Source organism: Pristiophorus japonicus, chromosome 10, assembly GCF_044704955.1.
Source record: "Pristiophorus japonicus isolate sPriJap1 chromosome 10, sPriJap1.hap1, whole genome shotgun sequence".
Lineage (NCBI taxonomy): Eukaryota > Metazoa > Chordata > Chondrichthyes > Pristiophoridae > Pristiophorus > Pristiophorus japonicus.
In genome coordinates, this window is record NC_091986.1 from 24,476,236 (window position 1) to 24,753,899 (window position 277,664).

General features: G+C 46.8%; 1 protein-coding gene across 3 annotated transcripts; it reads right to left on the bottom strand.

Annotated features, from left to right (window-relative positions):
* Window positions 1-114,248: 114,248 nt before the first annotated feature.
* slain1a (SLAIN motif family, member 1a) lies at window positions 114,249-238,720 on the bottom strand. Of its 3 annotated transcripts, XM_070891374.1 has the most exons (8): window positions 238,352-238,720; window positions 215,550-215,689; window positions 157,498-157,647; window positions 147,382-147,531; window positions 138,884-139,216; window positions 125,503-125,634; window positions 117,134-117,416; window positions 114,249-114,399 (listed from the first exon to the last, which is right to left on the bottom strand). In XM_070891374.1, exons 1-8 carry the CDS (start codon window positions 238,717-238,719, stop codon window positions 114,324-114,326), a joined length of 1,632 nt encoding a protein of 543 aa, XP_070747475.1. In that variant the 5' UTR covers window position 238,720; the 3' UTR covers window positions 114,249-114,323. The 3 variants fall into 3 exon arrangements, with proteins under 3 accessions (XP_070747475.1, XP_070747476.1, XP_070747477.1); XM_070891375.1 differs by lacking the exon at window positions 157,498-157,647; XM_070891376.1 differs by lacking the exons at window positions 138,884-139,216; window positions 157,498-157,647; window positions 215,550-215,689; window positions 238,352-238,720 and having other exon boundaries at window positions 147,382-147,442.
* Window positions 238,721-277,664: the final 38,944 nt, after the last annotated feature.

Sequence of the window (277,664 nt, forward strand, 5' to 3'; positions counted from 1 at the left end):
GTCGCGTGACACGGCAGTGCGATCATGATACCACTGCTGATGTTGATGTCTGTTTTCGACGTGATCGTTAAGATCAGGGTGGACAAGCGAGAGTCTGGTCTTGAGACCTCTTTTCATCAACAGTTCAGCAGGGGGACCCTGGTAAGCATGTGGGGTCTCATCCTGTAACTAAGCAGTATGCGTGACAAGCGAGTCTGCAAAGAACCGTGTGTTACGTGTTTCAGGCTCTGCTTAATGGTTTGGACGGCCCGCTCTGCTTGACCATTGGACGCAGGTTTGAATGGTGCTGACCTTACGTGCTTGATATCATTGAGTCTCAAACTCTTGAAACTCCAAACTCGTGAAGCACGTTCCGTTGTCACTCACAATGATGTCAGGCAGGCCAGGAGAGGTGAACATGGCACGAAGGCTCTCAATGGTGACTGTGGATGTGCTGGATGACATGATTACACATTCTATCCATTTGGAATATGCATCCACCACCACCAAAAACATTTTGCCCAGGAAAGGACCCGCATAATCGATGTGGATCCTTGACCTGGGTTTGGATGGCCACGACGATAGACTTAGCGGAGATTCCACTGGTGCATTGCTTAATTGCATGCAAGGGTTGCACTGATGCACACATGACTCCAAATCAGGGTCAATACCAGGCCACCAAACGTGAGACCTGGCAATGGCCTTCATCATCACAATACCAGGAAGGGTACTGTGTAAATCCCGTACAAATCTCTCCCTGCCTTTCTTGGGCACAACAACACGATTACCCCATAGCAAACAATCAGATTGAATGGATAGTTCATCTTTGTGACGGTTGTAAGGTTTGGTCTCATCACACACTTCGCTGGGAATGGCCGACCAATCACCACTAAGGACACAAAATTTTAGAACCGGTAAGATCGGATCCTGACTGGTCCAGGTCCTAACTTGTTGAGCAGTGTCAGGCGACCCTTCACTCTCAAAGGCATCCATGACCAACAGTAGGTCTGCAGGCTGTGGCATTTCCACCTCCGACGTGGGCAACAGTAAACAGCTCAAAGCATCGGCACAATTCTATGGCGGTGCCAGGTCTATGGTGAATGACATAATCATAGTCAGATAATGTCAGCGCCCACCTCTGGATACGGGACGACATGTTGGTATTGATACCTCTATGCTCTGAAAACAAAGATATGAGCGGCTTGTGATCGGTTTCAAGCTCAATACGAAGCCCAAACAGATACTGGTGCATCTTTTTAACCCCATATACGCAGGCTAAAGCTTCTTTCTCTACCATGCTGTAGGCTCTTTTCGCTTTAGACATGCTTCTCGACGCATACGCAACGGGTTATAGTTTGCCCGACTCATTGAATTGTATGAGCACGCAACCAACCCCATGTGATGAAGCATCACAGGCCAATACTAATCGCTTGCATGGATCATAATGTACCAGCAATTTGTTGGAACAAAGCAGATTTCTAGCCTTCTCGAAGGCCCTGCCCTGAGATACACCCCAAACCCAGTTGTTGCCTTTTCTGAGCAGCATGTACAGTGGCTCTAATAATGTGCTCAATTTAGGTAAGAAATTACCAAAGTAGTTGAGAAGACCAAGGAACGAACGCAGCTCCGTCTCATTCTGGGGTCTGGGTGCATTTTTGATGGCCTCTGTTTTCGAATCCGTAAGCTTGATGCCATCTGCAGCAATCTTCCTTCCCAGGAATTCGACTTGCAGTGCCATGAAGACGCACCTTGAATATTTCAGCCTGAGCCCCACTTTGTCCAGACGATGTAGAACCTTTTCCAGGTTGTGCAGGTGTTCGGCAGTGTCACGACCTATGACCAGAATGTCGTCTTGGAACATCACGGTTCTAAGCACGAACTTCAGTAAACTCTCCATGTTTCTCTGAAATATGGCTGCAGCCGAGTGAATTCTGAAAGGACACCTGTTGTAAATGAACAGCCCTTTATGTGTATTGATGCAAGTAAGTTTCTTCAATGATTCGACAAGCTCCTGTGTCATATAGGCCGACGTTATATCCAATTTGGTGAATTACTTTCCCCTGGCTAGCGTTGCATTCAGGTCATCAGCCTTTGGGAACTGGTACTGATCCTGTTTCAAAACTCGGTTGATCGTAACCTTGTAGTCTCCACAAATCCTGACAGTGCCATCACTCTTCAGCACAGGAACAATGGGACTAGCCCATTCGTTAAATTCGACTGGTGAAATGACCCCTTCACGTTGGAGTCTGTCCAGTTTGATTTTGACCTTCTCCCTCATCATATACGGGACCGCCCGGGCTTTGTAATGGACGGGTCTTGCATCCAAGTCCAGGTGGATCTGCACCTTGGCTATCGTGAAGTTGCCGATGCCCGGTTCAAACAGCGAGGGAAATTTGAGTACATGAAGCATCATCCACCGATGACAAAGCTTTAATATCGTTCCAGTTCCACTTTATTTTTTCGAGCCAACTCCTGCCGAACTGTGTTGGACCATTGCCTGGAATGATCCACAGCAACAGATCATGAACCGCCCCATCGTACGACACCTTGACTGCTGCACTGCCAATCACTGGTATGAGCTCTTTGGTGTAGGTACATAATTTTGCATTTACTGGATGGACTCAGCTTGGGTTTCATGGCCTTGGTGTCTCACAGCTTTTTGAAAGTCCTCTGGCTCTGACTCTCACCCATGTCTAATTCCATAGATACTGGCATGCCATTCAGTTTGACTTCAATCATTATCGGTTGGCTCTTTGTCAGGAACGAATGTACACTATACACTTCCCCCTTGGGTATCTCGGGTTGAATTTCCGGATCCGCTCCGGATCGGTCATCATCATCCACGTGGTGTGTCGCAGCACGCTTGCTGAGCTGCGGACACATCCGCTGAAGGTGCCCCACTTTCGCACAGCCTCTACAAATATACTGTCTGAAATGGCACTGATGAGGCCGCTGATTGCCCCCACAACGCCAACAGGTTGAAATTGGATTCGTGCCCATTGGCGGACTTCGAGCAGCTGCAGGTTTTGCAAACACAGTCGGGTAGGTCCTGCCAGGTGTAGCTCTGCCAACCGACGACACAATCTGGTGCAGAGTACTTGCCGTGGAGTTCCGACACTGCGAGGATGTCTGCTTTATACTATCGACCCTTGTCAGGCAAGCCTGGGCGATCGTGATGGCCCTGCTCAGATCCAGCGTCTCCACAGCCAGCAGCTTCCGCAGGATCACCTTGTGATTTATGCCTGTTACAAGGACGTCGCGCAGCATGTCTTCCAACGTGGTTCCAAACTTACACGGCCCAGCGAGACGTCTCAGGTAAGCAACAAATTCCGCCACGTCCTGGCCCTCAGAATGAACATGCTTGTAAAAGCGATATCTCGAGATAATGATGCCTTCTTTAGGTTTGAGATGGTCCCGAATCAGAGCACACAATTCCTCATAGGTCTTTTCCGTTGGATGTGCAGGTGAGAGCAGATTCTTTAAGAGGCCATAGATTTTTGGACCACAAACCGTGAGGAAAACCACCCTGCGCCTAACTGCATCAGCGTCTTCATCCATCTTGCTGGCCACAAAGTACTGGTCGAGGTGATCTGTAAAATCCTCCCAGTCTCCTCCTTCCACGAATTGCTGCAGGATTCCAACGGTGCTCATTTTTTTGTTTTGTGTGTGAAAGTTCGTATTGTGCCTCGTCGCCAAATGTTGCATATGCAATAACTCAATAGGCTTAGTACCATGAACTCAATCAGGTGCGACCTGACTCTACTTTATTAGCTCTCAAAGTGAGGATTAAACATGGAGGCTTTCTTTATATACAAGGGTTGCACGTGTGTGTCTGTGGCCCAATGACCTCCGACGGTCGCTCCCCCTAGTGGCAGGTAAACCCAGGCATACATACATTATACTGCGTAAAAAAAAATTTCCTCACGTTGCCTTTGGTTCTTCTGCCATTCACCTTAGCTCTGTGTCCTCTGGCTCTTGACCCTTCTGCCAATGGGGACAGTTTCTCTCTATGGTTATTCTGCCAGGCTAAATTGGTCTCTGATCAGTTCAAGCAAAGCTGAGTTGTATGCAAATTCTGGTTACATTTTTTAATGTTAGCAGAGAGCAGATGGGACAGTTAATTGATTTAACTGGGAACTTTTTAAAGTTCACTTTTACTCAGCTAAACTGCTGTTGCATCAGTTAAAACAGAACTGATGCAAAGCCAAATTGATACAAGATGATTGCCTCTAATAAACTATTAGACCGGCAACTTCATTGCTTAGTTACACGGCAGTGTTTTTGGCATTAATGCGATGCCAAAGCTGTGTTGCATCAACACAGACACTGCAGTATGACTGATCCAAAAGAGTATTAATGCAATCATAATTCACAACTCAGAGGCTTTCAACCATACAATGTCTACAAGAGGGAAATTGTTTTCCTACAAAGAGGTTGAACAGATTTCAAAACAATCCCTCAGCCAAAGCAATCTTTTTTAAAGACCAGAATATGTAATTGTAGTGCAAAGTTTATGAGAATCAGTAAAGGAAAGGTTCGACACTGGGCCTAGTGGGGGAAGATTCCCTCTCTGTACGAGGTGCCGCTAAACTGCAAATGTACTTCTTATATATGTGATTGTGCTTTTGCTACACCAAGTGAGCAGAGGAAACCCCCTGTCGCCATCCCCCCCTTCCGTATCTAGCTAAAAAGAAAAAATAGGTAATATTAGGTAAGTACCAGTGCTTTTAAACACCGATTTCCCCCCCCCCCCCCTATCTTGTTAATGTGCAGTCTAACTCATTCAGGGGATAAACGCCATTAAACATCTTTATAAAATATGTTTAAACTCATCCTGTGTTAGTGCATATAATGTACGTTCTCCAAATCCATTTATTTATAAATTCATTTTAATTAACTGTGTAAAGTACATTATATTTCAATCCTGTGTTAGTGCATTTAATGTAAAATATAATGTACTTTCTCCAAATCCATTTATTTATAAATTATTTTTAATTTACTTTGTAAAGTACATTATATTTTACATTGAAGGCACTAATACAGGATGAGTTTAAACAGGGTACTGTTTTATAATGACGTTATTTTTACTCTAGGGTAGAAGTTCAGTACAATATAAACTCTCGGGGCCAGCCCGCTGTACTGTTCAGAATGTCTGAAGTAGTTTCCTCCCCTGTTGAGGATAGCTATTTTAAAGGACAGGACGTAATTTCCTTTGTTTAATTTTTTTGTTTCATTATGTGAAATGCAACTGCATAACAAAAACATATTGGCAGGGGTCAATTTAATTGTTTTAGAACTTGTTGTACCCAAGTAACAAATACATATCACAATCCACCCAAGATAGCACAAATAGCTCCACAAATAGGTTTGACCAGGTAAGTCTTCAATGGGTTACTGTGGTCTTCATAAATGGAGATATTTATCCTATCAGGGTCCTGTTTTAAATTTATTTTAGAAGTGTCCCTGTGGTTGAAGAAAAGTAATTTTAATGCAATATTCTAATGTAAATATAAAGGAAAAATTGAAAAGCTTACACATATTTAGAGAGCCTTACCATGTCCCTCAAAATATTTCACATCACTTTGAAATTGTGCAATTGTTGTTCGGTAAACCAATATGGCAGCCATTTTATACATAATAAGATCCCACAATTAGCAATGAGATGAATTAGCAGTCGATCTGCTTTTGGTGGTATTAGTTGAAGGAGAAATTCTGGTTAATACATCAGGAAAACTCTTTGTATTCTTCAAATAGAGCCTTGGGATCTTTAATTTCACCTGTACCACTGCAACAGGTAGACAGAACACTGGTTTAACATTTCACTACAGCATGGTATCTCTGGCAATGACCCTCTTATTACTGCATTATATCGCCAGCCTACTTATTGTTCTCAAATCGTAGAATGGATATCAAACCTACACCTATTTGAGTTGAAGCGAAGGTACTTGCAATTGAGGCAGGCTTGTGACATTTATTTCAATTATTTTACTGGTAGTTCTCCAGACAAGTATAAGAAGATTATTTTTCCTGGATATTTGATCATCTCACTCTGTGTCATGTACAGAGTTTTCAGAACTGGCTGAGATGGTGGCAAGAAAAGAGCTACTGAAATAACATCCCAAGAAGATTCAAGGTCATGGAATGACCACCGGAAAGACTGCTAAAATAAAATAGTAAAGCTGAGGGCTATAACTCAGAAAAGATAATGACATTTTAAAAGGGAAAATGATAAAGGAATACTATTGGATAATAGACTATCAACTTATCCTTGAAGTTTCAGCAGCATGTGGCTTCATTGGCAGAGGCTGCTACTTACTTCAAATTCTTACCACTCCATGCCTCCAGAATTCCTACTTTTATCCTTTACATTTCTCAAGGTTCTTCGTTTGTTACGATATTTTCGGGCACTAAGGGAATCAAGGGATATGGGTGGGAAAGTGGAGTTGATGTTAAAGTTCAGCCATGATCTTATTGAATGGCAGAGCAGACTCAGTGGGCCATATGGACTACTGCTGCTTCTATTTCTTATGTTCTTATGTTCCCAGAGATCTCCCTGACTATTTCATATCCCTCTGTCTGTGCCACCATGTCTCTGAAGTCCTCCTTCTCCTCTTAACATGTCTGAACTTCAAAATGTTCCTCACCATCTAAGGTTAACTTCAAATTGCCCTTACCAAGCTTAGGTATGGGTGGATAGTTTTAGTACAAATAGAACTCAAAATATTACAATAGAGAGATAGCTGTCCATAACGGAGATTGCTTCATATCAGTAATTTGATTTTTTTCACTGCCTCCTATCTATTTTCTTAGTGCAATGTGCTAAATTATTAAATTAGGTGCAAGACAACATTTTGCAAATGAACACTTGAGAACCAGTGCATTGTAGGACTTTATCATGGGGCATTCCTCTAACGACATGAACAAAGATCCCGAGTTCTGGTAAAGAAGAGTTTTCTTTAGTTATTTCAGGGTATTTTTTAACCAGTATCACGTGCCATCCCACACATTAATAACTGAGATATGTCATGTAAATAATACAGAATGATAGCCCAACAGAAGGTTCAACTATTGCAATATAAGCATTTTAAGTTCGTGGCATGATAATCAGCAGTTGATTATCACAAAGGAACAATCCTCATTTATAACAAATTGAATTGTCCTTTTTAAAAATCAAAATAATAATGTGCTACAAATGTTGTGTTAGTGTATGGTGGGGCAGTGTCCTTACTTCAGACTCTGGAGTGGTGGCAAGTATGAAATTCCATTGTCCTTTATGGTGTAATCTCTATACAATACAAGGTCAACTGACTACCTTTGTGTGCAGAGTTAAACCATGTAACAAAGCTACAGGTCAGCCATGACTTAATTGACTGGTGGATAGAAGAGAGTAGTAGTCTATGCCAATAAAGCCACATGCTGTTGAAACTTCAAGAATAAGGTGCTCGAGGGGCTGGATGGCCTACTCCTGTTCCTATCTGTGCCGCATTTGATATGTCGGGGCTGAAATTGGTCTCAGGCAGTAACGCAAATCAGGCAATGGTCAACCAACAACAACATGTATTTATATAGCACCTTTAACATAGTAAAAGCTTGGTCAAAGAGGGAGGTTTTAAGGAGCGTCTTAAAGGAGGAAAGAGAGGTCGAGAGGCGGAGAGGTTTAGGCAGGGAATTGCAGAGCTTAGGGGCTAGGCAACAGAAGGCACGGCCACCAAGAGTTGAGCGATTATAATCAGGGATGCTCAAGAGGGCAGAATTAGAGGAGCGCAGACATTTCGGGGAGTTGTGAGGCTGGAGGAGCTTACAGAGATAGGGCGGGGCAAAGTCATAGAGGGATTTGAAAACAAGGATGAGAATTTTGAAATCGAGGCATTGCTTAACCAGAAGCCATTGTAGGTCAGCAAGCACAGGGATGATGGGTGAGCGGGTCTTGGTGCAAGTTAGGACACAGGCAGCTGAGGTTTGGATGACTTCAAGTTTACTTAAGGTTATCATCGTCATCATCATCATCATAGGCCGTTCCTCGGAATCGAGGAAGACTTGCTTCCACTCTTAGAATGAGTTCTTAGATGGCTGAACAGTCCAATACGAGAACCACAGATTCTGTCATGGGTGGGACAGACAGTCATTGAGGGTAAGGGAGGGTGGGACAGGTTAGCCGCATGCTCTTTCCGCTGCCTGCGCTTGATTTCTGCATGCTCTCGACGATGAGATTCAAGGAGCTCAGTGCCCTCCCGGATGCACTTCCTCCACTTAGGGCGGTCTTTGGCCAGGGACTCCCAGGTGTCGGTGCGGATGCCGCACTTTATCAGGGAGGTTTTGAAGGTGTCCTTGTAACGTTTCCTCTGTCCACCCTTGGCTCGTTTGCCATGAAGGAGTTCCGAGTAGAGCGCTTGCTTTGGGAGTCTCGTGTCTGGCATACGGACAATGTGGCCTGCCCAGCGGAGCTGATCAAGTGTGGTCAATGCTTCAATGCTGGGGATGTTGGCCTGGTCGAGGACGCTAATGTTGGTGCCTCTGTCCTCCCAGGGGATTTGTAGGATCTTGCGAAGGCATCGTTGATGGTATTTCTCCAGTGCCTTGAGGTGTCTACTGAACATGATCCATGCCTCTGAACCATTCAGAAGGGCGGGTATTACTACAGCCCTGTAGACCATGAGCTTGATGGTAGATTTAAGGGCTTGGTCTTTGAACACTCTTTTCCTCAGGCGGCCGAAGGCTGCGCTGGCGCGCTGGAGGAAGTGTTGAATCTCCTCATCAATGTCTGCTTTTGTTGATAAGAGGCTCCCGAGGTATGGGAAATGGTCCACATTGTCCAGGGCCGCACCGTGGATCTTGATGACTGGGGGCAGAGTTGTGCGTCGAGGACAGGCTGGTGGAGGACCTTTGTCTTATGGATGTTTAGTGTAAGGCCCATGTTTTCGTACGTCTCAGTAAATACGTCGACTAAATCCTGGAGTTCATCCTCTGAATATGCGCAGACGCAGGCATCATCCGCGTACCGTAGCTCGATGACAGAGGTTTGGGTGGTCTTGGACCTGGCCTAGAGGCAGTGAAGGTCCCACTGGTTCTGTAGTTTAGTTCCACTCCAGCGGGGAGCTTGTTGACTGTGAGGTGGAGCATGGCGACGAGGAAGATTGAGAAGAAGGTTAGAGCGATGATGCAGCCCTGTTTGAGCCCAATCCGGATGTGGATTGGGTCTTTAATGGATCCGTTGGTAAGGATCATGGCCTGTATGCCATCATGGAGCAGGCGAAGGATGTTGATGAACTTTTTGGGGCATCCGAAATGGAGAAGGACGTTCTATAGACCCTCGCGGTTGACAGTTTCAAAGGCCTTTGTATGGTCGAAGAAGGCATGTATAAGGGCTGCGCTGCTGCCTGCATTTTTCCTGCAGCTGGCGCGCTGCAAAGATCTTGTTTGTTGTTCCCCGTAGGGGATGAAATCCGCACTGCGACTCCGGGAGGAGCTCTTCGGCCACAGAGAGAAGACGGTTGAGGAGGACTCTAGTGACGACTTTCCCAGTGGTTGATAGCAGGGAGATTCCTCTGTAGTTGCCGCAGTCGGATTTGTCCCCTTTTTTAAAGATGGTCAAGATCACTTCATCTCTGAGATCTCCCTGCATGCTCTCCTCCCTCCACAAGAGAGAGATGAGGCCAACAGCACCTCTCCGCCATACTTTAGCGCCTCAGCTGGGATTCCATACGCTCCCATAGCCTTGTTGTTCTTGAGCTGTCTTATGACTTTTCCCACCTCGTGCAACGTTGGGGTTTCATTGAGGTGGTGGCGGGTCGCATGCTGCGGGATGGAGTCGAGAACACTCGAGTCAAAGGCAGTGTCTCGATTGAGGAGATCTTCGAAGTGCTCCTTCCAGCGGGCCCTGACGGCCTCGCTGTCCTTGATGAGTGTTTTCCTGTTCTTGGCCAGCAGTGGGGTGGGGCCTTGGGAGTTTGGACCGTAGGTGGCCTTGACTGCAATGAAGAATCCTTGCACATCATGGCTGTCGGACAGTTTTTGTAACTCCTGTGCTTTCTCCATCCACCACATTCTTTAGGTCCTGGATTTTTTGTTGGACCTCAGCCTTGAGCCGCCTGTAATGTTCCTTTGCTGCTCCGGAGTTGGGTTGTTGCTTAAGGCTCAGAAATGCTCTGCGCTTGCGATCTATTAGTTCTTGGATCTCCTGATCATTCTCATCAAACCAGTCCTGGTGTTTTCTGGTTGAGTGACCTCTTCGCAGGCACTGGTTATGGAGGCCTGGAGGGCAGATCAAGCACTGTGGGCATTCTGAGGTTTGGATGACTTCAAGTTTACGTAGGATAGAATGTGGGAGACCAGCCAGGAGTGCGTCGGAATAATCAAGTCTAGAGGTAACAAAGGCAGTCAGATTTTCGTTTCCATTTAAATAGGGCAGGTTCTGGCCATTCATAGTCAATGGGTAGAAAGTCTTATCTGACCTTTAAGTGCTGAAATGTCTGGGGAGACACTGAAAATAATCGGAATTTCAAACAGGTTGGTACAAGTCAGAAAGCAATGGGTTAAAATAAAATGGTATTGAGAGGGGTCTAGCCTGTGCAGGAGCAGTGAAAATGGAAGGGTTTTCTTTTCCATCGACTGTTTGCTTTCTCAGGGAACTCAATGTGATGGTCTAAGGCACAAAACCAACAAACAACTTAACAATTACAGTGTAAAAGCCTTTCTCTGGAAGCTTTCCCATGCCATGTTTCTTTACTATTTCTAATACAGTACTACAGCCTTATCTAAAAACAACTTGTACTGTGGTTAATAATCCAGAGTGATAATGTGTAAAATTATGACCCACTGTTTTTTCTTTCTTGCATGCAGACCATGATTGTTTTTAAGCCTTTCAGAGTATGGTAGCCTTTGGAGTAACATAAGAAGTGAACAAATTTCAATTTAGAGAAAATAGTAAGTATTATGTATTGTCCAGGTACATTAAATGTAAGAGTACAATGGTGCGCCACAGAGGACGCTGTGGTGGGAGACCTGAAAGTACCTGTAAGACAGAGTATAAAAGGCTGCCCACCATACCTGATAAGGCACTCCGGAGTTACCTAATAAAGGAGTTACTACAACACGAGACTGTGTGGAGTCAGTGATTTGAGTGCTACACACATCACATTGGCAACAAGGACACGGACGAACTTCACGCAACCATGGCTACTCTGGGCTCGTTAAAGGATTTTACAGTGGGCAATGATTGGTAAGCCTTCACGGAAAGGCTCGAGTACTACTTCACAGCAAACGACCTGACGGGGATCACGGACGCACTGAGAGAGAAGCGTAAGGCGATATTGCTTTCCAGTTGTGGCGATGAGGTTTACTGTCTCATCAGGGATTTGCTGGCACCCGAGAGCGCCAAGGACAAGTCATATGAGGAGCTGATCACACTCATTCATGACCAACTGAAACTGAAGGAGAGCAACCTCATGGCCCGGCACAAATTCTACCACCACTGCAGACCTGAGAGCCAGGATGTCACCAAATATGCTGCGGACCTCAGGAGACTCGCGGCGCCGTGTGATTTTGGCACATACCTGAAGAGGCATTGCGGGATGTTTTTGTTATGGGGATTGGCCATGAGGATCTCCGTCACAGGCTGCTATCCACGGAACCTACAGTCACCCTGAAGCAAGCATCACCATCAGCAGGGCATTTATGACCTCGACTTGCAGCACCAAGCAGATGATACACACAGTCTCGAACCCGGCAGGCACTGTCCACAGGATAGTGTCCACCATGGGCAAAACTGCAGAACGTGGCTCTGCCCGGGGCAGAGAGCACGGACCTCGGGGTCTGGGAACTCGCAGTCCGCCGAGGGGGGCTAATCGAGTAGCACCATGCTGGCGCTGCGGAGGAAGCCAAGGGGTTCACCGGTGCAGGTTTGCGGAGTATACGTGCAATACCTGCCACACGAAAGACCACCTTCAGCATATGTTCAAAAGAAACCTGACTCACCGTGTGGCTGAGGAGATGGTAGATGATCTACTATCCGGCGAGGAGCAGGTAGAAGAAGATAATGCGTTTGGACTGTATACATGTACCGACGATTTGGCCCCAGTGATTATGGAAGTCAAGATCAACGAAGTCCCTGTGAGTATGGAAGTGGACACGGGGTTGGGTCCGTCGTTGATGAGTCAGAGAACTTTTGATAAACTGTGGGTCAACCCAGCTGCACGAGCCAAGCTGGTCCCGGTCACGGCAAAGCTGCGTACCTACACCAGGGAACTGATACCTGTCCTTGGCAGAGCGGATGTGCAAGTATCTCACGGGGGCGAGACGCACGGGTTACCTTTGTGGGTCATTGCAAGTGATGGGCCAACGCTACTAGGCAGGAGATGGATGGGGAAGGTCCGTGGGAGCTGGGAAGACTTCATCCCTCCACAGACCGCTGTCCCCCAGGTCCCCAAAGAGCAGCGCCGACTGAGCTGGAGGAGAAAGAAGCCGTTCATTGGCAGTCCAAGTCCCCACACAGACGAGCAGACCCTGGAAGAGCAGGCGTTGATCGGGAAATCCACCGACGGTGACAAATCGGGGGGGGGGGCCCACGCGAAGAGAAAGTCGGGCGGGGGTCGCGGCTACAGTGGAGGCCGGGACGGCGGTGGTGAGGGCTACGGCTACGGCAGCAGAGGAGGCTACAGCGGCAGAGGAGGCGGCCGGCATAACTCGGGAGAACGCAACAGCCATTCGGGTGGGTACTAGTGCCAGAGCGGCGGGGACGGCAGCAGTTACGGCAAGTACGGAGGCCACAGGGACTATGACTGATCGAATCGTTCTTGGCCATTTTTCCTCCCTCCTGCAGATATCAGTATGTTCTGCACAGAGCTGCACCTACAGCTATATCAGTATTTTCTGCAAGATCTTGAAAATATATCCACCGCCAGCCATTATTGAATGCTCTGCGCTTCTCCGAATCAGTGGCACAAACGCCCTTATTCAGAACCACCTTTTCAATAAGAAACATCAACAGCTGTAGTTGAAGCATGGGGGAGGGTGCAGGTAGAACGGAAGGTTTCATATCATCCTGCTCATCGGCAGGCGCTAATCCTGACTCGACAAACATCTTGGAAATCAGTAACCTGGGTTTAAGTAGATGCTGAAAAAACTTCTAAAAAAAAAACTTAACCTTGAATTAATTTTAAAATCTAATAATTTTTAATTTAATGGAGAAATAACAAAATAAAGTGATCTCACGGCCAGCGAGCTCAAGCTGGTGGCGAGCCTCGGGCTGCAAAGAACAAAGGCAAGCAGTACAACTAAAATGGCGACGCCTAAGGGAAGCCTCGTGGGAATCGCAAGATGGCGTCTTAAAAGGGAAATGAACCCGGGAGCCTTAAAAGGGCCTTACACCGTTGGCGGTCCCCACAAAAAGACTTTTGTAAGGCAAGAGCGAGTCTAAATGTGTAATATGATTTGTATGATGTAGTGATTTAGGATAAGAGTTGATATTTTGATGCTGAATGGTTGCTGTGTTTAAAATGTGATGGGGATGAATGATTTACGAAAAGAGGTACAATTAAAAGGGTTAATGGGTCCGTGACTAACATGCCTAATGGGGCCAATGCGTTTTCCGATATTATGTGATTCATGCAATGGTTCAGCGGCTGCAGATGAGCCGCTGAGGCGACTACTGAGCACAGAGGCAATGCACTAGTTGCGATACCCTGTCTCAGCACAAGCCATCACCTTGGGCAAAAAAAAAGGGGCAGTACACTGCCACCGTATCTCACCCAGTGGAGCTGGGATTAAATAATTGTTCAGTGCACCTGCAACCTTTTGACATAACATCTGTACCACATATCTTTTGTACCATACAAATGTACTGTCTATGTATACCCGCTTTCTGTTGGAGGTTATACTCATGTACTTCATCACCCATGTAAGGACTGCAAATACCACATGCTTGCACCGAATCGCAAGCATAATCTCTACATGGGGGGGAAGAGGGAAGTGGATGGTCATGGACTCACACTCACAAACCAACCAGGACGAACAAGGCCGAGGTTACCGGCAATGGCTTTTGGAACTGGGGCGGGAGTGAGATGTTATGTATTGTCCAGGTACATTAAATGTAATAGTACAATGGTGCGCCACAGAGGGCGCTGTGGTGGGAGACCTGAAAGTACCTGCAAGACAGAGTATAAAAGGCTGCCCACCACACCTGAGAAGGCACTCTGGAGTTACCTAATAAAGGACTAAGGTCACAGCAGTTACTACAACACGAGACCGTGTGGAGTCAGTGATTTGAGTGCTCCATACATCACAGTAAGTACGTAATATGGTGAATGATTCCAACTATCCCTTGAAATCTTTTTTACACTAGGGTGACATTGCTCAAGGTAAGTTGGATGATGCACTGCACTGGGGTGGGTTTTGAGGCCACCTGCCTGGGGGAAACAGGACAGCTTTGCCCCAAAAATGTTGAGCAATGACCTACGACCCATTTCCATCATAGTTGTTGCCATGGCAATGTTTCCACGGCACACCTGCTAGGCGGCTAGTGCAGCCCCGAATCAGGCGGTAGGCCCATTTTACAATGCTAATTGGGGTCCTGTGGCATATGCAGGACCCCGATGGTCATTTTTGGACTGATGCCTGGAACCCTCCAGCTGGCATCAGTTGGCTGTCCGCCTGAAGATCGATCCCGACGGGGAGTCCCTTTCCATCTTTGTGATGCCGGGAGGAGGCTCCACAAACCCATCTTGGGCTGCTGTTGCTGGGGCCCACGGGCTGAGCTGTTGCTGTGGCTCACCCCGTGGGCCCCAGCGCCCGCAGGCCGAGAATCCCCTCCTCCACCCTCACCCCCAGCCTAAGGAACCTGCCTTCCTCCAGCCCAGAGGCCAAAGGAGCCACCAGATATTGCAGCAGAGCAGAGCCGGTGGGCTGCATTGAGAACACCGTTTCCAGCCACAGCCTGCCAGTCCGATACAAATGGACGGGGCATCCTAGCGGGACTACTGTGAAGCCTGGCCCCCAGATTTCGCTCTGGGGAAAATCCACCCCACTCTTTTATAATGACAAAAGCATTATACAGTGTAACCTGCAATGTGGTATTCAGTTAAGATGCAACAGTGTTTATTATTGTGGGTTTTTTTTATTACTAATAAACCGAGGTGAAGGCTCATAGTGTTAAACACTGCCAAGGTTAAAAAATGTATGAGAAAAGAGGAGATAAATTTAAAAATATTGATTGGGTGGCACAAAGCTTCGGTTTTAAAAGCCTGCTGGAGGAAGGGAACGCATTGAGGTTATGGGAAACCAGCTTGTTTGAGAGGAGACTATTTTTACCCTGGGTGATAACCTGGTGGAGCAAATCGTCCGCCCTTTATAGAACCGGCCCAATTTTTGTTCCGGTGGATCGGGCAGGTTCAATAATGGGTGGGTCATCCAATTCGCCAAGTTAGTACCCAGGCAGTGAAGTTGAAAATTAGCCCCCCGCCCCCACCACCCCATGTGGTGTGTAATAGCAGCTGATTTCCTGATCAGGTGTTCCCAGCAAGGTTTGGCTGCTCACAGGGAGCAAAGGTTGGGAAATCACAGACCCACAGTCCACTATTTCCCTCAACCCTGCTCTCTGCAAATGGTGCCCTCACAGGGAGCACCCAAAGTCAAGACTCGTTACCTCGTTTTCCAACTGCTCCTGATTTTCTGTAAAATTATAGGCTGTTGAAAAGAAAGGCTTGCATTTATATAGCAACCACCAGATGTCCCAAAGCACTTTACAGCCAATTAAGTACTTTTTAAAGTGTCGTCACTTTCGTAATGTAGGAAACGTAGCAGCCAATTTGCACACAGCAGGCTCCCACAAACAGTAATGTGTTAATGACCAACTAGTCGGTTTTAGTGATGTTGATTGAGGGATAAATATTGACCAGGAGACCGGGGATAACTCTGCTCTTCTTCGAAATAGTGCTGTGGGATTTTTTACATCCACTTGAGAAGGCAGACTGGGCCTCAGTTTAATGTCTCATCCAAAAGACGGCACCTCCGGCAGCATAGCATTCCCTCAGCACTGCACTTGGAGTGTCAGAGTAGATTTTTGTGCTCAAGTCTCTGGAGTGGGAATGTGAACCCACACTCTTACTGACTCAGAAGTGAGGGTGCTACCACTGAGCCACGGCTAATAGTGGCCAGTAATAGCCCAGTCTGTGCTCCCTGCAATGGTTGATCTTTGCTGAACACTTCCCAATCATTGAATCAGCCCTTTGATTTCAGAGTGAAGATGTCATAAAGTAGAAGAATATGTAGACCACATAATTTTCACCCATAATCAGTTACAAGATGATTTTTGATTCTTCCGCATTAATAAATCAATAAGAAATGTTCAGATAAAGTCTTTGGACCAATTTATTCAAATTAAAAGGAGCAATGCATTTCTTTCAAGCATTTGTTAATTGTAAAGAGGTCCAGACGGTCTTATCATTTAACTTGGAGTTTCTGGCTATTTATCTTGATTGGTGCTAAACATATGTAAACTGCTGCAAAACAAATACCTCCTGGTAACCAGGAAAGTCATCAAATAAAAACAGAAAATGTTGGAAATACTCAGCAGGTCAGGTAGTACCTGTGGAGAGAAACATAGAGTTACGGGGGGTGGGGAGGAAATTGCGGTCGGGGGCTTCCTGCGGACGAACGCCTCCGACTGAATTTTTTTTAATGAAAGTACCTGGTGGTCCCGGAAGAATGTAGGATTGCAGTCAGAGTCCTAGTTTCATAGTCCAGCATATGGGAACATGTTTTCCAGGATCATGTGCAGATCCTGGAATCACGTGGGCCTGGAACACCAATCACAATGTAGTACAGGTATTCTCATTGATAATAATGCAAACTCCGTTTGTACTCCCCAAAAACAAGAAACATAATACAATAAAAAAACACCTCACATATTTAAAATTAATTGACATTGAATGTAATTGAATGTTTCAGGAAAAAAATTTTTTTGGGGAAAAAATTTTAAGTGTACTTTAATAGAGTTAAAACTAAACTTACCTTAATGGACAGGGTTTTTAATATTAAAATTAGTGATTAAATTGAATTTTTCTATGTTTTAAAACTCTTACGCTGGTAAAAGTAGGTTTTACACCTGCTTTTACCAGGCGTAAGTGTAATAGAGGAGCTCCACCTAGTGGACTACTGTGGTAATGCAACTACTGATGTAAATAATAAAGGATCATGTGGCAAAGTCACATGTTGACAGCTTCTGTATTAGAGCAATCTTGAGGAGTGTGTTTATTAGTGATGTCATAAGAATATATTACATTGGCGATGAGGATAGGATTTTTTGATTCCCTAGCTGAAATTTTTGTTGGTGGATGTTCCTGCCAAACAACAGAGAGACGGTAAGAGGTTCTTTAATTTGCAGAACAGCTAAAAAGTCAAGTTAAATTACAAGCACACTTGGCTAACTGTCGACACTGCCAGAGTCCAGATAGCTGAGCATAGGAGAATAATAGGGCGCTTGGATGAGTTCCATCGCGACTGAGAGACTTTTGGAGCATATGTGGAGTGGCTAGACGAATGGTATCGTCGAAGTCCACGACAATGAAAACCATAACTGGGTGATTATAGAAAGAAAAAACAGGCTATTTTCCTGACTGAAGCAGGCCCCGAGCTGTATGAAACCCTGAAAAATGTGCTTGTTCCCGTCAACCCGAAAGATACGCCACTGTCAGAGATTCTAACCAAGTTACAACAGCACTACGTTACCCGAGGCCCTGGAAATTGCTGAAAGTTATCATTTTGGAACACGAGATCAAGTATCAGTGAGTACATTATAGCTTTAACAAAGCTATCCATTCACTGTAATTTTGGAAACTTTCAGGATCGAGCATTGCATGACTGTTTTTTTTGTGGGATGAAAAATGAAGCAATCAGAAGAAATTTATTGACAGCCCCTAACTTGACTTTTGATTTAGCTTGTTAGACAGCTATGTCGATGGATATGGCCGACCAACACCCCCGAGAATTTCACGCCATTTCCTGTCATTAGACAACCAAGCTGAATCGCCTGCAGATTAAATGTAAAAGGCTGTTGGACCCCAGCAACTGGCCAAAGTAACAATGAATCAAAGTCATGCTGTCAGTGCAAGGGACAACACATTGCTCAAAGCTGTCCATATATGAAGACTGAGTGTTTTTTTCTGCAAGAAAATTGGCATCTTGTGAAGATATGCTGACTGAAGAGTAAAATGATGTTCAATGCTGGAAGTAGTAATCACCAGACATTACATAGCATTGAAGAGAAGCAAAAGGACAAGGAGATTCTGGAGATACACATCATCAGGAGCATGAGGATATCTAACAGTGATTCACGAAGTATCATCATCCATGTTGACATTGCAGGAACCAGGATACCCATGGAAATCGACACTGGTGCATCCATGAGTGTAGTACCGGAATCGCTATATCTCGACAAGTTGCGTTATTTTCCACTGGAGAAATCGAAAATGGAGCTGTGAGGCTACTCAGGAGAGCAAATCCCTGTTGTAGGATGTATCGCCGTACTGGTGCAATACAAGGATCAGTTTCTGAGCTTGCCCGTCATATTAATGGCAGGAGACAAGCCTACTTTACAAGGTTGGAATTGCTTGGGATCACTGTAGCTGGATCGGAATGGGATTTTTTCATGTGGAAACAAAATTTTCATTGAATTATGATGTCATCAAGCAGTTTCCGAAACAGGCAGTCTGATCCAAGACTTTAAGGTGAGTGTCAGAGTGCAGAAGAACATAAGACCAGTTTACTGCAAGTCACGTCCCGTACCATACGCATTCAAGGAGAAATTTGAGCAAGAACTCAAAAGACTAGAAACAGAGAACATTATCTCTAAAGTACATCAAAGTAGTGCTGATCACAGTAATGCTGATGCAATGTCCTGGTTGCCATCCCCATCACAATTTACACCCAATAGGGAAGAAGTGTTCTATTTTTCATACATTGATGAGCTGCCAGTTACAGCTAAAGAGATTGGTAGAGCAACCAAACGTGACCCAGTTATATCAAAGGTGTATGATTACACAGCAAATAGATAGCCAAACTAGGTATCAGAGAAAGATATTCATCCATACTTTGTTCACAGGAATGAATTGTCAGTGGATGAAGATTGTATCTTGTGGGGTGCAAGAGTAGTTATTCCAAATAAGTCCAGGTCCAAATTGTTAGGAGATCTTCATGACCAGCACCTGGGAATGTACTTGACCAATAGTTTTGTATGCAGATACTTATGGTGGCCAGGTCTAGATAAAGATACGGGGGTCGAAACTGCCCTCTGCCCAAAACAGGTCAGACCTACCGATTTTTAAGGGTTCTGCCCGTCTCAATGCATGGGGCGGTCAATCCAGATAAATTCAGCACTTTGAATTTTTTTTGGTATTGGGGCGTAAGTAGTGTCATTAGCGGGGCGGAAGTGCAGGCGAGTCGGAGTGGCCGTCGCTCCAAGTCATCAGCTCCGCACTGACACGTCACAATGTCCCTCCCCTTCAGTTAAAGGGGAGGGCCGCTGCAAACTCTGCAGCCAGTTTAGTGGCAAACACTGAGCCAGCAGGGAGGGTTTTGGCCGGGCCAGCAGCCCGGTGCCCAAGCGGGGGTGCCGGGCTGCCTTTTGGCGGCCCGGCCAAACCCGTGGCCACCATTGTCGGGCTGACTTGGCTGTCGGTTGACAATTAAAATTAAATAGCGGCCGCAGCAGTGAGCCCTCCCCTTTAAGGGCGGATGCGCCACCCAGCCACAAGAAGGTTCCCACCATCAAAAGCTATTGGCACCGACCGGGTAATTCCGCATGGGACAATTTCCCACAGGGCAATTTCTGAAAGGGGGGTCACCGCTGGTCGGTAAGGAGTCGGCAGTGCATGGCGCAGTGGGAAAACGGGCGAGGCAGTCTGGTACACCACTCCAAAAATAAAGGAGGGCAATATACAAAATTGTGGCCTCTTCACGCTGACCGAGCAGTGATTCCTTACCGACCCATGGCCGCCTGAAAAGGGCAATTCCGGCCCCATTGGGGCCCATTTGTCAGTGTACAACTTGTCAATCGGTAAGTGAGAAACCACCATCGGTACCATTACAGCTGTGGAAATGGCCTCCCAGGGTGTGGCAAAGGTTACATGTAGATTTTGCAGAGCTAGAAGGACAGCAATTGTTCATTGTGATTGATAGTCATTCGAAGTGGGTACAAGTGTTTCCAATGTGGAAAATAACAACAAGTAAAACACTCGAAAAATTTGCGAAGATTGTTTTCTTCATATGGCCTCCCAGAAGAAATTGTGTTTGATAATGGGTTGCAATTTTGTTCAGAAAAATTTGCACAGTTCATGAGCAGAAACAGTGTGAAACATACCAAAATTCCACCATACCACCCTGTTTCAAATGGTGCAGCAGAGTGCACAGTACAAATGACAAAACGTGCACTCATCAAACAAATGTTGGATCCAAATCTAAAGAAATGGCAGTTGTCATTGGACCACAGACTGGCAAATTTTCTAATTACTTATCGAAATATTCCTCATACAACTACTGGTAGAACACCAGCAGAGTTGTTTCTCAAACGACAGCCACGGACCAGGTTCTCATTATTAAAGCCAAACTTGGCACAGTCAGTGGAAGAGAAACAATTAAGACAGAAAGAGAATCATGATAGAGATAGAGTAAGAGAGAAGTGTGAAATTGAATCAGAAGGTGAGAGTGAAGAATCATCACCATAAATGGTTAAAGTGGTTACCAGGAAGAGTAGTGAAGATATGTGGTCCTTGCACATATTTGGTCAAGGTGTTTGATCATGGAAAGTTTAGGTTTGTTCACATTGATCATAATTTACCTACAGATGTGGAAGGAGTTGAAAGTTGAAATGAGTCAGATAGTCTTGCAACAAGTAGAGTACCAATAGCAAATCCTACATCAGATGTACTCAGAACAAGTCCAAGAGAAAGTCAGAATTTAAGTCTGAGTCCGAGTCAGGCAAACAAACAGTCTGAAGTTGTAAGAGAGTTCAAATGTAGATCAAGGGTTGCGCTCAGCCGAGAATGAGTCTACGTTCGACACCATGTTTGGAAAGTTCTGTTAAAGAGCAAAGGTATCCTCTTCGAAACAGAAAACCAGTGGTTAAGTTTGATTTGTAAGTATGGAAAAATAAGTCCATATGTTTTGTTGTGTATAACCATGCAAGTTATGTATAATATTATTTTGTTATGATTACTTCTTCATTAAGGAGGGAGAAGTGTAAGAGAGGAGATCCACCTAGTGGACTACTGTGGTACTGCTGTAAATAATGAAGGATTATCTGGCAAAGTCACATGTTGACATGTTCTGTACTAGAGCCATCTTGTGTAGTGTATTTATTAGTGATGTCGTAAGAATATATTACAGTAAGAGTTTGAAGAACATTCGCTGGGCAAGAGTTGGGCATATAGCTCAATCTCTGCTCCGCGGATGTCTTTCCTGTGGGGATACATGCGAACTGTCAAAAGACGTTTTGACAGATCACGAAAAGGTGGTTCTCGGTGCATGCGCATTGTGTGTTGAGAAGCGGCATTTGCAAGGCCTCTTCGGGTGCACACATCCTACGCACCCGAAGAGGCCGCAATATTCAACCCAATGTTTCAGGTTGATGATCTTTTGTCAGAATTAGGTCATCAACCTGAAACATTAACTCTGTTTCTCTCCCCTCGGATTCTGCCTGACCTGTTGTGTATCTCCAGCATTTTCTGTTGTAATTTCAGATTTCTAGCATCCACAGTATTTTGCTTTTATACTAGGGAAGTTATGTTGGTTTGCTTGGCAACCTCACTCAGCCTCCTGTGGGAATCCAAATTTTATTGTGGAATGAGAAAATAAACTGCAAAATAGTTGTCGCAAATTATTTATAAGAAAAAAATATTGATTCTATCTGTTCTAAAGCTCGGATTGATTATATTAACAGGAATGCATACTTTGTCTGTTCAACCCAAGTTTATAGATTATGTGCAGAATCTGGGGTCTGTTAGTACCCTCGTCCTCTCAGGTGGTGATTAATAGCCATCCACTTCCAGGCTCTAAAACCATCACTTCAAGAGCAGGAGAAGCACAAAGAAGACCCTGCTCCAACAGCCTGTACTTTCTGTAGATCACAAAGCATCGCTCTGTCATGGATTCCATCTGTCGAGGTAAAATTCTATAACATTTACCCTTGTCCTCCAAAGATAAATGAAGCAAAATTCCTGAATATCTTAAATAGAATTAACAGCTCAGAAACAGGCCATTCGGCCCAACTGCTCTATGCTGGTATTTATGCTGCACATGAACTTCCTCCCACTCTACTTCATTTAACCCTATCAGCATATCTCTAACCCTATCAGCATATCTACCTAACCTTATAGCCTACATGATTTATGCTTGACTGGATGTACAAAGGAATGCACACATAAAATGTTCAATTTTCTCTTTTTTTAACGGTGCGACAAACCCAGTTTTAACTCCAGCTGGATTTCCTGCTCAGGCCTGAATTAAAATTACAGTCGGGTCTCAATGATGTCATCAGGCCGCAACAGGCATATATAAAGAAGGACCCTGTTGGCTCTGGGCAAGTGACCTTGCTGCCTGCTCAGGAGAGCAGGTTAAAATTGCAGGTATTGCGATCATGACTGCTTTCGGACAGGTAAGAGCCAGGGTGATTTTAAATGCCCACCCTGCCCTGTTTCTGCTGAGCGAGTAGGGTTAACATCGAGCTGCAGAGTATTATTTCCACTCTTGTAATAAAAGTCAACAAATATCGATGGTCCCTGACGCAAATCTGACAAAAGCAATTCACAGTCCATCAGCCAAGAGGAAAGGTGCTGGACAGAAGCCAGTGCAGCATGTTGCTGATGTCATTCTTACATCAAGGATTCATTATCACAGAATCTTGTGGGATTTGAAGTCCATGTAAGGAGAACAACTGCTGTTCTCACTCGCAGCCTAAACTATGAATAAATCCTCACTGCCACAAACAATCCATCCAACATACAACAAGCCCATCCGCTGTTCTCTGTTCAAGTCTTGATTTCTCAAGCAAACTCCCACAACTTCAGATCAACAGGGCTGATTATGATTATTTAAAAGAGCTATTCATTCAAGTCGTTTACTACGATTTCCACAGCATAAACCAAAAGAATTTGTTCTGAAAAGAAAATAGCTATTTTCATATTATAACCCATTTAACTTGTAAAAACGGATTTTTCTTCTCAACTACTTTAGTCTTCATATTTTTGGTCCACATATTATGCTTTGTTATCTCTTATTCCACAAAATCATTTATTTTTTCTCAATACTATCTCAGTGGAATGTTAATCCAGATGTCAATAAAATCAAGCTAACAAACAATCAGTAATGTTATTGGCAGCTGATGTTTTTGGATATATACTTGGGAATTGGATATCTATTTGAAAATGAAACATTTTCAGGGCTAGTCGTCGTCTTCTTCTTTCGTATGGTAATAACAAAGCAAATCAAGCATCAGTATCTAAGTCAGATATCCAGGCCACAGCTTCCGGTGTAACAGCATGGATATCTTGTAGGCTGCCTGCGAATTCCCTCTGAGGGCAGTGCTCGATGATGTGCTCCAGGGTCTGATTAGGAGCTCCACAGTCGCATGATGGGGATGCTTTAAGCTTCCACCGATGGAGAAGGTGACAGCATCGACCATCACAGTTTCTGAGGTGGTCGATGGTTGTCCACTGTTTGCGGGGAAGGTTTGATCCTTCAGGTTGTACTGTGGGGGCCTCTATAAGGAATCCATTCCGTATGTCACTGTTCTTCCAAGCATTTCACCATCAGTCATCAAGGCTGAGGGGAGATCACTGAAGGGCTTCAACGATGGGCCAAAATAGCCTTCTACATTTGAGATGGGTTAACGGTAGGTTGTTCAGGTCGGCCTGGATCGGCATGTCTTTGCTGGTGTAACGACTGAATTCTCTGGAGACGGCAAATTCACGGCATAGGTATGGTAGTGCGATGTTTGCAAGCTCGGGCAGCCAAGATGTTGATAAAAGCTGGGAATGAGCTATGAGGAAAGAGCGGGCGAGTGGAACTAATTGGCCAGCTCTTTCAGACAGCCGGCACAAGCACGATGGGCTGAATGGCCTCCTTCTCTGCTGTGTGATTCTATGACACAATAGAGTGCGATGGACTTCATGTACAGAACTCACTGACATTACCCACCAGTAGACACTTTACACAGTCGAAAAGATCATGAATATAGATGACAAAATAAACCCAATTCTTATTCACTGAACCACAAAATTTCTCTAGTAGTTTGATTATAAAGTGCGATGTGGTCAGGCTTGTCATGTATGTAACCATCATGCAACGGTAATCTTCATGTAACTGTAACCTTCATGCAACTCCTGTACACTGTACTTATACCCTAGAAATGCACACCCTGACCACAGGGGGTGAACTTGTGGGAGACACTCCTCACCTGGGTTTCCAGGTATAAAAGGGGAGGTCCCACCCAGGGTCAGCACTGCTTGGTCCTGGGAATAAAGGTTAAGGTCACGTAGTGACTGTGTCTGCAGTACATGCCTCGTGTGAATTTGCAGTAAGGTGTAGGGACACCACAAGGCTCAGTATATCAAATGTAAGAGGGTAGATTAAATGAGGTTACTCAGTGCGGCAACGTCACAATCGGTTTTTTTAATTCACACTGTGTGTTGCGGTACAGCTGCAAAAGGTTTTGTGTTCCTGGCTTGACGATCAAGGTCTGGCTTCCTCTCTTCCAGTAATTATCGCGTTGAGAGCCAACAGCTCAAACATTTCTATGAAATGATACAGAAGTAGTAACTCTGGCACAGAATATGACGAACCTTGTCCAGTCCAATGGCATAATGACTTTGCACTGCAGTAAATCGGATGCAAGACATGTTGGGGCTGAAATTTAGGGTCTTGGTAAGGCCTGTTACCGCCCATTTGCGACGGCCATGCGGCAGAATCCCACGGCCGCAGCTTTGCCGTCAACTGGCCGCCACGACAGAAATTTAGCGCGGGAGGTTTTACGGCGGTGTGGGTCTGCGCCCCGAACGACGAACTTTCGTGGCGGTATGGGGCTTGCGGCAGTGATGACGCGATCAAAGTGCGCACCACTGCCACTCCGCCCTCGACACCATTTCCAGCTTTAAAAAGCCGGTTCTTTTACTGAGAGTGCCCCCGCCAGCTTTTAGGTCGGTGTGCAGTGTGAGAGCGCCAGCTGGTGTACTGAGAGGTTTCTTGTTCATCAAAATTTATCGGAGCTTTTTGTTTAACAATTCAAAAATGGCAGCAGGATTCTGAAAAGTTTTGCCGAGTGATAAAAAAAATGTCCCTGTCTCTCATTAGTCGTGGCTGGTGGGAATTAATCTCTGCTGCACAAAGGCCACCAAGTGAGGGTCGAGCCTCCAGCCATAATGGGCTCAGTGTTGGCAGGGGAACACCTGCTCCACATTGTCAGAGGCAGGGAGCCATGCAGGAGGAGGCGTCACCAACGAGTCCTCAGGCAGCGGACAAGAGAGGCAACAGCCATGGCTGCCCAACATGTAGAATGGTCCGCAGATATCTGCAGACACCAACGTCCAGAGGCTGAACAGCAGGGAGATGGCGTGCGGAGGAGGAGGGTGAGGTACGCTGACTCCGTTCACCAGATAGTAGGTGAGGAGCCTTGTCAGCAGTAGCCTGCAGAGGCTCCGCAACATCATCAGGAAGAGGGAGAAGGCGCTCAAACAGCTGGCATGGGAGAGGCCCAGCACGTACCTCTGGTAAGGAGGCCCTACCATCATAGGGTCTACCGGCGTCAGTTCTCCTTCTTACAGCTCAACAGCGAGCTATGCGTGCGGAGGCTGAGGTTCATGAAGGACATCCTGACCGAGTTCTGCAATGTGCTGTGGCCAGATTTGGAGCCTCTCACAAGGTTGAGGACAGCACTCAGCGTGGAGACCAAAGTAACAATAGCTCTGAACTTTTACGCAACGGGCTCGTTCCAGTCTGCAACTGCAAACATCTCCCAATTCTCTGCCCATCGCTCCATCCCGCAGGTCACCAATGCACTGTACAAGCAAAGAGTGCAATATATCTCCTTCCCCAAGACCAGCGAGAAACAGGTGGAGCGCCAGGCCAGATTTGTCCAGATTTCAGGGTTCCCTCGGGTGCAGGGGGCCATCGACTGCACACATGTCGGACTGAGGGCACCACAACACCATCCCGAACAGTTTATCAACATTCAGGAGTACCACTCCCTGAATATTCAGTTGGTGTGCGACCACCAGCGAAGGAACCTGACAGTTGATGCTAGGTATCCAGGCAGCAGCCATGATGCCATCATCCTGCGCCGGAGCAGTGTGCCCGCCCTCTTCACCGGCCCAAACCAGGACTGAGGGTGGCTGCTTGGGGATAAGGGATGTCTCCTGTCCACTTGGCTGCTCACTCCACTTCGCAACTCCAGGACTGCGGCCGAGCATGCCTATAACGTCGCTCATTTTGGGATCAGGTGCGTCATTAAGCTCTGCATTGGCAAGCTGAAACAAAGGTTCCGTGGCCTTGATCGCTCTGGTGGCGCATCGCAGTACTCGTCTGAACAGATCTCCATCTTTGTGGTCGTCTGCTGCATGCTGCATAACCTGGCTGTCTTGAGTGCACCGCACCTCGAGGCCAAACCAGCAATACCACTTTGGGAGGAGGAGGAGGAGCATCCTGAGCCACCTAGGAGGCGTCGTCGCCATCCCAACCCTGCACGGGAAGTCCAGACACGTCTGATTGCTGCTTGATTCTGATCATTTCATCCCCACATGATCCTTCAAATTCTACGTTCCATGGCCATCCCAATGAGTGCCTTCATACATCATTGCTCACCATCACATTATATCAGCCTGGATATAGGTGCAAAAACTAAAGATTTAATATATAATCAAGATCACTCCAAACAACTAACAGAACAATAAGCAGTGCAGAAAAGTAACAGATAAACATTATTTGGCACCCCTGTGCATTTCCAAATAACCCCTCTTACGCGTGCCTATCCTATCTCATAGAAACATATAAAATTCTGACTGGACTGGACAGGTTAGATGCGGGTAGAATGTTCCTGATGTTGGGGAAGTCCAGAACCAGGGGACACAGACTTAGGATAAAGGGTAGGCCATTTAGGACTGAGATGAGAAGAAACTTCTTCACTCAGAGTTGTTAGCCTGTGGAATTCCCTGCCGCAGAGAGTTGTTGATGCCAGTTCATTGGATATATTCAAGAGGGAGTTAGATATGGCCCTTATGGCTAAGGGGATCAAAGGGTATGGAGAGAAAGCAGGAAAGGGGTACTGAGGGAATGATCAGCCATGATATTGAATGGTGGTGCAGGCTCGAAGGGCCGAATGGCCTACTCCTGCACCTATTTTCTATGTTTCTATTACTTCGCCTCGGTGTCCCCCCTGTGGCTGCCTCATACGTCTGGGAAGGCTGCTGGGAAGGCAGATGTCCTTCTAGGACACTCTCGAGCAGCTCTAGCCCTTGAAGGGTCGGCTGCAGACTGGTCATCACCCTCCTGGGAGGGTTCAGTCTGGCTTGGCTCCGGCGAGGCTATGCATGGAGGCACTGGCAGAGTGACAGGTCTGAGGCCAGGAATGCTGCGATCCTGTGGGAGTGCATCATCGTATCCTGGCCCAACGAGCCCGATTCACTCCCCGGGGGCGGCACATTAGCACCACCACCAATCTGAGGGAGCTCAGGTCGGTGCTGAGGCACCACAACGGAAGGTCCCCCGTGGCCCGTAGTGGACCCAACCGCGAAGACAGCAGTGAGGCATTGGGTGGCATCGAGCTGAGACTGCATGAGAGCAGCCAGAGTGTCAAAGCCACCAGATATGACAGCATTTAGATGCACGGCGACTCTTGCAGAGCCGCGACCATCCTCTCCAAAGCAGCACCAATACGCTCGTCCCCTTGCGCCTGTGCTGCACTGGCAGCTGCCACATCTCCTACAGGTTGCAGCATCACAGCAGAATCCGCACAGACATTCTGGGAATCTCCCATCACCTGCACACTGGCAATGATGGGCTTCATGGAGTGCGCAGAACTGTCCACTATGCGGGAGACAGACTCCTCCACACTCGTCACCACTTCCGACAGCCTCTCTGGCACCCTTCCCAGTGCCCCCAACATCTGGGAATGCATGGCCTCCACCCTTGTCTAGTAAGCAGCAACATCGGTGGGCTCATCTGAGTCCTCGTCGGCAGAAGTCCGCAGTGGACTTGCTCCCCCGCCCCCCCCGGAGAGGTGGCACCTGAGGTTGCCTAGCCCCATCACCACACTGCAGCCTGCTGTTCCCCAGTGCAACGCCCAGTGCAGACCACTCCTACTATACTAGCTACATCAGACCGAGCACTCCCAGTATCTGAACTGGCGCGTGTGGGTGGAAGCAGTGACGCGGTGCTCTCAGCACTGTCCTTCTCCTCTTCCCCATCACTGAGGTCGCCAAAAAATAGAGTCGGATCCAGGATGTCAGCAACGCTCGAAAACTCAGTGCTGTCTGTTTGCTCATCTGGCTGGCTCTCATCAAGCGGCTCCTGCAGGCCTCGCGACTATGTCTCATCATCCGGTGTCTCAAGAGGAGCAGCTCCCTCGCCTTGGCTGTCACTGCTCACTATGCTCTCCTCCAGGCCTGACAACACTCCTTCAAGAGGATCCTCTCCCTCGCCTCGGCTGCCACTCGGCCTCTCATCAGCAAGCATCAATGGGAGAAGGGCTACTACCATGTTTGTAACCTTCACATAACTGTAACCTTTATGTAACAACACTGTACACTGTATACACCTGAGTAATGCACACCTTGACCACAGGGGGTGAACTTGTGGGAGACACTCCTCACCTGGTCATCTACCGAGGAACACCTCCACAACCTGCAGGAGGTACTACGCCGACTGGATCGGGTAGGCTTGCGACTAAAGAAGTCCAAGTGTGTGTTTTTGGCCCCAGAGGTCGAGTTTTTGGGCAGGAGGGTTGCTGCAGATGGGATCCGGCCTATCAAATCCAAAACGGAGGCGATCCGTCGTGCGCCCAGGCCCGGAGTTGCCGTCATTTCTGGGACTATTGAACAACTTCAGGAACTTTCTGCCGAACTTAAGCACATTGTTGGAGCCGTTGCACATGCTCCTGCGTAAGGGTTGTGCATGGTTTTGGGGGGGACTGTCAAGAATGGGCTTTCAATCGGGCACGGAATCTGCTTTGTTCTAACAAGCTGTTGACCTTGTACAACCCCTGTAAGAAACTGGTTTTAACATGTGATGCATCATCCTATGGGGTTGGGTGCATGTTGCAGCAGAGTAATGATGAGGGCCAACTCCAACCTGTGCCTTATGCCTCCAGGTCGCTCTCTCAGGCAGAACGGGGATATGGGATAGTTGCATGTGTCTACAGGGTGAAAAAGATGCACCAGTACCTTTTCGGCAGAAGGTTCGAATTAGAAACGGACCGCAAACCATTAACATCCCTGTTGTCCGACAGCAAGGCTGTCAATGGCAGTGCGTCAGTTCGCATACAGCGGTGGGCCCTCACGCTGGCTACATATGACTACACCATACGGCACCGGGCCAGGCACCGAAAATTGCGCTGACGCGCTCAGCAGCCTCCCATTGACGACCACCGAGGGGGCATCGGAGCAAAGCGCGGAGATGGTCATGGCCGTTGAGGCTTTCGACACCGCAGGCTCCCCCATCACAGCCCGCCAGATCAAAATCTGGACCAAAAGAGATCCCCTCCTATCACTGATAAAGAAATGTGTCCTGACTGGGGATTGGGCGCCCGCACACGGAGCGTGCCCCGAGGAGGTCAGGCCGTTTCACAGATGGATGGACGAGCTCTCCATCCAAGCCGACTGCCTGCTATGGGGCAGCCGGGTAGTCATGCCCCAGAAAGGAAGGGAACCATCAGAGCCCCAACTGCGGCGCTCCACGAGAGAGCATCGACCGCCTGAAAGACTCAATCTTTGACCAAAAGATGTTGGGGGGGAGGTGATGTCATGTTTGTAACCTTCATATAACTGTAACCTTTATGTAACAACACTGTATACTGTTTACACCTGAGTAATGCACACCTTGACCACAGGGGGTGAACTTGTGGGAGACACTTCTCACCTGGTCATCCAGGTATATAAAGGGAGGTCCCACGCAGGGCCAGCACTTCTTGGTCCTGGGAATAAAGGTTGAGGTCACGTAGTGACCTTGTCTGCAGTATATGCCTCATGTGATTCTATAGTAAGGTGTAAGAACACCACAGCTACCGTGAAGGGAAGGTGGTGGATTGACGCATGGAGCCTGCAACTAGCAGAGTTTCAGAAGGAAAGGCCCCGTGTGTGCTGTCACTTTCAGGGAGAGATAGCATTAAGGGGAGGCCTTCACTTACCCATGCTGCCCACATCGGCATCACCAATACCAGAGGCCAAAGGGGGTGCTCAACTGCAAACATAAATGGGAGAAGGGCTGCTGTGAGGGGGAAGGTGGGGAATTTACGCACGGAGCCTACAAGTAGCAAACTTTCAGAGGAAAGGCACAGTAGATGCTGCAGCATTCAGGGAGAGATAGCATTAAAAAAGGGCCTTCATTTACCCTCAACAGCATCGCCAGTGCCCTGGGCAGGGAAGGCACCATATCTGCTAACGAGTGCCTCGACCCTCGCCTCCAAGGGTGTGAGGACTTGTATCTCAGCCTCGCCACCACCAGTCCTCCTTTGCACAAAGCGATTATGAGAAAGTTTGGCCTGCAAAACAAAGAATGGTTGGTTTGTAGCACCGCAATGATGCATCAGAAATGAGAGCACAAGTGTGTTTGTGACATGCAGCTGTCAATGTGAGATGAAAGGGCCTCCATTGCAAGCACACACACACACATATATAAATATATATATATATATATATATATATAGAGAGAGAGAGGCCTCAGCAATGAAATGCTACATCAGTGACTAAAGAGTGAAGGTGGGAAACAAGAGAAGGATGAAGGAGAGGCTCGCAGATGGAAGGTGAGCATTTAGTGGAACAGGTATTCACTTTCATCAAATGAATGATGTCGTTCATCATTTTTCCACAATGGGTCGCCGTCCTATTATGGATGGAGAACCCCAACACCCTTTCTGCTATCTCTCTCCAAGCATTACTCAACTGTTGGCGAGTGACTCTCCCTACATCTGGGTATCGCCTCCTTCCCTCCGAACCCTGCATTAGGGTCTCCAGCTCGGCGTCAGAAAATCTCGTAGCCCTTCTTACCACAGCAGCACCAGCCCTCCTTCCTTTCTCAGGGCCTAGCTGAAAACCCTGGCCTTTAAGAAGGCCAGGAAGCAGCCGGCTCTTGGCTACCAATCACCCCAAGGGCGAATTTCCCCGTGGGAATACCGCCCCAATCAGCCCACCCACACCGCTGCACACTATTAGTTTTGAAGGGCAATTACCGCTGGAGGACTTTTTGGGGGTTAAAAGCTGAATTTGGATCCAAAGGCCGCCACAACCATAGCGACGCCAATCGGGAGGAAAAAAGGCGTTAACACTGCCAGCTTTCTGGCGGCACTGGATTTTGGCCCCATTGTGTTTGCAGTCTTCTGAACCAGTGCCCATTGTTGGCTGGCTTGGTAGAAAACAGATATTGCTGATTGTGATCCTCAGGCCTGAGCTTTTGTGAGACTTCCCAGTTTTCCGCCAACTTTTCACACAGTCTTTTGCACTGCTTTTCCCAGTGCAGTTCAGTTTTAATAATGGGCTCACTTGGAAAATAATTCCTGATCCTCCCAACAATTTTATCGTGCAAGAAACCTACTATAGTTTGCTGATGGTAGGTTTGGAGGATATGTTGCTTTGTAATAATGGTGACTGTCAAACTTCCATATTGTTGTAAAAAACCCATCTGGTTCACTAATCTCAAGAACAGATGGAGAAAATAAATAATAGGGTTGCTGTGAATAATGTTTGATGGGGAAAATGTTATAGGAAGTAAGAGTGACAATTTTTTTTAACGTATTATTTTATTGGGATGTAGGCGTCGCTGTAAAGACCAGCATTTATTGTCAATCTTAATTGCCCTTGAGAAGGTGGTGGTGGTGAGCCGCTTTCTTGAACCGCTGCAGTCCGTGTGGTGAAGGTACTCCCATGTGCTGTTGGGGAGGAAGTTCCAGGATTTTGACCCAGTGCCAATGAAGGATCAGCGATATATGTCCACATCAGGCTGGTGCGTGACTTGGAGGGGAACTTGGGGAAGGTGATGTTTCCATGCGCCTGCTGCCCTTGGCTTTCTATGTGGTAGAGGTCACGGGTTTGGGAAGTGCTGTCGAAGAAGCCTTAGTGAAGAAGATGGTATACACTGCAGCCATGGTACGCCGGTGGTGGAGGGAGTGAATGTTTAAGGTGGTGGATGGGGTGCGATCAAGTGGACTGATTTGTCCTGGATGGTGTTGAGTTTCTTGAGTGTTGTTGGAGCGGCAAATCATCCAGGCAAGTGGAGAGTATTCCATCACACTCCTGACTTGTGCTTTGTAGATGGTGGATAGGCTTTGGAGAGTCAGAAGTTGAGACACTCACTGCAGAATACCCAGCCTCTGACCTGCTCCTTTAGCCACTCGACTCGACATGTCAAACATGTTAAGACATCATGGCACCCCCAACCTGCGAGAGAACACTTCCGCAGGTCGGGCTATAAAAGAGCTGGAACGGCGTACCACTTCAACCTCCAGCGTGAGTTGCTCCAAGTATGCGATGATTTTGAGATGGGCGACTGGGTGACGTCATCAAAACCCTGGTCGCCATTTTGGAGTGTGGGCAGGAACATCGGCGGGGCCCAGGTACAGAGGAGTGGCAAGGCCGGGGTGGATGAGCGGCGAGGTTTGTGGCGTTGGTGCGGCAAGAGATCGTGGTGGGGGTGTGGTGATTGTTTTTGTGGTGGAGGAGCGGCGAGAGATCGTGGCGGAGGAGCAGTGTGAGATCGCGGCGGAGGTGAGACGAATGTTTGGCGGAGGAGCGGCGAGAGATCGTGGCGGAGATGTGGTGAATGTTTGTCGCGGAGGAGCGGCGTGAGATTGTGGCGGAGGTGCGGCAAATGAGGGTACGGGGCCCAGAAGAGCCGAGGGCCCAGGGGCAGCACGGGCCAGCCCACACTGCGATATGTGTGCACACTAGGTCTGTGCAGCAGAGCAGGTCTCCAGTCATCCTGGTTAACCCTTGCCAGTGGATAAAAGCCTAGCTCTGTCAAGCCCTTGTGGTGGCTGATGTGCAAAGGTCACCACACGTTAAAAAAATTCACACAGAAGCATCTTCCACCCACTCAATTAGAGTTCGGGACTGGAACATCGAGTCCTTCATTGAAACATCTGTAAACTCGTGGAAGCAAGTCATCCTCGTTTGAGGGACTGCCTATGATGATGATCCTTTAGCTACAGTATTTATGTGGCTGGTCCAGTCAAGTTTACGAGATGTGTATGCTGGGCACAAGACTCTTTTGTATCTATATAATATTAAAAGCAGTATGTTTGTACCATATGACAAAAGACTGGATCGACTGGCATATATTCACTGGAATTTAGAAGAATGAGGGGGGATCTCATAGAAACATGCAAAATTCTGATGGGACTGGACAGGTTAGATGCAGGAAGAATGTTCCCGATGTTGGGGAAGTCCAGAACCAGGGGTCACAGTCTAAGGATAAGGGGTAAGCCATTTAGGACCAAGATGAGAAGAAACTTCTTCACTCAGAGAATTGTGAACCTGTGGAATTCTCTACCACAGAGAGTTGTTGATGCCAGTTCATTGGATATATTCAAGAGGGAGTTAGATATGGCCCTTATGGCTAAAGGGATCAAGGGGTATGGAGAGAAAACAGGAAAGGGATACTGAGGTGAATGATCAGCCATGATCTTATTGAATGGTGGTGCAGGCTCGAAGGGCCGAATGGCCTGCTCATGCACCTATTTTTTATGTTTCTATGTTTCTATCTGCCCCATCATATACAATTCCTATGAAGTTTTCAATCTTAAGTATGTTCACATCTATCTGAAACATTTGTAATCACCCATGATGCTTCTAAGTGGTACTGTAATAGGACTTTCCCAGCTTAGTGGACTAGGTAATGTCACAAAACCTGAGATTCTGTGGTTGAAGTATTAAAAAAAATGCTTTGGTCTGCATGCTGTTGCAGGTTCTGGCCATTGGGTGCCGCTGCCATGCACTTTCTTTATTTAGTCAACCTGAGCTTTAGCCTCCATCTTGATTTTGTGGTTTTCTCTTCCACATGTAAGTATTGAGCTTTTTTTAATAAGTTTTTATTTATATTTTTAAATGATTAACTTTATTTATTTCCCCTGCCGAATAGTTTAGCCCAAAGTTTCCCCCAGCCCGCTTCCTTCCTGACCTCTTCAGGCCTTTGTTATTGGGCTGCCAGTTATCCTCCCATCTTCCCTCCCAATCGCCCAAGAATGTACACTGCACCGTTAATTTTCCTAACCCCTACACCTCTTCTGTGGCTGATAATCTCCTCTACCTTACTTTTTCCCTCCTCCTGGTCTCTGACCCTGCTGTACCTCTCCCCTCATCCCTAATCTCTAATCATGTTCTACCGACCCTCTCCTAGCCTCTACTCTCTCTCCATGTTCCTTCTCTCCCTCGCCTGACTATATCTTCCCTCTCACTCCAAACCACTATCTTCATCTTCTCCCATCCTGTTCTACTTTTCCCCTTCCCCACCGTGTGTGTATTGTTTTTCTCTGACCTCCATTCTTGTAATCCTGAGACAGCTGTGGTCCAATTATCCCTCGGTTCTGCAACCCCACTTGGCTTAAAGGCTGCACTAGAATTGGCTCCCTGTGTGTAACACTATTTTGCACATGACACAATGTATACACCTCCACTAAAAATATAAATAAAAACTATTTCCTAGCTTGTCGCTCATTTACATCAACCAGACTTGTGGACGACATAAATGGAGAAATTAAATCTTAATATATGCTAATGAAATGCATAGGACAATGAATGGACATCGTTCATTCATACACCTTCAGAATATGATGTAGCCAAATGCGCAACCTCAGGAGCAATATTAATAGCAAGAATGCAGAAAAGGCCATGCTACAAACATTTAGTAATTGTAGCTGAAGATCCCAGGAACAAAGGAGCAGAATTGAAAAGAGCAACAATAAGGCCATTATCCCGGAGAACTTCAAAGGTAAGCTCAGCAAAGCCAAAATGTTCAGTTCACATGTTATGTTTTCATTACGACATCACAAACACACAAACTGTAAGATGGCTGATAACTTCAGGAAGCCAGTCATGTGACTTGTTCCCTCTTTATTGTTGTAAACAGCAATGGCTGCAATGCCACAGTAGTCCACTGGATGGAGCTACACCCTTCTAAACGAAGATGAAAATCAGTGAGACAAGAAAATACTTATGACCTTTGAGGCAAAGGTTAGTTGATCCACATCAAAGCAGATCTGGTGGGACCCAGGGAAGGATCATATTCCCCGTCTGCTAAAATAATCAGAGATGGATCAAGCTGTTTGTGTCAAAATCTGACAAAAGTTCCTGGTCAGGGACAAAAAAGTGCAGGGCCAGCCATAGGAACTCAAGATCTGAATATAATAGAGTGACCAATATTGTTATGTCTTGAATAAAGAGTCGGACTAGATACTGCAAGCTCAAAATAAGTGTGACTGTAGTCCTTTATTACAGATCTCAGAGTGCCTCTCCAGCCTGTGAAGCCTCCTTATATACAGGTGTTCCCAAGGGATTGTAGGATCCCGTGGGACTCCAGGGGATAAGTCCTCTGGTGGTTAGAAATGATAATTACAGGTTTACATATATAACAACACTCCGCCTCCCGCCCCCACCCCCCCACCTCCACCAAAGTCAATAGTGTAACTATTTACAATGTGAGTCGATTTGGGACCTTTCTTTCCCTGGTTGATTGTCCCGGTGCAAATGCTGGTGTTGGTGAGTCGTTTGTTGGGCCTTCGCTGGGCTGCTGCACAGCTGGCTTTGCTGGACTGCTGGGTGTGGTGAGTCCTGCTGGGCTGCTGCGGGTGATGGGTTCTGCTTCGTGGTCAACTGCTGGGTCGGTTGCCACTTGTGTGTGTGTTGGGGGGTCGAAAAAGGTGCAGTCTATTGTGGGTTGTTCTGGATAGTCCGTAAACCTGAGTTTGGTTTGGTCCAAGTGTTTTCTGCAGGTGAGTCCATTTGCGAATTTGACCACAAACACCCTACTCCCCTCTTTGGCCAAAACAATGCCAGCAATCCACTTGGGACCTTATCCATAGTTCAACACAAATACAAGATCATTTATTTCAATTTCTCGTGACATATTTGCACGATCATGATACGTATTCTGTTGAAGCCACCTGCTCTCTACCTGTTCGTGTAGATCAGGGTGGACTAACGAGAGCCTGGTCTTAAGTGCCCTTTTCATGAGCAGTTCAGCGGGAGGGACCCCGGTGAGCGAGTGGGGTCTTGTGCGGTAACTAAGCAGGACTCGGGATAAGCGAGTCTGCAGTGAGCCTTCAGTTACCCTTTTCAAGCTCTGCTTGATTGTTTGAACTGCTCGTTCTGCCTGACCATTGGACACTGGTTGAAACGGGGCAGACGTGACATGTTTGACTCCATTACGGATCATGAATTCCTTGAACTCAGCACTGGTAAAGCACGGCCCATTGTCACTTACAAGGACATCAGGCAGGCCGTGAGTTGCAAACATGGCCTTTAGGCTTTTAATTGTGGCAGCGGACATGTTTGCTGACATTATCACACATTAAATGCACTTGGAGTATGCATCTACAACCACTAAAAACATTTTTCCCAAGAATGGGCCTGCATAGTTGACATGAACCCTAGACCACGGTTTGGAGGGCCAAGACCATAAATATAGTGGCGCCTCCCTGGGTGCATTGCTTAACTGGGAACATGTATTACATCTGTGCACGCAGGACTCTAAGTCCGCATCGATACCGGGCCACCACACATGGGATCTGGCTATCGCTTTCATCATTACAATGCCTGGGTGGGTGCTGTGGAGATCACGAATGAAAGTGTCCCTGCCCTTTTTTGGGACAACTACCCGATTAACCCATAGGAGGCAGTCTGCCTGTATATACATTTCATCTTTGCGTCGCTGGTACAGCTTTATTTCTTCCTGCATCTCTAAAGGGACACTAGACCAACTCCTGTGGAGCATACAGTTTTTTACTAAGGACAGTAAGGGGTCCTGGCTCATCCAGGTTCTAATCTGTTGGGTAGTAACAGGTGATTGCTCACTCTCGAATGCTTCCACAACCATAACTAGATCTGCAGGCTGTGTCATCTCTGTGGGCAATGGTAGCCTACTGAGAGTATCGGCGCAGTTTTCTGTGCCTGGCCTGTGGCAGATGGCGTAGTTGTATTCGGACAACGTGAATGCCCATCTCTGGATGCGGGCCGATGCATTCGTATTTATCCCCTTATTTTCAGAAAAGAGGGATATAAGCGGCTTATGGTCAGTTTCCAATTCAAACATTTGAGCCCGAACAAATATTGATGCATTAACTTTACCCCATAAACACACGCTAACGCTTCTTTTTCGATCATACTGTAGGCCCTCTCGGCCTTAGACAGACTTCTGGATGCATAAGCAACCGGTTGCAATTTCCCAAATTCATTAGCTTGTTGCAATACACACCCGACCCCGTATGACAACGCATCACATGCTGGTACCAAATGTTTACATGGATTGTACAACACAAGCAATTTGTTTGAACACAACAACTTCCTAGCTTTCTCAAAGGCATTTTCTTAGCTTTTACCCCATACCCATTCACCTCCTTTACGCAGTAAAGAGTGCAGGGGTTCTAACAATGTGCTAAGACCCGGTAAGAAGTTACCAAAGTAGTTCAGGAGTCCTAGAAACGACCGCAGCTCCATCACGTTCTGTGGTCTTGGTGCGTTTTTGATTGCCTTCATCTTCGAATTGGTGAGCCTGATTCCATCCGCCGCAATTCTTCACCCCAGGACCTCCACTTCAGGTGCCAGGAAAACCCAGTTCGAGTGTTTTAGCCTGAGCCCACACGATTAAGCCGACTAAGAACCTCCTCCAGGTTCTGCAGGTGCTCGACGGTGTCCCGACCTGTAATCAAGATGTCATCCTGGAAGACCACGGTGCACGGGACCGACTTCAGCAAGCTCTCCATGTTCCTCTGGCTGATCGAATCCTAAACGGGCATCTGCTGTAAACAAAAAGACCTTTGTGCGTGTTGATGCAGGTGAGGTCTTTCGAAGATTCCTCCAGCTCCTGCGTCATGTAGGCCGGGGTCAAGTCCAGCTCCGTGAACGTTTTTCCTCCCGCCAATGTTGCAAATAGGTCGTCTGTCTTTGGTAGCGGGTATTGATCCTGCAGTGAGGAATGATTGATAGTTACTTTGTAATCACCACAGATTCTGACGGTGCCGTCTTCCTTGAGGGCTGGAACAATTGGACTGGCCCGCTCGTTGAATTCGATCGGCGAAATGATGCCCTCTAGTTGCAGCTGGTCCAGCTCGATCTCCACCCTCTCTCTCATCATGTAAGGTACCGCTCTCGCCTTGTGATGGATGGGTCGCACCCACGAAATCAAATGGATTTGCACTTTTTCTCCTTGGAACTTCCCGATGCCTGGTTCGATCAACGTGGGGAACTTGCTTAGGACCTGGGCACATGAAGTGTCGTCAACAGACGAAAGCGCTCGGACGTTGTCCCAGTTCCAGCATATCTTTCCCAGCCAGCTCCTGCCGAACAGCATGGGTCCATCGCCCGGTACCACCTGGAGTGGTAAATCATACACCGCTCCATCGTAGGAGACCTTTACGGTAGCACTGCCAATTACAGGAATCAGTTCCTTTGTGTATGTTCTCAGTTTGGTACGAATGGGAGTCAGGACTGGCCTTGAAGCCTTGTTGCACCACAACTTATCAAAAGTCTTTTTACTCATTATGGACTGGCTTGCATCCGTGTCCAGCTCCATGGACACCGGGAGTCCATTTAATTCAACCTTCAGCATTACCGGGGGAAACTTTGTGGTAAATGTGTGCAACCCACATATCTCTGCCTCCTCGGTCTGAGGCTCTGGTTCGTCATAATCCACCGTGGATCTGTCCTCCTCTGCAACATGGTTGTTTGCAGGATTATCAGGGTTTGAAGCTCACCTGCACATGCGTTGGAGGTGTTTCATTGTTCCACAGCCCTCGCAAATGTATCCTTTGAAGCAGCACATATGGAACTGTGATCACCCCCGCAGCGCCAACAAGGTGTTAATTGCCTTGTATTCACCACCCTTGATGGCGGACTCTGAGTCATCTGCGGACGTGCAGCTACAGGCGTGTAAGTCCTGCCATGTGCATTTCGATTCAAAAACAACGTTACTTTGTTCACAGTACTTGCAGCAGCACTAGTGTGCTGGGAAATTTGTTTGCTATTATCATTGGTGGAGATAAAAGCCTGGGCTATCGCTATGGCTTTACTCAAGGTTGGGGTCTCTAAAGTCAAAAGTTTATGAAGTATTACTTTATGGCCAATGCCAAGTACAAAGAAGTCCCTGAACATATGCTCCAAGTGTCCTTCAAATTCGCAATGACCTGCAAGGCGCTTTAGCTCGGCGATGTAGCATGCCACTTCCTGGCCTTCAGACCTCTTGTACCTTGCCATCAGAACACTTTCCTTCCGGTTTAGATGCTCCAGGACCAGTGTGCACAACTCATTGTACGACTTGTCTGTGGGTTTTGCTGGAGCGAGCAAGTTTTTCATGAGGCCATATGTTGGTGCCCCGCAAATGGTGAGGAGGATTGCCCTTCATTTGACAGTGATCCCTTCTCCTTCCAGCTCGTTGGCCACAAAGTATTGGTCAAATCGCTCCACGAAGGTTTCCCAATCATCTCCCTCTGAAAATTTCTCCAGGATACCCACAGTTCTCTGCATTGTTGCTTTGGGGTTCATCATCTGTATCTCGTCACCAGTTGTTATGTCTTGAATAAAGAATTGGACTAGATACTGCAAGCTCAAAGTAAGTGTGACTGTTGACCTTTATTGCAGATCTCAGCGTGCCTCTCAAGCCTGTGAGGCCTCCTAATATACAGGTGCTCTAAAGGGATTCTGGGATCCCTTGGGACTCCAGGGGATAAGCCCTCTGGTGGTTCGACATTAATTACAGGTTTACATACATAACAAATATGACCCGTTTTCTGGGGACAGGCCCCAGATTAGGTACTGTGTCCCCAGGCAAACAATGCCCCCAGAATGGTCCCTGGTTCAGGAAACTCAACCCCGAATAAAATGTTCAGAGGTTAAATGTAAAATAGTTTCTGGCCTACATATTTAGGAAAATAAATTTAAAATTTCACCCTCGTTAGTGGCAGCCAAAAACAATACACTGTAATTAGTTATTGCAGGTGCGGCTCATGTTTCAACAAGCTTGGGCTGACTTGATGGTGGCTCCGCTTACCATGTCATCAAACTGGGGTGATTAATGATTGACGGCGGAACTGACCAATTAAAATGGGGGAAATTTAGCTGCATCTATGTCGCAAATAAATTAGATGAATGAAGTGCAGGCAGAGGCGGGATTATCTGGTGAAAGACGCAGGGTTGGTGGGTGTTGTATTTGTGAATGAGCAGAGTAAGAATGGAGCCAAGGCAGCATACCAAATTTCAGACTATAAGGAGACGAAATTGCCCTGCACCCCGATTGGGGGTGGTAACCTTCTGGGGCTGGGACATTCTTCATCCCGCCGCGGAATTGCCCTTACCACCCCTCAAAAGGAAGCAGAGTCTCCCGCGGTGTAATTGCTTTGGGGGTGGTAACCAGGGCACTACAGGGACGCTGAGGGACGCACTACGTGGATGCTCCGTGCAGTGCTGATGCGCTTCAACGACCCTCTCCTTCAATTCAAGGGGTGTGCTGCTGCGCACTCTGCAAGGCCTCTGATGGCCTCCTCTCGGCCACCAGGCCAACGTGCGACCGGGCCAGCAGCCTGGCACCCAAAATGGAGCGCCGGGCTGCACAATGGCGACCCGGACCACGCTAGGGCCACCATCGTTGAGCTAACCCGAGAGTTGGCCGGCAAAAAAGGATGGCGGCCCGGGGCACTGGCGTCCCCCCTTTAAGGAGCGCCCCAAGAGCGGATGTCCTCCAGCTTCGCGACCAATGGGGCAATTTCCCCCGCATTTAGCATTAAGGGGCGGTGAGGGTTCGCCCTGCTCGATGATGACGTCATCGCCGGTTGCGTGGCAGCTAACCTTGGCACGCAGCGCTGTCGTGAGAGCACCTCAGCAAACTCTCGGGAAATTCCACCGGGCAAAAAGGCGCTAACGGGGCTATAAATAGGGGCAATCCCCCCAAGTTTATTCAACTAGTATATTTTAAGTGCTTGGATATGTTGTGTTCTTACTAATTGAGGTGTTTTATTCAACCCCTAGTTCTAAAGAACTCTGGTCCCAAAATTGTTAACTTTTTCACAGATGTTGTTTGTGCTGCTGTGTTTTGTTTCAAATTTCTAGCTTGCGTAGTTTTTTAATCTTATCCAATCAATCTTTAATGCTCACTGATTCACTTTTTATGCCATTTGGTTGTTTGTTCTTATCTTGCGTGCAGTGATACTGAAATAAACACTTGTAGTATATTAGTGGCCAACAGCGTAGTGGGAATGGGGTCAAGGGAGCCAAGAAATGTGTCTCATTCACATAAAAAGAGCAGGAGAAACTGGAGAAAGATATGGGTTGAAGGCCAGGGCAGAGGGTTACAGGGTGTACAGGGCACAATTTCAAAATTTGCAGATGACACAAAACTTGGAAATATAGTGAACAGTGAGGAGGAGAGAGATAAACTTCAGGAAGACATAGGCAGGCTGGTGAAATGGGTGGACACGTGGCAGATGAAATTTAATGCAGAAAAGTGTGAAATGTTGCATTTTGATAGAAAGAAATGAGAAGAGGACATATAAACTAAATGGTATAATCCTAAAGGGGGGCACAAACAGAGAGACCTGAAGGTTTGTGTGCATAAATTGTTGATGGTGGCAGGACAGGTTGAGAAAGCAGTTAAAACGACTTCGTAAATAGAGGTATAGAGTACGAAAGTGTGGAAATTATGATGAATCTGTATAAAGCACTGGTTCAGAACCAATTGGAGTACTGTGTCCAATTCTGGGAAGGATGTGAAGGCCTTAGAGAAGATGCAGAAAAGATTTACAAGAATGATTCCAGGGATGAGGGACTTCAGTTACGTGGATAGACTGGAGAAGCTGGGGTTGTTCTCCTTGGAGCAAAATCATGAGGGGTCTGGACAGGGTAGATAGAGAGAAACAGTTCCCATTGGCTGAAGGATGGAGAACCAGAGCACCCAGATTTAAGGTGATTGGCCAAAGGCGATGTAAGGAAAAACATTTTTACTTGATCTGGAATGTACTGCCTGTAAGGGTGGTGGAGGCAGACTCAATTTTATCTTCCAAAAGTGGGTTGGATAAGTATCTGAAGGAAATAAATTTGCAGGGCTACGGGAAAGGACAGGGGAGTGGGACTAGTTGAGAGTCGGCGCGGGCTCAATGGGCTGACTGACCTTCTTCAGTGTTGTAACCATTCTATGATTCTGTGATTCTAGGGGAGCCTTGGGAGAGGTTTGGTTTGGTGGACAAGGGGCTTGGGGGCTGTGGCAGAGTCAGATGCACTGATACACGGAGACAGTGCAGCAATCAGTAATACATCTGTGAAAAATAAGTGACTTGTGCAGTGATATGAAAAAAGTGGGTGCACTAAAATGAGAAGCATAAAACCCACTTCCAGTTCAAACAACAACAGCAACAACTTGAATTTATATAGCGCCTTTAACATCGTGAAACGACCCAAGGCGCTTCACAGGAGACAAAAAATTTGACACCGAGCCACATAAGGAGAAATTACGGCAGGTGACCAAAAGCTTGGTCAAAGAAGTAGGTTTAAAGGAGCATCTTGAAGGAGGAAAGAGAGGTAGAGAGGCTGCGAGGTTTAGGCAGGGAGTTCCAGAGCTTAAGCTCTAGGCAACAGAAGGCATGGCCACCAATGGTTGAGCAATAATCAGGGATGCTCAAGAGGGCAAACAAGTCTCCAACTGTTTGCTATCTCGTAGTCTTATTTCTGATACAGTTGAGGGGGGATAATTCCTCTGTTGCTAATTGTGGTGAAATCATAAATACGTTTGCAATCAAGGTGTTTATAATTTTACTACAAGTATCAAATAGAGGGAATATTGCCTCATAGTCCCCAACACATTGCGCACTCTTCATTATAACCAGTAGTTCTGGAGTGGAAGTAAAGTCTACTGACTGCCAGAAGCAGTCATTGGCGTTCTGAGAACATGGAAGCAATACAACCAATTCCCGATTAACTTGTTTATGAAGATTCTCTGAGTATGGGTGCACAAACTACCCTGTGATGATCATTGAGGGTGAACACCTGGACCAGAAAAGACAAAAACTACTCACTTAAATAGTCATGTGAGAGGTGAGGCAAATCATTAAGGGACAGCTGAGAACTGGAAAACAACACAAGAGGACTTACAAAGGTTAGAACTAGTGCTAAGTAGGTTAGAGAGGTTTTGTTGAGGACATGAGTGAGATAGGATGCAATATCAGGGCTATTTGATTTTGCCATGAAAAATGCCACCCTCTAGCACTTACAGCAAAATCATGTTCTTGAATTTGATTTACCAAAAGTGAACTATTATGTAATTGTTTAGAGTTATGTATGACAAAAAGGGTACAGTGTAATTAATTTATACCAAAGCCTTTTGTGCGTAAAGTGAATGCCAATCTGCTGTGTGAAATGACCACGTAAATCTTTACATTGTACTTTGTTGTATTGCCTCTTATTATCCTTAGATTACTATTCTTCTGTTTGCTGTGGTGGATTATAAGTGAACAGAAAAACTAACCCAAATCTCAAGATAGTCCCATTCTCTGTGTCGAGTTGAAGTTTTCCAAGTCACATAAACACTGAATCAATGGTTGACCCTTCAGAAGATACCGCACATATCAGAAATTTCTATCTGTTCATTTCAATGGACAGACAATTGCGGCCAATGTGTCTATGATTTTCTGACATACGCTAGCGGCAGGCCAGCGTAAATCGCAGAAGGATTAATTCCTGTTAGAAGCGGGGCTATGCTCTGCTCCTGAAGACGTGAATAAAAAAAATTTTGCTCCATTTTGTTAGGTCCAACCTGGGTCTCAGGCATCTGATTATCTGCTTCTTCGGTTGGCCAGGCTCATTGCTGCATACACGGCAGGTGGAAGTCCTGCCTTGCCCTGCTACACTCCACTGTGTTCACCGAATATCAATGCGAAGCTCTCCGAGTATTTGTTGGCGGAGAGCTGGACACCAGTCAAAGAAAGAAGAAATTCGGGAAGATGATCAAAGATTGGGGGGTTGAAATTTGGTACCGCCGTTTTTGAGGCAGTGTTCCCGCCTGAGTGCTGATTTTACCGCCTGGCGTTAGGTGCCGTCTCTAACTGGCAAATTCAGGTTTTACGGCCAAAGATGAGATAGCAATGCTAAAAAGTGGCGTTGCACACTATCCTCGGGCAAGAGCTCAGCAGGACTACTCAATTTCGCAATGGGAGGCAGCTGGCATGCTAGGGAAAAAAAATGAAAACTTCTTTGATCCACGCACACACTTCCCCCCCCCCCCCCCCTTCAAAAAGTAATGAAAACACGCACAAATAAATAAAGAGAAAAACTTACCTTCCTTTCTGGGCGATTCCACCCGAGAACCGCTCTTTAACCACCACTTTTTCTAGGCTGTAAGAACGCCTGCCGGTACGGCAGCCATACAAAGCAAGTATCGCGACAGAGGCGTTGTACGCTGAATGACGTCACCACGCGGGTGGTGTTAGCCGGTGCAGCTTTGCCTCTTGGCACCTTTGCCAAAGAGCCGACTCAATTTCAGCCACGGCATGGATGCTGCTTAATACGATGGCAGGCCTTTGCCGTACGTTTGCCGCCTACCGTTGTCGGTAATGGACGGCATCCACAACCGAATTTCAACCCCTTAAGCTTTTACAACACATTGGAAAATAGGCAGGGAAATAGCAAAGTAAAACGGTTTGGGGGTAGAATTGCAGAAAGAAGGAAGATAGTCTCTGATTGCCTCTGATGGTGGAATGCAGAGAGTAGGAGACAAGAGGTAATCCAGGACGTGCCATGAAGTTTGTAGAATTCTACCGTGCTTCAAATAACAATAATGATCTTGCATTGGTTCAATGCGTTATACATAAGAACATAAGAACATAAGAATTAGGAACAGGAGTAGGCCATCTAGCCCCTCGAGCCTGCTCCGCCATTCAACAAGATCATGCCTGATCTGGCCGTGGACTCAGCTCCACTTACCCGCCCGCTCCCCATAACGCTTAATTCCCTTATTGGTTAAAAATCTATCTATCTGTGATTTGAATACATTGAGCTAGCCTCAACTGCTTCCTTGGGCAGAGAATTCCACAGATTCACAACCCTCTGGGAGAAGAAATTTCTTCTCAACTCGGTTTTAAATTGGCTCCCCCCTATTTTGAGGCTGTGCCCCCTAGTTCTAGTCTCCCTGACCAGTGGAAACAACCTCTCTGCCTCTATCTTGTCTGTCCCTTTCATTATTTTAAATGTTTCTATAAGATCACCCCTCATCCTTCTGAACTCCAACGAGTAAAGACCCAGTCTACTCAATCTATCATCATAAGGTAACCCCCTCATCTCTGGAATCAGCCTAGTGAATCGTCTCTGTACCCCCTCCAAAGCTAGTATATCCTTCCTTAAGTAAGGTGACCAAAACTGCACACAGTACTCCAGGTGCGGCCTCACCAATACCCTGTACAGTTGCAGCAGGACCTCCCTGCTTTTGTACTCCATCCCTCTCGCAATGAAGGCCAACATTCCATTCACCTTCCTGATTACCTGCTGCACCTGCAAACTAATTTTTTGGGATTCATGCACAAGGACCCCAGGTCCCTCTGCACCGCAGCATGTTGTAATTTCTCCCCATTCAAATAATATTCCCTTTTATTGTTTTTTTTCCCAAGGTGGATGACCTCACAATTTCCGACATTGTATTCCATCTGCCAAACCTTCGCCCATTCGCTTAACCTATCTAAATCTCTTTGCAGCCTCTCTGTGTCCTCTACATAACCCGCTTTCCCACTAATCTTTGTGTCATCTGCAAATTTTGTTACACTACACTCCGTCCCCTCTTCCAGGTCATCTATGTATATTGCAAACAGTTGTGGTCCCAGCACCGATCCCTGAGGCACACCACTAACCACCGATTTCTAACCCGAAAAGGACCCATTTATCCCGACTCTCTGCTTTCTGTTCGCCAGCCAATTCTCGATCCATGCTAATACATTTCCTCTGACTCCGCGTACTTTTATCTTCTGCAGTAACCTTTTGTGTGGCATCTTATCGAATGCCTTTTGGAAATCTAAATACATCACATCCATCAGTACTCCTCTATCCACCATGCTCATTATATCCTCAAAGAATTACAGTAAATTAGTTAAACATGATTTCCCCTTCATGAATCCATGTTGCGTCTGCTTGATTGCACTATTCCTATCTAGATGTCCCGCTATTTCTTCCTTTACTGAAAATAGGTAATAACTAAAAGATGTGACTCATGATCTCTTCTTCAGTCAATGTTACTCTCATTTATTGTCTCTGTAGTCTTTCTAGTCTTGCTAGAGGCTATCCCACATTAGAAATCTACAGAGAAATACCCTCACAGATGTCAGCGATAATAAGCAGCCTATGTTTCGAAAGCTGTGATTGGTCCATTATTTGAGTCAACGTTGTTCTACTTGATGAGTAAATGAGAAGCTTTCACAGACTAACAATAGCAGTAATGAAACAAGTATTCAATTGGAATCCACTCATATGTTACCATTTACTTCTAGAATGCGCTTGTCTGTAAAATGTTACTCCAAAGTCACTGCAAAGATGAAAGTTGAAAGGATTTTCATTGCAAAGGTCAGGTGGAAGAAAACTGGCGGAAAGTCAGCGGAGCGATCGCTTTGCATGCTGGGGCGGGTCTGGTGCCAAATTCAGTGCCGGGCCTCAGCTGCGTTTAACTGACTAAAAATGGACATCAATCAGGCACCCAGAATTAGCTCACCCATGCCAACAGCAACAATTTGGGTCAGCTGAGATGCCAGTAGGGGCCCTCGGGAAGGTCCTACGGTGGGGTGGGGGTTGGGGGGAAAGCCCTCAGGTAGGTGCTGAGAGGGGCAGGTGGAGGGGGAAGCCCTTGACTAGGCCCTGTGAGGGGGGGGGGGGTGCTGAGGGGAGCCCGGAGTTGAGAGTGTCTCGGGTAGGTCCTGAAGGAGGGGTGGAGGGTGAAACCCTCATGTATGTCCTCAGGTGGGGAGGGCGGAAGAGGACGGAGATGGGAGGCCCTAAGTTACGTCCTGAGAGGGGAACAGCCCAGCCTCTCAGTGGCCCACAGTTGTTTTGTGGAGCTAGGAGAAGCACTCCTGCTCCTTCAGAATCCACAAAAGGCAAAAAATTTGCAAAGGATTTGGGCCTTTATTCAGAGGTCTTCAGTGGTCAGTCTAAAGACTGCTGGATAAGCTGCTCTAGATGCACAAGAACTAGTCGGAGCTTGTTCCGTCTAGTTGCCGTCCAGTTTCACATATGAGTCCTACAACCGGTTTGCATAACCAAATCAGCTTGCCGTCTATTTCAAGCGGACACCCTGGGCAACTAAAAGTCGCCTGATTCCATTTTGCATGGGGTGTACTTCCGGTGTCAATCAGGTGGAGAAGATCACGATCCGATGTTGGATCTTGTTTTGCCTATTACATGCCCGATAAACAGATGCATCAATGTCCAATTTCTCCCTCATACTCGCTATACCTTTACGCCTGTAAAAGGCCTCACTGATAGCCCTCCCATCATAATTCTTCTAATTAATGTAATCTTTGACCACCGACTCTGATTTAAGTTTGGATGTAGCCTGTACACCTAATGCTATTTACTGACTCAGAAAGGTGCAAAAAAAATTGCTTTATCTGTGTTATTCATAAAAACAAAATGCCAGTGTTTTCTCCTGACACCTTTTTAAAAGTATAGCATCGTGATTTATGATAAGTTTATAATGGCACTTAAAAGCATTAATTTCCATCTCACCACTATTTCCACTCAGTTAATGTTTTGCAGTTCGAGCACACAGTGGGCAGCCTTGAGGTAGGCAAGTGCCTCCAAGTCAGGTTATTAGCTTATAAACCCATTTCTAATGACAGTACTGCACAACATTTCATTTTTAAGAGCCTGCTATAAACTAATACTTGATGCTTAACAAAGCAATAATGTCCCCGCTATTAAAAGTAACAGTTCTTTAATAATTGTATAATAGCATTGCAATAAATATTTAATGAGTCCAAGAACAAAATCTGCATACCACTCTATTAATTAGGAAGATTACTCATTACGAAGACAGTCATTCTTGCACCCTGAATCGAGGTCCTCCCTAATCAAACATGGATTTAGTTTTACATTCAGCCCTTCAAAGAGACATTGTACACTTGTTAAGACTTTAGGTTGGAATTCTCTTAGGGCGTTTTTGTAATACTCGATGCAACTTCCTTTTACGGTGCAAAACAGCAGTGAAACTATATTAAATATAGAATCAGATGGAAGACTGAGTCAAAAATGGCAGTAACAAATATAGACATTTATTAACAATATAGATCTTTCTACATCTGGATACACTTCAGTACACATGATTAATAATACTACACAACAGCCCTAGTCTCGCATTAACTCCACACAGCTATGAACAGAAGTTGATATACACCCAGATGTCCTTATGAGAACCATCATTCGGCTTTGGCTTCAGTACCACAGGAAACTTATGGCTGTTTCATTTGCCGATTTTCAACGGATTGGCAGTAAAATAAGAGTGTTCTAACTTGAGCCTTACTTACAGTCATACCGCAGTTGTGGATTAGAAACATAGAAACATAAAAAATAGGAGCAGTAGTAGGCCATTCGGCCCTTCGAGACTGCACCGCCATTCAATATGATCATGGCTAATCCTCTATCTCAACGCCATATTCCAGTTTTTTCCCCATACCCCTCGATGTCTTTTGTTTCTAGAAATCTATCTATCTCCCTCTTAAATATATTCAGTGACTTGGCCTCCACAGCCTTCTGTGGTAGAGCATTCCACAGGTTCACCACCCTCTGAGTGAAAACATTTCTCCTCATCTCGGTCCTAAATTTCCTATCCCGTATCCTGAGACTGTGACCCCCTCCTTCCCTCATCTACTGGGGTCTCAATGCCCTGAGCAGATTGTTCAGGTTCCATTGGGACTTTTCTGTCAGTCCATACATAGATTGCATAGAATTCTACATTACAGAAACAGGTCATTCAGCCCAACAGGTCTATGCTGTTGTTTATGCTTCACAGGAGCCTCCTCTCACCTTACTTCATCACGCCCTATCAACATATCCTTGTATTCCTTTCTCCCTCATGTACGTATCTAGCTTCCCCTTAAATGCACCAATGCTAATCGACTCAACCAATTTATGTGATAGCAAGTGCCACATTCTCACCACTCTCTGCGTTAAGAAATTTTTCCTGAATTTCTTATTGGATTTATTAGTGACCAACTTTATATTTATAGCCCCTAGTTTTGTACTCCCTCACAAGTGGAAACACCTTCTTTATGTCTACCCTAGTGTCAGCCGTGGCTCAGTGGGTAGCACCCTCGCCTCTGAGCCCCACTCCAGGGATTAGAGCATAAAAATCGAGGCTGATGCTCCAGTGCTGATGTAGTGCTGCACTTTCTGAGGTGCCGTCTTTTGGATGAAATGTTAAACTGAGGTCCCGTCTGCTCTCAAAGTTGGACGTAAAAGTTCCCATGGCACTATTTCGAAGAAGAGCCGGGAAGTTACCCTGGTGTTCTGGCCAATATTTGTCCCTCAATCAACATCAACATCAAGCGTCGAGAGAGGTGGGAGTCGGCGAGAGGCAGCGGCCTATAAAGGCTCAGCAGTCGGGCAGTCTGGGGAGCATCGAGAGAGGCGAGAGGCAGCGGCCTATAAAGGCTCAGCAGTCGGGCAGTCCGGGGAGCGTCGAGAGAGGAGGGAGTCAGCGAGAGGCAGCGACCTATAAAGGCTCAGCAGTCGGGCAGTCTGGGGAGCATCGAGAGAGGCGAGAGGCAGCGGCCTATAAAGGCTCAGCAGTCGGGCAGTCTGGGGAGCGTCGAGAGAGGCGGGAGTCGGCGAGAGGCAGCGGCCTATAAAGGCTCAGCAGTCGGGCAGTCCGGGGAGCATCGAGAGAGGCGGAGCTTGTACAGCTCCAGCTGGGAGAGAAGGCAAAAAAGAAGTAGAAAGAAATCAAAAGGTGACGTCACAACCAAGGGGGTAAGTGATTGGCTGGTGGTTGGTGAGTAGCTTTTATTTTTCTTTCTTTTTTATATCAGTCAGTAACTTTTAACATTGTTGTTGCCAATTTAAGTGCATCTAAGGGTTAAGTCATGGCAGGGGAGCTCGGTCACTTGATATGCTCCTCCTGTACCATGTGGGAACTCAGGGACACTTCCGGTGTCCCTGACGACTACATCTGCAGGAAATGTATCCGCCTCCAGCTCCTGACGGACCACGTTGCGGAATTGGAGCTGAGGGTGGATTCACTCTGGAGCATCCACGATGCTGAGAACGACGTGAGTAGCACGTGTAGCGAGTTGGTCTTACTGCAGGAGAAAGGTCCACAGCCAGCTAGGGAATGGAAGACCAGCAGGAAGAGTAGTGCAAGGAAGGTAGTGCAGGGGTCCTCTGCGGTCATCCCCCTGCAAAACAGATACACTGCTTTGAGTACTGTTGAGGGGGATGACTCATCAGGGGAGGGCAGCAGCAGCCAAGTTCATGGCACCGTGGCTGGTTCTGTTGCACAGGAGGGCAACAAAAAGAGTGGGAGAGCGATAGTCATAGGGGATTCAATTGTAAGGGGAATAGATAGGCGTTTCTGCGGCCGCAACCGAGACTCCAGGATGGTATGTTGCCTCCCTGGTGCAAGGGTCAAGGATGTCTCGGAGTGGGTGCAGGACATTCTAAAAAGGGAGGGAGAACAGCCAGTTGTCGTGGTGCACATTGGTACCAACGACATAGGTAAAAAAAGGGATGAGGTCCTACGAAACAAATTTTAGGAGCTAAATTAAAAGGTAGGACCTCAAAAGTAGTAATCTCGGGATTGCTATCAGTGCCATGTGCTAGTCAGAGTAGGAATCGCAGGATAGCGCAGATGAATACATGGCTTGAGCAGTGGTGCAGCAGGGAGGGATTCAAATTCCTGGGGCATTGGAACCGGTTCTGGGGGAGGTGGGACCAGTACAAACCGGACGGTCTGCACCTGGGCAGGACTGGAACCAATGTCCTAGGGGGAGTGATTGCTAGTGCTGTTGGGGAGGAGTTAAACTAATATGGCAGGGGGATGGGAACCAATGCAGGGAGACAGACGGAAACAAAAAGGAGACAAAAGCAAAAGACAGAAAGGAGATGAGGAAAAGTAGAGGGCAGAGAAACCCAAGGCAAAGAACAAAAAGGGCCAGTGTACAGCAAAATTCAAAAAGGACAAAGAGTGTTAAAAAAACAAGCCTGAAGGCTTTGTGTCTTAATGCAAGGAGTATCCGTAATAAGGTGGATGAATTAACTGTGCAAATAGATGTTAACAAATATGATGTGATTGGGATTACAGAGACGTGGCTCCAGGATGATCAGGGCTGGGAACTCAACATCCAGGGGAATTCAACATTCAGGAAGGATAGAATAAAAGGAAAAGGAGGTGGGGTAGTATTGCTGGTTAAGGAGGAGATTAATGCAATAGTTAGGAAGGACATTAGCTTGGATGATGTGGAATCTATATGGGTGGAGCTGCAGAACAACAAAGGGCAAAAAACGTTAGTGGGAGTTGTGTACAGACCTCCAAACAGTAGTAGTGATGTTGGGGAGGGCATCAAACAGGAAATTAGGGGTGCATGCAATAAAGGTGCAGCAGTTATAATGGGTGACTTTAATATGCACATAGATTGGGCTAACCAAACTGGAAGCAATACGGTGGAGGAGGATTTCCTGGAGTGCATAAGGGATGGTTTTCTAGACCAATATGTTGAGGAACCAACTAGGGGGGGAAGCCATCTTAGATTGGGTGTTGTGTAATGAGAGAGGATTAATTAGCAATCTCGTTGTGCGAGGCCCCTTGGGGAAGAGTGACCATAATAAGGTGGAATTCTGCATGAGGATGGAGAATGAAACAGTTAATTCAGAGACCATGGTCCAGAACTTAAAGAAGGGTAACTTTGAAGGTATGAGGCATGAATTGGCTAGGATAGATTGGCGAATGATACTTAAGGGGTTGACTGTAGATGGGCAATGGCAGACATTTAGAGACCGCATGGATGAACTACAACAATTGTACATTCCTGTCTGGCGTAAAAATAAAAAAGGGAAGGTGGCTCAACCGTGGCTATCAAGGGAAATCAGGGAGAGTATTAAAGCCAAGGAAGTGGCATACAAATTGGCCAGAAATAGCAGCGAACCTGGGGACTGGGAGAAATTTAGAAATCAGCAGAGGAGGACAAAGGGTTTGATTAGGGCAGGAAAATGGAGTACGAGAAGAAGCTTGCAGGGAACATTAAGACGGATTGCAAAAGTTTCTATTGATATGTAAAGAGAAAAAGGTTAGTAAAGACAAACGTAGGTCCCCTGCAGTCAGAATCAGGGGAAGTCATAACGGGGAACAAAGAAATGGCAGACCAATTGAACAAGTACTTTGGTTCGGTATTCACTAAGGAGGACACAAACAACCTTACGGATATAAAAGGGGTCAGAGGGTCTAGTAAGGAGGAGGAACTGAGGGAAATCCTTATTAGTCGGGAAATTGTGTTGGGGAAATTGATGGGATTGAAGGCTAATAAATCCCCAGGGCCTGATGGACTGCATCCCAGAGTACTTAAGGAGGTGGCCTTGGAAATAGCGGATGCATTGACAGTCATTTTCCAACATTCCATTGAATCTGGATCAGTTCCTATCGAGTGGAGGGTAGCCAATGTAACCCCACTTTTTAAAAAAGGAAGGAGAGAGAAAACCGGGAATTATAGACCGGTTAGCCTGACATCGGTAGTGGGTAAAATGATGGAATCAATTATTAAGGATGTCATAGCAGCTCATTTGGAAAGAGGTGACATGATAGGTCTAAGTCAGCATGGATTTGTGAAAGGGAAATCATGCTTGACAAATCTTCTGGAATTTTTTGAGGATGTTTCCAGTAGAGTGGACAAGGGAGAACCAGTTGATGTGGTATATTTGGACTTTCAGAAGGCTTTCGACAAGGTCCCACACAAGAGATTAATGTGCAAATTTAAAGCACATGTGATTGGGGGTAGTGTGCTGACATGGATCGAGAACTGGTTGTCAGACAGGAAGCAAAGAGTAGGAGTAAATGGGTACTTTTCAGAATGGCAGGCAGTGACTAGTGGGGTACTGCAAGGTTCTGTGCTGGGGCCCCAGCTGTTTACACTGTACATTAATGATTTCGACGAGGGGATTAAATGTAGTATCTCCAAATTTGCGGATGACACTAAGTTAAGTGGCAGTGTGAGCTGCGAGGAGGATGCTATGAGGCTGCAGAGTGACTTGGATAGGTTAGGTGAGTGGGCAAATGCATGGCAGATGAAGTATAATGTGGATAAATGTGAGGTTATCCACTTTGGTGGTAAATTCAGAGAGGCAGACTATTATCTGAATGGTGACGGATTAGGAAAAGGGGAGGTGCAACGAGACCTGGGTGTCATGGTACATCAGTCATTGAAGGTTGGCATGCAGGTACAGCAGGCGGTTAAGAAAGAAAATGGCATGTTGGCCTTCATAGCGAGGGGGTTTGAGTACAGGGGCAGGGAGGTGTTGCTACAGTTGTACAGGGCCTTGGTGAGGCCACACCTGGAGTATTGTGTACAGTTTTGGTCTCCTAACTTGAGGAAGGACATTCTTGCTATCGAGGGAGTGCAGCGAAGGTTCACCAGACTGATTCCCGGGATGGCGGGACTGACCTATCAAGAAAGACTGGTTCAACTGGGCTTGTATTCACTGGAGTTCAGAAGAATGAGAGGGGACCTCATAGAAACGTTTAAAATTCTGACGGGTTTAGACAGGTTAGATGCAGGAAGAATGTTCCCAATGTTGGGGAAGTCCAGAACCAGGTGTCACAGTCTAAGGATAAGGGGTAAGCCATTTAGGACCAAGATGAGGAGAAACTTCTTCACCCAGAGATTGGTGAACCTGTGGAATTCTCTACCACAGAAAGTTGTTGAGGCCAATTCACTAAATATATTCAAAAAGGAGTTCGATGAAGTCCTTACAACTAGGGGGATCAAGGGGTATGGCGAGAAAGCAGGAATGGGGTACTGAAGTTGCATGTTCAGCCATGAACTCATTGAATGGTGGTGCAGGCTAGAAGGGCCGAATGGCCTACTCCTGCACCTATTTTCTATGTTTCTATGTTTCTATAACAAAATCAGATTATCTGGTCATTATTACATTGCTGTTTGTCGGAGCTTAATTGGCTGCTGCGTTTCCCATATTACAACAGTGACTGCACTCCAAAAGTACTTCATTGGCTGTAAAGCGCTAAGGGACGTCATGAAAGACGCTATATAAATGCAAGTCTTTCTTTCTTTCTTTCCTTCTTTTCTTCTTTCCTTCTTTCTTTCATTTTCTTTCTTTCTGTTTTCTTTCTTGCTTGCTTGCTTTTCTTTTCTTTTAGATACGTCGAAACATAGAAATTAGATGCAGGAGCAGACCATTCAATATGATCATGGCTGATCATTCAACCTCGGTATCCCTTTCCTGCTTTCTCTCCATACTCCTTGATCCCTTTAGCCATAAGGGCCACATCTAGCTCCCTTTTGAATATACCTAACAAACTGGCCTCAACAACTTTCTGCGGTAGAGAATTCCACAGGTTAACCAGTCGCTGAGTGAAGAAGTTTCTCCTCATCTCGGTCCTAAATGGCTTACCCCTTATTCTTAGACTGTGACCCCTGGTTCTGGAACTCCCCAGCAACGGGAACATTCTTTCTGCCTCTAATATGTCCAATCCTATCAGAATTTTATATGTTTCTAAGAGATCCCCTCTCGTTCTTTTAAACTCCAGTTGATACAAGCCCAGTTGATCCAGTCTATCCTCATATGTCAGTCCTGCCATCCCGGGAATCAATCTGGTGAACCTTCGCTGTACTCCCTCAATAGCAAGAATGTCCTTCCTCAGATTAGGAGACCAAAACTGAACACAGTGGCCCCAAGATTCGGCCCGCGCCGAAAACGGTGCACCTCCGAGCTGGACGCCTGTTCTTTGCGCCTAAAAGTGCGCTGGAAAAAAACTTCGATATTCTCTGGCTCCTCGGAGCTCGATCTCAGCTTGGCGCGGCGCGCTCTTCACAGCAGGGGGCGGAGCCAAACACTCACACCGATTCTGTAAGTAGTGGGGGGGGGGCGGGTCCAATTTAAATGAGCCAACGTGGTGCCGGCAGCTCTGCGCGTGCGTGTTGGAGCGTGCGCGCACGCGTAGTGTCAAACAAACATTGGCACTCGGCCATTTTTAAAAGGACTCGGCTGCCGGCCAGCCACTGACGCCGCTCCTATCCCATGGCCGAATGGCCTCAGCCCCCTTGAAAAGCTGCGTGCATCCGGTGTTGATCCTTCGGCTGCCGGCCAGCCACTAACAGAATGAAGGCCTGTCTGCAGCACAGCAGCTCAGCTCGAAGGCTGCTCGCTGTCGCTGTTGGGGCTGCCGTCAAGACACTGATGCCACACCCCTGCCTGTCTCCAACATGAAAGGCCTGCCTGAAGCACTTTCACACAGGTAGGAACATGGTTTATTTAATCTTTTCTTTGCTTATAAATTTTTATTCAGGTTGGATTTATTTGTATAATATTTGTATAAGTATAACTAAGGATTGATTGTAGAATTTAATGACTTCCCTTCCCTCCCCCCCCCCCACCTCGTTCCCTACACCTAATTTGTAACCTACGCCTGATTTTCTAAATTGTAGACAAAGTTTTTTCGAGCGTACAAAAATCTTCACTTACTCCATTCTAAGTTAGTTTGGAATAAGTTTTCACTGTCGAAACTTTGAAAACAGGCGTAAGTGGCCGGACATGCCCCCTTTTGAAAAAAAAATTCTGTTCCAAAGTGAAACTGTTCTAACTGACTAGAACTGGAGCAAACTAAAGGACGAGAATTTGAATTTCTAAGATACTCCGTTCTACACCAGTTGCTCCAAAAAATCAGGAGCAACTGAGGCCGAATCTTGGGCCCAATATTCCAGGTGAGGCTTCACCAAGGCTCTGTACAACTGCAGTAAGACCTCCCTGCTCCTGTACTCAAATCCTCTAGCTATGAAGGCCAACATGCCATTTGCCGCCTTCACTGCCTGCTGTACTTGCATGCCAATTTCAATGACTGATGTACCATGACACCCAGGTCTCGTTGCACCTCCCCTTTTCCTAATCTGTCACCATTCAGGTAATATTCTGTCTTCCTGTCACCAAAGTGGATAACCTCACACTTATCCACATTATACTGCATCTGCCATGCATTTGCCCACTCACCTAACCTGTCCAAGTCACCCTGCAGCCTCCTCACAGCTCACACCGCCACCCAGCTTAGTGTCATCTGCAAACTTGGAGATATTACATTTAATTCCTTCATCATTGATATATATTGTAAAGAGCTGGGGTCCCAGCACTGAACGCTGCAGCACCCCACTGGTCACTACCTGCCATTCTGAAAAGGACACATTTATTCCAACTCTCTGCTTCCTGTCTGCCAACCAGTTCTCTATCCACGTCAGTACGTTACCCCCAATACCATGTGCTTTAATTTTGCACATCAATCTCTTGTATGGGACCTGGTCAAAAGCCTTTTTAAAGTCCAAATACACCACATCCACTGATTCTCCCTTGTCCACTCTGCAAGTTACCTCCTCAAAAAATTCTAGAAGATTTGTCAAGCGTGATTTCTCTTTCATAAATCCATGCTGACTAGGACCGATTCTGTCACTGCTTTCCAAATGCGTTGCTATTTCATCTTTAATAATTGATTCCAACATTTCCCCCACCACCGATGTCAGGCTAACCGGTCTATAATTCCCTGTTTTCTCTCTCCCTCCTTTTTTAAAAAGTGGTGTTACATTAGCTACCCTCCAGTCCATAGGAACTGATCCAGAATCAATAAAATGTTGGAAAATGAGCACCAATGCATCCACTATTTCTAGGGCCACCTCCTTAAATACTCTGGGATGCAGACGATCAGGCCCTGGGGATTTATCGGCCTTCAATCCCATCAATTTCCCTAACACAATTTTCCACCTAATAAGGATTTCCTTCAGTTCCACCTTTTCGCTGGACCCTCGAATCCCTAGTATTTCCAGAAGGTTAATTGTGTCTTCCTTTGTGAAGACAGAACCAAAGTATTTGTTCAATTGGTCTGCCATTTCTTTGATCCCCATTATAAACTCACCTGATTCTGACTGAAAAAGACCTATTTTGATCTTCACTAATCTTTTTCTCTTCACATATCTATAGAAGCTTTTGCAGTCAGTTTTTATGTTCCCTGCAAGCTTACTCTCATACTCTATTTTCCCCCTCCTAATTAAACCCTTAGTCCTCCTCTGCTGAATTCTAAATTTCTCCCAGTCCTCAGGTTTGCTGCTTTTTCTGGCCAATTTATATGCCTCTTCCTTGGATTTAACACTATCCCTAATTTCCCTTGTTAGCCATGGTTGAGCTATCTTCCCCATTTTATTTTTACTCCAGACAGGGATGTACAATTGCTGAAGTTCATCCATGTAATCTATAAATGTCTTCCATTGCCTATCCACTGTCAATCCTTTAAGTATCATTTTCCAGTCTATCCTAGCCAATTCACGTCTCATACCATCGAAGTTATCTTTCCTTAAGTTCAGGACCCTAGTCTCTGAATTAACACTGTCTCTCTGCATCTTAATAAAGAATTCTATCATATTATGGTCACTCTTCCCAGAGGGCCTCGCACAACAAGATTGCTAATTAATCCTCTTTCATTACACAACACCCAGTCTAGGATGGCCAGCTCTCTAGTTGGTTCCTCAATGTATTGGTCCAGAAAGCCATCCGTAATACACTCCAGAAAGTCCTCCTCCACCACATTGCTACCAGTTTGGTTTGCCCAATCTATATGTAGATTAAAGTCGTCCATGATAACTGCTGTACGCATCCCTAATTTCCTGTTTGATGCCATCCCCAACCTCATTACTACTGTTTGGTGTACACAAACTCCCAGTAGCGTTTACTGTCCTTTGGTATTCCGCAGCTCCACCCATACCAATTCCACATCATCCAAGCTAATGTCCTTTCTGTTGTTTTCTTTCCTTTCCTTTTCTTTTCTTTTCTTTCTTTCTATTGAAACCCTTCATAATTTTAAAAACATCTGTCTGGTCACAAGGGTCAAGTTGAACCCATTTTAGGCCCATAAAATGGGAGCGACAATTTTAAATTCAGTCACCACTGTTCCATTTAGAAGCACAATGTAGATTCGAATACAAAGCTTCCGTCCTAAGTACGTGATCAACAGGAGGCACCACGTCGAGAGTTGACACGAACCTTCAAGTAAGTCATACTGGATCACGCTTACATGCATCCTAGCAGATGGCTCAAGTAAACTGTCGACAGAAACCCAGCTGTGAGACAGGCCATGGTACAAGACTAAAAATGTAAATGTTAGAGTTCTCTTCCTGCTGTGAACGCTGTTTAACACATAACAATACCTCTGAGTTTGAAAATGTGTCACTCTATTCTCAAAAAGATTCCATCTAACTATGTAATATGTAAGAGAAAATTGGCATTAGGGGTATAAGCGAAATAACGTTTAAAGTGCCGGTTTCCACATCGGCAAAGGGGGCAGAAGTTCTGTGGCTGACCTCACACATTCTAACATATTCCAGTACCAAGAACCCAGAGGCCCCTGATTCAACACTAGATAACATTACGGTACATCCAGTCTGACAAAATAAGATTCCATGGAAGACTCTAAACAGATACTGATAAGACTTATTTAAAAGATTTTAAAGAGACTTTTAGGCGCCATGTACAACCAGCAAATTCGAACCCAATGAGGTCATCCCAGTTAAGGCCTGAATTTGCCTTGAGATCCTGGTCTGTCAATCCAAAATATTACTGATAAGGCAACCCAACTAGAGATCGAGGGAGGTCGTACTGGGAAGCGAAGGAGTCTATGAAATGTATAAATGATGTACGATTTTGCTTTTCGGGGAAAATCTCCACTCACAGGTGGCTGTGATGAGAAGTGTTCCCAGATGTCCGTAATTAAAGATCGTTATACCTTGCCATCCGTCTCCGTCTAATAACTTCGAGGGCTGCTACGAGGGTTGGGACGAGCATCGACCCTTTACATCAGAGGGCCCGCTTGTGGGAAGAGAAGCCTTCCCATTTTACCCTTCATTATACAAGCCCAAACTACGGAAATACAGGATTCATTGCGTTTTTCCTTAGACCTAATAAGAATGTGCATGCTTTACATTTCACAGTGCAAACGCATTTTGGGTGATCTTAATAATGGCCAGAAGTCCTTTGTTCTTCATTGAAAAAGTGCCATGGGATCTTTTACATCCACCTGACGGGGTACGTAGTATCATGGTTATGTTACTGGGCTAGTAATCCAGAGGCCTGGGCTAGTAATCCAGAGGCCTGGGCTAGTAATCCAGAGACGTGAGTTCAAATCCCACCATGGCAGCTTGGGAATTTAAATTCAGTACATCTTGAATTACAAAGCTATTACAGGCAACTCTCGATTATCCGGGTCCCTCAGGGATTGCGCTGTGCTAGGTAAACAATTTCTCCGTTAGAGCGATTGACATTATAAAGTTAAAACCCGATGCCTTCCCAGGCCGAAAGGACTCCAATGTCAGCGGCCTGATGCCTTCCCAGGACGTAATTTTAAATCCTGTTACAATGGTTTCACGTTGGATCCGTGTGCGGATAATCGGGAGTTGCCTGTATCAGTAATGGTGACCATGGGCTAGGATTTCCCCTGGGATCGCTGCTGCCGGATCCTTAGTGATATTCCGGCGCTTGCGTCATTTTAACCGCCGGAATACCACTGGTGCGCGCTCCTGCGGTTTTTGGATCCTTGATGTCGGCGGTGGCGAAGCCTAGCGCTAGCGGTATGGAGCGGGCGGTGAGAACGGGAGAAAACTCGGCGACCGCCTTATCTTTAGTAAGGGAAGCAGAACCACTGCAGAAAACGGCCGGAACATCTTCTCTGCGCATGCACAGCCATTCTCCCGCAATTTCGGGGTCAAGGGTAACCCTGCACATGCGCAGAGAAGGAAAGGACAGCACTGGACATCTTGAAGCTGCAGAGGTTGGTGGAGGTCAGTGAGAGAGTAGTTGTGAAGTGTTTTGAGGAGTACATTGATTATATTCAGTATATTTACAATTAATATCATAATATAAAATAATATAATTAATAACATAACTAGCAATAATTATAATAGATCTTAAAATCTTAAAAATTAATAATAATAAATAAATACATTCAATAATATATATATTTATAAATAAATATCAACAAAATGGAAAATCAAGCCATGGAAGTGGCGAGGGCGTTAGGTGGGAGGAAAAGGGCCACTCGTTTCTCGGAGGAAGCCCAGGAGTCATTAGTGGAGGAAGTGGAGGCCTGTTGGAATCAGTTAACACAGAGTGGGCGAGGGAGACCATCACCGTTCATGTGTCAACGGTTATGGTGAGAAATCACTGAGACGGGGGCCGAACCAGTGCTGCAAACGGTGGAATGACACTATTGGGTCTGCGAGAGTAAGTAACTTTTATCATGCATTGACGATTTAATCTTAAATAGTGCCACATTTTATGGTGTAAAGCTTGGTGTCATTTTTATTTCCCATTAGCGATCTCGTCGTGTTCGTCCTCTGTATTTGCATGTGTTCATCATGCAACGTTTGCGTGTTAACAAAACTTAAATCGTGCACTCGTTGACAAAAAGACTGGAGGACGGTTAATTGGGGATGTGTATTGTAAGGGTCGAAAATCCAGTGCTACACAAAAATAAGGCACCCGGTCACAAGGAAACAGAGCATGGGACCATTCCATACACCCTTTTAATCGAACTTTGGCCAAGGCAAGCCGCAGGAAGAAAGGCAGGCTGGGAAATATGTCTGTGGCCAGACACTATGTGAACTCGGGGGCCACAGGTAGGCTGAGAAGCCAGCCAATCCCGGGAAAGTGCAACCTGGGCCAGCCAATCAGTGAATCAAGCCGGGCCAGAAGCAGGGAAATCCTCGACCAAAAGAGAATACTCGGTCCATTTTGTAAAGGACAGCTTACCTGGATCTAATCAAGGAGAATGGCCCATCACCAGCCCATTACCCATGTACATAAAGACAATAGGAGAGGCCAACACCTCAGTGCATCCCGACCCTGACACAATAGCCAGCCGACGATCAGGCACCGAGGTGCACAAGAAACAATGCTTTACCTTAACACCTCATCCCCACCTCGACTCAAACAATGAGACACTGATTCAGTTTGGGCGTGAAAAGGGCCGGAAACCGAGCCAGGTATAAAGGTGAGAGCTGGCAGCACTTGAAAAACACAGACAAGGGGACCTGACAACACCTCGAAGGAAGAGAGAGGGACTCAGCCTCGCAAAAGAACGGCTCGGGCTAAAGAACTTCAGAGCGGCCAAAGACAACTGCCACCAGCGGACCTAGACTCCATCCGTGTGCTGAACCAGCGACTGAAAACCAAGGAAGAGGAAAAAAAGGGGGGCCCAATTTTGCCCTAAGCAACCGAGCCACACACCAGGACCGCGCTCCGAGGCCCACCGACCGGACAACCAACGACCGAGGTGACCGGGAGAGGCAACATTCACCCCAGTCCACACCAACAACTCACCCGGCCGAGAAGAAACACAACTGCGAGCCAATACAACCTCCGAGGATAACTGGAGCAAATCCGATTTAAGGTGGGACCCACTATACCCATCAAAGGAAACTGTGAGTATCACCCTGGAGTCTTCTCCCAACTGTCAGCTTAGGCTAGTTAGGTGTAAAGGAGGGGGTGGGTGATAGAGTGGGTATAAGGACTTTAAACTTGTGTAGAATTTTGTTGTGTCCGTTCCTCCCATAAACCTTTTTTTTCCTTAGTTCAAAGTGGTTCAACAAGCCAATGCGTCGATCTTGTATTTCACTTGGTCCACACTTTGGGGGCTCGCACCACTTTTATTATGTGTGTATTAGTTTTGTGTTGTCTTTAGCACCTTAACCTTGTTTAAACGCTCACCTGGGTTTTAATAAAGTAGGACTTACCTGACTTTTCCAGGAACATCTCTTGTCTTTTGCATCTCTGAGTGTTTTATTGTGGGAAGTTCATTATCCACCTGAATTCTGAGGTCAGAACCAGATAGGGATGCAGGACCTCAAAACGTCAAGGTTGCGATTGGGTATAAGCAGCTTCAGACCTATTGGTGGTATCAAACATGTCACTAAGCTGTAATTGGGTATAAGCAGCCTCAGACCTAGTGGTGGTATCAAACATGTCACTAAGCTGTAATTGGGTATAAGCAGAAAAGGGGTCCACTGGTGATAGCAACTCAAATCACCATAGTCTGAAGGTTGCACCCGGTCACAAGCAACAGTACAAGGAAAAACCCCTACAACTAATGGCGAGCCAGCCAGGAGCTCAGTGAGAGAACGAGCTGAGCACCTCAGAGAAGGTGATCCTGGAACATTCCAAAATGGAGGAAAGAATGAAAGATTATGTGTTTTCTAAAGTTAATTTTTCTAAGGCTTGGGTTCAGAGCCTGACTAGGGCACTGCATCCGGCAGATGTGGCGGCCCAGTGGACTGCGGGTCGAAGAATATAGAGAAGGCGATCTGGCTAATCTGCTTGACAAGGCAGGTTAGAGAGCTAGACCTCCAGGTGGGGAGGTTACAGGATGAACTCAAAGAAGCAGTGATAACCTCAGCAGCCAGCAGTGCAGCGGGCACAAAGGTCACAGGGGAGCTGATAGCAGAAAGGAACAGGAGAGCACAGTTGGAGGAGACTTTCCGTAACCACCAGAAGTACCTGCAGAGTCAGGTTACAGTGTCTCGGGCTGTGGAGCAGAAACATAGGGAATGAAGTATAACCTATGGGAAGCAAGTACAGGAATTGCAGGGCCAGCTAGAGGATTTGCGTGTTGCCTCTAAAGTCAACATGGAAATCAGCCGTGACAAGGCAGATCATGCGCCCTGCCAGAAACGGATCCAATCCCTCCTCCAGGCTCTGTCCCAGGTAAAAGGGACAGTGTGTCTGCTGGGGCCCGGGGGGCTACCAATGAATGGGGAGTGGAGGAGGATCCGATGGCAGAAGCCAGTCGACCGCCTCCCGAGACGCCGGTAGTGTGTCCGGCAGGCTTCAGGGAGGAACAGAGGGTGCAGGCCAAGAAGCCCACAGGGCATGGGACCGGCCAGGGAGAGTCGGTCCAGCCAAAAGGGCATGGGGCCGGCCAGGTGAAGCCGACCCAGCCAAAGGGGTATGGGACACCCTTAGAAAGGGTTGAGTCTGTCAGTTTGATCACGGCTGAAGAACAAGGGGAGCCAGTAGTAACATCAGCAGCGGGACCGATGTGCCCGGCTGTGCAGAGAAAGTACGGCCCCCCCACAGGGTGCGCAACCTCAGGGACCGCTCGACAGCGAGTTTATTATCCCGCATGGGGTGCAAGCCCTAAAGGCTATGGTATCGCACATCCCCAAGCTGACGAGGCAAGGAGACCCATACGCCCATTTTCTGGAAGTAGCACAGGCAGTAGACCTCAATGCCTGCGATAATGCAGAAGCAGTTAAAGTGCTCCTATTCTCAATAGATGGAAGAATCTATCAGGCTCTTCCCCCTGTTTGTCGAGGGGGACGCTGTACCTTGGAGGCTCTGAAAAGGGCCATCCTGGAAGCTGTGGGGTGGAACGAGGGAAGCCCTTTCGAAAGGATAGCAAAGACCCGTCAGCTAACCAGAGAGGCCCCACATATCTATGTGGACAGGCTGTGGCTGGTGTATAGCGCAGCCTGCGGGGGCCTGCTCACGGTAGAGCAGAGGGAGGCCTGGTTTCACACCATAATCGCGAACAGCCTACCCAGTGTAAAGGAAAGGGCAGACCTCTGGTTTATCCCCGCAGACCCCAACCTCACCGAGGACATCATGATAGGCAGACTGACCGCCAGACGGCGGATGGAGGAGGAGGAGAAGCCTGAAAAACCCATAAAGGGTCGGGTGCACACGGTGCAACCCAACCAAACCCCCAAGAAAGAGTGGCATCAGGAAGGGGGATATCCTTCCGATAAGAGGGGGATATGTTACGGGTGAGGCAAGCTGAGCCATTTCCGCAGCAACTGCCGGACCAACCCGTTCCGCACCAAGGAAGGGAAAACATCCCCGGAGGGGAACCCAGGCAGCGAGAAACCCGGGGCCACCGCAGCATTCGAGACTGCGGGTGGAAACCCTCAGGCAGCTGCTGACAGGCTCCGGCCGGGTGAACGTAGCTGTAGGCAGGGAGATCCCAACAGCTCCCCGACAGCAGAAGCTGTGACTAGGCCCCACCAAGCCCGCCTCCCTGTGTCCGCTAGACTTCGACTCGTGGGGAAGACCTTGGGTAAAGATGGAGGTGGAGGGGAGCCAGGGTAATTAACTGTTGGACACGGGGGCTTCAAACACCCTTGTCCACACAGAGGACCCGGCCTCCTCACCCCTGTCTAACGGTGTACCCTACGAGCTGGTCGGCTTCACAGGAGACGAGAGGGCAAGAAAAAGGAAGGCTCCCACGGGAGACAGAGAACAGTCCGGTGGATGTGGAAGCTGTAACAGAGGTCAACCCCGGCCCCGAAGCCCCACAACCCGGAATAGTCCACTGCCACAGTAAGACCATCACACAGCAGAGTGAAGTGGCACAGCCTGATAGGCAGGAAAGGGACTTAGCACAGGAGAAGGGAGTCCTGTGCAGTATAACGACAGGGCAGATAGAGGAAGGGATAGACCAGTGGGAGGACCAAGGGGTGCAGCCCGTAACATGGGACTCCGCGCCCCTGGTTAGACGTAGTTCCAGAGTGAGGCAGCCTAGGATGCCTTGGTCCCCCGTATACCTTCCCGCCCGTCCCAGAGTCAGACGAGAAAAGAAGCACAAGAGTGGCAGACTCTGTGCGGTAAAAGGGACACCTCCGAAAGACCCGGGAAAGATCCCAGACACTGAAGGGCTCACAGAAATGGAAGCAGGACATTTAAAAGAAGTCCTCCTGCAAGCCCTACAAAAGGGGGCAGTCCGGCTCCTGGGGCAAGGTCAGCAAGATGGTCAACCAAACCAAGTCAGTATCAGAGACTGACCTGGCCATCCGGAGACAAGTGGCATTGTATATAGCCCAGTGTTCTGTAAATAGTTTAGGGAGATTTTAAAGTGAGGTGATGGTGTTTTTATTTTGTGATGTTACTCCAGTCGAGCCTGAAGAAGTCTCAGGCAAGACTGTGTTCAATCTTGTGTTCCAGAAGATGCTCCGGACCGTCGCGATGTTATTTACCTACCTGGGGACCTGCACCGGACAGAAACTCAACATTGAGATGTCTTTGACATACGGGTGCTCCCCGGGGGCAGGGCGCCAATCGTGACCACGGGAGAAGGGGTAATGGAGGCAGAAGGCCAGGCCACCTACTTCCACAAGGGGAGATGGCCTGGGTGGTTGGGTTCGAATTCCACCCGGTATTCGAGCCACGAGAGTTTTACCTATGGGGAGGCCTCCATCCCTTGCCCCGAAATCGAGATGGCCACGTCCCGGGTCAGGGTGACAGAGGGAAGGAGAGTGTGTTTAACGTGTGTTGGGGACATACCTTTGGGATGCTGGTGGTGGCTCAGGAAACTGAGCGTGGACATCGAGGACAGCAGCTCAGATTGGGAACGTCTGAGCAATGACACCTACCGAACGATCACGGGGTCACCGTGGGGGGGGGGCGTCACTGTGTGTTGGGAGAAATGGTGGGCCTATGATCAGGGGATCTATACCTGCTTATGGGGGGTTAGCCCGAATATGCCCAGCTGGGCTGTCAATTGCTTTTGCCCGATGGTGGAAGGACTCGGGGAAGGGGATGGAATGGGATCGCAGCAGGGAAGACTGTGTGCTCCCTCGCTTCCGGGTACCAGTCAACGCCACCGAGATGCTGGCCCACGCCCAAGCCCATTGACAGTTATGGATGTCCGCCCACCACTAGGGGACCTGGGAATGGATTAGTGTTAGCACCGACAGATAAGTTAGCGTACCAGGGAGTACATTATGCAGTTGCTTCAGTAATTCTCAACCTGACAGAAGTTCACCTACCTGCTTCCTGCCACAGACAAACCGAGTTGTTGTATCAAGCTCTACTGAAGGAAATGTTCAGGAGCTTTTACGAGCTGGACTTTGGGACATCAAAACAACGCGAGTGACCTGCAGAAGTATGCTGTCCGTTTTGGTTATCCTATACCATTACTCCCTGAGAAACTCACCGCCTTGTTGAAGGCAGTGGAACTCAGCCAAAAGCATTATTACACTCTGGAACAAAGGACAAAGGGTATAGCCCTGGAGATTGCAAACATACAAGTCACCAGCGTGGTGGGACTGGGGTACCCGGGTGGACATCCCTGTTTGGCACCGTATGGCCTCTCACGCACTGGTTATTGCACAGTTAATTATTGTCCTGTACCTTCTAGCCAGCGCTTGTAAATCTAAGCAGGCTCAGAGGGCACAGGGCTATTCCGCAATGTTCCAGAGACAGCAGCAAGTCAGCCTCGTCTGATCATTAAGAACGCCCTTTGTTTCCAGGTGTTCTTCCCTTTTTCAGAAACAAAGAAGGACACTCTGGCTGCCGTAACATTCCGAGAAGTTGCACCCAGAGACGGACCAACCCTGTCACATGAGGCACATCATGGACTCGTATACCATGGATATTCTCTGTGCAGTAAGTATGTGTGTTGGTGTGTTGTAGTGTTTTGAAACATGGTGCAGGAAGCGCAAGAAACACGCGACATAGTGTAATTTTGGGTTTCAAAGCTCTATGTAACTAAAACAAAGAGGTACCTGTTTTGTAATTTACATGCACAGTCAGAATGTTGTTTGTGCACCTGGGAGTAAACGGGCCCATAGTCGAGGATAATTAATGGGGAAGGCTGACACTTGGCAGACCCTAGGATTTTCTTACAATGCTTTGACACATTCCGTTTATTTCCGGATGTGTCAAGATGGGGGAGGGTAAGGGTCGAAAATCCAGTGCTACACAAAAAAAAGGCACCCGGTCACAAGGAAACAGAGCATGGGACCATTCCATACACCCTTTCAATCGAACTTTGGCCAAGGCAAGCCGCAGGAAGAAAGGCAGGCTGGGAAATATGTCTGTGGCCAGACACTATGTGAACTCGGGGGCCACAGGTAGGCTGAGAACCCAGCCAATCCCGGGAAAGTGCATCCTGGGCCAGCCAATCAGTGAATCGAGCCAGGCCAGAAGCAGGGAAATCCTCGACCAATAGAGAATACTCGGCCCATTTTGTAAAGGACAGCTTACCTGGATCTAATCAAGGAGAATGGCCCATCACCAGCCCATTACCCATGTACATAAAGACAATAGGAGAGGCCAACACCTCAGTGCATCCCAACCCTGATACAATAGCCAGCCAGACGATCAGGCACTGAGGTGCACAAGAAACAATGCTTTACCTTAACACCTCATCCCCACCTCGACTCAAACAATGAGACACTGATTCAGTTTGGGCACGAAAAGGGCCGGAAACCAAGCCAGGTATAAAGGTGAGAGCTGGCAGCACTTGAAAAACACAGACAAGGGGACCTGACGACACCTCGAAGGAAGAGAGAGGGACTCAGCCTCGCAAAAGAACGGCCCGGGCTAAAGAACTTCGGAACGGCCAAAGACAACTGCCACCAGCAGACCTAGACTCCATCCGTGTGCTGAACCAGCGACCGAAAACCAAGGAAGAAGAAAAAAAGGGGGACCCAATTTTGCCCTAAGCAACCGAGCCACACACCAGGACCGCGCTCCGAGGCCCACCGACCGGACAACCGACGACCGAGGTGACCGGGAGAGGCAACATTCACCCCAGTCCACACCAACAACTCACCCGGCCGAGAAGAAACACAACTGCGAGCCCATACAACCTCCGAGGATAACTGGAGCAAATCCGATTTAAGGTGGGACCCACTATACCCATCAAAGGAAACTGTGAGTATCACCCTGGAGTCTTCTCCCAATTGTCAGCTTAGGCTAGTTAGGGTAAAGGAGGGGGTGGGTGATAGAGTGGGTACAAGGACTTTAAACTTGTGTAGAATTTTGTTGTGTCCGTTCCTCCCATAAACCTTTTTTTTCCTTAGTTCAAAGTGGTTCAACAAGCCAATGCGTCGACCTTGTATTTCACTTGGTCCACACTTTGGGGGCTCATACCACTTTTATTATGTGTGTATTAGTTTTGTGTTGTCTTTAGCAACTTAACCATGTTTAAACGCTCACCTGGGTTTTAATAAAGTAGGACTTACCTGACTTTTCCAGGAACATCTCTTTTCTTTTGCATCTCTGAGTGTTTTATTGTGGGAAGCTCATTATCCATCTGAATTCTGAGGTCAGAACCAGATAGGTGTGCAGGACACCTCAAAACGTCAAGGTTGCGATTGGGTATAAGCAGCCTCAGACCTATTGGTGGTATCAAACATGTCACTAAGCTGTAATTGGGTATAAGCAGCCTCAGACATATTGGTGGTATCAAACATATCGCAAAGCTGTAATTGGGTATAAGCAGTCCCAGACCTATTGGTGGTATCAAACATATCACTAAGCTGTAATTGGGTATAAGCAGTCCCAGACCTATTGGTGGTATCAAACATATCACTAAGCTGTAATTGGGTATAAGCAGAAAAGGGGTCCACTGGTGATAGCAACTCAAATCACCATAGTCTGAAGGTTGCGCCCGGTCACAAGCAACAGTACAAGGAAAAACCCCTACAGTACCTATATATTGTGTATGTATCTATGTATGTGTGTGTTCTGTATTAGTAGCTGTCAAATTAGTTCACACATATTTTGTGTCCCCTTTGCAGGAAAAATTAGCTGGCAATAGGTTGGAGCTCCGCAAAACAGGCGGTGGTCCATCGAAGACTGTTCCTCTGACGGACCTCCAGGAATGTTCTGCAGCCCTGATGGGAGCATATGGTCGCTCCACCATGTGTGTTGGTGCTGAACCAGTTGTCCCGGAAGGTAAGTCTGCATAATCCCTGGACTGTACTGTGGTCATGTAATTCAATCTTATGGTAATATAATGTAGAATGTAATGTAATGCTGGGAGCAAGACATGTTGTTGTTAGTTGTGACATGATTTATTGATTGATATCACTCTGCCACTTGGAAAGCAAACTGTTTGGGACTGAAGTTTTGTTATGTCATGTACTTTCTCTATACTTTACTTATGATAGTTTCATGTAATGATTCTCGGTAAAGAATGCTTGTTCTCCACATAAGCCTGCGCAAAGTGAATTATTCCCATGTTACCTCTGACTTCTCCCCTCCCCTGCCGCCAACTATTAATGTTATGTTTTTACAGTTGCACAGGTGGAGCCGCCTGCCCCTGCCAGGGAGGAGTCAGTGGAGGGAATGACCAAATGAAGAGATGGTGGAAGAGATGGAGGAGATGGTGCTGCAGGAGCTGGAGGAGAACACTCTTGTAGGGTCCTTTCTACCAATGGCCACTGGTATTCCGGCCCGAGGAAGCGGGACCAAGCAGAATGCAACAGCGCACACCAACCCCCATGGTGAATCCATGGTGGCTAATCCGTCGAAGTGGGAATGCTGCGTGACAGGCAGATGCGAGCCTGGACATGGTGGGTCTGTCCAGGATGAGCATCGACGTGAGTTGAGAGCTCCTTCAGGCCATTTCTGGGTTGTCCAAAAACATCGCGGCTTTAGCTGCCTGCCAATAGGAGGACATGGCAGAGCTGATTGCGGCGGTGAGCAGTCGGAGCAGCAGTCATTAGCAGCGGGGGTCGAGGATCGAGGCCTATAAAAGGCCAATTCAGGTAGTCGGAGCAGTAGTCGGGAGCAGCGGGAGGTCGAGGATCGAGGCTTATAAAAGGCCAGGAGTTCGGGCAGTCGGAGCAGCTAGCTGGTGCAGGGACACGAGTAAATAAAGAAGTAATAAGAAATCGAAGTGTGATGTCACAGCCAAGCGGGTAAGTGAAAGGCTGGTGGATTGGTGAATGTTTAATCTTTTTCAATTTCTTTTTCTTTTCTTATCAGTAGGTAACCTTTGGCATTGTTGCCAAATTAAGTTAATTTAAGGGTTAAGTCATGGCAGAAGAGCCCAGACCTGTGTCATGCTCCTCCTGTGCTATGTGGGAAGTCAGGGATGCTTCCAATGTCCCTGACTACTATGTGTGCAGGAAATGTGTCCAGCTGCAGCTCCTGACAGACCGCATTGCGGCACTGGAATTGCGCATGGACTCACTCTGGAGCATCCGCAATGCTAAGGATGTCATGTATAGCACGTTTAGTGAGTTGGTCGCATCGCAGGTAAAGGTTACACAGGCAGATAGGGAATGGGTGACCATCAGGCAGAGCAGTGGAAGCAAAGAAGTGCAGGGGTCCCCTGTGGTCATCTCCCTCTAAAACAGATATACCGTTTTGGGAATTGTTGGGGGGGATGACTCATCAGGGGAAGGCAGCAGCAGCCAAGTTCATGACACCATGGGTGGCTCTGCTGTACAGGAGGGCAGGAAAAAGAGTGGGAGAGCTATAGTGGTAGAGGATTCTATTGTAAGGGGAATAGATAGGTGCTTCTGCGGCTGCAATCAAGACTCCAGGATGGTATGTTGCCTCCCTGGTGCAAGGGTCAAGGATGTCTCGGAGCAGTTGCAGGGCATTCTGGAGGGGGAGGGTGAACAGCCAGTTGTCGTGGTGCCTATAGGTATGAACGGTATAGGTAAAAAAACTGGATGAGGTCCTACAAGCTGAATTTAGGGAGCTTGGAGTTAAATTAAAAGGTAGGACCTCAAAGGTAGTAATCTCAGGATTGCTACCAATGCCACGTACTAGTCAGAGTAGAAATAGCAGGAGAGTTCAGATGAATACATGGATTGAGGCATGGTGCAAGAGGGAGGGATTCAAATTCCTGGGACATTGGACCAGGACAAACCAGATGATCTGCACCTGGGCAGGACTGAAACCAATGTCCTAGGGGGAGTGTTTTCTAGTGCTGTTGGGGAGGGTTTAAACTAATTTGGCAGAGGGATGGGAATGCAGGGAGACAGAGGGAAGTAAAATGGGGTCAGAAGCAAAAGATAGAAAGGAGATAAGGAAAAGTGGAGGGCAGAGAAATCAAAGGCAAAAATCAAAAAGGGCCACATTACAACATAATTCTAAAAGGACGAAGAGTGTTAAAAAAAACAAGCCTGAAGGCTCTGTGTCTCAATGCGAGGAGCATTCATAATAAGGTGGATGAATTAACTGCGCAGATAGCTGTTAACGGATATGATGTAATTGGAATTACGGAGACATGGCTCCAGGGTGACCAAGGCTGGGAAATCAACATCCAGGGGTTTTCAATATTCAGGAAAGATAGACAGAAAGGAAAAGAAGGTGGGGTAGTGTTGCTGGTTAAAGAGGAGATTAATGCAATAGTAAGGAAGGACATTAGCTTGGATGATGTGGAATCCGAATGGGTAGAGCTGCGGAACACCAAAGGGCAGAAAACGCTAGTGGGAGTTGTGTACAGACCACCAAACAGTAGTAGTGAGGTTGGGGATGGCATCAAACAGGAAATTAGGAATGCGTGCAATAAAGGTATAGTAGTTATCATGGGTGACTTTAACCTGCATCTAGATTGGGCTAACCAAATTGGTAGCAATATGGTGGAGGAGGATTTCCTGGAGTGTATAAGGAATGGTTTTCTAGACCAATACATCGAGGAACCAACTAGAGAGCTGGCCATCCTAGACTGGGTGATGTGTAATGAGATAGGACTAATTAGCAATCTTGTTGTGCGAGGCCCCTTGGGGAAGAGTGACCATAATATAGTAGGATTCTTCATTAAGATGGAGAGTGACACAGTTAATTCAGAGACTAGAGTCCTGAACTTAAAGAAAGGTAACTTCGATGGTATGAGACGTGAATTGGCTAGGATAGACTGGCGAATGATACTTAAAGGGTTGACGTTAATAGGCAATGGCAAACATTTAAAGATCACAAGAATGAACTTCAACAATTGTACATCCCTGTCTGGCATAACAATAAAACGGAGAAGGTGGCTCAACCGTGGCTAACAAGGGAAATTAAGGATAGTGTTAAATCCAAGGAAGAGGCATATAAATTGGCCAGAAAAAGCAGCAAACCTGAGGACTAGGAGAAATTTAGAATTCAGCAGGGGAGGACAACATGTTTAGTTAGGAGGGGAAAATAGAGTATGAGAGTAAGCTTGAAGGAAACATAAAAACTGACTGCAAAAGCTTCTATAGATATGTGAAGAGAAAAAGATTAATGAAGACAAATGTAAGTCCCTTGCAGTCAGAATCAAGTGAATTTATAATGGGGAACACAGAAAGACAGAGCAATTGAACAAATACTTTGGTTCTGTCTTCACTAACGAAGACACAAATAACCTCCTGTAAATACTAGGGGACCGAGGGTCTAGTGAGAAGGAGGAACTGAAGGAAATCCTTATTAGTCAGGAAATTGTGTTAGGGAAATTGATGCGATTGAAGGCTGATAAATCCCATGGGTCTGATCGTCTGCATCCCAGAGTACTTAAGGAAGTGGCCCTAGAAATAGTGGATGCATTGGTGGTCATTTTCCAATATTCTATAGACTCTGGATCAGTTCCTATGGATTGGAGGGTAGCTAATGTAACCCCACTTTTTAAAAAAGGAGGGAGAGAGAAAACAGGGAATTATAGACCGGCTAGCCTGACATCGGTAGTGGGGAAAATGTTGGAATAAATTATTAAAGATGCAACAGCAGCGCATTTGGAAAGCAGTGACAGGATCTGTCCAAGTCAGCATGGATTTATGAAAGGGAAATCATGCTTGACAAATCTTCTGGAATTTTTTGAGGATGTAACATGTAGAGTGGACAAGGGAGAACCAGTGGATGTGGTGTGTTCGGATTTTCAAAAGGTTTCTGACAAGGTCCAACACAAGAGATTAGTGTGCAAAATTAAAGCACATGGTATTGGGGGTAATGTATTGACGTCGATAGAGAACTGGTTGGCAGACAGGAAGCAAAGAGTTGGGATAAACGGGTCATAGAAACATAGAAAATAGGTGCGGGAGTAGGCCATTCGGCCATTCAAGCCTGCACCACCATTCAATAACATCATGGCTAATCATTCACCTCAGTACCCTTTTCCTGCTTTCTCTCCATACCCCGTGATCTCTTTAGCTGTAAGGGCCAAATCTAACTCCGTCTTGAATATATCCAACAAACTGGCATTAACAACTCTCTGCGGTAGAGAGTTCCACAGGTTAACAATTCTCTGAGTGAAGAAGTTTCTCCTCATCTCGTTCCTAAATGGCTTACACCTTATCCTTAGACTGTGCACCCTGGTTCTGGACTTCTCCAACATCGGGAAAATTCTTCCTGCATCTATCCTGTCCAGTCCCATCAGAATTTCATATGTTTCTATGAGATCCCCTCTCTCAATAGTCTAAACTCCAGTGAATACAGGCCCAGTCGATCCAGTCTTTTTTCATATGTCAGTCCTGCCATCCTGGGAATCAGTCTGGTGAACCTTCGCTGTACTCCCTCAATTGCAAGAAAGTCCTTCCTCAGATTAGGAGACCAAAACTGAACACAATATTCCGGGTGAGGCCTCACCAAGGCCCTGTACAACTGCAGTAAGACCTCCCTGCTCCTATACTCCAATCCTCTAGCTATGAAGGCCAACATGCCATTTGCCTTCTTCACTGCCTGCTGTACCTGTATGCCAACTTTCAATGATTGATGTACCATGACACCCAGGTCTCGTTGCACCTCCCCTTTTCCTAATCTTCCGCCATTCAGATAATATTCTGCCTTCATGTTTTTGCCACCAAAGTAGATAACTTCACATTTATCCACATTATACTGCATCTGCCATGCATTTGCCCACTCACGTAACCTGTCCAAGTCACCCTGCAGCCTCTTAGCATCCCCCTCACAGCTCACACAGCCACCTAGCTTAGTGTCATCTGCAAACTTGGAGATATTACACTTAATTCCTTCATCTAAATCATTGATGTATATTGTAAATAGCTGCGGTCCCAGCACTGAGCCCTGCGGCACCCCACTAGTCACTCTATGCCATTCTGAAAAGGACCCGTTTATCCCGACTCTCTGCTTTCCAAATGCGCTGCTATTTCATCTTTAATTATTGATTCCAACATTTTCCCCATTACTGATGTCAGGCTAACAGGACTATAATTCCGTGTTTTCTCTCTCCCACCTTTTTTAAAAACTGGTGTTACATTAGCTACCCTCCAGTCCATAGAAACTGATCCAGAGTCGATAGCCTGTTGGAAAATGATCACCAATGCATCCACTATTTCTAAGGCCACTTCCTTAAGTATTCAGAGATGCAGACTATCAGGCCCTCGGGATTTTCGGCCTTCAATCCCATCAATTTCCCTAACACAATTTCCTGACTAATAAGGATTTCCTTCAGTTCCTCCTTCTCGCTAGACCCTCGGTCCCCAAGTATTTCCAGAAGGTTATTTGTGTCTTCCTTAGTGAAGACAGAACCAAAGTATTTGTTCAATTGGTCTGCCATTTCTTTGTTCCCCATTATAAATTCACCTGATTCTGACTGCAAGTTTCCTTTTCAGAATGGCAGGCAGTGACTAGCGGGACACAGGATTCAGTGCAGGGACCCCAGCTATTTACAATATACATTAATGATTTAGACGAAGGAATTGAATGTAATATCTCCAAGTTTGCAGATGACACTAAGCTGGGTGGCAGTTTGATCTGTGAAAAGGATGCTAAGAGACTGCAGAGTGATTGGACTGGTTAGGTGAGTGGGCAAATGCATGGCAGATGCAGTATAATGTAGATAAATGTGAGCTTATCCACTTTGGTGGCAAAAACAGGAAGGCAGAATATTATCTGAATAGTGACAAATTAGGAAAAGGGGAGGTGCAATGAGACCTGGGTGTCATGGTACATCAATCATTGAAAGTTGGTATGCAGGTACAGGTGAAGAAGTCAAATGGCATGTTGGCCTTCATAGCGAGAGGATAGGAGCAGGGAGGTCTTACTCCAGTTGTACAGGGCCCTGGTGAGGCCACACCATGAATATTGTGTTCAGTTTTAGTCTCCTAATCTGAGGAAGGACATTCTTGCTATTGAGGGAGTGCAACGAAGGTTCACCAGACTGATTCCCGGGATGGCAGGACTGACATATGAAGAAAGACTGGATTGACTAGGTTTATAGTCACTGGAATTTAGAAGAATGAGAGGAGATCTCATAGAAACATATAAAATTCTGATGGGATGGACAAGTTAGGTGCAGGAAGAATGTTCCCGATGTTGGGGAAGTCCAGAACCAGGGGTCGCAGTCGAAGGGTAAGGGGTAAGCCATTTAAGACCGAGATGAGGAGAAACTTCTTCACTCAGAGAATTATGAACCTGTGTAATTCTCTACCACAGAATGTTGTTGAGGCCAGTTCGTTAGATATATTCAAAAGGGAGTTAGATGTGACCCTTACGGCTAAAGGAATAAAGGGATATGGAGAGAAAACAGGAATGGGGTACTAAAGTTGCAAAAATGATTAGCCATGATCCTATTGAATGGTGGTGCAGCCTCGAAGGGCAGAGTGGCCTACTCCTACACCTATTTTCTATATTTCTATGTAATACCCAGACCGTCAATGCCAATGCAATGTGGCAAGTGACAGTCGTGGGATATGGCACTGCACCCCAAGGTGCCATATCACCAATGGTGACAGCACCTGATCGTCGGGAGGAAGTACTTTCTTCCAACTTTGAACATGGGTCCTCAGCACCCTCAGCTTCTCCAGAGCCCCCACACACAGCGCTGCCATTGTCACCGTCCCCACCCCCCCCCCCACCCCCCTCAGCAGACACGCTCGAGGTGCTGTGCTGGTGCACAACGTACTGTTCCCGACGTGGGCAGGGTCAGGTGTATTGTTAGCATGTTACACAGGTACTGGTCAGTTACTCCAGTCAAACAGACATCTGCAATCGAATTGGGTTTATTCTTTAAATAATGTTTCGATTGGGAGCATCTGTTTTTGCGGACCCAGAAACACAACAAGGCAGCATCTCTCAGAAAACACCCTGAGTTCAGTCTGTCCGTGAATTGACGGCAGCTAGCGAGACATGGCGTGAGATCAGTCGTGAGGCATCATTCCTCACCAACCTGCATTCCTCAATTTAAAAAAAATTTAAGTCATAAAATGAATCACTCCTCTCCCTCTTCCCACCCCACTCACATGTGTAATCGCTAATAAAATATTTCATTGCTGGTGATTGCTGCCACTGGCTTTAATTAGATCAGTCCAGGCCTGGTTGTAAGTACTCCAAAAATTACTTTACTGTACATGAAATGTGATAATAAATGCGGATTTTCTTTCTAAAGGCTAACGAACTGTAATGCGTCCCAAGCTCAAAATGTTTGTATCAGCCTCTGCAAATGTTGCTTCCTCTCCATGCAAACTGCTTCAGTAACTGAAGTTGGTCCAGGGGCTTGATGGAAGTTTAACTCGGGCAAGATTTTCCTCTCATTTCTCGGCGATTTTCTCGACGGTACAGCTGTTTTTCTGCCCGGCGAAAGTTTCCACTTAAGTTTTTTACTTGGTGTTGCCCACATCTGAACATGCCCGCCGGGACCAAATATGCAATGCCGAGAAAAATCGCCAGGGCGTAAGTTTGGCCTCAACCGCCGACGTCCAGATCGTCGCGGGAACCGCCCCGTAAAAGCTGCTTCAACAGGGCGGTAGGTTTGTACTCTGCAAAGAAAGGTAAGTTAAAGGTTCTTTATTTATTTTTAAATGTTAAAACAACGATTAGGTTTAAAACTGGCTTGGGAATGCTTTTCACGTTTTTATCTTTTTTTGAATTAAAAAAAAAAGTTTTTCCCCTTCCCTAGGCCCAACCGCAGCCTCGGACTAAATTTTATATACTTACCTTCCATTCCGGTAACGACCACCCATGTTACTCACTTTCTACTTAACCGCCGAGAAAATCGCTGACAATGAAGGTACAACGCCCATTTTCTCGCCGGACGATTAGTTTTAATTAGTTTAAGAATAAAAATGCAAATTCTCGCCAGCGTTACTCATCAAACATTAGTGGTTCTTCTTAGCGGGCAATCGGGCGTTGAGGGGCTTTAGGCATGATGTTGATGGAACAAATGCTGAGGTTGCTCCTCATCAGTCTAATTCAAATATCTCTGGTTGGATGTAATGGGGACCAAAAGTTGTTGGGAAGGTGAGGGGTATCTCCTCAGACTGTTATATCACCTGATAGTGAGATTGAAAAGGGGTGGCAGCCTATTTTCTTCTCCGAAAGTACTGCTTCTCCTTGGAGATCTGATCCACAGCAGCCCTCCAGCACCCCACCCAAGTGGCTATCCCTTTGAGCTGAGCGAATTTTGGGCTATTTGGCTATGAATCAAATTTACAGCACAGAAGGAGGCCATCTTGGCCCATTGGGTCCGCGCCGGCCGACCAAGAACTACCCAGCCTAATCCTACTTTCCAGCTCTTGGCTCTATGGGTGTATTGCAGCTGAGCCTGATTAGGTGATCCAATAGTATATCAAAATATTTTAGAAGAAAGTGTTTGGTCTCTTGGTGCTGAAGCGTGGAATCATGGAACAAGGAATGCAGGGACAATCCCCTCTGGGTCAGGGAATGGGGAGGCTCCCCCTCCGGGTCATGGAATGGGAAACTCCCCCTCCGGGTCATGGAATGGGAAGCTCCCCCTCCGGGTCAGTGAATGGCTGGGTCCGATCCCCCTCTGGGTCAGGGAAAGGGGGGTTAATCCCCTTCAGGGCCTTCACCTGTTCCCTGACCCCTGGGACCACCTGCTGACCCCCATTGTCTGGGCTCAAACAGTCCCCAGTCCCGCGGGAGACAGAAGCTTCAGAACGAGTCACGTTCCATATCTGAGGATGTCCGACCTGTTCTCCTTCACCTGGGCGGCAGGAATCTGGATGCTCTGAACGAAGAGGACATGTTCAATCTCATCAAAAGCTGCCTCGACAGCGTGTTGGGACTGCCGCCCCTCAGGATAGAAAAGACCAAGGACCAGACCAGTGCTGACATGAAGGAGAGAGAGATAATGATGGCGGTTGTTTCGGCGCTCATAGCGGAGTGGGCTTGATACTGGCCTTTGACCTACAGTGTCCGAGTTTAAAGGGAACCTTACTCTGCTGTACCCGTGCTGTATCTGCCCTGGGATTATTTGATAGGCCAGTGTAGAGGAAGCGTTACTAGTATCTAAAATCTAAAAGCATACCAGGTCAGCGACACTTGCTCGATGGAATCTCTTGTACCTTCACGATCTGAATGGAGTGAGCACAAGCACGATGGCGACCCCCTATGTCACGGTAGCACTGGGTGACAGCACCAGCAATGGTCAGGTCCCTATACACCCTGTACATCCTGTACATATGGGTTCCACTACGCTGTGTGTATATATTTTTAAAAATCTTCTCCTCTCCCCTCTGGCTCTTTGGACAGCCTGTTATGATGGTGAAAAGTAGTAATGTGCACTCTGAATAAAGTTTATATCCTAGCTGCCAATACTTAATCGTACATCACGCTGGCCCAAGTCAGGTAGGTACATTAAAAAGGGACGGTTGTGATCGGAGCGATAACAGGCGGTAGCGGGCCTTAAAAAATACTTTTTGCTGGAAATTAGCGCTGGGGGGAATTTGGGGTGATTTCTGGGTGACAAGTGTGGGCGGGCGATTTGCAGCAACGCTGGCGGTAATTATCGGCCGAAATTACCGCCGGCGATAATCGGAGGTGAAATGGGCGGTACAGGGCGCTAATTTACATTTTTGACCAAAACGGGTGGTAACTGGGCGTTAAATGGACGATAATAGAGGAAATTCTAGCCCATGAACTACCAGATTGTTGTAAAAACCCAACTGACTCGCTAATATTCTTTAGGGAAGGAAACCTGCCGTCCTTACCTACATGTATGTTTACATATATCCTATATGTGACTGTCGACCCACAGCAATGTTAACTGGCCGAAAACCACTGTAAAAAAGTCACCACAAGGCTTGCTAGTGGCTCCCCACAACCTTCTCAAGGGCAATTAGGATGGGCAATAAATGCCGGCCTTGCCAGCGACGCCCATATCCTGTGAACGAATAAAAAAATGTTAAAAACCTTAGAAAGCAGAGGGGGTCTCAGTTTAACATTTCATCCCGAAAGATGGCAACTCCGACAGTGCAACACTCCCCGGTACTGCAGTGGAGTGTCAGCCTAGATTCTGTGCTCAAGTCACCGAAGTGGGACTTGAACCCACAACCTTCTGACTCAGAGACGAGAGGGCATGTGAGTGTGTGTATGTGTAATAAGAACAGAAAATGCAGGAAATACTCAGCAGGTCAGGCAGAATCTCTGGAGAGGAAAACAGATTTAATATTTCAGGTCGATGGCCCTTCGTCAGAACTGGAAAAAGTTAGAGATGTAACAGGTTTTTTAGCAAGGATCATGATAAAGGTAAGCGGAGTCAGAGGAAATGTATTAGCATGGATAGAGAATTGGCTGGCTAACAGAAAGCAGAGAGTCGGGATAAATGGGTCCTTTTCAGGTTGGAAATCGGTGGTTAGTGGTGTGCCACAGGGATCGGTGCTGGGACCACAACTGTTTACAATATACATAGATGACCTGGAAGAGGGGACGGAGTGCAGTGTAACAAAATTTGCAGATGACACAAAGATCAGTGGGAAAGCGGGTTGTGTAGAGGACACAGAGAGGCTGCAAAGAGATTTAGACAGGTTAAGCGAATGGGCTAAAGTTTGGCAGATGGAATACAATGTCGGAAAATGTGAGGTCATCCACCTTGGAAAAAAAACAGTAAAAGGGAATATTATTTGAATGGGGAGAAATTACAACATGCTGCGGTGCTGAGGGACCTGGGGGTCCTTCTGCATGAATCCCAAAAAGTTAGTTTGCAGGTGCAGCAGGTGATCAGGAAGGCGAATGGAATGTTGGCCTTCATTGCGAGAGGGATGGAGTACAAAAGCAGGAAGGTTCCTTCTGCAACTGTACAGGGTATTGGTGAGGCCGCACCTGGAGTACTGTGTGCAGTTTTGGTCACCTTACTTAAGGAAGGATATACTAGCTTTGGAGGGGTTACAGAGACGATTCACTAGGCTGATTCCGGAGATGAGGGAGTTACCTTATGATGATAGATTGAGTAGACTGGGTCTTTACTCGTTGGAGTTCAGAAGGATGAGGGGTGATCTTATGGAAACATTTAAAATAATGAAAGGGATAGACAAGATAGAGGCAGAGAGATTGTTTCCACTGGTCGGGGAGACTAGAACTAGGGGACGCAGCCTCAAAATACGGGGGAGCCAATTTAAAACCGAGTTGAGAAGGAATTTCTTCTCCCAGAGGGTTGTGAATCTGTGGAATTCTCTGCCCAAGGAAGCAGTTGAGGCTAGCTCATTGAATGTATTCAAATCACAGATAGATAGATTTTTAACCAATAAGGGAATTAAGGGTTATGGGGAGCGGGCGGGTAAGTGGAGCTGAGTCCACGGCCAGATCAGCCATGATCTTGTTGAATGGCGGAGCAGGCTCGAGGGGCTAGATGGCCTACTCCTGTTCCTAATTCTTATGTTCTTATGTTATCATCATCATAGGCAGTCCCTCGGAATCGAGGAGGACTTACTTCCACTCCCAAAGTGAGTTCTTTAATGGCTGAACAGTCCTATACTGTCATGAATCTTACATTACTGTACATAACTGTATCTTACCATGCTATACATGACTGTAACTAATTATGACCTGTAACCACAAGCATACCTTACCACCAGGGGTGCACTTGCAGGAGACACTGCATACCTGTTCCACACAGGTATATAAAGACAGGTCTCAGGCAAGTGTGGCATTCGAGAGCTGTGAAATAAAGGTGCAGATCCTGACTGACCTTGACTTCAGCATGTGTCTCATGTGAATCTGTACTGTAGGGACAGGACTTTACAGTGGTGATGAGTTACGGGATCACAGAATCCACAGAATGGCGACCAACGGCTCAGATGAAAAATACAATGCTGGAGATAATTGGGAGGACTTTATAGAAAGGCTCCAGCAAAGGTTTGTAACCAAAGACTGGTTGGGCGATGATAAGGCAGATAAGAGAAGAGCCCATCTCTTGACCACCTGTGGCTCGAAAACATACGCCTTAATGAAGGACCTGCTGGCACCCGAGAAACCAGCAAGCAAGTCGTTTGAAGAGTTGAGCACACTGGTAAGAGACCACCTGAAGGCAGCGAGCAGCCTACACATGGCCAGACACAGGTTCTACAACTACAGACGCTGTGTGGGCCAGAGCATACCTGACTTCGTGGCGGTACTTCGGAGGCTGGCTAGTTCATGTGAGTTCCCCGATGAACTAAGGAGAGAAATACTGAGAGACTTTTTTATTGAAGGAATAGGCCACACAGGCATATTCCGAAAGCTCATAGAGACCAAGAACTTGACCCTAGAGGCAGCAGCACTGGTTGCACAGACATTCTTGGCAGGAGAAGAAGAAACGAGGTTGATCTACACTACGGGTATGACAACTAACGAAACATCGGAACAAGGGGTTCACATTGTGAAACAAGCTGCTACCCCCACACACAGACAAAGGCAGGAGAGAAGGCCCTCAGCAGCAGGCAGTGGTGCCAGAAGCCATCAAGGACCACATGAATGGCCATTCACACCTCATCAACCCAAAATGCGAGCAATCAACTATAAACTGAGCAAAGCTCAAGACAGATCAGCCAGACGCAGCTCATCCTTCGGAAACAATGGAAGTGGTTTGTGCTGGAGATGTGGGGGAAGGCACTCATCAAGGGGGTGTCGATTTCAGCATGCCATTTGCAGGAATTGCAACTATACAGGGCATCTGGCCCGCATGTACAGAAAAACAGCAGCTCGGCTGGTATACGAATCAGAAGGGTCGGAAAGCGGACCAGAAGACGGTGGGGACAGTGCCCGGGACACCGAAGTACAGCGGGTCAACACGATCAATGGACACTGTTCTTACAACAAGACGCCTCCAATAATGATGAGGGTCCTACTCAACGGGATACCCGTCAACATGGAACTGGATACGGGAGCGAGTCAATCTCTTATGAGCGCTCAACAATTTGAACAGCTGTGGCCGCACAAAAGCAACAGACCAAAACTCACAAGGGTCGACACCAAACTAAGGACCTATACCAATGAAATCGTCCCAGTCCTTGGCAGCGCCATGTTCTCAGTCACACACAAAGGGACAGTGAACCGACTTCCCCTGTGGATTGTCCCTGGAGATCTTCCAGCACTGCTGGGAAGAAGCTGGCTGGCAAAACTAAATTGGAAATGGGATCATGTTCATGTCATGTCGTCAGAGGTGTGGGCACTTTCAAAGGGGCTAAAGTTAAAACCTACATCACACAGGATGCTAGACCGGTCCATCACAAGGCTAGAGCTGTGCCCTATGTGATGAGGGAAAAGACTGAACATGAACTGGACCGGCTTCTGCGGGAAGGCATTATCTCACCCGTAGAATTTAGCGACTGGGCAAGTCCCATCGTCCCAGTCATGAAGCCTGATGGATCCTTACGAATCTGTAGAGATTACAAATCTTTCACAACAGAGTCTTCCTACAGGACCAATACCCGCTGCCCAGAGCGGAGGACCTATTTGCCACATTGGCTGGAGGAAAACTTTTATCAAAACTAGACCTCACATCTGCGTACATGACGCAAGAACTGATCGAAGAGTCTAAGCTACTCACCACCATCAACACACATCGAGGCCTTTTCATGTACATCGATGCCCATTCGGCATCAGGTCGGTAGCTGCTATATTCCAGTGCAACATGGAGAGTCTGCTCAAGTCCATCCCGGGGACGGTTGTGTTTCAAGACAACATACTTATCACGGGCAGGGACACCGACTCCCATCTCCGCAATTTGGATGAAGTACTAAAGCGGTTGGATCGGGTAGGCCTAAGAGTTAAGAAATCAAAGTATCTGTTTCTCGCGCCCGAAGTTGAATTTTTGGGCAGAAGGATTGCCGCTGATAGAATCCGCCCAACAGAATCCAAAACTGAAGCAATTCGTCTGGCACCCAGGCCCCGGAATGTCTCGGAACTGCGCGCTTTTCTCGGGCTACTCAATTACTTTGGGAACTTTATGCAGAACTTAAGCCTGATGTGGGGCAGCCGAGTAGTTATGCCCTTGCGAGGCAGAGAGGCATTCGTCCGGGAGTTCCACCGCGAGCACCCAGGGATCGTTCTCATGAAGGCCATAGCCAGATCCCACGTCTGGTGGCCTGGCATTGACGCGGACTTGGAGCTCTGCGTCCGACGGTGCACCATTTGTGCCCAACTCAGTAATGCCCCCAAGGAGGCCCCCCTAAGCCCCTGGACCTGGCCCACCAAACCGTGGTCGTGGGTGCATACAGACTATGCGGGCCCATTCATGGGCAAAATGTTCCTCGTAGTCGTCGATGCATTTTCAAAGTGGATCGAATGCACCATTTTAAACTCGAGCACCACCTCCACCACTGTGGAGAGCCTTAGAACCATGTTTGCAACGCACGGAATTCCTGACATATTGGTCAGTGATAATGGTCCGTGCTTCACCAGTGCAGAATTCCAAGATTTTATAGTTGACCACGGCATAAATCACGTTAAAATGGCACCGTTCAAGCTGGCCACCAATAGCCAGATGGAGCGAGCAGTGCAAATCATTAAACAAGGCATGCTTAAAATCCAAGGTCCCACGCTGCAGGGCTGCCTGTCGCGACTGCTGCTGGCATACAGATCTCGTCCGCATTCATTGACTGAGGTCCCCCCCACGCAACTACTGATGAAATGGACCTTAAAGACAAGGCTCTCGTTAATCCTCCCAGACATGCATGAAATCGTTGAGGCAAAGCGCCGTAAGCTAACCGAGTACCATGACCGAAATTCGAGGAGGAGGTGGAATGAGATAGGGGACAAAGTATTTGTGCTAAACTATGGCAGGGGTCCCAAATGGCTTGCAGGGACAGTAACAGGCAAGGAAGGAAACAGGCTACTGGTGGTACAAATGGACAATGGCCAAACCTGCCGGAGGCATGTAGACCAAGTAAAAAGTAGATTCACCAACAACACTGCAGAACTAGAGGCAGACTACAATGTGGAACTCACACCACACCTGGTGGACAGACAGAGGGAACAACCTGAGGAAAGGGCTATCTCAACAGACAGCCCAGGTGAGATACCAACAATCATACTGAATGAAACAGACAGCCCAGGCGAGATACCAACAATCACACCAAAAGAAAAACAGGCACCAAGGCAAACAACTGAACCACAACTAAGACGCTCCAAGCGAGAGCGTAGACCAGCTGAGAGACTGAATCTATAAAGACAATAAGACCTTGGGGGAGGGTGATGTCATGTATCTTACATTACTTACAAAATTGTATCTTACCATGCTATACATGACTGTAACTAATTATGGCCTGTAACCACTAACATACCTTACCACCAGGGGTGCACTTGCAGGAGACACTGCATACCTGTTCCACACAGGTATATAAAGACAGGTCTCAAGCAAGTGTGGCATTCGAGAGCTGTGAAATAAAGGTGCATGTCCTGAGTGACCTTGACTTCAGCATGTGCCTCGTGTGAGTCTGTACTGCAGGGACAGGACTTTACAAATACGAGAGCCACAGACCCTGTTACAGATGGGACAGACATTCATAGAGGGAAGGGGTCAGTGGGGCTGGTTTGCCGCGCGCTCCTTCCGCTGCCTGCACTAGGCCTCTTCATGCTCTTTGCGTTGGGACTTGAAGAGCTCGACGCCCTCCCGGATGTACTTTCTTCACCTCAGATGGTCTTCGACCAGGTCTCCCAGGTGTCAGTGGTGATGTCACACTTTACCAGGGAGGCTTTGAGGGTGTCCTTGTAACATTTCTGCTGTCCTCCTTTGGCTCGTTTACCATGAATGAGCTCCGCATAAAGCATTTGCTTAGGGAGTCACGTATCTAGCATGCGAGCTATGTGGCCTGCCCAGCGAAGCTGATCGAGTGTGGTCAGTGCTTCAATACTGGGGATGTTAGCCTGGACGAGGACACTGATGTTGGTGCACCTGTCCTCCCAGGGGATTTGCAGGATCTTGCAGAGACATCGTTGGTGATATATCTCCAACGACTTGAGGTGCCTTCTATACATCGTACATGCCTCAGATCCATACAGGAGGGCGGGTATTACTACAGCCTTGTAGACCATGTGCTTGGTGGTATATTTGAGGGGCTGGTCTTCAAACACTCTTTTCCTCAAACGGCTGAAGGCTGCACTGGCGCACTGGAGGCAATGCTGAATCTCAGCATCAATGTCTGCCTTTGTTGATAAGAGGCTCCCGAGATATGGGAAATGGTCCACGTTGTCCAGGGCTGCATCGTCCAGGTAAGCATAAGGTCAGGGAAAGAGGGAGTGAAGGAACGAACACAAGGACAGGTCTGTGATAGGGTGGAAGGTAGAAGAGATTAAGAGATAAAAGGGATAAAGGTGTCCAGGCAAAAGAGAGATGGTACTGGGACAAGTTAAGAAACAAAAGATGAGTCTCTATGGGGTGTAAATGGAGATGGCAGAGTCATCAATGGCTGCCATGGGAAAGAGAAAAAAACACAGAAATAAAAATAGGGGCAGAGGTTTGGAATTGTTGAACCCAATGTTGATTCCGGAAGGCGTTTGCTAATTAATAATGGGAGGCCTCAAAGCTGATCCTGATCCTGATCACACAAGACGTTTGCATACGTTCCAGCAGACATCACAGGCTACAAATCAGGTACAGGTACCCTGCCAGTTTTGTCAATCCTTTTTAGCACTGGGTGGTGGATGCCAATTGTTGTGCCAGCACTAAGATCAGTTGACTAAATTTGAGTGCGTGCAAGTTACATTGCCCAATAAAATAGCGAGTACTCTGCCAGGAGGCCAACATCCCCAGCCTCGAAGCACTGACCACACTCGACCAGCTCCTTTGGGCAGGCCACATTGCTCGCATGCCTGACACAAGACTCCCCAAGCAAGTGCTCTACTCGGAACTCTTTCACGGCAAGCGAGCCCCAGGTGGGCAGAGGAAACATTATAAGGACACCCTCAAAGCCTCTTTGATAAAATGCAACATCCCCACCGACACCTGGGAATCCCTGGCCAAAGACTGCCGTAAGTGGAGGAAGAGCATCCGGGAGGGTGCTGAGCACCTCGAGTCTTGTCGCCGACAGCATGCAGAAACCAAGCGCAGACAGCGGAAGGAGTGTGCGGCAAACCAGGCTCCCCGCCCACCCTTTCCTCCAACCACTGTGACAGAGACTGTAATTCCCGTATTAGACTGTTCAGTCACCTGAGAACTCACTTTTAGAGTGGAAGCAAGTCTTCTTTGATTTCGAGGGACTGCCTATGATGATGACAAAGCACTGAATACAGTGAAAAGAAAGAAAAGAATCCAGCTGCATGCTAAACATCCATTTTACTTCAAGAACTTCTGAATGAAAGGAAGATTTGTAAGAAAGACACCAAAGCCAGAACAAACATCTCGCTGGCATCGCCTTTTCTCTTTTATACTGATGGAAGAGTTTTTTGATCTTTGTGAAAGTGCACTTAGGATACAGCACATTTAATCAAAGAAGCTCAATGTTGTCAAGATGAGCCGCATTCTTACAAATAACACATGCTCAGGAAGCCCGTTATTGAAGAAAAAATACATCCAGCCCTTTCGCCAAAGTGTCTCTGATCCTCGAGCCCCAGGCTTGACATCACGAGTTGGTTTATTTCTGCTTAAAAAAACACACACACGCACACACAAGATACTTTAATGTGGTCTGTGAACTAAAATACTGTGAAGCAGTAAAGTAGTGATGGTACTGATCACCCACGTCATACACCATTTCGGAAATCATTTCCTGGAGGAAAATAAACACCCATAAAACAAACACAGACTGCAGGTGCGATTTAGCACAATCTACACACTGTTCCTGAAAACAGTTCAGGCTTAACATAAGGGACCGTCTATAACTTCTTTATTTGCAACAACAGCATAAAGAGCATTCTTTTGCTTACCCTCCCAGAAGCACATTGTAAAACAAAACCAAAAAAATCAATTGTACATAAAGAGCCCTGTTCCGGTATTATCCCACTCCTCCGCACTTTGGAAAATAATAATTATAAGTGGTCCCTCATTGTTTTAAAAGAGACATCTTTCATAAGAGTCAGGTGGAAGTGTTGCATCCAAAATGTAATAGGCTGGTAGAATAAGTTATCAGGTCTTTGAAGCATAAGGAATGCGCGGGTTCAAGAGACAAATCATTTTATTTTGGAGGGAAAAGGGATCGGTGAGAAGTTAGATGGGTGGGCTTGATCTACTAAAAAAGGTTGGGCTTGTTAACGCTAAAGTATGTTTAAGTTTGGGGAATTTTGTTTCGCTGGATAACCTGCTGCATTATAGTTGTTAGGTTATGGCCATCAGAATATAGCTGGAAAATGACTGCAGGTCCGAATCTATCCAGACTGCAGCATCTTCCTCCATATCTCTCGATGCCTGAGCCAACTTACTAATTACGTCTCACAGAGTTTTGAAGCCTAGTCGCAGATAATAATGGATACTTATTTAACCTCAGCACATCCATTATTATCTTGAATTTGAATAGAATCAAATCTTGATAGCTTCTATTCAGAAAATATTGTCCAGCCTAGGATTAAATCAAGAGACCTTGTGCCATGAGGCAAGCAAATTACAGTGACTGGTTGCCCATAATATTTTGGGCTGGACAGGCATGAGTGTACACAGCACTGCAAATTGGTCTTTCTGCTCAGTGCAGGGTTTTGTGGAGGGAGAGGTACATACTATGGCCTAGAAATTAGATTAGGCCCAAAAATGGGCAGTGTCACGGGCCAGTGCTATTTGCCTGCGCCATTGAAAGTGGTCCAGGCAGAAGGTAAAATTTGTGCTGCCTGCTCATTATAATGATTGGAGCGCTGATCTCAGATCTAACCGCGCTGCTGATTGGCTTAGCGCTCAATGGTGGGGGCCAATATCGGGTGCAGTCTAATGGCCAGTAATGTTTGGCCTTGGCTCTGTGCACCACTTAAAGGGGAGGTGCTTTGTTGCAGAAGCACCTCGTTGTCACTGTAGATGAAGACATGGCTCAGCAACCTAGGGAGTGACCGAGGTTTTCAGAGGCTGCAGTGGAGGCCTTGGTCGTGGTTGTGAAACGAAGGTGGCTTGTCTTGTTCCCGCAGGGTGGCTGGAGGCCAGCCAAGGCCACTTGCAGAAGGCTGGGGGAGCAGATCGCTGACTCCGTCACGGCCACCAGTGTGGTCCTAACGGATCTGGACACAGCGCTGAAAAACATTTAATGACCTCACATGGCATGTGAAGGTGAGTGAAGGCTTCAGTAAATGCCACATCTCACCAGCTGCACCACAAGCCTCACATACTGCTCAATGCACCACACCCCCAGCACTCACCTATCAGCAATATTTTCCTATCACCACTTATAGCTCATAATCATGGCTTCACTTCACCCTTACCACTGCTGCAATACTCACACCCACATATCACACCTTGCACACATTGCTAGCTATTCAACTATGACAGGCACTTCACCCAAACACAGTGCACTATACTCACTGACACACTTCCCTTTCTCTTGCAGGCAAAGGTGGCAGAGAACAGGAGGGATCAGTGGCAGACATGAGGTGACCAAGCAACAATACAGAACCTCACGACCTGGAGGAATCCGTCCTTGACATTATTGGAGGAGCAGTGACCAAGTATATGGCGAGCGGAGAAATTAATGCTATTGCTGATAATAACGGCATGGTCATACTGAATGTTGGACTGCTTTATTGCTTTTTTCATTTTGTTGCTTTAAACATCAGATTACAAACATATACAGTTGGAGTAATGGCAGGATCAGGTCTTTATTTAAACCTTCATACTACACAAAAACCAGTATGAAAGTTACTGAGACATACACTTCACAAACCCAGTGTATGCTCTCTGAGAAACACACTCCAAATCTAGTGTCTCTGCCCAAACAGTCTCTCTCCACTCTTTATACAAAACCAGGTCTTTGAACTGTACATTCCATGCATACTATCAATGATACATAAAGTATATAGACAAATAATTAACCAACAGACGATGTAGACTAAACAACCAGCTAGCCATTGTCCTGAAATCAAGTCTTATTGTCGCAATCGCCTCTTGCCATGAAATACTGTAAACACGCAGGTGACCAGATGGACAAATTTGAATGGCTGAATGACTCTCTACATTCCATGCATACTATCAATGGTACATAGAAACATAGAAACATAGAAAATAGGTGCAGGAGTAGGCCATTCGGCCCTTTTAGCCTGCACCGCCATTCAATGAGTTCATGGCTGAACATGCAACTTCAGTACCCCATTCCTGCTTTCTCGCCATACCCTTTGATCCCCCTAGTAGTGAGGACTTCATCTAACTCCCTTTTGAATATATTTAGTGAATTGGCCTCAACAACTTTCTGTGGTAGAGAATTCCACTCTCTGGGTGAAGAAGTTTCTCCTCATCTCGGTCCTAAATGGCTTACCCCTTATCCTTAGACTGTGACCCCTGGTTCTGGACTTCCCCAACATTGGGAACATTCTTCCTGCATCTAACCTGTCTAAACCCATCAGAATTTTAAACGTTTCTATGAAGTCCCCTCTCATTCTTCTGAACTCCATTGAATACAAGCCCAGTTGATCCAGTCTTTCTTGATAGGTCAGCCCCACCATCCCGGGAATCAGTCTGGTGAACCTTCGCTGCACTCTCTCAATAGCAAGAATGTCCTTCCTCAAGTTAGGAGACCAAAATTGTACACAATATTCCAGGTGAGGCCTCAGCAAGGCCCTGTACAACTGCAGTAAGACCTCCCTGCACCTATACCCCAATCCCCTAGCTATGAAGGCTAACATACCATTTGCCTTCTTCACCACCTGCTGTACCTGCATGCCAACTTTCAATAACTGATGAACCATGACATCCAGGTCTCGTTGCACCTCCCCTTTTCCTAATCTGCCACCATTCAGATAATATTCTGTCTTCGCGTTTTTGCCCCCAAAGTGGATAACCTCACATTTATCCACATTATACTGCATCTGCCATGCATTTGCCCACTCATCTAACCTGTCCAAATCACCCTGCAGCCTTCTAGCCTCCCCCTCACAGTTCACACCGCCACCCAGTTTAGTGTCATCTGCAAACTTTTAGCTTTCAGATACCCAAGAATGCCGGCAGGCCAACTTGTGGAGGAGAGTGATGGGTGAGAAGAAAAAGACACATCGACACAGCATCTGACACTTGCAGATGCAAGCTCAGAAAATGGCACTGCACCTACTTGAGAGGGTAGTATAGAGCCGGGATCTGCACATGATGAGGCACCGGGCATGAGTGAGCTGCAGTCAGGCCAGGGGGAAAGGGAAGCTCGGGTGTCAGCTACCCGGAGAGAGAGTTCGCGCATGAGTTCTGCTGCACATGTCTCAGATGAGGACCTCGATGAGGCAGCCTTCAGAAGAAGGCTGATAGGCATGCACATGGAAATGCAAGGTTCAATGGCAAGCCTGCCAGAGAGCGTCTTGTCAGTGTCAAGGAGCATGGACAAGTCCGGCTCCAACGTTAGACGGGGCTTTGTGCAGAGCTTGGAAATGGAGGCTGGAAATGATGAACAACTCCAGGAGAGTCCCTGCGGACCCAGCCATGACCCTGTCTGTGATGGGCGATGTTGCGGCTTCCATTACAGCACAGGCGGAAGTGACCCAACGTCTCACTGAAGCAGTGGACGCTGACTTCTGCCATCATCGTTGAGTTTATGAGTCTCTACACGAGCTTGCTGGGGATGTTATGGTGCTGCCCCAAGGGTGCGGCAATGGATCTGTGGAGCAAGAACCTGCTGTCCTCTCTCAGGATGACAGCATTCCTACTCCCACCACTGCCACTCCGGACTGCTGCCGCACATGCCAAGGTGGTGCAGTCTACAGCCGGGCCGTCAAGGTCCACAGTTGGTTGAGGTCATCATGCAAAGTTGTCTGCAGTGTCCTCCATTGAAAGTCAACAGCCTTCCACCAGCCATGCTGCAGCCACAGAGGGAGCACAGCGTAGGAACACTAGGGGACCGAAATTGGCCCCTTTCCTTAAGGCATCTTAATACCGGAAAGCGTCGGCCATGCTGCAGAGTGCAATGGCTGCCGACTTTTCGTGTACTGGCCGCCATTATCAAAATTCCGCTCCTGCGTTATCCCAGTGGTGCCCCGTTCCCCCGCCCGCCCCCCCCCCCTCCCATCGCTCCGCTGCTGCCAATCCATGCTAAGTGCATCATCACGGTTCGCACCACCAATGTGCCCTCCAACTGCGAGAGCAAAAACTTGGTCAAACAAGTTTGTTTTAAGGAGTGCCTTGAAGGAGGAAAGAGAGGTAGAGAAGCGGCGAGGTTTAGGCAGAGAGTTCCAGAGCTTGGGACCTAGGCAACAGAAGGCACGGCCACCAATGGTTGAGCGATTACAATCAGGGTTGCTCAGGAGGGCAGAATTAGAGGAGCACAGACATCTCGGGGGGTTGTGGGGCTGGAGGTAACAAAGGCAGGGATGAGGGCTTCAGCAACGGATGAGCTGAGACAAGAGCGGGGACGGACGATGTTACGGAGGTGGGAATAGGTGGTCTTAGTTATGCCGTAGATATGTGGTCAAAAGCTAATTTCAGGGTCAAATATGACACCAAGGTTGCGAACAGTCTGGTTCAGCCTCAGACAGGAGTTGGGGAGAGGGATGGAGTCAGTGTCTAGGGAACAGAGTTTGTGGCAGGGACCAAAAACAATGGCTTCGGTCTTCCCAATATTCAATTGGAAAAAATTTCTGCTCACGGACAAGCAGTCTGACAATTTAGTGACCATGGAGGGGTCGAGAGAAGTGATAGTGAGGTAGAGCTGGGTGTCATCAGCGTACATGTGGCTGTGTTTCTGGATGATGTCGCTAAGGGGCAACGTGTAGATGAGCCAGTCAGACTGAGAAACCATGTCAGCTGCAAGTTTCTGATGATCCCTTTAAATAGCGTTGCTGGGGGCTCCTTCCCACTGCTGAACGCTTGGTTATCTGGTCGTGATTAAGAGAGGGCGTTAAGTGGAGCGGCGACGTCAAAAATGGCAGATCATGCGTCAAATGAACGTTGCGCACACAGTGACATCACGATCTGCCTCATTCCCATTTCCGCAGCGGGCACTGGCAACGGCAGCGCTGCCGACCTGCTGTAAATGACGGCTGCCGCGGAACCCGGCGGGAGCGAGTCGACCGCCATTTTCTGTTCAAAACGGGCCTTAACAGCCGGCGCTAGCCCCCTCCGAATTTTGAGACCTATGTATTCAAATGCTGCTCCATTGACACGGTAAAATGATCAGAAATTGTTTCTGGTCTATGTTATAAACTCTGCATCCCAACATCATGGGAAATGGCAGATTAAAAAAGTCACCTGGAGGAATCATCAAAAGTGTTTCATTATTAAACCTAGAGTGGTACACTTGGAAGATTGGGCAATGCTCAACTTGTTTAAGAAGTTTTTATTTAACAATTAAATGAAGGTTGGAAATGCCAACCTTCCTTCTCAGTACAACCTTCAAGACCGTAAGCCTCTGCTGCCCTCTCCTGTAGGAAACAGCCACAACAGATACTTGCAGTTTAAAAATGGATTTCTAAGGGCTCAAATTTCCTCAGTAGTTATGTTCATAAGCCCACATCATTTGGACACCTATCAGCTTCTTACCCCTCAGCACGAAACACTCAGCATCTTCTCCCTGGAATTGTATAATACAACAAGCCAAATATGGGCAAACTTATTTTAATGAGAGTCAAATGACAGGAATAAGTCACACGACTTCTTTTTCGTCATTTGTGCCCTAGCAATGGGCATGTGTCCCTGGTGTCCAATATTGCTCAAGGAGTTGGGAAAGAGGGGAGGAGTGGTAAATTTTAAAAGGTCAGTTTCCCTAATCAAAAAAAACCTAGCTGTTGCACCCCGCACCACTTGTTCATCATCATGGCGCCAGAGCAATTTATCTCCTTTAGAACTAAGGCAAGTCCCTCTGTGGTGCTGTCGATGGTCCTGGTGCCCACCTAAGATACTTAAATGCCCTTGACCCTAAACTGGCCAGGGTCGGGGGCACAGGCAAGTAGCAGTCCCACCAGCATTGCAGCGGACAGGAAATTCAGCCCCATTTCTGCCTACGCCTCGTTTGTTTATTTTTCATAAAGTTACAGACACTAATCCACAGGTGGGACTTTAAAAGGTGTCCAAATAAAGCATGCCATATCAGAAGGGACTGAGTGTAATGTAGCCGAGTTTACTGTTGATACAAAGATGGGAGGAAAAGCAATGTGTGAGGAGGACACAAAAAATCTGCAAAAGGACATAGACAGGCTAAGTAAGTGGGCAAAAATTTGGCAGATAATGTATAAGGTTAGAAAGTGTGAGGTCATGAACTTTGGCAGAAAAATATCAAAGAGCAAGTTATTATTTAAATGGAGAAAGATTGCAAAGTGCTGCAGTACAGCGGGACCTGGGGGTACTTGCTACAGTATACAGGGTATTGGTGAGGCCACACCTGGAATACTGTGTGCAGTTTTGGTTTCCATATTTACGAAAGGATATACTTGCTTTGGAGGCAGTTCAGAGAAGGTTCACTAGGTTGATTCCGGGGATGAGGGGGTTGACTGATGAGGAAAGATTGAGTAGGTTGGGCCTCTACTCATTGGAATTCAGAAGAATGAGAAGTAATCTTATCGAAACGTATAAGATTATGAGGGGGCTTGACAAGGTGGATGCAGAGAAGATGTTTCTACGGATGGGAGAGACTAGAACTAGCGGGCATGATGTTAGAATAAGGGGCCGTCCATTTAAAACTGAGATGAGGAGAAATTTCTTCTCTCAGAGGATTGTAAATCTGTGGAATTCTCTGTCTCAGAGAGCTGTGGAGGCTGGGACATTGAATAAATTTAAGACAGAAATAGACAGTTTCTTAAATGATATGGGGATAAGGGGTTATGGGGAGCAAGCGGGCGGGAAAGTGGAGCTGAGTCCATGATCAGATCAGCCATCGAAAGGCCTCACCTGCATCAACACGCACAAAGGTCTCTTCATTTACAACCGATGCCCATTTGGGACTAGATCGGCCGTGGCGATATTCCAGAGGAACATGGAAAGCTTGCTGAAGTCGGTCCCGCACACCGTGGTCTTCTAGGACGACATCTTGGTTACAGATCGGGACACCGTCGAGCACCTGCAGAACCTTAGTCAGCTTAATTGTGTGGGGCTCAGGCTAAAACACTCAAAATGCATTTTCCTGGCATCTGAAGTGGAGTTCCTGGGGAGAAGAGTCACGGTGGACGGCATCAGGCCCATCGATTAGAAGACGGAGGCCATCAAAAACGCATCAAGACCACAGAACGTGATGGAGCTGCGGTCATTTCTAGGATTCCTGAACTATTTTGGTAACTTCTTACCAGGTCTTAGCACATTGTTAGAACCCCTGCACTTTTTACTGCATAAAGTGGGGTAAAAGCCAAGAAAATGCCTTTGAGAATGCTAGGAAGCTGTTATGTTCAACAAATTGTTTGTGTTGTACGATCAATGTAAGCGTTTGGTACTAGCATATAATGTGTCGTCATACGGGGTTGGGTGTGTATTGCAACAAGCTAATGAATTTGGGAAATTGCAACCGGTTGCTTATGCATCCAGAAGTCTGTCTAAGGCTGAGAGGGCTTACAGTATGATCGAAAAAGAAGCGCTAGCGTGTGTTTATGGGGTAAAGAAAATGCATCAATATCTGTTCGGGCTCAAATTTGAATTGGAAACCGACCATAAGCCGCTTATATCCCTCTTTTCTGAAGGCAAGGGGATAAATACGAATGCATCGGCCCGCATCCAGAGATGGACGCTCACGTTGTCCACATACAACTACGCCATCCGCCACAGGCTAGGCACAGAAAACTGTGCCGATGCTCTCAGTAGGCTGCCAGTGCCCACCACGGGGGCGGAGATGGCACAGTCCGCAGATTTAGTCATGGTAATGGAAGCATTCGAAAGTGAGCAATCACCTGTTACCGCCCGACAGATTAGAACCTAGACGAGTCAGGACACCTTACTGTCCTTAGTAAAAAATGTTTCTTGTGGTTGTAGATGTATACTCCAAATGGACTGAATGTGTGATAATGTCGGCAAGTACGTCCGCTGCCACCATTGAATGCCTACGGGCCATGTTTACCATGCACGGCCTGCCTGATGTCCTTGTAAGTGACAATGGGCCGTGCTTTACCAGTGCCGAATTCAAGGAGTTCATAATCCGCAATGGGGTCAAATATGACACATCTGCCCCGTTTAAACCAGTGTCCAACAGTCAGCAGAACGAGCAGTTCAAACAATTAAGCAGAGCTTGAAAAGGGTAACTGAAGGCTCACTGCAGACTCGCTTATCCCGAGTCCTGCTCAGTTACAAGACCCCACTTGCTCACTGGGGTCCCTCCCATTGAACTGCTCATGAAAAGGGCACTTAGGACAAGGCTCTCATTAGTCCACCCTGATCTACATGAACAGGTAGAGAGCAGGCGGCTTCAACAGAATACATATCATGATTGCGCAAATGTGTCAAGCGAAATTGAGATAAATGATCTTGTATTTGTGTTGAACTATGGACAAGGTCCCAAGTGGCTTTCTGGCACTGTTCTGGCCAAAGAGGGGAATAGGGTGTTTGTGGTCAAACTCTCAAATGGACTCACCTGCAGAAAACACATGGACCAAACCAAACTCAGATTTACGGACTATCCAGAACAACCCACAATAGACGCCACCTTTTTTGACCCTCCAACACACATACAAGTGGCAACCGACCCAGTGGTTGACCACGAAGCAGAATCTATCACCCGCAGCAGTCCAGCAGTATTCACCACCCCCAGCAAGGCCAGATGCTCAGCAGCCCAGCGAGGGCCCAACAAACGACTCACCAAAGCAGCATTTGCACCGAGACAATCAACCAGGGAAAGGAAGGCCCCAGATCGACTCACATTGTAAATAGTTACACTGTTGACTTTGGGGGGAGGAGTGTTGTTATGTATGTAAACCTGTAATTACCATGTCTAACCACTAGAGGGCTTATCCCCTGGAGTTCCAAGCGATCCCATAATCCCTTGGGAGCATCTGTATATAAGGAGGCCTCACAAACTGGAGAGGCACTCTGAGATCTGTATTAAAGGACTACGGTCACACTTACTTTGAGCTTGCAGTATCTAGTCCGACTCTTTATTCAAGACATAACAGCTTTTATATTTGCCTTTTACAAGTTTGCACCTCTTGCCCGTTGTCCTGCTTTCATAGTTTAGTTACAGTAGGTTTCCGTGCAAACCCCTTCCATATCATTTGCAGTCATCCATCCATACCGCCATAAGATCACCTCCTTTCAAGCTGAAAAGCTTGTTTCTCCAGTTTGTCCAAACGATGCTAGAGATCATCTTTAAAACTCTTCTCTAAATTGCTTCTGTGGCTTAAATGTCTCCCTTGTATCTCAGGGACCAGAATTGGACACAGTACGGACTTATGATGAAACGTTGAGCAGGTTGGGCCTCTACTCATTGGAATGCAGGCTCGAGGGGCCAAATAGCTTACTCCTGCTTCTATTTCTTATGTTCTTATGTTCATACCCAATATGGCAGGTGGCGTATTTCCACGCGCACGCTTTCGGTTCGCCATTTTGGGGCCTTAGTAGGTCGAGTAATGCCTGAAAAATGGTCAGTATGCAACCCCATTTTTAGGCCAATAAGTCCAATGAAAAATTATCCTTATTGATACATATTTATATACACTGTTAATTGAAATATTTCAGTTTCTGTGAAATTATACAGTTAAATGAAGTACAAAATAGGCACGAAGTGGGTGGGTTTACTGTGTCGCTTGCTCAATGATGAGAAGTATGGCCCACCTTACTGCCCAGCAGCCTTCCACCTCCCAAGCTGAATCTACTTGGAGAGCACCATGGTAGGTGGAGGAACACTTAAGACAGGCACTAGGTTGTTTCACCAGGTTGATCAGTAATTCATGGAAGTTGTAACTGTAAATTACATTCTCTTTCTAAATTCTTGTTGTGCAGAGTTTGTTGGGTGAGTGTATGATGACCAGGCAATGTGTTTTGACTGAAACCCTTTGCCTGTGTTTGGGCTGAGTGCAGTCCTTAGGATGATGGAAGGACTGGTAATGATCTTGGGTGGGACTGTAGGTACAGAGGTACAGAATGTTTTCTGCTTAAAATTACCTGGCTGAGATGCTGTTGAAGAGCTCTTGCAGCTGGCAGGATAACTGGGCCTTTATCTTCCTCATCATCCTCAGTGTCTTCCTCATGCTTTTGGCCCACTGCCTACCCCCATCTTCCTTTGCTGCGGGCTTGATGAGTAGACCCCTCTGGATGGCAATGTCGTGCAGCGTGCAGCAAACAACAACAGTCCTGGAGTCTCTCTGAGGGCTGTACTGGAAGTCACCTCCAGGCCTATCAAGACAGCGGAAGTATTGCTTTAGGAGGGATAATGTATTTGCTTCACAGGTTTCTGCTTAAGAATTCATAGCAACACATTGCTATTAAGAACTAGGTTATCAATAAAGGTTTAACAATCACACTACACATTACCAGTTCATGCACTAGGCTCACAACCGCATGCCTCATCGTGAATCCCCCAAACTCAACTGACTGGGGTTTTATGGAGTCTTGTGAACATCACGTGACTGGCTAAGCCACTCACAATTCAACAGCTCTACAACTGTTTTAGTAAAACCTTAAACAAGTGGCACTAGAACCCACAAATTAGCAATTTAAAACTGTAACGAAAATGTTTTTTTTTAATCAAATTAAAATTTGGTTGCCGGGGGTGATGATGCACTCCAGTCCCTCCAGTACCCACCTCTCGTGGAAGGCCGCAAGCGTACTGGTGGATCAACAGCTCTACAACTATTTTTGTTAGTTGCGCATTTTAATCATGTGCCCCCTGATTAAAGGGGGGGGGGTCACACTCCAAAAACTTTTCAAGTGGCCCATTGTTTTTTTTTGAGGGCACCAAAAACACAAATTATACAAGTGCCCCCTGGCTAAAAGCAGTGGGGGGGGGGGGGGGCACTAAACCTTCAAACTTAGGCAAATTAAACTTTAGACATGTGGTTCAAATTAAAATTTGGTTGCCGGGGGTGATGATTTATTCCAGTCTTTTCGGTGCCCACCTCTCGCGGAAGGCCACGAGCGTACCGGTGGATACCATGTGCTCCATCTCCAGGGACACCCTGGCTCGGATGTAGGCGCGGAAGAGAGGCAGTCAACAGCTCTACAACTATTTTAAGTTGTGATCAGAAATCAAGTGCCCTCTGATTAAAAGGGGGGACACAATCCCCCCCAAAAAACTTTTCAAATGGCCCCTTGGTTTCTTTTATTTTTGAGGGCACTAAAACACAAATTATACAAGTGCCTTCTGGCTAAAAGTGTGTGTGTGTGGCCGGGGGGCAGGGGGGTGGGGCGGAAGCACTAAAACCGGCATAATAAACAAATTAAACTTTAGACAAAAACATCAAATTAAAATTTGGTTGCCGGGGGTGATGATGCACTCCAGTCCCTCCGGCGCCCACCTCTCACGGAAGGCCGCGAGCGTACCGGTGGACACCGCATGCTCCATCTCCAAGGACACCCTGGCTCGGATGTAACCACGGAAGAGAGGCAGTCAACAGCTCTACAAACTCACAGGTGCATACATTACAGGAGGCCTATGGTCTGTTCTATCAGGGCTTGAGCAGAGGCATGATGCTGATTGTACCTCATCTCTGCATTAGTGCTTGGGTTCCTGAGATGTGTCATGAACCAGGTCCGGAGAGGCTAACTTTTGACACCAGGCAGCCAGTCTCTGTCCCCATGTTCTGGGTGAGCGGGGGGATTGGAGGACTGGTGTGGGATGATGACATCATGACAGCTACCAGGACAACTGGCACAGACCTGTATGATGCACTGCGTGTTGTTGCACATCAACTAGATGTTCATTGAGTGGGATCTTTTCCTATTTATGTAGACTTCAGACTCTTGGACTGGAGCATACAAGGTTGTGTGCATAATCGATGATGCCCTGAACCTGAGGGCAATTCTTGCACCAATAGAGCCCTGTCGTCCTGCATCACAGCATCCATGGAAATAATATGAAGTCATTGGCTTTGACAAAGAACACATCTATCTCCTATCGAATGCAGGCCTGCACATTTGATTGGCTGATGTTGCGCGTCACCTGCTACAGCCTGGATTGACCCTGAGGCATAAAAGTTCAAGCCAACTGTGACTTTGACAACCAGTGACTAGGATATCCATTCCATCACCAAGACTGCCTCATTCCACCTCTGTAACGTGGCCCGATTCCTCCTCTGCCTCAGTTCATTTGCTATTGAAACCCTCATCAATGCCTTTATTACCTCTAGACTTGACTCTGCCATTGCTCTTTTATCCAGCCTCCCATCTACTACCCTACATAAACTTATGCTCATCCAAAATTGTGTTGCCCAATCCTACCTCGCACCAAGTCCCAGTCATCCATCAGCCCTCTACTTGCTGACCTGCATTGGCTCTCAGTCCGACAACGCCTTAATTTTAAAATTCTCGTCCTTCTTTACAAATCCCTCGATGGCCTCACCCCTCCCTACCTCTGTAACTTTCTCCAGCCCCACAAGCATTCAATATATCTGCCCTCCTCCAATTCTGACATCTTGCACAGTCCCGATTTATCGCTCCACTATTTCAGCTGCCTAGACCCTAACCTCTAGAATCCCCTGCTTAAACTGCTCCATCTCTCTACTTCTCTCTCCTTTAAGTCGCTTCTTAAAACCTACCTCTTTGACTAATCTTTTAGTCATCTGTCCTGATCTCCTTCTGGGGCTCAGTGTCAAAGTTGGATTGATAAGGCTCCTGTGAAGCACCTTGGGAGATTTTGCTATGGTAAAAGCGCTATATAAATGCAAATCGTTGTTGTTGTGATGGGCTGCACCTGGTGCTGCAGCAGGCAACTTATTTCTGTGATGGCGTTCCGCGGGGCCTTCTCATCAATCTTCCCTCTAATTTACTCTTTGCTGCGTGGTTCCTTTAAATGTGCTGCGCTGCCGCACGTACGCGGTATCTTTTCCAGCAAAGGCAACTGGTGAGCGGGCTGTGCGGGACCGCCAATTGGTATGCAGCCGCGCGACCATGCAATCTGTGCACGCAAGGGGGAACATTGCTCCTCACGCACTACTGCTTGGCGAACTTCTGGTACAACGATCAGGGCCTGCACCTTTGTGCAGGGCGAGGCCACCAGTGAGCTTCCCTCCGTCTGCCTCCTCTCCATGCAGCTGCAACTATTTTAAATAAACTATAAATCAAGTGCCCCCTTAAAAGGGGCACTAGAACCGACAAATTAACAAATTACACTTTAGACATTTTACAATCAAATTAAAATTTAGTTGCCGGGGGTGATGATGCAATCCAGCCCCCTCCGGTGCCCACCTCTAGCGGAAGGCCGCGAGTGTACCGGTGGACACCGCGTGCTCCATCTCCAGGGACACTCTGGCTCTGATGTAACTGCAGAAGAGAGGCAGGTAGTCAGGCTGAATGACCCCCTCGACCGCCCGCTGCCTGGACCAGCTGATGGCCCCCTTGGCCATGCCCAGGAGCAGTCCTACGAGGAGGCCTTCTGACCTACCTGCTCCCCTCTGCACAGGGCGCCCAAACATCAAGAGCGTGGGACTGAAGTGCAACCAGAATTTGAGGAGCAGCCCCTTCAAATATTGGAACAGGTAACCCCTGGACTCTAGCCTGTTCCTCCTCCACATCCACCGTCTATCCAACCACCATGCCATTCCAAGCACCACACCCATTGAAACCAAACTGAAGTTTGCCAGCGGCCTGTGATCAAAAATCCTCTGCTGACTCACCAAATGATTTCCACAAATGATTACTATCAGTATTAGGAGCCAAAACTCCCCCCCAAAAATCTAAAGTGGATAATCCCTTTAAATATTGCTACAAATGGCCCACCTCCAGGCTGTTTCCACCCTTGACTTCTGTGACTGATTTCATATTGTTAAGTAGGATGCCAGAGTTGTTGAAAAGGACATTTGGGTCCTTAAACCAGCACAGGACCCCAATTAGCATCATTAAATAGGTGCCCGCCAATTTGAGGCAGGCGCTGGATGCCTATAAGAAATCCCGATTCAAAATGGATACAGGCAAATTCTGTGCGAGAAACAGGTGTACAAGATTGTGTCCCAATTTTCCATGCTTTAGTGCTCAATGATTGGAGCTAAACCAGGTGTTGGAAAGTGCCCCCCACCCACATATTCACACCAGGACAGCATAATTGAATGTTTGTGCAGACCAAGGCTAACACAGACTATGAGGTCAAAAATGGTGTAAATAAATAAGTTCTTTAAACATAATGTACCATTTTACTTTACGCATTTCATCCAGCCTTACCAGTGTGGGCTTGCTGACAGGCTGAGGAGTAAAGCTCTTGTGATGTTATTCCAGTTGCCAACTCTGGCTGGATGTATTCCTGCAGGTTTCGTCACATGACCTCCCATCTCCAATCGCCCCGCCCAGCCCAGCCAAACAGCATTTTTCCCCAGCTCCAGTATATTTATAGCTAACGAATGAAAGTGTTCAAAGAAAATGGAAGATACACGGTATTGTTTTAACGTCCCAACAAATTTTCACCCCGGTTGCTTGCAGCAGTGTTCAGGAGATTAATCTTCAATTCGTCAAGAACATTCCTGGAGGGTTGACAACCCTAGATGAAAGAGGAATCCTGATTTTAATAATGAAAAGGAGCATGTAGCAGTAAAGGGGTTAGGGCAGTTCCCACCTTGGCCACAATCGGCAATCTGGGCGCAAATTGCATTTGAAATTGCGCTTTTTTTCCGAAGTGAGGTTATGATTGTATAATCACAAACGTAAAATCTTCCATGAACCATTGCAATCGGGCAGCGGAATGAAACATTATTGTTTTTTTCCTTGCATTAAAAAGTATTCATTGATGTATTTGAGTAATGTGGTGCAATATTTTTAATATAGCTGAAAATGGCTTTATCACAAAAAATGAGCAATTTTAATAAGAATCTAGTCAACTGCCTGAGAGTTTAAATCACTGAAAATGACTTTTTTAAAATAATACTGAACCATTTACTCATTTCATTGGAGTACACTCGTCAGTTTCTTAGTAAGTCAAATGATTTTTAATATTTTAAAACTTTGCACATAAAAAACTAGCTTAATTTTAAGAGCCTTTTCAAACAATCGCAAACGGTCCCAATCGGCGGAAAATCAAAATGTTCATGATATCGATCTGAGGGCGTGGCTAATCTTGTGGCGAGTCCGGCTTCCAGCACAATGGGGTCGAAATTGGCACTTTGCGCCTGCGGCACGCGCTAATGGGGTGATAAGTGGTCTGTGCCCAGGGGCAGGCAGCAGGAGCGACCTGCCCGCAATTACCCCCGAGATGGTGGCGGCGGCGGCAACAGATTTGCACGACGCCCCGTAGTTTCAGCAGGGCACACGGCGATGACGTCATCGCCCAAGCGCGCCGACCCCTCTGCACCCTGCGGGAGCAAGGTTGGCAGCGGGCGATGCTGCTGGTGGCTGGGGCGCTGCAGCCACTCGTAAAGGTGGGGGGGGGGAAGTGTGGGGGTGGGGTTCGACAATGGTGGTCATTGGTTTGGTCGGGCCGCCCACTGACAGCCTGGCATCCCCTCTTGGGTGCCGGGCCACTGACCTGGTCGAAACCCTCCCTGGTGGCCCAGTGGGCACCATGGAGCCAGTCTTAGGCTTTGCACGTCCCTCCCCTTTAAGAGAGGGGGAAGGACATTGCGATGTGTCGTGCTGACTCACAGCGTTCCGCTCCAACCTCCCTCCCCCCCCCCAGTGAGTGCCAGCATCTTTTTGTTCAGTTGAAGAACCCAATTCCGGGGGTCCTCCTTCCGCCGAGCGATTAAAAAAAAACTTTATTCAAATTGTACGCCCCAAACCCAGTGCAGGGCAATATCGCCCCCAATGTTTTTTAAACCAGCTATTTAGGTTCGACGTAACTTGCGCTTAAGATCAAATTCCTTGATCTTTTACAGCGGTTTCGCTGATTTCAGGAGAACCAATGCAACCGAACCTCTAGACCGCTATATCTGGCTCCTTTATAGCTTAGTGGGCAAATGCATCATATATGTGATACTGAGTATTACAGACAAGGGCATCCTTGCTTAAACAATATAAGCCAGGATTGTAGTGGAGTGCCACGACTGGAATTAGTGCCCCATAGCTAGCGAGGACAATATAAATATGAGCCAGCCAAAGTGCAAATATGTGGATATCAGCTGGGAGCAGGATGCCAAAAATGCTGCTAACACTCACTGTCTGTATTAAGTATCGAATAACTCCACGAGGCTAAGTACGGTGAGCTAGTTCAGGCATGACCTTACTCCAGTTTATTTATTCTCAAAGTGAGGATTCAACATGGCTGCCAACATTATATACACATCTTGCATGTGTCTGCCAGTGACCATTAGGACTCCGACAGTCGTGCCCTCCGGTGGCAGGTAAAACCCAGTTAACATACATAACAGTCTGCACTCACGCATGAAGAATATGGGACGTTCTGACAGACAAATCTCTCGGGGTTCTTCGAGAAGAGAACCAACCTTGTTGTCGATGTTGTTTATTTAGATTTCAGCATAGCTTTTGTTACAGTGTCAGATGTGGCTCAGTGAATAGCACACTTGCTTCTGAGTCAGAAGTTTGTGGGTTTAAGTCCTACTGCAGGAACTTGAGCACAAAAATTAGGCTGACACTGCAGTGCAGTGGTAAGGAAGTGCTGCACTGTCAGAGGTGCGGTCTTTTGGATGAGATGTTAAACCGAGGCCCCGGCTGTTCTCTCAGGTGGATGTAAAAGATCTCATGGCACTATTTCGAAGAAGAGCAGGGGAGCTATCCCCGGTGTCCTGGCCAATATTTATCCCTTAATTAACATAACAAAAAGCAGTTTATCTGGTCATTATCACATTGCTGTTTGTGGGAGCTTGCTGTGTGCAAGTTGGCTGCCGCGCTTCCCACATTATAACAGTGACTGCACTGCGAAAAGTACTTCATCGGCTGTAAAGCACTTTGAGACATCTGGTGGTTGTGAAAGGCCCTATATAAATGCAAGTCTTTCTTTCTTCTTTCTTATAGGAACATAGGAGTAGGCCATTCAACCCCTCACACATGAAGAATATGGGACGTTCTGCCTGACAAAGCCCCAATGAGATGACAGCTCAACACCATATACAGATCTGTAGTGCCACATAGATTAATCCGCAAGGCTGAAAGTTACAACATAGGTGGAATGTACAGGTACAACGTCTCAAATCAGGCTGCCCGAAAATCGGAATTGTCCGAAAACCGGCTGTTTTTGAGAAAATCCCATTTGATATTCAGTAAAATAAAAGCTGGAATTATTGTTCAAAACTGGCGGGCCGGACTAGTTATCTGTTTCGCTGCTATGTTTTCGGATTGGAGACGTTGTACCTGTAGTGGGGGAGGTGGCGAAGATGGGCGGCGGCCCAACCACCGGGCGTCTCCAACGCGGCGACATCGGGCGTTGAGGAAACCGGTAAAAAAACCGCAGCGCCGGGGGCAGCGGGCGGTGAGAATCAGCGGGAGGCGAGGAGTGGAGGGAATCGTCGGGAGGCGAGGAGCGGAGGGAATCGTCGGGAGGCGAGGAGCGGAGGGAATCGTCGGGAGGCGAGGAGCGGAGGGAATCGTCGGGAGGCGAGGAGCGGAGGAGCGGCGAGGAGCGGAGGGAATCGTCGGGAGGCGAGGAGCGGAGGAGCGGCGAGGAGCGGAGGGAATCGTCGGGAGGCGAGGAGCGGAGGATCGGCGAGGAGCGGAGGGAATCGTCGGGAGGCGAGGAGCGGAGGATCGGCGAGGAGCGGAGGGAATCGTCGGGAGGCGAGGAGCGGAGGATCGGCGAGGAGTGGAGGGAATCGTCGGGAGGCGAGGAGCGGAGGATCGGCGAGGAGTGGAGGGAATCGTCGGGAGGCGAGGAGCGGAGGATCGGCGAGGAGCGGAGGGAATCGTCGGGAGGCGAGGAGCGGAGGATCGGCGAGGAGCGGAGGGAATCGGCGGGAGGCGAGGAGCGGAGGATCGGCGAGGAGCGGAGGGAATCGTCGGGAGGCGAGGAGCGGAGGATCGGCGAGGAGCGGAGGGAATCGTCGGGAGGCGAGGAGCGGAGGATCGGCGAGGAGCGGAGGGAATCGGCGGGAGGCGAGGAGCGGAGGATCGGCGAGGAGCGGAGGGAATCGTCGGGAGGCGAGGAGCGGAGGATCGGCGAGGAGTGGAGGGAATCGTCGGGAGGCGAGGAGCGGAGGATCGGCGAGGAGTGGAGGGAATCGTCGGGAGGCGAGGAGCGGAGGATCGGCGAGGAGCGGAGGGAATCGTCGGGAGGCGAGGAGCGGAGGATCGGCGAGGAGCGGAGGGAATCGGCGGGAGGCGAGGAGCGGAGGATCGGCGAGGAGCGGAGGGAATCGTCGGGAGGCGAGGAGCGGAGGATCGGCGAGGAGCGGAGGGAATCGTCGGGAGGCGAGGAGCGGAGGATCGGCGAGGAGCGGAGGGAATCGGCGGGAGGCGAGGAGCGGAGGATCGGCGAGGAGCGGAGGGAATCGTCGGGAGGCGAGGAGCGGAGGAGCGGCGAGGAGCGGAGGGAATCGTCGGGAGGCGAGGAGCGGAGGAGCGGCGAGGAGCGGAGGGAATCGTCGGGAGGCGAGGAGCGGAGGAGCGGCGAGGAGCGGAGGGAATCGTCGGGAGGCGAGGAGCGGAGGAGCGGTGAGGAGCGGAGGGAATCGTCGGGAGGCGAGGAGCGGAGGATCGGCGAGGAGCGGAGGGAATCGTCGGGAGGCGAGGAGCGGAGGATCGGCGAGGAGCGGAGGGAATCGTCGGGAGGCGAGGAGCGGAGGATCGGCGAGGAGCGGAGGGAATCGTCGGGAGGCGAGGAGCGGAGGATCGGCGAGGAGTGGAGGGAATTGGCAGGAGGCGAGGAGCGGAGGATCGGCGAGGAGCGGAGGGAATCGTCGGGAGGCGAGGAGCGGAGGAGCGGCGAGGAGCGGAGGGAATCGTCGGGAGGCGAGGAGCGGAGGAGCGGCGAGGAGCGGAGGGAATCGTCGGGAGGCGAGGAGCGGAGGAGCGGCGAGGAGCGGAGGGAATCGTCGGGAGGCGAGGAGCGGAGGATCGGCGAGGAGCGGAGGGAATCGTCGGGAGGCGAGGAGCGGAGGATCGGCGAGGAGCGGAGGGAATCGTCGGGAGGCGAGGAGCGGAGGATCGGCGAGGAGTGGAGGGAATTGGCAGGAGGCGAGGAGCGGAGGATCGGCGAGGAGCGGAGGGAATCGTCGGGAGGCGAGGAGCGGAGGATCGGCGAGGAGCGGAGGGAATCGTCGGGAGGCGAGGAGCGGAGGATCGGCGAGGAGCGGAGGGAATCGTCGGGAGGCGAGGAGCGGAGGAGCGGTGAGGAGCGGAGGGAATCGTCGGGAGGCGAGGAGCGGAGGATCGGCGAGGAGCGGAGGGAATCGTCGGGAGGCGAGGAGCGGAGGATCGGCGAGGAGCGGAGGGAATCGTCGGGAGGCGAGGAGCGGAGGAGCGGTGAGGCGTGGAGGGAATCGGCGGGCATTGAGGAGCGCCAACAATGAGATCCGAAATCCGGAAAAATCGGCACAGTCTCAGTTCTGAGGGTTGCTGGATTTGAGACGTCATACCTGTATCTGAAATGGATCGGAAATTGTCCTGCCTCCACAGGCCCATTTTAAATAGTTGAATTTTGGGCCGCTCGTCCTAAGAGGAGCGGGGGGGTGGTGGAGTGGGGATGGGATGGCGGGAGGACCGGGTGGGATACTGCGGAGTCGGGGGTGGAGCACTTGTGGCTCCACAGGAACCTTTTTTTAAACTGACCTTTCTATGGTGGTTACTGCTTAAGCCGCAACTGCTGCTGAAGAATCTTGAGTGGAGCAGGGCTCAGGCCTACTCTGCTCCGCTCCATGCTGCCCAATTTAAAACAGGCACCAGGCCTCATTTACATTGTGGGACGCAGGAAATTGGTCCTCAGAAGTAACACTCGCGGTGCCCATTTTACACCCGTAAAAACAAATGCAGCGAGGTCCAATTTATGTTCCAAAGACCATGGCACTATTTACAAGATAATCACAGATCAGGAAGGCCATTCAGCGCATCTTGATTCATTCATCCAAAAAGATCCAAACTTCACCCCATTGTTTCCAAGGTTTTGCCTCCACTCCTGTATCCAGAAGTTTATTCCACACTTTAATTACTCTTCGTGTGAAGAATTTCTTGAGGGCCTATAGGTTGAACCTGTGTTCCCCTAGAACCACACCCAGTTTAACATAAAGTAATATTCCAGGTTAACATTTTCTATGCCATTAAAAATCTTACGTACTTCTATAAAGTTACCTCTCAGTTGTTTCCTTTCGGAGCAGAAAAACCCAGGTCTTTTCTCGTAGCTCACGCCCATGATACTGGGGCCCCAAATTTAACTGCCCCGGAAACAGGGCGGGAGGGCGCAGATAAAACGAGGGGTATTATAGTTCCCCCACAATCTCACTTCCTTCCCGACGTGTCCCCATATTAACCTGCTCTTTTGAGCAGGCGAGCAGGACACATACAGGGAGAAGGAGGGTCTTGTTTTAAATATGCAGATCGGGTACGATGATGTCATTAGGACCCGATATCATCCCTAGGCCTGAGCAGTGGCAGTGTTGGTTTCCCCATCAGGCAAAACCTACCGATAAGATGGGCAGGGCCTCCACATCCCTGACATGCCGGCTGATTATGACCTCCCTGCACCCTCCCACTAATAGAGGTTTGGCTATCTGTTTACTGGTTATTTTCTGCATTACCTCCTGTGCTTGAATGTCTCCCTTGTTTCTTGGTGACCACAACTGGATGGTGTATTCAAGGTGCAAATTGAAACACTTTTCATTGTCTCTGAATCCAGATCATATATGTAAATTAGAAACAGTACTGCACCCCACTCAGTACTCCCTACTCCCCCAGACTCTCTAATAAACACTCTTATAAATACACCTTGTGTTCAGTTTATCATCCATTTCCAGGGTTTACTTTGAATCCCCACAGCAACATTTCACATGGAATTTTGTCAAAAGCCTCTTGGAAGTCCAGATGCCCTACATCATGAAGACCTGTATTTGCCATTGTTTCCCTGGTTAGGTCATTGAACATTTTCCTGCATTGAACCCAGATGCTGGGGGTGATGCTCCGAAGCATCGACTACCTTTGCAAGCTCTCTCCAGGCCTGTCTGATGGAAAGAGGACGTCTCTCCGTGCCCTCACCTCTTCAATTAGGACCTCCGTGGGTGTATCAGGAAACCTGGGAGCTTATTTCCGAGTCATCTTCCAGATTGAGATATTTCCAGCAAATGCACAGACCAACGTAGGCAATGTGAATCCAACCAACTTAAAGAGGTGCATTTGCGGCGTAAATAGGCCTCTGCAGAGCTGGCAGAAGTCCACCCCACCAGCAGTGCGATCGGGCGGAAGCTTGCCAACGCACGTTAATGAGGTCCAGCTTTTAAAATCCACTGGGCCTCCGCTGCCTGCCCGAAACCCACGGTCAATTAAAATTCCCCCTGTTGTGTTCCATATTTTTCTTCAAGGGATGCTCTTAATTGAGTGGGCATTCTTATCAAACTAATCCTAAACAAAGCCAATGATGTCAGCTACAGCCTTGCAAACGACATCATGAAATTTCATCCGTTTGTTCTCAGCATTGTCTACACTAGAGGGCAGCTGTGCGTGTGATGGTGCTGCACTGCACACATCGGCTTGACGATTGGGTCCTTCAGCTGCTTCTAAGAATTCCTGACATTTGCAGTTCTGGAACAATATAGATAGAATAGACTCAAGCAGACACTATTATCAACTGTCTAGAATTTGGAGGCTGTACATACCCAATGTAATCCATGGCTTATTACATGAAATCAAGATGTGTCCATGTATTACAGCACAGAAAAAGGCCAGAAAAGGGACTGTTCCCTCCGCAACATCCTGGTCCACTCATCAATCATCCCCAACAACCCCTCGCTTTCCCACGGCACCTTCCCATGCAAGCACAGGAGATGCAACACTTGCCTTTTTACCTCCTCCATTCCCATCATCCAGGGCACCAAACACTCCTTCCAGGTGAAACAGCGATTTTACTTGTACTTCTTTCAGTTTAGCATACTGTATTCGCTGCTCACGATGCGGTCTCCTCTACATTGGAGACCAATTGTAGATTGGGTGACCATTTTGCGGAACACCTTTGTTCAGTCCGCAGGCGTGACCCCGAGCTTCCGGTCGCCTGTCACTTTAATTTCTCTGCTCCACTCCGACTCTGATCTCTCTGTTCTCGGTCTCCTACACTGTTCCAATGAAGCTCAATGCAAGCTCGAGGAACAACATCTCATCTTTTAACATGACACTTTACAGCCTTCTGGACAACACGGAGTTCAACAATTTCAGACCATAATCTCTGCCCCCATTTTTTCGGATCGCAGCAGTCTATGATTCTGCTATTCCCATTTACACATCTTCTAGACCCATCTTTTGTTTCTTAACTTGTCCCATTACCATCTCCTTTTGCCTTGTACAATCGTCTCTTTTGTCATTTAATCTCTCCTGCCTTTCACCTTATTGTTCTTCCCTCCACTCGCCCCTTTCCCGCCTTTGTACTTGTTTAAAAACTGTTGCATCTCGAACTTTTTTCAATTCTGATGACCTGAAACATTAACTCTGTTTCTCTCTTCACAGATCTGCTGAGTATTTCCCGGTTTTTATTACAGACATTTGGTCCAACTGGTCCATGCTGATGTTTATGCTCCACTCGTGCCTCATCCCACCCCTCTTTACCTAACCCCATCAGCAGAACCCTCTATTACTTTCTACCTTGTGTGTTTATCTAGCTTCCCCTTAAATGCATGTGTGGTAGCAAGTTCCACATTCTAACCACTTGCCGTGTAAAGAGGTTTCTCCTGAATTCACTATTGGATTTATTCGTGATGGCCCACGGTTCTGGTCTCTCCTGCAAATGGAAACATATTCTCTATGTCTACCCTGTCAAACCCTTTCATAATCTTAAAAACCTCTATCAGGTCACCCCCTCAGCCTTCTCCCCAAGCTGATAGGTTCTGGGTTCAGCTCTCAGTTCTGGTATCATCTTTGTTAAAAATGTAATGAAAAGTGCGACGAATTTACTTAATGTTTGTTGGATGTATCCTAGGGGAAAGATCCCTAGAAGTGGAGGATTATGGGAAATAAATAATTGAATGGTGTAAGCAAGTTACAATTGCAACATGATAAGTATTTTATTTTCTGTGATTCAGATCCAAAAACATCAAATATGAAATAATGTTGGTAATAACATGCTTTTTTGTCATTGGCCAAGTTAAGCCATCATTTAAAGTACAGCATAACCCATCCACAGGGGTGGAGAAACAGTTTATTGCATAAAATCATCAATACATTCCTACATCAATTGGCAATAATGTATTATATTTTATAAGCAATATTTAATAAAATGTAAGAGTAATTGACAATGTATTTGGCATTTCTGTAATACCTCTGTACCGCATTATTACAAGATGAAATAGTGTTTAAGTAATCCTGTAAAACTTCTATAAAAATTGAGTTGTTTAGTGTCTATTAAAAAGTGCACCTTGTTCTCAATACTAATATTAATAAAACATTTCAAAATGCTCACCTATTATTCTTTAAAAAAATCAGTTCAAACTGTCGCATACATGGTCATTGCTGGGTTTAAGTGCAATGTGCTTCATCATAATTGATAGGACATACACAAATAATTTATGAATAATAAATTAACTCTTATAAAACCAACAAGATAGTCAGCAATTGTGTGGTATTTTGTGAACTTCCTTACCCCCAAATGCTTGTAAAGCTCCATTAGTGTTAACTTTTGCTGGCTGTGTTTTGTGAACTATGGCACAAAAATGATGTTTGTATTTGACTTTCACAGACATGCTGACCATACAGGAACTTGAAAAAGAGAGATAAAATATTGCAGCAGTGCACAATACAATTGGCTCTACAACAAATTTTCTGTCCAGATTTCCCATGAGTCAACAGTAACTTCATCTCAGACTTTCAGAAATTGTAATACATCAATATTAAAAGCAAATTGACTTTCATAGTCAATATACCAGTATACTTCTAAATCCAATCATATAGCCAAGTGTTTAAATGGCTGGGATCACTGTGAAATGTGCAGTTTGCATTTGTAACAAATGACTGTTAGGAAATGTTATATAGTGCTACTATTACATCTGGTTGTACCATTATACCAAAGGAACATGAACCGGTAGGGATAACTACAGCAAATGTGAAAAATGAGGAACAGTTTGATCAACATTGGAGAGAGAAGTACAAGTGAATATTTCACATCTGTTTCTTCATCACTCACCATGAAGAGGCCACTTCAGGACTAGCATTCCTGGAACAGAAGTTGCAATAAAAACAGAAATGCTGGAAATAGGTTGAGTTGCCCTTCTCTCTCAGATGCTGGTCGACTTCCAGAATTTGGTGTTTTTAAATTCAGACTTTAGCACTTTTCTCTTTGCCATATTAGAGTTTTCTTAGTCAATACAAAACTACAATGCTTTATTATTGCAGTCAAACTTTAGTATCAGATTAGTAGCAGTTCTGGTCGCCATCTTACAAAAAGAATATAGAGGCACTGGAGAGGATGCAGCGAAGATTTACAAGGATGACACCAGAAATGCGAGTGTATACATATCAGGAAAGGATGAAGGGGCTGGGTCTCTTTTCTCTTGAAAAAAGGTGGCTGAGGGGTGATTTTATAGAGCTCTTTCAATTTATGAAAGGTTTAGATAGAGTAGATAGAGAGAGAGAATATTTCCACTTGTGGGGAAGAGCATAATTAGAGGCCATCAATATAAGATAGTCACCAGAAAATCCAATAGGGAAATCGAAAGAAACATCTTTACCCAAAGAGTGATGAGAATGTGGAACTTGCTACCATAGGGCATGATTGAAGCGAATAGTATAGAAGCATTTAAGAGGAGGCTAGCTAAGTATATGAGGGAGAAGAGAATAGAGAGATATGCTTATAGATTTAGATGAGGAAAGACAGGAGGAGGCTCAAGTCGAGCATAAACGCTGGAATGGACTGGTTGAGCCGAATATCCTATTAATTACTTTTTTTAATAAAAGGACTTCAATGAACGAGACAGTTAAACACTGCAAGTTCTCCTGCATTGGATTTAGTCAGTAAATTGCTGAGCTATACAGATGAAAAGGGTCCTAAATTCAAACCTTCCTTTGTTCAGGGTTTGGTGATCTCGGATGGGCTGACAGTAGGAATGCTACAATTGACTTAAAAATCCTCGAACTAAGCACTGGAAAAATCACTGTGTGTGTGTGTGTGTGGGACATGTGTGTGTAGGGCATGTGTGGCGTGTAGGTTTTGGGTGAGTACATTGGGAAATAAGTGTCTAAATGGGGTGGAGGAGCAGAGGGATCGGAGGTACAGATAAACAAATCACTAAAAGTAGATTAATAAGGCCATAAGAAAAGCAAACAAAGGACTGGGGTTCATTTCTAGAGGGATTGAACTGAAAAGCAGAGATGCTTTGTTAAATTTGTACACTTGGTTAGACTCATATGGAGTATTGTGAACAGTTCTGGTCTCCATATTATAAAAAGGATAATAGAGGCACTGGAGCAGGTGCAAAAAAGATTTACCAGGATACCACCAGAACTGAGGGATTCTACTTATCAGGAAAGATCTCCTTTCTCCAGAAAAGACCTGATGGTGGTCCTCAAGATTATGGATGGGTTTGACAGGGTAGATGTAGAGAAGATGTTTCCACTTGCGGGGAAGACCAGAATTAGGGGCCATAAATATAAGATAGTCACTAATCAATCCAAATGGGGAATTCAGGAGAAACTTGTGGAGAAAAAGGACTCACTACCACAAGGAGTAGCTGAAGCCAATAGCATTTAAAGGGATGCTGGACAAACATGAGGGAGAAAGGAATAGAAGGATATATTGTTGTGGGGTAGATGAAGAAGGATGGAGGGAGGCTCGTGTGGAGCATAAACACCAGCATGGACTGATGTGATGAATGGCCTGTTTCTGTGCTGCAAATACTTTGTAATACTATGTAATGTAATAATTGATTGGCTGTGATATTACCTGCATTCACATCTCCTGCCAACACTCACAAATGAACAAATACCAGTTATAAATGTTTTATCTCTAAAACTAACAGTATCTTTAATTTCTTTAATCATTTATGAAGTAGTTACAATTCTTTATTTCCAGTTTCTGGAGACTTTACTATTAAATCTCATTTGTAACATTATTGGAGAAACTATTGCTTATAGTTGAGGTATCACAGTTTTGTTCAACAAATGCAAGTTTGTAGCACACACTTCAAATGAAGGGCTCCCACCTCAACAGGTTGATGGTTTTGTTCAAATGCAACTCGATATAGGCAAAGTTAATTTCATTTTCTAAAAGAAAATTCCTTGTGGCAAAACGCTCATTATAATACTGACTGCTGTTTTGAAAAATGAGTAATGTAAACCAAATATTAAAGGAGTTAAATTTGGTCAAGAGGCATTTTGCACTGATAATATTGTATCTGCAAGTTTGAGGTTATTACAATGCGCAGGGCCAAGCTTTAAAAGCACAATATTACAAGTTAGTTCACTTAGTATTACTTCCACTTATTAACAAAACTTATGTAATTATGTGCCTCGCCTAGCCTTTAGCATTTTCACCGAAACCAACTGTAGGTAGAAACATCTCGTGACATGTCTAAACCCAGCCAGCTGGGCATCATTGTGTAAGAGCTCCTGATTCTCTGCCTAAACAGTCTCTGTGACAGTGAATGTCAGTAACAACCATCCCTCCAGCTTCCATCCTTAAGAGAACTGAGTGCAGTTAGGGGCTTTGGAGGCTGAAGAAAACTGAAAATAAAATGAAAGATATAATACATTAAATCACAGACTACATTCATTCCAGTTAAAACAACGTATTATACATCTGAGGTCATTTTTCACAATTACAGATTGCCAGGGAGTTTTGGTTTAGCTGCACTTGACTTTGCCAACATGGGTTCCTTTATCCTGCAAGTACGTCACTTTTACAAGAAAGGTGTCTTGGCATGATGATGATCAGCCTTAAGTTTTTGACTGTTATTAGATGATAAACAAAACAATTTTATAAAACTTTTAAAATGCACTTTTGTTCTCAGTTAAGTGTTCCAGCAGTAAACTGGAAGGTGGGACTTACAGAAATGTACATCCTAATGCCCAAAGGCCAAGGGACCCGAGGATACGGCTTGAGACTCTCAAACATGGTCGTTTCTGTAATTGAAGTGCCGTCTGTAGCTCAAAGACTATGATTAATATTCGTTTTTATGCATCTCCCTACATTACAACAGTGATTACACTTACTTGATTATGAAGCATTTTGGTAATCATCATAAAAGGTGCTATAATTGCATTTATATAGTATCTTTCTTTCTTTTTCAAAATTATTGAACTAAATCGATTTTTAAAATTTTTAAATGGGAAATATTTGCACCCATTTTGGTGAACCAATTGCTCAGAACTGACCGACTGACTGATAATGGTTAATGGATGACATTACTTTATTTTATTGGAGGCTTAACCCATTTAAAATAAATGGATTAACATCTGCATGAAAATTGCAGACAGATGAATGTCATAGAAACACATTTCATTCATCCACTAATATTGTGAACAGCCATTTCTCGGATTAGATATTGTGTCGGGTGACTTAGCAGTATGTTTGCTATTATCCAATGATGTGACTCATTTAAAGCCGACTGAATAATGAAAGTAATTTTCAACACATGACGACATTATTCTAATTACACCTAACACTTCAGTCTAATCGTGTAACAATTGGTAATAACACAACAACTTTCATTGAAGACTGGTCGATCTCTTGTGGTGTTGCACATGGAGAATCATGACCAAGTGTAACCTTCAGGGGAAATGGGGTTACAGGGCGAGAGATAGTTAGATCAGGGTACGTAGATATAATTCAGCCCCTACTTTAAAGTAATAATTTAGTCCTTATTGTTGTATTCCCATTATAAATTATGATCACATTTATAATGCAAACTGCTTGTGTAAACCTGTTGCACTGTAATTATACCCTCTCACATCCAAGCAGCTCCACTTACAAGAGGGTATAATTACATGGTAGTTTCTATTTTAATTGTGGACATAAGAATTGATTAAATGGATAAAGTTTGCAGTGTGCGCAGACATAAAGGGGCCAAAATTCATCCCCGCTGGAAACCTGGCGCAACTCAAGTTTTCAAAGTGTTTTTACTGCCGTTTTGGATGAGGTCACCGCTTTTCCCAAATTCAGCTCTTTGTCTTATTTTTTTTTTAAGCGGCCAAGAAGCCGGTCATAATGGGAACGGAAGTGTGGCGGTAACTGCTGGTGAGGGGTTGGAGGTGTAGGCGGGACGGATTCTCTGCCGCTGTCACTCAGCGGCGGAGCGGTGGTGACGTCACTTCGTGTCTGCGGCACGACGTATCTCTCCTCCTTTAAAAGGGGAGAGAATCGGCGATTGTTTAGGATCGGCCACTGGGCCACCAGGAAGGGTTTCGGCCGGGCCAGCGGCCTGGCACACGAGAGGGGATGGTCCGGCCGAACCAGGGGGCACAATAGTCCGGCCGGCATAGAAGTCAGCCGGCAAAGAAAATAAAATGGCGGCTGCGGCATTGGGCCCCTGCCTTTAATGGCCGCCGCGCAGCCTGGGCTGAGAAAGGGAATGAAAGGTGCACCGACAGAAAAAGCTGTCAGGGCACCACTCGGTGAGTATAAGATTTTTCGGGCTGAACTTTGAGGGAGGTGGGGGGCGTCCCGGCGGTGCGTGCACTGATGACGTGCTCACGACCGCTCGACATCAGCGGGGTGGAAAAATACCCCTTAGCTTGCGGCGGCCATTCGACCAGAAATCGGCAGCCGGTCAACTCTACCACATGGCCGCTACATTCTGCCGGTAATGGGCCTTATTCAGGAGCTGAATTTCGGCCCCAAGATATTTAGCATTTTAATCGTCGATCTTCTTTGGAGTTGTAAGTCTTTTTTTAATATATATATAATATATATCATAAACGGGCTAGATTTAGTAAAAAGAAAAGGGGATTAAAAATGATTGGCTACTGTGGTATGGTATTAGAGGACAATTAGGACCAGTGCAACGGGGCTCCATTTTGAGCCACCTACTTTACGAGGACCAAAAACATTTGAGGGGAATTTTCAAGGAAATAATCACTTAGCACGACTGGTTAAATGTTTGAACATTTAAGGCACAACCATTTAGCCACAAATGTCACTTCAATTTGTTCCCCCAAGTTGGGAAATCACAGTTATTTCACAACTCAAGCTTCACTTAATGGACTCTCCACGGAGCTCTGCAAGGTGGCGGGGGATTAAGTTTCATCAGCTCCCTAAACCACACATTAAATCGGATTGCTTCATGGTGGTGGAGCAGAAGTAAAATAAGCTGCACTCAAGGACTCTCTCCGAGTACTCGCAAAGCAGCAGTCAGCAAGAGTTAACAGCTGACACGGCCCAGAGCAGAAAATGCATAGGAATAAATAAAACCATTTATTTCACAGATAAATAGTTCCAATTATTAAAAAAAAACCTCACCTTCGGACTGGTTGCGCTAATTTGCTTCTGGGTATTCCACTGGCTCCAATAGCCGATGTTGGTCTGGGAAGGCCACTGCGACCTAGTATTGCTGTGTTTGCAGGCCGATTGGGTAAAGGGATGCCAGTACTCGAGATGGAATGCAAACTGACAGACGTATGGATCCCATTTGTGTTACTCACGGTTGGGCTCACATAGGCCGTTGCTTTCGGTGGTTGCCGGACTGACAATGGAAAATGGCCGACGCTGTTGACTCGGTGTTGAAGTTTATTTAGAGAAGGGCCTACGAAGGAAGTGAAGATTAGGATTACTTATACATTTGTTTATTTCCCCTCAGCATGAACTTGTAGGGGTTTTAGCCTTAAGTAAGGGCATTTTTAAGACTGCTTGAGCATTACATTCAACTGCAGTGATCTTTGAAGTGAGATGTTGCCCTTCAATGAACTTCAGTGCAAAGCAGTGATAACCACATAGTTATACATTGAAGCATTTCCATGGAAACATCTACTGCGTTGTTTCAAACTGTAAAGTTAGTCGAGTCAAATTGCTGTCTTAGACAGTTCATTCAGGCCCTTTATTGCTGCAATAGGTCTGAATGTGGCAACAAATGTATGAGGATCAAAGTATGCAAAGTAATACATCATCATCATAGGCAGTCCCTCGAAGCGAGGATGACTTGCTTCCACTCCAAAAAGGGATGAGTTCACAGGTGTTTCAATGAAGGACCCAATATTCCAGATCCTGAACTACAGCGTGAAGGGTGGAAGATGCCTGTGCGTGGATTTTTTTTAAACGTGTGGTGGCCGTTGCACACCAGCCACCACACGGGCTTGACAGAGCTAGGTCTTGGTCCAGTGGCAAGGATTACCCAAACTAACTGGACACCAGCTCGGCTGCACAGACCGAGCGCGCACACACATCGCAGTGTGGGCTGGCCCGTGCTGCCCCTGGGCCCTCGCCTCTTCTGGACTCCAGGTTCACGCCTCTCCTGGGCCCCGGTCACTTCCCTCTACGGACCCTTGCCGCTCCTTCGCCCCTCCTGCTGTGCCTGCCCGCACTACAATCAGCGACCTGACTTCGTAGCCGTCGCCCTCCTGCAGCAGCACGCGCTGCTCCCTGCAGTGGCCCCGGCCTGCTGATGGTCTTGCAGGTCGGGACCGTGCCGATTTCAGAGCCGGGCTGCTGCACACTGCTCCCTCCAATGGCCCCGGCCTGCTGATGGTCTTGCAGGCTGGGACCGCACCGATTACATATGCAGCTCCTCTTGACAGATCTAAACTAAATATGAGGTGGGTCTAATTCAACAGGAGCATATCAGATATAATTTGCAATGAACTTGGCTGTGGGGCAGGTGCACTGAATATCAGAAATTCATCCATTTCATTTGTTATTGCTTTAGTCACAATGGAGCCTGTTGCACCATATTCAAACAAGACGAGATTGTTAATTCAATATAGAAACAAGCGCCTATGCAGCATCACTTCATGTCACTCAGTAACTAGGGCCCTACTTTCTGGAACTCCCTCTCCAAGTACCTTGGCCCTCATCACTTTCTTCCTTGCTTCCAAAAGCTTCCTACGAACCCTTCCCCTCTGTTTCCTGCCCTTCCCTAACCTTTCTGTTTCGTAGCTCACCATTGCTCAATGTCAACTTTAGTCATCCATCCTGCAAAGTGTTTGAACTTCTCTCTGTACATTAGGAATTGTTATAGAAATCTAAATTGCTGTGAAAGCCCTCCCCATTGCCACTCACCTTAAAGTGATAGGTACAGTACAAAGCTTACAGCATCTCAGTGGCAAACTTTAGATGCGCCATTGAGAAAGCAAGACCACGATCACTCGTGTGCATGACTGGCCATCCTGTTGTACACTTATCCATTGTGCAAACTTGGGAATATTTTAATTCCATAGTTTCCCATAAAACATGCTGACAGCTGATCTACTGGCAAACAATAAAATAAACAAAGCAATAAGCAGCCTCTATCAGCAGGTCACATACTGTTGGCATGACCGCTTGTGTGGAACAATATTAATTGTCTACACTGCTGTTGAGAGAACTGAGCTTGTGTTATTTGACATTGGTAGGTCAGCTGATTCTGCCAGCGGGGTTTGTGGAGGTGAACTTTATTTGGATTGGGTGGGGTGAGGAGCACTGTTGGAGGTGCCAGTCATCCACGTGTGCTGCCACAGGGATAGATAGGGTGAGGACTGTGCACCAATACGGGAACTGCCCTGCTTTAAAATAACATTCCTTTTCTCAATGCAACAAAGAGAAAGCACCAAAGATTATAGGTTGTTTTCTCCTCAGAGGTACATCATAAACTCCTGCATTCATCAGATCATCTTCCGCTATTTCTGCCAGCATCAACATGATCCCACCACTGAACCGATCTCCCCCTTCCCTTCTCTCTCTGTTCCCTCCAGGACACCTGAGTTCACTCTGCAACACCTGTCCACTCACCTTCTCCCGCACTATCCTCCAGGGCCCTAAACACTCTTTCCATGGGAGACATCAATTCATGCGTGCTTTCGCCAACACAGAATACTATATTTGTTGCTCATGCTGCAATCTTCTCTACACTGGGGAGACCAAATGCAGGTGAGGCAACTTTTAAAAATTCATTCACGGGATATGGGCGTCGCTGACAAGGCCAGCCTTTAATGCCCATCCCTAATTGCCCCCGAGAAAGTGGTGGTGAGCCGCCGCCTTGAACCGCTGCAATCCATGTGGTGAAGGTACTCCCACAGTGCTGTTAGGGGAGGGAGTTCTGGATTTTGACCCAGCGATGATGAAGGATCAAGGATATATTTCAAAGTCAACATGGTGTGTAACTTGGAAGTGGTGGTGTTCCCATGCACCTGCTACCCTTGTCCTTCTAGGTGGTCGAGCTTGTGGGTTTGGGAGGTGCTGCTGAAGAAGCCTTGGCGAGTTGCTGCAGTGCATCTTGTAGATGGTTCACACTACAGACATGGTGTGCTGGTGGTGGTGGAGGGAGTGAAAGTTTAAGGTGATGGACGGGGTGCAAATCAAGTGGAACTCCTGCAGCAATGTCCTGGAGCTGAGATGATTGGCCTCCAACAATCACAACCATCTTCCTTTGTGCTAGGTATGACTCCAGCCAGTGGACAGATTTCCCCGATTCCCATAGACTTCAAGTTTACTCGGGTTCTTTGATGTCACACTCGGTCAAATGCTGTCTTGATGTCAAGGGTAATCACTCTTACCTCACTTTACCTGGAATTCAGCTTTTTTGTACATGTTTGGCCATAATAAGGTGTGGAGCCGAGTGGTCCTGGCAGAACCCAAACTGGGCATCGGTGAGCAGGTTATTGGTGAGTAAGTGCCGCTTGATAGCACTGTCGAGGACAACTTCCATCACTTTGCTGATGATTGAGAGTAGACTGATGGGGCGGTAATTGCCGGATTAGATTTGTCCTGCTTTTTATCGACAGGACATACCTGGGCAGTTTTCCACATTGTCGCGTAGATGCCAGTATTGTAGCTGTACTGGAACAGCTTGGCCAGAGGCACGGCTAGTTCTGGAGCACAAGTCTTCAACACGACGAGGGGGTTACCTTATGATGATAGATTGAGTAGACTGGGTCTTTACTCGTTGGAGTTCAGAAGGATGAGGGATGATCTTATAGAAACATTTAAAATAATGAAAGGGATAGACAAGATAGAGGCAGAGAGGTGTTCCACTGGTCGGGGAGACTAGAACTAGGGGCACAGCCTCAAAATACGTGGGAGCCAATTTAAAACCGAGTCGAGAAAGAATTTCTTCTCCCAGAGGGTTATGAATCTGTGGAATTCTCTGCCCAGGGAAGCAGTTGAGGCTAGCTCATTGAATGTATTCAAATCACAGATAGATAGATTTTTAACCAATAAGGGAATTAAGGGTTATGGGGAGCGGGCGGGTAAGTGGAGCGGAGTCCACGGCCAGATCAGCCATGATCTTGTTGAGTGGCGGAGCAGGCGCGATGGGCTCGATGGCCTACTCCTGTTCCTAATTCTTATGTTCTTATAAATGAAGAATTACCGCCAGTACAGATGGGGCGGAGATTGGAGGGAACTTCGATCCTTTTGTGTTCAAAAATGAACGGGGCGGTGTTAGGGGCGGCAGAGGGGTGGAAGAGAATCGGGAGCGGGGCGGAAGATGTCATTTACCGTCATGCTAAACACGTCAGTGCGACGCGGTAGTGCCATGTTGCACTGACACATAGCATCATCCCCCCACCCCTTCACTTAAAGGGGAGGGACGCCGCGAGGCCTCCTTGGCACCCAAAAGGGGGTGCCGGGATGCCTGTTAGTGGCCTGGCCCGGCCGAACCAACGGCCGACATTGTCGGGCCGGCTTCAGAGTCAGCTGACAATTGGAACAAAATGGCGGCCACGGCAGTGCGCCCTCCCCTTTAATGGAGCACACTCCGCCCAGCCACTGGCAGCTTTCCGCTGCGTGAAGCTGTCGGGGGGCACCGACTGGTGGCGGCTGCGCTCCCGTGGGGCAATTTCTCCCATGGGACGGGAAAGGGATCACTGCTGGGCGGTAAGGTGGCGGTGCGTGGCCAACAACGGGTCGGAGCGCTGAGCGGGGCGGAAACACGGGGCACGGCGGAAGTCCGTTTGCACCGCCCCCGGTCTGGGGTCAAATCCGGATGAGTCGCATCATCCGCCTGCCTCCGGTCGGAAAGGCCTTCCTGCCCCATTACCGTCTCTTTAAAAAAAAAAGGGGCAATTTTGGCCCCCTTTCCCTTCCCTCCCGCTAACCATTGTTACGATTATACTGAAATGCTTGTTCATCTATCATTTTCTTTTAAAGTTCTGGTGCAGGGTTGAGTGCCTGAACCACTCGCGTATCTGTTCTCGGATGCTGGCCAAGAAACTGCGATCCCAGCATTTTCAGTTTTGGTTTTGGATTTCCTGTCTTTTTGGTGTTTTATATTAAAGTTAAACCTGTTCTACTCCATTACCAGCATGTTGTATTGGAATGCAACTCCTGTTCAACTGCATTTTACAAGCCAAGGTTCACTTAAAATGGTCTCCTTTGTATAAGGTACGACCAATTGTTTCGAAACATTTAATTTGAGAGCTCAACGTTGCATAAAGGAGAACAATGGCTAAATCCACATCCATTCTAGAAAGGTCGCTTGCAATCAAACAGCAAGCTGCCTGGAACAAAAGGGAAACTGCAGCTGGCTTTCAGAGCTGCGTTGAATTGTCACTTCATTCTCGCTCCTTCCCCAAATACGACGTGAATTCCTCCACAGCAAAACGACTCTCAGCAAGAACTGACAGGCCTCACCGCTGAGGTGTGCTGTGACTCAACAACCAAGGCAAACCACAGGAACGGCAGCATGGTAGTATTGTTACTGGACTAGTAATCCAGTAGTCCCCGGACTAATAATCCACAGACATGAGTTCAAATCCCACCACGGCAGCTGTGGAATTTAAATTCAATTCAAAATAAATCTGGAATAAAAAGCTAGTATTCGTAATCATGACCATGAAACTACCGGATTGTCGTAATGGCCTTTAGGGAAGGAAATCTGCCATTCTTACCTGGTCTGGGCCTATACGTGACTCCAGACCTACAGCAGTCTGGTTGACTCTTAACTGCCCTCTGAAATGGCCTCGCGAGCCACTCAGTTGTATTGAAGAAGGTGGCTCACCACCACCTTCTTGAGGGCAATTCGGGATGGGCAATAAATGCCGGCCTTGCCAGCGACGTCCACATCCTGTGAATGAATTTAAAAAAACAACCAAGGCAAAAAAACTGCTCGAATGAGTTTAGCTCCAGGGCTTCGGGAAATTGCTCCACCAAAACTAAGTGTGCCCACCCCGGCTTTAGAAATGTAGCTGAATAGCTTAAGCAGCAGAAGGGTTTGTTCCTCAGTTCAGAACTTTGCATTGGCCATCTTACATAGAATTTACAGCACAGGAACAGTCTGTTCAGCTCAACAGATCGATGCTGGTGTTTATGCTTCACGTGAGACGCCTCCAACCCTTCTTCATCTAACCCTATCAGCATATCCTTCTATTGCTTTCTCCCTCGTGTGTTGATCGAGCTACTCCTTAAATGTATCAATGCTATTCATGTCAACCACTCCATGTGGCAGCGAGCAATGCTTCCGCTAAGGTGGGCACATGTGGCTGCGCAGTAATCCGAAAGGTCCAACGCAGGCCGCTCACCGGCTCGGACATTGTAAATACCGCGCATGCGCAGAAATTTAATGGGGCTGCGCATTAAACGAAATGGACCGCGCAGAACAAACAGGGAACCTTAGTAGCGACAACAATCTTAGCTAATGAAGTTAACAGTGCTCCCACTACAGTAGTGAGCTTCTGCTTGGCCCAGTGCCCCTAATAACTAGACAGAGCATCAAAATCACTGACTTCAAAGAATCCTTACATTGGTCTGCAAATATCCGGTTTGTCTTGAAGTTGGTTAAATGCAAAGTCTTTTCTATAAAGGTCTTTTAGAGTTAGGAGCTCGGTACATGCGTCAAAACCAGTGTGTAGGGCACACTTGATTACACAGAAAGGAAAGCCCCCATGCACGAAAATCTGAGACACTCCCTCAAAAAAATAAATCACATTACCCACCCACCCTCCCCCATAGAATGTTTCAGTATAAGGGGTGTCGTTGTTGTGTGAGGCGGACTGGTTGGGCTGGGTGCTCTTTGCCTTTCCGTCATTGTTCATAGGTTTGTGTGTAAGCTTCAGGGCTGCTGACCAAGGGCCGTGCGGCTCTTTGTTAGCTGGCATGGACACAATAGGCCGAAATGGCCTCCTTCTGCGTTGTAAATTTCTATGTTTCTATGTTTCATACAAACAAAAAGCAAGAATTCCAAAAGTGAGGCTTTCAAACACACACAGAAAAAATCAGATCCCCGTACACAAAAATGGCTCCTGGAGCATAAACACCGGCATAGACCTTTGGGCTGAATGGCCTGTTTCTGTGCTGTCAATTCAATCTAATTCTATGTAAATGCAAGACCGGCGTACACAGGAATTCAAAATTTTACATACAGAACGTGCACAAATGCAAATAAAGTCAAGCCCTCCCCTACTCCATCCTTCGTCATGGAGACCAATTATATTGGTCCTACAGCAACCTCAGCTGAGATCAGTCGAATTAGCACAGGATCTAACTCCGAACCTTTGAGTCTGTATGGTTCAGGTACTTACTGCTTCTGCCAACTTCTTTATTGAGGGCACATTAAATATTTGTGTGAATTATAAAGCATTACTAAAGTTCATAGAACAAGATCTTCAGTAGGTATCCTAATGGGATTGAAGAGGTTCACCTTATTTGGTGATTATTTTGATTAATTTCAATGAAACTTTTAAGATTTTTGTTTAATTGAAGACATGTTAAAAGTTCAGCAGAGATTTAAAAATGTTAACATTTGATGTCAAACACATCAGAGATACCAACACTGGAACCTGAAAAACAATGACAGTGGAGAAAATCAGTTCTGTAATGGGAGAAGGTAAGATCTTTCAAATCAAACTGCTGAGGTTCCTCGTCCTTGGCGGAAAATAATTAAAAAAAACATTTGAAAAGTATTGATCACCAAGTATAAATATGATTTTAGTCAGAATAGAGGAATTTAAGAAATGGTGATAAACCATCAAGTAGGGATAATTATCATTTGTGCAAATTTCCTTTTTTAATAGAAATACTCTCTCCTAAGATTGATTTTTCTCTTTTCAATAGGACTTTAAACTTACAGGATCTTTTAATTCAGATTTTATGCTCCCTTCTTATTTTCCAAGACAAAGTTTCCTTTGAAAGGTTTAAAATGTGCCCTTTGTAAGATCTGGTCGCTGTGTCTACACTTTCGCGATTTGGTGGCTAGTTTCAATACCAGTTGTGGCAACAAATACACAATTTTCCTTACTGAATACTGATATTATTAGGTTTGTCTCCGATATAGTAGAAAGGTCAAGACTGCCGAAATAAAACGATTTAAAACTTTGCAGAAACCAGCTATGCTGAGTACAAGGAGGTTAAAAGATCCATGCCCACAAGTCATCCTATTCCTAGCTTTCCCAGGAGTAAGAAAAACTCCTCCCCAAATCTCACTGTTCCCACATGCCTCCTCAAAGTTATTAGTGAGGCATCTCCAATAGCGTCCCGCTAGCAGTTCACTTGCTCACCCTTTTAGCCCAAGAATGGTATGTGGCTCAGCAAGACAAATATTTAAAAACTAGGGTTGGAAAGAGATTTGAAAGAAAAGGAAAGTCCAATTGTTCAGATCGCAGGACAACATTATGTATCATGCAATGGAATAAGGAATGTAATCATCAGAGAACTAAACTAACCTCACACGATAAAGGCTACTCACGGGCAGAGTTTATACTCACATGCTGGTGACTGGAGTCGTGAAATTCCATTCTGTAGGTTTGAATCAAAACTTCTGCTATTCTTAAAAGAGTCAGGTGAACTGGTAGCACTGAATGAACGGGCCAGGTTTGGCATACTGCGTCTGAGTTTTTCTGCAACAGGAAAAAAAATGTCAAGTTCAGCTACAAACCTGAAGTTGATGGAACCGCCGCTTTGACAACCAAAGCAAATTTATTCAGAGTGGAGCAAATAATCAGTGTTACTTATATTTTTAAAATGGAAATGAAAAAACTGCAAATGTCAGAAATCTGATATAAAAAAAACTAAAATTGCTTTAAGTGCACGGCAGGCCAGCATCTGAAAAAGGAATAAACAGTTTTGCATTTAAGTAGAGAGCCTTCATCAGAACAGTTCAAGTGGAGGGTCTGCTACCCAAGTCTGAGCCCATCTTTTCTCTCATCTAATGCTATGGGAACTGCTGTTTATTTCCAGTATTTTCTGTTTTAACTCCCGTAGAAAGAATAACTTATATTCACCACAACTTTTAACACTTTTTGAAATTCCTTCAATACTCCCTGTCGAAGGAACTAGCAGCTTTCCTCCACCTGTTCGCTACCCACATGACAAATCTGAGACTATGGTCATGGGGTCATGGTGCATCTGGGAGCATCCTCCATCAGACACAACAACAAACATGGTGGAACACCCATCACATTCATAGAAATTTACAGCGCAGAAGGAGGCCATTTTGGCCCATCACATCCACGCCGGCCGACAAAGAGCCAGCCGTACGCCCTCGGTCACCAGCCCTGAAGGTTACATATAAACCTATGAACAATGAACAATGGCGGAAAGGTAAAGAGCACCCAGCCCAACCAGTCCGCCCCACACAACTGCGACACCCCTCAATATGAAACATTCTACACTCCACCCCAATTGGAGCCATCAGCGTATAGTTTGATAAACAGGTCAGAAACACACAGCCAATGTCCTAGATTCTCCACAGATCCAAACTCGTTGGTCAGAAGCAAAGGACTCCCTCCCATCATTTTTTGAAGCAAAAGGAAACTTGTAATAACTTGTATTTTAAATTGGGCCAGAATAGCTGTGTGAATTTCTACTGAGCTCAAAAACAGGATTCCTGTATTATTAGGCACTTGCCAATTTAAATAACATTTTTAAGTACTTTGCATTAATAAACTCACGCAAATCATCAATAAACTATGTTAAAGAAGGACTTGGCATATACAGAATACAGACCATATCAAAAGACCAACACACAGACACATAATATTTGTTATTATCAACAGATGGAGTTTACATAAAGCCTCCTGTCTTGATCTTCTTAGGGCTCTCGTACATTTCACAAAAATATAAATACGAAAGTTTCATCACTGCAATACAAGAGATTTATGCCAAAGGCACTCAGATACAGAAAAGGTTACTATATTGTATTACTTATGAGAAACATCAGTGCTCATTGGATGGTACAACAACTTATAAAAGTCTTGTTAGGGATTAAAATGAATATGTAATCATACAAATACAATATATTCAAGTTATTTTCTTTAACTACGTTGACTTTCTTAACTTCAATACTGCATTAAACCTTTGGACAAGTACTAATTTTTATAAAACTTTAAAAATGTTTCCAAACAAGGTCACACAATGCATCTCACTCCTAATCCAAATTTCTGACAAGATTTCAAAGTCTTACAACAAAAACTATATTTACATAGCACCTTTAACATAGTAAAACGTTCCAAGACGTTTCACAGCAGTGTTATAAGACAAAACAGATAAATTTGACACCGAGCCACATAAGAAATTATGGCAGATGACCAAAAGCTTGGTTAAAGAAGTAGGTCTTAAGGAGCGTCTTGAAGGAGGAAAGAGAGGTAGAGAGGTGGAGAGGTTTAGGGAGGGAGTTCCAGAGCTTAGGGCCCAGGCAGTTGAAGGCACGGTCACCGAAGGTTGAGCAGTTACAATCAGGGATGCTCAAGAGGGCAGAATTTGAGGAGGGCAGACATCTAGTGGGGTTGTGAGGCTGAAAGAGATTACAGAGATAGAGAGTGACGAGGCAATGGAGAGCTTTGTAAACAAGGATGAGAATTTTGAAATCGAGGCATTGCTTAACCGGGGGCCAATATAGGTCAGCGAACACAGGGGTGATGGGTGAACGGGACTTGGTGCGGGTTAGGACACGGGTTGCTGAGTTTTGGATGACCTCAAGTTTACCTAGTATAGAATGTGAGAGGTTAGCCAGGAGTGTGTTGGAGTAGCCAAATCTAGAGGTAACAAAGGCATGAATGAGGGTTTCAGCAGCAGAAGAGCTGAGGCAAGGGCGGAGGCGGGCAATGTTACGGAGGTGGAAAAAGGCGGTTTTAGTTATGCGGCGGATACGTGGTCGGAAGCTCATTTCAGGGTCAAATATGTCGCCTAGGTTGCGAACAGTATGGTTTAGCCTCAGATGGATGCTAGGGAGAGGGATGGAGTCAGTGGCTAGGGAACACAGTTTGTGGCGGGGACCAAAGACAATGACTTCGGTCTTCCCAATATTTAACTGGAGAAAATTTCTATTCTTTCAGTATTGGATGTCAGACAAGCAGTCTGACAACTTAGAGATCATGGAGGGTTGAGAGAAGAGGAGAGGTAGAGCTGGGTGTCGTCAGCGTACATGCGGAAACTGACTCCGTGTTTTCGGATGATATCGCCAAGGGGCGACATACAGATGAGAAACAGGAGGGAGCCAAAGATAGATCCTTGGGGGACACCAGAGGCAACGATGTGGGAGTGGGAAGAGAAGCGTTGCAGGAGATTTTCTGGCTACGATTAGATAGATAAGAATGGAACCAGGCGAGTGCACTCCCACCCAGCTGGATGGTGATGGAGAAGCGTTGGAGGAGGATGGAGTGGTCAACTGTGTCAAAGGCTACAGACAGGTCCAGGAGGACGAGGAGTGATAGCTTACCTTTGTCACAGTCATTTATGACATTGATGAGAGCCGTTTCAGTACTGTGACAGGGGCGAAAACCAGATTGAAGGGATTCAAACATGGAGTTCCGGGAAAGATGGGCACGGATTTGGGAGGCAACAACATGTTCAAGGACTTGACTTACAGCCACTTACATGCTTTACTTGCTAAAATGTTATGCTTAGTATTTGTCAAGAGCAGATAAAAAGCAGAAAAAGTAAAAGATAAAAATGCAATGGCAGCTCTATTTAATTCTAGATGAAGCTGGTATTGTTAAATTTAACTCTGCGCTACTCCTATTTAATTTCCTGTGGACAGCTCAGGCAGAAAGCAACTCATCTTATGAAAAATATCAAATTACAATTAGTTTTGAAGAGATTTGTTTCTGCGAGTGAAAATCGATAATTAGAAAGATGCACATTTTGACTCTGATGGCAACTACTTATTATTTTTTCAAAATCAGAAAAAAGATGTGAAAATATCAGATTGGCTGTTGAAATGGTTATCCTTGTTCCTATGCTTTGATCCTTTTAATTGTGCTTTTGTGTTAATCTAAGATGAAGTCTGGCAGTAAAGTCAGCTCAACTTAAGATGTTGTGCTAAATTGGCAATGTTAAGTTTTCCGTTAACCTGGAAAAAGAATTGATGTTTAAAACTTCCTTTGCAATGAAAAATTAATATACTGTGGAGTCAATTTATTTTTTAAGGATGAATGTAGTTGCAGAGAGTAACAATATTATGTGAAATATGACAATGACATCTGATCCATGGCCAATGCGGAGTTGCTATTATTGCAATTCTACTGGGACATTCACCCAGGTTATTGAAAGCATGGTTCACATTTGTGAAGGAAGACAGTATTGAATATAGGTCAAGTTTCAGTTACATAGATACTCGGCAAAATTCAAGGCCAAACCAACATTTCATGGCCATTTGCTCTTTAGAGACCGAAAGCAACAGCAAAGTGTTTGAGGTGCAAACCATGCGGTCTACAAACTTCTGAACAAATCAAACGCAGAAAGCATTTTTTAACGTGTCATCAATCACTATTTGGGATAAAATATTGCAACAAAAAAAGGAACTTTTTCTCTGTAATGAACACAGGGAACATACATTACACATTGCAAATTTGCATATTCCTACAATTTCATTACCAGGCTATTGATTACAGAGAAAAACATGCACTCTTCCATTGGGATTTTCCGGACCAATTCCTATCAAATGATTCGCTTCTTTACCACAAGATGTTAGTTCACTTCTGCCCAGAAATCTACAGTAAGAAATTAACAATAAAATGTTGTGCTACACAGTATTTTTTTTTTAGGTGTTTAACACTGTACAGTTCTGTTGGAAATCACTTCAGGGAATGAGCTTTGGAACACTTCATTATTCAGAGACACTAGAATGCCACCATCCTTTGCAAATACTGACAAAGTATAAATTGTGGACAAGATCCTCACTACACAGATACACATAGAAGCAACTCCAGGGCATGGTTAGCACCATGAGAGGAACATGCTTCCCAAAGCAGCAAGAACCTTACAGCATTCTCATCCAGGACACTGCAGTCAATTTCTGATGAGACAGAAGCAAGACAATTTCAACATCTATATTCTCGAGCCCCGTCAGCCCTCGCAGGTGGACATAAAAAGATCCCACAGCACTATTTTGAAGAAAAGCAGGGGAGTTCTCCTGAGTTTCCTGGCCAATATTTATCCCTCAATCAACATCACCCAAAGCAGATAATCTGGTCATGATCACATTGCTGTTTGTGGGAGCTTGCTGTGCGCAAATTGGCTGCTGTGTTTCCCACATTACAGCAGTGACTACACTCCAAAATATTTCATTGGCTGTAAAGTGCCTTGGGACGTTGAGAGGTCCTGAAAGGTCCTTCTTTCTTTATATCTCTAGTTCCTTAAATCAGAGGAGGAATCAGGCTCCATTACAAATGAACATTTTACGAGAGCATTTTGTGTCTCAAGTCATCGATTGGCGATTAACTGCTTCCTTGCTCTCACAATAGCTATATAATCCTTCTTTACAAATCCCTTTGCCCCACCATATTGTTGCAACATCCTCCTGCTTTACATCCCAACCTGCTCTCTTTGATCCTCTGACTCCTGGTCTCCTGTGCATCTCTACTTGGCTTCACTCCATTACTGGCAGAAGAATGTTCAATGTAATGTCTGTAAGCTTGTAAGGTTTGTAGCTCCACACTGTGGATGTGGACGTATTGTGTACTGCAACTGCAGAGTTAATAATAAACAGAACCAGGCAGATTCCCGGAGGCTTCCGAGAGAGCTGCCTGCCATGTTACGAGCTGTGTGTGCTGTGTTCCGTGAATATATCACATTTGGCGATGAGATGGAATTTTTCGGATGATTTAAAGCTTAAATTTTGTTGGGGAAGGATTCAGCCAGCTGACAGAGAGACTTTGGAAGTTTCTGTCTTTGGAAAAAAGCTACAAAATCCGAGGTAAAATACAGCACATGGTGTGAACAGCTAGAGATTAAAATGGCACCACCCGCAGGTGTAATGGGACATTTGGGGGAATATCGACACAACCAGGAACGTTTTAAAGCATAGGTGGATCAGCTACAAATATATTTCACTGCAAATAACATAATCGAAGTTCCAGACAATGCAGTCCAGAACCGGGCTGTGTTGGAACGTAAGAAAGCGAACTTCTTATCGGAGGCGGGTCCGGCATTGTACGAAACCCTTGTAAATCTGCTTGTGTCTGACGAGCCAAAGGACACAACGCTTAAAGAGATTTTAACGAAGCTGGAGCAGCACTATAACCCCAAACCGTTAGAAATTGCTGAAAGCTATCGTTTTGGGATTCAGAATCAAAAGACTGATGAAATTATCAGTGATTACATCGTAGCATTAAAAAAGCTATCGATGCACTGTAATTTTGGAAACTTTCAACACTGAGCATTACGGGATCATTTTGTTTGTGGGGTGAAAAATGATGCGATCAGAAGGAAGTTATTGACGACGGATGACTTGACTTTTGAGATTGCTTGTCAGACAGCGAGGTCGATGAGCATGGCCAAACAATATTCCCAAGAATTAAATAATAATTACAGTCGTCAGTCAACCGAGGTAAATCATCTGCAGGTTCAAAGTAAAAGATGGTGGGGGCCCAAAGTCGCAGAAACTGGAAATTCTAACAGAGTGTCGAAGTCGTGCTATAGGTGCCTGGGACAACACATTGCTCAAAGTTATCCATACCTGAAGGCAGAGTGTTTCTTCTGCAGAAAGATTGGGCATCTTGCGAAGGCATGCCGACTGAAGGGTAAACCAGCTTTTAAAGCTATGAGTCCAGCGTTCAAAGCTATGAGTAGAAATCCCAAGAGACTACAGAGCATGGAAGAACAAAAGGACGAGGAGATGTTAGAGTTACACGTCATCAGGAGCACGAGGTTAATGGACAGCGATTCGGAAAGCATCAAAATCGACATAGATGTTGCGGAATTCAAGATACCAATGGAAATTGACACGGGTGCATCCGTGAGTGTAGTACTGGAGTCACTATACCTCGACAAATTGGAGAAATCCAAGATAGAGCTGCGAGGCTACTCAGGAGAGAAAATTCCTGTGGTAGGTCGTATCACCGTACCGGTGAAATATAAAGATCAATTTCAGAACTTGCCTCTAATAGTAGTGAAAGGAGACAAGTCTGCCTTACTAGGAAGAAATTGGTTGAGCTCACTGAAGCTCGTTTGGAGTAAGATTTTCTGTGTGGAAGCGAGATTTTCATCAATGGATGAGGTTATCAAGAAGTATCCGAAGGTGTTCTGCGAAATGGGCAGTCCGATCCAAGGTTTCAAGGAGAGTGTCAGGGTACAGAAGGACGCTAGATCGGTTTACTACAAGCCACGTTCCGTACCATATGCACTCAAGGAGAAAGTTGAGCAAGAACTCAAAAGACTAGAGACTGAGAACATTATTTGTAAGATAGATCGATGTAATTGGGCTACACCCATTGTTGTTGTACCTAAGTCCGATGGTAAGGTAAGATTGTGTGATGATTATAAAGTAACCGTAAACCAGGTTCTAGAGGGTAATGTCCCCAATACATTGCCGAATATAGAAGATTTGTTCACAACACTGACAGGTGGTCAGATCTTCTCAAAACTGGATCTTATGAATGCCTACTTACAGCTTGAACCAGATGAGGAGTCCAAGTCATGTTTGACTATAAATACTCATCTAGGCCTATATGAATTTAATAGTCTACCGCTTGGAGTGTCTTCCACCCCTGCCATATTCCAAGGAGTGATGAACCAGATTTTGTAAGGTATTGAAGGGGTAGTATGTTATTTGGATGACATACTAATTTCAGCACCAAATAGGCAAATTCATAACATATTGAATGAAGTCCTCAAATGGCTAGAGAAGCACAGAGTACGAGTGTCTGCTCCCAAGTGTGAATTATTTAAAAACTTAGTGGAGTACTTAGGGTACAGAGTAGACAATGATGGTTTACATCCAACCATGGAAAAATTGGATGCAATCAGAAATGCACCCACTCCCAGGAATGTCACTGATCTTCGTTCATTCTTGGGTCTTTTGAACTATAATGGAAAGTTCCTACCAAATTTGGCTACAGTATTACATTCACTGAATGAACTTTGGAAAAAACAGGTCCATTGGAAGTGGTCAAAAGAATGCGATACAGCATTCAAGAAGTGTAAAAGTAAATTGGTAGAGAGCATCATGTTAGTTCACTATGACATATCTTAGGAGATTAAACATAGAAACATAGAAATTAGGTGCAGGAGTTGGCCATTCGGCCCTTCTAGCCTGCACCGCCATTCAATGAGTTCATGGCTGAACATGCAACTTCAGTACCCCATTCCTGCTTTCTCGCCATACCCCTTGATCCCCCTAGTAGTAAGGACTTCATCTAACTCCTTTTTGAATATATTTAGTGAATTGGCCTCAACAACTTTCTATGGTAGAGAATTCCACAGGTTCACCACTCTCTGGGTGAAGAAGTTTCTCCTCATCTCAGTCCTAAATGGCTTACCCCTTATCCTTAGACTGTGACCCCTGGTTCTGGACTTCCCCAACATTGGGAACATTCTTCCTGCATCTAACCTGTCTAAACCCATCAGAATTTTAAACGTTTCTATGAAGTCCTCTCTCATTCTTCTGAACTCCAGTGAATACAAGCCCAGTTGATCCACTCTTTCTTGATAGGTCAGTCCCGCCATCCCGGGAATCAGTCTGGTGAACCTTCGCTGCACTCCCTCAATAGCAAGAATGTCCTTCCTCAGGTTAGGAGACCAAAACTGTACACAATACTCCAGGTGTGGCCTCACCAAGGCCGTGTACAACTGTAGCAACACCTCCCTGCCCCTGTACTCAAATCCCCTCGCTATGAAGGCCAACATGCCATTTGCTTTCTTAACCGCCTGCTGTATCTGCATGCCAACCTTCAATGACTGATGTACCATGACACCCAGGTCTCGTTGCACCTCCCCTTTTCCTAATCTGTCACCATTCAGATAATAGTCTGTCTCTCTGTTTTTACCACCAAAGTGGATAACCTCACATTTATCCACATTATACTTCATCTGCCATGCACTTGCCCACTCACCTAACCTATCCAAGTCGCTCTGCAGCCTAATAGCATCCTCCTCGCAGCTCACACTGCCACCCAACTTAGTGTCATCCGCAAATTTGGAGATTCTACATTTAATCCCCTCGTCTAAATCATTAATGTACAGTGTAAACAGCTGGGGCCCCAGCACAGAACCTTGTGGTACCCCACTAGTCACTGCCTGCCATTCTGAAAAGTACCCATTTACTCCTACTCTTTGCTTCCTGTCTGACAACCAGTTCTCAATCCATGTCAGCACACTACCCCCAATCCCATGTGCTTTAACTTTGCACATTAATCTCTTGTGTGGGACCTTGTCGAAAGCCTTCTGAAAGTCCAAATATACCACATCAACTGGTTCTCCCTTGTCCACTCTACTGGAAACATCCTCAAAAAATTCCAGAAGATTTGTCAAGCATGATTTCCCTTTCACAAATCCATGCTGACTTGGACCTATCATGTCACCTCTTTCCAAATGCGCTGCTATGACATCCTTAATAATTGATTCCATCATTTTACCCACTACCGATGTCAGGCTGACCGGTCTATAATTCCCTGTTTTCTCTCTTCCTCCTTTTTTTTTTTTAAAAAGTGGGGTTACATTGGCTACCCTCCACTCGATAGGAACTGATCCAGATTCAATGGAATGTTGGAAAATGACTGTCAATGCATCCGCTATTTCCAAGGCCACCTCTTTAAGTACTCTGGGATGCAGTCCATCAGGCCCTGGGGATTTATCGGCGTTCAATCCCATCAATTTCCCCAACACAATTTCCCGACTAATAAAGATTTCCCTCAGTTCCTCCTCCTTACTAGACCCTCTGACCCCTTTTATATCTGGAAGGTTGTTTGTGTCCTCCTTAGTGAATACCGAACCAAAGTACTTGTTCAATTGGTCCGCCATTTCTTTGTTCCCCGTTATGACTTCCCCTGATTCTGACTGCAGGGGACCTACGTTTGTTTTTACTAACCTTTTTCTCTTTACATATCTATAGAAACTTTTGCAATCCGTCTTAATATTCCCTGCAAGCTTCTTCTCGTACTTCATTTTCCCTTCCCTAATCAAACCCTTTGTCCTCCTCTGCTGAGTTCTAAGCTAGCATGTGATGCCTCTCCATATGGAGTTGGGGCAGTGATCTCTCATGTATCACGTAGTGGGAAGGAGAAACCAATTGCTTTTGCTTCACGCACTCTCAGTGCCAGTGAGAGTAATTATGCGCAAATTGAAAGGGAAGCTTTGGCATTAATTTTTGGGGTCAAGAAGTTTCACAAATACTTGTATGGTCGTAAGTTTACCATCGTTACGTACCATAAGCCCCTAACAACAATCCTCCATCCAAAGTCCACAGTTCCAACATTAGCTGCAGCCCGAATGCAGAGATGGGCTTTGATTTTGTCAGCATATACATTTGATATTGAATACAGACGATCAGCTGATCACAGTAATGCTGATGCAATGTCTAGATTGCCTTCCCCATCACAAGTTACATCCGATAGGGAAGAAGTGTTTTATTTTTCATACATTGGTGAACTACCAGTCACAGCTGAAGAGATTGGTAGAGCAACCAAACGTGACCCAGTGATGTCAAAGCTGTATGAGTATATTGCAAATGGATAGCCAAACCAGGTAACAGACAAAGATACACATCCATTTTCCATTCGTAGGAATAAGTTATCAGTAGATAAAGATTGTATCATGTGGGGTGCAAGAGTGGTTATACCAAATAAATTCAGGTCCAAATTATTAGGAGACCTCCATGACCAGCACCTGGGAATGTGCTTGACCAAGAGTTTTGCACGCAGTTATTTATGGTGGTCAGGTTTTGATAAAGATATAGAGTACATTGTGAGTCAGTGTACTACATGTCAATCGGTAAGCAAGCAACCACCACCAGTACCATTGCAGCCATGGAAATGGCCTCCCAGGGTGTGGCAAAGGCTACATATTGATTTTGCTGAGTTCGAAGGGCACCAATTGTTCATTGTGATTGATAGCCATTCGAAATGGGTTGAGGTGTTTCCAATGTGGAAAATAACAACAAGTAAAACATTGGACATTTTACGAAAATTATTTTCTTCATTTGGCCTCCTTGAAGAAATTGTTTCGGATAATGGACCACAATTTCGTTCAGAAGAATTTGCACAATTCACGGGCAAAAATGGTGTGAAACATACCAGGGTTCCACCATACCATCCTGCTTCGAATGGTGCAGCAGAGCGCACTGTACAAATTGTAAAATGTGCCCTCATAAAACAAATGCTAGATCCAAATCCAAAGAAATGACAGTTGTCATTGGATCACAAATTGGCTAATTTTTTGATTACATATCGTAATACTCCTCACACAACTACTGGTAGAACACCAGCTGAGTTGTTTCTCAAACGACAGCCACGAACCAGATTCTCGTTGTTAAAGCCAAATTTGGCACAGTCCGTCGAAGGAGAATCATGATAGAGGTAGAGTAAAAGAGAGAAGTGTGAAATTAAACCAGAAGGTGAGAGTGAATAACCATCACCATAAATGGTTAAAGTGGTTACTAGGAAGAGTGGTGAAGATGTGTGGTCCTCGCACATATTTGGTAAAGATGTTTGATAATGGACAGATTAGGTTTGTTCATATTGATCATATTTTACCTACAGACATGGAAGGAGTTGAAGGTGGGGATGATTCAATTATTTCTGACTCATCAGATAGTTTTGATATACCAGTAGCAAATCCTAAATCCAATGTACTGGAAACAAATCCAGGAGAGAATCAGAATGAAAGTCTGAGTCCGAGTCTGGAAAACAAAGAGCCTGAAGTTAGAGTGAGTTCAAATGAAAATCAAGGAAATTTCGTGGAGGAAAACGTTCCTCAGGATGAGCCTCGAATGAGTGTGAAATCGACACCAGGTTTGGAAGGTTCTGTTCGCGAGCGAAGGTACTCTCTTCGAAACAGAAAACAAGTGGTAAAGTTAAATTTGTAAATATGTAAAAAAAATAAGTTTACAACCTGTGTTATGTATAAACATGAAAGTTTTATATGATGTTTGTTATAATAACTTCTTCATTAAAGGAGGGAGAAGTGTAATGTCTGTAAGCTTGTAATGTTTTTAGCTCCACACTGTGGACGTATTGTGTACTGCAACTGCAGAGTTAATAATAAACAGAACCAGGCAGATTCCGGAGGCTTCCGAGAGAGTTGCCCGCCATGTTAGGAACTGTGTGTGCTGCACTCTGTGACTATATCACATTCAGCAACATCTACCCTACTTTCTTGAACTCTTGCTGTAAACTCCACCTCCTTGCAACTTCTCTTCTTGCAGTTAAAGGTCCCCTCAAAACCTCCATGTATGAGTTATCTATCTCAACTCTTCCATCTATGTTCCAGGAGCATTGCTAAGAGCCAATATTGGGATTCGAGGCACATGCAGCCCACAACTTGGAAAACCATGGGCTGAACGAGATCGATTGCCAGATGTGCATCTCTAACAGGCACGATCTGTGCTTGGACCGTGCAATTGGAAAATCTATCCTTAGATGGCTACTTAGATAGATTTTGGGTGCATCTACGCAGATTTCTGGTTAGCCTGGATTCTCAGTGTGTACTCGGGGCATGAATCTTTGTATTAAGAGTGCTAAGTGATAAAATCTAAGATAAAGTGTTTATGCCAGAGGTAGCTGTTCCACCTCAACAATGACTCTTAGCACATTTAACATCATAACAATAATACAATTCACAATTACAAGTAAAATGGAGCTGTCTTTTAACATGCTCTAGTGGTTTCTTCATTGAATTGGTTCACAATCAAACAATAACTGAAAATAAGCATTTATAAAATTGGGTAGTGCAATGTGGGTGTTCTCTCATAGTTAAGATTAAAAGACAGAGGGCAAAATTGCCCCGTGCCCCGCTTGGAGGCGGTAACCTTCCAGAGCCGGGACATTCATCATCCAGCCTGGAAGTTCCTTCCCCGGCGTGGAATTCGGCCCTTCCACCCCTCAACGGGGGCGGAGTGCTAGCGCCAGCCCAGCGCCCCGCCGGCAATGTCAGCACCACACAGATACTCTGCGTAGCGCTGATGGGGCAGAACGTCCCCCCCTTAAATTAAAGAGGCGAACCACTGCACGCTATGTTGTCCTTTGGCGGCCGCCACTGGGCCACCAAGGATGTCGTCGACCAAGGCCAACAGCCCGGCACCCATAACTTAGTGCCGGGCTGCAGGATGGCGGCCTGGTCGAGGCGAGGGCCGCCATTGTCGGGCCGACAGAAGAGTCGGCCGGCAGAGAAATATGGCAGCCCACGGCGCAAACGGCCTCCCGCTTTCCGGAGCGCCGAGGAGGCGACTGTCCGCCAGCTTCTCGACGTGCGAAGCTGGCGCTGACGTCGGCCGGCACCAGCCTCAAGTCCCAAGGGTCAATTTCCCCCCCGCTGGGCACAAAGGGATCAGTGTGGGGCGGAGAGGGATCGGCACACACGGCGATGACATCGTCGCCATGCGTGTGCCAGCCTGGGGCGCAAATCACGGGGCGCGTGTCAACGATACAACACTCCTCAAACCCCCCAGGACATTTTCCACAGAGGCGCTATCAAACCCTTCCCCCAGGTGCTAATGGGGCTATAAAAAAAAAAAGGGCAATTTCGCCCCCATATTGTTCAGGCCAAAATAGGGAGGTTTTACTTTGCATCTGACCTACGCTATACCTGATTTGGGGATGGCTGGATGAGGACACTGAATGACAAAATAACTTCCGTATGATCTTCACCTTGACTCGTACTGAAAATATAAATTAAAGATAAGAAGCACTTCCGTGCCCATCTTTAGAAAGTTACCTGCATTTGTTCGGTACTGCTGTTGATCAGATGTGTGACCCTGTGAGTAATAGGATGGATAACCACTGGAATGCAAGTAGGAAGCAGGGGTAGGGCCCCTTCTGCATTCTCTAATGCTGGCAAATGTCTGCGAATGCGGCATACTTCTCAATGGTGGAGAGCACCGGGTGAGTCTTGGCTGTGGAGGAAGTTGATCGAATTCCTCTTCATCCTCCAGACTGTAGCAGTCGTACTCCTGGTCGCTGCCTGTCCCTCGCTTTACCGAATATAACGATGTACTCGAGCTCCGTTGAGAGATAGTTGTCGAAGTGGAAGCATAATCTTGTCGTAGACCTAGCGATCAGGAAAGAAATGCACAAAGAGAATTAGGAAGCAATTTGCTACAGCGAGCAGAAGCTCCCAATTAATAAAATGTGAACAGACTGCTCACTGTATGATCGGAGAAAATGCACATCATTCAGTCCATAACTTAACTCGGGTGTCAGCCATGGCTCAGTTGATAGCACTCTGGTGGGGGTTCAAATACCGTTAGAGATTTGAGCACAAAATCGAGGCTGGCACTCCCAGGCCTGTATTGAGGGAGTGCTGCACTGTCAGAGGTGCTGTCTTTCACATGAGACATTAAACTGAGACCCTGTCTGCCCCCTCAGGTGGATGCAAAATATCCCAAGGCACTGTTTCGAAGAAGAGTTCTCCCCCGGTGTCCTGGTCAATACTGATCCCTCAACCAACATCAGTAAAAAAAACAGATTATCTGGCCATTATCATATTGCTGTTTGTGGGACTTTGCTGTGCGCAAATTTGGCTGCCGTGTTTCCTAGATTACAACAGTGACTACACTTCAAAAGTACTGGCTGTAAAGTATGTTGGGACGTCCTGAGGGTTGTGAAAGGCACTTCTTAACAAAGTCTGATACACATGAGATAACTTTAAAAGTGCATAATTATAAAATAGCCCTTTTAAGATTGAATTTCCTGGCTGATTAAATCGGTGTTGTAAGTAATGACTTTTTGTGTTTGGGCTTCTTTTAAGAAAGAGAGAGAATCAGACTGTATTTCTGAGGCAAATAACGGACCCTTGTGGGCAGAGAGTGACTTGTCAATATACATTATCCCGGTGAACAACCTGGGAAAACCCACCCATCCAAAATTAAAATCTAGTTTAAGATCAATTTTTCTCTCCAGCCAATAACTGATCTTAGAGAGAGAGGTCTATTCTGACAAGGTCCAAAATTATGAGATAATCCCCACAGGATTACTTTGAACAGAGATAAGCAGTCTCAGAAGCAGAAATCTGATAGGTCACGGCATTGGATCTACCGAGCACTTATGAAACATACTGGATAAAATTGCAAATAGCTGTTCGGAGACCTTGGGGGGAATGTAAGATGAAATGTAGCATTAGTTCTGCAGACATTCACTTACAGGCTTGGTAGCACAGTATGCTTTAATAAGGCCATCTGACAAAAAAGCTACCACAGTCTACTCCTTTTAATTCAAAATCATGCTTTACATGATCGAATTGAAATAGCCAGTAATTTGAATTAAGCAATGTAAACAATTCAATTAAGTGCTAAAATAAATTAAATCATCAGATAATTTGAATTGTGATTTTGAATTAAGAGTAGACTGTATATCACAACTGCTTAATTAAATGAAAATTAGCAAACACTATTCTAATTGTTTCAGCAGTGTTAGCTCAAGCTGCAATCACCACTTTGGGTCAATTGCTTTTTCCAGTGTTCTAGCCAAAAGAACAAGTTGTTTTTTTTTATACAAGAACCACCGGGTGGAACACTGCAGAGACCATGCTGAGGAATGATCTTCTCACTCCTACATACAGCAATTTGAAATATGCCTTGAAAAAATAAACAATTAGTAGTCCAAATAATTCAGAGCTTAATCTGGCAGAGTTCAGCCAGAGAAGTTTAAGACTAAGAGCGGTGGAGAATATTAGATACTCTCCAGCATACTCCTCGGTGAGCTTTATTGAATGAGTAATGCGGGAGAAATCCATTATTGTTCTTCATCCATGGCCTGACCTGTGTAATGGGGTCAAAGTACAACTATTTTGTTGTAATCAGAAAATCAAGTACCCTCTGATTAAAGGGGCAGGCACACTCCAAAACACTTTTCAAGTGCCCCCTTGTTTTTTTTTTGAGGGCACTAAAAACACAAATTATACAAGTGCCCCCTGGCTAAAAGGAGGTGGGGGCACTAAAGCCGGCACAATAAGCAAATAAAACTTTGGACATTAAGATCAAATTAAAATTTGCTTGCCTGGGGTGATGATGCTCCAGTCCCTCCAGCACACACCTCTCGTGGCAGGCCGCGAGCGTACCGGTGGACACCGCGTATTCAATCTCCAGGGACAGCCTGGCTCGGATGTAATCACGGAAAAGAGGCAGGCAGTCGGGCTGAATGATCCCCTCGACCGCCCGCTGCCTGGACTGGCTGATGGCCCCCTTGGCCATGCCCAGGAGCAGTCCTACGAGGAGGCCTTCCGACCTGCCCGCTCCCTTCCATACAGGGTGCCCAAAGATCAGGAGTTTGGGACTGAAGTGCAACCAGAATTTGAGGAGCAGCCCCTTCAAATAATGGAACAGGGTCTGCAACCTTGCACATTAAATAAAAACATGGAACATGGACTGTTCCAGACCACAGAAAGTGCAGGCGGCCCGGGAGCCCATGAACCGACATAAAAACTTATTGCACGGGACTGCTCCGTGCAACACCCTCCAGGCCAAGTCCCCAATAAATAGAGGGAGGACTCCCGCGTAGAGTGCACTCCATTGGGGAACCTCGTCTCCGCCGGACGGCAAGATGGTGCGCCATGGCGTGTCCGGACGGCAGACGAGGATGGCAAGTTGGAGAGTGTGCAGGAGCAGCCCGTACAGGAAATCCCTCTGCGCAGAACTGAAAGGCAGGGAGGGGATTTCCCCGAGGAGGCTCAAGTTGTGAGGCGCCGGCTCCCGAGGGAGGTTTCGGGGCTTGGCGCTGATGAGGGATTCCATCCGGACGGGGGTCAGTTCGGACGGGATCTCCCCACGTGCTTGAGCCTCCTCGACACACCTAATGGAGTCAGGGCCCAGCGCTGTTTTTAGCGACTCGATAGCATCGGCCGCGCGCTGGACGTCGGCCCAGTTTAGGCGCCGTGCCAGCACGTCTGGCGCCATCCAGCCCGCTCCTCCACCATCCAGTAGGTCCCTGACCCTGGTCGCCAGCCACAGCCCTCTGGTCCACCTGCCACCTAAAACCACGGTCGTGGAGGTACGGATTCCTGAGCAGCGGCTCCTGCAGGATAGGGGAGAGCTGCGCTTGGTGGCGACTCTATTCCAGACTCTGATGAGCTCCTGGTAAAAGACGGGCAGCCCCTGCATGGCGGTCCTGACACACCCCCCAGGCTCACAAACAGAGCTGCGTGTCATAATTGAGGCTGTACTGCTGGCGGAAGAAATACGTCACCAGCGCACACCACCCAGGAGGGGGGCTCATCGTAGAGGTATCTCTGCAGGGTCTGAAGACGGAAAGTCGCTAGTGGGAGACTCAAGACTGCAGCAGAGACTCAGTGCTTCCTGTTGTTCCAGAAGAAGTCCACCAGCTTCTTCTGTATCTTGGCGACAAACGCAGGGGGAGGGGTCAATTTGACCAGCGAGTAAAAGCATAGTGGCCACCAGCTGGTTTACGACTAGCGCTCGACCACTGTAGTACAGCACTCGGAGCAGTCCTGTCCAGCGCTCTAGGTGAGCAGCGACTTTGGCCTCCAGCTCCTGCCAGTTCGCTGGCCAGGCTTCCTCATCGGGGCTAAGGTAGACTCCCAGATAGAGGAGATGGGTTGTGCTCCAGGCAAAAAGCCTGAGCTCCTCCGGCAGGGAGTCCACCAGTCACTGACCTACCAGGAGTCTGGAACGTTTCTCCCAGTTGATCCTGGCGGAGGATGCGGCCGAGTAAATCTCCTGGCACTCATGCATCCTCCGCAGGTGAACAGGATCCTCGACCATGAGGAGCACGTCATCGGCGAAAGCCGAGAGGACGAACTCCACGCCCGGCCCTTGCAGAGCCAGTCCTGTTAACCTCTTCCACAAGATGCGCAGGAAAGGCTCCACGCAGATGGCATATAACTGGCCGGACATGGGGCATCCCTGGTGCACCCCTCTCCCAAAGCGAAGGGGCACCGTCAAAGACCCGTTAACCTTAATCAGACACTCCGCGGCTGCGTACAAAAGTCAGATCCGAGCGATGAAATTCGTCCCGAACCCGAAAGCGCGCAAAGTTCCGAACAGATACTTGTGAGCCATCCTGTCGAACGCCTTCTCCTGGTCTAGGGAAAGGAAGACAACCGACAGAACAGCCTCCTGGGAATGGTGGACCAGGTCCCAGACCAGATGGATGTTGTCGTGGTTTGTCCGGCACGGAACCGTGTAGGACTGGTCGGGGTGGATCATGTGGTCCAGCACGGCGCCAAGGCGAGCAGACATCACCCTGGCAAAAATGTTGTAATCCGTGCTGAGGAGGGAGACCGGGCGGCAGTTCTTTAGTAGATGGAGATCGCCCTTCTTAGGCAGCAGGACGATGACTGCCCTGCGCCAAGAGAGGGGCATCTCCCCGGTCGCCAGACTTTCCCCCAGGACCCATGCGCAGTCGCCCCCCCAAGACATCCCAGAACGCCCTGTGGAACTGTACGGTCAACCCATCCAGCCCCGGGGACTTTCCCCTCGAGAGTTGGTCGAGGGCACCAGTCAGCTCCGCCAGGCTTAGCGGAGCGTCCAGATTTTCGGCGTCCTCCGGGCCGACCCTCTCCAAGTCCTCCCACAAAACTCTTATGCGCTTCCTCACTGGACGGATCCGGAGAAAACAGAGCCCCGTAATAGTCTCGGGCCCTGTTACTGATGCCCTCCGGATCTGAGACCAGTGATCCGTCATCGGCCATCAGCGTCAAGAACTGCTTACGGACCCCCCGTCTTCTTTCCAGCGAATAGAAGAGGAAGCCGCAATCCAGGTCCCAGACGAACCGGATCTGTGGCCTCACGAACGCGCCTTGGGATCCAACAAGCTGCAGGTCCTTCAGCGCGGCCTTCTTCGCTTCGTACACCACCCGCAGGGCCTGGTCCTCGACGACTTGACCAAGACAGGATTCCAGGTCGAGCACCTCCTTTTCCAGGTGCCCCACCCTGGCCGCCCGCCTTTTGGTCGACCCCTTCGCCTACTCTTGACAGAAGAGATGCCCAATCCCACCATAACCTCAAGGAGGGGAAGCCCCCCTGCTTCCTTCTCCATGGGCCCAGAAGCGATGGAACGAGTCCTGGAACCACTCGCCCTCCAGCAGCAGGTTGTTAAAGTGCCAGTACGCGAACCCTACCTGCGCACAGAGCAAAGCGAGCTCCGCCCACACCAGGTGGTGGTCCGAGCACGGTGCCTGCCGCATGGAGGCCGCCGGAACGCAGGAGACGTACGCCCGAGACACGTAAAGGCGGTCGATTTTGGACCATCTTCTTCCAGGCCTCCCCCAAGTAAAGGGGCTGGAATCGGGGTGGAGATTTCACCAGACGTCCACCAAGTCGAAGGACCCGACCAGGTCCCTCAACTTCTCAATCGCTGTCATGCACTGCGGGGCACTGGAGCGGTCCCTCGCCTCGAGTGTGCAGTTAAAATCCCCCCCCCCGAGGACAATGCAGTCGCCGACGTCGACAGAGCTTAGAAGAGCGGACACTTCTTCAAAGAAGCGCGTCTGCTGCGGGCCGGGCTGAGGGGCGTACACGTTCACGAGATGGAGCGGCACGTCCCCCAGGTGAATCGTGACATGGAGCAAGCGGCCTGGCACTGGCTCCTCGACCCCCAAGATCTCCGGCTGCAAATGTGGGGCCAGCAAGATAGTCACCCCGCAAGAAGTGGTAGTGAGGTGGCTCATGCGGACCTCTCCTTGCCATTCCAGGAGCCACGTGGCCTCGTCTCCCGGAACGGTGTGGGTTTCTTGCAGGAAGCACACCGCGTATTTCCCCTCTCGTAGGAGCAAAAAATTGTTAAATCTATGGCGGCCTCTCTGCCGCCGTTGATGTTGAGGCTGGCTATGGTTATCTTCATGACAAAAGCATAGTGCAACCTCTAACTTAAACTACTGTGGGAGTGACCGCCAGTCTCTTAGCAACTCAGCGAGGAACATTCTGAGCCGGCGCAGCTCAAGGCTTTCTGGTTTTGTGAAGGCCCCGCCTGCACCCATGGTTTTGACGGTGGCGCGGACAGACCTGATGAGCAGCGCCGGCTCGGACCATTTGTCCAGGGCCAGATGGGCTTGATTGCGGCGACCCTGGCATTTGGCCAAAAAGTCCCGAAGTTCCTTTGCAGGAATGAGGGGGGGGACTCAGCGGCGGGCACGAGGAGATCTATCACCTCACTGGCTATGGATTCTAATGCCTCTCCCGCGCCTACCGCCGGAGTCCCCATCCTCCTCCGGGAGGACGTCATCAGCAGCCGGTCCATCGACCGCACGGGGCATGGCAAATGGCCCGGTTGCACCATCCAGCCCTACCTCTGTCACGATCCCACCCCCAGGATCGTCGGCAGAGGAGACCCCCTGGGCTCTTCTTGGGATGCCGGGTCGGGAAGTGGCAGCGCACGGGGGCCCCCCTCCACCCCAGGCACTGGGGAACACAGAGAAACCGGGCCAAAAAACAGCCCCAGGTCCTCCAAGTCCCCCGGCTCCAATGTGAGGGACGAAGATTGGGGTTCCTCACCCTCCCCGCCACCACTCTCCGGCCCAGCGGGGTGGGGGTTCCTGAAATTCATTACATTTTTTCTTTTGCTTTTTCGGCCAGGTCGAGCAGATCCCGGGGGATGTCAATATTTGGCTGGGCGGGCTCAGATTCGGCCTCTTCGGCCTCACCCGCCTCAGTCCCCGGGACGCTCGACCCGGCAGCGACACATTCTTTTGGTGGCCCCGCGCCCCCCCCACCCCCGCAACAGGCAGGTCTTTTTCCCCATCCCCCGGGAGGCTCAGGCTGGGCAGCCTTGGATGTCTCGCCCTCCTGAGGGACAGGCTCCCCCCGCCTTCGGCGTGCATTGGGAGCGCTGGTGGGGGAAATGGGACACGTGGCGGGCACCAACTCCTCCGCGGAGGTACGTTGTTCCTCCTCCGCTTCCTCGGAGTGGTGCCTCATTTTTTGTTTGGGGGGGGGGGGCGGGGGGGACGTGGAGGAAGGGAAACCTCCATGTCTGACGAGGCTGCCCGCCTCCGGTCCCTCCTCCTGTATTTCATGCCCGCGCCCAACCGCGGGTGGCAAACTCTCCGCTGTAGCGGGTATGGTCAAGGGCTCGAGCACGGGCTCAGGATGGCCAGCGTTCACTGGGCAGCGATGGGGCTGCCCGGCTCGCTGAGGGGACTCGCCCAAAGGTGTTTAGTTTTGCTCCGTGCCTTCCTTCTGACCGGATGCTCTCCCTCCCTCCCACCGGAGGCCGTGATGACATTGGCCTCCGACGATGCCCGCGCATCTGCGGCTCCCGACGCGTGGACGATGACGGGGGAGGAGTGGCGGCGGCACCAGCCTTGGCCGCTTTAGATTTTTTTGTGGCCCTTGGAGGCGGGGCAGTTCTTGCGGACGTGCCGCCCCACCTCCTTACAGGCGTGGGCACCGCACGCCGTCCGACGTCCAGAAGATACGGGTAGGCAGTCCTCTCGTGAACCACGCTAAAGGTTCCAGCCGTGACCTCCTCCCGTGCCAGCTGCATGAAAAGCTGGCGGCGGAAGGTGCAACACGTGACAGAGGCTGGCCTCCCTGAGGCCGAGCGAAATGGGGCTCATCTCCAACCTTACCTCCCCCCAGTTGACGTAGGTGGGGGAGGAGGAGCAGCTCACTGGGAACCAAGGACAGGACGTTGGAGATGACAAGTCTCTGCGCAGTGGCCTCGAGAGGATCCATCGGCAGGAAGGTCCCGCCCACCGTGAGCCCCTTTTCAAGGGCCAGGGACACCGCCCGCTCTGATCCCAGGAAGCACACAGCCTTGCCGGACATTTTGGAGGTGGCGACAATGGCCGAGGGGCTGACTACCCCAGCCATTGCCCTCACGCACTCCTCAATGTTCATGTTGGGGTGAGTGTAGCTCTTAACCCCATGTTTTTTTGTTACTAATGTAAATGGTGGCAGGGTAGCAGGAGGCGCTGTGGCCTTGACGCCACGCCCGCCTAAGTTTTTGCTTGCCCCGCCACTGGTGAAGATGGACTTGCCATCACAGGGTCCCTTTAAGGGCTACACTCACCCCAAAGTCACAGGCCTGAATGGCCTCATTGGTGAGCAGAGGGAGCTCTTGAGGCACACCTCTCTCGTGCTTGTTTTAACAGTAGGGGAGGGGCCTTTTTCCCTCTGCTCTGTTGCCTCTTTTTTAATATATTAAAAAAGAGGAGAAAGAGGCATTGTCCCTGCTAAAGTTACTAACATTTTTTGGCACAATATTTACTTGCTAATATGAGTCATGTTGCATTGTATCCTTAGTTAATAATACACTTACTTTCCTCTTGTAGTCTTGCCATGATCTGGACATCTGTCAAGTCCTGTAGTTTATAACCCATGGAGATGGATTCATCGTCCAGCTCAGAAGTGCTCAGTTCACTATCGATAGATGACTGCGGGCTGAGTGGAAGATTTCTACTTACATAACCTGCAAACACATGGAAACAAAAACAGGTGTAACGATTTTATGGATGACAACATTTTTTTACTAACTTAAAAAAAAAACTCCCAATGTACAAACATTTGGTTCTAAACCCCTTTTTAAAAACTGAGGAAACATCACAATAAAAATGACAGGTTCTACCTGCCAGAGAAACTAGAAAATGGGTAATAATATATCTGATGAAGCCAGCACTAGGCCCAGAGGCACCTGAGGGAAGAACGCCTCCATTGATGCACTATGGATCATGGAGGCTGATTAAAAACACGTGTGTTTTTTTTTCCCCCTCCAGGATCTTTCCGAGTCCGTAAACACCACGAAGGGACAGTTGTTTTTTTCAGTTTTCCGGGTGCTTGCTTTCGTGTAATTTAATGAATTTAAAAGTCACTGCAGGCCTCCTGGCATTAGAGCAGATACGGGTTACCATGACAATGGAGCGACTGATCTCAGCCAGAACAGTGAGCAAAATGGAAAAATGATTTTAAAATGATCCATTCCACACCTTTCTGGCACCTCACAGGCTTGGTCATAGATGAGGGGGCCAAAATTGCCCTCCGCCCCATTTGGGGCAGATAATTTGAATTAACTGAAGATGTAGCGCCCGTAGAGATGGGACGGAGAATGGAGCGATATTTGGGAATTTGTTTTTTGGGAAGCCTCCCGGTGCTCGAGGGTGATTTTGGAGGTGGGAGCGGGAAGGAACAGAATCGGGAGCGGGAAGGAACAAGAGCTGGGAGTGAGGCGGGACAGAGTTGGGAGCGGGGTGGAAGAAGGTGGGTGGTGTCATTTAGCGCTGTGCTCAGCACGTCAGCGCAGCGCTTATGACATCAGCGTGACGCGGACGTGCCGCGTTGAGCAGAGACGTCGCAATGCCCCTCCCCTTCACTTAAAGGGGAGGGACATTGTGAGGCCTCCGTTGCGCCCACTGGGTCACCAGGAAGTGGTTCGGTCAGGCCAGCAGACCAGCACCCAAGAAGGGATGCCGGGCTGCCCGTTAGTGGTACGGCCGATCCAGCAGCCGACTCAGGAGTCGGCCTACAATTAAAACAAAATGGCAGCTGCGCGGTACCCCCTCCCCTTTAAGGGTGGCCACAGAAGCTGTCGCAGGGCAATTCCTCCTGGCGCACTGTTGGAGGCGCGAGCGGGACGGAACAGAGTCGGGAGTGGAGCGGATAGCGGGCGCAGATGACATCAGCGCGACGTATCACAACATCCTTCCCCTTTACTTAAATGGAGGGACACTACAAGGCCTGGTAAGGCCTCCGTAGCGCCCACTGGGCCACCATGGAGGAGTTCGGATGGGCTAGCGGCTCAGCCCCCAAGAGGGGTAGCCGGGCTGCCTGTCGGTGGGCACAGCCGAACCAGCGGCCACCATCTTTTTCACCATTTTTCGACTGACTCAGGAATCGTCCGACAATTAAAACAAAATGGCACCCACGACGATACGCCCTCCCCCTTTAAGGACGGCCGCAGCGCCGAGCCACCGGCAGCACCGGCAATTCCTCCCGCCGGGCGCAAAAGGGGTCTGCGCCGGGCGGTAAAGGGTTGGCGGGCCAGGAAAGACGGGGCGTGGCGGAAACCAGTTTCCGTTATCCCCAGGCGGAAAAGCCTCACCACGGGCCTTAAAAAAGGGGCAATTACAGCCCCATAGTCTTTTTATTAGGTTAAAAATGAAACCCAAGTTTTTGTGCTGGCACAGACCTCTACATATTCATGAGATATTGGCCCGGAATTTTGAGGCCAGCGACGAAGCAAAGACATTCTCCGCAGGCCCTCGTGGTAAGCTGGCAATCTGTGTCCAGAATTTCGGGTTTTCTGACGCGCAATTGAAATTAACGGAAGTTAACAGGGACTCCCAGCGAAGAGCTGCTGTGATGTCAACAAGCTGTTTAAGCAACCAATCAAGACGCAGCCTGTGGAGGAGCAGTAAGTGACAGACCGCAACTTCAGGATTTCCGCGTTAGGCTGCACATGGGCTAAATCCTGAAGTTGCAGTCAGCTTCAAAGGCAAGGGGACCACAAACTTCAAGCCATTACTGTAACCGCGATTAACATTTAAGTCGTTCATTGGACATTCTTCTGCCCTCTATTTCATCAAAAAGCACTTCACGTGTAAAATCGATGGGTTACCACCTGCATTAAAACAGTAGACAAAAAAAATACCATTCAAGCCTGTTGCAACAGTAACTTCTAGCCTTATCTGTTTGAACAAAAAAAAACTGAGAAAACCTTTACGACCTATTAGAAGTTGGTGCAAAAAGCCAAGCAAAAGTTACACTTCAGTTTGGAATCCAATATGATATGGGGAAAAATGTAGATGTGAATAGCAAGGTGAAAGGAAAACCAAAGTAATCATACTGCAAAATTCCACGGGATGAATTTTCAGCTTTGGCGGGGTGGTAAAACTTCTGGTTTGGGTTCATCCGCCCGTTATTACAAGACCCACCCAATTTCCCTTCCTATTTACATCAATTTTACGTCCCTGCCAAAGTCAAAAGCTTTGCCTCATGTCTGTGTGGAGGTAAAATAAAGTTAACATTATTAGCTGTTCTCGACAGAATAGAAGCAGCACGGTTAACAGTCGATACTGAACCTTCTGTTTTGCTCGGACCTGTATAAAACATACAGAAGCGTCCAAGAGCTCATCTTGATTTTTTTTCAGCTTGGCGTGTGGTCATTATTGATAAGATTATTACTGGGTGAATGCAGCTTCACTGCACTGAAGGCAGCATAATGGCTGGCTGACAGACAATGGGAGCCTGCACTGAATCATCTGCTTGCACAGATTTATGTATATGCTTCATGAATTCTGTAGTCACCATCAACAATGTTGTAGACTTGTAGATCAGGAGAAAATCTTTAGTCAGTGTTGTGTCTGGTGCACCTCCTCCCCAATGCCTCCCGACACCTCACAGGAGAAGGAAGGGTTCTGTATTAACCTGCCAAGTTGCCACAAAAGGCCTTTGCTAGCTCAACCGTTCTGGATTGGATTAGCTCTTCAAGTTGCTGGAGACTTTGAATTCACACAGTACATGATTGCAGCTGACAGATTTTGAATCAAATTAGGCACAGCATGGAAAAGTATAATGATTAATAGATCTTTGTAGTTTTGAATTTTTTTTGCTAAAATACAGTTCTTCTTTACTCTCCAGTAATTTCTTCTCAATCTTCCTTGCTCATTTTATCAATAATATGATCATTACTCCTTTGAATTTTCCTCTCTTATTCATCTTAAGTTCAAGTACATTTTATATGCTCTTTTCTCCTTCTTAAGCCCTCAATGTGTTGAAAGCGAGATTCATAGAATAGAATCACAGAAGGAGACCATTCGGCCCATCGTGCCTGTGTCGGCTCTTTGGAAGAGCTACCTAATTAGTCCCACTCCCCTGCTCTTGCCCCATAGTCCTGCAATTTTATCCCCTTCATTTTATTCCTTTTCAACTATTTATCTAATTCCCTTTTGAAAGTTACGATTGAATCTGCTTCCACCACCCTTTCAGGCAGCGCAATTCCGATCATAATCAGTAAGTAACCTTTTAACATTGTTGTTGCCAATTTAAGTGTATCTAAGGGTTAAGTCAAGGCAGGACAGCTCGGACACGTGTTATGCTCCTCCTGAACTATGTGGGAAGTCAGGGATGCTTCCGGTGTCCCTGACGACTATGTGTACAGGAAGTGCATTCGCCTCCAGCTCCTGACGGACCGCATTGCGGCACTGGAGCTACAGGTGGATGAACTCTGGAGCATCCACGATGCTGAGAATGACGTGAGTAGCACGTTTAGTGAGTTGGTCACACCACTGGTAAAGGGTACACAGCCAGATAGTAAATGGGTGACCAACAGGAAGAGCAGTGCCAGGAAGGTAGTGCAGGGGTCCTCTGCGGTCCTCCACCTGCAAAACAGATACACCACTTTGGGTACTGTTGAGGGGAATGACTCAGGGGAGGACAGCAGCAGCCAAGTTCATGGCACCATGGCTGGCTCTGCTGCACAGGAGGGCAAGAAAAAGAGTGGGAGCGCGATAGTGATAGGGATTCAATTGTAAGGGGAATAGATAGGCATTTCGGCGGCCGCAACCGAGACTCCAGGATGGTATGTTGCCTCCCTGGTGCAAGGGTCAAGGATGTCTCGGAGCAGGTGCAGGACATTCTGAAAAGGGAGGGTGAACAGCCAGTTTTCTTGGTGCATATAGGTACCAATGACATAGGTAAAAAAACAGGATGAGGTCCTACGAGACGAATTTAGGGAGCTAGGAGTTAAATTAAAAAGTAGGACCTCAAAAGTAGTAATCTCAGGATTGCTATCAGTACCACATGCTAGTCAGAGTAGGAATCGCAGGATAGCTCAGATGAATACGTGGCTTGAGGAGTGGTGCAGAAGGGAGGGATTCAAATTCCTGGGACATTGGAACCGGTTCTGGGGGAGGTGGGACCCGTACAAACCGGACGGTCTGCACCTGGGCAGCACCGGAACCAATGAGGGGCAGTGTTTGCTAGTGCTGTTGGGGAGGAGTTAAACTAATATGGCAGCAAAATACAGAAAGGAGAATAGTAAAAGTGGAGGGCAGAGAAACCCAACGCAAAAAACAAAAAGGGCCACATTACAGCAAAATTCGAAAGGGGCAAAGTGTGTTAAAAAAACAAGCCTGAAGGCTCTGTGCCTCAATGCGAGGAGTATTCGGAATAAGGTGGACGAATTAACTGCGCAGATAGCAGTTAACGGATACAATGTGATTGGCATCACGGAGACATGGTTCCAGGGTGACCAAGGCTGGGAACTCAACATCCAAGGATATTCAGCATTTAGGAAGGATAGACAGAAAGGAAAAGGAGGCGGGGTGGCGTTGCTGGTTAAAGAAGAAATCAATGCAATGGTAAGGAAGGACATTAGCCTGGATGATGTGGAATCGGTATGGGTGGAGCTGCGGAATTCCAAAGGGCAGAAAACGCTATTGGGAGTTGTGTATAGACCACCAAATAGTAGTAGTGAGGCTGGGGACAGCATCAAACAAGAAATAAGGGATGTGTGCAATAAAGGTACAGCAGTAATCATGGGCGACTTTAATCTACATATAGATTGGGCTAACCTAACTGGTAGCAATGCAGTGGAGGAGGATTTCCTGGAGTCTATTAGGGATGGATTTCTAGACCAATATGTCGAGGAACTAACCAGGGAGCTGGCCATACTAGGCTGGGTGATGTGTAATGAAAAGGGACTAATTAGCAATCTTGTTGTGCGAGGCCCCTTGGGGAAGAGTGACCATAATATGGTAGAATTCCTTATTAAGATGGAGAGTGACAAAGTTAATTCGGAAACTAGGGTCCTGAACTTAAGGAAAGGTAACTTCGATGGTATGAGGTGTGAATTGGCTAGAATAGACTGACAAAGGATACTCAAAGGGTTGACGGTGGATAAGCAGTGGCAAACATTTAAAGATCACATGGATGAACTTCAGCAATTGTTCATCCCTGTCTGGAGTAAAAATAAAACTGGGAAGGTGGCTCAACCATGGCTAACAAGGGAAATTAAGGATAGTGTTAAAGCCAAGGAAGAGGCATATAAATTGGCTAGAAAAAGCAACACACCTGAGGACTGGGAGAAATTTAGAATTCAACAGAGGATGACTAAGGGTTTAATTAGGAGGGGGAAAATAGAGTATGAGAGGAAGCTTGCAGGGAATATAAAAACTGACTGCAAAAGCTTCTGTAAATGTGTGAAGAGAAAAAGATTAGTAAAGACAAATGTAGGTTCCTTGCAGTCGGATTCAGGTGAATTTATAATGGGGAACAAATAAATGGCAGACCAATTGAACCAAGACTTCGGTTCTGTCTTTACGAAGGAAGATACAAATAACCTTCCGAAGGTACTAGGGGACAATGGGTCTAGTGAGAAGGAGGAACTGAAGGATATCCTTATTAGGTGGGAAATTGTGTTAGGGCAATTGATGGGATTGAAGTCTGATAAATCCCCGGGGCCTGATAGTCTGCATCCCAGAGTACTCAAGGAAGTGACCCTAGAAATAGTGGATGCATTGGTGATCATTTTCCGACAGTCTATTGACTCTGGATCAGTTCCTATGGACTGGAAGGTAGCTAATGTAACACCACTTTTTAAAAAAGGAAGGAGAGAGGAAACGGGTAGTTATAGACCAGTTAGTCTGACATCAGTAGTGAGGAAAATGTTGAAATCAATAGCAGCGCATTTGGAAAGCAGTGACAGGATCGGACCAAGTCAGCATGGATTTATGAAAGGGAAATCATGCTGACGAATCTTCTGGAATTTTTTGAGGATGTAACTAGCAGAGTGGACAAGGGAGAACCAGTAGATGTGGTGTATTTGGATTTTCAAAAGGCTTTTGACAAGGTCCCGGTCAAGAGATTGTTGTGCAAAATCAAAGCACATGGTATTGGGGGTAATATACTGATGTGGATAGGGAACTGGTTGGCAGACAGGAAGCACAGAGTCGGGATAAACGAGTCCTTTTCAGAATGGCAGGCAGTGACTAGTGCAGTGCCACAGGGCTCAGTGCTGGGACCCCAGCTCTTTACAATGTACATTAACGATTTAGATGAAGGAATAGAGTGTAATATCTCCAAGTTTGCGGATGACACTAAACTGGGTGGTAGTGTGAGCTGTGAGGAGGATGCTAAGAGGCTGCAGGGTGACTTGGACAGGTTAGCTGAGTGGGCAAATACATGGCAGATGCAGTATAATGTGGATAAATGTGAGATTATCCATTTTGAGGGCAAAAACACGAAGGTAGATTATTATCTGAATGGCGGCAGATTAGGAAAAGGAGAGGTGGAACGAGACCTGGGTGTCATGGTTCATCAGTCACTGAAAGTGGGCACGCAGGTAAAGCTGGCAGTAAAGAAGGCAAATGGTATGTTGGCCTTCATAGCTAGGAGATTTGAATATAGAAGCAGTGAGGTCTTACTGCAGTTGTACAGGGCCTTAGTGAGGCCTCACCTGGAATACTGTGTTAGTTTTGGTCTCCTAGTCTGAGGAAGGACGTTCTTGCTATTGAGGGAGTGCAGCGCAGGTTCACCAGACTGATTCCAGGGATGGCTGGGCTGTCATATGAGGAGAGACTGGATCAACTGGGCCTTTATTCACTGGAGTTTAGAAAGATGAAAGGAGATCTCATAGAAACGTATAAGATTCTGACGGGACTGGACAGGATAGATGCAGGAAGAATGTTCCCGATGTTGGGGAAGTCCAGAACCAGGGGACACAGTCTTAGGATAAGGGGTAGGCCATTTAGGACTGAGATGAGGAGAAACTTCTTCACTCAGAGAGTTGTTAACCTGTGGAATTCACTGCCGCAGAGAGTTATTGATGCCAGTTCACTGGATATATTCAAGAGGGAGTTAGATATGGCCCTTACGGTTAAGGGGATCAAGGGGTATGGAGAGAAAGCAGGAAATGGGTACTGAAGGAATGATCAGCCTTGATCTTATTGAATGGCAGTGCAGGCTCGAAGGGCCGAATGGCCTACTCCTGCACCTATTTTCTATGTTTCTGTAATAACTTGCTGTGTTAAAAAAAATTCTCCTCATCCCACCTCTGGTTCTTTTGTCAATTACCTTAAATCTGTTTGCTCTGGTTTCCGACCCTTCCAGCAGTAGAAACCGCTTCACCTTACTTACTCTATCAAAAACCTTCATGGTTTTAAACACCTCAATCAAATTTCCCCCTAACCATCTCTGCTCTAAGGGGAACAAGCATTGTACGACCTCCTAAGCAAACACATTCGGGCTGATCTTCCATTCCAGGTATTGACTGAAAGCAATGCTGGCACAGTGTACATGAAGCACACTATGCTCAGGGAAGATTAGCTGTAGGATATTCCACTGGACCTTGTAATCATGGAGAGGGCAGACATCGGACACTGTTGGAGACACTCTATTGGTACTATGAAGATCGCCAGATTAAGTCCTAATGCTGCCTGAGCCTTAAAGATGGCAGCACTGTTAAAGGGGCAAGTAAAGTGAAAGGCCCATCAAAATTTTCATTTAAAAAAGGATTATAGTACCAGATTTTGATGAATTGTGGCAAGGTTGTAATTTAATGTGTGTGCACCAGATGCTGTAATCTGCATACCAGTGGCCGTTGTGTGTAAGGATTGTATCCCTGTGAATGAGTACTCCGGTGTCATGGCTGGGGTAGCAGGCAGTGCTCCAAGCAGTCCATGTGCCCCTGCAGCCTGCTTTGGTGGGAGATGGTGAAAGGACAGCACAGTGGTGGCAAGTAGTGGCTGGAGGAGCAGGGAAAGCAAGTGTGGGCAAGAAGAATGATGGTGCAGCTATAGGAGGAAGCTGCTGGCTTTATTGGGAGCCTTCGCGATTTATTCTAGGTGGTATGGAGCAGGTACCAGATCAAGGGGAGATCAGGCACTGTGCTAGGAAAAGAATGGTTAGTGGCACAGTGACTTCAACAGATAACAGGGGGCTTGTGGTTGTATCTCCTCGATTGTCTAAATGAATCACATTGCAAGAGGGGAGAGGATGGCACTATACTGAACAAGGCCCCCATCACTAAATCTAAAATATTCTGCAACAAGTGCAGAAGCAGCAAAAACGATTTTATTCAAAAAGCCAAAAGACCTTTTTTGACAATACCCTGAAGACAGATTGCACTGAAATGGCAGTTCTCAAAGCAGTTGCGCCTGGTTTTCATGGGGGCAGTTTGCTCCTGATCAGCATTCAATGCTATTCGGAGTAATTCTGAATGTGTTCATGTGAATGAAATGTAAACATTTTCAAGTACAAACACCAGAAAAGCCAGACAGGAAATTCCGGTGTAGTATGCCTCAGGTGCAGAATGGGAGCAAAGGATTTTTGCTAATTTTTTCTCTGCATTGCATCCTTTCTCAGATGATATCTATGGGAGCAGGACAGAGAAAAATCAGCACTATTCTTTTCAAGGACTTCAAACTGTGGAACTCCTTATCTCTGTCAACTCCATCTTACAATCTATAGGCTTTTAAAACCCAAGTTTAATACCATTTAACCACTAATTCTTGTTTATCCTCTTATCCCCTACTCTTTTCAAATTTCTGCGGTGCCGGACAGTATGAGCTTGGGAAAAGTTTCTCAAAGAACACACTCAAGTCAGCCAGAAAATAAAACACGAGTGTAAAACAACACTGGTGAGAGTCAGCACCATTTTCAATACAAACAGCAAGTATCATCTTCAGTTCAGATAATGGTAATTATTAGTCGGGTGTAAAGCATAGCAAGCTGAGGCCTTGAATAACGGCAAACAAGGCTTTATCTGAAAATCTTTCCTCTGCTATTCTAGCCTATTCAACATAAATGGGTTCGTGCCTTGCCTAAAATAGTGGACAAAGACATTTCAGATGAATGAGTGAGGGGATTTCAGACAAAGGCATTGTGCTCGTATTCCCAATGTGAATTCATTTAGCTTCAATTTCTCGCATTAAGTCCTTGCTGACAGATACCTTCTCAGAAAATGCTGAAAAAAAAATTAATAGAAACAGTTCTTTGGAGTCCCTATTTTAGGGAATGGGTGGGAGGGGGCGGGGGGGGGGGGGGAGACAAACATGGCTGTAATTAAATTGGCTGCTCTGCATATAGTAGCAACAGCCACAATGGTTCTAATCAAAGCCAATCTAACACAATTAAGACCATGCATATCTGGAGTAGATTTTCCCTCAGGAAATATCTTAGAAACAAAGGATATTAACCTTATCATCACTACCGAATATCTTTTTATGGTGCTTCGACATCACGAGTATCTCTAATGAAGAAGATATTCTTCAAATTTCACTTTGTTATGAAATCTTAATCCAAACAGACGAGATTTTTCACTGATTACCCAGGTTTTCCTTATTAGAATTATGTTAAGCGGTGCATGCAGGCAGCAGTACATATGCAATGCTCACATTAATAGCAACAAACATATTCAAGCTGTTCCAGTTTTATACTCTACCTGTTCTTTCAGAGATTAGTAATTGTTTAGTAACAGGTTTGTAGAGGCTTTGAGAGCTAAACCCATTGGTATATGGACTATATCCTGCAAACGGGCTACATGGAAGGCCAGAAGTGTAAGAACTCGAAAAGAGGCTTTTCCATCGATTGGCTTTTGAGGGAAAGAAGCAAAGACACAGAATTAGATTTGACAAAGCTCTGCTTGAAGCGTTAGCTTAAAAAAAACAATAATGTATATACATTACAGCGTGGAGTAGCTTCATGCAGTATTATATTCAACGACAGAAGCCAATTATAATCACATGGTTTCCAACTCTAAGATCCAGGGTGGCATGTGTGTACACTGACGTTTTATAAATTAACCAATAATTTAGCAATTCAACAAAACTCGGTATTCAAATTTATTCTTGGAAAAGTGACAATGAACACCAGGCTTCAGAATATGTCAGGTTCGAGCTTCCTTTAACCTACAGAGGATGAAATGCATTTATCACTTATTTTCTCTCCATTACTCCTGCAGGCACGGACTGAGGTAATCGTCACCATCCAATATCTTGTCCAAAATCAGCATCCAAAGGCTATTCAACAGCTGAGCCCGATCCTATCCTTACCCAATGTCAACCCATTCACACTTTGCAGTGGGAGTCACCGACTGGATGCGGATCAGGGAACAGGCACCCAGAATGATTGGTCCCCTCCCTAGGCCAAGGCAAGCTGCAGTGCCCTCACCGCGACAAGGGAATGAACCTGGGATTGAATGCACAAGGAAAATCTGAATTATCGGACCATTCGAATTAAGTAATTTTGAATTGAGAGGAGTAGGGAGCAAGGGCTGAATTTACTCTGCAATCCTGCCTGAAATCAGGCGAGATAGGTTCCTGGCCTATTTCCCTCTTGTCCGCCCCAGTTACTCCCTCAGTCTTGACTGAGTCTGACAATGGGTCAACATGAGTCAGAGGAGTGACTGCAAGTCCTACTACTCTATTACCCAAGAGGAAATACCCAGCTGTCAACAGGTCAAGCAGTAACTTCTCAAATACATCCACTTCAGGTGGGCATACAATGCTATCAGCATATTTTGTTGGGCAATTCTCAGGAAGTCACTGGGAGCAGCTAATTAACTAAATTTTAATCATTTTTTAAAATCACTTAAAAGGTGTTTGGATGGGTACCTGCAGGGTTACGGACCTAGAGCTGATAATTGGGATTAGACTGGATAACCTCTTGTTGGCTGGCACAGATACGATGGTAAGTACTGCAGGGAATCGAATACGGCCAGGGTGATCTCCTGGACTAATTTCGATCGCCTGGATGGGTCAGAGAGGAATTTTCCCAGATTTTTTTTCCCCAATTGGCCTGGGTTTTTAATCTGGTTTTTGCCTCTCCCAGGAGATCGTGTGGCTTGGGGTGGAGTGTAGAATGTTTTAGTGTGAGGAGGTGTCGCAGTTGTGTGGGACAGACTGGTTGGGCTTGGTGCTCTTTACCTTTCCGCCATTGTTCATTGTTTTATATATCAGGGCTGCTGACCGAGGACCGTGCAGCTCTTTGTCGGCCGGCATGGACACGATGGGCCAAAATGGCCTCCTTCTGCGCTGCAGATTTCTACGTTTCTATGTTTCTAAGTTTCACCAGTAGTGAAGAGCCTCCTATAACGTCAACACAGTCCAGCTGGAAAAATGCTAGGCTTTGTGTATTCGCGAATTATAGGTCTAAGAGCTACGCACCTAATCTTTCAATGGCCCTCAATGATGTCCTGCCCACAAAGCAAATTGGAAAATCTATCCTCATATAACCAGGACCACAAATGTGCAAAGCTTTCCTCATTTTTGTAAAAACAAAAAATAATTCTCCGGCAGCCATCCTCCCTCCAAGATTTCTTTTTAATTGAGACCCTTGAACACTCATCCTTCTAGTATCCACAACCCCCTGCGATTTTACCATTTTATGTTTTAAAACAAAGAATTCCCAGGAAATGTCCCCAACTCCCAGAAAATTCCCTCAGATTTTCACCCTCTTTGTCTTAATAAAGAAAGATTTTGAGGGGGGAAAAAACCTTCCTTCTCAAGATTGGCTTCACGACAGTGCACTCATTCATTCCCAGCAGGCTAAGTGCCAAAGTATACAAGTGCCCTGTATAGAACCGAAGGAATTTTCAGGCATAGGAAGAGGCCATTTTGATCCAACAAGTCTGACCCTTTTTGATTGATTTTTTTTTCCCCACTATCTCACCATATCTCTTAATTCCTGCAATCGCCAGAAAATCGAGGCTTTAGGAGCAATTTATAGCATTCCCATCAACAGCTAGATTTTCCTTTCATCGTGCTGAGGCGTTAAGGATTAGGTGCATGTAACACACAGAGAAAAATCGGCTGGCGAGGATAGCACATGCATAATGGAGTCCACCCAATTTTCCGGCCATTCATTGAAATAGATGGAAAATTGCAGGTATGCACTCATTCCAGCCAAATGTTCCACTCTGTGCTGTTCTTAAATGATCCTTTATGTCTAAGTGCAATAAGAGGAAAATGTTCCCTCAGGTGCAGCGTAAAAATGCTGCAGCTGAGCTCACAGGGACTGTGCACCCAAAGGACCCAACATGTCCTTCAGCAGGCAAGGCTCTGCACTGGGAGTGCCAATATGTAAAATGACTCCTTATTCCTATGCCCATGTGCAGACTAAGGACCAATATCACATATGTTGGGATTACCTCAGAATTAGACCTTTCCAGTAAGATATCCCATGGACAATTCACAAAAAAGCCTCTCCTCAGCCCATGTGTCATATCATCTTGTATTCCTAAAAGTAGAGTGATTAAGTACAACCTTGTGCTCAACACTCAGGAAGCTCGACACCATCCAGGACAAAGCAGCCTGCTTGACTGGCACCCCATCCACCATTCACTCCCTCCACCATCGGCGCACCGTGGCTGCAGTGTGAACCATCGACAAGATGCACTGCAGCAACTCACCAAGGCTTCTTCGTTAGCACCTCCCAAACCCGTGACCTCTACCACCTAGAAGGACAAGGGCAGTAGGCACACTGGAGCACCATCACCTGCAAGTTCCCCTCCAAGATATACACCATCCTGACTTGGAAATATATCACCATTCCTTCATCGTCGCTGGGTCAAAATCCCGGAACTCCCTCCCTAACAGCACCGTGGGAGTTCCTTCACCACGAGGACTGAAACGGTTCAAGAAGGAGGCTCACCTCCACCTTCTCAAGGGCAATTAAAGAGGGGCAATAAATGCTGGCCTTCCCAGCGACGCCCATATCCCAGAACAAATTTTTTTTTTTTTTTTAAAACGAACCCAAATGATGTCCATAGCAGCAGAGAAGCCTTCCTATGGATGAAGATCCTAGATACATCCCACCCATTAAATGCAAGGCTCAATCCCTTGCTCTAGTATGTATGAGGGAGGGAAATAACTTGTACACTAAAGTTTCAGATGGAGCTATTTGTAAAATCTTTCTAGTTTGGTTCTCTCCATCTAGTAAAGTAGAGACATTTTGCTGTTTGAGTTCAGATGGATGGCTTCTCCTTTAACATCAGGAGTTTTAAAGATTCCAAAAATGCCAACTACCTAGACTAATACGGTTTTAAAAAAAAGCAGGCTTGGCTTCTCATTATTTTATTATATTCTTTACGGAACAAATATTAATAAAGACCAAGGAGTTGATTAAAAGGTCAAATTAAACTACACCCTTCCCAGAAAAACCTGACATCTCCAAGGGGTTTCTGATGTCCAAGTAAAAGGTCTCACTTCCAAGAAGGAAGTGGACCAGATGATCTCAGTACATTATCACAGCTCTCCTGAGACTGACCTTTGAGAGAAGGAATGGATACAGCAGGCGGTAAAGGCGGCAAATGGCATGTTGGCCTTCATAGCTAGGGAATTTGAGTATAGGAGCAGAGGGGTCTTACTGCAGTTGTTCAGGGCCTTGGTGAGGCCTCACCCGGAATATTGTGTGCAGTTTTGGTCTCCTAATCTGAGGAAGGACGTTCTTGCTATTGAGGGAGTGCAGCGAAGGTTCACTAAACTGATTCCAGGGATGGCAGGACTGACATATGAGGAGAGACTGGATCGACTGGACCTGTATTCACTGGAGCTTAGAAGGATGAGAGGGGATCTCATAGAAACATATAAAATTCTGACAGGACTGGACAGGTTAGATGCAGGAAGAATGTTCCCGATGTTGGGGAAGTCCAGAACCAGGGGTCACAATCTAAGGATAAGGGGTAAGCCATTTAGGACCGAGATGAGAAGAAACTTCTTCACTCAGAGTTGTGAACCTGTGGAATTCTCTACCGCAGAGATTTTTGATGCAAGTTCGTTAGATATATTCAAGAGGGAGTTAGATATGGTCCTTACAGCTAAAGGGATCAAGGGGTATGGAGAGAAAGCAGAAATGGGGTACTGAGGTGAATGATCAGCCATGATCTTATTGAATGGTGGTGCAGGCTCGAAGGACCGAATGGCCTACTCCTGCACCTATTTTCTATGTTTCTATGTTACAGGAGACCTCTAAGGGAAGAGTTCCTAACACTGGAGTGAATACAAGACATCCACTCTCTAGTACTGTATTCCACGATACCAACTACTGTCAAGCTTTTACCTAGTTAAGTGAGGCAAGCATTGCATTGTACTTTTTTCATCTTATAGAAACATAGAAACATAGAAAATAGGTGCAGGAGCAGGCCATTCAGTCCTTCTAGCCTGCACCGCCATTCAATGAGTTCATGGCTGAACATGAAACTTCAGTACCCCCTTCCTGCTTTCTCGCCATACCCCTTGATCCCCCAAGTAGTAAGGGCTTCATCTAACTCCCTTTTGAATATATTTAGTTAATTGGCCTCAACAACTTTCTGTGGTAGAGAATTCCACAGGTTCACCACTCTCTGGGTGAAGAAGTTTCTCCTCATCTCGGTCCTAAATGGCTTACCCCTTATCCTCAGACTGTGACCCCTGGTTCTGGACTTCCCCAACATTGGGAACATTCTTCCTGCATCTAACCTGTCTAAACCCGTCAGAATTTTAAACGTTTCTATGAGGTCCCCTCTCATTCTTCTGAACTCCGGTGAATACAAGCCTAGTTGATCCAGTCTTTCTTGATAGGTCAATCCCACCATCCCGGGAATCAGTCTGGTGAATCTTCGCTGCACTCCCTCAATAGCAAGAATGTCCTTCCTCAAGTTAGGAGACCAAAACTGTACACAATACTCCAGGTGTGGCCTCACCAAGGCCCTGTACAACTGTAGCAACACCTCCCTGCCCCTGTACTCAAATCTTATAACACAAATGTACAGATGTCATAGTGACCTTTAATAAACTAAATTAATTCGCCTATTCCACAATTGAACAACTAGGAATAAATAAATAATTTCTGAAGTTTGGTTTAGTTTTCAACTTTGGCTAATAATTATTCTCTTGTTCTTCTAATCCAGCTTTCCTAAAGATTCCCCATCCATTCCCTTTATTATTTTAGAACACTGTACCCAACCGTATCTTACAGATTTTATATAGATTCACCATTAGATCATTTATATTCTATACATCTTGCCATAAAACCCAGTAGACCATTTGCTATTGTTTTTAAATAGTCTTATCTGGGAGGTGCTACTTTTAATATCCTGTGAATCTAAACTACAAAACCCCTCTGCTCCTCCACGTTATTCAGCTTTTCCCAAAGTATAATTACTACTTTTACTTTCTTTAAACAAACAGTATCAGCTCACATTTACTAGCATTGAATTCCATCTACCATTTATTTGCCTATTCCACCTCACTGATATCTCCTTGCTGTTTCCTCAGAATTGTTTACCATACCTCCTAATTAAGTATCTTCTGCAAATTTGGTCACCTGTTCCTGCCGCCCTATATCCAAATCGTTGATGTACACATTGAACAGTTGCTGTCTCAGAACAGAAACCTCTGCTTTCAAATTCTTTTCTACTGGCTGGTTTCAACTCACTTTTGTTCCTCTGAATTTCTACATTATCCATTGGCCTTAAAGTCTCTGGGGGTGAAATTCGACTTTGACAGGGACATAAAATGGGCGGTATTCTTTCTGGTGCCAGTTATATCACCTGTCCAATAAGCAGTTCCATTAATTTCAGTTGAGCTGAATTTCGGGCAGGGTATAGAATGGGCGATGGATGCGATACCGCCCGTTCTGCATCCCTGCGCAAGGCCAACTTCTGCCCCACTGGGTATAACTGGCTAATTTACAGAAGACATTTGAGTTTAGTAGATCTCTTTATTTCTAATGAAGACTTTTGCAATGTATGCACCCGTGAGTATGCTCACAGGTTTGTAGAGCTGTTGCATTGTGAGTGGCTTAGCCAGTCACGTGGTCTTCACAAGACTCAATAAAACCCCAGTCAGTTGAGTCTCGGTCATCCACGATGAGGTATGCATTTGTGAGCCTAGTGGATGAACTGGTAACGTGTAGTGTGATTGTTAAACCTTTGTTAATAAACCAACTAGTTCTTAATAGCAATGTGTTGCTGTGAATTCTTAAGTAAAGAACCCATGAAGCAAATACATTACAACTTAAAAAACACTGCATAGTGCAGTGGATTCTGAATTTGTAATGTCTTCCATTAATAGTGCTTACGATCAGTTACAGCACTCCATTCTAATTACAACAGGAGCTTTGGAACACAAGCAATTTGTGAGTCAAGACAAGATTCAAGTTACAGGGAGTGTGTCATACATAGCATATAGTGCATTACATCAGGAACCAAGGTCCAGAAGTCATATGACAGATACAAGAATCTAATGATGACCAAAGCAGGTTTATGGTACATGTGCATAATAACTCACAATTGGTAATTAAGGCAGCTTTGATTGCTGAAAGAATTTAATGTATTTTTGTAGGAAGAGAATTGAACCTTGCCAATTAAAATTATTCTTACTTACATCTACAGTGTAAACAGTAACTGTGCAGAATGGAACAAAAAAATCATTGCATGTATAAATCTCTTGACTCAAGATTGCAGTAAAAATAGATGACCCATACATTGTAGCAGTGTTTCCCCCCAAATCTATTATACCTCAGCACATGCAAAAAAAGCTGTGTCCTACATTCTCCCCCATTGAATTTCTGTAATATCACTATAATAATAACCTTGTTTAAAAGTCAGCTGTATTTTACTGCAGTAACCACACAGTGACAGCCTCCACAAATGCAATGATTATGCCAAGATTTACCACATCACTCTGCAATTTTGTCTGCATCACTAAACTGCAATCAGCTGTCTAATATAAATACCACGGGTGAATCTTGCTGGTGATGCCCAGCCACGTGCATAAGAATAGTATAGATGCATTTAAGGGGAGATGCATGAAGGAGAAGGGAATAGAGGGTTGTGTTGATAGAGGTGGATGAGGAGGGATGAGAGGAGGCTCGAGTGGAGAATAAATGCCCGCATGGACTAGTTAGGCCGAATGGCCTGTTTCTGTGCTGTATATCCTATGTAATCCTATGCAATGAGTCACTGGACAATTTAAAATATAAAATTAAGTCAGAAACAAATAAGATATGGCAGTTTCTTTTCTTTTAAGAAAAGAACTTAAAAAAATAGGCGCAAAGAAAACCACAAATGCTGCAGCTGTGATCAACATTTTCGCTTTCACATACAGGTTGGCTTGCGGTGCAATTCCAGTATTTCCTGCTTTAATTTATATGTAGACATCGCTGCTAGATGGCTTGAGCACAAGCACTCTCATTCCTGTTTTATTTACTGGAAAGTTTTTTGTAAAAAAAACGTGTGTGAATGCATAACATTTAAACATAACATTTCCCCCCTGTGGAAAAATGGTCAAAAGATCCTGAAATGCAACAGTTGCGCTGAACAAGACTCTTCAATTTTCTCTTGCGCTTACTTTTATATACTCCAATTATTAAACTCTAATAAAGCATTAATATTTTTGATGCAAAGTGGTCCAGACGCTTATATCTACACACACACACAAACATTCTGAACACCCTGTAATCTTGGCACAGTTAATTTATTTCTTAATATTTCTGGGTGACATTTTATGTCTCCACTTCATTGACTTTCTTAACTATACCCATTGTATTCCAGTTCCCGATTTCACTAGCATTGAGTCTTGTGCCAAAAAGCATAAAATTGAGAAGCCAATTTCTTCTCCAATTCTGCTACATCATCTCTGCTTAACCACTACTTTTATTCCACTTTAATAGCCGGAGGCAACATCATTTCCCAAGTTCCAATGTATATCACAATGTCACAACCTTCATTTACATCACCCATACTGACTGGCTCGAGTTTGACCCTTGCACCAATGATCTCTTGGTGGTGATGATGGGCTTAAAACATGCACAGCTTTCCTCTACTTGCTGCAAGTATTGGGCGCTTTGATGTTTTTTTCCTCAAAACTCAGGCTCAGCTGAAATTGTGCAGCATGAACATGAAAAAGATGGAATTCAAGTTTGAGTACACTCAAACACCTAAAGTAACCATAGCAATGCAACGAGGTGGTGGTTTGTAATGCGCTTCACTCATGCCTATTAACATAAGCAAGCCTCTTACTGCTGACTTCCATTCCAGTCTGCCACAAGCATCACTGAGTGTTCTGATGTTTCCTGGGTCCTAAATCAACAGGTTGTGGCTTTTACATATTTAAACTAGAAACACGTTTACTATTATGCAGACACTTGGAACAAGCAGGGCATGCTTAGCAGCAAGGCCTCAACCCATATGGAAAACATCCAAATGCATAGTGCAATATGAAAAGTTATACAATTCTTAACCTTTACTGGAAACATCTACACATCTGGCCAAAAGTCACAACCTTTTGAATATATTAACATTTACTCACAGACAATTGCGCTCTGTGGTGACTAGAATTTAGGACTGAAAATCTACATAATGCCCTGCTGGCTAGAGTTAGTGGTAAAGTTAGGCTTTTGTCTCAGCATACATTTATAGCAGTTATATTACAAGTAGAGAAGCACATATCATCTCAAAGCTGATGCTGAGTCCAAAATATTTGCTTTCAACAACGGGACAAATAAAGGAACAAAGATTCACGTTAACTCATTCTGCCCCAGGAACGTAAACCTGTAGACTCCTTACGTTCCTCAGATGGCCACAAGGGAAGGGAAGGAAGACTTGCATTTATATAGCACCTTTCATGACCACCGGACATCTCAAAGCGTTTTACAGCCAATTAAGTATTTTTGGAGTGTAGTCGCTGTTGTAATGTGGGAAACGTGGCAGCCAATTTGTGCACAGCAAGCTCCCACAAACAGCAATGTGATAATGACCAGATGTGTTTTAGTTATGTTGATTGAGGGATAAATATTGGCCAGGACACTGGGGATAACTCCCCTGCTCTTCTTCGAAATAGTGCCATGGGATCTGTTACGTCCACCTGGGAGAGCAGACGGGGCCTCGGTTTAATGTCTCATCGGAAAGACGGCACCTCCGACAGTGTAGCGCTCCCTCAGCACTGCACTAGAGTGTCAGCCTAGATTTGTGTGCTCAAGTCCCTGAAGTGGCACTTGAACCCATAACTTTCTGACTCAGAGGTGAGTGTACTACCCACTGAGCCACAGCTGACACTGACACTGACAATGCGCAGCCCTGTTGGAAAAATTATGAACAGGTTGCCTCTTGCAAACAGGCCGTCTCTTACTTGATGCATCTGTGGACAGATGACCGATTGATTTGGCATACGACACCAGTGGCAAGGAAGAGTCTGGCGGCATAAAAGCTGAACACAATACTGACATTCACATCTACAGGAAGAGCTATCCCAAGAGCAGATGTTTCCTGCAGCATGGCTTTTAGAATATGGTACAGCTCAGTGGCAGCATCTCTCATGAAGTGGAAAGAACAAAGGAAAGTTCCCATCTGTGATGTCTAGGTAGGACTGCCTGGGTCTGTAAATGTGGTTCCTGGGTTAAGAACAGGTATATACATTAGGAAAGATTTTACAAATTTGTGCTCATAGCACAAATATGTTCCATGCCAAGAGCACAAAAATAGACGCTGTAAAGCCCGAGGTGTTATGATCGCTTCTTGTCCCATTATGAATTCCTCTTACAACTCAGAGCACCACTGGAACTCACCAAGAAATCTGCATTCTCAGAGGAATTGAAATTGCAACTACAAGCGAGATTATTGAAGAAATAAGAGCAGCAAATAAAAGTTCTACGGTGCAAAAAAAAGATCACGTACATACGGGAAGTAACACAATAACGAAAATGCAGGTGATGCTAGCTAGAAAGTGTCAGAAAAAAACATTCAAAACTTCATTATATCTTTAAAGAAGCAAACTTCTAAAGGCCAAGCCAGACAAACACTCATGTGGGGGAGCTGCACTGCAGGGTAGAACACAGTGCAGAAAGATGAGATATGCAGCATGACATCCGTATGCAAGCTGTACAACATCCAAAAAATGGGAAATTGTTGCTGCCACAACAAAGGCACTGCAAATCAGGCATGGTGTCTTAATCGCCCACTTTTATGACACCAGTGATGCTCTGTGCCATGGCTGCAGCATTGCAAAATTTATACTATAGTATCTGGCATTTATCGGTTAAAAATTACATATTATAAATAATCCCACCCCATCCCCCACCCCCTCCCAAGCATCAAAGAAGACAGTGTACAATGTTTCAACAATCAACAATGAATTACTGGCCTTACTGTGCTGAAAATATATCTGAAAGTGTAAAAGGGTAATTTTTAGTGTGCTCGGAGCAAAATTTGTGAAGAACACGTAGCTGAAAACTGGGTCGTGGTGATAATAATACCGAGCTTCAAAGAAAGGAGACAAGAGTCAATACAGCCACTAGAGAGGAATCTGCTTACTGAGTCTACCCACGCAAGTATTTACAAACATATTGCAGAGGAGAATGAAAAGATATGTAGAACAGGCACTGCATGAAGAATAAGCCGGTTTAAGACCAGGACAGAAGTAGTGGGATAGATCAACTATTTGTGATAAGACAGATTACGGAGAAATTAATAGAACACAACATCCACTGTTATAGCAACTTCATAGATTTTAAGCAGGCCTTTGACAGTGTCTGGCGAGAAGGGAAATGGCATTTCTTGAGGATGTATGGTATTCCTGAGAAACTTGTCAGACTGATAGAAAACAAATCGCTGAGTGCTGTTAGATTGAATGGGAAACTAATGGAATGGTTTCGATCAACAGTTGGGGCGAGACAAGGATGCACACTGTCGTCTGATTTATTTGATCGAGTACTGGAAGCAGTAATGAATCTTGCACCGAAAGGTGATATTGGCGGATACATGGCAAGATTTTAAACAATCTCGGTTCTGCTGATCACACTGACCTTACAGCAACATCTAAAACAGATTTGTAGAGACCATCTGATAAGGTGTACGTGGAGAGTAGAAAATTTGGATTTGCAGGTTAACACAAAGAAGACAGGAGTTATGTCATTTGGAATGCTGTACACAATACAGCGAGAGGGGACACAGATGAATAGATGAATACGTTTTTATACCTTGGTGGGTTAGTTATGAAAATATGTATACCTTGCTGGGTTAGTGTCAGAGAATGGGAGTTGTGAAAACGACATCAAAAGAAGGATTGGACTTGCTTCTGGAAGTTTAAGCAGGATAGGGAAGGCGAAAGATATTTTGGGAAAAATAAAAAGGTAAACATTTTATGAAGCAATGGTTATCCCCATATTATTATACAGACACAAGACTTCCAAAGCAAGCGCTCTACTTGGAACTCTTACGTAAGCGAGCCCCAGGTGGACAGAGGAAATGTTTCAAGGACACCCTCAAAGCCTCCTTGATAAACATAGAAAGTAGGTGCAGGAGTATGCCTTTCGGCCCTTCGAGCCTGCACCACCATTCAAAATGATCATGGCTGATCATGCAACTTAAGTACCCCATTCCTGCTTTCTCTCCATACCCCTTGATCCCCTGAGCCGTAAGGGCCACATCTAACTCCCTTTTGAATATATCTAATGAACTGGCCTCAACAACTTTCTGTGGTAGAGAATTCCACAGGTTCACAATTCTCTGAGTGAAGAAGTTTCTTCTCATCTCGGTCCTAAATGGCTTACACCCCTTATCCTTAAGACTGTGACCCCTGGTTCTGGACTTCCCCAACATCGGGAACATTCTTCCGCATCTAACCTGTCCAATCCCGTCAGAATTTTACATGTTTCTATTACATAAAGTGCAACATCACCACCGACACCTGGGAATCCCTGGCCAAAGACCACCCTAAGTGGAGGAAGAGCATCCGGGAGGGCGCTGAGCACTGAGTCTTGTCGCCAAGAGCATGCAGAAAACAGGCACAGGCAGCAGAAGGAGCGTGCGGCAAACCAGACTCCCCGCCCACCCCTTCCTTCAACCACTGTCTGTCCCACCTGTGACAGAGACTGTAATTCCCATATTGGACTGTGCAGTCACCTGAGAACTCACTTTTAGAATAGAAGCAAGTCTTCCTCGACGTCGAGGGACTGCCTATGATGATGATTATACGGATTATCGTGTTGGATCATAAGAAAAGTTGACGAGCAAAACAAACTAAGAGCGGAGGGGAGTTGGTCAAGAGGCATACTGGGAGTATCAAGAGGCAAAGAATGAAGAATTATATTGTTATGTATTGATCCTTAGGGTCAGCAGGCACCAGGAGGCGTCACTGTCGAAGGTCATCGTGCTCTATGCGCGTGTGCGCGGTCACTGGTATATAAGCGTGGGTACTATGTCATGCGGGAACTTGCAGCGCGAATAAAGTTGGATCAGGTTTACAACCGAGTCCGTTGACAGTAACAAAACTCTTAAGTTACCTCGTCGCCAAAAGTAATGACTCAAGAACCTTCGCATGTACAATGGGTACTACTGGAATTCTGGAGAGATTTGCGGAGGGCAAGGATTGGGCGGATTTTATCGACCGCCTGGATCAGAATTTTGTGGCCAACAAATGGGAGGGAGAGGCTGACGCAGTTAGGCACAGGGCAGTTTTCCTTACCGTTTGTGGTCTGAAAATTTACGGCCATCTGAAGAACCTTCACTCGCCTTTACGTCCAACGGACAAAAAGTACAAGGATTTGTGTGCTTTGGTGCATGACCATCTTAAGCCAAATGAGGGCATCATCTCACGCCATCGCTTCTATACTCATGTTCGTGCTGAGGGCAAGGATGTGTCAGGATTCGTCGCCGACCTATGACGTCTTGCTGAGCCGTGTAAGTTCGGGAACGTGTTGGAAGACATGTTGCAAGATTTCTTCATGATAGGCATCAACCATGATGTGATTCTTTCGAAATTATTGGCCGAAGAGAAGCTGGATTTGAGAAAGGACATAGCGACTGCCCAGGCATGCACGACGACTGATGATAATTTGAGGCAGATATCATCGAAGAGTCGGAGCTCCACAGCAGATACTGTAAACAAGATTGTGTCGTCTTCTGACAGAGCTGCTTATGGCAGGGCCCACTCGACTGCTTATGTGAAACGTGTTGTGTATCTGTAAAGCATGCACTTCCATGTTCTGCCACCCAGGAGTGCATCCCCCGAAGTCCCAAGGGATCCCAGCATATATATAAGGCCTGTATATAAGGCCTGTTCCTCACTCTGGAGTGCCTTATTAAAGACTGAGGTCACTGTTACTTTAACCTCCCTGTGTGCAGTCTCATCTGTGTTAGGAACACAATAACTGGCGACGAGTATACAAATCCAATGCAAAGATGCAGCAAACTGTGGGCATCCTGGAGAAGTTCTCAGAGGGTGAGGACTGGGAAGCCGATGTCAAAAGGCTAGACCAGTACTTTGTAGCCAACAAGCTGGACGGAGAAGGAAGCACTGCAAAAAGAAGAGTGGTCCTCCTCACAGTCTGCGGGGCACCGACCTACAGCCTCATGAAGAATCTTCTGGCTCCGGTGAAACCCAAAGATAGGTCATATGAGGAGCTGTGTACACTGGTTCGGGAGCATCTTAACCTGAGGAAGACCTTGCTGATGGTGAGGTATTGGTTCCACATTTGCCAGCGATGTGAAGGTCAGGAAGTGGCGAGCTACATCGCCGAGCTAAGGTGACTTGCAGGACAATGCGAGTTTGATGGCTACTGGAGCAAATGCTCAGAGACTTTTTTGTACGGGCATTGGCCACGAGACTATCCTATGAAAACTTTTGACCGTAGAGACACCGACCCTCAGTAAGGCCATTGCAATAGAACAGGCCTTTATGACCACCAGTGATAACACCAAACAAATCTCTCAGCACACAAGTGCTAGCAATGTTCATAACTTAACTGGAACTGTGTTTGCGAGCAGAAATCTATAGGGCAGAAACCACGAGTCTGCAACTGCCAGCAGGCCTCAGGTGACCCAGATGACTCAGAGTCCCCAACAAAGGATAAATGCAAGGCAATTCACACCTTGTTGGCGTTGTGGAGGCTTCCATTCAGCCTATTCATGCCGCTTCAAAGGGCATGTTTGCAAGAGCTATGGAACAATGGGGCACCTCCAATGAGCTTGCAGACGAGCTGCAAGCTCTGCAAAACCTGCTAACCACCACGTGGCAGAGGAAGATGGTCCATGGTGGATCAAAGCAATTTCGAGCCCGAGAGAGAGGAGGCAGATGTTGAAGTACGTGGGGTGCACACATTTTCAACGAAATGTCCACCTATAATACTAAACGTAAAATTGAATGGCTTACCCGTAGCCATGGAACTAGACACTGGCGCTAGCCAATCCATCATGAGTAAAAAGATGTTTGAGAGATTGTGGTGCAACAAGGCACTCAGACCAGCCCGGAGCCCCATCCACACGAAACTGAGAACTTACACCAAAGAGCTTATCACTGTCCCGGACAGTGCCATGGTCAAGGTCAGCTACGAGGGCACGGTGCAGGAACTGCCACTCTGGATTGTCCCGGACGATGGCCCCACACTGCTTGGAAGGAGCTGGCTGGGCAAAATCCGCTGGAACTGGGATGACATCCGAGCGCTATCACATGTCGATGGGGCCTCATGTACCCAGGTTCTGAACAAATTTCCTTCTCTTTTTGAGCCAGGCATTGGAAACTTTTCCAGGGCGAAGGTGCAGATCCACTTGGTCCCAGAGGCACGACCCATTCATCACAAGGCACGAGCGGTACCTCACATGGTGAGGGAGAGAGTGGAAATCAAGCTGGACAGGCTGCATCATCTCCCCAGTGGAATTCAGCGAGTGGGCCAGCCCGATTGTTCCAGTACTCAAAAAGTGATAGCACGGTCAGGATTTGCGGCGATTATAAAGTAACTATTAATCGTTTCTCGCTATAGGATCAATACCCGCTACCTAAGGTAGACGACCTATTTGGTCGCTGGCAGGAGGCAAGACATTCACCAAGCTCGATCTGACATTAGCCTACATGACGCAGGAGCTGGAGGAGTCTTCGAAGGGCCTCACCTGCATCAACACGCACAAGGTTCTGTTCATCTACAACAGATGCCCGTTTGGAATTCGGTTGGCTGCAGCGATCTTCCGGAGAAACATGGAGAGCCTACTCAAGTCAGTACCACGCACGTTGGTTTTTCACGACGACATATTGGTCACGGGTCGGGACACCGTCGAGCACCTACAAAACCTGGAGGAGGTCCTCCAGCGACTGGATCAAGTAGGGCTGCGGCTGAAGAGCTCGAAATGCATCTCCATGGCAACAGAAGTGGAGTTTTTGGGGAGAAAGATCGAGGCGGACGGCATTCGGCCAACAGACGTCAAGACAGAGGCTATCAGGAACGTGCCCAGGCCACAGAACGTCACGGAGCTGCGGTCGCTCCTGGGACTCCTCAACTATTTTGGTAACTTCCTACTGGGGTTAAGCACCCTCTTAGAAACCCTACATGTGTTATTGCATAAAGGTAAGAACTGGGTCTGGGGAAAAAAAAAAACAAGTAATTGCTTTTGAGAAAGCCAGAAACATTTTATGCTCCAGCAAGTTGCTTGTATTGTACTACCCGTGTAAAAGACTTGTGCTAGCATGTGATGCGTCGTCGTACGGAGTCGGGTGTGTATTACAACAAGCTAACGCTGCGGGGAAGTTGCAACCTGTCGCCTATGCCTCCAGGAGCTTGTCGAAGGCTGAGAGGGCCTACAGCATGATTGAGAAAGAGACATTAGCGTGTGTGTTCGGGGTAAAGAAAATGCATCAGTATCTGTTTGGCCTCAAATTTGAGCTGGAAACCGATCACAAGCCCCCCATATCCCTGTTCGCTGAAAACAAGGGGATAAATACTAATGCCTCAGCCCGCATACAAAGGTGGGCACTTGCGCTATCAGTGTATAACTATACCATCCGCCACAGGCCAGGCACCAAGAACTGTGTGGATGCTCTCAGGCGGCTACCATTGCCCACCACGGGGGAGGAAATGGCGCAGTCTGCAAACTTGTTGATGGTGGCGCAGCCCGCAGACTTGTTGATGATCATGGAAGCGTTTGAAAATGACAAAATCACCTGTCACGCCCCGCCAGATCAGGACTTGGACCAGCCAAGATCCTCTGCTGTCCCTAGTAAAAAACTGTGTACTGCATGGGAGCTGGGCCAGCATCCCCGTTGAAATGCAAGAACTAATCAAGCCGTTCCAGTGGCGAAAGGATGAGCTGTCCATTCAGGCAGACTGCCTGTTGTGGGGTAACTGCGTAGTGCTACCAAAAAAAGGCAGGGAGTCATTCAGCTCGGATCTCCACAGCACACACCCGGATATAGTAATGATGAAAGCGATAGCCAGATCGCACGTGTGGTGGCCTGGTATCGACTCTGACTTAGAGTCCTGTGTACGGCAATGCAGCGTATGTGCTCAGTTAAGTAACGCGCCCAGAGAGGCAACATTAAGTTTGTGGTCCTAGCCCTCCAGACCATGGTCGAGGATCCATGTCGACTATGCGGGCCTGTTTCTCCGTAAAATGTTCCTGGTGATGGTGGATGCTTTTTCAAAATGGATTGAATGTGAAATAATGTCGGGAAGCACCACCACCATTGAAAGCCTGAGGGCCATGTTTGCCACCCACGGCCTGCCTGACATACTGGTCAGTGACAACGGGCCATGTTTCACCAGTGCCGCATTTAAAGAATTCATGACCTGCAATGGGATCAAACATGTCACCTCGGCCCCGTTTAAACCAGCCTCCAATGGGCAGGCAGAGCGGGCAATACAAACAATCAAACAGAGCCTTAAACAAGTCACAGAAGGCTCACTCCAAACCCGCCTGTCCCGAGTACTGCTCAGCTACCGCACGAGACCCCACTCGCTCACAGGGGTGCCCCCAGCTGAGCTACTCATGAAAAGGACACTTAAAACCAGACTCTCGCTGGTTCACCCCAACCTGCATGATCAGGTAGTGAGCAGGCAGCAGCAACAAAATGCAAATGATGGTCTTGCCACTGTGTCACGGGAAATTGATCTGAATGATCCTTTGTTGGTGCTAAACTATGGGCAGGATCCCAAGTGGATCGCGGGCACGGTGATAACTAAAGAAGGGAATAGGGTGTTTGTAGTCAAACTAGACAATGGACAAATTTGCAGAAAGCACCTGGACCAAACGAGGCTGCGGTTCACAGACTGCCCTGAACAACCCACAGCAGACACCACCTTTTGAGAGCCCACAACACACACCCAAAGGATCAACGACACCACCCCGGACCAGGAAATCGAACCCATCACACCCAACAAGGCCAGGCTCACCCAGCAGCTCTGCAGGGCACAGCCAACACACCAGAACAGACATTTGTACCGAGGCAATCCACCAGGGAAAGAAAGGCTCCGACCGCCTCACCTTGTAAATAGTTTTCACTTTGACTTTCGGGGGGGCGGGGGTGCGGGGAGTGATGTTGTGTATCTGTAAAGCATGCACTCCCATGTTCCGCCACCAGGGAGCGCATCCCCTGAAGTCCCAAGGGATCCCAGCATCCCTTGGAAGCACTGTATATAAGCCGGCCCCTGAGGCCTGTTCCTCACTCTGGAGTGTCTTATTAAAGACTGAGGTCACTATTACTTTAACCTCCCTGTATGCAGCCTCATCTGTGTTAGGAACACAATAAAACCTGTAGCTGCTCAGAGTCCGCCAACTGGTATGAATCTGATTTCACCCTGTTGGCGTTGTGGGGGCAATCAGCCTCATCAGTGTCGGTTTAAACAATATGGCTGTTCAAAAGAGGGGCATCTTCAGAGAATGTGCCCACGAGTGAGCAAGTGCTGCCACTCATCACATTGTTGATGATGACCAGTCCAGTGCTGGCCCGGATACACAACCCGGGGAGGAAGTGTATGCTCTGTATTCGTTCTTGGGAATGAGCCAGCTGATAATCTTTAATGTGAAGCTGAATGGTGTACCTGTATCAATGGAGCTGGACACGGGTGCGAGTCAGTCGATAATGAGCAAAAGGACATTTGACAAGCTGTGGGACACTAAGGCTGTGAAGCCTAAACTGAGTCCAGTCAATGCCAAGTTGCGTACTTATACTAAGGAACTCATACCGGTGATTGCCAGTGCAGTAGTCAAGATGTCATATGATGGTGTGGTTCATGATCTACCATTATGGATCATACCAGGTAATGGTCCAACGCTGTTTGGCAGAAATTGGCTCGAGAAAATCAAGTGGAACTGGAATGATGTCAAAGCGTTGTCCTCGGTGGATGACACTTCATGTGCTCAAGTGTTGAAGAAGTTTCCTTCGTCGTTTGAACCGGGCATTGGTAATTTTACTGGAACCAAGGTGCAGATTCACCCGGATTCTGATGCAAAGCCTGTCTATCATAAAGCTCGGTCTGTTCCTTACATGATGAGGGAGAAAGTTGAAATTGAGCTTGACAGACTCCAACGTGAAGAGATCATATCACCGGTCGAGTTTAACGAGTGGGCCAGTCCCATTGTTCCTGTGTTGAAGAGTGATGGCACTGTCAGGATTTGTGAAGACTACAAGGTTACGATTAACCGATTTTCGAAACAGAATCAGTATCCGTTACCGAAGGCTGATGACCTGTTCACCATGCTAGCTGGTGGAAAGGTTCACTAAACTAGATCTGATGTCGGCCTATATGACACAGGAGCTTGTCGGTACTTCGAAGAAACTCACCTGCATCAACAACCATAAAAGACTGTTTGTCTACAACAGGTGTCCTTTTGGAATTAGTTTGGCTGCAGCCATATTTCAGAGGAACATGGAGAGTCTACTGAAGTCCGTTCCTAGAACTGTTGTGTTTCAAGATGACATTCTGGTCACAGGTTGCGACACTGCTGAACATCTGAACAATCTTGAAGATGTCCTAACACCGTCTGGACAAAATGGGACTCAGGCTGAAACGTTCCATGTGTGCCTTCATGGCACCTGAAGTTGAATTCCTGGGGAGGAAGATTGCTGCTGATGGCATCAGGCCCACTGATTCGAAAACCAAGGCCATCAAAAATGCACCCAGACCTCTGAATGTGACGGATCTGCATTCATTCCTTGGGCTACTCAACTACTTCGGTAATTTCTTACCCAGATTGAGCATTTTATTAGAGCCATTGCAGATGCGACTCAGAAAAGGCGACAACTGGGTCTGGGGTGTGTCTCAAGATACAGCCTTTGAGAAAGTTAAGAATTTGCTCTGTTCAAACAAGTTGCTTGTTCATTATGATCCGTGTAAGCGTCTTGTATTGACCTGTGATGCTTCATCATGTGGGATTGGCTGTGCACTCCAACAAGCAAATGAGTTGGGCAAGCTACAACCTGTTGCGTATGCTTCAAGAAGTTTGTCAAAGACGGAAAGAGCTTACATCATGGTCGAAAAAGAAGCTTTGGCCTGTGTGTATGGGGTCAAAAAGATGCTTCAGTACCTGTTTAGTCTTCGTTTTGAGCTCGAAACGGATCACAAGCCACTCATTGCATTGTTTTCGGAAAACAAAGGTAGTAATACCAATTCATCATCCCATATCCAGAGGTGGACGTTGACATTGTCTGCCTAATGATTATGTTATTCGTCATAGACCGGGCACTGAGAATTGTGCCGATGCACTGAGTCGTCTGCCTTGCCCACACCTGATATGGAGACGCCTCAACCTGCAGATCTACTGTTAGTAATTGAGGCTTTTGAGAGTGAAGGAACTCCTGTCACTGCTCAACAAGTTAGGATCTGGACCAGCCATGACCCTATTTTATCGGTTGTGAAACGTTTTGTCCTCAGTGGTTTTTGGTCTGCAATACTTATGGAGATGTGTAATGAAACCAAACCTTACAACCATCGGAAAGATGAGCTGTCTATTCAGTCAGATTGTTTACTGTGGGGTAATCATGTCAATATGCCTAACAAAGGTAGAGAAAAATTTGTACGTGAACTACATAGCACTCATCCCGGTATTGTCATGATGAAAGACATTGCTAGGTCTCATGTATGGTGGCCTAGAATTGACTCTGATCTAGAATCATGTGTGCATCAGTGCAATATTTGCATGCAACTAAGTAAAGTACCAGCAGAATCGCCGCTGACTCTTTGGTCGTGGCCATCTCAACCATGGTCAAGGATCCACATCAATTTTGCGGGCCCTTTCCTGGGAAAGATATTTTTTGTTGTGGTAGATGCATATTCAAAGTGGATAGAGTGTATTATTATGTCTTCCAGTACGTCTATGGCTACTATTGAGAGCCTTCATGTCATGTTTTCTACTCATGGTTTGCCTGACATTGTTGTGAGCGACAACGGATCTTGCTTCACAAGTTTGGAGTTTGAAGAGTTCATGAAACTCAATGGTATTAAACATGTGAGGTCAGCACCATTCAAACCTGCTTCTAATGGTCAAACAGAGCGTGCTGTTCAAATGATCAAGCAGAGTATGAAACGTGTAACTCAGGGCTCATTGCAGAGACAGTTGTCATGTATATTGCTCAGTTACAGGACAAGATCTCATATGCTTACTGGGGTTTCCCCAGCTGAACTACTGATGAAGAGAAATCTCAAGACCAAGCTTTCTTTTGTTCATCCTGATCTGAATGATCGTATTGAAAACAGACGTCAAAGTCAGCAATGGTATCATGATCGTGCTGCTGTGTCACGTGACATCTCTGTCAACGATCCGGTTTATGTACTGAACTATGGTCAAGGTCCAAAGTGGATCGCCGGTACTGTTACAGCCAAGGAGGGTAACAGAGTGTTTATTGTCGTGCTCAAGAATGGGCAAACATGCAGGAATCATGTTGATCAAGTGAAGCTGCTGCACACGGATGAACTGGAACTGTTTGAGGACGATGCAGTCAGTGACCAACCAACCAACGTTCATTCATCAGAGGACTTTGCTGTTAATACTGAACCTGGACCTTCAGTCTCTGATGTGGTCATGACCACTCCCACCAGATCAGTTACTCAGCCTTCAGTCACAACTGACTCAGAACACTCGCCGAGAACTAAAGTTAAACTGAGACGATCAACTCGTGAGCAGAAAGTCCCAGACTGTATTAATTTGTAAAGCGACTGATATTAAGATCTTGAAAGAGGATGTTGTTATGTACTGATGCTCGGTGTCACCAGATACCAGGGGGTGCCACTGTCAGAGATCATCGGGCTGTATGCGCGTGTGCGCGGTCACTTGTATATAAGCGCGGGTACTATGTCACGCGGGTACTTTGAGCGCGAATAAAGTTGGATCAGATTTACACCTGAGGCTGTTTACAGTAACAAGACTCTTGAGTCATTACAGATATAATAAGAACATGACTTGGACAAGAAACATTGCTTGTACAGAAGATCCAAGACAGATGACTGTGATGGCCTCGGCACAATTCAAGAATGGAAACATCTGGGATACCTTTCATGGCCCTGCACACAGAGGGATATGGAACAAGGAAGCGCTGGATAGACAATGTCAAGAGTGACTCATCACCGAAAGGGATACAGATGACTAAGGCGGCCAGGCTAATTCAGAACCGACAACAGTGGAGTGAATTTATTCAGCCCCATCGTTGCTGCTGAGGTGATGGACAGGAATCGAGTAGCTGTGGTACTGCTTCACATGTTCATAATCGGAAAACTGAGTGGGTGCTGCCCACAATTTGATATCCATTCATTGAAAAATCATGGGCAGCAAATGCCCGATTTTCTGATATGTACTTCCGACCTGTGACATTCTGTGATGCTCAGCTTTGGTATGCCCAGCACAGAGCTACACACAGACAGGTTACAGGTTGGGTCAATTCCTCTGCTAATACATAAACTACCATAAAAATTCAAGTAGGATACTATAACTTTGCATAATATATTTATTCTTTCATTCGTTCTTCCATGAAGGTGCCAGCTCACCAGCACCTTGCCCAACTAGCCAGTCTTCATGTATGAACTTAAATAGCAGTGTCATCAACCTATTCTTCCACTGGGAATATCACAGTTGACCCCAATCCCATCCTCCCTCAATGTCCACACACACACATTCTTGTAAAAGTCACCAGATAGTGATCGAGATTAGGAATACTTGCTGATTTTTTCTTTCCCTAGTCCAGGAAAACTGATGCCAACTCCAGTGGCATTCATTATATCACTTTATAGACACATTGACATTCAGCTTGGCTCAAAAAAATAGCATTGATGAATTTAAGAGGAAGCTAGTTATCATCATAGGCAGTCCCTCGGAATTGAGGCAGACTTGCTTCCACTCTAAAAGTGAGTCCTTAGGTGGCTGAACAGTCCAATACGAGAACCACAGTCCCTGTCACAGGTGGGCCAGATAGTCGTTGAGGGAAAGGGTGGGTGGGACTGGTTTGCCGCACTCTCTTTCCGCTGCTTGTGCTTGATTTCTGCATGCTCTCGGCGATGAGACTCGAGGCGCTTAGTGCCCTCCCGGATGCACTTCCTCCACATAGGGTGCTCTTTGGCCAGGGACTCCCAGGTGTCAGTGGGGATGTTGCACTTTATCAGGGAGGCTTTGAGGGTGTCCTTGTAATGTTTCCTCTGCCCACCTTTGGCTCATTTGCTGTGAAGGAGTTCTGGGTAGAGCGCTTGCTTTGGGAGTCTCGTGTCTGGTATGCGAACAATGTGGCCTGCCCAGTGGAGCTGATCAAGTGTGGTCAGTGCTAGATAAGCATGGAGAAAGGAATAGTAGGATATCTTGATCGGGTGAGATGAAAAGGGGTGGGAGGAGGCTCCTATGGAGCATAAACACCAGCATAGACCATTTAGGCCAAATGGCCTGTTTCTGTGCTAGACTCCATGTAATTCTATGTAAAACTTTTTTGGCTGGGAGATGCAACCAGGGAAAGAATGGAATTCGTGCAGGAAGCAAAAGTGCATGACAGTATTAATGAGATCTAATTTGAGCACAGGCTAAATTCAGCTTTTTAGAAAGAATAGATAAAACCTATAGCTTCCAAGGTGAGAGCAATTAATTCCACAACCCTCTTTAATTTCATGCCTAGCATGTGGTTCAGTATTCCCCAGGCTATTCACAGTGGAAGAGACGCATCTCATCAGATCCATCGTTTGAATACACCTCCTGCTTATGCAGATTTAGAAGCAGCAGGAAAAAAACTCATGAGTGGCAAATAATTCAGCTGTAATGGACCTTAAGCAGGGTGGCAATTTCAACCCCATAGTGTCTTTAATGTAGTGAAATATCCCAAGGCGCATTATAAAACAAAATTTGACACCGAGCTATGTAAGCTTGGTCAAAGAGGTAGGTTTTAAGGAGCGTCTTAAGGAGGAGAGAGAGGTAGAGAGGTAGAGAGGCAGAAAGGTTTAAGTAGGGAGTTCCGGAGCTCAGGACCTTGGGAGCTGAAGGCACGGCCACAGATGGTGGAGTGATTAAAATCGGGGATGCTCAAGAGGTTAGAATTAGAGGAGCGCAGATATCTTGGAGGGTTATGGGACTGGAGGAATTTACAGAGATAGGGAGGGGCGAGACCACGGAGGGATTTGAAAACAAAGATGAGAATTTTTAAATTGAGGGATTGTTTAACCGGGAGCCAATGCAGGTCAGCAAGCATAGGGAAAGTAAGTACCAAAAGAGAATAGTTTTGCTTACTATCTACAGACCTGCAACGTATATAATGATTAAGAATCTGAATGCTCCTGCCCAACCTAAAGATAAAAACACATGAAGAGTTAGCTCTGATCCGGAAGGCACTTGGTTATTGTGGAACGGTTCAATGAAGGCAAAAGAACATTTTTCTCAGATTGTGGCAGCACTGAAGAGACTGTCTGAAACATGAGACTTTGGAGACAATGCAATAAGAGACCACTTTGTGATTTGAAAGAAATATCAATAAAGAGGAAACTGTTGGTAGAAGACAAGCTCACGTCTGATAGAGCCCTTCAAATATCACTTAGGATGGAGACTGCAGGCAGGCAAGTTAATGAGTTACAGGCCAGAGTCCAACAGCTCCAGAGTGACCAGAGTCACTCAACGATGTTGTAAAAATCATCATCCAGACCGATGTTCTTTTAAAAAATGGTCAAATGCCATAAATTCACAGAATCCATCCATTTAGCGAATTGTTGCTGGTAGCTGGAAGCCAGTAGATTGAAGGCACGAAGGCAGCCCTAAATCATATTTAAGGCATAAGGAATCAACAGAAGAAAATCCATTACTACGATTTTGACGAAGAATCTGAGGACGAAATCGCACCACAAGGTGATACACAAGAAGAAAAAATGCATTGTCCTGTCTATCCAATAGCAGGAAAGGGGCAATGTAAAATTGTGGCCCCCATCTAAAGAGATGATGTAAAGTGCGAACTTGAATTGGGCACTGGAGTTGCGGTAGCTATTATCTGATCAAAATTATAGGAAGTAAAGTTTCAAAAAATTGCCCTACAAAAAAAACTTTTTGCTGAAAAGTAATATTGACTAACAATTGCCAGTCCTCCAGGAAATAAAAGTCTAAGGAAAATATGAAAATCATGTGATTATGGTTAAGGGCAATGGTCCCTCACTGATGGGTCGAGACTGGCTCCGTAAAGTTAAACTGGGCCAGTATTAAGAAGATCATAAGAACATAAGAACATAAGAATTAGGATCAGGAGTAGGCCATTCGGCCCCTCGAGCCTGCTCCGCCATTCAATGAGATCATGGCTGATCTTCTATCTCAACTCCACTTTCTTGCACTATGCCCATATCTCTTGATTCCCTTAATATCCAAAAATCTATCGATCTCTGTCTTGAATATACTCAAAAGACTGAGCCTCCACAGCCTTATGGGGTAGAGAATTCCAAAGATTTACAACTTCTGAATGAAAAAGCTTCTCCTCATCTCAGTCCTAAATGGCCGACCCCTTATTCTGAGAGTGTGATCTCTGGTTCTAGACTCCTCAGTCAGAAGAAACATCCTCCCTGCATCTACCCTGTCAAGTCCTGTAAGAATTTTGTATGTTTCAATTAGATCACCTCTAATTCTTCTAAACTCGAGAGAATATAGGCCAAGTCTACTCAATCTCTCCTCATAAGACAATCTCCTCCCATCCCAGAAATCAGTCTGGTGAACCTTTGTTGCACTCCCTCAATGACAAGTATATCCTTCTGTAAGTAAGGAGACCAAAACTGTACACAATACTCAAGGTATGGTATATAATTACAGTAAGGCGTCTTTACTCTTATACTCAAATCCTCTTGTAATAAAAGGTCAACATACCATTTGCTTTCTTAATTGCTTGCTGTACCTGCAGGTTAACTTTCAATAATTCATGTACAAGGACACCCAGGTCCCTCTGAACACCAACATTTCCCAATCTCTTATCATTTAAAAAATACTCTGCTTTTCTATTTTTCCTACCAAAGCGGATAACTTCACATTTCTCCACATTATATTCCATTTGCCATGTTCTTGCCTACTCAATTAACCTGTCTATATCTTCTTGAAGTCTCTGTGCATCCTCCTCACAACTTAAATTCCCACCGAGCTTAGTATCATTCGCAAACTTGGATATATTGGCCTGGAAATCCCAGTCTCTCTGGGTCCGTACAAAGTTTCGAAGGACCCGGGAAGGCATCAGAAAAAGCTGAAAACCGACTTTTCCGACCTGTCCAGTTTCTGGCTTGACAGATCCTCTGCATCTCGGGAGCGAGGACATTTGCACGGGCAAGATTGCGGCATTTACCCATATCTTGCCCAGCACGTGTCTTCAAAACTCTCGCGCCTGATAAAAACAGGCGCATAGTTTACTTTTACAGGCGTAAGAGTTTAAAAACATACAAAAATATAATTTAATTAAATTTAAAAAACATATTTTTAAAAACACTGCCCACTATGTTACATTTATTTTTAACCATAATTAAAACTTTTTTAAAAAATCGGCAACGTTTTTTTCTTTAAAAAACATTTCTATCAACTTTAATTTCGATCGTGCATTTATGTGAGGTGTTTTTTTCAATGATTTATGTAGTGTTTGGGTGTTTGGGGGTGTTTCTCATTCATAGTAATAGGAGTTTTGGATTTACGAAACTCCTATTACTATGAATGAGAAAATACTATACCGTCATTGGGTGTCCAGGCCCACATGACTCCTGAAGACGTCACAATGTGAACGCACTCCGTTGCGCAAGAAGAGGAGGCCTCGAGTCCGGGATCTCTAGCAGCCATTCGACCAAAAGCTAAGTGCGCATCTTTTCTCTTTTTTGGCGAACGCCCACGGGAAGAAGAGACAGGGATTTCCAGGCCATTACATTTAGAAACATAGAAAATAGATGCAGGAGTAGGCCATTCGGCCCTTCAAGCCTGCACTGCCATTCAATGAGTTCATGGCTGAACATGCAACTTCAGTACCCCATCCCTGCTTTCTCGCCATACCCCTTGATCCCCCTAGTAGTAAGGACTACATCTAACTCCTTTTTGAATATATTTAGTGAATTGGCCTCAACAACTTTCTGTGGTAGAGAATTCCACAGGTTCACCACTCTCTGGGTGAAGAAGTTTCCCCACATCTCGGTCTGAAATGGCTTAGACTATGACCCCTAGTTCTGGACTTCCCCAACATTGGGAACATTCTTCCTGCATCTAACCTGTCTAAACCCGTCAGAATTTTAAACGTTTCTATGAAATCCCCTCTCATTCTTCTGAACTCCAGTGAATACAAGCCCAGTTGATCCAGTCTTTCTTGATATATCAGTCCCGCCATCCCGGGAATCAGTCTGGTACGACACTGAGAAGTGTAAAGGAACAAAGGGACCTGGGAGTGCAGGTCCACAGATCCCTGAAGGTAGCAGGCCAGGTGGATAAGGTGGTTAAGAAGGCATAAAGAATACTTGCCGTTATTGGCTGAGGCATAGAATACAAGAGCAGGGAGGCTATGCTTGAACACTGGTTAGGCCACAGCTGGAGTACTGCGTGCAGTTCTGGTCACCACATTACAGGAAAGATGTGATTGCACTGGAAAGGCTGCAGAGGAGATTGACAAGAATGTTGCCTGGACTGGAGAATTTTGGCCATGAGGAAAGATTGGATAGGCTGGGTCTGTTTTCTTTGGAACAGAGGAGACTGAGGGAAGACCTTATTGAGATGTATAAAATTATGAGGGACCTGGATAGAGTGGATAGAAAGGGCCTATTTCCCGTAGCAGAGGGGTCAACAACCCAGGGGCATAGATTGAAAGTAATTGGGGGGAGGTTTAGAGGGGAGTTGATGGGAAATTTCATTTGGTCCCCTCATCCAAATTGATATAGATTGTGAATAGTTGGGGCCCAAGCACCGAACCTTGCGGCACCCCACTAGATACAGCCTGAAACCCGGAAATGACCCATTTATTCCTATTCTCTGTTTTCTGTCCATTAATCAATCCTCAGTCCATGCTAGTATATTACTTCCAATTCCATGAGCCCTAATTTTGTTCAATAACTTCTTGTATGGCACCTTATCGAATGCCTTCTGAAAATCCAAATGCACCACATCCACTGGCCCCCCTTTTCTGCTGGTTACAACCTCAAAAACACAACGGATTCATCAAACATGATTTCCCTTTCATAAATCCGTGTCCACTCTGCCCAATCCTAGTATTTATTTATTTATTTATTATTTATTTATTTATTTTTTTTTAAAGTGCCCCGTTACCACGTTATTAATAATAGGTTCTAGCATTTTCCCTATTATTGATGTCAGGCTAACTGGTTTGTAGTTTGCTGTTTTCTCTTTCACTCCTTTTTTAAATAGCGGGGTTACATTAGCTACCTTCCATCTGTGGGAACTGTTCGAGAATAGACAGAATTTTGGAAGATGGCACCCAATGCATCCAGTATCTCTGTAGCCACCACTTTCAAAACCCCAGGATGTCGGCCACCAGGTCCAGGGGATTTATCGGCTTTCAGTCCCAGTAGAGTTGTACCTCTCCAGTCCGGCACCCATGAGACGTGACTGGTGCCAGACCAGAGGATTTTCCGGATCATGGGAGGTCACACCGACCCTCGCATTGTCAGCAGTATCCCCGAGGCCAACTGACAAGTTGTTAACTTTGTAAAATTGCAGAGAGACCATGATGAATATCTGGTTTGTAGAATAATACATTATAACAATTTGTTATCGTTTGTTGTTTTTTTAATGTTGTGTTCATCAAGTTGAGTAATTTTTAAAGAGAATGGAGAGTAAGAAAGGAGACAGGGAAAGGCCGATTGCTGTCTTTACACATATCCCTATACGCGATAAAGCACTTGGGTGGCCACGAAAGCCGATTCCTCCAAACGGCGCAGACATCCACCAAAGCAACACAGACTGAAAGCTGCCACAGATCTGGGGCACAAACGTCGGTGAGCGGGCGGGCGGCCCTCGGGCCCAGTGACATCGTTGCTGCTCCCTCCTCCCAACAACACCCGCCCCGAGCTGCCGCTCACCTTTTTGATGTTGGACTTGGAGGCCGGATGGAAATCCTTTTTACACATGAAATTGGTGACCAATTTCCCCATGTCGACAGGAACCGCTTCACAGCCGTCACGCCTGAAAATGGGGTCGGGATCAGGAGGAGCCGCGGGTTCCCATAGGGATGGAACGAGGCACTACCGAGTGGGCGGGAGCACTGCCGGGTCAGAGAGGAGGTGACAACTCCAGAAGAGTATGCAAAACCTGCCCCTGCTACAGTCGATGGGGGTCAATGTTGCGGAGGAACTCCAAGAGGTGAAGGGCCAGCAAGCCTCGCTCTTTGCCTCAGAGTCCTCCAAAATCAGCTTCCGCTCCAAAGTCCGTTCCGTCGAGCAGGATGAGACGCGTTAGTGTTTCTTCTTCCAAAACTACACAGGGGGAGCTCTGTGATCAGCCTAAAGGAAGAAGATGGTTCTGTGACGTCTTCGCAGCCGAACATGCTGAGGATCAGCAAATCCTTCTATGCCGGGCTGTACAACGTCAAGTCCACAGACCGCGCGGCCTCCCAGTCTTTCCTGTCGTCTATCTCGGAGGACTTGGGCGACAGCGAGCAGGAGAGTCTGGACCACCCGCTAACTCTGGACGAGATGACAAAGGCCGTCCGGTCCCTTGCGACGAGTAAAACTCCCGGAAGCGACGGCTTACCGGTCGAGTTGTACTCGGCTCTGTGGAACTGGATGGGCCCAGACCTTCTGGAAGTGTACGGGGGTATGCTTCTGGCCGGCAGCATGTCAGAATCAATGAGGAAAGCCATCATCACCCTCATCTACAAGAAAAAGGGGGAGAGAGAGGAAATCAAAAACCGGCGGCCCATTTCCCTGCTCAATGTGGACTACAAGATCCTGTCGAAGGTCATTGCAAACAGGGTCAAGTCTGCTCTAGAGCTGGTGATCCACCCGGACCAGACGTGCGCTTATCCCTGGCAGGAAGATCTCTGATAGCCTCACGCTACTCAGGGATACGATCGCCTACGTGCGAGACAGGGGGGTGGACACCTGTTTAATCAGCTTAGACCAGGAGAAGGCCTTTCACAGGATATCGCACACGTACCTGATGGACATGCTCTCCAAGATGGGGTTTGGGGAGGTTATCCGCAATTTGATCCAACTGCTCTACAAAGACATCTCTAGCACAGTTCTAATCAACGGGTGGGAAACTGAAAGCTTTCCGATCAGGTCTGGAGTCAGGCAAGGCTGTCCTCTCTCCTCTGTCTTGTTTGTGTGCTGTATCGAGCTCTTTGCCGAGTTCATCAGGAAGGATGCGAGCATTAAGGGGGTGACAATCCCAGGCAGTGGAGGCGCTCAGGTCAAGACCTCCCTGTACATGGACGACGTCGCTGGTCGCCGTCTTTTGCTCGGATCCGCAGTCGGTCCGCGGATTGCTCACAATCTGCTACCAGTTTGAACTGGCCTCGGGAGCGAAGATTAATCGCAGTAAAAGTGAGGCCATGTTCTTTGGAAGCTGGGCCAACTGATCCTTTATTCCCTTCACCATGAAGTCAGATTACCTGAAGGTGTTGGGAATATGGTTCAGAGCGGTCGGGGCGTGCGCCAAAAACTAGAAGGAACCTATCGCTAAAGCCAAACAGAAACTGGGATGGTGGAAGCTGTGCTCCCTCTCCATTGCAGGAAAGAACCTGGTCATCAGGAGTGAGGTGCTCTCGGTGTTGTTGTACATGGTGCAGGTCTGGCCCATACCCTGCTCCTGTGCCATGGTAGTCACCCGAGCCGTCTTCCATTTCATCTGGAGATCGAAAATGGGCCGTGTCCGCAGAGACACGATATACAAATCTCTGGACAAGGGGGGAAAGGATGTTCCGAACGTGGCCCTCATCCTGATGGCCACCTTTGCGTGCGGCTGCATCAAGCTGTGCATAGATCCTTTGTACGCAAACACCAAGTGTCAGTATGTGCTGAGATTCTATCTGTCCCCGGTGTTGCGAAGGATGGGTCTGGCCAGGCTGTTACGGAATGCTCCTTCGGGATTGCCCCTTTGCAAGGCAGGTCTGGAAAAAGATGCAGTGGTTGCTGTTGAGGTTCATCCCAAGCAGCTCCGTAACACAGGACTCTGTGCTCTGCGGACTGTTCCCAGACAGACATCATCTGCTGCTGGAGAGCCATCAACTCGGTGAAAGGCACATTTTGGTCTTCCCGAAACTTGCTGGTCTTCCAGAGCAAGGAGATGTCCACGGCCGAGTGTTGCAGACTGGCGCAATCCAAGGTCCAGAAGTACACACTGAGGGATGCACTAAAGTTTGGTACAATGGGGAAAAGCTACAGTTTAAGGCCCTTCCGCCACAGTAAACCCAGGGGGTGGAATCAGACCCTCCTCGGGCTGTACTTGTAAATCTGCTTGTAGACATAGAGCACCATGTATTGAAAAAATACCTGTGTTGTGCCATGTATAATGAAAGTCTCTGCACTGTTTAGTAACTTGTAAAGAAATGTAAATGTATTCCCATCTGCTCCGTGTACTGCTTTCATCTGCATAGTGTCACATGTAACGTGATTCGTGATCGGTATTGAAATGCATCCTGGAATGTAATGTAAACCTATTCTCAGCTGCTCCGTGTAATACCCTTATTTGTACAGTACAACATGTAATGTGATTTACGGATTGTACTAAACTGTACCCCGAAATGAAATGCACGCTAGTGCATTGTATGGAACTGCTGTCAGCATCCAAACGAATTGTATGGAATTGCTGACCGCAAGGTACTGAACCATTTTCCAATGTATTGTGAACATTTTATGTGAATGAAGTATATTTTTGAAAAAAAAAGAGAGGAGGTGAGGGCTCAACCTGCTGTCCGGTGAGGGGCTGTTACTGTTTATTTAAATCGGATACTGCTGACAACACTGATGACAACAACCCGGCCGCGTTCTGCTCATGCACTGCACAGAAGCCTACTGTGCAGCATTTCTCAGGCCCAGTTTCAGCACCTCAGTCAGCCGCCAAGCTCCTCGCTCCCTCTCCGCGCAGGCCCAACCAAGGAGGGAACATCGGAGGCAGCGGGGAGAAGACGAGCAGCCAGCCCCAGGACACAGCGCAGGTCGCGATCCCCCACCGGGAATGATGCCGGACCAGGGATGTTGCCGGACAAAGTGTCCTGGACTTGAGAGGTACAACCTATACTATTTTTTTAAAAACCTAACACTAATTTGTTTCAGTTCCTCATTCTTGCTAAACCCTTGGTACTCCACTATTTCCGGTAGGCTTTTCATGTCTTCTTCTGTGAAGATAGACACAAAGTATTTGTTTAATTTCTCAGCCATTTCCTTATTCTCCATTATAATTTCTCCTGTCTCAGCCTTTAGGGAGCCCACATTTACTTTCGCTAATCTGTTCCTTTTTACATACCTATAGAAGAGTTTAGAGTCTGTTTTTGTGTCTCTCGCTAGTTTATTCTCGTATTCTATTTTTATCTTTCTTTATCAATTTCTTGGTTTTAGAATTGCTGAATTCTAAAATCCTCCCAAACCTCAGGCATACTGCTCTTTTTGGCAACATTATAAGCCTCTTCCTTTGACTATCTTTAACTTCTCTTGTTAGCCACGGTTGGACCACATTTCCTTCGGGAATGTATGTTTGTTGCAAATTATGTATTAATTCTTTAAATGCTAGCCATTGCTTGTCTATCATCATATCTTTTAATGTAGTTTCCCAATCTATCTTAGCCAACTCACCCCTCTACATAGTTTCCTTTGTTTAGATTTAAGACCCTAGTTTTGGATTTAACTAAATTGCTTTCGAACTCAATATAACATTGCACAATATTATGGCCACTCTTCCCTAAAGGCCTCTTTACTACAAGGTTATTAATTAATCCTTTCTCATTGCACAATACTAGGTCTAAAATAATCTTTTCTCTGGTTGGTTCCTCAACATACTGATCGAGAAAACCACCTTGTATACATTCCATGAATTCGTCCTCCACACTATTACTCCAAATTTGGTTTGCCCAGTCTATATGTAGATTAAAAACTCCCATGATTATTGTATTACCTTTGTTACATGCACCTTTCATTTCCTGATTTATACTGTACCCTACATTACCATGACTTTTTGGGGGGCCTATAAACAACTCCCAGCAATGTTTTCTGCCCCTTGCTGTTTCTTAGCTCCACCCAAACTGATTCTACTCCTTGATGTTCAGAACTAAGATCACTACTCCAAAACCCGTGGACATACTTCTGAAGCATTACACATCCTTAATCAGTCCGAAACGCAGTCCTGCAAAGTGCATCCAATTAACGTGAAAGAGCAGGCAAAGGCAAAAAAATTTTAAGCTCGCAGGGCTATCCTATGCTCTAAAAGGGAAGAATATCAGAGGAATTAGACTGCACGGAATGCGAGTGTCAAATCGAGAAAATCAACTGTAGCGACTGGGCAAGCTCAATCATATCTGGGTAGAACCTGAATAGAAAGGTTCGGAGATTGTTCAATGAGTGAATGCACCAGAACAAGCCCTGATGGCAGACTGCTGTGTGGCTTCGAAGAAGAGCAGTAGAAATTTCTTAATCCCGAGGGAAAGAAGTGAGATGACCAGGGATTTTTCCTCGGCTTCCACTGCCCCCCACCCCCCAGGTAGTATCCAGGAACCAGATGGTTTGCCAGCAAACAGCGATATTGTTCTTCAGAAGATTAACAAACCAGAACTAATAAGATATTCAGACCCATCACGAATGCTGCCCAAGGGCTGAGTCTTCACACCATCCTATGCAGATTTTGGAAGGCAGTCCTTGTGGCCCTGAAATACAAAATTCACAGGAACTGTTCCAAAGAGTGCGAAGCATCCTGAACCAACTCACACACCACAGAGGTTTCAATAGTTAATAAAACAGGTTCAGGAGCTGGCAACTGATACTAAGCAAGTTACAAGTCTTCATATATATGTGTTATGAACCAATCGTCTCCCAAGATGTTGCTCATGCTCCTAATTCTGGAAACAAATCCCTGGGACAGTCTCTGGAGCAAGCGGTGAAACACACCAATTTTGAAACCAAACTCGAGAAGTTACCATGAGAAAGGAGTGAGCCTTTGGCGCAGTGGTAGCATTCCTGCTTCTAGACCAGAAGGTGCAGGGTCCAAACCCCACTCCAGGCAGTCTTGGCGTGTGGAGTTGGAGCTCTGAATTCTGGGCTGACATCCAGCGGGATATTTGCGTTCGGCTAGAGTGGGTGACCTGCCACGTCCCCTCCTCCTTGTATGGGCTGTGGGAGCCCATAAATCCCTCACACTGTATAGGACTGACCATTCTAACATATAAAGATGGTTACGGCCATGGAAGGAGCATTAATGCAGCCAGACAGACTGTTAATCAGCCTGCAAATATTTCCACTACTTCACACTGTTCCCCAAAGGGAACAGCGAGAAGACACAAAAAGACCATGAGAAATCATAGGCAGTCCCTCGAAATCAAGTTGCTTCCACTCCAAAAGCGAGTTCTCTGGTGGCTGAACAGTCCAATACGGAAATTACAGTCTCTTGTCACAGGTGGGGCAGACAGTTGTTGAAGGAAAGGGTGAGTGGGGAGTCTGGTTTGCCTCATGCTCCTTCCGTTGCCTGCGCTTGTTTTCTGCATGCTCTCGGCGATGAGACTCGAGGTGCTCAGCGCCCTCCCGAATGCTCTTCCTCCACTTAGGGCAGTCTTTGGCCAGGGATTCCCAGGTGTCAGTGGACCATATACAGTAGACACCTCAAATTGGCCCTGGACAACGTGGACCACTTTCCATACCTCGGGTGCCTATTATCAGCAAGGGCAGACATCGACAATGAGGTTCAATATCGCCTCCAGTGCGCCAGCGCAGCCTTCGGCCACCTGAGGAAGAGAGTGTTCAAAGATCAGGCCCTCAAATCTGGCACCAAGCTCATGGTCTACAGGGCTGTAGTGATACCCACTCTCCTGTATGTACCATGAGAAAGACTTGCATTTGTATAGCACCTTTCATGAGCTTAGAATGCCCCAATGTGCTTTACAGCCAATGGTGTACTTCTGAAGTGCAGTCACTATTGTAATGCAGGAAACGTAACAGGCAATTTGCACACAGCAAGCTCCCACTAACAGCAATGAAATAAGTGACCAGATCATCTGTTTTGTGTGTTGGTTGAGAGATAAAAGTTGGCCAACACACCTGGCGAACTCCCCTGCTCTTCTTAGAATAGTGCTGTGGGATTTTTTTACTGTTATGTATGTGAACCTAACCTGTGTGTCAGACTTGCCACTAGGGGGCACACCTGTGGGAGACCTATGGGTCACCTGTGTACCCTGGAGCAAGCAGGTATAAAAGGCAGCCCACCATGCTGCTGCCTCACTTTGGAGTTATATTAAAGAGACCAAGGTCACAATGGTTTGAGCTTACATCACAGCCTCGTGGAGTTATTCAGAAAACATTTACATCCACCTGAAAGGGTAGACGTCTCATGTGAAACACGGCACCTTTAGACAGTGACGCACTCCCTCAGTACTGCACAGAAATGCCAGCCTAGATTATGTGCTCAAGTCTCTAGAGTGGGACTTGAATCCATAACCTTCCGATTCAGAGGTGAGTGTGCTACCATTGAGCCAAGGCTGACACTTCTGCTCTTGTTACTAGTTCCAGCTCAGCCATGATTAAACCTACTCAAAGATATCTTCAAAGGTCAAGGAAACCTCCAAATTATTTGGACTTGTATATAGCTTTGAATGTAGTTATTTTCAACATGGTTTCATGCTGTCATAACCCACCTTCCCTGTGTATTGTGGGAGAGTGCTATGTTTTTTTTTAATCACTTTATTAGAATCATGGAATAATACAGCACAGGAAAAGGCCATTTGGCCCATTAAGTCTGCACCGACTCTTTCGAAGAGCAATCCAGTTAATCCCACTCGCCCACTCTTTCCCCATATCCCTTTAATTTTTCTCCCTCAAGTATTTATCCAATTCACTTTTGAAGGCTACTAGTGAATCTGGATCCATCACCCTATCGGGCAGTGCATTCCAAATCCTAACCACTCGTTGTGTAAAAAAGTTTTTGCTCATGTCGCCTATGGTTCTTTTGCCAATCACCTTAAATCTTTGCCCCATTGTTATCGAGCCTTCAACCATTGGAAACGGGTTCTCTTCACTTTATCTAAATCCTTTATGATTTTAAACGCCTCCATAAAATCTCCTCTTAGCCTGCTCTGCTCCTAGGAGAACAACTGTAAGCCCTTATCCCTGGAACCATTCCAGTAAATCTCAGTCTGTACCCTCTCCAAAGCCTTCACGTCCTTCCTAAAATGTGGTGCCCAGAATTGGATACAATACTCAAGCAGCGGCCAAACTCGTGTTTTAGATTAGTTTAGCATAACTTCCTAGCTTTTGTACTCTTAGGCCTCTATTTTTGTATGACATAGTTTCAGAATTGTTTTACTTAATGTTATTTAGCTATTAACCAGGCATGCCTTTGCTTGGAGATGGTTATTGTCACTTTGAAATTCTGAGGGTAAGAGTCAAATGTATTGTACTTGCATATTGTTAACTGGACACTAGAGGGCCCCCTACTGGGAGCAAGCATCCTGTTGCAATTGTAATATTGGTCTCCTCTATTGCTAGAGGGAGAATATTCCAGAGAACCTGAAATAAAAGCAGTCATTACATTACTACACCAACTTGAGTGTTTATCAGACGTAACAACTCTGGCAGCTATTCACTAACTTCTCAAATGCAGACGCGTGACCATTTTTTAAAATGACAGCACTCAGTCGTGACAATATGTTTGCCCTGTGGCCCATGAAATGTGGCAAGCAACAAACATCAAACACGCTACTAACAGAAGGTCTGTGCATGCTGTATGTTCACAGGCTTGCATAAGGTGTCTGCTAATCTGGGCACTTGGGAGAGAGGCCATGGCTAAATGGCAGCCCCTTCATGAAGTGAAAGTGCTAAAGGCAGATCCACTATGACATGCCCAGATGGTCCTTCATATATTTGGTGAGATTTTATTTGCAACAGTCAAAACCTGCATCACTTTCTCTGTGGAAAGGAGAAATCAGTTCAACAGGACACAGAATATTTCCTGAGTGCTGGGGCCATCATGAGTACAACGTGCAGTAAATGTGGTACTATGCAGACCGCTGCCAACTCCTAACAGGCAAGGTGGGGAGGAATGGTGAAGTTCCAAACAAGGCACCGTTCCTCGCACCCACCTCACGTGGCAGCGGATTCACTTTGCCCACCAGCAAACAGGGGGCCGGGCACTGCACCACTCCATTACCCAGTATCAGCTGTGGCTTAGTGGGTAGTATCCTTGCCTCAGAGTCAGGAGGTTGTGGGTTCAAGTCCCACTCCAGGGACTGTGAGCACATAAATCGAGGCCGACACTCCAGGTCAGTGCTAAGGGAGTGCTGCACTGTCGGAGGTGTCGTCTTTTGGATGAAACATTAAACCGAGGCCCCTTCTGTCCTCTCAGGTGGACAAAAAAGATCCCATGGAACTATTTTGAAGAAGAGCAGGGGAGTTACCCCAGTGTCCTGGCCAATATTTATCCCTCAATCAACATAACAAAAACAGATTATCTGGTCATTATTACATTGCTGTTTGTGAGAAGCTTGATGTGTGCAAGTTGGCTGCCGCGTTTCCACATTACAACAGTGACTGCACTGCAAAAAGTACTTCATCGGCTGTAAAGCACTTTGAGACGTCTGGTGGTCGTGAAAGGCCCTATATAAATGCAAGTCTTTCTTGCTTTCTATTACTTGCTCACAGATTCTGTTTTGTGTCTTCACACTGGCTTTAATTTCACTTCCAGTTTGCTTGACACTTCTTCCCCTCCACTCCCCACAACATGGCAGAGGCTGACAAATAATAATTTTGAAGCTTTCTAAAGGCTAAAAGAATACGCATGTGCAATACAAGTTGAACCTCCCTTATCCGGAACCCTCAGGCCTGTTCTGGATAAGAGATTTTTCCGGACAAGGAGTGGTCATGTTAAATTGGATGGTACACGTACTGAGCAAGGGGATATCGGGGCTAGCTGGCTTGGAGCTGGGAGTGCAGCAGAGAGATCATGGCGTGGGTGGGGGGGGGGGGGGGGTTGGGGGATGGATCGTGGGGTCAGGCCAGCGATTGCGGGAGTCGACAGCAAGGAAGAACTTCAATTTGTTCATGTCGGAGTTCTGCGCATGCGCCACCCAGTGGCCAGGAATAGTTCTGGACGAGGGAGTTCTGGGTAAGGAAGGTTCAACCTGTACCCTTAATCACACACATCCCCTTAAATTTGATTTGCTGGCTAGACTTTGTGCATCCTTTGTTGGGAAACTGCATCTCAACATTCAGTATCAATCCAACCTTGCACAGAATGGCAGCAATAAAGCCCACCACACGAGCTGAAGCAGGGTTGGTGGAACAGGCACAAAAGGTCTGTGGCTTTCCTGTTGGGGCACCCAAGCTTTCAGCTTCTCTTCATTTCACTGTCAACCGCGAGGGTCTATGGAGCGTCCTCCTCCATTCCAGCGGGAACCTGTTCAAGCTTCGCCATCTCCAGGCCAGATCCAAGACCCCCCCAACCTCTGTCGTCGAGCTACAGTACGCGGATGACGCCTGCGTCTGCGCACATACAGAGGCTGAACTCCAGGACATAGTCGACGTAGTTACTGAGGCGTATGAAAACATGGGCCTTACGCTAAACATCCGTAAGACAAAAGGTCCTCCACCAGCCTGTCTTCACCGCACAGCACTGCCCCCCCAGTCATCAAGATCCACGGCGCGGCCCTGGATACCGTGGACCACTTCCCATATCTCGAGAACCTCCTATCAACAAGAGCAGGCATCGACGACTAGATCCAACTCCGCCTCCAGTGCGCCAGTGCAGCCTTTGGCCGCCTGTGGAAAAGTGTGTTCGAAGACCAGGCCCTGAAATCTACCACCAAGCTCATGGGCTACAGGGCTGTATTTAATACCTGCCCTCCTGTATGGCTCAAAGACATGGGCCATGTACAGTAGACATCTCAAGTTGCTGGAGAAATATCACCAACGATATCTCCGCAAGATCCTACAAATCCCCTGGGAGGACAGGCGCACCAACATCAGCGTCCTCATCCAGGCCAACATCCCCAACATTGAAGCACTGACCACACTCGATCAGCTCCGCTGGGCAAGCCACATAGTTCGCATGCCAGACACGAGACTCCCAAAGCACGTGCTCCACTCGGAGCTCCTTCACAGCAAATGTGCCAAAGTTGGGCAGCGGAAACGCTGCAAGGACACCCTCAAAACCTCCCTGATAAAGTGCGACATCCCCACTGACACCTGGGAGTCCCTGGCGCAAGACCGCCCTAAATGGAGGAAGTGCATCCGAGAGGGCGCTGAGCACCTCGAGTCTCGTCGCCGAGAGCATGCAGCGGAAAGAGCGTGCGGCAAACCAGTCCCACCCACCCCTTCCCTCAATGACTATCTGTCCCACCTGTGACAGAAACCTGTGGCTCTCGTATTGGACTGTTCAGCCACCAAAGAACTCACCTCATTCTGAGGGACTGCCTATGATGATGACGTTGATGATGATTTCAAGAGTAGCATCTATGGGGTCGAAATTATCTCCCCAACAGGAGGGATAGGGAGGGGGGGCGTAAAAATGTTAAATTGTGAAACACAACCCCATACACGCCTGCCGCCATTTTTACGGCCGCGGGTTGGGGGCCGTGTCTGAGTCCCACTCTCGAGAGGCGGGACATTTCATGATGATATTTAGTTTAGCCTCCTGCAGTGCAGTTCGGAGCCCGATTTAAGTTTACTGTTGGCCGGCTGGGTTTACCAATGGAGACGGGAGCAGCCAGGACCAGCAGGCAAATGCATTTACAGCACTGCTTGTGAGAGGCAGTAGGTGCAGGAGTGCTCCCGCAGCACCTCAAACAGATCTTCTGCCTATTGTGGCCTCTCCTCACTGCCCTGATTTGCCGTTCCCCCCCAACCTTCCTGACTGCGAGCTTTCCCTCCCAATTACCGATCCGACTCCTTTGCCACCACCCCTCCCCCCTCCCCCCGCAAACCCCCACTCCATCCCCCTGACTGCGATCTTTTCCAATAACCGTGTGCCATCTGACCAGCTGCCAGACCGGAAACAGAATTCTAAAAACAATAATGAAAGTCCTGCCGTTCCCCACAGGCATACATGCTTCCCCACTCCAACCCCGCAATTATCGGGGCCTATGCTTCTGAACATCAAGTAGTTCAGATGGCTATTGAAGATCCCATGGCACAATTTGAAGTTCTCCCAGTGTACTGAGCCAGAGTCCTCTCAACCAATACCACCAAAAAACAGACTGAATGGTCATTCATCTCAACGCACCTTGTGAGCTGTTGCTGTAGGATTGCCCTCACATTTTATCAACACTCAATGCTTGTCAAAAATGAATTGTGTGAACCATTTATAAACATTTCAATATGAATGGTTGCATACAAACCCAAGTATTATAACTGCCCACTCCTCTCATGCTATTGAATGTCACAAAGCTATTTCAATATGCTTACGCTTATGCGTGCTTAATTTGCTTGCATATTTTGTATAAAACAAATAAATTACTTTTTTTGATTTTTCAGCGGCAGTATAACTAAGGCTACGAATCATTGGTTGCTCACGATTGCGAGCTATATGCACAATTTTCCCTTACCCCTCCCCTCCCCAAATTACCTTAGCAGCCATCCAACCAATGTTCCTCCTAGTAAGAACAGCATGCTATAGTACAACCAAATGAACAGACGGGCCAAAAACATGTCGTACATCACAGCAGTGCTGACCACACTTGATCAGCTCCGCTGGGCAGGCCACACTGTCCGCATGCCAGATACGAGACTCCCAAAGCAAGTGCTCTACTCGGAACTCCTTCATGGCAAACGAGCCAAAGGTGGGCAGAGGAAACGTCACAAGGACACCCTCAAAGCCTCCCTGATAAAAGTGCAACATCCCCACTGACACCTGGGAGTCCCTGGCCAAAGACCGCCCCCAAGTGGAGGAAGTGCATCCGGGAGGGCGCCGAGCACCTAGAGTCTCATCGCCGAGAGCGTGCAGAAATCAAGCGCAGGCAGCGGAAAGAGCGTGCGGCAAACCTATCCCTCCCACCCCTTCCCCTCAACGACTACCTGCCCCACCTGTGACAGGGACTGTGGTTCTCGTATTGGACTGTTCAGCCACCTAAGGACTGATTTTAAGCGAGGAAGCAAGTCTTCCTCGATGCCAAGGGACTGCCTATGATGATGATGAGTGCAGACAGGACACGGGAACTTACCAATCAGTCCATGCAAGAAGGCTAGGAGGAGGAGGAGGAGGGGTGGCTGGGACATATTTGGTTGATGAGAATAGGAGGTTTCAAGCTCAGAAACCACTGCCAACATTTCGGCAGGCCTGGTCAGTTTGATTTTATCCTCACGGTTTTTTTCCTCATGTCGGAAGCTCTAGGAACCTCACACAATTTCTCCAAATATCTCCATGCACTCAGGAATCATTATAGTCAAATTTTTGAGATATCTGCTTTTGTTACAGTATCAGCAATTACACCCTACCGTTATTCTACTTAATATACAGAAGCAGCACCTTAGAATGTCAAGTGTGCAGTTATTATGAACTCAGAATGGAAAATATCGCCAGTGATCAGAAAATATACTTATACCAGTAACTGAATTGATATAACTGAACATATTTCATTTCCAACTGCTGAGTATTTGCGGTTCAGGTTTCCACATATTACTTTACTCAGAATTAGATTTCACCGTGAAGCTCTGTAGGGACAAAGTTTTATTTTGATTCCAAAAATAAATGTTAGACCACCAAAGGGTTGCTAAAAAGTTATTGGAGACTGGTTTCACTCCATATGATGCGTTTGAAATCTGATGTTATAACAGTGCATATTAGTCCCACGCTGCTGCCACAGGAACTTTCCAATTCTGCACATTCTATTAGGCTGCTCTTACAATCTTGGGCCATAAATGCACTGTATTCCTTTCAAAATTAAATATCAAACTCACTTTTTTGAAAAGAAACATGCTTCTAGACTAAGGTGTATCTTCTTAAAAAGGTTGCATTGTCTATACCAACCTTCTCTTCCCAGAATATATGGCTTCAAAACTAAGCTGTAGCCTTCAATCAAGGCACTGCCTTAGAGTACGGTTCAGATGAAATGGCTTCAAGTAATGATGAAACAAAACCTGTGCAAACATTGTGTCCTATTCCTTTATGCGAATATGTGACCTAATAAAGGTCTTTAAAATTATGAAAGGTTTCGATAGTGGATAGAGAGAGAATGTTTCCACTTGTGGGGAAGAGCATAACTAGAGGCCATCAATATAAGATAGTCACCAAGAAATCCAATAGAGAATTCAGAAGAAACTTCTTTACCCAAAGAGTGATGAGAATGTGGAACTTGCTACCACAGGGAGTGGTTGAAGCAAATAGTATAGATGCATTTAAGGGGAGGCTAGACAAGCTTTTGAGCGAGAAGGAAATAGAGGGTTATGCTGATAGATTTAGATGAGGAAAGACAGGAGGAGGCTCGAGTGGAGCATAAATGCTGGCATGGACTGGTTGAGCCGAAGGGCCTGTTTCTGTGCCGTATATCCTATGTAATGTAATCCTATGTAATGTAATGTGTGATAGCTAACAATTGCAACCATTACAATAGTATCACACATGCCAGTATTGCATTTAAAGGCGCTGCATTCGTATTGGTGGCTACGTCAAGGATGTAGTGTATTTCACAAGTCCTTTATGTTATGTTAAGTATACTGCAGGCATTATATAAAATGGTGCATTATGAAAGTACTCGTAACTTAGGTAAGCCCAGAAGATTTAGAATAATGAAAGAATAAATAAATAATGACATTACATGCTCGGTTACATTTATTATGTCATTTAGGAGACAGCTGTAATGTGGACAATCAATGCCTTCCAAAACAATACATATCTTAGTTAAAGGATTGAGGTTCTCAATTGTCTTTCAACATCTGTTCTTTTATTTGCAAGCATCACAGTGATTATCACGTCATTCCTCCACACACTGTACCAAGATCTGCAATTAAGCTGGGCAACATATAGTTGCAGTGAATAATCAGCAAACAAATGAGCACAGATCTCACTGCACATTATCTGTAAATAGAGGCTATATTTAGCAATGAAAAGCATCCAACATTATTTCTGCTCTGGAAGATTGACAGTTTTTCCACAATAAATGTTAATTTGTAAAATTATTTTGCAAAAATGACTGCAGGTGATATAACTTTACGAGCACTGAACATATTCCTATAAAACTCTTAAATTAAGAAGCTAATGCTAATCGGCACCGATGAACAGATTTCTTCCATTCTACCGTCAGAAATTCTGAAGGTTTATGGTTGGCATTCAACAGTACCAAGGCAGTGTGTGCATAATAAGCGACACTGCTCTGCACTGCAGTGCACCGGACCATCTGTGCCGAACACCGAAATAAAAGTTTGTCGGCACAATTTAACCCTCCCCCACACATGCCGCTGTAGCAACGAAGAAAGCAAAACTCAAGTGCTTACCCTCAACAAAGGGAGGGTTAATAAAAATCAGAGGGAAAGTATTCCCTCTGGTGCATCTCCCCAAGAAGAATACATGCAAAGTTAAGCTCCTCCTGCCCCCGCGAGGATGCTTTGGGCCTCCCAGGGCGTCCCCCAGCCTCGGCCCATCGTGGACTTTCCTGATTCCTTCCCCCACCCCCACTACTGACATAAGCTTGTCGGAGACCGTTTCCATGGGGCCCCGCCGACGGTTGCCGTGGGTCCACGTCGACAGCCTGGCCCCCACAAATTTAGAATTTGGTGGGCAGTGGTCATGACATTTCTGCTGGCTTCAGGCAGGAGTCAGTATTGGAGCACAGTATTGGAGGCCCGAGAATGAAAGTCTCACTCACCTTCCTTATGGGCAGATCGCAGCCAACTTTGCCCCCTGTACCCCTGCTTTCGGTCTGTTAAAATTGAGGCTTAAATTCATTCCAATTGGAAAACAGGATAAGCACAGTTCAAGGTTGAAAGATGAAGAGGAAGAGCGATGGATGCATGGGATAGGAAAACCAAGGATGCAATTATAGTGTAACTCTACAGCTGCCTGATCTGAGCACCCCTACTTTGTCAATTTTACTTGATGCCCACAGTTACCAGTCAAACAGTACAAAAGTACGGTCAACCCGAGTAAGCAGTACTAGTTAAGCATATTTCTAACCAAAACGTCCCATGCACTGTCAAAATATATTAAGGGGTTAATCCATCCAATCGAGAAATATAAAACGCAGACTTAAAGTCACCAATGATGCCCTCTGTAAATGTAACCAATGATCTGCTTGCCGCCTTCTGATCGCCACCCTCTATTAACTCTGAATTGTCCAAATCTCCAATGCTCACGTCCTATTCCACAATAAGCCCTGGTCATCCTTCACCCTCACAAACCTCACCATTTACCATTGGCTCCCTGTCCACAATGGATTGAAGTTAAAATCCTCACTCTCATCGACAAATCAATCCACTGCCTCACCTCCTTTAGCTTTACTTCCCCTTCATGTGCCTCGATCCTCCAGCTCTGGCATCCTGTGCATCCACCACTCCACCAGCAATGGCAGAACATTTAGCGGTCTCAGCCCTACTCTTTGGAAGTCCCTCCGCCTCGCTACCTTCTTCCCCACTTTTAAAATCCTTCGAAAATGAAAAGAGTTCTTCAACCAAGTTTTTGGTCACCGCCTCTACTCCTCCAACAAAGGCTTGGGGCTGGATTTTCGGTCCTGCGCATTTCGGGGTGGTAAAGTTTGCGCTCGGGAACAATGTGCGCTTCAGTCAGCAAAATTCATCAGCTGGGCCCCCGAGTGTGGAGCGGACCGCTAAGGGTGCCCTCTCCTAGGGTGCTAGGCCGGCCAAGCAAGCGCAAACCCCGAACTAAACAGCTGGCCTCAGAGCGCTGAAAGAGACGCCTGGGGGGGGGGGGGGCGAAAAAACCTGGAAAAAACCCACCAAAAACATTCCCAATAAATAACTCACGCCACCGCAACATAAATCATTAAAAAAAATTCTCACACTTACCTGTGGTCCACATTACTTCCCTCACTGCAGCCGCTACAGCTCCGACCGCCCGCTTTCAAAGGTGGTCCCAGCAGTGCACTCTATGGAACGCTAAGGGCCAAGCGGCAGCCAAAAATCAAGCCCTTGTCTCAACCAGGGCTGTTGCACACCGTGCCTGCCTCTTCCGGGCGGTAATACACCGCACCCCCTCGAAACCTGCACCGAAAGTCCCGGCGAGGTGCTGGAAGCCGCCCAGAAGTATTTACCTCCGCCATTGCCTTCCCTTCGGGCGCTAACAGGGGCAGAAGACTGAAAATCCAACCGTTGTTGCCTTCTCCTTTACCACTGTTAAGTGCCTTAGGGTGCGTTTCTATGTTAACTGCAATTTGATTGATTTGGGCAGATGATGCTTGTCCAATATATTCAGTTGTCTGGACAACTTATGAGTGGATGCGATGCACTGTTACGTTTCAGCTCAAGACATTTTTTAGTTATTAACAATGATCAAATTCTTTACCAATGTGGGAAACACTTTATTATAGTGGGGAAAATACTGGCAAAACAGTCAACAAAAAGAATCCAACAGTTTTGGATTCAGTCAAATGTGACAAGCAGAAACCCATCACCATGTTCAAGAGTCTCTAAACCAAGATACTGAGAAATCCGCACAAGAAGAGTTTCTGTTTTCTCATTACAGAGTGTGTTTTCTCCCTATATTTTTAGGTAATATATAAAAGTTTTGAGCACAAAAATCTAAGCCGACACTCGAGTGCAGTGCTGAGGGAGTGCTGCACTGTCGGAGGTGCCGTCTTTCAGACGAGACATTAAACCGAGGCCCTGTCTGCTCTCTTGGGTGGACATAAAAAATACCATGGCACTAGTTTGAAGAGCAGAGGAGTTATCCCCGGTGTCGGCCAAAAAAATTGATCCTCAATCATTACTAAAAAAAACAGATTATCTGGTCATTATCACATTGCTGTTTGTGGGAGCTTGCTGTGCGCAAATTGGCTGCCGCGTTTCCCACATTACAACAGTGACTACACTCCAAAAAGTACTTCATTGGCTGTGAAGCACTTTGGGACATCTGGTGGTTGTGAAAGGCGCTATATAAATGCAAGTCTTTCTTTATGGACATATCCCACTTATACTAGTACAAAACATTTAGATGCTGTATTAGCAGGAGCTGAGACTAATGGACCACCAAGTTCAGTCCCCACCACTCACAGCGAGTGTGTACATGCAAACGCAATTTGCCCGCTATACACGATGGCAGGTGTAATGCGGGAGCATTAATCAAAATTAAAATAATTTCAGTTCCAATCAGTTGGCCTAGAGTGGCTTAATTGTATCTCACAGTTTTAAAGACTGCCAGTGAAAGGACATTTAAAATACACACTGTAGCACGTATTAGAGAGCTGAAATATCATTAAAAACAAGAGAAATATAACAAAATTAGCCGGGTGTTAACCAGACGTCTATATTTACTGGATAGCTTACAAATCTGGGCCATTAATTACAGCTGGTGGATTATAGGCACAAATTCACTGAAATGGTAAGGGTTCTCTTTGCTTTAATCAGTCCTTAATGGGAGAAATCACCTGCATAGCCAGGCAGGTTTTGGTGAAGGATTCTCATTCGAAACTATAAAATATTAAAATAAAGCTTGCCTGGATAAGGTTCTTTTATTACATCTCATTAAGGTGCACTGAATGTAAGCTAGGAAACACAGCTGTTTCGGCCCAAAATAAAGAGAGCCATTAAGACGCTATAACCAGCAACTTTGTAATTTGTCTTATTCTAAATGTATGATGGTTATCGGGTTTTTTTTGGCCAATGTAAGCGACTGCCTGTTTTAAATGTGGACATTTTATGGGGTAGGGACCAATGTTCCCCCTCAATTTTTTTGGGCGGCGGCCCCTGCGTCAAACTTTACATTGTAAAATCCGGTCCTGGGCTGCACGGGACTGGTAGAGAGGTGTGTGGCCACGCACCTTACAGGGAACGTTGGTGGGGGAACGGGACTGTGGTAAGTTTTGTAAACTAGAATCAAGCAGCCGATTAGCACAGAGCACTCTTCCAATCAGAGCTCAATGCAAGCATCAGGAGTAGTCTTGTATCTTTTCCTTGGGCATCCTGCAGCCCTCTGGTTTGAACACTGACTTTAGCAACTTCAGATCCATTTTCCTTACACCCGGGGAGTGCTGATGATGTGGGATGGGGATTGGGGCAGCGAGTGCTGAAGGGTTTCGATGCTTTGCCAGAACACAGTGTTGTTGGGGATGGGTCTGCATCATTGATGGCTTGTTTTTTGTCCCTTTTCAGGAATGACCAACCAACTATGTTTAGATAGTTTTATTCGCATCCCCCACATTTGCAGAGTTTCTCTTTCTGGCATTTTCCCACCTTTTTATCTGCAGACGCCTCTTCTGTATTATTTTTTATCCTCTTAAATAATTGTGCATTTTTACAATTTGTTTAATGTGTTTTCATTGCTTCAGTGAGACAATCTTGTGTATCACCCAACAGTCTTCTATTAACAGTTCGCAAGTCATTCAACCCAATAACTCCCTCTGCAATTGGAGCACTTAGTCGCCCCTCCCTTTTTCTGCCTATCTTTCCAACTTCACTAAAATGCCTGCTTATCTTTTAGCTTTCAGTTCTGACGAAAAGGTATACATCCAAAATATGAATTTGTCTTTTCACTTTATCATCATCATCATCATAGGCAGTCCCTCGAAATTGAGGAAGATTTGCTTCCACTCTAAAAGTGAGTTCTCAGGTGGCTGTACAGTCTAATACAGGAGTTACAGTCTGTCACAGGTGGGACAGACAGTGGTTGCAGAAAAGGGTGGGTGGGACTGGTTTGTTGCACGCACCTTCTGCTGCCTGCGCTTGATTTCTGCATGCTCTCGACGACGAGATACAAGGTGTTCAGCGCCTTCCCGGATGCTCTTCCTCCACTTTGGACAGTCTTGGGCAGGGATTCCCAGGTGTTGGTGGGGATGTTGCACTTTACCAAGGAGGCTTTGAGTGTGTCCTTGAAGCGTTTCCTCTGCCCACTTGTGGCTCGCTTGCCGTGTAGGAGTTCCGAGTAGAGCACTCGCTTTGGGAGTCTCGTGCCGGGCATGAAGATGATGTGGCCTGCCCAAGTGTAGTCAGTGCTTCAATGCTGGGGATGTTGGCCTGAGCGAGAACACTGACATTGCTGTGTCTATCCTCCCAGTGGATTTGCAGGATATTGCAATAAACAGCACTGGTGGTACTTCTGCAGCGCTTTGAAATGTCTGTTGTATATGGTCTACATCTCTGAGCCATATAGGAGGGCGGGTATCACTACTGCCTTGTAGACCATAACTTTGGTGCCAGATTTGAGGTTCTGGTCTTCAGACACTCTCTTGCTCAGGCGACCGAAGGCTGCGCTGGCACACTGGAGACAGTGTTGAACCTCGTCATCGATGCCTACCTTTGCTGATATAGATGTTGACTGGCCTGCAGTGTGGTAACAGCATTTTCTATTTTTAAACTCAGATTTCTATTATCTGCGCTATTTTCCTTTTACTGGCAGACTTCCCACTGCTTCTCTGGTCAAGACCAATGAGGTTATTGACTTGCAGGGTTTCCACAGCAGAATGAAAACAATCCCAACTCTCTGCGGCTCCAATTAACGAGCCTGGCTAGCTGGTCAATATTCAGCGGTACTGCTGACCTGCCTGATTTGATCAGTGAATCTGACAGTGATGGCCACTTTAGGGGACCAATCTTGAAAAGAAGAAATGCTTTCTGTTCACCGGCAATTGCTGACTGCATTAGACTGGCTATCAGGGAGCTACCCCAACACGTAGGAGATGCTGGAGGAGCCTACTAACAACTTGTGTGGGGTTCTGGCACTTGGCATCATCATTCTGCAGTTAACTATGGAGCGTGTGGTTATCTCAATAGTTACTGCACTGGGTCCTCCTTGTATGAATCTGTGGCACCCAATAGTGGCATCGCTCTAGGATGCTCATATTGGGGCCATGGAGGCCGTGGGTTTTATCATCTCCTCCGCCTTGGATGAATGGATTAGAGTTTGTTAGATCACAGTCCGCTCTCCTGCAGCTCGGTGGGGAGCGTTGAGCTGTAAACCGATAGCAGGTGAGGTCATGCAATGGGAGTGGGACATGTTGCTATCTCTCAGGATAACAGCACATCTGCATCCTCGCCAGCCACGATGCCAATACCCATCCTGCCTCCTGAAAGGCAGCTGGGCAAGGCTGCCTTGGTAGTCACAGATTGCAGCCGGTACCATTTAGGTCCGAATTCGGAGATGTCAAGCATCTCAAGAGCCCTGGCCCGAGCCACAGCAGACTTTTACCTCCCATGCTCCAGCCATTCGGAGAGCACTTCATAGAAGCACAAGAGAAGTTAAGACAGTGCTTAAGACAGGCACTAAGAGCTGGGTGATAATTGGTGTCGAGGCATTTGTGTTAAGTCAGTAAGTTGGGTACGGTAGCATAGTGATTATGTTACTGGACTAATAATCCAGAAGCCTGGAAAATGATCAGGAGATGAGAGTTCAAATCCCACCAGGGCAGCTGGGGAACTGAAATTCAATTAATTAAATAAATCTGGAATAAAAAGCTAGCATCAGTAATGGTGACCATGAAACTACCGTCATAAAAACCCATCTGATTCACTAATGTCCTTCAGGGAAGGAAATCTGCCGTCCTCACCCAGTCTGGCCTATGTGACTCCAGACCCACAGAAATGTGATTGAATCTTAACCGCCTTCTGAAAAGGTCTAGCTCACCACCACTTTCTCGAGGGCAATAGGGACGGGCAATAAATGCTGACCTTGCCGGCGACACCCACATCCTGCGAATGCATAGCAAAAAAAATTATAAACTTTTGGAAATCAGTGTGTGCAGCATGTTGCTGTAGTAGCTAGTGATCCTGAACTGCTCGGTGACATTAATATCAATGCTGGCCTTTGGGTAGATGCCGTTTATTGAAGAGTGGAAGGACTGGGACTGATGTTGGACATGACTGTTGATGCAGGGGAGCGTGGGTTGATCATCAGATGCTCTGGCCACAGTGAGGTGTTATAGGCCTCCTGCTTCTTCAGCATCTTCTATGTCATCAGTATCGTCAACTTCATCATGCTAAAGGTCCTCTTCTAATAGCGGCTCCAGGTGTTGTCCCTATTGCAGGGCAAATTACACAGCATACATCAAACGATCATCATACGAAACAGTCTTTGTGAGCTGTATTGTAGGAAGCCACCCAACCTGTCCAGGCAGTGGAATCTTTGCTCAAGTACTCCAATGGCCTGCTCAAATTGCGCTCCAGTTGACCCACAGATCTCAATGTAGTACAGTTCGGTTGCCGAGCAAGGGGTCCCAAGAGGAGTCATTAGCCAAGTGTGGAAGCAGCCAGCTTCTCATTTGCTGAGCAGGGGCAAAGATACTGGAGGAGTGCCCCAATATAAATATCAGGGCACAGACCTGTATGATACACTGCTGGTAATCACACAGTGGTTGGACATTAATGGAGTGAAAGCAGCGGGCTTGTCTGAAGGAGCCTGCAAGCTGGTGTGTATGTAGTCAACGACCCTCTCGACCTGCAATTGGTGCAAAACTCGGAATCCGATAGCTGCTGCTTCTGGCTGTCCATGGGGAAAGTGATCATAGTGGAGTAAACGGTGAAGAGGAAGGCAACAGACTTCAGGAGGACATACAGACTGGTGAAATGACACACAGCAGATTAAATTTAATGTAGGGAAGGTTAAAATGATGTATTTTGGAAGGATGAGGAGAGGCAATATAAACTAAATAACGAATTTTAAAGGGGGTGCGAGAGCAGAGATCCCCGGATGTTTATATACACAAATCTTTGAAGGTGGCAGGATGAGTTGACAAAGCTGTTAAAAATGCATATGGGATCCTTGGCTTTATAAATACAGGCATAGAGTACAAAAACAAGGAAATTATGCAAAACCTTTATTAATTACTGGTTAGACCTCAGCTGGAGTATTGTGGCCAATTTTGAGCACCACACTTTAGGAAGGGTATCAAGGCCTTGGAGAGAGTGCAGGAGATTTACCAGAATGGTACCAGGGATGCGGGACTTGAGTTATCTGGAGAGATTAGAGAAGCTGGGATTGTTCTCTTTAGAGCAGGGAGGTTAAAGTGGAAATTTAATAGTGTGTTCAAAATTTGGAAGGGTTTTATTAGAGTACATTGAGAGAAACTGTTTCCAATGGCAGGAGGGTGGGTAACCAGAGGTCACAGATTTAAGGTAATTGGTAAAAGAACCCGAGTGGAGATGAAAAGATTATTTTTTTTTTTAAAAACAAAGCGAGTTTTGATGATCTGGATGCACTGAAATTGTGGTGGAAGTCGATTCAATAGTAACTTTCAATTGGGAATTGGATAAATATTTGAAGGGGACAACATTGCAGGGCTATGGGGAGAGAGCAAGGGAGTGGGACTAATTGGACAGCTCTTTCAGGCACATGCACGATGGGCCAAACAGCCTGCTTCCCTGCTGTATGATTCTATGTTTGCTTTAGCAAATCAATCACCTGCTTAAAGTATAAATGAACCGCAGACTGACTGATGTTATTGATATCTCTTGTTGTAGCCTGGAAGGAGCCAGAAACAAAGAAGTTCAGACCGAAAGTGACCTTGACAAGCCAAAAGTGAGAGTGGGTTGAAGGATCTGTGATAGCCTCAACAACAACTTTTATTTATATATCACCTTTAACGTAGTAAAACGTCCCAAAGCACTTCACATCAGTGTTAAGACAAAAAAGATAAATGTTACACCGAGCCACAAAAGAAAAAATTAAGATAGATGACCAAAAGCTTGGTTAAAGAGGTAGGTTTTAAGGAGCGTTATAAAGGAGGAGCGGTAGAGAGGCAGAGAGGTTTATGGAGGGAGTCCCAGAGTTTCAGGCCCAGGCAGCTGAAGGCACGGCCGCCAGTGGTTGAGCAGTTATAATGAGGGATATTCAAGAGGGGTTGTGAGGCTGAAGGAGATTACAGAGATAGGGAGGAGCGAGGCCATGGAGTGATTTGTAAACAAGGATGAGAATTTTGAAATAGAGGCATTGTTTAACCGGGAGCCAATGTAGGTCAGAAAGCACAGGGGTGATGGGTGATCTTGACTTGGTGCAAGTTAGGACACGGGCTGCTGAGTTTTGGATGACCTCAAGTTTACGTAGTGTAGAATGTGAGATGCCAGCCAGGTGTGGGTTGGAGTACATAAGAAATAGGAGCAGGAGTAGGCCATACGACCCCTTGAGCCTGCTCCGCCATTTAATACGATCATGGCTGATCCAATCATGGAGTCAGGTCCACTTCCCTGCCCGCTCTCCATAACCCCTTATCATTTAAGAAACTGTCTATTTCTGTCTTAAACTTATTCAATATCCCAGCTTCCACAGCTCTCTGAGGCAGCGAATTCCACAGGTCCACAACCCTCAGAAGAAATTTCTCATCTCAGTTTTAAATGTGCGGTCCCTTATTCTAAGATCATGCCCTCTAGTTCTAGTCTCTCCCATCAGTGGAAACATCCTCTCTGCATCCACCTTGTCAAGCCCCCTCATAATCTTATACATTTTGATAAGATCACCTCTCATTCTTCTGAATTTCAATGAATAGAGGTCCAACCTACTCAACCTTTCCTCATAAGTCAACCCCCTCATCTCCGGAATCAACCTTGTGAACCTTCTCTGAACTGCCTCCAAAGCAAATATATCCTTTCGTAAATATGGAAACCAAAACTGCACGCAGTATTCCAGGTGTGACCTCAACAAAACCCTGTACAACTGTAGCAAGACTTCCCTGCTTTTATACTCCATCCCCTTTGCAATAAAGATCAAGATTCCACTGGCGTTTTTGATCACTTGCTGTACTTGCACACTAACCTTTTGTGTTTCATGCACAAGTACCCCCAGATCCCGCTGTACTGCAGCACTTTGCAATCTTTCTCCATTTAAACAATAACTTGCTCTTTAATTTTTTCTGCCAAAGTGCATGACCTCACACTTTCCAACATTATACTCCATCTGCCAAATTTTTGCCCACTCACTTAGCCTGTCTATGTCCTTTTGCAGATTTTTTGTGTCCTCCTCACACACTGCTTTTCTTCCTATCTTTGTATTGTCAGCAAATTTGGCGACATTACACTCGGTCCCTTCCTCCAAGTCGTTAATATAGATTGTAAATAGTTGGGAGTCCCAGAGCTGATCCCTACTGATTGCCAACCCAAAAATGAACCATTTATCCCTACTCTCTGTTTTCGGTTTGTTATCCAATCCGCTATCCATGCTAATATATTACCCCCAAGCCTGTAACTTTTATCTTGTGCAGTAACCTTTTATGTGGCACCTTGTCAAATGCCTTCTGGAAGTCCAAATACACCACATCCACTGGTTCCCCTTTATTCATCCTGTTCATTACATTCTCACAAAATTCTAGTAAATTTGTCAAACATGACTTCCCCTTCATAAATCCATGCTGACTCTGCCCGACCGAATTTTGCTTTTCCAAATGTCCTGCTACTGCTTCTTTAATAATGGACTCCAACATCTTCCCACCACAGATGTTAGGCTAACTGGTCTATAGTTTCCTGCTTTTTGTCTGCCTCCTTTTTTAAATAGGGGCGTTAGATTTGCAGTTTTCCAATCTGCTGGGACCTCCCCAGAATTCAAGGAGTAGTCAAGTCCAGAGGTAACAAAGGCATGGATGAGGGTTTCAGCAGCAGAAAAGCTGAGGTAAGGGCGGTGGCGGGCAATGTCCCGGAGGTGGAATAAGGTGGTTTTCGTTATGCCACGGATATGTGGCCAGAAACTCATTTCAGGGTAAAATATGACACTGAGGTTGCAAAAAGTCTTGTTCACCCTCAGAATGATGCCAGGGAGAGGGATGGAGTCAGTGGTTAGGGTACGCAGTTTGTGGCGGGGACCAAGGATAATGGCTTTGGTCTTCCCAATATTTAATTGGAGAAAATTTCTGCTCATCCAGTACTGGATGTCGGACAAGCAGTCTGACAAGTTAGATACCAAGCAGGGGTCGAGAGAAGTGGTGGAGAGGTAGAGCTGGGTGTCGTCAGTGTACATGTGGAAACTGACTCCGTGTTTTCGGATGATATCGCCAAGGGGCAGCATATAGATGAAAAATAGGAGGGGACAGCCCAAGGATAGTTCCTTGGGGGACACCAGAGGTAACGATGCGGGAGTGGAAAGACAAGCCATTGCTGGAGATTTTCTGGCTACGATTAGATAGATAAGAATGGAACCAGGCGAGTGCAGTCCCACCCTGCTGGATGATGGTGGAGAGGCGTTGGAGGAGGATGGAGTGGTCAACTGTGTCGAAGGCTGCAGACAGATCCGGAAAGACGAGGAGGGATAGATTACCTTTGTCACAGTCACAAAGGTGTGACATTGATGACAGCCATTTCAGTACTGTGGAGGGGCGAAAACCAGATTGAAGGGATTCAAACATTGAATTTAGGGAAAGATGGGCACGGATTTGGGAGGCGACAACGCGTTCAAATACTTTGGACAGAACAGGGAGGTTGGAGATGGGGCGATTAGCTAGCAAGCAAAGTCGGGTCAAGGGTTGTTCTTTTGAGGAGAGGGGTGATGACAGCAGATTTGAAGGAGAGGGAAACAGTATCTGAAGAGAGAGAATCGTTAACAATATCGGCTAACATGGGAGCCAAAAAAGGAAGCTGGGTGGTCAGCTCGTGGGAATAGGGTCAAAGGAGCAGGATGTGGGTCTCATGAACAAAATGAGTTTGGAGAGATCAAGAGGGGAGATCAACGATAAACTCGATAAAGATGTGAGTTTAGGGCTAGGGCAGGAGGGGGCATCAGATGAAGTTTGGCCCTGTGGGCTAGGGGAAGGAAGGGAACTCACAGAGACAGCTGATCGGATGGTCTCAATCTTTGAGAGAAAGTCGTCCATGAGCTCCTCACACTTGTTGTTGCCGGAGAGTGTGGTGGAGACAGGGGAGAAGGGTTTAAGGAGATGGTGAGCAATGGAGAATAGTAGTCGGGGGGTTATTTTTGCATCCCAGAATGATCCTGGAATAGTGAGCAGTGTTAGTAGGCAAGGGTAAGGCCCAATAATGCTTTATGTGTTCGAGCCAGATCTGGCGGTGAATGGCTAAATCAATTATCCGTCACATCCGTTCAAGTCTGCGCCCATTGGACTTGAGGGAGCGAAGATGAGGGCTGTACCAGGGGGAATGGCCTGGGTGAGAGAGTAATCCTTTTAATAGGGACTAGGGCATCAAAGGTGGTGGCGAAGGTGTGGTTGAGCAGATCGGTGGCTTCAGAAATGTCATTGTTCAGAGAGGGCAAAAGGTTGGACAGTTTTGTGCTGATAAGTGTAGTTGTAAGTCTCCCTAGAAAAGCGCAGCCTCTTTATACGCAGGTCCTCGGAGAACTGCAGGTATGCTGTCCTGGGCCGAGCTGCCTTGCTTGGAGGGTAAGGATTCCTCTGAGCTTGCCTCATTCTCTCTTGTCTCCCTCCAGCTACACTTTGTTTGATCCTTCCTCCTGTTGTTGTTGTTTCTCTTCCTCTTGCCAGAGTGGAATTGCCAGAAGGAACCATTTTTTGTACATCCACTACCAGCATTTTAAAATTGTCCAAGTTGTTTAACAAAAAAAGAGCCATAAACTATCAGCAAAATGTTTCCCAAGTCTTTACTGTATTTTAAATGAGCAGCTGAGGCTCCCTTTAAATAGCCCTATAAATGGCAGCTACCGAACTTGTACTGTTCATGGTTTGTGGGCGGGTTGAGGAAGTAGCGATGGGCGGGCTGACTGAAACTAAAATGGCGTTGTGGGGCCTGACCATATCAGGTGACCCCCATTTGGACACATTCATCAGGCCCCCCACCTGCATCTGGTGGGAGCACTGGTCGTCTTAATCAACGTCTGCTCCAAAATTCTGAAAAGGTGGATCTCCAAAAGTAAGTTGGCCATTTTCTTCTTTCCCTATTTTTCTTCCCATCACCACCCCATTGTGGTACAGAAGTGAGATGGAAATCGGACTCAACGAGTTCACAATGTACATTAAACCAAGATTATTATTCTACCTTATGGTGCATGGGGTTCCAGATTTTTAAAAAACTTTTTTTTCCTGCTGCATATCTCTTGTGAGATCTCTTTTCTACTGTTTCTGAAGCATGCAGAGCATTAACTGTTGCTGTGAAATAATTATTGTTGCCTAAAATGATGGCAATATCAGCAAGTGATGCAGCCATCAGTCCCAGCTTGTTACTGGTTTCTCCGAGAATAAGTCAGTGTTAATTTTAACAACTCCCCTTCGGTAAAATAGAACTAGTCAATGAATCAAACCTCTGAACGCTAATATATGATGTGCTTCAGGTAATTACTATCTCATTATTCCTCAGTGATCAGTACTACAGGGCTGAGCACCTGTAAATATACATACATAATGTATATATATATAAAATATATAAATATATATATATATGTATATATAGTCACACATTCAGGCCCGGATGGGGGTGGGGTAGCTTTCTGGAGAGTTCCAAATACTCATCAACCATAGCTGCTACCAAATGCCTTTAATCAATCTTTCCTTACTTGGAACATTTCTCATCCCAGGGTTCTTTGTAATGGAAAAGAGCACAATGCCTCGTATGTGCCTTTAAATATAAACATATCATTAAGATACACAGCAAGAGGCAGAGCGACGTAAAAAAACAAGAGCTCATTTGATCCACTGAACAGCTAGCCTGTAGTTTTAGCCTTTTACAAAGAACGTATTATGATGTGAAGCAACAACACTGTTATTCAAAATTAATCAGATACTGTAAACCCTTCTGTGTCATTCTTTGTAAATCGTAACAATATGAACAATTTTGATTCATTCTATTGAGTCTTAATGTTATCGAACTGTTCTCAGTAGCTTAGGTGAACCCTCAATAGTCAAGCGATAACACAACCATGCTATATCTGGAATTCCTATCTTACCTAAATTTAATAGTTAAAATTCAATATTTCAGGAAAGATAAACACCCCATCTATATTACAGATCAGCGCCTCTGTGTTTCTGAAGCTTGAACAGTCTATTGATTGACCTTTCGTCAGAATCATCGACCTGAAACGTTAACTCTGTTTCTCTCTCCACAGATGCTGCCTGACCCGCTGAGTGTTGCCAGCATTTTCTGTTTTTATTATCTATTGATTGTCACAATGAGTCACTGCTGGTACTCAGTATTTTAACCATCCTGCCCGTAACGAGTTGTGGTCGCCATACCTCCAAAATGGACACTGTTAAATTACAAAAGCATGCAAGAGAAAACAACTTGGAGCATTCCTCAGCATAGACCAATGTACTATGAACAGAGGCCAACAAGCTGCCTTCAGCGCAAGTTAGATCATCGCATGTTCGTCAAGAAGTCAATATTATTATAGTGAAGACAAGTAACAAATTAGAAGAGATTATTTGTAATGAGCCCTGACATAGATTGAGATATATTATTTAAAATTACAAAGTTGTTTTAGGAGGCACCTCTTTTTTAGGCCTACTGATTTATAGATTAAACATCCACAAATTCTGCTTTTAGTTTGATAAAGTGATGCTGTATCTTCATACATAATCAACTAAGCTATAATAAAAAAAAAATTTTCAGACAGTATTTGCAGTCTCACTGTCATTTTCAAAAGCAAATACCTTGCTCCAGACTCCTTCCAGGAGCCACAGAAATACCAGGGCTGTGGTCATCATGAATCTCTGGCAATGTGACCCAATGAAGAATCATGCTCTTAACAGTACAAGCACCAATGGAAGCCTTCCCTTCCTCTCAAAGCAAATATAAAGAGTTCCCAACACAATCGTGAAAAACTGGCATGATTCAAATCATGACAAACTCGGCAGGAGGTAAATAGCACAAGGATTCTATGGCAACTAACACTTCAGGGTTGTTCTTACCTAAATGACCTACAAACTGCTTTGAGCATTGGCAGCGCCCTTTTTACCTTCTTTCTAATTTAATTTTACTTCCTCAAATAACTTGTGATTAAATTAACTTGAATAAAGGATTATTTAGAATAATGGAGGGAACTGTTCCCTAGCTAACGCATATGGAAACAAATGCTGTGGTGGCTCACGATAAGCCTATAATTTTACAATTTGTATTATTTAATGAGATTGCGCTTAGTAACATGAGTTAAGAACCTTTTGTGTGCATTGTTCTTACCTTGATCAAGTCTAAAGCACAATGATCGTTTTGCTGCCTCAATCTCATGGCCTGGGTGATCAAGCACCTTTCTGCACCACTCTAAAGGACTCAAGGCTTTCTGTTCCACTGTGGGCTGCCTCCTTGGCGAAACATACAACCTGTAATGAAAAAATATACCATTTATAGTCATTTACCACAATAAATGGTTCTCACCACAATTAATTCTCATTTTTACAAACTCATGGGGACTGTAAAAGTAGTTATTCTTAACGCAGTCTCATTCAGGACAAGGGGAAAGAATGCTATATTAATGTTAATCAAAGCCAGTTATTATAATCTTTAGATAAACTCAAAACCTTTATTAATCTTCAATAGTTTGTGCACCCAACATGAAAAACCAGGTGGCGGGGGACCCAAATCGAGGCCGCCATTTGCTATGTTACGATCGGATAGGGAAGAGTGGAGCCAGACGACAGCAGTCCCACTGAACTGGACAAGTGAGGAAAGGCATTGGAGAAGTATGCTGCAGGCCGCAAAGAGAATGAGGAGGAATAATACACCATGGTCACAGGAATGTCGTTGGTGACTTTGGTTAAGGGCCGTCTCAATGCGGAGAGGGGGTTGGAAGCTGGATTGGAGGGAATAAGAGAGCGTTACAAACCGAAAACCCGAGGGATACCTGCATCCTATCACTCAATAGTGCAAGCACTAATTTGCAACACTATCAGATCATTCTTGCCGGTCTACAGTACAATTCATAACTAGGAAGCATTCTTGTACTTGCTTTATGACAAACAAGACAAGGTTCATTTACTCAACCAATCACTATGCATAGAACAAGATGATATCTAAAGCTGAGCAAGTGCATGACTGTGCATATCCAGTTTCAAATTAAGAAGTGTTAAAAAAAAACACATTTCAAGCAATAATAATTACTACAAGGAATCAATTAAAACTTTTTTTTTTAAAGTATTCTTATTTACTTCTTAAATTATTAGAAAAATTACTTAATAATGGCCAGTTTCACAATAATAATTTAAGCAAAATGTCATGTGAGGAGGAAGCAAAGAGCTTCAAGGAGATACAGACAGGCTAGAATGGGCAAGATTATTGCAAATTGGAAACTGGAAACTGTAACAAATGTAAACTGTAACAGCTGGAATCATTGCAACAGCTGGAAACATTACAACAGCTGGAAACATTACAACAGCAGGAAAATGAAATGACTGGAAACATTTATCTGGTCATTATCACATTGCTGCTTGTGAGAACTTGCTGTGCGCAGATTGGCTGTCGTGCTTCCTACATTATAACAGTGACAATACTCCAAAAGTACTTCATTGGCTGTAAAGTGTTTTGAGACGTCTGGTGGTTGCGAAAGGCACTATGTAAATCCAAGTCTTTCTTTGTTTCAAATGGAATATAATGTGGAGAAATGTGAAGTTATCCACTTTGGTAGAAAAAGTTGTAAAGCATAGTATTTTTTTTTAAATGGTGAGAGATTGGAAAATGTTGGTGATCAGATGGACCTGGGTGTCCTTGTATACGAATCACAAAGTTAACATGCATGTACAGCAAACAATTAAGAGAGCACTATGTTGGCCTTCATTACAAGAGGATTTGAGTACAAGAGTAAAGATGTCTTACTGCAATTATATAGGGCCCTGGTGAGACCGCACCTGGAGTACTGAGCACAGTTTTCATCTCCTTACCCAAGGGAGGATATACTTGCCATAGAGTGCAACAAAGGTTCACTCGACTGATTCCTGGGATGGGGGGATTGTCCTATGAGGAGAGATTGAGTAGACGATGCCTATATTCTCTCGAGTTCAGAAAAATGAGAGTTGATCTCATTGAAACATACAAAATTCTTACAGGGCTTGACAGAGTAGATGCAGGAAGGATGTTTCATCTGGCTGGGGAGTCTAGATCCAGGGGTCAGTGTCTCAGAATAAGGAGTCAGCCATTTAAGACTGAGATGAGGAGAAACCTCTTCACTCAGAGGGTTGTGAATCTTGGGAATTCTCTATCCCAGAGGGCTGTGGAGGCTCAGTCAGAGATCAACAGATTGTTTGAGGGAATCAAAGGATATGGGGACAATTTAGGAAAGTGGTGTTGATTTAGAAGATTAGCCATGATCTTACTGAATGGCGGAACAGCTCGAGGGGCCAAATGGCCTACTGCTGCTCGTAATTCTTATGTTCTTATGTTCAACAGGGTTGCTATTCTGAATGCGTGCTATAGGCAAGGAGCCGTGTCTGTTGACCGCACATTTCAAGAAATCACGGGTGTGATGTCCATGATTTCCCATCCGTTATGCCTGCAATATCTGATATGCACAGCTGATAGGCAGAGGGCCATGCCACTAGCTTGCAGCATTCATAACACACAAAAAAAAGAGTAATTCTGTTTTGTATTCATGACCTTTTAATTATTCAACATTATTGATGGGAATAACCTCACCATCTTAGCATCTGCCAAGTTCTGTGTCATTTAGCTAAGATGAGCTCATGATCACACAACTAAAACATAGTTGGTAGGATCTCAAGGTCTCAATATTCATCATAAAAGAATACAGTACGTAAACCGATGGTATATAGAGGGGGAGATTTCAAGATGGAAACGGGGCGATAACATGAACGTATTCAATAGTTGCCTTCTAAAGGGAATTGGATAAATACTTGAAGGAGAAAAAAATTGCAGATATGGGGAACAAGTGGGAAAGTGGGACTAAGTGAATTGCTCTACAAAAGAGCCAGCGCAGACGCGATGGGCCAAATGAACATAACATAAGAAATAGGAGCAGGAGTTGGCCATTTGGCCCCTCGAGCCTGCTCCGCCATTCAATAAGATCATGGCTGATCTGATCTTGGCCTCAACTCCACTTCCCTGCCTGTTTCCCATAAGTCTTGACTCCCTGATAATTCAATAGGCCTGCTTCTATGCTGTACCATTCTATGATTCGATAATACTCTGAAAATGGCGGGGAAAAACTTACCGCTTCAACCGGCATGCACACGCACACATGCACACACACATCATCATCATAGGCAGTCCCTCAGAGTCGAGGATAACTTGCTTCCATTCTAAAAGTGAGTTCTCAGGTGACTGTACAGTCCAATACGGGAATTACAGTCTCTGTCACAGGTGGGGCAGACAATGGTTGAAGGAAAGGGTGGGTGGGGAATCTGAGTTGACGCACACTCCTTCTGCTATACGCTTGGTTTCTGCTTGTTCTCGGCGATGGAAATCGAGGTGCTCAGCGCCCTCCCAGATGCTCTTCCTCCACTTTGGGCGGTCTTGGGCTAGGGATTCCCAGGAGTCAGTGGGGATGTTGCACTTTATCAAGGAGGCTTCGAGGATGTCCTTGAAGCGTTTTCTCTGCCCACCTGGGGCTCGCTCGTCGTGTCAAAGCTCCCCGTAGAGCACTTGCTTTGGGAGTCTCTTGTCAGGCATGCGGACGATGTGGCCTGCCCAACGGAGCTGATCGAGCGTAGTCAATTCTTCAATGCTGGGGACTAGCCTGAACGAGAACACCAATATTGATGCGTCTGTCCTGCCAATGGATTTGCAGGATCTTGCGGAGGCAGTGCTGGTGGTACTTCTCCAGCGCTGTATATAGTCGACGTCTCAGCCATATATCATCATCATCATCATAGGCAGTCCCTTGAAACGAGGGTGACTTGCTGCCACACCAAAAAGGGATGAATTCACAAGTGTTTCAATGAAGGATCTAGTATTCCAGATCCCGAACTACATCTTGAAGGGTAGAAGATGCCTGTGCGTGGATTTTTTTTAACGCGTGGTGGCCATTGCACATCAACTACCACGTGGGCTTGACAGAGCTAGGTCTTGGTCCAGTGGTAAGGATTAACCAAGATGACTGGAGACCAGCTCTGCATGCACACATATCGCAGTGTGGGTTGGCCCATGCTGCCCCTGGGTCCCGAACCTACGCGTCCCCTGAGCCCCGATCACGTCCCTCTACGACTCTTGCTGCTCCTCCGCCCCAACCTCACCGCTCCTGCTGTGCCTGCCCGCACTGCAATCAGCGACCTGGGTTTGGGCGATGTCAAATCCAGTCGCCCTCTTCACAGCCGTCGCCCTCCTACAGCAGCATGCTCCCTGCAGTGATATGCCGACGCTCGCTGCTCCCTCTAATGGTCCCGGCCACGGTGCTGTGTGGTGGGATCAGGTTGATCGAGGACCTTTGTCTTACGGATGTTTAGTGTCTGACACGGACACACAAACACACACACACACACTGACACACACACAAAAATGCAACAGGTCTCAGATGCGGCCTGACATCCTGAACGTTTCCAGCATTTTTAGTTTTTATTACAGTTTGATGTAAAATGACCCACGTTCCAGGCATTAATACATATCTGTAGGATAAGTGTGAGCTATTACATTTTGGTAAGAAAAATAAGGAGGTCACATATTACTTAGAAAATAGAGGAGCAAAGGGATCTGGGAGTACAAATACACAAATCACTAAAAGTAGCAACACAGGTTAATAAGGCCACAGAAAAACAAATCAAGCACTAGGGTTTATTTCTGGAAGGATAGAATTGAAAAGTAGAGAAGATATGCTAAACTTGTATCAAACCTTGGCTGGACCACACTTGGTGCACTGTGCACGTTTCAGGTCGCCATATTTTAAAAACATAAGGCCCAAAATTCATCAACATACCGCCCATTAACCGCCAAAAAATACACGTTTCGTCAAAAAAACAGCTACATATCGCCAACATACCGCCCGGCGGAAGTGTGCACACTGCCCGCCCACATACCGCCCAAAAGTGCAAGTTTCATGACATACCGCCGGAACTGCATACCGTCCTGGAGAAGGTGCTTTAAGTGGATCTTCAGTGGGTGGTATGTACACAGAGCTGACAGGTATAATTGTTTCGCAGAAGTTTGATATTACACAGATCTTTATAGTTCTCCATAGTTTGATGCATTTTTAAATGGATTGTAGTATTTTCTAGTGTTAGCCAATAATGCAGTTGGAATAGCAATATAACCACTGTCTGGAAATTGGGTGCGTGTTCACTGGAGTGATCTTGAATTATAAATGGTCTAATAAAGCCTTATTTACTCCTTTATGAACGATAATACAATTTTTATTAGTCTTTCTCACCCCTTGTCTTGCACCCTTCAGTCTCGCTCCCACAGCACTCCCCACCCCCACAGCGATCTCTCTCTCACACCCCACCCCTTCCCACCCAGAGTGTTCTCTCTTCCTCCCCCTCCCCAGTCTCTCTCAGCCCCCAGTCTCACTCACCCCCCACACAGCGATCTCTGTCTCTCCCCACCAGTCTCTCTCAGCCCCCAGTCTCACTCACCCCCCACAAAGCGATCTCTGTCTCTCCCCACCAGTCTCACTCACCCCCCAGAGCGATCTCAGGCCAGCAGTCTCTGGCCTCTCATCAGTGCTTCTGGGGGGGCGGAGCTTGACAGCCCCACGTGCGCGTGCGCACCACTCGGGAGCCAATGATTGCCGAGTCGGAAGGCCTCTTCCGCCCGCCACCGCCCAAAAAAGCAAGAGGAATCTCCCTCCCACTCGGTCCCAGCGGTACCGGGCAGTAAAAAAATCACGCACCACCCGGGGACTGCCGAAAAATGGGCGGAACTTAGGTGTGACCAAATTCGGGCCCATAGAGACACGGGAGAAGGTGCAAAAAATATTTACGGTGATGATACCAGAACTGCAAGGTTATACCTATCAAGTTAGGATGAACAAGCCGAGTCTCTTTTCTTTTGAAAAGAGAAGACTGAGGGGTGACATATTGGGGTCTTTAAAATTATGAAAGATTTTGACAGAGTAGACCCAGAGTGAGCGCTTCCACTTGCGGGGAAGAGCAAAACTAGGGGCCATCAATATAGGATAGTCACCAAGAAATCAAATAAGAAAGTCAGAAGAAACGTCTTTACTCAGAGTGGCGAGAATGTGGAACTCACTACCACAGGGAATAGTTGAGACAATTAGTACCTATATAGATGCATTTAAGGGAAAGCTCGATAAGCAGGTGAGGGAGAAGGAAAGAGAGGGTTTAATCACAAAAAATAAGCATTGTTAATAAAAGTGTCTAGTCGACCACCTGTGAGCAACCCGTGAAGATGACTCAACAAAAAATTATACAGAACCATTTATTACTTTCATTGGTGTCAGTTTTAGTAAATTAAATATTAAAATATTTTAGGGGCCAGATTTTTGGCTTTTTCAGCAAAAACGGTAGCGATACATGAAACTTAAAATTTTCGTTGCGCTATCTTTTTAGGACGAACTTTCAGCCTTAACGGCATCAGTAAAGGAACTTCTAACAAAGGGTCATCGACCCGAAACGTTAACTCTGCTTCTCTTCACAGATGCTGCCTGACCCGTTTTCTGTTTTTATATTATATATGAAAGGGTCTTGCTTTGTAGTAAGTCGCTGGCTTGCGAGATACATCTTCAGCTGTCTCCCCTTACAAGGAGGGCACCTTGAAAAATACAAGAAGTTGGTCTCTCCAAATAGATTTTAACAAAACTAAAAATTATTAAATCAAAACAGTAAAATCAGGGGAAATGCAAATCAGGGGAAATGCAAATCAGGGGAAATGCAAATCAGGGGAAATGCAAAGGAAATTCGGTGAGCCACTAGGCGCTGCATGTTGGCACTCAGTCATCTGACACAAACTAAAGTTCAAAAGCAGTGAGAAGAATCCAGCCCAGTGAAGATACCAATCGTGGATCTGCAATTGGGAGGCTTTGCCTGGCTAAGGAGCAGACCCATTAAGCAGTTCACCAATCAGCTCACCCTGTGGTCCGAGTGAACAAAAATAAACAGGTAGGGTCCACAGGCTGAAGCTGAAAAGGAAAGCGTCATTGATCATATCCTGAAAGTATCTGGCTAGTGTGAAGCAGTCATCACCGTTGTTTAAAAAAGGAGAAAGGGATAGACAGAGTAATTACAGGCCAGTCAGCCTAACCTCAGTGGTGGGAAAATTATTGGAAAAAATTCTGAGGGACAGGATAAATCTTCATTTAGAAAGCCACGGATTAATCAAGGACAGTCAGCATGGATTTGTTAAAGGAAGGTTGTGTCTGATTAACTTGATTGTTACCTCTTCAAAAAATTCAAAGAGGGTCGATGAGGGGAGTGTGTTAGATGGAGTCTATATGGATTTTAGCAAGGCTTTTGATAAGTTCCCACATGGCAGACTGGTCACAAAAGTAAAAGCCCATGAGATCCAAGGCAAAGTGGCAAGTTGGATCCAAAATTGGCTGAGAGGCAGGAAGCAGAGGGTAATGGTCGATGGGTGTTTTGTTTTTAACTGGAAGGCTGTTTTCAGTGGGGTTACGCAGGGCCTTTGCTTTTTATGGTATATAGCAATGATTTGGACTTGAATGTATGGAGTATGATTAAGAAGTTTACAGATGATACAAAAATTGTGGTTGATAATGAAGAAAGCTGCAGTCTGCAGGAAGATATCAATGGACTGGTCAGGTGGGTAAAACAGTGGAAAATGGAATTCAATTCAGAGAAGTGTGAGGTAATGCATTTGGGGAGGGCAAACAAGGCATGGGAATACATGATAAATGGTAGGACACTGAGAAGTGTAGAGGAACAAAGGGACCTTGAAGTGCATGTTCACAGATCCCTGAAGGTAGCAGGCCAGGTAGATAAGGTGGTTAAGAAAGCATACAGGACACTTGCCTTTATTAGCCGGTATAGAATACAAGAGCAGGGAGGTTATGTGTGAACTGTAAAAAAACACTAGTTAAGCCACAGCTAGAGTACTGCGTGCAGTTCTGGTCACATTACAGAAAAAATGTGATTGCACTAGTGAGGGTACAGAGGAAATTTACGAGGATATTGCCTGAACTGGATAATTTGACCTATGGAGGAAAGATTGGTTAGGCTGGGGTGGTTTTCTTTGGAATGGAGAAGGCTGAGGGGAGACCTAATTGAGCTGTATAACATTATTAGGGGCCTAGATAGAGTGGATAGGAAAGACCTATTCCCCTTTGCAGAGGAGTCAATAACCAGGGGGCATAGATTTAAAGTAAGTGCTTTGAGGTTTAGAGGGGATTTGAGGAGAAACTTTTTCGCCCAGAGGATGGTAGGGGTCTGGAACTCACTGCCTGATAGGGTGATAGAGGCAGGAACCCTCGTAGCATTTTAAAAGTATTTGGATATGCACTTGAAGTACTGTAACCTAGAAGGCTATGGACCAAGAGCTGGAAAGTGGGATTAGGCTGGATAGCTTTGTCGGTCGGCACAGACACGATGAACTGAATGGCTTCTGTGCTATAAGTTTCTATGATTCTATTATCACAAAAGTAAGTCAAGAACTGGGATCCATCTGCAGGGCATGTGATAACAGAACTAGTTATACCGCATTGTACAGGTCAATGGAGAGACCAATTGTGCAGTATAGGATCCAATTTTGGGCAACCTATTTTGAAAATTATATACATACAACAGTAAGTATTTAAACAAAAGTGACCAGTGTGATTTCAGGAATATTTGGACCCTCATCCATGCCTTTGTTACCTCTAGACCACAGGGTTCAATGCTGGGACCCCAGCTATATTCAATTTAGCTTTTACGATTTAGACGAAGGAATTGAATGTAATATCTCCAAGTTTGCAGATGATTTTAAGCTGGGTGACAGTGTGAGCTGCGAAGAGGATGCTAGGAGGCTACAGGGGGACTTGAACAGGTTAGGTGAATGGGCAAATGCATGGCAGATGTAGTATAATGTGGATAAATGTGAGGTTATCCACTTTGGTTGCAAAAACAGGAAGGCAGATTATTATCTGAATGATGACAGATTAGTAAAAGGGGAAGTGCAACGAGACCTGGGTGTCATGTACATCAGTCATTGAAGGTAGGCATGCAGGTACAGCAGGCAGTAAAGAAGGCAAATGACATGCTGGCCTTCATAGCGAGGGGATTTGAGTATAGGAGCAGGGAGGTCTTACTGCAGTTGTACAGGGCCTTGGTGAGACCACACCTTGAGTATTGTGTGCAGTTTTGATCTCCTAATCTGAGGAAGGACATTCTTGCTATTGAGAGAGTGCAGCGAAGGTTCACCAGACTGATTCCCGGGATGGCAGGACTGACATATGAAGAAAGACTGGATCGACTAGGCTTATATTCATTGGAATTCAGAAGAATAATAGGGGATCTCATAGAAACATATAAAATTCTGACGGGATTGGACAGGTTAGATGCAGGAAGAATGTTCCTGATGTTGGGGAAGTCCAGAACCAGGGGTCACAGTCTAAGAATAAGGGATAAGCCATTTAGGACCAAGATGAGGAGAAACTTCTTCACTCAGAGAATTGTGAACCTGTGAAATTCTCTACCACAGAAGGTTGTTGAGGCCAATTTGTTAGATATATTCAAAAGGAATTAGATGTGGCCCTTACGGCTAAAGGAATCAAGGGGTATGGAGAGAAAGCAGGAATGGGGTACTGGAGTTGCATGATCAGCCATGTTCATATTGAATGATAGTGCAGGCTCGAAGGGCCGAATGGCCTATTCCTGCATCTACTTTCTATATTTCTATGACTACTCCGATGCACTCCAGCCTGGCCTCCCACGCTCAACACGATGTAAACTTGAGGGCAAAACTCGGCTGCCCGTGTCCTAACTCGCACCAAGTCCCGCTCACCCGTCACCCCTGTGCTCGCTGACCTACATTGGCTCCCGGTTAAACAAAGCCTCAATTTCAAAATGTTCATCCTTGTTTACAAATCCATCCATGGCCTCGCCCCTCCCTATCTCTGTAATCTCTTTCAGCCTCACAACCCCACGAGATGTCTGTGCTCCTCAAATTCTGCCCTCTTGAGCATCCCCCATTATAACTTCTCAACCATCGCTGGCCATGACTTCAGTTGCCTGGACCCCAAGTTCTGGAACTCCCTCCCTAAACCTTTCCGCTTCTCTACCTCTCTTTCCTCCTTTAAGGCGCTCCTTAAAACCTACCTCTTTAACCAAACTTTTGGTCATCTGCCGAAATTTCTTCTTCTGAGGCTCGGTGTCAAATTTATCTGTTTTGTCTCATAACACTGCTGTGAAGCGCCTTGGGACATTTTACTATGTTAAAGATGCTACATAAATAAAATAAAAGCGAGGCTCAAATGACTAAACTAATTTTTACTGGATAACAGACAGGAGAGACATGACACAGATCTTTAAAATAATGAAAGCTTTGGTATGTTAAGTAAGCATCATGATCTTAAGATAAGAATAAGAAATAGGAGTAGAAGTAGGCCAGATGACCCCTCGAGCTATCTCTGTCATTCTATTAGATTATGGCCACTTTCCCACCCGATGCCCATATCCCTAGATTCCCTTACAGTCCAAAAATCTATCGATCTCAGCCTTGAATATACTCCGTTATACTTGGACAATGCTTTTCGGGCTAGAGGATACAAGTAGAACATTCACAAGCTTCGAGCAATGCTCAAAATTACAAAAACACTCTCCCTTCCCGTCCTCCCCACTGGATAGTGGGCACGTGACAGAGAAGGATATCGAACCAGCTTTAAACAATACCGTTAAAGGGAAATAAAAACATGAAATACTGCAAAGAGAAAAAAAACCAGATTATGGCATTTCAGATTGATAGGCATCCAAAACATCATAACCTGTCTGTTGTTCTTTTGTCGATGCTGTTTAGCCTATTTATAGCAATTTCTGTTTTTACTTTAGAATTCCGGCATAGCAGAAGGAATTTAGCATTCTGTAAAGTAGGGGATCAAGACTGGAGGTAATGGTTGGGATTAAGTCTATGCTCGAATATGCATACTTGAACTCTGGACGGCAAAGGTCTGATGAACCAAATGGCATTTTCTGACTCCTAACTTTCTTATATTCAAGTAGTACATTTTGTTGCACTGTTACCCACATTAATTTTGTCACTGGAGTACACCTCACAGAAAACAAAAACATTATGGTTTTTGAAAGAATTGATGGTGAAATCAGACACTGTACTAGACATTAAGAGCTAAAGAATAATGTTATGCTTATGGGATTATGATCAGCACCAAAACTGGCATATAACTCATATCCTCTAACATCTTAATAATGTGTTCTGTCAACAATGAATGTAAAGGTCAAGTTTAGTCCATTGTGATTTGGTTCTATTGCCACTCCAGACAGCATGAGTGCGATTATTATGTGATGCGAGTTTAGAATGGTTATGCTTTTGAACATTTTCTTTCAAACTAATTTTCAATGGAAGAGCAGTTCCAGTAAGAAGAATACAATAGGAATTTCCCTGAACTATAAAATATACTTATCGGGATCTATTCCAAGTAGGGTTTTTCTGAAAATGTTATATTTATGTCCACAAGAAGAAAGGTAGTTTCCATGGAGGCCGGAATATTCCGGGGGGCCAGCGGGCGGGTGGGAATGTATATTTTTTTTGGCAGTGGGTCGGGCCACCCACTTGTGCCCATCGGATGAGAAGAGTGCGTGCTCTGACTCCCTCCATAAGCATAAGATTTTGGACAGCAGGATAGAGCTAACAGCAGGGTCGGGACCCACCACCAATATTACCGGAGATGTGCAAAATCACGGCCAGTGTTGCCTGTGACCCAAAACCTGTACCCTTGCACATGCAGCAGGGAACTAATGTTTGCCCCTTAACTACAGTATACCAAACGAGATACAATACGAGATGCCCCACAACATTCTCCTGTTCACTCCAAAAAGCAGTAAATATCACACCGTTAGACTATGTGCAGACTTTTAAAAAAAGTTACATTTATTTACAAGATGTTACACAGAAACACCAAAAACACAAAATACTAACAGCACAATCAATACCAGATTTACAAAATTGGATAACATTACAAATTTACATTCCTGCCGCAGAGCTTTGTTTTTTGGGGGCACATCCTGGGAATTTGGGAAGCCCTATGATTTTCCATCCATTATTTTAAATAAATAAAAAGAATAGGGGGCAGGGTTCTGAACTTGCAAAATTTTGCAAAGTAATCCTAATAAATAAACTTTCAAAACAACAGGCAGTTTAAATGCTTTTCAATGGTTGTTCTCTCTGATGGACGTTAAATGGAGATGACCTGGCACAGAGCACATTAAGCACCCTCATGCGATTGAAGCCAGTTAAAGAACTGTAAACCATGGGATCAACTGTAAATTATATTGGGTGACTCTCTTTTGAAGCCTAGGACACCTTAAAGAACTTGCATTTATATTGTGCCTTCCACGACCTCATGACGTCTCAAGGCACTTTATAGCCAATTAAATACTTAAGTCACTGCTGTAATGTAGGAAACACAACAGACAATTTGCACAGCAAGCTCCCACAAACAGCAATGTGATAATGGCCAGATAATCTGTTTGTTAGTGACGTTGGTTGATGGGATAAATATTGACCAGGAAACTGGAGAAAACTCCTCTGCTGTTCTCCCTACATTGACCACACTTCAAAAGTACTTAATTGGCTGTAAAGCTCTTTCACAACCACAGGATATTCAAAGGTGCTATGTTCTTTGAATAGTGCCATGGGATGTTTTGCGTCCACCCAAGAGGCCATCACATCGGAACGACGACACCTCGAACAGTGCAGCACTCACTCAGCCCTGCACTTGAGTTGGTGGCTTAGGCTAATGTTTTTGAACAATGTACAACTGAAATTCTATTTGAACAAAACCTCCTTGATCAGTCAGTCAGTCATTTAAGATCCAATGGGGGAGAAATTGGGTGCATTTGCACCTTTTGTTAGAGCCCCCCTGCAGCTGGGCGCAGCGCTGACATTGACACCCGCCACATTGGGCGGGAGTTCAGCGGCATCACAGCGTTGCACCCCGGTCTCCTGCGCCCAGAGATCATGATGTCATCGACGTGTTGGGCGACACACGTGGCTGACACACACTTTTCTTCATTATCTCCATTTGTATCCTATTTTTTTTCTCGGTCATTCTTTTCTTTAATTTTGTCCCCTCTATCTTCTATATGACTCGCAATCGCTGAATGGCCATCAAACATCTTCCTTCACTGATTTACAAAGATAACAATTGAGTATACATTTACAGTCCACAGCAAGACAATCGCTATCAAATACTAGGTTGGAGGTAGATGTGAAGATCAGTCCACACAGAATGGCCATCAGCTACTGCAATACATGCAAGTGAGAGAAACAACTGGGTTTGGAATGAAGTTCAGGAGCGGGACACTGGGACTGCTGTGTCAGCTATTGCTCAGTGGGTAGCACTCTCACCCCCGAGTCAGAAGGTTGAGGGTTCAAGCCCCACTCGAGAGGGACTGGAGTCCAAAATCTAGGCCGACACTCCAGTACAGCGCTGAGGTTACCGTCTTTCAAATGAGATGTTGAACCAAGGTCCCTTTTGCCCTCTCAAAATTCCCGCAGCACGATTCGTAGATGACGGGGAGTTCTCCCTAGTTTCTTGGCTAATATTTATCCCTTAACCAACATCATTAAAACAGATCATCTGGTCATCATCGTATTGCTCTTTGTGGGAGCTTGCTGTACGTGAATTGGCTGCAGCATTTCCTACATTACAACAGTGGCTACACTTCATAAAAGTACTTCATTGGATGTAAAGCATTTTGGGACCACCCGAGGTTGTGAAAGGCACTATATAAATGGAAGTTCCTTCTTAATGGAGCGATGGAAGATATTTGGGTGATGGGATGGGGGGGGACTGAGAGATACTGAGCTCATTTTGGAATTTGGGAGGAGTAGGCAGTCTACATGTTGGTGCACATCAAAACTGAGGCCTGGCCACACTCGGGTAGGTGGGCATGTGGCCTGATGGTACTTGGGAAGGGATGGAGACTCCAGATTCACTCCCTGAGGCCTATCAGCAGTCAGGGGATGGCACCACTCATGGGACTTTGATGTGTACTAGCTAAGATCCTCCCAAGAAATATCTCTTAAACACTATTGGCCCGTGATTTGCAAAGGTGTTCACCGCTGGGCCGAAGTAAGCTTCCCTCAAAGATCTCGTGATGCCTGTGGCAAGACAACTCTTTTTGGGGACAAAAAGTAAACATTAAATCAAGTGCCCCCCCCCCTCCGACCTGGGGGACACCCCAAACATTTCCCAAGACCTTTTTTTGTTTTTTGGGGGTTTTTTTGTATTTTCTGTAGTTTTTTCTTGTGCTCTAAAACCATAATTTACAAGTGCCCCCTATAAAAGGGGAGGGGGGGGGGAACACTAAAAACCCGGCAATTAAAACAAATTAAACTTTAAAATATATAAAATCAAATTAAAATTTGGTTGCCGGGGGTGATAATGCACTCCAGTCCCTCCGGCGCCCACCTCTCGCAGAAGGCCGCGAGCGTACCGGTGGCAAGACAACTCTTTTGGGGGGGGAAGGGGGGGGGGAACAAAATAAACATTAGATCAAGTGCCCCCCGATCTGGGGGACACTCCAGACACTTAACTGCCCCTTTTTCTAATAATTTTTTTTTTTTGTTTTTGGAGTTTTTTTTGTGTTTTTTTTTAAATTTTTTGGGGCATTAAAACCATATATTTTACAAGTGCCCCCTATAAAAGGGGAGGGAGACACTAAAAATCCGGCAATTAAACTTTAAAACATATAAAATCAAATTAAAATTTGGTTGCCGGGGATGATAATGCACTCCAGTTCCTCCGGCGCCCACCTCTCGCAGAAGGCCGCGAGCGTACCGATGGCCTGTGGCAAGACATATTTTTTTTCTCCAAGTGCCCCCTATAAAAGCGGAGGGGGACACTAAAAAACACCGGCAATTAAAACAAATTAAACATTAAAACATAAAATCAAATTAAAATTTGGTTGCCGGGCGTGATGATGCACTCCAGTCCCTCCGGTGCCCACCTCTCGCGGAAGGCCGCGAGCGTACCGGTGGACACCGCGTGCTCCATCTCCAAGGACACCCTGGCGCGGATGTACGCACGGAAGAGAGGCAGGCAGTCAGGTTGAACGACCCCCTCGACCGCCCGCTGCCTGGACCGGCTGATGGCACCCTTGGCCGTGCCCAGGAGCAGTCCTACGAGGAGGCCTTCGGACCTACCCGCTCCCCTCCACACAGGGTGCCCAAAGATCAGGAGTGTGGGACTGAAGTGCAGCCAGAATTTCAGGAGCAGCCCCTTTAAATAATAAAACAGGGGTTGCAACCTTGTGCATTCGATAAAAACATGGAACACGGACTCTTCCAGACACCTGTGGCAAGACATTCGGGTTTTTCTAATGTGCAGCACCCTCAACTTTGCCATCCTCGCCGGCCGTCCGGACACGCCATGGCGTACCATCTTGCCGTCCGGAGGAGGCGGGGGTCCCCGATGGAGGGCACTCTACGCAGGGGTCCTCCCACTATTCATCGGGGACTTGGCCTGGAGGGTGGTGCACGGAGCAGTGCCGTGCAACAAATTTTTAAGCCGGTTCACGGACTCCCAGGCCGCCTGCAATTTCTGCGGTCTGGAAGAGTCCGTGTTCCATGTTTTTATTGAGTGCACGAGGTTGCAGCCCCTGTTCCATTATTTGAAGGGGCTGCTCCTGAAATTCTGGCTGCACTTCAGTCCCACTCTCCTGATCTTTGGGCACCCTGTGCGGAGGGGAGCGGGTAGGTCCGAAGGCCTCCTCGTAGGACTGCTCCTGGGCACGGCCAAGGGTGCCATCAGCCGGTCCAGGCAGCGGGCGGTCGAGGGGGTCGTTCAACCTGACTGCCTGCCTCTCTTCCGCTCTTACATCCGGTCCAGGGTGTCCTTGGAGATGGAGCACGCGGTGTCCACCGGTACGCTCGCGGCCTTCCGCGAGAGGTGGGCACCGGAGGGACTGGAGTGCATCATCACGCCCGGCAACCAAATTTTTAATTTGATTTTACGTTTTTTAAGTTTAATTTGTTTTAATTGCCGGTGCTTTTAGTGTCCCCCTTCCCTTTTATAGGGGGCACTGGGGAAAATTGTGATTTTAGTGCCCAAAAAAAAACCAAAAAAAGAAAAACACAAAAAAAAACAAAAAAAAGGGGGGGGAAAAAAAGGGCCTTGTAAATGTCTGGAGTGTCACCCAGGTCGGGTGGCACCGTTTAATGTTTTATGTTTTGCAGGTGAACTCCAAAAGAGTTTCTAATGTGCAGCTGAAATCAATGCAAGTTAATGGGGAAAACCCTGACATGAGCTGCTGTGATGTCAACAAGCTGTCTAAGCAGCCAATCACAATGCAGCATTATCACAGACCGAGAAACAAGAAGTGAGCAAGCTCCTTTGATTTACCATTTTTTAAATGTTAGAGTGCAAAGCAAAGATTGCGGCTCTCACATGGGGAAAAGGGAAACTTGAAATAAAGAGGAACAAACTTTAGTTTCTTAAAAATTTCAATTTTTATTAAAATGGATAAATTTGACACTACACAAAATTAAAATTAATTTTTCAGGGCCATAACGTTTGTTTAGCAGTCAATCAACTGTTAAAATCCCAGTTACACCTAATCCAAAAGGGTCTAACTTTTAATGGAGTATTTAACAGTGCCATTACTGAGGAAAAGCCCAAGTTTGTGTCAGTTTCACTGATTTCCCTGATTGCTGGCTGTGGGGGGTGGAGCCATAGTACAGCCAGTGTCAGAGCAGTGAATGCTGACTTCAGGATTCAGAAGTTGCGGTCAGTTCGCTGTTATTACCCACCGCAAATTCTGGGCCATTATGGTTTTTTTTTTTTAAATTTGTTCATGGGATGTGGCCGTCACTGGCATGGTCAGCATTACGTAAACAGCAACATTTGTGAAACGGTTCAACAAAATTAAAAATGACAGATTTTAATATGTAAAAAGTCTGCCTGGATTTTCAAAAAAGATTTTAAGATTCTGTAATTGAGAGTGTGGAACAGAACAGTTGGATCACTGGAGGAGTACTGTGAGATTTACACAGACGAAAGTAGGCATTAGATATTCACTGTATATTTTTTTGGGGTGTTTATGGTTTTGTCCTTCCACATATAGGTTGATCTGGTGACAGCATTTAGCCCAAAAAAATCCCACTCGACCAAAGTATTATTACAGATGGTCGGAACTGTTTGAGACGATAATTTAAGGATATCACACAAACAGGTTTAAATGTGAATTTTGCTATTGTTCGTTGGTAACAAGAGGGGTCGATTTTGACTTTTGGGAGTGCGCTGGTCGACCGTCCATACCGACAGCGAGGAGGCCACCCACATCATTTAAGTCAGGCAGGCGAGCTATAGGGCAACAAACAGGCATCCCAGTGCAGCTCGCCGGATAGAGGCCTCAAGATCGGGCCAGAGCAGATGCCAGAAAGGTAAGTTGCGGGTGGCGGGGGGGGGTGCTAAGGAGTGGCAATGGCCCCAGAGGAGCCGACTCCTTTGGGGCCTGCAACAATAATCCAATACTTACCTTAGGGGGGCTTCTTTAGTTCCAGCGGCCGTGGAACGGATTGGAGCCTGCACTGAGGAGGTGCCGACCAGTTCCGACCTAAAATGGCAATCAGGGTCCTATTTACATTACAGGACGCCCACCTCATTCCCACAATTTCCAGATTAAAAAAGGGAGTCTATCACCTGAAACAAGAAAGCCTAAATAAATGGCGACACTGGAGTAGAGGTCCCTCCAATATGCCACAATAATGTGTTTGGCACAGACTCAGAATAACATCCGCATTTTGAATTTTTCTATAATCATCATAACCAACCCTCCTTATAACCTGTGTGAATGAAACTGCCAACTTGCACCATATTGTGAACCCATGGTACTGGAAACTTGTCCGAGGCTGCCCACACTGGTTTCATGCTGGACCCCAACAGCTGGCAGAGAGGGGAAATTGTTATCCAGCAGTTTGGCCTGGATTCAATCCAAGGTCCAAAGCAACAGAATGTACACACACCATACAGTCCCCAAGTGCGTATTTTATTTACATTAAAGAATACTTAAAAAGTGCGATGGCTCACGTTCAAATGCAATAGTTGTTCTTGTGGGAAAGTGGATGATGTTAGATGGTCATAAATACAGTGTTGTAGGTTTCTGCTTTTAAAATATGCAATGTGTTTATGCATTATATTGATAAATATTAAAATCAAACAAAGAGGATTAGATAGTAATGCATTTGATTCCTAGCAACTTCAAGCCCCTTTCCATTACACTCTTGAAAGACTGAAAATAACTGTGACTTTTATTCTGGGAACAATTACTGGTTATTAAACTGCATTGTGCTCGCTACATTTCAATGCTACTTCTGTTCAGTCACTTTTCGTTCATAATTCTGACCCACGCATCTAGAAATACAATGTTCATCATTACTATACACGTATCAAGGGATATTAGAAACACATTAGACCATAACCTCTGCCCCTATTTTTTCAGATGCCAGCTGTTGATGATTTTGCCATTCCCATTTACACCACTTCGAGACTCATCTTTTGTTAATTACTTACACTATTACCATCTTCTTTTGTTTTGTACTATCATACCTTTTGCCATTTACTGATTCCTGCCGTCCACCCTATCACTGACCTTCCCTTTTGTATCCGGCCTTTCCCTGCCCTGCACTTGCTTAAAACCTGTTACATCCCTACCTTTTGACGAAAGGTCATCGACCCAAAACGTTAACTGTTTCTCTCTCCACAGATGCTGCCTGACCTGCTGAGTGTTTCCAGTATTTTCTGTTTTTATTTCAAGATGGATTTTATGATTAATTACACCCGATCAACCAGTGTAAAGTGGGGAAATTGCAGAGACCCATTACACCAGATTCCCACCTGTTCAGCACTTTATCCAATTTTCCGATCAGCTTTTGTACTGCTTCCAGAAACTCCCACCAGTTTTTGGTTAATGACAGCAAGATTAGGCCCCCAGTTGTGTTATTTCGATGTCTGTGCAATTTCTCAATGGTTTACATCAATACTGCAGCCAGCCATTGAAGATTTCCAGCACCATTTTGCCACTATTTTGGGTCAGCTTGGTTCAATGGTAGCACCTCCACCTTCTGACGAGCAATTATGGGTTTAAACCCCAAACCAACACTTGAATAGATAATCTAACTGACATGTCAGTACTGAGGCGATGCTGCAATGTCAGCGGTGTCGGGCTTGATTTTATCTCCAAGGCAGAAGCATGGGGAAACGAATTGTCAGCTCATCCAGGAGCGGTAACAGGGTACTCGGTTCACATTCACAACCGGGCCAAAGCAGCCAGGAAGTCAGCAGGAAGCAACTATCCGGCCACTAAAACTGGGCAGCAGGAGGCCACCACCAGGGGCCCAGGGAATGGTCCCTGGCACAAGGTAATTGCTCAGAGTGGGGATTTCCAGTCAGGATAGGAGCAGGTACAGGCCTTGGGCAGGGAAAAGCCTATGGTTTCATTGTGGAACCCAAAGGAGCACTCCAGCTCCTCCTGGCCCACAAGGAAACCTGTAAAATTACATCTTGGGTCGCTTCTGCCCCTTGTTGTTAAGAATGAATTTTAATCTGAGCCAAGGTTTCGCTGTCCTACCAGCTATTTGTTAACATTAAAATGTAACCAGCATTTGGATGTTAGTGAGTGGTTAGTGTTCTTCTCCCCTGGTCAGAGAGTGATGTGAAGCCAGCAGTATAACTTGGGTTTGATGGCTCCATATATTTTTAGCAGGTACGACCAACTATAGTATAACCACGCTCTGAGCCAATTTTTAAACAGCATTATTAGATCGAGTGTATTAAGTCGAGGATCCATTGAAATTGAAAAGTAACATTCTAATGGGGATCAATAAAAATGTTCCTCGACCAATGGGCACTGCAGGGCAAAGCGTGCACTTTAGATGCCAATATCATAATTTAATTGATGTTCTGTTGTTTTATTAAGCATATTGTTTAATTAGACTTTGTTTATTATATTAGTGGTGCCCTGTGGAACTCACCACAATGCTTTTACGTTCCTGCTTGGTGACATTGGGGCAACTACCAACAAAGCAAAACAATACAAAGCCTACAAATGGTTTACTATAATTCAGTGGTTAGTGTACAATAATAGTGTCAGTTGTGGCTCAGTGGGTAGCACTCTTGCCTCTGAGTCAGAAGATTGTGGGTTCAAGTCCCACTCCAGGGACTTGAGCACAAAAAAAATCTAGACTGACATTCAAGTGCAGTGCTGAGGGAGTGCTGCACTGTCGGAGGTGCTGTCCTTCGGATTAGACATTAAACCGAGGCTCTGTCTGCTCTCTCAAGTGGACGTAAAAGATGTCCTGGCACTATTTTGAAGAAGAGCAGGGGAGTTATCCCTGGTGCCTTGGCCAATATTTATCCCTCAATCAACATCATTAAAAAAAAACAGATTATCTGGTCATTATCACATTGCTGTTTGTGGGAGCTGGCTTGTGCGCAAACTGGCTTCCGCGTTTCCTTCATTACAACAGTGACTGCACTCCAAAAGTATTTCATTGGCTGTAAAGCGCTCTCCGAGACCCCCAGTGGTCGTGAAAGATGCTATATAAATCCATGTCTTTCTTTTTAACATCAGGCAGTTTGAGCACTGGAATTAGAGACTTGCAGTTAATTAAAGGATCCTTGCATTCTCACTTTCAGCTTTTGTTACCACTCCCCATTCAAGCATAAAGTCAGTCACTATAGGCTTGTAAATTCCAAGGACTGTTAAAATATTGCTTCAGAATGCGGTGAGCAGCAAACCGCTTCCAATACACAATGGTTTTAAACTGTGTTTTAATTTTGAATGAAGTTAACCCAGTAAATAATCATCAGATTTCACTCTGCTCGTTGGCCTCCTTTTCAATCAAAAGGAAGATTACATCAAATGGCACGACACTAAGGGGCCAGGAAAATGCACCTTAGCCCTTTCAGTGATCAGTCAATCTAGACCCAGGACAGGGTGAAAGTGTTTTTTTTTTAAAAACAGCATCGCTAGTCAATTGATGCTATAAAACATGATCATAACATGGACAAGAAAGCTAAAGGATGAAACATGTAGACTTGTACTGAGTGTGGATCAGTGACACAAACATAAGGGGAGACCTTGGGCAATACAACAAAGTAGAAATGGTATATTATTGGCAAATGATGGAGGATGATGATTATGTACTGAGCCTGAACAGACAGGGAGAAGAGGAGGAAGGAGGGGGAGAAGGGGGGAATGAGAAGGAATGGAAAAAGGGGAGGGGATGAGGAGGAGGGGGAAAGGGGGTTAAGGAGAAGGAAAGGGGCTGAGAGGGGAGCAGGGGATGAGGAGAAGGGGAGGGAGAGATTGGGATGAGGAGAAGGAAAGGAAAGAGAGAGAGAGAGAGGGGGGGATGAGGAGAGAGAGAGGGGGGGGATGAGGAGAGAGAGAGGGGGGGGATGAGGAGAGAGAGAGGGGGGGGGATGAGGAGAGAGAGAGGGGGGGATGAGGAGAGAGAGAGGGGGGGATGAGGAGAGAGAGAGGGGGGGATGAGGAGAGAGAGAGAGGGGGGGATGAGGAGAGAGAGAGGGGGGGGATGAGGAGAGAGAGAGGGGGGGATGAGGAGAGAGAGAGGGGGGGATGAGGAGAGAGAGAGGGGGGGATGAGGAGAGAGAGAGGGGGGGATGAGGAGAGAGAGAGGGGGGGATGAGGAGAGAGAGAGGGGGGATGAGGAGAGAGAGAGGGGGGGATGAGGAGAGAGAGAGGGGGGGGATGAGGAGAGAGAGAGGGGGGGATGAGGAGAGAGAGAGGGGGGGATGAGGAGAGAGAGGGGGGGATGAGGAGAGAGAGAGGGGGGGATGAGGAGAGAGAGAGGGGGGGATGAGGAGAGAGAGAGGGGGGGATGAGGAGAGAGAGAGGGGGGGATGAGGAGAGAGAGAGGGGGGGATGAGGAGAGAGAGAGGGGGGGATGAGGAGAGAGAGAGGGGGGGATGAGGAGAGAGAGAGGGGGGGATGAGGAGAGAGAGAGGGGGGATGAGGAGAGAGAGAGGGGGGGATGAGGAGAGAGAGAGGGGGGGATGAGGAGAGAGAGAGGGGGGGATGAGGAGAGAGAGAAGGGGATGAGGAGAGAGAGAAGGGGATGAGGAGAGAGAGAAGGGGATGAGGAGAGAGAGAAGGGGATGAGGAGAGAGAGAGAGAGAGAGAGAGAAGGGGATGAGGAGAGAGAGAGAGAGAGAGAGGGGGGGATGAGGAGAGAGAGAGATAGAGAGAAGGGGATGAGGAGAGAGAGAGAGAGAGAGAAGGGGATGAGGAGAGAGAGAGAGAGAGAGAGAAGGGGATGAGGAGAGAGAGAGAGAGAGAGAAGGGGATGAGGAGAGAGAGAGAGAGAGAAGGGGATGAGGAGAGAGAGAGAGAGAGAGAAGGGGATGAGGAGAGAGAGAGAGAGAGAGAAGAGGATGAGGAGAGAGAGAGAGAGAGAGAGAGGGGGGATGAGGAGAGAGAGAAGGGGATGAGGAGAGAGAGAGGGGGGGGGATGAGGAGAGAGAGAAGGGGATGAGGAGAGAGAGAAGGGGATGAGGAGAGAGAGAAGGGGATGAGGAGAGAGAGAAGGGGATGAGGAGAGAGAGAAGGGGATGAGGAGAGAGAGAGAGAGAGAGAGGGGGAGAGAAGGGGATGAGGAGAGAGAGAGAGACGGGGATGAGGAGAGAGAGAGAGAAGGGGATGAGGGGAGAGAGAGAGAGACGGGGATGAGGGGAGAGAGAGAGAAGGGGATGAGGGGAGAGAGAGAGAAGGGGATGAGGGGAGAGAGAAGGGGATGAGGGGAGAGAGAAGGGGATGAGGGGAGAGAGAGAGAGAGAGAACGGGATGAGGGGAGAGAGAGAGAAGGGGATGAGGGGGAAAGACACAGACAACTATTAAAATGGCCATTTGCAGCCGGGCGACAAAGGCGGTGAGAGAAGAAGAGCACAGTACCAGCAGTCGCTGTCTCCGCTGCAGCGGCCGTTGTCCAGGTCCAGGGTGTCGACCTCCTGCAGCAGCAGCAGCCTGGCCGGCCCGCTGTCCGCCCGGGAGCGCTGCCAGTGCTCGGGGCAGTAGGTGGCGGGTCCGGGCGGGGGGTAGGGGTGGCTGGGGGGACAGTGAGCCGAGCCCTGGGGAGCCGGAGCCTGGTGCGAGGGATTGTAGAGCGGGTGAGGGGCGGCGGAGGCGCTCGCCCGGCTCTTCAGCTGCTCGTTCTGCCACTCGAGTTTCCGCACCAATTCCTGCAGCTTTTTCACCTCCAGCTCGGCGCTCACCTTGGAGCTCACATCCCCCGCCATCATCTTCAGCAGCGGCGCCTCCATGGCTTCCTCCTCCCGGTGCACCTGTCACAGGGCTGTAGATACTCGCTTTGCCTCGATAGGGACGAGCAGCAGCCTCTTCTGTCGCTGCTGTTAGCTCCCCGCCTCTGCCCCCTTCTCTCTGTCTCTCACACAACACAACAAAGAGCTGGCGTGCACTGCGACGAATCCTCCTCTACGTTAGATTAATATGTGCCAGCCCTCTCTCAAATGGCAGCACTTGCTCTATGAGTGTGTGTGTGTGTGCTTTCTTTCTTCTAATAAAGCCACAAGGAGACACTTTGGGGTTTTTTGCATGATATGAAACATTTTATTCAAAGAGGAGGGAAGGTGGGAATGTTGTCAACAAAGCGCCGCCCACATCAAAGGGATAATGTCGTCTTGCAAGAGCCCTCCAACTCGCCCCTTTGTAAACCCCCTCCTGCTGTGCAGCAACACTCCTTCATCTGAATGTTTCTTCAAAAGACATGTTTCAACCTGTCCTGGTTTTACTGCTCCAAACCTGTGTGTACTCCAATAACTTTAGGACATGTGCCGGTGTCCAGTGTGTTTTCGCACATGTACCTGTGTCGCAACGGTTAAGTATGTTTAGCTCATGTACATGTGTCTGTGTACTTCAGTCTGAATAGCACATGTACCTGTACCTATTCTCAATACGCAAAAACATAAGAAATAGAAGCAGAAGTAGGCCACTTAGTCCTTCGAGCCTACTCCGCCATTCAATAAGATCATGGCTGATCTGATCTCTGCCTCAACACTTTCCTGCCCACTCCCCATAATGCTTGACTTCCCTATCGTTCAAAAATCTGTCTAAATCTGAACATGTGGCTGGAGATTTGGTGTAGGAGGGAGGGCTTTAAATTCTTGAGGCATTGGGACCGCTTCTGGGGGAGATGGGACCTGTACAAACCAAACGGGTTGCACTCAACAGCGCCGGGACCAATATCCTCATGGGGAGTTTTGCTAGTGCTGTTGGGGAGAGTTTAAACTAGCTTGGCAGGGGGATGGGAACCTGAGAACAAATTCAATAGGGAAGGAAGTAAAGCAGAAATTGGATAACAAGAATCTAGAAAGCGAGTCTGTAAGACAGAAAAAAAAGGCTTAGTAAGTAGTAAGCAAGAAGGTCTTCCTGTGCTAAATGGTATATACTTTAGTGCAAGGAGTATAGCGAATAAGGCAGATGAACTAAGAGCACAGGTAGACATTTGGGAGTATGACATTAAAGCCATTACAAAAACATGGCTGAAAGAGGGGCAGGTTTGGCAGATCAATGTTTCTGGTTGCAGGATTTTTAGACAAGGTAGAGAGGGAGGTAAAAAGGGGGGGAGGGAGTGTCGCAGTACTGATTAAAGAAACTATTGCAGCAGTGAGGAGGGATGATATGTTAGAGGTTCATCAAATGAGGCCATATGGGTCGAATTGAAAAATAAAAGAGGGGCGATCACACTGCTGGGCGTGTATTATAGACCCCCAAACAGTGGGAGGGAGATAGAGGAGCAAATATGTACACAAATTAGTGTGAATTCCAAAAAACATAGGGTGGTAATAATAGGGGATTTTAACGATCCAAATCTTGATTGGGACAAATATAGTGTGAAGGGTATAGAGGGTGCAAAATTCTTGAAATACATTCAAGAGAGCTTTTTTAGTCAGTATGTAGCAAGCCCAACACGAGAGAGGGCGGTCTTGGATTTAGTTTTGGGGAATGAAGCTGGGCAGGTTGAAGGGGTATTAGTGGGAGAGCACTTGGGTGCCAGCGACCATAATTCAGTCAGATTCAAGTTGGTTATGGATAAGGACAAGGATAGGCCTGGAATAAAAGTCCCGAATTGGGGAAAAGCTAATTTTGCTAAGTTAAGGAGTGATTTGGCCACAGTGGACTGGAAACAGCTACTTGTGGGTAAATCAGTGTCGGAACAGTGGGAGGCATTCAAGGAGGAGATCTGGAGGGCTCAGGCTAAACATGTGCCCTTAAAGAAAAAGGTTGAGGATAATAATTCTAGAGCCCCCTGGATGTCTAGGGACTTACAGGGGAGGATAAAGAAAAAAGGGACGCTTATGTCACATATCAACGGCTAAATTCTGTAGAATCTTTAGAGGAATATAGAAAGTTAAGAGGCAAAATTAAAAAGGATATTAGAAATGCTAAGAGAGAGCATGAAAAATTCTTGGCTAGTAAAATTAAGGAAAACCCTAAGATGTTCTATAAATATATTAAGAGTAAGAGGGTAACTAAAGAAAGGGTAGGGGCGATTAGAGACCAAGAGGATATTCTTTGTGTGGAGGCAGAAGATGTTGGGAGGGTTCTTAATGAATACTTTGCATCTGTTTTCAAAAAGGAAAGGGGCAATGCAGATACTGCTATTGAAGAGGAGTGCAATATTCTGGATGAAATAAATATAGTGAGAGAGGAAGTATTAAGGGGTTTACCAGCTTTGAAAGTAGATAAGTCCCCAGGCCCAGATGAAATGCATCCTAGGCTGTTGAGCGAAGTAAAAGAGGAAATAACAGAGGCCTTGACCATCATTTTCCAGTCCTCTTTGGATTTGGGCATGGTGCCAGAGGATTGGAGGATTGCTAATATAGTACCCTTGTTTAAGAAGGGATAAAAGGATAGGCCGAGTAATTACAGGTCTGTCAGCCTAACCTCACTGGTGGGAAAATTAGTGGAAAAAATCCTGAAAGACAGGATAAATCTACATTTGGAAAGGCAAGACTTAATTAGGGATAGTCAGCACGGATTTCTTAAGGGAAGATCGTGTTTGACTAACCTGATTGAAATTTTTGAGGAGGTAACCAAGAGGGTCGATGAGGGTAGTGCGTACGATCTAGTGCATATGGACATTAGCAAGGCTTTTGATAAGGTCCTACATGGTAGACTGGTCATGAAAGTTAAAGCCCATGGGATCCAGGGCAAAGTGGCAAGTTGGATCCAAAATTGGCTTGGAGGTAGGAAGCAAAGGGTAATGGTTGATGCATGTTTTTGTGACTGGAAGGATTTTTCCAGTGAGGTCCTGCAGGGCTCAGTACTGGGTCCCCTACTTTCTGTGGTATATATCAACAATTTAGATTTGAATATAGGGAGTATGATTAAGAAGTTTGCAGATGCCACGTAAATTGGCTGTGTGGTTGATAATGAAGAGGAAAGTCATGGGCTGCAGGAGGATATCAATCTACTGGTCAGGTGGGCAGAGCAGTGGCAAATGGAATTTAATTCAGAGAAGTGATGCACTTTGGGAGGGCTAATAAGGAAAGGGTATACACATTAAGCGGTAAGCCACTTAATAGTGTAGATGAACAAAGGGACCTTGGAGTGCTTGTCCACAGATCCCTGAAAGTAGCAGGCCAGGTGGATAAAGTGGTTAAGAAAGCATACGGAATGCTTGCCTTTATTGGCTGAGGAATAGAATATAAGAGCAGGGAAGTTAGCTTAAATTGTATAATACTTTGGTTAGGCCATAGCTGGAGTACTGCATGCAGTTCTGGTCGCCCTATATAGGAAGGACGTGATTGCATTAGAGAGGGTGCAGAGAAGATTTACTAGGATGCTGCCTGGAATGGAGAATCCTAGTTATGAGGTTAGATTGGATCGACTGGGTTTGTTCTCATTGGAACAGAGGAGGTTGAGAGGAGACCTCATCGAGGTGTACAAAATATTGAGGGGCCTGGACATAGTGGATAATAAGGGTCTATTTCAATTGGTGGAGGGGGTCTATTATGAGGGGGCATAGTTTTCAGGTGGTTGGTGGAAGGTTTAGAGGGGATTTGAGGGGGGGCTTCTTTACGCAGAGGGTTGTGGGGATCTGGAACTCGCTGCCTGGGAGAGTGGTGGATGCAGAAACCCTCACCACTTTTAAGAGATGGTTGGATGGGCACTTAAAGTGCCGTAACCTGCAGGGTTACGGACCTAGAGCTGGAAATTGGGATTAGACTGGATGACATTTTGTTGGCTGGTGCAGATATAATGGTAAGTACTACAGGGAATAGAATACGGCCAGGGTGATCTCCTGGACTAGTTTCGATCGCCTGGATGGGTCAGAGAGGAATTTTCCCAGATTTTATTCTCCCTAAATTGGCCTGGGTTTTTATCTGGTTTTTGCCTCTCCCAGGAGATCACATGGCTCCAGTTGGCGTGGAGTGTAGAATGTTTCAGTATAAGGGGTGTCGCAGTTGTATGAGGCTGACTAGTTAGGCTGGGTGCTCTTTGCTTTTCCGGCATTGTTCATAGGTTTATATATAAGCTTCAGGGCTGCTGACCGAGGGCTGTGCGGCTCTTTGTCAGCCGGCGTGGACACGATGGGCCGAAATGGCCTCCTTCTGCGCTATAAATTTCTATGTTTCCATGGGCCCAAGTTTCCACATGATTTGCGCCTGATTTTTAGGAGCAACTGGTCGAGAACAGGCTATCTTAGAAATCGCAATTCTCCACATTTTTTTTTCTGCAGTTCTAGTCAGGTAGAACAGTTCTACTTTGGAACAGAATTTTTTCTTCAAAGGGGGCGTGTCCGGCCACTGACGCCTGATTTCAAAGTTTCCACAGTGAAAATGTACTCCAAACTAAAGTAGAATGGAGCAAGTGAAGATTTTTGTAGAACTGAAAAAACCTGTTCTACACATTAAAAAAATCAGGCGCAGGTTACAAATTAGGCGTAGGGAACGAGGTGGGGGGGGAGGGGGGGGGAAGGGAAGTCATTAAATTTGACAATCAATCCTTATTTATACTTCTACAAATATTATACAAATAAATCCAACCTGAATAAACATTTATAAGCAAAGGAAAGATTAAACAAACCATCTTCCTACCTGTGTGAAAGTGCTTCAGCCAGGAAGAATGCTACGGGGGGTGGGGAAGGAAACCGGCGTTTGTTGCCACGGAGGGGAGGGAGGGGAAGGAGACAGCGGTTTGTTGCCGCCGCGGAGGGGAGGGAGGGGGAGGAAACCGCCGTTTGTTGCCGTGGTGGGTGGGGAGGGGAAGGAGACAGTGAGAAGGCTGCAAGAAGCCTCAGTGCTGATGGCAATGTGCTTTTATTAAAAAATGTTCAAAAATTAAACAGCTACAAAGAACTACAAAAATGGCCGAGTGCCAATGTTTCCTTCACACTGCGCGTGCGCGAACGCTCCAACGCGCACGCGCAGCGTTGCCGGCAGGAAAAAAACTAATTTAAATAGTACCCGCCCCCTCCCACTTACAAAATCGGCGCGAGTGTAGGCTTCGCCCCCCTGGGCGCCGCGCCAAACAGAAAAGGAGCTGCTAAGCGCTCGAGAATAGCGCATCTTTTTTCTGGCGCCGTTTTAGGCGCGAAAAACGGGCGCCCAGCTCGGAGGGGCGCCCGTTTTTTATCCTGTGGAAACTTGGGCCCTATGTTTCTAAATGGGCGACCCCTTATGCTGAAACTATGCACCCTAGTTCTAGATTCTCCCACGAGGGTAAACATCCTCTCTGCATCTACCTTGTCAAGCCCCCTCAGTTTCTTATACGTTTCAATAACATCACCTCTCATTCTTCTAAACGCCAATGAGTATAGGCCTAATATGCTCAACCTTTCTTCATAAGACAATCCCTTCATCTCAGGAGTCAACCGAGTGAACCTTCTCTGAACTGCCTCCAATGCAAGCATATACCTTCTTAAATAAGACCAAAACTGTACACAGTACTCCAGGTGTGGTCTCACCAACACCCCGTACAGTTATAGCAAAACTTCCCTACTTTTATACTCCATCTCCCTTGCAATAAAAGTCAACAAACCATTTGCCTTCCTAATTACTTGCTGTACCTGCATGCTAAATTTTTGTGTTTCATGCACAAGGACCCCCAGATCCCTCTGTACCGCAGCATTTGTAGTCACTCTCCATTGAAATAATAATTTGCTTTTTTATTCTTCCTGCCAAAGTGGATAATCTCACATTTTCCCACATTATACTCCATCTGCCAAATTTTTGCCCACTCACCCTATAACCCTTTGCAGATTCTTTGTGACCTTCTCATAACTTGCTTTCCCACCTATCTTTGTATCATCACCAAATTTGGCCACAGTACACTCTATCTCTTCATCCAAGTCATTAATATAGATTGTAAATAGTTGAGGCCCCAGCACTGATCCCTGTGGCACCCAACTAGTTACAGTTTACCAATATGAAAATTACCCATTTAACCCAAATCGCTGTTTTCTGTTAGTTGGTCAATCTGTTATATATGTAAACCTGTGAATACCTTGTGTAACCACCAGAGGGCTTATTCCCTGGAGTCCCAAAGGATCCCACAATCCTTTGGGAACACCTGTATTTAAGGAGGCCTCACAGGCTGGAAAGGCACTCTGGAGACCTGCAATAAAAGACTAAGGTCACACTTTACTTTGAGCTCATAGTATTTAGTCAGACTCTTTATTCATACATAACAACTGGTGACGAGATACAGATGATGAACTCAACGTTGCAGAGAACAGTGGGCATCCTGGAGAAATTTTCGGAGGGAGATGATTGGGAAACCTTGGTGGAGCGACTCGACCAATACTTAATGGCCAACGAGCTGGAAGGAGAAGTGAATGCTGCCAAACGAAGGGCGATTCTCCTCACCGTCTGCAGGGCACCAACATATGGTCTCATGAAAATTCTGCTTGCTCCAGTGAAACCCACAAAGAAATCATACGATGATTTGTGCACACTGGTCCGGGAGCATCTGAACCCAAAGGAAAGCATTCTAATGGCGAGGTACTGGTTCTACACCTACAAAAGGTCTGAAGGCGAGCTATGTCGCTGAGCTGAGATGCCTTGCAGAAGATTGTGAATGTGAAGGACATTTTCAGCACATGCTCAGGGAGTTCTTCGTACTTGGCATTGGCCATGAAGTGATACTTCGCAAACTTTTGACTGTAGAGACCCCAACCTTGAGTAAAGCCATAGCGATAGCCCAGGCGTTCATTGCCACCAGTGACAATATTAAGCAAATCTCTCAGCACACGAATGCTGCCACAATTACTGTGAACAAAGTGATGTTGTTTTCAAATTGCAATGTACAGGGCAGGCCCCACATGCCTGAAGCTGCATGTCCGCAGATGTCTCAGAGTCCACCATCAAGGGTGCTGAATGCAAGGCCATTAACACCTTGTTGGCGCTGCGAAGGTGATCATCGTTTCCATTCATGCCACTTCAAAGGGTACGTTTGCAAGGGCTGTGGAACAATGGGACACCTCCAACATATGTGCAGGTGAGCTGCAAACCCTGCTAATCCTGCAAACCACCATGTTGCAGAGGAGGACAGATCCACGGCAGATCACGATGAACTAGAGCCTCAGACTGAGGAGGCAGAGGTATATGGGGTGCACAAATTTACCACAAAGTGTCCCCCAATAATGCTGAATGTTGAATTCAATGGACTCCCGGTGTAAATGGAGCTGGACATGGGTGCGAGCCAGTCCATTATGAGCAAAAAGACTTTCGATAAATTGTGGTGCAACAAGTCCTCAAGGCCAGTCCTGACTTCCATTCGCACTAAATTGAGAACTTACACAAAGGAACTGATTCCCATAATCGGCAGTGCTACTGTAAAGGTCTCCTATGATGGTGCACAAGCTACCACTCTGGGTGGTACCGGGCGATGATCCCACGCTGCTCAGCAGGAGTTGGCTGGGAAAGATATGCTGGAACTGGGACGACGTCCGAACGCTCTCGTCCGTTGACGACACTTCGTGTGCCCAGGTCTTAAACAAGTTCCCCTTGCCATTTGAACCAGGCATCGGGAAGTTCCAAGGAGCAATAGTGCAGATCCATTTGATTCCATGGGCGTGACCTATCCATCACAAGGCAAGAACAGTACCGTACATGATGAGAGAGAGGGTGGAGATCGAGCTGGACCGGCTGCAATGAGAAGGCACCATTTCACCAATCGAATTCAACGAGTCGGCCAGTCCGATTGTTCCAATCCTTAAGGGAAACGGCACCGTCAGAATCTGTGATGATTACAAAGTAACTATCAATCGTTTCTCCCTGCAGGATCAATACCCACTACCAAAGGCAGATGACCTTTTTGTGATGCTGGCGGGAGGAAAAACATTCACGAAGCTGGGCTTGACCTCGGCCTACATGACGCAGGAGATGGAGGAATCATCGAAGGGCCTCACCTGCATCAACACGCACAAAGGTCTCTTCATTCACAACAGATGCCCGTTTGGGATTCGATCAGCCGCGGTGATATTCCAGAGAAACATGGAAAGCTTCCTGAAGTGGGTCCCGTGCACGGTGGTCTTCCAGGACAACAACTTGGTTACAGGTCGGGACACAGTCGAGCATCTGCAGAACCTAGAGGAGGTTCTTAGTCGACTCAACTGCGTGGGGCTCAGGTTAAAATGCTCGAACTGCGTTTTCCTGGCTGCTGATGTGGAGTTCCTGGAGAGAAGAATCGCGTCGGATGGCATCAGGCCCACCGTTTCGAAGCCGGAGGCAATCGAGAATGCACCAAGGCCACAGAACGTGATGGAGCTGCGGTCGTTTCTAGGACTCCTGAACTACTTTGGTAACTTCTTACTGGGTCTTAGCACACTGTTAGAACCACTGCATGCCTTACTGCGTAAAGAAGACGAATGGGTGTGGGGTAAAAGCCAAGAAAATCCCTTTGTAAAAGCTAGAAAATTGTTATGCTCAAACAAATTGCTTGTGTTGTATGATCCATGTAAGCGTTTGGTACTAGCATTTGATGCGTCGTTGTACGGGGTTGGGTGTGTATTGCAACAAGCTAATGAATCTGGGAAATTGCAACCAGTTGCTTATGCATCCAGAAGTCTGTCTAAGGCTGAGAGGGCCTGCAGCATGATTGAAAACGAAGCATTAGCATGTGTTTATGGGGTAAAGAAAATGCATCAATATCTGTTTGGGCTCAAGTTTAAATTGGAAACTGACCATAAGCCACTGATATCCCTTTTTTCCGAAAGTAAGGAGATAAATGCGAATGCATCGGCCCACATCCAGAGATGGGCGCTCACGTTGTCCGCATACAACTACGCCATCCGCCGAAGGCCAGGCACAGAAAACTGTGCCGATTCTTTCAGTAGGCCGCCATTGCCCACCACGGGGGTGGAAATGGCACAGCCCACAGATTTAGTCATGGTTATGGAAGCATTCGAGAGTGAGCAATCACCCGTCACAGCCTGACAGATTAGAACCTAGACAAGCCAGGACCCCTTACTGTGCCTTGCTTCACGGGAGCTGGTCCAGTGTCTCTTTGGAAATGCAGGAAGAGATAAAGCCGTACCAAAGATGAAATGTCTATACAGGCAGACTGCCTTCTGTGGGGCAATCGGGTAGTCGTCCCCACGAAGGGCAGGGACACTTTCATCAGTGATCTCCACAGTACTCACCCCGACATTGTAATAATGAAAACGATAGCCAGATCCCACGTGTGGTAGCCCGGTATCGATGCGGACTTAAAGTCCTGCGTGCACAGATGTAACACATGCTCGCAGTTAAGCAATGCACCCAGGGAGGCGCCACTAAGTTTATGGTCTTGGCCCTCCAAACCGTGGTCCAGGGTCCACGTCGGCTATGCAGGCCCGTTTTTGGGTTACATTTTCCTAGTGGTTATAGATGCGTACTCCAAATGGATTGATTGTGAGATAATGTCGTCGCTGCCACCACTGAAAGCCATGTTTGTCACGCATGGCCTGCCTGATATCCTTGTGAGCGACAATGGGCCATATTTCACCAGTGCCGACTTCAAAGAGTTCATGACCCATAATGAGATCAAACATGTTACATCTGCCCCGTTCAAACCAGCATCCAATGGTCAGGCAGAGCGAGCAGTGCAAACCATCAAGCAGAGCTTGAAGAGGGTAACTGAAGGCTCACTATAGACTCGCCTATCCCGAGTCCTGTTTAGCTAACGCACGAGACCCCACTCACTCACTGGGATTCCACCCGCTGAACTGCTCATGAAAAGGGCACTTACGAGAAGGCTCTCGTTAGTCCACATTAATCTTCATGAACAGGTAGAGAGCAGGTGGCTTCAACAAAGTGCATATCACGATAGCGCAAATGTGTCACACGAAATTGAAATCAATTATCCTGTATTTGTGTTGAACTATGGACAAGGTCCCAAGTGGCTTCCCGGCACTGTCGTGGCCAAAGAGGGGAGTAGGGTGTTTCTGGTCAACCTTTCAAATGGAATCATCTACCGGAAACACTTGGACCAAATCAAACTCAGATTCACGGGCTATCCTGAGCAACCCACATTGACCCCCCAACATACACACCAGTGGCAACCGACACTGTGGTTGACCACAAAGTAGAACCCATCACCCGCAGCAGCCTAGCAGGACTCACCACACCAGGCAGCCCAGCAAGGCCAGCTGCACAGCAGCCTAGTGAGGGCCCAACAAACGACTCACCAAAACCAGCATTTGCACCAATCAACCAGGGAAAGAAAGGCCCCAGATCGATTCACCTTGTAAATGGTTACACTATTGACTTGGACGGGGTGCGGGGGGGAGTGTTGTTACATATGTAAACCTGTAAATACCTTGTGTAACCACGAGAGAGCTCATCCCCTGGAGTCCCAAAGGATCCCACAATCCCTTGGGAGCACCTGTACTTAAGGAGGCCTCACAGGCTGGTGAGGCAATCTGGAGACCTGCAATAAAAGTCTAAGGTCACACTTTACTTTGAGCTCACAGTATCTAGTCAGACTCTTTATTCATACATAACACAATCCTCTATCCAACAACAACAACAACAACTTGTATTTATATAGTGCCTTTAACATAGTGAAACCTCCCCAGGTGCTTCACAGGAGTATTATGAGAGAAAAATTTGACATTAGCACAGGTGGCCAAAGGCTTGTTCAAAGAGGTATGTTTAAGGAGCGTCCTGAAGGAAGAAAGAGAGGTAGAGAGGCAGCGAAGTTTAGGCAGGGAGTTTAAGAGCTTGGGGCCGAGGCAACAGAAGGCATACCCACCAGTGATTGAGCGATTATAATCAGGGATGCTCAAAAGAGCAGAATTAGAGGAGCGCAGACATCTCAGGGGATTGTGGAGATGGAAGAGATTGCAGAGAATGGCTGAGGCCATGGAGGGAAAACAATATAGGTCAGTGAGCACAGGGGTGATGATTGAGCGGGACTTGGTGCGAGTTAAGACATGGGCAGCCGAGTTTTGGATCACCTCTCGTTTGCGTCGGGTAGAATGTGGGAGGCCAGCCAGGAGTGGATTGGAATAGTCAAGTCTAGAGGTAACAAAGGCATGGATGAGGGCTTCAGCAGCGGATGAGCTGAGGCATGGGTGGAGACGGACGATGTTACGGAGGTGGAAATAGACGGTCTTAGTTATGCTGTGGCTATGTGGTCGAAAGCTCATTTCAACGTCAAATATGACACCAAGGTTGCGAACAGTCTGGCTCAGCCTCAGACAGAAGTTGGGGAGAGGGATGGAGTCAGTGGCTAAGGAACGAGGTTTGTGGCGGGGACCAAAAATAATGGCTTCGGTCTTCCCAATATTCAATTGGAGAATATTTCTGCTCATTCAGAACTGGGTGTCGGACAAGCAGTCTGATAATTTAGAGACCGTAGATGGGTCGAGAGAAGTGGTAGTGAGGTAGAGCTGGGTGTCATCAGCGTACATGTGGAAACTGACTCCTATCTAAGGTTTCCAGATGATATCGCCAAGGGGCAACATGTCGATGAGAAATAGGAGGGTACCAAGGATAGATCCTTGGGGGACACCAGAGGTAACGATGTGGGGGTGGGTAGAGAAACCGTTGCAGTGATTCTCTGGCTACGATTAGATAGATAAGAATGGAACCAGGAGAGTGCAGTCCCACCCAGCTGAACGACAGTGGAAAAGGATAGAGTAGTCAACCATTTCAAAGGCTGCAGACAAGTCAAGAAGGATGAGAAGGGATAGTTTGCCTTCATCACAGTCACAAAGGATGTAATTTGTGACTTTGAGAGCCATTTCGGTACTTGTGGCAGGCGCGGAAACCGGATTGGAAGAATTCAAACATGGAATTGCAGGAAAGGTGGGCACGGATTTGGGAGGCGACAACACGTTGAAGGAATTTGGAGAGGAAAGGGATGTTGGAAATAGGGTAGTATTTTGCAAGGACAGAGGGTTCAAGGGTTGTTTTTTTGAGGAAAAGGATAATGACGGCAGATTTGAGGGAGAAGGGGACAGTACCCGAGGAGAGACAACTGTTAACAATGTCAGCTAACATGGGCGTCAGGAAAGGAAGTTGGAATAGTCAAGTCTAGAGGTAGCAAAGGCATGGATGAGGGCTTCAACAGCGGATGAGCTGAGGCAGGGCATAGACGGGCGATGTTACGCAGGTGGAAATAGGCGATCTTAGTTATGTTGCGCCTATGTGGTTGAAAGCTCATTTCAGGGTCAAATATGAAACCAAGGTTGCGAACCATCTGGTTCAGCCTCAGTCAGAAGTTAGGGAGAGGGATGAAGTCAGTTGCTAATATCCATGCTAATATATTACTCCCAACACCGTGAGCTTTTATCTTCCGCAGTAACCTTTTATGTGGCACCATATTGAATGCCTTCTGGAAATCCAAATGCACTTCATCTACTGGTTCCCCTTTATCCACCCTGCTCATTACATCCTCAAAGAACCCTAGCAAATTAAGTGTGTTTAACACATGCACTTGTGTCTGTGTACTTCAGTGTGTTTAGTACATGTACCTGTGTCTTTGCACTGCTGTGTTAAGCACATGTACCTGTGTCTCTATAGTTCAGTGTGGTTAGCACATGTACCTATGTGTAAAGTTTAGTATGTTAGCACATGTTACTGTGTACTTCACTATGGTTCAACATACATATACATCTGTATAATTTTACTTCAATGACCAATAATTTGCCGTCAAAATAACGGCAAGGCTTAATTGCCCACTCCATATTGATGCGCAAATGCATAAACAGCTTCAGGGCAAATGTGCGGTTAAATGCCACAACTTTGAGCAATGTGTTGTCCCAGGCACCGATAGCATGACTTTACTGTATTGTACCTTGGCCAGTTGCTGAGGCCTTGGCACCCAACTGCCTTTTTCTTTTAACCTGCAGGTGATTTTCCTCAGCTGTCTGATGACTGGAAATGGTACGAAATTCTCAGAAATATTGGTTGGCCATATCCATGTCTGACAGCTAAATCAAAAGTCAAGTTAGGGTTGTCAATAACTTCCTTTTGATTGCTTCATTTTTCATCCCACAAACAAAGCGGTCATGCAATGCTCGGTCCTGAAAGTTTCCGAAATGATAGTGAGTAGATAGCTTTTTTAGTGTTGCAATGTACTCACTGATACTTTAGTAGGTTGATTGATCTCACATTCTGAAACGATAACTTTCAGCAATTTCCAGGGTCCCAGGACTGTAGTGCTGTTCTAACTTACTTAAAATCTCCGTAAGTGATGTGTTCTTTGGCTTAAATTTTTTAGTGTTTCAGTCAAGAAAATAGCCCGTTTTCTTTCCAACACTACCCAGTTACGGTTTTCATCATTGGGGACTTAGATGATACTATTCGCGATGAAAAACATTTCTAGCTGCTCTACAAAAGCTCCGAAAGTTTCACGGTCGTGATGGAATTCACCCAAGCACTCTATTATTCTCATAGATGCAGCCATCTGGACTCTTCAACTCAGCCAAGTATGCTTGTAGTTTACCTTGGATTTTTAGCTGTTCTGCAAACAAAGGACCTCTCAAGTCTCTGTTGTTTGGCTGAATTCATCCACCAACAAAAATTTCAGCTATGGTATCCTGGAATCCTATCCTCATCGCCAATGTGGTATATTCTTTACGACCTCACAAACACACACAGACTCCAAGATGGCTGTTAAATCAGGAACTTGTCAGTTGACCTGACCTCTTTATTATATACAGCATTGGTTGCATTACCACAGTAGTCCACTAGGTGGAGCAGTAGTCCACTAGGTGGAGCTATATTACAGATATGAACGAAACTTGCCACAAATTGTTTAGTCTTGTCCATTCTAGTCTAAGTTCCCTTTTAATGATGTGATAAGTATTCATTACTGCCAGTCAACCTCTCTGGCTCTGAAAATGAACTATTACAAGTGTGGAGTCTCATTCCTTCAGGTTGTAATTGTTGTTGGAGTTTAAAAAAATGTAACATTTTAAATTCAAATCCTTTTTACTTTTCCTTTGTTTTTTTTCTCTTCCTCTCTTAATCCAATACTTCTTTCCCTCTCTTTATTTATCTTCCTGTACCTCATTTGACATTGAATTCACCCCCTCTAATTTACACTTCCTTCTCAGTCCTTACGAACATAAGAACATAAGAAATAAGAGCTGGAGTAGGTCATTTGGCCCTTCGAGCCTGCTCCGCCATTCAACAAGATCATGGCTGATCTTCTATCTCAAATCCACCTTCCCGCATTAGCCCCCTATTCCTTAATTCCCTTAGTTCCCAAAAACTTGACTGAGCATCCACAGCTCTCTGGTGTAGAGAATTCCAACAATTCACAATCCTATGAGTGAAGACATCTCTCCTCATCTCAGTCCGAAATGACCAACCCCTGAGACTGTGATCCCGTGTTCTAGATTCCTTAGCCAGGGAAAATATTTTCTCAGCATTAACCCTGTCAAGCCCCTTAAGAATTTTATATGTTTCAATTAGTTCACCTCTCATCCTTCTAAACTCGAGGGAATATAGGCCTAGTCTATCTCTCCTCACAGGTCAATCCCCTTATCCCATGAACCAGCCTAGTGAATCTTTGTTGCACTCCCTCTAAGGCAAGTATGTCTTTCCTTAGGTAAGGAGACCAGAACTGTACACAGCACTCCAGGTGTTGCCTCATAAATGCCCTGTATAATTGTAGTAAGACTTCTTTACTTTTAGGATGCATTTATTTGTACTAACTGAAAGGCAGCCGTGTCTCTGATTGGCTGTCTATTATCACATGATCTATTGCTAATTGGTCCCCATGGAGGATAAGCCACACACTGAAGTTCCTCTGGAATGTGTAACTGGAACTGCCCAGCCCAAGTTCTGATTGACTTTCCAATTTGTAATTCGATCCATTTTGACTTCAGAAGCCACAGAGGATAGATCTCCCCAAAAGCCACCAATTTCCAGCCAAAGTCCCTTACCCCAGTGCAAGTGCATCCCTTCGCCAGCTGAAGACCCTTACCCAAGCGCGTACATAACCTTACTCACCACCCCCCCCAACATAGATGGGGCATTGTGTGTGGATTGTTATCAGGTTTATTGGGTATGAAGTGAATAGTGACAGTGTCGTGACTTCTGGATTTCATCCACCCCAACGATGTCCCTTGTAACACTTGCACCGAGCTTGCACGCACTAGAATGTGATCCGTCTTCCCTGAGTTCCCTCTCTCCCCTCCGATACACCCCCCAACTGTGTCTCTCCCCCACCCCCCTCACCGCCCCCCCACCCCCCCCGCCACCGTGCTCTCTCTCTCTCACCCCTCTTCCCCCCCCCACAATGCTCTCTCTCCCACCCACCCTGTGTGTCTCTCTCCCCACCGCCCCCAGGCTCTCTCTCTCTCCACCCCATGTCTCTCTCTCTCTCTGCCCGCTCGGGGCTCAGGGCTTGTGGCGTTGCAGGGGGCTCGGGGCCCGGTCGGCGGTTCGGGGCTCGGCACTGTGGGTGCCTCGGAGGTTCGGCGGACACTTTCGGCTGCTCGGGCTTTGTGGCCACTGCTGGATGGATCGGAGGCAACGTGGTGTTGGATTCAGTTCCGGTTTTGGCTCGGGTGTTGGGGCGGTGTAGGGGGGAGAGCGGAGGATGCATGCGCAGAAAAGGGTTCGTGGGAATTGCGTGGGGGGAGGGGCCAAGACAGTGATATTTGTCCTAACTCTTGCTTCTGTATCCGAGTCGGGAGACCCATGCGCAGAAGGAGACATAGTACAAATAGTTACTCTGTTACTTTTATACTCTAATCCCCTTGTAACAAAAGCTGACATACCATGCTTTCCTAATTGCTTGCTATACCTACATATCAACTTTCTGTGATTCATGTACAAAGACACCAAGGGCCCTCTGAATGCAAACATTTCCCAGTCTCTCACTATTCAACAAATATTCAGCTTTTTTTGTTTTTCCTACCACAATGGATAACATCTCCCCACATTGTATTCCATTTGCCATGTTCTTGCCCATTCTGTGAACCTATCTATATCTCCCTGCAATCTCTTTGCGTCCTCCTCACAGCTTACTTTCCCCCCTAACTTTGCATCATCAGCAAACTTGGATACGTTGCACTCTGTCCCTTCATCTAAGTCATTAATATAGATTGTAAATAGCTGAGGCCCAAACATTGATCCTTGCGGTACCCCACTAGTTACAGCCTGCCATCCCTAAAAACTGCTGTTTATTCCTTCTCTCTGTTTTCTGTCCATTAACTAATCCTCAATTCATGTTAATATATTAACCCCCAATCCCATGACTCCTAACTTTTTGCAATAACCTATTGTGTGGCATCTTATCGAATGCTTATTGAAAATCCAAATACACTACATCCACTGGTTCTCCCTTATCCATCCTATTAGTTGACAAATTTGCTGGAGTTCTTTGCAGATGTTACGAGCAGGGTGGATTAGGGGAAACCAGTGGATGTGGTGAATTTGGATTTCCAGAAAGCATTCGATAAGGTGCCACATAAAAGGTTACTGCACAAGATAGGAGCTCAAGGGGTTTGGGGTTATATATTAGCATGGATAGAGGGTTAGCTAACTAACAGAAAACAGAAAGTCGGGATAAATGGATTATTTTCTGGTTGGCAAGTGGTAACTAGTGGAGTGCCACAGGGATCGGTGCTGGGTCCTCAACTATTTACAATCTATAATAATGACTTGGATGAAGGGACCAAGTGCAATGTAGCCAAATTTGCTGATGATACAAAGATGGGTGGGAAAGCAAGTTGTGAGGAGGACACAAAGAATCTGCAAAGGGATATAAACAGACTAAGTGAGTGGGCAAACATTTGGCAGATGGAGTATAATGTGGGAAAGTGTGAGGTTATCCATTTTGGCAGGGTAAAAAAAGCAAATTATTATTTAAATGGAGAGAAACTACAAAATTCTGCAGTTCAGAGGGACCTGGGGGTCCTTGTGCATTGAGCAGAAAAGGTTATTATGCAGGTATAGCAAAGTAATCAAGAAGGCAAATGGAATGTTGGCCTTTATTGCAAGGGGATGGAGAATAAAAGCAGAGAAGTCCTGCTATAACTGTACAGGGTATTAGTGAGGCCAGACCTGGAGTACTACGTACAGTTTTGGTCTCCGTATTTAAGGAAGGATATACTTGCATTGGAGGCAGTTCGGAGAAGGTTCACTAGGTTGATTCCGGAGATGAGGGGTTTATCTTATGAAGAACGTATGAGTAGGTTGGGCCTATACTCATGGGAGTTCAGAAGAATGAGAGGTGATCTTATTGAAACATATAAGATGTTTCCACTCGTGGGGAGTTCAAAACTAGGGGACATAGTTGAAGAATAAGGGGTCACTGATTTAGATCTGAGATGAGGAGGAATTTCTTCTCTCAAAGAGTCGTAAAACTGTGGAATTCTCTGCCCCAGAGAGCTGTGGAGGCTGGGTCATTGAACATCTTTAAGGGGGAGATAGACAGATTTCTGATCGACAAGGGAGAGTAGGGTTATGGGGAGTGGGCAGGGAAGTGGAGCTGAGCCCATGATCAGATCAGCCATGATCTTATTAAATGGCAGAGCAGGCTCGAGTAGCCTAATGGCCTGCTCCTGTTCCTAACTCTTATGTTCTTATGTTCTTTTTATCTTCAAAAAACTCGAACAGATTTGTCAAACACAATTTCCCTTTCATAAAACCATGTTGACTCTGCCTAATCACATTATGATTTTCTAAGTGCCCTGTTACAACAGGTTCTAGCATTTTGCCTACTACTGATAGGCTAACTGTTTTATTTTTTTCCCGTTTTTTCTCTTCCTCCTTTCTTAAATAGCGGGGTTATGTTTGCTACCTTCCAATCCTTGGGAATTGTTCTAGAATCTAGGAAGTTCTGGAAGATTTATACCAGTGCATCCACTATCTTTGCAGCTACCATTTTTAAAACCCGAGGATGCAGGTCGTTAGGACATAGAAACATAGAAACATAGAAAATAGGTGCAGGAGCAGGCCATTCAGCCCTTCTAGCCTGCACCGCCATTCAATGAGTTCATGGCTGAACATGAAACTTCAGTACCCCCTTCCTGCTTTCTCGCCATACCCCTTGATCCCCCGAGTAGTAAGGACTTCATCTAACTCCCTTTTGAATATATTTAGTGAATTGGCCTCAACTACTTTCTGTGGTAGAGAATTCCACAGGTTCACCACTCTCTGGGTGTAGAAGTTCCTCCTCATCTCGGTCCTAAATGGCTTACCCCTTATCCTTAGACTGTGACCCCTGGTTCTGGACTTCCCCAACATTGGGAACATTCTTCCTGCATCCAACCTGTCCAAACCCGTCAGAATTTTAAACGTTTCTATGAGGTCCCCTCTCACTCTTCTGAACTCCAGTGAATACAAGCCCAGTTGATCCAGTCTTTCTTGATAGGTCAGTCCCACCATCCCGGGAATCAGTCTGGTGAATCTTCGCTGCACTCTCTCAATAGCAAGAACGTCCTCCCTCAAGTTAGGAGACCAAAACTGTACACAATGCTCCAGGTGTGGCCTCACCAAGGCCCTATACAACTGTAGCAACACCTCCCTACCCCTGTACTCAAATCCCCTCGCTATGAAGGCCAACATGCCATTTGCTTTCTTAACCGCCTGCTGTACCTGCATGCCAACCTTCAGTGACTGATGTACCATGACACCCAGGTCTCGTTGTACCTCCCCTTTTCCTAATCTGTCACCATTCAGATAATAGTCTGTCTCTCTGTTTTTACCACCAAAGTGGATAACCTCACATTTATCCACATTATACTTCATCTGCCACGCATTTGCCCACTCATCTAACCTATCCAAGTCACTCTGCAGCCTCATAGCATCCTCCTCGCAGCTCACACTGCCATCCAACTTAGTGTCATCCGCAAATTTGGAGATACTACATTTAATCCCCTCGTCTAAATCATTAATGTACAATGTAAACAGCTGGGGCCCCAGCACAGAACCTTGCGGTACCCCACTAGTCACTGCCTGCCATTCTGAAAAGTACCCATTTACTCCTACTCTTTGCTTCCTGTCTGACAACCAGTTCTCAATCCACGTCAGCACACTACCCCCAATCCCATGTGCTTTAACTTTGCACATTAATCTCCTGTGTGGGACCTTGTCGAAAGCCATCTGAAAGTCCAAATATACCACATCAACTGGTTCTCCTTTGTCCACTTTACTGGAAACATCCTCAAAAAATTCCGGAAGATTTGTCAAGCATGATTTCCCTTTCACAAATCCATGCTGACTTGGACCTATCATGTCACCATTTTCCAAATGCGCTGCTATGACATCTTTAATAATTGATTCCATCATTTTACCCACTACTGAGGTCAGGCTGACCGGCCTATAATTCCCTGTTTTCTCTCTCCCTCCTTTTTTAAAAAGTGGGGTTACATTGGCTACCCTCCACTCGATAGGAACTGATCCAGAGTCAATGGAATGTTGAAAAATGACTGTCAATGCATCCGCTATTTCCAAGGACCAGGGAATTTGTTGCCACGTAGTCCCATTAATTTCTCTAGCACTATGTCTTCACTTATACTGTTTTCTTTAAGTTCCTCATTCTCTCTAGACCCTTGGTTCCCCTTTATTTCCGGAATGTTGTGTCTTCTACCATGAAGACAGATACAAAGTATTTGTTTAATGTCTCTGCTATTTCTCATTGCCCATTATAATTTCTCCTGTCACTGCCTCTAATGGGTCCGTGTTTACCTTCACTAATCTCCTATTTATATACCTATGAAAACATTTACAATCTGTTTTTATCCTGCTACTTTACTCTCATTCTCTCTTTTCTTTCCTTATCAATCCTTATGCTGTTAATTTCTCAATCCTTCGATCTGGTTGGTTAAGGTGATACCCAGTTGCTTGCCCTGTTCATTCAGGCTCCAGAGGATCGGTTTCCCTCACTGCAACGTTATCAGCTTGCACTTTCAGCAACAAAAATTTTAAAATGTAACCATGCAAGGACACGTTAATGCCCTGCCACAACGAATTATGGCACACACACCTGTGTATGTATATTTCAATATTTTCCAACATCCATACCTATGTATGCATTCTTCAATTTCTACAATAATTCATCAATCTTAAGCCATTTCCTAGTGTACTTAGGCCCATGACTTAAAACAAACCCTAAGTTAGCAGAGATTGGCAATCTTACTCAAATAGTTCAGTGGGTGATGAAATAGAAAAATAGTTGGGTCAAAATCTTCGGGGCCGAAATTGCCCTGCTCTCCGTCTGGGGGCGCGCAGCAGGGCAATTTCAGCCACTAAGATTTCTGGGCCTGGGTCAGTTATCGCCTGGGCGGGAAGTCCCGCCCCCAGTGTGGAATTGCCCTTTGCGCCCCTCACACAAGGCGGGGCGCTGTCTCAGGCACTCCATCTCACTAGAGGGGCATTCCCGAGGCGCCAGCGCGGCGCTGAAGAGGTCAGTGCTACGCGGAAGCTCCGCATAGTGCTGACACGCCACAATGCCCCCTCCCCTTCAGTTAAAGGACAGGGCCGCTACAGGCTCTGCCACGGGGTACTGGAGTGCCGGGCTGCGATGGCGGTCTGGTCGAAATGAGGGCCGCCATTGTTGGGCCGACTGAAGAGTCGGCAGATAAACAAATAAGGGCGGCCTGCGCTGCACGTGGCCTCCCCTTTAAGGGGCATCCCGGGCAACTGTCAGTGCTCCGCAAAGTGGGCGGCGACATCAGCCGGTGCCATCTTTGCCGCCCATGGGGTCAGCACACACGGCAATTTCAGCCCCTTCGTTTCTTAATGTATTTGGCTGTGCTTTGCCAGCCCTTGGTGCCTAATATAGAAATTGTTACCCTTTGCAGAACTTACAACTCTCACCTTGATCAGCACAAAACATATAAACATGGTCAAATACATATATCTGACATTTTTATTTTTTGTTTATTTCATTGATAATCTAAGGTGAAGGATCAAGACCGATTATACAGAATACCGCCAAGTCCGAAAATGGCAAAATAAAAGATGAAATAAGTCTGATAGTATGGATTTGGTAATGTCACATTTTGGTCTTAACAGTATGGAAAATTGTGAAAGGAACACTATGAGAATTAAGTAGTTCCCCAGTTTTAACTCTGAGAAAAGAACGAATTGTCATCGAAGACTGTATAATAACTCTTGATTTCATCATAGTGAGGATGCAGTGTACAGCAAAAGCATCTGAATGTATATTTGGAGCTCAAAAGGAACAAGAGAGGAAAGTTCAGAGGAACACTGGCTATAATGGTAGTTCTACTACTCGGCAGTCCTTCGTGACGAGGATGACGCTTTTCACACCAAAGAAAAAATAGGCTCACAGGTGTTTCAATGAGTTCCATCTTAAAGGGTGGAAGATGCCTGTGCATAGATTTTTTTAATGTATGGTGACTGTTGCACACCAGCCACCATACGGGCTTGACAGAGCTAGGTCTTGGTCCAGTGGTGAGGATTGACCAGGACAACTGGAGACCAAGCTCTGTTGCACCTCCCTTGGGCCCCGACCCCACTGCTGTTAAATGCTACACCGCTCCTGGGCCACGGCCCTCTGTTGCTGTATGCTGCGTTGCTCCTGGGCCATGTCCCCCGTCATTGTTAAATGCTGTGCCATCCCTCACTGGGCTCTACAGCCAACTCCCCGCTGGGATCGAATGCTGCCCCTCGCTGGGATCGAACTCCGCCCCTCGCTGGGATCGAACGCCGCCCCTCGCTGGGATCGAACGCCACCCCTCGCTGGGATCGAACGCCGCCCCTCGCTGGGATCGAACACCGCCCCTCGCTGGGATCGAACGCCGCCCCTCGCTGGGATCGAACACCGCCCCTCGCTGGGATCGAACGCCGCCCCTCGCTGGGATCGAACACCGCCCCTCGCTGGGATCGAACGCCGCCCCTCGCTGGGCTCGACAGCCAACTCCCCGCTGGGATCGAACGCCGCCCCTCACTGGGATCGAACGCCACCCCTCGCTGGGATCGAACGCCGCCCCTCGCTGGGATCGAACGCCGCCCCTCGCTGGGATCGAACGCCGCCCCTCGCTGGGATCGAACTCCGCCCCTCGCTGGGATCGAACGCCGCCCCTCGCTGGGATCGAACGCCGCCCCTCGCTGGGATCGAACGCCGCCCCTCGCTGGGATCGAACTCCGCCCCTCGCTGGGATCGACAGCCAACTCCCCGCTGGGATCGAACGCCGCCCCTCGCTGGGATCGAACGCCGCCCCTCGCTGGGATCGAACACCGCCCCTCGCTGGGATCGAACACCGCCCCTCGCTGGGATCGAACGCCGCCCCTCGCTGGGATCGAACTCCGCCCCTCGCTGGGATCGAACACCGCCCCTCGCTGGGATCGAACACCGCCCCTCGCTGGGATCGAACGCCGCCCCTCGCTGGGATCGAACTCCGCCCCTCGCTGGGATCGAACTCCGCCCCTCGCTGGGATCGAACACCGCCCCTCGCTGGGATCGAACGCCGCCCCTCGCTGGGCTCGAACACCGCGCTCGCTGGGATCGAACGCCGCCCCTCGCTGGGATCGAACGCCGCCCCTCGCTGGGATCGAACGCCGCCCCTCGCTGGGATCGAACGCCGCCCCTCGCTGGGCTCGAACACCGCCCCTCGCTGGGATCGAACTCCGCCCCTCGCTGGCATCGAACACCGCCCCTCGCTGGGATCGAACGCCGCCCCTCGCTGGGATCAAACACCGTCCCTCGCTGGGATCGAACGCCACCCCTCGCTGGGATCGAACTCCGCCCCTCGCTGGACTTGACCTATGCCCCTCATTGGACTTGTACGCCGAACCTGCTGGGCTCGAATGCTGCCCCCTGCTGGTCTGAACCTCCGCACCTGCTGAGCCCGGATCACTGCCCCTCGCTGGGCCCAGATCACAGCCCCCCCGCTGGGCCCGGATCACAGCCCCTCACTGGGCCCGGATCACAGCCCCTCACTGGGCCCGGATCAGAGCCCCTCGCTGGACCCAGATCACAGCCCCTCACTGGGCCCGGATCACAGCCCCTCGCTGGGCCCGGATCACAGCCCCTCGCTGGGCCCGGATCAGAGCCCCTCGCTGGGCCCGGATCACAGCCCCTCCCTGGGCCCGGATCACAGCCCCTCACTGGGCCCGGATCACAGCCCCTCACTGGGCCCGGATCACAGCCCCTCACTGGGCCCGGATCACAGCCCCTCACTGGGCCTGGATCACAGGCCCTCGCTGGCCTCAGACGCCACTCCAATGGGCTGCCTGGACTCCAGTGACATCAGTCCAGTCACGTTTGTAGAAGTGGTCGCACTTGTAGGGGAGGACGAAAACCCTCTCATTTTACCCAGAAGGAAAAGAGCTGTGGGATCAGTCTGTGCTGCAAATTGATTTGAAACTGAGATGGTTTGACTTTGGCAGAGCAGTGATTGGACGGGGGAGGACACCGGAGGGCCAATGGTGGGACAGAGTCAGCCCGAAGCATGGGGCTTTCAAGCCAATGGGAGAGCACTTGCTCGAAAACTGTGGGACTGACTCATCACCATTATCGGGCTATTGTCTTCCCCATGTTTACACTATGGAGGGAAATTATGCAGACCTTCAGAAAACTAAGGAACCCAAAACAACCCAAGGGCCTACACAATGGCTACAGGAGGCCAACCCAAGCAACACCTACTGAAACCTTGAGTAGGTTAACATCAGTGGAAAAAACCTGCAATAATCTAAAACTACCGCATTTTTCAAAATCACAAAGCCCACCAATGGGAAGGATCGATTTCAGCACGAGAGGCGGACTGGATAATCTGGCTATAAAAAGGGGTTCCTGATGCAGTGTGTGTGCTGCTCTGCTCTCGTGATCCAACAACCAGCAAGCCTCTCGACACTGAAGGAAAACCAATGTCCGAAGACACCGAAGATAGAAGAAACAAACCACCAGACTGCAGAAGGCACAGTAGTGAGTATAACCTCTGGTCCCCAGAACTCCCAACTCAGTTAAGCCAGGAAAGGTGGGAGGTTGGGCATTGTACTGCTAAACTTGTGTAAAGATTTTTGTTGTGTCCCTTTAGTGGGATTTAGGGGGATTGTTTTGTTGGTGTATTGCTGTTTGTTGAGATACACCTTGTCAAATAAATTGGAAGCCTAAGTTCCTCTTGGAATCACCTTGTCTCAGTTCTATTATATTACATCTCCTGATCGTGAGTCTTATGTCAGAACAGTGTAAGGGAAGCTAGGAGCACCTCAAAAATGCTCAACTGTGTGTCACAGGCTAGGAAAGAAGGGATTAGGAGTGTTTGACACTCACAGGTGCTTCACAGGCTAGGCATAAGCTGTGGGGACACACAAGTCTCAAAACCCCCTTCATAAGCTGTGGACACAGTCTCTCCAGGGGTGCTCTTGCAGCACTCAGGGTACCTCACAGGCCAGGTATAAGCTGTGAGGGCAGAAGCCCAGAGAGAGACACCCAAGGCACAACAACACTCCCCGAGAACCCCTTACAGAACATGGTGACCTCGGCAGGACATAAGCAAACAGGAGATGTTAATATAACAGATGAGGTGATAAGAGAGGAAACTAAAATGGAGGAGAGAATTTCCTCATACATTTTTGGCAAGGTGAACCTCACCAAACCTTGGGTACAAGCCCTCACACGGGCAGAGCGCCCAGTGGATGCTGCTGCTCAGTGGACAGCAGGGAAGGACCACAACTGCAGGGTGGAAAAGGGCATCTGGCTTATCTGCTTCACCCGCCAAGTCCGAAAGCTCGACCAGCGGGTGAAGGACTTGGAACAGAGTCTTCAGATATCAGAGGAGCTCTCTGCTATCCGGGCTGCGGTTGGGGCAACCTGCTGGCCAAATTAGCTGAAGAGTAGCAAAGGAAGAGGCAGTTGGAGTAGACCTTCCGAAATAGCCGGGACTATCTTCAGTGTCAGGTCACTGAGGCCAAGGGTAGTGAGGGGTCCCTCCGGGAACAGAACTCTCGGTACACCCAGAAAATTTGGGAACTAGAGAATAAATTAAAAGACGTACAGGCAGCTTATAAAGTGGCCAGTAGCAGTGAATTTGCAGATCATGTTTCCCGCCAGGAGAGGATTAAAACTCTCACCCACGCTCTATCCCATGCAAAGGGGATGGTCGCCCTGTAGGACCTGGAGGGTCCACAGGGGACAAAGGAGAGTATTGTGGGGTAGAGGAGAATCCAAAGGCAAGAGACGCCCGACCCTTCCTCCTGAGGCACCGGTGGTTTGTCCGGTGGGGTACCAGGAGGAGCGGGACATGCAGGTAGTAGCATACCCAGGGCTGGGGGCAGGACCAATGTGTCCCGCTCGGTAGCAGGGATCTGAGGCTCCCGCCGAGGGTCAGTTAAGGGCTGGATCAGGTGACCATGCACTGTCTGCTGCACCGGGTATGGTGGGACAGCCGGAGTAGAGGGACCAGCGCAGAAAGATCCTGAACCAGGGCGGATGTGCCCGGTCAGGCAGCGCAAGTACGGTCCTCCACAGGGAGGTGGCCAAGGTTGGGGAGCGCTGGAGAGCGACTTTATTATTCCCCATGGAGTTCAATTACTCAGGGCCATGGTGGCCCATTTGGCCAAACTCACTCACAGCAGGGACCCGTCTATCCACTTCATCATGGAGGTGATGCAGGCAGGAGAAATGAATGGGTGCGACGAGGAAGAGACAGCCAAGCTGCTGCACTTCTCTCTGGACAGCAAATTGTACCAGGCCCTACCGGCAGAATGCCGGAGGGGGTAGTGCACATTTACTGAGGTCCAGAGGACCATCCTTGAGGCTATGGGCTTCGATGACGGCAGTCCTTTCGAACGGGTCGAAAGGACAAGGCAGCTCGCAGGGGAAACCCCGCAGGCATTTGCGGACAGGCTATGGGTGGTATATCACGCAGCCTGTGGGGAGCTCCTCGACCGGGCGAATCTTTCCGTAGTACAGACTGGCCGCGGGTTGAGGATGCTGGTGACAAACTGGCCATGGCAGAACGGTGGTTCGATTCCCGGGACACCAACCTCACCGAGGAAGCAGTGGTCAGGCAACTGGCACTGGTCCAATGGAATGGAGGGGGGGAGGAGGAGAAAATCTCCAAAGGTCGGGTAAATGAAGTAAAACCCAACTCGATCCCCAAAAAGGAATGGCACCAGGAGGGTGGCCGCTCGTCTGATAAGGAGGGAGTGTGCTACGGGTGCGGGAAAGCTGGGCATTTGAAAAGGGATTGCAGGAGCCCAGTAAAGAGATATGGGGGGAGAAGTCCTTCAGGAGCTGCCCGGAGTGGGGGAAGTGGAGCGAGCTCCTCACCATCCCTTGACCAGATAGTAGCTGCAGTGAGGACAGCGCTGGAGGGGACTGGGAAGGTAGCCACAGCAATAGGCAGGGAAGCACCAGCAACCCTGCCAGTACAGAGGCCGTGACTAGCCCAGACCCAGCCTGCATACCTGTGCCCACTAGAATACGACCCCTGGGGACGACCCTGGGTCAAGATGGAGGTTGAGGGTGTATTGGCTACTTACCTTTTGGACACTGGTGCTTCCAGCACGATAGTCCATTCGGAGGACCCTGCAACCTCACCTCTATCAAATGGGGTGCCGTATCAACTAGTTGGGTTCACAGGAAATGAGAAGGCTGGGTTTTTCTCAGTCCCGCTCGCAGTTCGTTTAGGAGCACTCCAAACACAATGGAAGTGCGTCCTGATGAACTGGGAGCAGGTGGGGAAAGGGATCTTGGGGGCTGATTTCATCATCGCTCGCCAGATCCTAGTAGACTTGAGGAATCACTGTCTATGGGGCACAGTGGACAGGGGAGCAGAGGGAGAAATCATGGTTATTGATAAGAAACAGGGAAAAGGGACTCTGTGTACAATGAAGCCAAAAGTGGGTTACGACCTGGAGGTTCTGGTCGGTAACACCCCGGCCGAGTACCGGGCCTATGTGCAAGCAAATCTTGCAGCATTTGCCACCCATAAACACGATTGTGGGAGAGTCACAGGAGTGGAGGTTAGAATAGATGGGGATCCCAAGTTCCGCCCGCAAAAGCAGTATGGCTTTCCCCGAGAGGCAGAAGCAGACTTGGAGAGAGCTTTAAGCTCGCTTGTCGAGCAGGGTGTTTTGAGACCCATAGCCACCCATGTCAACTCCCTGCTTTGGCCGGTTAGGAAACCGGACAATTCTTGGAGGGCTACGGTGGATTATAGGGTGCTCAATAAAAACATCCCAGCTTGTGCCCCCACAGTAGCGGCGGTTGCGGATCTGATAGGGGAAATCCCTGCATCCGCAACCACGTTCACAGTGTTAGACATATCCAACAGGTTCTGGCCTATCCCTGAACGGAGGGAAGACCAGTACAAGTTTGCCTTCACCTTCCAGGAACAGCAGTATACATGGAGCTGCCTCCCACAGGGCTTTCATAATAGTCCCAGCATCTTTCACCAATGCATGGCGAACTGCTTAAAAGGCTTCAGCCAACCACACCAGCTGGTCCAGTATGTGGACTGATACGTCCTTCTTATACAGTATAACTGCACAAGAGGCCCATGCTTGAGAGAAGGTCAGTCTGTGACCTGTCCTTTATTTCAGAACACTCAAGTGCAGGAAGTGGGTGGAGCTTCCCCTTTTATATCTGAAGATCTAGGTTAGGACTGTCTCCCACAAGTTCACCACCGAGTGGTTATTGTTCTCACAGTGTACAACTTAGGTAGATTATACATGGGTTACAATGCTGGTTGAAAACATGACATCACCTCCCCTGCAAAGTCTTATTGGGATCACAGGTTGAGTCTCTCTGGTGGTTTACGCTCCCTTGTGGAGCGCCTGAGTTGGGGCTCCGGTTGTTGGGCGCTGGCCTGAGTGTCTGCTGTTTGCGGTGCCTCAGGCCTGTCCGGACTGCCCACAGTGACTGCGCTCTCCTCCCTTTGGTTCCTGTGTTCGGTCACCTGTGGTGGAGTGAACTCTACATCGTGTTCTTCCTCTGCTTCTTCTATGGGGTTGCTGAACCTCCTTTTTGTTTGATCCACATGTTTGCGGCAGATTTGTCCATTGGTAAGTTTAACTACCAGAATCCTATTTCCCTCTTTGGCAACCACAGTGCCTGCGAGCCATTTGGGTCCTGCAGCGTAGTTAAGGACAAAAACAGGGTCATTTACATCAATACATCGCGCCCTCACATTCCTGTCATGGTAGTCATAATGTGACTGGCGCCTGCTCTCGACAATTTCTTTCATGGTGGGGTGTATAAGGGATAACCGGGTTTTGAGTGTCCTTTTCATTAGCAGCTCTACGGGTGGAACCCCTGTGAGCGAGTGTGGTCGGGATCTGTAGGCCAACAGGAGGCGTGATAAGCGGCTTTGTAGGGAACCCCCTTGGAATCTGAGCATCCCCTGTTTGATTATCTGCACTGTTCGTTCTGCCTGGCCGTTTGAGGCCGGCTTGAACGGTGCCGTTCTAACATGGTTAATTCCATTGCCTGCCATGAAGTCCTGGAATTCAGTGCTTGTGAAGCACAGGCCATTGTCGCTGACCAAGATGTCCGGTAGACCGTGGGCAGCGAACATTGCCCGTAGATTTTCTACCGTGGCAGAGGATGTGCTTGAATTTAAAATGTCACACTCGATCCATTTGGAGTAGGCGTCTACCACAACCAAAAACATTTTCCCCATGAAAGGACCTGCGTAGTCCACATGGATGCGTGACCAAGGCTTGGCGGGCCATGGCCAGGGGCTAAGGGGAGCTTCCCTGGGCGCATTGCCCAGCTGGGCACACGTGTTGCACCTGCGAACACAAAGTTCCAGATCTGCGTCTATCCTTGGCCACCAAATGTGTGACCTGGCAATTGTCTTCATTGTGACAATGCCCGGGTGCTCATTGTGGAGTTCTCTGATGAACACCTCTCTGCCCATCTGGGGCATGACTACGCGGTTTCCCCACAGTGGGCAATCGGCCTGAATCGAGAGTTCATCCTTGCGCCTGTGAAATGGTTTAAATTTCTCAGGGCATGCCCTGTACGTGGCTGCCAGTCCCCATTCAGGACACATTTCTTGACTAGAGACAATAGCCTCTATTGAGACTCTATTTGTCTAGACTTTAATCTGACAGGCTGTCACGGGTGAGCCTTCGCTTCCGAAAGCTTCAACAGCCATGACCATCTCAGCAGCATGCTCGGTAGCCCCCTCAGTGGTGGCTAGTGGGAGCCTGCTGAGTGCATCGGCGCAGTTTTCGGTGCCCGGTCTGTGCCGAATTGTGTAGTCATAGGTGGCTAACGTGAGTGCCCACCTCTGTATGCGGGCCAATGCGTTTGCATTTATGGCCTTGTTGTCGGCCAAAAAGGACGTTAGGGGTTTGTGATCTGTCTCCAGCTCAAATTTCCTGCCAAACAGGTACTGGTGCATTTTCTTTACCGCATATACACATGCGAGCGCCTCCTTTTCTACCATCCCATAGCCCCTTTCTGCCTGGGACAGACTTCTGGAGGAATAAGCTACCGGCTGTAATTGACCCTTGGCATTGACATGCTGGAACACACACCCGACACCATAGGACGACGCATCGCACGTTAACACAAGTTTCTTACATGGGTCATATAGCGTTAACAGATTGTTGGAACATAACAAATTGCGTGCTCTATTGAAAGCTCTTTCCTGGCTGTTCCCCCAGACCCATTCACGACCTTTGCGTAGGAGCACGTGTAGCGGCTCTAGCAGCGTGCTCAATTTGGGAAGAAAGTTACCAAAATAGTTCAGGAGCCCCAGGAATGAACGCAACTCCGTCGTGTTACGGGGTCTGGGTGCTCTCTGGATCGCTTCCGTCTTGGACGCAGTCGGGCTGATCCCGTCTGCTGCTACCCTCATCCCCAGGAATTCTACCTCTGGATCTTGGAAGACGCACATCGCCTTTTTCAGTTGAAGCCCTACCGGTCCAGTCTCCGTAGCACCTCCTCCACGTTGTGGAGGTGTTCTTCAGTATCGTAACCCGTAATGAGGATGTCGTCCTGAAAAACCACCGTCCCTGGAATCGACTTGAGGAGGCTTTCCATATTTCGTTGGAAGATCGCGGTGGCCGAGCGAATCCCGAACGGACATCTGTTGTATTCAAACAACCCCTTGTGTGTCGTGATGGCGGTCAGCTTCTTCGATTCACTCGCCAGCTCCTGGGTTATGTAAGCTGAAGTCAGGTCCAATTTTGAAAAAATGTTGCCACCGGATAGCGTCGCAAAGAGGTCCTCCGCTCTCGGTAGCGGGTACTGGTCTTGGAGTGACACCCGATTGATGGTGGCCTTGTAATCGCCACATATCCTGACCGACCCATCCGCCTTGAGCACCGGCACGATCGGGCTCGCCCAGTCACTGAATTCGACTGGTGAGATGATGCCTTCCCTCAGCAGGCGGTCCAATTCGCCTTCTATCTTTTCCCGCATCACGTAAGGCACCGCTCTGGCCTTGTGGCGTACTGGCCTGGCGTCCGGGTTTATGTGAATCACTACCTTGGCCCCCATGAAAGTGCCAATGCCGGGTTGAAATAATGAGTCAAATTTGTCCAGGATCTGTGAGCATGATACTCGCTCCACAGAGGAAATTGCATTGACATCGCCCCATTTCCAGTTCATGACAGCAAGCAAACTCCTCCCCAGTAGTGCGGGACCGTCCCCTGGGACAATCCAGAGTGGCAACCTGTTCTCCGAATCTTTGTGGGTCACGACTACCGTGGCGCTGCCTAGCACCGGAATGATCTGCTTTGTGTAAGTCCGTAGCTGTGCGTCAATCGGCAATAATTTTGGCCTCCTGGCCTTGGACGCCCACAACTTTTTGAACTGTTTGATAGCCATCAGGAGCTGGCTGGCCCCCGTGTCTAGCTCTATTGATACTGGGATGCCATTGAGGAGCACTTTCATCATTATCGGTGGCGTCCTGGTGTATGAACTGTATACGTGCTCCACATGAACTCGCTGAACTTCAGCTGCCAGCGATTTCCCCCAGCGTTCATTTCTGCAATTTCTGCAGGTATTTTGTTCACCTCTGCAAACTCTGGCTGAGTGTGTGCCTCCACGCGTCCAGCATGAAACAAAAGGTCCCTTGCCAGTCGATCGTCCCTGACTGCCCCAGTTATTGCCCTTGAATGCGCCATTAACAGGTGTTGATGGCCCCATTACTGGCCGCATTGTCCCTTGCAATGGCGTGAATCGCCGTTCAGCTTGCCATTGTCTCTGTCGAACTCCCCCTCTGGGTTCGACTACATGTTGGGGCATGCCCGACTGCCCTTGTCTGCCTGGAGAACTGTGTGCTGCTTTAACAATGTTGAATCTCTGTCCCAACCATTCCTTAACACAGTACCTCTTGTCTGTTCTGCTAGTGGCCATGCTCGCGTGGTTTAAATCCCAGTTTCTTGTCGCCATTGATACGTCCTTCTTATACAGTATAAATGCACACGAGGCCCATGCTTGAGAGAAGGTCAGTCTGTGACCTGTCCTTTATTTCATAGCACTCAAGTGCAGGAAGTGGGTGGAGCTTCCCATTTTATATCTGAAGGTCCAAGTTAGGAGTGTCTCCCACAAGTTCACCACCTAGTGGTCATTGTTCTCACAGTGTACAACTCAGGTCAGATTATACATGGGTTACAATGCTGGTTGAATGCATGACATGGACGACCTGTTGTTGTTCACAGACAGCAGTGAGGAACATGGTCCACTGCTGGCCGAACTGCTGGTCTTACTGAAGGAAGGGGGTTTTAAAGTTAACCCCAAGAAAGCCCAGATAGGTCTAGGAGAAGTAAAATTCCTGGGCCTGACGATAAGGGCAGGAGAAAGGGCCATTGATGAGGCTAGAAGAAAGGCAGTGCAGGAACTCCCTGTCCCTAGGGATTTGTCGGGGGTAAGGACTTTCCTGGGAATCACTGGCTACTGAAGGGACTTCATCGAGGACTATGCAGCCACTGCCGCCCCTCTGCTCAGACTCCTACATAAGGGGGTCGAGTGGGAATGGGATGAGGACTGTGAGGCAGCATTTGTCCACCTTAAGAAAGACCTGCAGGTAGCACCAGCCCTGGGGGCAATTGATGGGGGTGAGGAATTCTTCCTGGAGGTGGCAGCCAGTGGTGACAGCTTAAGTGCAGTGTTGCTCCAGGAGCGAAACGGTCAGCTGAGACCAGTGGTGTACTCCTCCAGGGTCCTCACGGAGGTAGAAAAGGGATACTCCAATTTTGAGAGGCACTTGCTTGCCACCCACTGGGCAGTAAAGAGAGCTCAGATCTTTACCGGAGTATCCCCCATTACACTCCTCACCCATCATGCCCCGACGCAGGTGCTGTTGGACGGGAGGATTAAGGACGGGACAGTGAGCAGTGCTAGAATCACTCGCTGGACCCTCCTCCTCTCCCAAATTACTTTAAAGGTCAAGGGCCTCTGCGAGCCCAGGCTCGCAGCAAATTTAATCTATCCAGGGCAGCCGCATAGATGCTCTGTGGAGGGGGTATGGTACATCAACTTTGGATTTCGGGCAGGGATACACCCCACAGGCCGCGAAATCTACGTTGACGGCTCCAGTTCAGTGTCCGCGGGTACAAGACTCACGGGCTGCGGAGTTTGGGATCCCAAGGCAGGGATTGCCTTGGCTCTTAAACTCCCATGCACCCTGAGCGCCCAGCAGGCGGAACTCTCGGCGGTGATGTATGTGGTCACACACCCCGAGGAATTCCCTACCCCATACACGATTTGCTGACAGCATGTTCACTTGCAATTCGTGTACAGAGTATCTGGCGATTTGGTCACGCCGGGGGTACACCTCTGCGGATGGGAAGCCCCTTGTGACCAAACCCCTGCTAGAAAAGATCGTGGCTGCAGTGGGAGAAACCGGGGATGTATATATCCATAAGGTAAAGGCCCACTCCAAAACTGAGCCACGGGGGGAAGGTAACCAGCAGGCAGACCAGCTGGCAAGGGAAGGTGCTCGTACAGGTCGCCCATGGGACCCATACGAGGCAGGCAGGATAGCAGCAGCAAGAAGCAAGCCTGCGACACAAGGGCGCGTAGGGGCGGCTGCGGCCCCGGACCTTAAAGTAGTCCAGATGCAGGATCCGGTCCTGAAGGCTGCCTTGGCTGCTATCAAAAAGGGGGAAAAGGCGGAGGGCCCATACAGTGCTGCAGATATTGCTGTGCGGGAAGGCATGTTGTTTAAAGGGGACAAATGGGTAGTGCCGCCACAACACCGGAGGGAATTCCTTCAGCTGGCCCATGAGGGTCCAGGTGCGGGACACTCCGGGCCGGAATCTACCTGGCAACGGGTAGAAAAGGCAGGGTGGTGGCCAGGCCTCCGGGAAGACGTCCGCAACTTCTGTGCGGGCTGTCTGGTTTGCGCTGCAAACAACCCAGACCCTCAGAAAAGGAAGGTGTCTATGGGACATGACAGGCGGGTAGAGGGACCATGGCAGTCGATCCAGATCGACTATATCGGACCCCTACCGGCCGCCCAGGGAGGTTGTAAATACTGCCTCGTCCTGGTGGATGTGTTTTCCAAGTGGGCGGAAGCCTTCCCTTGCCGAACAGCTACCGTGGTGGGGACTGCAAAAATCCTGGTGAGGGAGGTGTTCTCTCGGTGGGGTCTACCTCAAATTGTGGAGTCCGACCGGGGAAGCCACTTCACCGGCCAGGTGATGCAGGCCACCCTAAAGGTGCTGGGGATAAGAGCCAAATGGCATGTTGCCTACAACCCTCAGTCCTCAGGCCCCGTAAAACGCCTGAACCGGACCCTAAAGGAAAGGCTGCGCAAGGAGGTACGGGAGACTCACCGAACAAGTGGGTGGAGGTCTTACCGTTGGTCCTCATGGGAATCCGGGCCAGTCAGTCACAGAGCACAGGGTACTCACCCCATGAGCTGATGACTGGCCGGATTATGAGAACTCCAGTGCATGTGTTGGCGCTGGTTCTCACCGAAGGGCAGCTTCGAGAGGTGAACCGGGACCGGTTTGTCAGGGATCTGTTTGAACAGATTCACTGGCAGGGGGCCAACATGGGTAAACAGCACCGTGCCAATCGGCTGCTGCTGGAACCCCGCAGTCACCATGATTGGGAGATGGGCGACCAGGTGATGGTGAGAAGCTTCACCCGGGTCGGGGTATTTGAACCACTGTATATGGGACCATACAGCATAGTCGACAAGGCCAGCCCTATGGTCTATGTGGTTCGATTACCTCGCCGGGTGAAGTGGTATCACATTAATCAGTGTAAATTGTTTGACCCCAAAAGAGGTAAAAAACAGAAGGGACGAGCAAGGGAAGGGAATCAGGCACTGGGGGAAGAACAGGCCCCGGTGGATTTGGAGGCTCCGTAGGAAGCAGCGGGCTCCGAAGCTCTACAGCCGGGGATGGTTCACTGCTCCAATAAGGCTATCCCACCACTGGGTAGAGGTTCCCAGCCCACTAACAGAAGTAGGGAGAAGGGCTCTACCATTAGCAAGGTCCAAGGGGAAGCTGAACCTCCCATGGTGGATCAGCTGGGGCTAGCCCAAGAGGTGGAGGAGGTAGCATTGCAGCCCATAACGTGGGACTCTGCACCGACAGTAAGGAGGAGTGACAGAGTGCCACAGCCCAGGGCGCCGTGGTCCCCTGTTTACTTAGCTCTCCGGCCCAGACCGAGAAGGCGAAAGACAATGGGGAGGGTGCTCTGTTGCGCTAGCAAGGGTCTCACACCGATTATCCGGGGCTCGGAGGGCCTTGGAGGGCAGCACAAGACTCATTAAGGGGGACTATACGAGCCCCTCAGCGGAGGGCATCCTGGTCCCCAGGGTATGGTCAGCCGAGTGGTCGACGACACCTGTACAGTGACAGGATGTAGCCTGGCCACCCGGGGACGGGTGGTGGTGTATATATTTTCCCTTCCTGTTTTGTTACTTTGTGTTGTGTGCATATGTGTTTAGGTAAGGCAGTGACGGTTGGGTACAGCATTTTTGTGTTCAGAACATGTTACGCGGGCCGAGACTGGAGAGGTCTCTCAAGGCAAGGCCATGTTCTTCTTGCCTTTCAGATGTCAACACCTCCCTACTGGACGTTAGTGATGCGGGTATCTCTAAGTATCTGCACCGGGCACCGAGGGGATACCGAGGACTCCCTGGTTTTCGGATGCTCCGGGAGCAGAGCGCCGACAGTGACCACAGGAGAAGTGACTCCGGCGGTGGATGGCCGGGTCACCGACTCCCACGAGGGGAGATGGCCTGGGTGGTTGGGATCGAACTCCACCAAGTACTCCAACCATAAGGATATTACCTACGGAGAGACCTCCATCCCCTGCCCGGAGATCACTGTGGCCACTTCCAGAGTGAGAGTGACAGAAGGCAGGAAGGTATGCCTAACTTGCCAAGGGGACATACCTCTGGGACGGTGGTGGTGACTCAGAAAGCTCAAGAGGGACGTGGGAGACCGATACTTGGACTGGAAACGTCCGGATAATGATACCTACCGAACCATCATGGGGTCATCTGGTGGGGTCACGGTGTGCTGGGTGAAATGGTGGGCGTATGACCAAGGAATTTATTTGTGTATGTGGGGATCCACTCGAATGTGTTCAGAGGGGGTCTCCATTGCTTTCTATAGGTGGGGGCAGGATGTCGGGGATGGGGTGGTATGGGACCCCCAATCCCCGGGTACCAGTAAATGCCACCGAACTTGTAGTTCAGGTAAGGAAGCCCCCACCCACGGCCAAGCCCACCGTCCCACACGGGTGCCTGACAACAACCAGGGGGCCGGGGAATGGTTTAGTGTTGGTCTCTACCAAGAAACTACTTTATCAGGGGGTACACTACGCGATGGCATCAGTGGTGCTATATCTGACAGAAGACCGCCTACCTACGTAGTGTCCCTGGAAAACCGAGCTGTTATACCAGGCTCTGCTGCGGGAGATGTTCCGGAAGTTGTATGAACTGGACTTCGGGGATGTCAAAGTGACAGACTTGTATAAACAGTGGGATAGGGCTGAATCAGGCAGGCAGAGGCTTGGCACTTTAAATGACATTTTCACGGGGTTTAACACCGGGGCGTCCGCCATAAACAGTTTGGATAACATGCAGCTGGCCCTCCAGATAAATGGGTTAAAGAATCAGCTGCGCAAAATCCTGGGGGACGAGAATACCGTAGTGGGATCCGCGCTCCACGAAGAGTTGGCAATGACAGTTCACTTAAAGGAGAATATCTCTCAATTGAAGGCACAGGCCAGGGCTGTAAATGCCTTGATTCGGGAGGATAGAAACGCCTCCGATCAAGCCGCCCAAAATGAGGTGTGCGTGCTCTATGGGGCCTGGTTGCTGGGAGAGGGATGGAGTAACCTCGAGGATCTGAGACAGGGACAGGTCCCCTCCTGGATCAGCAACCAGCACTTAGCAGCACTGCACCCTTACGATAATGTTTTGAGTCCTTGCCAACTTCGTGTAGTGTCGGAAGCCTACCTGGTACCGGTGGACTGTGGAAAGTCAAACCATACCATCATGGGTGTGGTGGTCAGGATGCCCGTGATGGGGGCGTCCCCATGACCAGCACCCCTGTATCGAGTGGAGAATGTGGGAATCATTCGTGGAGGGGTGCATGTTCGATTTCAAGAGGTCCCACCTTATGACACAATGTGGGAGCACACTGTGACAGGTACAGACCTCTCGGGTTGTCGGAGCAGGGGAGCACAGGTAATCCTGTGCCCCCAGCACTTGAACGCTTTTGCAAGGCCACAATGCGGGTTCAGCACTGCTGGGGCAGAGCCTATCAATTGCACAATGGAGGTAATGGCCCCTAACCATATGCCTCCACAGGTAGCATATGTAGGCAGTGGGACATATTGTGTCATCACAAGTGCCCAACGGTATGAACACGGACCGGGAAGGTGGTGTCCAATACCGTACAGCAGCTTTTGCTTTAAACCCAGGGCAGAGGTTCAAGTGGCACACACCAGAATCACACCCATCCCTGAACCTTCCACGATTCACCTCACGGTACAAAACAACCTCAGCCACCTACAACAATATGTCGCCCATTTTGGCTATCCCATTGCCCCACTACCTGAGAAACTTACAGCACTCCTCCAGGCAGTGGATTTGTCTCAAAAACATTTTTACACCAGGGAGTAGAAAACTGAAATTCTAGCAGGGGAGATTGCCCATATTAAACCCCCAGTATGGTGGGATTTGGGGATACGGGCAGACATACCTGTGTGGATCCGGGTGGGATCGCATGCCTCAGTAATCGGCCAACTCCTGATTGTAGCTTATCTGCTAGTTACAAGCTGTAAGCTCAGGAGAAAAAGAAAAAGAAAGCAGTTCCTCAGGCTACTACACAGACAGGAGAGCCGTTGCTAAACACTCAAGACGTGTAAACAAAGCTTGGCCGTGACACTTAGGCGGTTTTGTTATTCCCAGGGATTACTGCGTTTTCATACATGGCCCCTGGGGAGTTTGCAGGGCAGGTTTCTTTGTTTTACAGTTAAGACTGAAATGAGACTCAATGTACAATTGCTGCTGTAACCTTAAGTACATATAGGCATATTGCTGTCGTATATTGTAACCTGTTGGATTCTGTGTTTTGTACCGCGTTAAAAGGAATTACGATATATATCGACGGGATCAATTTAGAGTTAAACTGGGGAAAGTTGGGCAATTTGGGAGACCTAGGGTTTTCTCACCACCCTGAACTTTGACACACTCGAGTGGTGTCTGACTGTGTCAGATGGGGGATTATGTAGGGGAGGACGAAAACCCTCTCATTTTACCCAGAAAGAAAAGGGCTGTGGGATCGGTCTATGCTGCAATGTGAATTGAAACCGAGACGGTTTGACCTTGACAGAGCAGTGATTGGACGGGGGAGGACACCGGAGGGCCAATGGTGGGACAGAGTCAGCCCGAAGCATGGGGCTTTCAAGCCAATGAGAGAGCACTTGCTCGAAAGCTGTGGGACTGACTCATCGCCATTATCGGGCTATTGTCTTCCCCATGTTTACACTATGGAAGAAAATTATGCAGACCTTCAGAAAACTAGGGAACCCAAAACAACCCAAGGGCCTACACAATGGCTACAGGAGGCCAACGCAATCAACACCCACTCAAACCTTGAGTAGGTTAACATCAGTGGAAAAAACCCGCAATAATCTAAAACTGCCGCATTTTTCAAAATCACAAAGCCCACCAATGGGAAGGATCGATTTCAGCACGAGAGGCGGACTGGATAATCTGGCTATAAAAAGGAGTTTCTGACACAGTGTGTGTGCTGCTCTGCTCTCGTGATCCAACAACCAGCAAGCCTCTCGACACTGAAGGAAAACCAGTATCCGAAGACACCGAAGATAGAAGAAACAAACCACCAGACTGCAAAAGGCACAGTAGTGAGTATAACCTCTCGTCCCCAGAACTCCCAACTCAGTTAGGCCAGGAAAGGTGGGAGGTTGGGCATTGTACTGCTAAACTTGTGTAAAGATTTTTGTTGTGTCCGTTTAGTGGGATTTAGGGGGATTGTTTTGTTGGTGTATTGCTGTTTGTTGAGATACACCTTGTCAAATAAATTGGAAGCCTAAGTTCCTCTTGGAATCACCTTGTCTCAGTTCTATTGTATTACATCTCCTGATCGTGAGTCTTATGTCAGAACAATGTAAGGGAAGCTAGGAGCGCCTCGAAAACGCTCAACTGTGTGTCACAGACTAGGGAAGAAGGGATTAGGAGTGTTTGACACTCACAGGTGCCTCACAGGCTAGGCAGAAGCTGTGGGGACGCACGAGTCTCAAAACCCCCTTCATAAGCTGTGGACACAGTCTCTCCAGGGGTGCTCTTGCAGCACTCAGGGTACCTCACAGGCCAGGCATAAGCTGTGAGGGCAGAAGCCCAGAGAGAGACACCCAAGGCACA

What these genes read in the sequence shown, in the direction of transcription:
- slain1a (XM_070891374.1), bottom strand. Translation starts at nt 238,719, where the DNA reads ATGGAGGCGCCGCTGCTGAAGATGATGGCGGGGGATGTGAGCTCCAAG. An exon ending in ACGACTCCAGTCACCAGCAT is followed by an intron (nt 117,417 to 125,502) that starts GTGAGTATAAAC and finishes CTTCCTTCGTAG; the next exon opens with GCCCTTCTCTAAATAAACTT. An exon ending in TTAGCGCAACCAGTCCGAAG is followed by an intron (nt 114,400 to 117,133) that starts GTGAGGTTTTTT and finishes TTTTATTTTCAG; the next exon opens with TTTTCTTCAGCCTCCAAAGC.